We start from the raw sequence: 235,196 nt of genomic DNA, 5'->3' as shown, positions 1-235,196 counted from the left end.
CAAGTTTGTTCTATGCTATACACAGCATAGAAATGCTACATATTCACGGGTGCACTGTCTTCCAAGCAGTGTTTTGAAGTTCTCTTTGCTTTTAGGTTGAATTGTTGTGCTGTCCTAGTAAGTTTCTCTTCTTGGAGCTCACTAGAGCTCTGCACTAATTTACTGATTGGATGGAACAGTCATTATATAGGTAAATTAGCTAGTCCTTGCAGATGTGCAGCCTGATGGCCTGGCTTTAGTATCACTGGAGAGGAACATTATATTTTATCTCTAGGAAGTTTAGTGTGATGGTAAGATAATAAATGAGGCAGAGCATTCTAATCTCCATTCTGCCACTGACTGTGGCACTTTGGACATGTGACGTATTATACTATGCTTTTGTTTACCCAATTGTAATGACTTAGTTTTAGTAGCAGTATTCCTGAACCCCTCTACCCTTTTGAAACTCTTAAGGAATAGTATATCACAGCTAAAATTAGTTGCTAGAATATCCAATCCAGAGGTAACAGTTTGTGTGACCAGTTTTGGGAGAAGGAGCTATATTAGTTCAGATTGTATTATGTATCTCAAATGACATCATACCCACTGGTTTCCAGTTGCCTACCTTGCTATTAAGTTGATACAGTAGTGCTAGGAACCTCACAAATGTCATATTGCATCGACCTGCTTTACCAGAGAGTAGAAGAATTAGCTACTCTTTTCAAAAACGTGTAATAATAATTTGAGTACTAGTATCAGCTAGGTACACGTTGAAAAGGCTGCCCACTATAAAGGATTCCTTTCATGGAAATATTTTGGATCTACGAAATGTGTGATACTCAGGGTTTCTCATTTGTACTGAACTGCCTCACTCTAGTGTGAACTCTTGTGCTTAAGAGTAGAAGCTGGCAGCTAGCTGCCTATGCAAACTTAGAATGTATTGGTCCAGAGAGTATGCAGCTGTACCCACAGTTCAGTTGTCATTTACTGGTTGTAAATCCACAAATAGCTGGAGTTCACCAGCTACTGACTTTTGACAGAGTTACTGAGGCCTCTAGTTTCAAGTAATAAGAGATATATATTTATACAGCTCTCAGTTTGGGTATTATTGAAACTGATGGAGATATTTTTGTATCTGACATGCATGTGAGGCGATTTTAAAGGCCTTTTGGAATTATTAGCAAGGTGCAGCAAGGTCAAGTCATTGGCATATCTAACTGCACTAAATTTCACACTGTGGCTAAAGACTAGAGTTTGTGATGAAATATGCAGTGAGTTTCTTAGATAGTATTGTATTTGTAAGTAGGTCATATTTGTTGGATAAAACACTTTGACAGTAATATGAGAGAGTCTTATTTCTGAAAGTGAACACATATACCTTTTCAGTTTGGATCAGAAGCCTTCACAGTCTGCTTGCTTCACTTTACCCTTATTATCTTATCTCTAGCTCGCATTACTGCTGTTATGTTTGAGAAACGGGTTCTGTCCTAAATTACTGCTGTTATGTTTGAGAAACGGGTTGTGTCCTAAAGTATCATAGGACCATCTATTGTGGCTCTACCTTTTCTCTCTACTGCCTTCTGTTTCCCCTGGTCTTAGCGCCTTGCAGCAGCACTGTTGGCTGTGTCCCATGGGCGTGGACCAGGGCTCGTTCAGGAGCCCAAGTTCAAGTGCTGTGTAACCTCAGGACTCCACTGTGGGCATATGGGCTAGTGGTGTCGTTGAAAAGTGATGCCCAAAGGCTGCCTCCTGGGTTTGATAGAATGATCTCCACACTTAAGTTGACCAGAGATGGAGGCAGTAGTTTGTACCTCTTATCCAGGCTTCCCATACACTACCATGCTGGCTGTTATTTAAGTCCATAGAAGGATAACAATATCATTTTGCTATAAAACTTGCAAATAATATGAGCACTGTGCTAACCTGATCCCTGTGATGATACCACAAAAAAATAATTTTCAAACACTCAGGTAGTTGAAATGAAATGAAGTACTGCAGCTGAATTCAGTGTTGATGTTGTTAATGTGCTATTCAGTTTTAAATGAGTTTCTGTAAGTAGAGCAAGTACTGTGTTTTATCTTTTAAAGGGTATTTAAATTAGATATCCCATGTCCGTCACTGAAAATATAAGATTTTTTACCAGTTAGTCCTGGATTTTTCACCACCTTAGAGGGTGAGAGCTGTAATATTATTTAGGACACGTCTACCTTGTAAAAACTGTTATATTGTCAGTGAGGCATCTTTATATCCTATTTGTGTGTGAGCAATAACACCCAACAGGTTTTCTGGTAACATCTTACATGCATACATCTTGGGGCAGATCTCAAGTGCCTTCACACTTCAAGTAACCTGCATGTGCAACCAGCTTTCTTGAAGGGCTTTTATTGTACTTAAACAGGTCAAAATTAGTTTTTCTGTGGAAAAATGCACCAAAACACTTTTTAAAGACATCTTCTGACATGCTGTTTTCCTTTTAAATATGAAGTGTGGAGATGTGAACTCAGTGAAAATTAATGTAGATGGGATGCACTTCTATTTTTTTTTCCTAACATAGGCATGAGATATATAGAGCTGGCCCTTTAAAACTGCTAGAAACCCATGGTCATTGACCACAACTCACAGGTAACTGGAGAATTTGCTGTTGGCATAAATGACTTTTTGTAACGATGTGTAAAGGGCCAGTACTGTTTGTGTTTTTAAGCTGTGCATTCTTTTCCTGCTATCAGGAAACCAATATGAATTTTTGAATAAAAAAGTATATTAATTTATATATGGGGTAATCAAGGATGAGCAAACACATAGAACTCAGAAAGAATACATAAAGTCCAAAAGTAAATGCTAAATAGGTAAATGGATTTATTATAAGCTGGCTACATGTTTGATACACTGTAGATTTCTGTAATGGTGAGTCAGTCTTCTTGTCTCTTGGAATCTTCAAGATTTATAACCATAGTGGTACAGGGTTGTTCACAGCTCTGTATTTACAAGATCAAAAATTATAGACTGTTTTGTATTTTTTATTTACTAATACCAAAAAGTCTAATTTACTCCAGAGCAACACTTAAGGGCTTTGGCCATTCCATGACAATGCACATTTCAGACATGTTTCATGCAAACTGTTGATGTGTGTTAAGAGCCCCATCTTAGTGTGTGTGTGTGTGTGTGTGATGCTGTTCTCCTCTGCATCAAACATATTTCTGCACATTTTAACCAAAGAATAGTCATGGCTTTAGCTGGACATTCTTGTTTCTGTAAAATATAATCCATGTATCAGTTGAACAACTAAGACTGTTGATAAAATACCTCAGGCATATTCGTACAGTAAATATCTGTATATGTTGCGTTTTCTTCCCCATGTTTTGCATTATTCTGAATGTTTATATTCTAATAAATTTCTACCTCTCCAAATGATACTGTGTGATACTTGTCTTTGTTTTTGATAGGGAGTGCTGCTTTTTATACCTAACTTCCACAGTATCACAAAAATCCTTAAAGGAGGGGGTTCTCACATACAAATTCTTCCTATTACCCAACTCTACTTATATCTTTAAACAGTACTTATACAATCTTTAAGGGACATAGAGATTAGGATCTATCAGATTCTCATGTCACCACCATTTTGGCTTTAGTTGTGAGCCATGCACTGTCTTATGGTGGGCATGTATTCATCATTCGATCCATATTTTTAAACTTTTTTCTAAACTTCTTTTCAAAACTTTCAATCGACTTAACTTAATCCAATAATGTTTGTTATGAATGAGATTATAGAAAATACGAAGAAAAGAGCTCATTTCAAGCTAAGTACAATTTTGCAAGTTTGAATATTGGATTAAGTTAAGTCAATTGAAAGTTTTGAAAAAAAGTTTAGAAAAACGTTTAAAAATATGGATCGAATGACGAATACATGCTCACCATAAGACAGTGCATGGCTCACAACTAAAGCCAAAATGGTGGTGACATGAGAATCTGATAGATCCTAATCTCTATGTCCCTTAAAGATTGCATAAGTATTGCTTTTTATACCTATTCATATTCCTTAATTGTCTCTTTGTAAATCTTTTTTTTTTTTTTTTTTTTGCTTAAAAATAATTTGTTCATGGCATTTATTCACATTTTTAAACCACTTCTACATATATACCCAAAAGTCACTTACAACGATTAATTATACACATACTAGTAAAAGAGGCCCATTTCTGTGTGAAATGAAATGGCCGCTAGCAAGGGCTCTCTCCCCCTCACCCCCCCAAGCCCCCTCTCCCTGCACCCATCTTTGGAGTTCCACACCCCTGTTCGTCCATCCCTCTCTGCCCTCCGAGTTCGAGCCCCCTTCCCCTCGGAGTTCCATGCCCCCTACCTCCCTCCCTCCCTATCCTCCGTGTTCCAGGTGCCCCTCCCCTTCGAGTTTCAGGACCCCCCTCCCCTTACGGTAGCAGAACCCCCCTCCCCTTACAATTGCAGGACCCCACCTCCCGTTGGAGTTACAGGCCCCCCACCTGCCGTTCGAATTCCAGGACCCGCCCCTCCCCTTCCAGGACCCGCCCCTCCCCTCTCTCGTCCCAAGACCCCCTTCTCCCCCCCCCTGTCGGCCCAGGACCCCTTCCCCCCCTCTCCTGTGGCCTCCGAGTTCCATGCTCCCACTGTCGTCCAAGTTCCACAACCCCGCGGCTCCCTCCCTCTCTCTCTGTGGCCTCCGAGTGCAAGCAGGACGTGTGCTGCTGCCCCTGCCCTTCATAAGTGCCGGCTGTTCTTTAAAACTTTTTACCTCCTGCTCGGCTGGCAACTGTGAAGTCCAGCACACACGGACGCCGCTTCAGACTGCCTTCGCTCTCGCTTCTGTTTCAGCTGTGCCTCTGGTCCCGCCCTTCCGCAAACAGGAAATGAGTGTGGGACCAGAGGCACAGCTGAAAGAAAAGCGAAGGCAGTCTGAAGCGGCATCCGTGCATGCTGGCCTTCACTGTTGCCGACGGAGCAGGAGGTAAAAAGTTTTAAAGAACAGCCGGCACTTACGAAGGGCAGGGGCAGCTGCACACGTCCTGCTTGCACTTGGAGGCCACAGAGAGAGAGGGAGGGGAGGCGGTGGAAATCGGAGGAGAGGGGGGACGTGGAACTCGGACAGGATTGGGGCCGTCGGACGGGAGTGGGCCCGTGATACTCGGACAGACGAGAGTGGAAGGAGGGAGAGAGGTAGGGGGTCATGGAACTCGGGGGGGGGGGGGGTTCTTTACTCACCTCCGGTGGCTGGTGCTAGGTTCCCTTCCCTCTCACTTCCCATTGGTCCGCCCTGTGGCGGACCAATGGGAACTGTGTTACGAACCCAGGCATCCAGACGGAGGTGCAAATTATTATATAGGATATATTTTTTTTTAAGTCCAGATTTCCCTCTGTCCCAGAGCCTGCAGTTTTTGTTGAAAGACAACATTTGTAGATGCAGTTTTGTTACATCAAATAGTAGATGAGGCTACCCATGTTGCAGGGCATGGCCTTGATTTTTTTTTTTTTTTTTTAAGGATCTGCATTATTGAGTGGTTTACTTAGTAGACCAGTGGTTAATTCAGTTGGATGGTCAGATCATTCTCTCATAGCATTTCAGTTGTGTTTGTATGAGGCTAAGCATGGGGTTAGTCCTATTGATAGGAGGATAGAGGTTCACTCACATTTTGCAATAACTGATTTATGGAATGCTTGGTCCTCTGGTTTCATGTTTGATAATATTGATTCAGTGGATGATGCGGTGGATTTATGGATAGATACATTGGGCCAGGCTCTGGATGTTGTTGCCCCAAAGTGAGAGGTGAGGGTTAAAGATGATCATTGTCCGTGTCCATGGAGAACAATTGCGATTGTACAAGTAAGGCGTGAATTGAGACGAGCTGAGTGTAAATGGCATAAGTCTAAAGATGTTGATGATCATGATGGTTATATCCACTTGTTTGAATATGTGCGGTTGTGTGAGGATATGAGGAATGTGTATTTTCATCAGAGAATTGAGGGAACTTTGAATAGGCCCAGAGAGTTATATCAAACTAAAATGTTTGTTGCATGGGTATAAAATGGTGGAAAGTGCTGTAGGGCCAAATGCTGATATGTTTGCTGCCTTTCTGTTACAGAAGGTGGATAAATTAAGGAAGGATGTGATCATTCAGAATGTTTTGCGGGATTTAGATTGGATTGATAGTAAGGGTGAAAGGTGAACTGAGTTTGTATTGGTAAGAGATAGGGAGGCGATTTGTGCATTCAGTAACACCTACGTGTTTTGGGGGATTTTTTTTACGAGATCCTTGTTTATCAGGAGTTTTGCGTGCCCTTGCTCATGAGGTTGTGCCTTCTATATGCTGGAATGTGATGAAGTCTGAGTGATGGAATTTTCCCCCAGTTTTGTGAAATAGGCTACTGTTCAGCCGTTATTGAAGAATGTCAGCTTGGACCCTATTGTACTGGGTAATTATAGGCCCATATCTATAATCCATTTTTGGGTAAGTTACTTGAAAAAGTAGTTTTACAACAACCTGATGAGTTTTTGGAGAATGTAGGAGATTTGGATCTGTCTCAGTATGGGTTTTGGCATTCAAATAGTGTTGAGATTTTATTGATTTTGACAGTGGATCAAATAAAGAGAGGCTTAGATAATACTTGATTTTGTTTAGTTTGGATGTATTTGGTGATTTTGACTCAGTAAATCTTGATTTATTGCTTGTTGAAGGAATTGGATTTTGGTGGACAGGTACTTCGTTGGTTTATTTTGTACTTGAGAGGGAGATCGATGATTGTACAGAATGGTTTGCAGGTGTCAACTTCAGTTGGAGTTACTTGTGGAGTACTGCAGGGGTTGGAGTTGTCGGCACTGCTGTTTCATGTTTATCGCCTTTGGGTAGGCTGCTTCATTCTTTAGGAGTTTGTTTTTTTTTATCGCTTCTATACGGATGATGTGCAGTTCTTTTTCCCGATCTTGTCATGGGGTGCTAGTTTGGATTCTCAGTTAAGTGGATATATGGTGAGAGTACAGCAGTAGATGAGAGAAAATGGTCTTATTCTGAATGTGTCAAAAACAGAAGTAATAATTGTTGGTAGAAAAGAGTTAGTGGAGCGGCTGGAGAAAGCTTGTTTGGGGGATACGTGTGTTCCTGTGAGGAAATAAATGAAATTGCTGGGGGTATTGGATAATAAACTTACAGTGAAGTCTCAGGTTGCTAGTTTAGTCCAAATGGCCTTTAAACATTTGCACTTGATATATAAGTTAAAACCTATATTATCTTTGTATGACTTTCAGTGTGTAGTTCAGAGTATGGTTCTGGTGGAGTTGGACTACTGCAATGCCCTGTATACTGGTTTGTCATCTTTGAGTACCAGGGCGTTACAAGTGGTCCAGAATGCAGCTGCTGGAGTCCTAATGGGAATGTTGAAATGTTCCCATGTGACCAGTGTTCCCTTTAAGGTGAGCACATTGAACAGTCACTCAGAGAAAACGGGAGCATCGTTCACTTCGGGTCAATGTTTGCTCACTGCTTATTCCTCCCCACAGTCATGCATTCAGACACAGTGCAGATCTGGGGAGCAGCAAAGTGAGTGGGGAGGGAAAAGGTTCTATTCGGTATAGACCATATCCCATGGTAGATGCTCCCCTGGGGTGTCTCCATGGCTCTGACCGTGTAGCTGGCAGCTTTCAGCTTCTGGTCCAGGAACAGATGGAGGAAAATGGATCTGCAGACAGAATAACTAGGGCAATGGGGGCCGGTTCTGGGACAGGGGGGAGATGGGGTTCCTGCCAAGCCACTCACCACCCTAGCCATGGCTGTCCTGATTCTGCTGATAATCCTTCCCGGCGGCAGCTATGCATGTGAGCTGACACCGGACACGTGTGCACACACACTTAGCAGTGCAGTGCCACAGGAGACACCCCCTATGGACCCTCCCCCCCTCCAACCATCACACTTCCCTGCAGGAAAGACACCCCCCCCCCCCAGCTTTTAAACTTTCACGCAGGAGATGCCTTCCCATCATGCCCCGACACACCTCAAGCCAGTTTCCAGATATGTCACATAGCCTTTCCTGTCTCTTGTGCAGTTCCCCCACCCTCACTCTTACACACACCACAGAACGGGCCCCTCCAGTGTAATTTTTAAACTTCCCAGGGAAACACTTATGTGCCTCAGAACTGCTGTGAACAAATTCACTTTTGTTCTCCTCTCATGACTGTGCCAGGGATGTGCTCAGGATCACTCAGATGTGACGTGACCTCAAAAGGAAGTAAGAAAAAGGCTAAGAGGGAAGATTTCTTCCAGGCAGTAGCACAACCAGGTTGAGGGCGCGGGGGGAGCAGAGAGCAGACTGCCGATGGTGCCAGTGCATATTTTTCACACAATCTGTCACATTTAAGATATGTGCCGGTCCATTTGGGGGAGTGGCCACTCCCCTGGCGACCCACCTAGCTACACCTCTGCTTCCAGGGACATTGTGTCGAGGATAGAAGGTCAGCTGAGAGAAGCAGATGTGAAACGTGAGAAAACTGGGCAAGCAGTTCCTGTTTGGTAGAACTTTGGTTTTGGTGACATGAGTTCTGGGTGCTCCTCTAGGAGGGGGAAAGGGGATAACCTGCACATGCTAATTCTATAGACCACCCCTCCCACACATTAAATATAAAGCTGACTCCGTAACCTATGCAAGTATTCTACTTCCCCACCCTTAATTAACACTTAATTGAGGTCACTGGATGTTCTACCTCTCCAGCAGCCAAGGAACAGAAAATAACTGCGTTTTGGAACAAGAGTTTTTGCTGTTTAGTTTCTACCTCTAGAAAAGGTTTCAGTTTAAAACTATGGGAAAAATGCCTATTTCTAGAGAAAATTTCAGTTTTATAACTATGGGAAAAAGGTTTGTACACTATGGCAACTAGTTAATAATGCTCTCTCTCTCTCTCTCTCTCTCTCTCTCTCTCTCTCTCTCTCTCTCTCTCTCTCTCTCTCTTTATTCCCCCCTTAATACTAAACTAGGTCCTGCTTGCTTTTCCCTCTCTCTTTCTCTCTCTCTTTATTCCCCATTAATACTAAACTAGATCCTGCAGTGCCTGCTAGATTCTGTCTGTTAATGCTGTGGTACAAAGTTTTTAAAACTAAGTGGAAAAGACTATGGAGATTAGATGATGAAATTTGCTTTTTATATTTTTATTTTGCCTATCACTAACCTACAATTCCTCCTTTAAACCCCAATCTTTGTTCCCAAAGCACAAAGCAAAATAGTTTTCACTTACCAAAGAAATGTCCTCTTCTCTCGGAACTTCTCAGAAAGTTGTGGGTGTCCTGAAAAACTGACTGGCAAGGTTTGTCCCGAGGACTGGGATGAGAAGCTCTTCTCTACTGGGAAATCTTTCAGCCATCCCTATGATATGACCCTGTTCTCCCATCAAACACATTTGTACTCTTGTTCTTACAACCTATCAATTTCTATACCGCCTTCCTTAAACACAGTGCAACCCAGAGCAATTCACAAACAGAATAACTAGTTGTATTTCAATGTGTTATGCTGTCATAAAATACATTCAATACATTTTTAAAAAGTCAGTACTTCAACTATACAAATACATGCAAATACAGTATGTAATAACCATTTCTAAAAATGTGATCACTTTGCTCATTGCTCCTTTAATGAACATGATGAACTACACTGGTCCCTGTATACATCTCTGGGCCAAAAGGAATAATATAAATTACCAAAACAAGAGAGGCGAAGAACAACACAGAATGTAGATTTAAAAAAAAAAGGAAAGCACTGGAGCAGCCAGTTGGCTCAGTTTTATTTGAAATAAATATTAAAAAGGTGGTTCTCAGGTGTATATATATATATATATATATATATATATATATATACAAACTTTACATATAATAATTAATCCAGCCCAACATGTTTCGGCATGATAGTGCTTGTATCAGGGTCAAACATGACATAGAATTGTCATCAAATAATTACAAGAACACCTCGCTTTTGTATTTAGTTCAAATGAATGTTATAGTTTAATTTATCAACTAACTAACACAGTCATTTCTTTCCAACCACCTTATTGTGTGCAGTGTCAACCACAAGTTCTACCTACGTAATAAATCATTGTACTTGTTTTCTCTAACTGTCCATCTTTTAGTCCATTATTATGATGTTGTCCTCTTGCAACAAGTTTCTTAGCATTGTTTATCCATGTTTACTTCAGAAAATATTAGTATTGTTCCCTTTCTTTAATACTTATCCACTTTGGTCAAGCACAAATGTAATACCCAAGATTCAATTATTTTCAAAAGTTTTTCTTTTCAATTAGGTAGATTCTGGTGACATGAGTTCTGGGTGCTCCTCTAGGAGGGGGAAAGGGGATAACCTAGAGGTAGAAACTAAACAGCAAAAACTCTTGTTCTAAAACACAGTTATTTTCTGTTCCTTGGCTGCTGGAGAGGTAGAAAATCCAGTGACCTCAATTAAGTGTTAATTAAAGTGTGGGAAAGTAGAATACTTGCATAGGTTACTGAGTCGGCTTTATATTTAATGTGTGGGAGGGGTGGTCTATATAATTAGCATGTGCACCCTAGTTCACAAAATCATCCATGGTGATGGCGCAGCCTACATGTCAGACCTGATAGACCTACCACCCAGGAATGCTAAAAAATCATCTCGCACATTCCTTAATCTTCATTTCCCTAACTGTAAAGGTCTAAAATATAAACTAATGCACACATCAACCTTTTCCTATATGAGCACACAATTCTGGAACGCGCTGCCGCACAACCTAAAAACGATCTACGAACTAACCAGCTTCCGCAAACTACTGAAGACTCATTTCTCATATCACTAAGATCATCACATGTGAAATCCCCCACATGTACCCAGAATTATCTTAAAATGTTTTCTTGTTATTTCACTATTATGCTTTATCATTATCATGTAACTCCAAATCCTTCTGTAATACCAATTGCCTATTCTCCTCATTTCCACTATTCATGATGTATTGTAAGCCACATTGAGCCTGTAAAGAGGTGGGAAAATGTGGGCTACAAATGCAACAAATAAATAAATACATCTTTTCCTTATACATCCACCAATAGGTAAAACCTTATTTATGTTAACACCGTTACACATTAGATTAAATCTTCCATTGTTGGACTAAAAGATGGACAATTAGCAAGTACAATGATGTATTAAGTAGGTAGAATCTGTGGTTGACACTGCACACAAGTCACAATAAGGTGGTTAGAAAGAAAGGACTGTGTTAGTTGAATTAAATTATGACATTCATTTGAACTAAATACAAAAGTGAGGTATTGTCTTGTAATTATTTGGTGATATAATTTGCCTTGCAGATGTGAATTGGTCTCCTTAAATAGAAAGTAATAGAATTGTCATGACAAATATACTACTACTACTACTAATCATTTCTATAGTGCTACTAGATGTATGCAGTGCTGTACACATTATATGCAGGTACTTTCTCTGTCCCTAGTGGGCTCACAGTCTAAGAGGCCCCTTTACTAAAGGGTTGCAGAAGGCCCAACATGGGTGCCAGTGGTAGTTCTGCCCCCAGCACCTGCCATTTCTGGCGCTAGCAGAAATATTGAAAGAATATTTCCACAGAGGGATTACCCAGCAGTAATCAGGCAGCATCACGTGCCGCCAGGTTACTGCCAAGAGTCCTTACTGTCACCTCAGTGGGTGGCAGTAAGTGTTCCCTGCGAAATGACTGCATGGCAAGTGCAAACTTGCCGCATAGTCATTTCATTTTTGGCTATTTTCACTCGCTGCGGTAAAAGGGGCCCAGGCATGCAGCAGAAACAGCCGCTGCCACAGGACCCTTTTTACAGCAGCTTAGTAAAAGGTCTCCTAAATTTTTATACCAGGGGCAATGGAGGGTTAAGTGACTTGCCTAAAGTCATAAGGAGCTGCAGTGGGAATCAAACCCAGACTGTCAGGATCAAAGCCCACTGCAGTAACCATTAGGCTACTCCTCTACTATATAACTATAGTTCATATATTTATTTATTTATTTAGATTTTGCTCACACCTTATTCAGTAGTAGCTCAAGGTGTGAGTTACATTCAGGTACTCTGGATATTTCTCTGTCCCAGGAGCGCTCACAATCTAAGTTTGTACCTGAGGCAATGGAGGGTTAAGTGACTTACCCAAGATCACAAGGAGCAGCAGTGGGATTTGAACCGGCCACCTCTGGATTGAAAGACCGGTGCTCTAACCACTAGGCCACTCCTCCAGATGATCCTAGAAAATATTTTCTTGTTTTCCAGCATATCAGTAAGGGCTGTATATATTGCTAGTGTTGTAACGTAGTACAGTTCACAAGGTAAAAATGTACACATATATACTTATACTATTTTTTTGTTGTTGTTGGCTAATCTGTTTTATTTTTGTTTTGTTCTTTTGCTTTTCTGTTTTCCTGTTTATAGATAGAGATGTATGTATAGAGGGGCATAATCGAACGGGGGCGCCCATCTCTGAGGATGTCCCCACAAAGGGTCGGGGAAACCCATATTATCGAAACAAGATGGGCGTCCATCTTTCGTTTCGATAATACTGTCGGGGACGCCCAAATCTCAACATTTAGGTCGACCTTAGAGATGGTCGTCCCCAGTTTTTGGCCATAATGGAAACCGAGGACGCCCATCTCAAAAACGACCAAATCCAAGCCCTTTGGTTGTGGGAGGGAGCCAGCATTCGTAGTGCACTGGTCCTCCTCACATGCCAGGACACCAACTGGGCACCCTAGGGGGCACTGCAGTGGACTTCACAAATTGCTCCCAGGTGCATAGCTCCCTTACCTTGGGTGCTGAGCCCCCCAACCCCCCCCCTAAAACCCACTCACCAAAACTGTACACCACTACCATAGCCCTTAGGGATTGAAGGGGGGCACCTACATGTGGGTACTGTGGGTTTCGGGTGGGTTTTGGAGGGCTCACATTTACCACCACAAGTGTAGCAGGTGGGGGGGGGGATGGGCCTGGGTCCACCTGCCTGAAGTCCACTGCACCCACTAAAAACTGCTCCAGGGACCTGCATACTGCTGTCATGGAGCTGGGTATGGCATTTGAGGCTGGCATAGAGGCTGTAAAAAATGTTTTTTAATTTTTTTTTAGGGTGGGAGGGGTTGGTGACCACTGGAGGAGTAAGGGGAGGTCATCCCCGATTCCCTCTGGTGGTCATCTGGTCAGTTCGGGCACCTTTTCGAGGCTTGGTCGTGAAAAAAAGGGACCAAGTAAAGTCGACCAAATGGTCGTGAGGGACGCCCTTCTTTTTTCCATTATTGGCCAAGAACGCCCATCTAGTAACCACGCCCCTGTCCCGCCTTCGGTACACTGCCGTCACTCCCCCGTGAACTTTGGCCGTCCCCGCGACGGAAAGCAGTTGAGGATGCAAAACATCGGCTTTCGATTATGCCGATTTGGGCGACCTCAGGAGAAGGACGCCCATCTCCCAATTTGTGTCAGAAGATGGGCGTCCTTCCCTTTCGAAAATAAGCTAGATAGTGTCTGAATTATAATCGGTTCTCAAATTGCCTCTGATGCAAGCATTTCTATGCTAAAGCATGTTGGGCTAGATTAATTATTATTTACACACCTGAAACCACCTTTTTTTTATATTTATTTCAATAAAACTGTTTGAACCAACTTGCTGCTCTTTCTTATAGTATAAATTACACCTAAGAGCATGCTTTAAAATAGACCAGAGGTTCTCAGCCTTGTCCTCAGGACAGACTCAGCCAGTCAGGCTGTCAGGCTATACACAATAAATATGTATGTCAGAGATTTACATACATTGGAAGCAGGGCCTGCAAATCTCATTCCTATTCATTGTGTGTATCTTGATAACCAAATAGGCTAAGTGTGTCCCAAGGACTGGACTGAGAACCACTGAAGTAGACTAAGTTTAGGTTAGCTGTGTGACTCAGGCTCTAGCACAGGGGTAGGCAACCACAGTCCTCAAGGGCCACAACCCAGTTGGCTTTTCAAGATTGCCACAATGAATGTGCATGAGATCTATTTGCATTCAACAGAAGCATTGCATCCAAATCCATCTCACGCATATTCATTGTGGAAATCTTGAAAACTCAACTGGGTTGTGGTCCTCAAGGACCATGGTTGCCCACCCTTGCTCTAGCACTGTATGGTGCTATGCAGATCTGCTCCTTCAGTGAACAGAACTGTTGAGCTCGCCCGGTAATGTGACGTGCTTTCTCCTTCCCAGTAGTTACCAGTCTGTAAGGGTTCACACGTCCAATTTCCTCAGTGATGTAATTAGACCCTAGTGTGTTCACATAGCTTCAAGCTGTCTGAGGCAAGCGGCTCTGTTTCTCTGGCTTTGAATTGCCACTCTATTACAGATGTGGCCTTAAGATTTTGTTTTCTTTCGAGAAATCAAAGTACTACTAGCATTACATAAATCTGTCAAAAGCAGGAATAGGTCAGCCTGTCCTGTTCCCTGATGACCTGAGGTCGTCATGCTATCTCAGTTTTGTAAGAAACACAAGAATGAGTTCTTTACCTTTTTTCATAATTTGGATGAAATGTGTGTGTTTCCATGTAGACATCAACTATAACAGAATCCCTATACCTTCAAAACATACCAATGCAACTAAGTGTATAGTTCTATGTATCCATGTTTTACCCCCTTCTGAAAGAATATCTTGCCCACTTGTCAGAGAAGGCAATTTTCCTAACAGTAAATGCTTCTCTTTTATAGAAAACAGTATTATGAAGTCAGGAAGTCATATGGGAGACTGGCCCCACTCTGTCCCTTTGACATACAGGTTGGTTGGTAACTATACACAGCCACTATGCTAATCCCAAGAAGTCTGGCAAGGTCTCAAAGAGCCATTCAGAAAACTGCTACTCTGCGTGACTCTAAGGAAGGTTTTCGTCAGTACAATCTCCTGAATTCCTTTTCCTTGTTAGCTAAAGATGTCCTTTCCCAGGCAGGCTCACATGAGTAGAGGAGAGTAAACAGTGGAATTTGGCTTCTGTTTGCTCAGCTTTCTGTAAACCTGTAGTCATTCTTGGCCCTGTTATCAAACTGGCACATGCTGTCTCAGTGCTCTACTAAGCAGCACACACAGACACCTGCTCACTTCACTAGAGTTTTGTCTGACCATTGGTGGCAGCAGTTTCTTTTCTTGGAGGAAGACACAATCTCTTTCTCGTGTCCATGAAGGTGAGCCTGTCTGAAGAAGCGGCACATCTCACACCGGATCACATTGAAAGCTACATCAATGAGTCAGGTAGGAGAGAGTACTTGGATATAGAACTGGGTAGAGCATAGCACTGGGTTATTTAAAAAAAAAAAAAAACATAAAGGTTTTAAGTTATACAGCACAAAGTTTCTTGTGAGAGTAAAGTGGACATAGCATTCAACAGAGGATGAGGTCACAGGAAGCTTGCTTTCAGTAAGGATAATACATGAAGTACTGTATAATTCCTGAGCAATCATTTATGTACTATACAACCAAGTGAGGAAAAATTGCACACACTACAGAGTCTGACATTATATGCAATGCCGGGGGTAGCCAAAGTGTTTCTCTTCTAACTACCTTACTATTAGAGGGGCAATTCCTTACTCAGCTAGTGTTCATGACTGCAGGAAGACCAGTAACGGGATGAGTTTGTTATTTATGATGAAATGTCATTCACCAATAATAAGTGCACACATGTAAGAAAAGTGCACACACATGCAGAGGGCACACTCTTATTAATAAGTGTGCACTAAGTAAAAAGAGGGCACACTTTCCCAACAGTGCACATATGAGTGCACTATTGGGAAAGAGTGCACACTCTTTGCATACAGTGCACACTTTTTAATGCGTGTGTTCTCTTTGCACATGTGTGCACTCTTTAAGAACAGCACGTGCTCGTAATGATATTCATTCTGGAACAAAAAAAATAACAGAAAAAATGACATGAACATTTTCTGGCTGCCCATCCCTAAGAATCCTGGTTTGGATTGCTTCAGTGAGAAGAAGTATATTAGGTTAAATTATAAAAACCCACAAGGCAAATTCATAAATCTTGAGTTATATTATTCATTGTTAGAGCACGAGAAAGTTCATGGCTTAGCGTTTTTGCTTAGGTTGAATAACCAACTGATGTCAAGGTTCAAACTATCAGAATAAGGACTACATTTATTAAAGCATGCAATTGCATTACCATGCACAAATACACATTATTGGACAGGATCTATTTACTAATAATGTATGCTAGCGCAGCATTAATGCAGGCTAACATGGTCGCATGCTTTGGGTAAATTTAGGCCTAAATGTTGATATACAAAAAGAAATGTTTTTAAATCTAAGCACATTTACTCAAAGCGTTACAGCAGGCAGTGTTGGTTTCCTTCTTGTGGCTCCATTTTGAAAAGTTAGAGGTTATGATTGCATTCACCAATCTGAGAGAAATAATCCTGTACTATCTGACATCAATGGTCTTTTTAATTAGGGGGCACTTTTACTAAGCTGCAATAAATGCTAGCGCATGCTTAAGAGCTTACCACTGGTTGCTCTTAGGCGTCCTGCGGAGATCCCAATCTGTGTGCACAAGCCACACACTAAAAATATGTTTATTTTTTTTGCAGAGGGGGTGTATCTGGGGGGACAGAGAGTCAGCGTTTCTGCCCTAATCAGTTAGTTCATATACATTACCATATGCTAACTGATTAGCACAGGATTATCATGTAAGCCCTTACCACCTACAAAATAGGTTCCGGTAAGTGCTCACGTGCTAATTTTATTTTTAATGGCCACACGCCAATGGCAACATTAGCACATAGCCATTAATTCAAATAATGGAAAATTGGCCTTTTACTGCAGCAGTAAAAATGGCCTTGGCATGTAGGAAAGACCCATGTAAGACTGTACCAAGGCTGCTTTTTAACACAGCTTTGTAAAAGGGCCTCTAAATATGGTAGTGCAGAATGTTGCTCCTCATTGCAGGGCAAGTACAGTAGTAGGCATTTTTAAACTGAGTGTCCAGATAAAAGGTTACATATGAAAATGATTTTGCAAATCTACATAACAAAATCTTTAACTCGTTACCTAATTTAACTGTGTGGGGGAGGGTCAGTGAATTAGTAGCTGGAAGTGGCCTTTTGATTTATAATTTATTATATATTTAGATAATAAATGTTGTTATTGTTAAATTGTCTTGTTATTTAAATCCATGTGTAGGAATATCACAGTAGCAAAACTGGATGTTTATGAAGTAATTTTATAGAGCTGTTTTAACACATAGGTGGCAGTATATGTCTATAAAATGGTTCTTATAACTGTAGGGTTTCCAGGGGTATGGTCTTAGTATAGTGCAGGTGGATTTGTGAAGTTGATGCATTAGGATCAATCTTCTGGCTGTTTAAATTGCATGTCCGGGGATAACTGGACATATCCAGTAGCATTTAACCTGGCTGAAAATGCCCAGTTAGCACCCAAGCTGAAACCAGTTATTTTGTCGGAGCTCCAGGGGCAGAGTCAGCACTTAATCATAGTAACATAGTAGATGACGGCAGAAAAAGACCTGCACGGTCCATCCAGTCTGCTCAACAAGATAAACTCACATGTGCTACTTTTTGTGTATACGTTACCTTGATTTGTACCTGTCCTTTTCCGGGCACAGACCGTATAAGTCTGCCCAGCACTTTCCCCGCCTCCCAATCACCAGCCCCGCCTCCCACCACCGGTTCTGGCACAGCCGTATAAGTCTGCCCAGCACCATCTCCGTCTCCCGCCACCGGCTTTGCCACCCAATCTCGTCTAAGCTCCTTAGGATCCATTCCTTCTGAGCAGGATTCCTTTATGTTTATTCCACGCATGTTTGAATTCCGTTACCGTTTTTGTTTCCACCACCTCCCGCGGGACGGCATTCCAAGCATCCACTACTCTCTCCGTGAAAAAATACTTCCTAACATTTTTTTTGAGTCTGCCCCCCTTCAATCTCATTTCATGTCCTCTCGTTCTACCGCCTTCGCATCTCCGGAAAAGGTTCGTTTGCAGATTAATACCGTTCAAATATTTGAACGTCTGTAGCCTTCGCATCTCCGGAAAAGGTTCGTTTGCAGATTAATACCGTTCAAATATTTGAACGTCTGTATCATATCACCCCTGTTTCTCCTTTCCTCCAGAGTATACATGCCGATAACTGCATAAATAGGACCACATAAAATACAATCCTACCCAAGGAGGTTTGATTGACAGGAGATGGCATCACGTGACAATGCTGAAACCATCTACACCCAAGTAGGTTTAACTGCTTCCCTACGCAGCACAGTGACGTAGCCAGACCTGACATTTTGGGTGGGCACTAGGTGTGAGTAGTGTTTCTTGGGATATTCCTTAATAATACCTTACAGTGCACTTGATGATGGATTTCTAAGTAAACAGTCTGTGCAACAGCTCTCCTCCATTAATACAAACCACATACTTGGTTCATGGAACACCAACATTTTTAAATATAGTGATTTTATCCCATATCTTAAACTTGACCAAATATGACTGCTATAAGGCAAACATTTCAATGGCACATATCCTTCAAACTTTGCTTTGTAACAAATGCAAATGCCTGATTAAGCTGTATTCATAAAACAGATAAATTCTGAAACTGACATTCCCATTTAAAAAGCCAGAGAAGTCAGACTCCTATAGATCCCCACACAAACTACATGCACACAGAATCTTTTACGTTGGTCACATGCAGAGCACAGACCACCCCTTACCAACTGCAGAATAAAAGACAAAAAATTACAAATTGCAGAGATGCCAAGAACACAGACCACCCCCTTACAAATTGCAGAATAAAACACAAAAAATTAGGAATCACAGAGATGGCAAATTACCCAGTTCCAGGCTTGAGATTTTGTGCAGTCCTGATTTAAACTTTATAACCCAAATCAGTGTGGGATTTGCAGTGCCTGATTCTGCCCATGGAAATCAATGCTGCAAGTCCCATAACAATAGGTGGTCATAAATGCAGGACTGTCCCAAAATTTCCAGCCTGGAACTGTAGCCCGGCATCAACCCTGCCCTTCCCCCTCCCCCATAGTTTGGCATCAGCCACAGGGAAAAAAGGCAGCGACAGTGATCAAAGCAGTGGCATACCTAGGGTAGTTGATACCCGGGGCTGGTCATTTTTTAACACCCCCCTCCAAAATCCAGTACTAGGCGTACTGTGAATACAAAACACTCAGGACCTATAGAGCAATTCTAGCATACCATAAGCACTAATTTCTACAAGTCACACAAGGAAAAGGAAAGCATCTTAAACACTACAGAGAGCACTAGAACATCAATTCACCTATTGTAAAGCGAAACCAGACAGAATAGTACAGATCGATGATCCTGCACAGTCAATGCCAACAGAAAGCCATGTCTTTTTCACAAACACAGATACACCCTAATCCACTACAGAATAAGTAATCATAAACTTTCTATTTAGACAAAAATTAAACTGAACCCCCAAGATGCCAGACTCTGCATACAATACAACACCACAGAAACAGAAAATGTCCCCTAGTACTGTGCAAAATATAAAGACAGCAGATGTACATTTGAAAAAACTAACAAGTACCAATCACCTCTTTACAAATTAACAAATAGAAATAAAACAAACATAGAAAATAAAATAATACCATTTTATTGGACTAATACATTTAGCTTTCAGAGGCCAAAACCTCTGTCCTCAGGTCAATACAGTATAGTGCTGTTACAGTATCCTATCCTGACCTGAGGAAGGGGGTTTTGTTCTCTGAATGTTAGTCAAAATGTATTAAAATTTGTCCAATAAAAAGATTACCTTATTTACATGTTCTATTTATAAACATTTATTAATACATCTACAATACTACTTTATCCTAAAGCAAAAAAAATAAAAATATATATTTTATTTACAGTTTGTTGTCTCTGGTTTCTGCTTTCCTCATCTTCTTTTCACCGTCTTCCTTCCATCCAGCATCTGTCTTCGCTTTCTCTCTGCCATCCCTTCTATCCACTGTCTGCCCTTTCTCTCTGCCCCCTCAATCCTCCATTTGCCCTCCCTCACCCATCCATCCAGGGTCTGCCCTCCCTCTTGCTGCCCCTTCTTTCTGGCCCCCAGTTCCAGCCCCATTATCCCACCTGCCCCTAGTTCCAGCCCCAGCCCACATCTCCCACCTGCTCCTCCTTTTCAGTCCCCAGTTTCAGCCCCAGCCCTTTTCTCCCACCAGTCCGGAGCTTCAGCCCCCAGCCACTTCTCCCTGTCCCCTTTTCAGCCCCCAGTCCGCACAGTTTCAGGCCCTGCCCCTTTTTAGCCCCCAGTTCCAGTACTAGCCCCCTTATCCCACCTACCCTCCTTTTCAGCCCCCAGTTCCCTTCATCCACATGCCTTGCATTAGGGCCCCCATTTTCAGCTCCAGACCCATTCTCCCACCTGCCCCAGGCATGGCCCCATTCTCCCTCCTGCCCCCTTCTCAGACCCCAGACCCAGTCCCCTTCTCCCATCTGAGTCCCACCCCACCCAGACCACGTCCCCGACCCCTTCTCCCATCTGAGCCCCTCCCCACCCCACCCAGACCCCCATCTGAGCCCCTCATCTCCTCTCCCCACTCCACCCCACCCAGACCCCTTCTCCCATCTGAGCCCCCCTCCCTGACCCAGTCCCCACCTGCCTACCAGCTTCATCGACGGACAGACGACCCTCTTCTCCTACCAGTGCCACCCGGCACCAAGCCTTTAAAAAAAAAAAACCCGGTGAAGCGCCTCGCGTATGTTCTGCTCTGCGCTGCTGTAAAGCAAGCAAATTGCCTTGTCGCGTTGGCCCTTCAATCATTGTGTCCCGCCCTCTGATGTAACTTCCTATTTCCATGAGGACGGGAGACAGTGATTGAAGGGCAAATGCGATGAGGTGATTTGCTTGCTTTACAGCAGTGCAGAGCAGATGCGCGGCGCTTCACCGTTGTTTTTTTTTTTAAGGCTGGGTGCCAGGTGGCAGGAGAAGAGGGTCATCTGTCCATTGACGGAGCTGGTAGCTCCGGGGCGGGGCAGACGTTGGTTGGGCAGGCCTGGAGGGAAAGTGGTTGGGCCTGGGCCCGTCCAGGCCCGCCCGTGGCTACGCCCCTGACGCAGCAGCTGCCATCTTGATATACTCAAAATGAATTACTTTATGTGGCAGTAAGCTCCACCTACTGGCTTCAGGCCAGATAATGGGCCAAGCATGCTCCCAGTGTGTCCTGTCAATCCAGCCTCCTTGGTCCTATCTTTATGTGGTTCTTCATAGCCGGTTAAATGCTGAATATTGCACATAACTGGTTAAGTTTCAGCCAGCGGCATTCCCCTGATATTCAATGCCGGGGCCCAGACATGGCCTGGCATTGAATATCCGAGCATAATGCTAACAGCCACCAACTGAATATCTACCCCATTGATTTTAAAATCTTCTAATCCATGTGCATATTTACATGCTGTAAGTGGAAACATTTACCCATCCTCTTGAGCAGGCATAATATTTGCGCCTTCAGTCTAGATATGATTGTTGCAGGATTTGCACTAGTATTTTATAAGGTTACGTGGAGGAGCATTTTCGATATGACGTCCAAAATCCGAATAGGAAAGAAGGTCATTTTCAAAAAAGAACAACGTCTATGTTTTGTTTTTCTAAAATACTGTTCTGAACAACATTTTGTGATTTGGACGTTTTGTTTTTTGGTACATTAAAAAAAAAATCCAAGCGCAAAACGCACAAAATCAAGCCACTGGGATGTAGGAGGAGCCAGCATTTTTTGTAGACTGGTCTCCCTGATATCCCAGGACAGCAATAGGGCACCCTAGGGGGTACTGCAGTGCACTTCATAAACTGCTCCCAGGTACACATCTCACCATTGCTCCCTAACCTTATATGCTGAGCCCCGCAAAACCCACTGCCCCCAACTATACACCACTACCATAGCCCTTACAGGTGAAGGGGGGCACCTATATGTGGGTACAGTGGGTTTCTGGTGAGTTTTGAAGGGCTCACAGTTTCCTCCACAAGTCTAACAAGTAGGGGGAGGTAGAAACCTGGGTCCACCTTTCTGCAGTGCACTGCACCACTACTAGACTACTCCAGGGACCTGCCTGCTGTTCTAATGGGCCTCAGTATAACATCTGAGGCTGGCATAGAGGTTGGTAAGTAATGTTTTTCATCACATTTTGGGGGGTTGGGAGGGGGTTATTGACCACTGGGGAAATAAGGGGAGGTCATTCCTGATTCCCTCCAGTGGTCATTTGGTTATTTATGGCACCTTTTTGTGCCTTATTCGTAATAAAAACAGGTCTAGCTCAAAACATCTTAGTCCTGGATGTTTTTGTTTTGTTCCATTATAGCTGAAAAACGTCTAAGTCTTAGGAATGCCCAAGTTCCACCCTGAACACACCCCTGGCGCTCCCCCTTGAGATTTGGATGCACTTTTGGTGGACTTCAGAGAAAAACATCTAAAAATGGATTTCAAAAATACTGATTTGGACGTTTTTCTGAGAAAAGAGCCCGATAGGCATCTAATTTCAAGTTTATCACTATTTTCTACCCTGCCTTATAGGTGTAACACCTAGGTGACTTACAATCTAGAAACATAATAGAATAGAATAGAAATAGTGACCCACATAAGACAGACAATATTGGAAGGGGGGGGGGGGGCCAGAATTGCAATAAAAACAGAAAGATGGGGGTGGGGTACACATGAAAGGTAATCACCAGTGACTTTCATGGATTCCTCAATAGGACCTATAAAATATATTGGGAGGTTAGCAGAAGGTGTCATTAAAAAGGAATGTTTTTAAGTCAGCTTTGAATTGGGGAAGGGATATTTGCTATCACAATTGTGGGAGCAGTAAATTCCCTAATTGTGGTCCTTGTACTGAAAATATAGAGGCCCTGGTATGCTTGTGGGTTATCTGTTTGTAAGCCGGTTTTGATAAGAGACCTAAGAATGGGAGAAGTAGAGTAGTGAATTAAATGATGAGAAAGATGAATACGTTCTGCAGAAGTTTAATGTTTTAAAAAACTAAAAGAAGTTATTTATAGGTGGTTCTATGTGTACATAAGTACATAAGTACATAAGTAGTGCCATACTGGGAAAGACCAAAGGTCCATCTAGCCCAGCATCCTGTCACCGACAGTGGCCAATCCAGGTCAAGGGCACCTGGCACGCTCCCCAAACGTAAAAACATTCCAGACAAGTTATACCTAAAAATGAGGAATTTTTCCAGTCCATTTAATAGCGGTCTATGGACTTGTCCTTTAGGAATCTATCTAACCCCTTTTTAAACTCCGTCAAGCTAACCGCCCGTACCACGTTCTCCGGCAATGAATTCCAGAGTCTAATTACACGTTGGGTGAAGAAAAATTTTCTCCGATTCGTTTTAAATTTACCACACTGTAGCTTCAACTCATGCCCTCTAGTCCTAGTATTTTTGGATAGCGTGAACAGTCGCTTCACATCCACCCGATCCATTCCACTCATTATTTTATACACTTCTATCATATCTCCCCTCAGCCGTCTCTTCTCCAAGCTGAAAAGCCCTAGCCTTCTCAGCCTCTCTTCATAGGAAAGTCGTCCCATCCCCACTATCATTTTCGTCGCCCTTCGCTGTACCTTTTCCAATTCTACTATATCTTTTTTGAGATACGGAGACCAGTACTGAACACAATACTCCAGCTGCGGTCGCACCATGGAGCGATACAACGGCATTATAACATCCGCACACCTGGACTCCATACCCTTCCTAATAACACCCAACATTCTATTCGCTTTCCTAGCCGCAGCAGCACACTGAGCAGAAGGTTTCAGCGTATCATCGACGACGACACCCAGATCCCTTTCTTGATCCGTAACTCCTAACGCGGAACCTTGCAAGACGTAGCTATAATTCGGGTTCCTCTTACCCACATGCATCACTTTGCACTTGTCAACATTGAACTTCATCTGCCACTTGCACGCCCATTCTCCCAGTCTCGCAAGGTCCTCCTGTAATCGTTCACATTCCTCCTGCGACTTGACGACCCTGAATAATTTTGTGTCATCGGCGAATTTAATTACCTCACTAGTTATTCCCATCTCTAGGTCATTTATAAATACATTAAAAAGCAACGGACCCAGCACAGACCCCTGCGGGACCCCACTAACTACCCTCCTCCACTGAGAATACTGGCCACGCAATCCTACTCTCTGCTTCCTATCTTTCAACCAGTTCTTAATCCATAATAATACCCTACCTCCGATTCCATGACTCTGCAATTTCTTCAGGAGTCTTTCGTGCGGCACTTTGTCAAACGCCTTCTGAAAATCCAGATATACAATATCAACCGGCTCCCCATTGTCCACATGTTTGCTTACCCCCTCAAAAAAATGCATTAGATTGGTGAGGCAAGACTTCCCTTCACTAAATCCGTGCTGACTTTGTCTCATCAGTCCATGTTTTTGTATATGCTCTGCAATTTTATTCTTAATAATAGCCTCCACCATCTTGCCCGGCACCGACGTCAGACTCACCGGTCTATAATTTCCCGGATCTCCTCTGGAACCTTTCTTAAAAATCGGAGTAACATTGGCTACCCTCCAGTCTTCCGGTATTACACTCGATTTTAGGGACAGATTGCATATTTCTAACAGTAGCTCCGCAAGTTCATTTTTTAGTTCTATTAATACTCTGGGATGAATACCATCAGGTCCCGGTGATTTACTACTCTTCAGCTTGCTGAACTGACCCATTACATCCTCCAAGGTTACAGAGAATTTGTTTAGTTTCTCTGACTCCCCCGCTTCAAATATTCTTTCCGGCACCGGTGTCCCCCGGGTAGCCAATGGCTGTTTACAACTGAAGTTTAATATGGAGTGGAGGAGTGGCCTAGTGGTTAGGGTGGTGGACTTTGGTCCTGGGGAACTGAGGAACTGAGTTCAATTCCCACTTCAGGCACAGGCAGCTCCTTGTGACTCTGAGCAAGTCACTTAACCCTCCATTGCCCCATGTAAGCCGCATTGAGCCTGCCATGAGTGGGAAAGCACAGGGTACAAATGTAATAAAATAAATAAATAAATCATATTTGCCCATGTATGTGTCTTTATAAAAGAGCAGCAAAATAAGCACCTTCCTGCGCAATTAACCTAGGCATCCTGTTATAACATTAACTTCTTTCTCCTTAACTCTAAAAGCTGACTATTTAGCCAATCCAGACAAACGGTCATTCAGCAAAGAACACATAGTCAGGGACCTGATTTCACCTTCTTGTTTTCTAGCAATTTTGTCCAAAGAAAAGGCTAGATTTTCCATGTTTTATATTTGGGGGCGCCATTGTATGGGGCAGTGAGCCTCAGAGGCACCACCTGGGGCAGCTATGATCTCCCTTCCCTTTTCTGCAAGGACCGGTAGCTATGATCTCCTTTCTGCTGCAAGGACTGCCACCCAACACCTTGCACTGGAGATGCAGAAAAAACTTTTAGATGCTGCCACTTGGGCACCCAAAAGGCGGTATCTGAAGTCACAGGCGCTCAAAAGTCCGGCTCCCGTACTGCAGTGCCCAAAAATCACACATCTTTTTTTTTTTTTTGCATTTCACTTTTTGTAGTTTAGCACTGCATGAAACCCCCTCACTGGTGCTGAACTGTTGTGGGTACCTTCCTCCTGGGCATCAACCAACCAGTAAAATTCTCCTTCCCACTGACCCCAGTCTTCTGATGCAGCCACATTTTCCTCTCTTCCTGGCCTCAATGTGAAATAAAAATCAATAATTTTACAATATAACATAAAGACCTGAGGGGGATCTTTTACTAAGCGGCAGTAAGCCTAATGCGGGCTTACTGCTTGCTAAACTGGAAGTACAGTCAGGCTACCGCAGCAGCCCAGCAGTAGTTCCCACCCCCAGGATACGCCATTTCTGGCGCTGCAAAAATATTTTAATTTTTGTAGTACTGGTGTTTACCTGGCAATAATTCAGCAGTGCCACTTGTTGCCCAGTTACTGCTGGGTTAGTGTGGGAGCCCTTGTCGCCACCTCAGTGCAAAAGTGTAAACTCTAATGAGAGTTGTGTAAGGATCCTTCTGGAAATATTCTTTGTCTAGGGCAGCAGGAAATATAGTCAGATCTTTGGGTGGCATAAGTGCGTGGATGTTTTATAGGTAGAAAGAAATTATTAATGTAACATTTGTGGCAGCTTCTTGTCATTCTTGCTAGTGTTATTTGTGTAGCACTCTCAGATGTACACAGTGTTTTTACAAACACACATGATCTAATAAATACAGATAAAATATGTTTGTTAGTGTTTAGGCTTTGAGTTAAAACAGTGGGGTCAGCTGCAAATGAGTGAGGCCTCTTGAGAGTGTCAGAACTAGGATAGGGGATGGAGATGAGGCCTACCCTACCCAATCAGGTGAATCAGCAGAAAAATCTTTGCTCTAGAAACAAGCTATGGGGACCTTTTACTAAAGGGCATTATTTGGTTTGATTTAGTGATTTGATATACTGCTTAGTACAACAAGGTTTTAAGGCAGTTTACAATAATAGAAATGTTCAGAACAAAAATACAAACCCTATCAGTGCAATATAATAAGCAAAAATAGACATTATAGCAAAATATTATTTAAAAAAAAAAGGGGAAATTAAGAACTACCAAAATATTTTTTCATAAACCAAGTTTTTAAAGCTTTTATGTAAACCAACATAACTGGTGATGCAACTGATTTCAACTGTCAGAGTTCCACAGGGAAGGTCCCATATAACAAAAGCTCTCTGTTCCTGGTTGAAGTCAATTTTCCTGAACCCAGTAAAGAAAGCTGAAGCAGAGAGCGCTGGAAAGAATACAATGAGCGCTGACTCACCTGTCTGCATAGCTCATCGGAAAGATGTGTAAGGGCATTCTCACAAAAGGCCTTATAAACAAAGCAAAGCAGCTTGAAAGTAATCCTTGTAGAAATTGGCAACCAAATTGAGTGGAGAAGTGGCCTAGTGGTTAGGGTGGTGGACTGAGTTCAATTCCCAGCACAGGCAGCTCCTTGTGACTCTGGGCAAGTCACTTAACCCTCCATTACCTGCCACATTGAGCCTGCCATGAGTGGGAAAAGTGTGGGGTACAAATGTAACAAAAAAAAAATATGATTAATCTAAGGTTGAAGTAATAATATGCAGGGAGTATAGCCAGATGGCTGCTTTTGGGTGGGCCTGAGCCCAGCATGAATAGGCACAGAATTTTTGCCTCCCTCAGCCCAGCTCCGCTCTCTGTTCTCTGACCCTACCCCCCCCCCCCCCCCCCACCCGCCTGTGCCCACAATCCCAAAATATTTAATACCTGAGCTGGGGAGGAGAACCCAAAACCCTACCAGCAGAAGACTTCCTCCTCAGGCAGCCAGAGCTCTTCCAAATAGAAGCTGACAGCACTTGCCTTGAGTTGATGCCGCTGCCGGCAGGCCACACATGCTCAATGCTTGTGCATACACAAAAACTGATCATGTACAGAGGCCAGTGTCTGCAACAGCTGGCTGTTGTTTGGAAGAGTGCTGGCTGCCTGAGGAAGAAGTCTTCTGCTGGTAGGATTTAGGGATCCCCACCAGCCACAGCAAGAGTGCTATACAGTTTTTTCAACAGACCATTGCACAAGAGCATAAAGACTCCTGAGACAGGCTGGTTGGCCAAAACACAGCCTTGTCGAGTCTCTTTGATTTACATTATTTATATGGACCTATCAATAAATTTGGACTTTTGATACATCATCTAAAGACCATTTCTTTGTGTCATCTTCACTGCGTTCTTTGTGGTTTTGAGTTTGCGAAGACTGTGTTCTTCTGTGTTTACATCCACCCTTGACTACACCACTGATAATATGAACACTTTTCCCCTGGCTACCAGACTATTTAGTATGACCACCCAACAACTCGAATGTGCACCAGAATTTCTTGGTGTTTCAGTTATTGGCTCTGGTAATGCTGAAGGGGCTATACTTCCTTTCAAACTCTTGTTCCTTAAAAAAACCATTGGGGATTTTTGCCCATGAAACAAGGGTTCTTTTACCAAGCCGCGGCAAAAAGTGGCCTGGGGTAGTGTGGGCGCGTGTTTTTGGCATGCGCTGGGCCAGTCTGTACCGCGTCTAGGAAAAGGACTTTTATTCAATGTGCCGGGAAAAGGGCCTACAGTAAAATTGAAACCAGCATGCTCCTATATATGGCCTGAGCCCTTAACGCCACCCATTGATCTAGTGGTAAGGGCTCACACGTTACATGTGTGACTGGTCAGCGCGTGACAACTGCTAATTAACACTGGAAATGCCGTGCGTGGTAGGAAATTAAAAAAAACTTTGTCCCAGTGGTATGAGCATGCACCAAATCCGAAATTACCACCAGGGGGCGCACTAGCCTGGCGGTAGTCTCATTTTGGTGTACACTGCACACTTATTGAGCCAACCACGCCTTTGTAAAAGGGCCCCTAAGTGCTTGAAGAATATGCCAGTTCTTTTTGATGATACCTTGTATTTTGTGTGCTACTCTATATACCATTATTGGTTGGGTTCTGCTTTCATATTTATAGAAAACGCTTATTTTTCTCTGAGATTTGGGGCTCTATTTACAAAGGTACGCTAGCGTTTTTAGCGTGCCCTAAATGTTAGTGCACGATAACCGTGTATACGCCTATAATATTCCTATGGGCATCTACACAGCACATGCAAAAATCACTAGCACACCTTTGTAAACAGGGCCCTTGGTTTATTTATTTATTTGTTGCATTTGTATCCCACATTTTCCCACCTATTTGCAGGCTCAATGTGGCTTACATTATGCCGTAATGGCGATCGCCATATCCAGGATGAGAAATACAACGTGATATTGCTTTAGAGTTCATAAGTGACAGAGTACAATAATCATTCAAATATAAAGAGTTCAATTCTGGAATGAGAAATAAAGTGGAATTGTGTTAAATTGAAGTCATAATATTCATTTTTCACCTTTTTGTGGCTGTGTTGATTTTCTTTTGTTCCTTTGTCACTAAGAAGCATGATACACTTCAGGTATTGTGCTCTGATTAGCATTATTTATTTGGTTCTGTTTTTCAAAAGTTTTTTTTCTTTTGAATTACTGTGTATGTATGAGAGGTTCTATTCAACACTCTTTAAACATCCTGTGAAGCTGTGCTTCCATCAGTCAGCCTTTCTGTTCTCATGGGTATGTCCATTAATCATATTTGCAACAAGTAGGTTTGGCTAATTACAATTTTAATATGGTGTATACTGTCAGGCTTATTTTTGAAAGAGAAGGGCGACCATCTTTCGACACGAATCGGGAGATGTGCAGCCTTCTCCCAGGGTCGCCCAAATCGGCATAATCGAAAGCTGATTTTGGGTGTCCTCAACTGCTTTCAGTCGCGGGGATGACCAAAGTACACGGGGGCATGTCAGAAGCATAGCAAAGGTGGGACTGGGGCGTGCTTAACACATGGGCGTCTTCGGCTGATAATGGAAAAAGAAAGGGTGTCCCTGACGAACACTTGGCTGACTTTACTTGGTCCTTTTTTTTTTACGACCAAGCCACAAAAATGTGCCCTAAATGACCAGATGACCACCGGAGGGAATCGAGGATGACCTCCCCTTACTCCCCCAGTGGTCACTAACCCCCTCCCACCCTAAAAACATGTTTTAATATTTTTTCCAGCCTCTATGCCAGCCTCAAATATCATACCCAGCTCCATGACAGCAGTATGCAGGTCCCTGGAGCAGTTTTAGTAGGTACTGCAGCACACTTCAGGCAGGCGGACCCAGGCCCATCACCCCCCCTACCTGTTATACTTGTGGTGGTAAATATGAGCCCTCCAAAACCCACCAGAAACCCACTGTACCTACATGTAGGTGCCCCCCTTCATCCCTAAGGGCTATGATAGTGATGTACAGTTGTGGGGAGTGGGTTTTGGGGGGCTCAGCACACAAGCTAAGGGAGCTATGCACATGGTAGCTTTTTCTGAAGTCCACCACAGTGCCCCCTAGGGTGCCCGGTTGGTGTCCTGGCATGTCAGGGGGACCAGTGCACTACGAATGCTGGCTCCTTCCATGACCAAAGGGCTTGGATCTGACCGTTTCTGAGATGGCGTCCTCGGTTTCCATTATCGCCGAAAATCGGGGACGACCATCTCTAGGGACGACCATCTCTAAGGTCGACCTAAATGTTGAGATTTGGGTGTCCCCGACCGTATTATCGAAACGAAAGATGGCCATCCATCTTGTTTCGATAATACAGATTTCCCTGCCCCTTTGTGGGGACGTCATGAGGACATCCTCAGGAAACCTTGGGCGCCCCATTCGATTATGTCCCTCTGTGTTTCCTTATGTCCTATGTTGTTTAATCTTTTTACCTCAGTTAATCTTAGTTTTTTTAAATCTCAGTTACCTAGTTTTAATTAATTTTTATTATAAAGTAATTGTTCAGTATGTAGTTATTTGTTTTTTTACTTATCTGCAGTTATTTGTATATTAACCCCCCTGTTTACTAAGCCGCACGGCAATGCCGACACAGCTCATTCAAAATGAATGGGCTGTGTCGGCATTATCACACGGCAGCTGCTAGCTCAGCTTAGTAAACAGGAGGGGTTAATTGTTTAACAATTAATATAGCTTATGTTACTTATTGTATTTTGTTTTACTATATATTTACAATTTAATGTATTTATATCCTTTTTTATTCCAGATATTGATGTATATTTTAATGTATCTATATTTTTGTTCATTAGTTGCTTTTATCTGTTTTGTTAACACCTGATGCAGGCTTTCCAGTCAAAACACAGCGATTATGTTGGGTCATTTTAAGTAAAGGCTGTTTGGGATTGCACATTGTTTGATATGTGTTTTCTGTCCACCCTACTTTTGCTCCTTTTGCATTACTATGAGGTTTTGACTTCCCTCCTTTTGGTGGTGTTTGCACTGTAAAACTAATATTATTTGGAAAAAGGGGTACCAGCTTACTGTTAATAATGTCACAGTGATGTAGAATTTGTAAACAATAATTTGAATTTGAACAATTTATATTTGATAGTATGTTAATTTACAGGTAATTTCTTTAAAAGCATTTTGGATCAGAACAGCAATCGTGAGTAAGGTGTTGGTAGTGGACATAGCAAAATTCTGACACATTCTTAATTGTATCATTTGAATGATGTGATTTTACTGTGTTTTAACTCTAACATTTGTAATGTGCTAAAATCACTAGTTAGTAATACTCAAATAGTAACATAGTAGATGACGGCAGAAAAAGACCTGCACGGTCCATCCAGTCTGCCCAACAAGACAAACATATGTGTAAACCTTACCTTGATTTGTACCTGCCTTATTCAGGGCACAGACCGTACAAGTCTGCGCAGCAGTACTTCCCGCCTCCCAACCACCAGTCCCGCCTCCCATCACCGGCTCTGGCACAGACCGTATAAGTCTGCCCTCCACTATCCTCGCCTCCCACCACCAACCCCTCTTCCCCCCACCTGTCCGCCACCCAATTTTGGCTAAGCTTCTGAGGATCCATTCCTTCTGCACAGGATTCCTTTATGCATATCCCACGCATGTTTGAATTCCATTACCGTTTTCATCTCCACCACCTCCCGCGGGAGGGCATTCCAAGCATCCACCACCCTCTCTGTGAAAAAATACTTCCTGACATCTTTCCTGAGGCTACTCCCCTTCAACCTCATTTCATGTCCTCTCGTTCTACTGCCTTCCCATCTCCGGAAAAGATTTGTTTGCGGATTAATACCTTTCAAATATTTGAACGTCTGTATCATATCACCCCTGTTCCTCCTTTCCTCCAGGGTATACATGTTCAGGTAAGCAAGTCTCTCCTCATACGTCTTGGAACGCAAATCCCGTACCATCAGTAACATCAACATAGCTTAAGATAATTACATGCTGTTTAATAGTAATATGTAAGTATGATTAAATAAGTATGTAAAATTTCTCATTGAAATTCAAAGCAGTTGCTGAGAAAACAGCAAAAAATACAGGGGGTTACTTTTTTTGCCTCACCCTGTAGAGTCATTTTTTTTTCTTTAAATAAGGAAAGAGTTATCAGTGTGGGCTACTGTTAAGATGTGTTATTTTACTGTTAACCCCAGTTATTAGTAACTAGGTCTCATTGCATAAAATAGGACCTGTGCTAAGATAGCATAAGTTAATAGTAAAATATCACGTCTTAAGGGTAGCCCACGTTGATAACTTCCCCAGTTAGTGTGAAGAGTTTTAGTCTCTGGTAATCAGAGCTGATATTGTGATGTCATAATGCCTCATTCCACCAATGCGTAAGAGACAACCAGTGATGTCACAATTGCTCAGTTGCCCTATATTTTGCTCACTTTTATTACATATAGCAGTGAATGCTGATTTCTAGACACATTTCTCCTTTCTTTAATGAAGGTGGGAAATTATAAATGTGGGCCACCATTAAGATGTTTTATTTTACTGTTAATCCCAGTTATTAGTAACTCAGTCTCATTGCATAAAATGGGACCTGTGCTAAAACAGCATGAGTTAGCGGTAACATAACCCATCTTAACAGTAGACCACATTTATAACCTAGTGTGTACTACATTTTTTAAAGATGCACTAATGAATGTTTTTTGGATGAGCCTATCTAACCTACTCTTTGTGCTGTGAGTAAACTAACTGAAATACTTCTAAAGTGAGGCTTCTAGAATTGAATGGACTGCAGGACTCAAAGCAGCATGGTTTTACTAGAGGCAGCTGTTGTCAGACAAATCTGATTTGATTTCTTTGACTGGGTGATGAACCAGTTGGATATAGGAGATGCACTAGATATGGATTTTAGCAGTCTTTGACACGGTTGCATATAGGTAGCTGATAAACTGAGTGCCTTCTGGTATGGGTCCTAAATGACTCACTGAATTAAAAACTGATTAAGTGGAAGAAGACAGAGGGTAGTGGTAAATGGAGTTCGTTCCGAGGAAAAGGATGTTATCAATGGTGTGCCACAGGGATCTGTCTAAGGCCAGCTCTTTTTATCATTTCCATGAGTGATATTGCGGAAGGACTATCTGGTACGTTTTCTCTCTTTGTGGATGATACCAAAATCTGTAGTAGGGTAGACACCCCAGAGGGTGTGGATAATATGAGGAGGGATCTAGTGAAGCTTGAAGAATGGTCCAGAAATTGGCAACTAAGATTTAATGCCGAAACAGTACTTCTCTGTACGAAAGAATAACGGGGTTTGGGGGGTGATCGTATTTGATGATCTTAAGGTGGGTAAACAGGTAGAAAAGGTGATGGTTAAATCCTGAAGGATGCTCGGGGTCCATAGAGAGGAATGACCAGTAGGAAAAAAGAGGTGATAGTGCCCTTGTAGAAGTCTCTGGTGAGGCCCCATTTAGAATACTTTGTGCAAATCAGGAGACTGCACTTTCAAAAATAAACAGGATGGAGTCGGTCCACAGGACAGCTACAAAATTGGTCAGTGGTCTCTATCATAAAGATTATGGGGACAGACATCTAGACCTCAGTATGTTTACTCTGGGTGGGGGGGGGGGCAGGAGAGAAGGGATATAGAGACATTTAAATGGTGAGCCTTTTCAAATGTAAGAAAGCTCTCTGGAATGAGAGGGCATAGGACGAAGTTAAGAGGTTATAGGCTGAGGAATAATCTAGGGAAATACTTTTTATGGAAAGGGGGGGGGGGGGTGGATGTGTGGAATAGCCTCACAGTGAAGATGGTAGAGACACTGTCTGAATTCAAGAAAGCCTGGGCCATTTGGCCTTTATCTGCCTTCCTGTTTCTATGAATGCACATCCCTTTTCCAAAGTGTGGATACATATATGAACACCATCTTGCTCATGCTGTATTACAACTAAAGAGAATCTCTATTTGGCTGGTTTGTCAGCTCCAACTAATATTTCAAAATCTTTTTTCTGACCAGTGACCATTATATCTCATAAGGGCTAGCCTGGAAAAAGTTCTTACTCAAGCAATACTGTACATCAGAACCTTTCACTTGTTGGACTGAAGCTGGTTTCCCCCTGTATTCTGTCACCTTGGCACATGAAATGCATTTACTTTCATGAGATATTGTGTTTTCAGTTCTCTGGGAACCAGTCCTTCAACTTTTGATCCAAACCTCCAGTAGTTCAGTGCTATAACAAAGAAATGCTTGGTCTGTCTGCCTCTTTTAAGCAGTGGTTATCTATTTCTCCGACATCCTTGGAGCTGAATAAAAATCAGAAATTTTAACTTCCTTCTCATATTATCTCATAATTTAGAATTCTAGCTTCTGTGCTTATTGTGAGTCTTGGCATTTCATAGCATATACCAAGTGATACCTTCTTAAACTCACTATTTAATAACTCACCTCATGACTGAGACTGACATTCCTAACAATGGTGTTTCATAATCTATTTCAGGATCTTGCACATATCTCTCTCCTTAGGATCTAGTGAACTCTCAGGGTCTTGGGTACATCCCTCACCTCTAGTTGCACTGAGTCTGCAGATAGTGTCACTAGAAGGTCTTAATTTCACAGTTCTGAGTCTATTAAAATGTAACATCATTGGATATTTCTCATGTTGGTTCAATATATATATATTGAACATCACAACCTCCAGAAAGTGCCTATTTTGCATACTGTCATGAAATGCCTACCCAACCCACCTGGAGCTACCCTGTGGTCACTTAGAGGGTCTATCCCCAGCACAGGTCCATCTGCACCTGCTGCTTGTGCTTTACACTAGTACCCTTATCTCACTGACTGGGTTCCAACTGCCTCTGGGCGAGTCTCCCATGCTCAAATTATCCCCAGTGATTTATAGGTTACTGGGGGCCATACTCCCAGTGGTCCCACAGTTCCAAGAAATCACTCACAGACCCAACACACAAACCACCAGGATTCTTAGTAGGTCCAGACAAGCAGAGGTAATAAAATGTTTATTGTCATTAAAAATTACAACAATGAACGGAAAAGGTTTAATCAGCAAAACAATAACAGGTAACTGAAATTTGTATCAATTATAAAACTAACTAAACATTTGTTTACTATCTAAATAGTACCTGGGGAGATCAGGACATATAGCTGCTCACAAGTTATCAAATATGACTGTTCACAGGGCCTCAGCAAAGAGATCCTTCTCCCTTTTCTCCCTGGCTAAGATTGAGAAAAAGCTAGTACATTCTATCTGAATTTTGAGCTCCTGGGCCAATCAGAGCCCAGAACAAGTATATAAAAAAAAAAAGCTGGCCACATCACTGTAGGTTACCTCTTATCTTTGTTAACTAAAGAAGGAATAGTCAGTTCTCTGTAACAGCTGAAAACATAAACATGCACCACCTGCTGGCCAAACTAGAAAAATACACTTCAAGAAATAATAAGTTTTATAGGCTTAAAACCCTCTGTTTTTGTCATACATACATATATTTTAGCCCTAGCTCTCACTTGAGTAGTGAGCCATGACTGCAACGTGTTTAAAATAATCTATGTTCAATCCAGCTTGGGGGATGAGTTGCCATGTGCTGTACAGTACTATTCGGAAGACTCCCATTCAATCCACAAGTCAGGTTTTCCAATCCTTGACTTGTCAGTAGGATGTGTACCCAGAAACCTTTGGTGTTCATGCTTGTTTGTTTTAATTTCCAAATTAAAGTAATGAAAAGTGTGCAGTCTTCTAAAAGAGTGGGTGCTATTTTCACATAGTCCATGCTCTGTTGCCAATGCATGTGTATACCATACCATACAGGCTTATATCCCGCTAGTACCTCACAGTTCAAAGCGGTTAACAAGGTAAGGCAAAATCAGAGCAAACCTCTGGGAATTATAGTAAAATGAAATTATTTTGAAACAAATTTTTGGAAGAATAAAATCTTAACCTTTCTCCTAAACATCATGTATGAATTAGAAGAAAAAAAATATCTGAGCAAACTCAGCTTGGGATGCTTAGGTGAATTCTAGCATTCTCGACCTCTTTTTATTTTGTATGAAGGAAAAGAAAACAAATGATTGCAAATAGTCCTTCTAGATCTAACAGCAACTGCAAATTGAAAATGTGAATACAGATAATCTGGGGCTAAGCCATGCAGTAGCTTGTAAAGAAAACAGGCCAATTTAAACAAAACTCTGACCTCAAATGTTAACCAATGAAGTTCTACATAACAAGAAGAAGCATGATTATATATTTGGTTAAACCAAATATCAAGCGGACCGCTGTTTCCTGAACAGTCTGAATTATTTTCAATTGAGATTTTGTACATCCTAAATATACTAAATTGCAATAATCCAGTTGTGAACAGAGCAAATCTTGTAGCAGTAGACGAAATGAAGTTGCCTCAAAATAACTACGAACGCACCATTGTTTTCTCAGGAACCTGTACGTAAATGTGAAATATTAAGCATGAAAGAACATGCACTATGTGCAAATAGCACACGCTCATGGAGACTGTGCATTATGGACTAGATTCTATAAATGGTGCCTTAAAAAAATCAACACCAAAAAAAATAATGCTGAGTGCTGTTCTTTAAACAGTGCTTAAAGTTAGGTGCTGTTTTAGAATAGTGCTTAGTGCCAGGAACCCTACCAAATCTTAAATTTGGCCATTTACACCAACTGAAACATGGTGTGAATCTTTGCGCCTAAATTAAGTGCGGATCCCCCTTTATTCTATAACTGTGCGCATAAATTCCAGGCATGCCCCTGATCTGCCCATGACCCTCCCATTGACATGCCCACTTTTTAGAACATGCACACAAATTTGAATTGATTCCAATTAGCACCAATAATTGCTTGTTAAGATCAGTGGCGTTCCTAGGGGGGGCGGTCCGCCCCGGGTGCACGCCGCTGGGGGGGGGGGTGCTGCGCGCCTGTCCGTCATTCGTTCCATGCTCCCTCTGCCCCGGAACAGGTTACTTCCTGTTCCGGGGCAGAGCGGGAGCATGGAATGAACGACGGACAGGTGCGTGTGGCACCCCCCCAGCGGCGTGCACCCAGGGGGTTCTTTCGCAGAGGTGTCCTTTCGCCAGGGGGGGTCGCGCTGCATCGGGAGGCAGGGCGCATCGGCGATCCGCCCCGGGTGTCAGCCCCCCTAGGAACGCCACTGGTTAAGATCCCAATTATCAGTGCTAATTTGCTTGTTATTCAGTCAAATTGTGCAAGCAAAATTGATGCGTACCCAAATTTGCATGTGTAATTTTAGCGCTTTTTAGAGAATTTGGGGTGTATGGGCACAGCGCACATTCTTGACAGTGAACAGCATGTGTTTCAAATGAATGCCCATCCCTACTTGGTACAGACTGCTAATCCCCTATGGGACAAGAGACCTGTCAGAGGGCGATACCAGGTGCCCAGATTTAGATGCTACGATGCAGGGTCCCTGGCCCAGAATAATCTCTGTAATGGAGCAGACTATATGCAAGGGGTTGGGGTGGAGCAGAGGGGGGAAATCCCCATGTTGCTGCAAATGAAGGCTTATATGCAAGACCCTAGGCCTGATTCCAACTCAGCTGGATGTACAATTTATTTATTTATTTTTATTTATTTGTTACATTTGTATCCCACATTTTCCCACCTATTTGTAAGCTCAATGTGGCTTACATAGTACCGGAGAGGCGTTTGCCAATACCGGTGTGAACAAATACAAAGTGATGTTGTGGTAGGTAAAGTTCATGTGGCACAGCCACATTAGGGAATTGTACAGCGGGAGAGTTGTGTTATGTCCATTACGTACTTTAGTTTTGTTGTGTTGCAGAGATCAGGCATTTAAGTTGGATTGGTAGGGTATGCCTTTTAAACAGGTTAGTTTTTAGTGTGTTCCGGAAGTTGAGGTGGTCATATGTCATTTTCAAGGCTTTCGGTAATGCGTTCCACAGTTGTGTTCTTATGTAGGAAAAACTGGATGCGTAAGTTGATTTATATTTAAGTCCTTTGCTGCTTGGGTAGTGCAGATTTAGATATGTTCGTGTTGATTCGGATGTGTTTCTAGCTGGTAGATCGATCAAGTCTGTCATGTATCCCGGGGCTTCACCGTAGATAATTTTGTGAACCAGGGTGCAGATTTTGAAACAATGCGTTCTTTGATTGGGAGCCAGTGTAGTTTTTCGCGGTGGGGTTTTGCGCTTTCAAATCATGTTTTTCCAAATATAAGTCTAGCTGCCGTGTTTTGGGCGGTCTGAAGTTTCTTTAAGGTTTCTTCTTTGCATCCCACATAAATACCATTTCAGTAGTCGACGTGGCTTAGTACCATTGACTGTATCAGATTGCTAAATGTATCCCTCGGGAAGAATTGTTTCACGCATTTGGAGCAGCAGAGATGTTAAGTTACCTAGTTCCAGGAGGGAGACTTTTGGGCCAGTTCTGATTTTACATTTACATCCTAAAGCAGTGTGTAATTTATAATCCCTGATTCTACCCATTAAAATCAGTGCTGCAGATCCCATAATGCCAGTGGCGTACCGAGGGTGGGGCAGTCTGCCCCGGATGCACGCTGCAGGGAGGTACAGGGAGCATCCATGCAGCTGTGGCTTTGCTGGTTCCCTGCTCCTTCTGATGTTACTTCCTGTTCCGGGGCAGGGAACCGGTGGAGCCAACAGCCGCGTGGCTGCTGCCAGCACCTCCAGGAGGTAACAGCAATACACCAGGGGGGGGGAGGTCTTGGAGGCGATGTGCTGGAGAGGAGACAATGCAATGTGATGCGCCATGGGGAGGCGAGGTTATGCGATGCACCGGGGAGGGGGGGTGCACAGTGGTGATCCACCCCGGGTACCTGATGACCAAGGAACACCACTGTATAATGCACCAGGATGGGACTGTCAAAATCCAGGTGGGCTAGAAAATCTCCCCAATCTGGAACTGGTAATGTGGCAGCTCTGAAAGGAGCAGGAGGAAACTGTTGGGTCAATAAAATAATGTTTATACTGATTGGAAGTGCATGCACCATAATCTTTCAAATAACCAGCTGTGTCTGTGAGGACAGCTTAGCAGCCTCATTCAAACAGCATCACAGAGTACCTCCAGCAAGGAAAAAGTGAGGACATTGTGCAAATAGAGTTCTTGTAACAATCTGTTATAGTTTCAGGCTTTTATTGTGCAACATACCAGTAGACATCATTTTCCTGCCCTTCCTGTTCTGGAAGATGTTGTCTGCTTTGGCTGTTAAGAGATAAAAGACTCCTTAATCAGCTTTTCAATAACCTCTGCTTTTCATCCTGGTCTTTCTTCAACCTCATACCATCATTTCATATTTATTTTGGCTCATCTGAGGAGAATTGTTGAGGGCCAGTTCCACTGTTCTGGCTGTTGTTTTTTTTTTTTTTTTATTACAGTATAACATAACTTACAGCATTTATTTAGTCTTTCAGAGAAAAAACATGTATGCAGATAACATTAAAGAGAATCTAGGACTGGGTCTGTTACTCTTTTCACATAGTACTATGCTCAGCTATCATACATTGAGAAGTAGAGTGCCATGTTTTAAGTTTAAAAATGAAAGAAAAATGTGACCTTCTAGATAGCTTCATTTTAACCCCCCCCCCCCCCCCCATGCATCATTTCAAAGATGCCAATGCCCCTTTCCTGTGGCTTTCAAAAGTGGAAATGTCAAAGGTCCTACACAGGATTTAACCTAAACACAGAGTCTGTTAATGCAAGGTCCATCCATTTCAACACTGTGGTGTGGAGGGGGGAGTCACGTCTCTTATGATAAAACTATCAACTTTCAAACATTGCTATGTGCTTTCCCACACACACTACAAATCTATGATCCATTTAAAAAAGTGGACCCACAGGATCTACGTCCACACAGTTTGCTACAGAGAAGTCTAGCTGTTTGAAAGTGGCGTGCGCACACACACACACACACATGCATGCATAAAAACATAAAACAAAACATACACCTACATTCAACAGGATCTCATTTTGTCTCCTCTGTTCTGACAGAATTGCTTCCAATGCAATCTCTTTCAGCAGGGTCTTCCAAACTGGTCACAAAACAGTTTATGAAAAGTGGCTGTGAAAGAACAGTGTGTTTTAAGTCTGTAAAACTGCCTTAACTCTTGAAGTGCATTTCTCTAGTTCTCCCCAGCAGGTGGTGCATGTTTTATGTTAAAGCTGTTATAGACAAGTGAATGCTCTCTCTTTAGTTTCGCTCAGTGAAGAAGTGATTTATAGTACTTTGAGCAGTATACTTTTAATACTTGTTGACTGGGCTCTGATTGACCCAGGAGCTCTTTTCATTTGGATTGTACTGGTTTTTCCCCACAGTTTCAGCCCGGGAGAAAAGAGAGAGAAAGCCTTCTGATGCACCACTCTGCCCACGACCTACCTCGTTATAGTAGTTGGAGGAGGGAGAGACTAGCACTCCCTCCCTCCTCTTCGAGCACCTCCTCAAAATGGCGGTGTCCTGCCCTGCCCAGTGCATAGTGGGATGCGCCATTTAGCATTTCCTCATATTAGAGGAGTTCCATCCCCTTAATCATTTTGGCTGCACTTCTTTGAACCTTTTCTAATTCCACTATATGTTTTTTCCAAATTTTCAACTCATTGACTTCAACTGATAAGTTGCAAATGATTTCACAAGAAATACAACCTACAGCAGATGAGTTAGCAAATTATTTACACACCAAAATAGATATTATTAGGCAACGTCTTGTTGAAACCAGAAAGGAGTGCCAATGGTGGGAGCAACAGGAGGAGACAGGAGATAATTCTGTGGAAGGAGACATGCTATGGAATGAATTTCTGGAAGTTGATACAAATACTATTAATATCTACCTCAAAAGGTTGTCTAAGAAAGCTAGTTACTTAGATGTTTGTCCTTCCTATTTACTTAAGACAGCACCCCACTGACAGTGGTCTGGTTGACAATGTTTTTTTAACTCTATTATGAGTACTGGGAGTTACCCCCTTGATTCGGCATGTATTATACTGACTCCTAGTGAATCTGTTGTGAATACTCAATTATGTGACTACTTGAGCAAATTTGACATTCTTCATATTTCACAACAGGGTTTCAGACCACTGCATAGTACTGAAACTTTGTTGCTAGAAATGATAACTGAAATCAGACTGGCTCTTAGTAAGAGAAAGCAAATGATTTTGCTACAATTCGATATATCAGCCGTCTTTGATGCAATGAACCATGATCAGCTGTTGAATAGGCTTAAGATTCTAAGGCATCCTTGCAATGGGGAAAGGGAAATGGGACTTAATATACTGCCTTTCTGAGGTTTTTGCAACTACATTCAAAGTGGTTTACATATATTCAGGTACTTATTTTGTACCAGGGGCAATGGAGGGTTAAGTGACTTGCTCAGAGTCACAAGGAGCTGCAGTGGGAATTGAACTCAGTTCCCCAGGATCAAAGTCCACTGCACTAACCACTAGACCATTCCTCCACTTGGAATATGGACTGTGGAGTTCCTCAAGGGTCACCATTGTTCAACATCTATTTGAGTACGATGGGAACAGTGCTGTCCACCTTGGGAGTATTGGTCTACTCATATGCTGATGATATTTTTCTTCAGTGTGAAGCTTGAGAAAAGTGTGAAGATGCTATCACTTTCTTGAGGGAGATTGTCATCAAAACTGATGACGTGCTAAAGCTAATTTTCTGAAATTGAATAGACTACAGACTAAAGTTGTTTGGTTTGGAATTTATGAGAAGCTGACAGCTAAGCGGGTCTTATGAAAAAACTGTTGCAAAAACTTCAATTTCTGTAGAATTCAGCAGCAAGATTGATTTTCAGCCTGGGAAAGTATGAAAGAGCATCCCCACTGTTGAAGGAGCTACATTGGCTTCCTGTATCTTCAAGATTGAAGTTTAAACAAACATATATGATATACAAAATGCTGTAAGGTGCTGGATCTGGTAGACTGATTAATTATTTGGATTTCCCTTCATCTTTTTTCTCAGGTAGAATGGAACGCTGTTTTAAATTAAACTATCCATCCTTGAAGGGTGTTCGGAAAAAATCCATACTAGAGTGTTCCTTTTTACATCAGGGAGTGAGGCTTTGGAACAGACTGCCTTTAGAAATTCGAAAAATAAACACAATATTATTCCTTCAGGAAAGCGTTAAAGTCTTTTTTGTTTTATGAGAAAGATGTTTTTTAGTTTCAATGTATTTGATGAGAAAGATCCTTTTTAGTTTCAATGTACTAGGTGTGCAACTGTAATTAATGTTTTAGATATGCATTTGATGAGAAAGATGGTGGGGTTTTTTTTTTTAGTTTCAATGTATTAGATATGCAATTGTAAATTCTCCTGAAGAAGGACTTATTGTTTGTAATCCACTTAGAATCTCTTTTGAACTTAGCGGAATATAAGAATGATATAACACAGCAGAACTGAGTGCAATACTCAAGGTGAGGTTGCACCAAGGAGTGAGACAAAGGCATTATAGTATTCCTTGTCTTAGTTTCTATCCCTTTAAAAATAATTCCTAGCATTCTATTCACTTTTTTGGCTGCCGCCACACACTGGGCAAAAGATTTCAGTGTAGATGTAAATCGCTTAGTTTGCCTGTAAAGGATTAATTTGCAGTACATCAAATAGCTGGAAATAAATAAATATTGTCAGTGATGACACCTAAATATTTTTCTTGGGCGCTGACTCCTAAGGTGGAACCTAACACCAGGTAACTATGATTTGGATCATTTTTTCCATTGTGCATCACTTTACATTTGTCCACATTAAATTTCATCTACCATTTGAATAAACAGCCTTCCAATATCCTAACGTCTTCCTGCGTTCTAACAACTTTGATTCGTTTTGTTTCATCGGCAAATTTAATCACTTCACTCATTATTCCTATTTCAAGATCATTTATAAATATGTTAAATAGCACCGGTCCCAGTACAGATCCCCGTGGCACTCCACTATTCATTCTCCTCCACTCAGAGAAATTGTCATTTAACCCTACCCTCTCTTTTAAATCCACAAACCAGTTCTTAATCCAGAACAGAAAATTGACTCCTATTCCATGGCTTTTTAAAATCCTCAGGAGTCTCTCATGACCATGAGGGACTTTGTCAAAAGCTTTCTGAAATTTTAACACCATATCAATTGGCTCACAAGACAAGACTTCACTTGACTGAATCCATGTTTCCTCTGTCTCATTAAGCCATGTTTGTCTATGTGTTCAGTAATTTTATTCTTGATAATAGTTTCCACTATTTTGCCCAGCACTGACATCAGACTTACCAGTCTGTAATTTCCCAGATCATTCCTGGAACCCTTTTTAAAAATTAGAGCCACATTGGCCACCTTCCCATCTTCAGATGACTTCAATGACAATGATCAGAAATTTCATGTTTGCGTTCTTTCAGTACTCTGGGATATATGCCTTCTGGTCCAGGTGATTTACTACTCTTTAATTTGTCATTTTGGCTCAGTGCATCTTCCAGCTGTACCAAATTTTTTTCAGTTTCTCCACATTGTCACCCTTGAAAACCATTCCTGATACAGGTAGATCTCATATATTTTTTTCAGTAAAGACCGATGCTAATAACTCAATTAGTCTCTCCACTGTGGCTTTGTCCTCCCTGAGTGCCCCGTTTCCTCTGTCAATGATTTTACCATGTTTGATCCAAATCAAGAATGTTCTCATGGGCTGATCCATCCAGCAGTTTTTTTTTTCTTTCAGGCCAGTTCCAGCAGACTTGAAAGGGATGGAGCTCTCCCGACTCTGTTGGTAGCATGGTGAGACCAAGGATTCTAGCTGCTCATCTTTTTTCTTTTTTTTTTTTCAGTTTCAAAATAAAAATATTATTAGCATTATTGCCATAGTGGCCCACACAGCTGGATCAGCCTTGTCTGAGTATAAGTTCCTCTAACCTTTGATACTGTTGTTCCTGGTTTCAGCTGTGCCACAACCCTCCCTTTCTCTGCAGGACAGAGGATGGGTCTCATTCCGGCATTGCTCTTATCAACAGGGAAATTCCCTACAATGTGGCACCTCATGTACTGAGTGATGCTGCCTGACCTAAAGGTAGCATATGTTTATCTCATGGGTTTAGATGTGCACATGGCCAGTAGGAATGGACAGCTGGAAAATTGTTCTTTCCTGTCATTTCCCATGTCATGTCATTTATTTTCAGGTTAGTTTAGCCATTTTGTCATTATAGGAGCACTTTTTCAGAAAGAATGCACACTGTTTCCTGATGGTTCATATAGACACTATGAGACCACACTCTTTCCAAAGAAGGTGTACTATTTGCAAAGACTGTGCATGGTTATCAGCAACTGATAAAACAAAGAATGTCATGCTTTTTCTTCTCATTCTTGTTTGTTAATGATACACGATGACAAGTCCATCCCTAATGGCCAGAACAATGACTGGAGATAGCTTATTAGGAAGTCTGCATATTAACTTGCATTAAAATTATCAGGTCACCCTCCCAACATCTACGTAAACCTGTACATTTAGTGCGGGATTTGCTAAGAAGGTATTTGTAAATGTGGGAAGCAACATGGCCAGTATGCTGAAGCTTCAAATTAAAATCCATAAACTCTGGGGTTTGGGTCAGGAACTGTGTTTGTAATCTACCTTTAGTGTTCCTTTTTAACATGGTGCTAATCTGAAGCCATTGGTAAAATTGGGCGTCTGATAGTGCAAATTCTGTTTTCAAATCTGAGAGGGTTTTCCATGTCTGCCTACTCATATGGATCATATCTTTTAAGGACCAAATTCCTATACGCTGCCACTGAGACCATGAAACTTGTTTGTTGCCAATTTTAAAGTTAGGGTTATTCCATATAGGGGTGAGTGGCGTATCAGACCAAGGGATATCCATCGATTTATCTAAGGATACCATTAATTTATAGGCGGTGTTAATGATCGGATTAGAAACGATGCTTTTGGTAAGGCGCATGCCAACTAAATGGGAATGCTCTAATGGGTCGATAAGGGCTTGTTCAAAGGTTAACCATCTGGGCGGAGAGGTAACATTCACAGATATGGATAGCTACTTCTTGAATGTGAGCTCCGGTATTGCCATACTTTGTAAAATGTTGCTTGTTGCTATGTTGTGAGCTCTTACTTATATTTGTATCGAAAATCAATAAAAGAAATTGAACTAAAAAATTATCAGATCACCTGCCATAACATGATGATTTTTAACAATGCATCAAGCAACATTTTAACTTGCTGAGCCTTCAGGGAATTATATGCAGAGCGCAGCTGCACTCTTTGCTACACCATTACCTATCTTTTCTATACTGCACTAACAAGCCCAACATTAGAGGGTCATGTAGCTTGGGTAGAAAAATCCCATTGCAGGAGAAGGATCCCTCCTCACTCTGAAGTATATAGCTTCCTCATCCTGATTCAGACTTCAATCCTTTCTCTACCCTCCTGGCCACCAGGTGGGTATGTGTCTTATTCTCAGTGCATTTTTCATAGCAAAAAAGGTGCCAGTACTCAAATGCCAGGCCACCCTTCAGAGGTGGGATGATCACTGAGGGATCCATCCCACAATAGCAAGGCCCTCTGCAACCAGTCACAGAACTTGTGACAAGGCAGAATTGGTATGTAGAGCCTGAGCTCTTTCATTAAAACTTGGGGACCATGGGTCAATTTTAGCAGACAATGGAAAAGGTGCCGGTACTCAGTACCCTCAAGCATAGGAGCCAACTTTTCAAAATTATTGGGGGTGCTAAGCCCAATGGAAATAACCCCTCCCTGAACACATACAAGGAATTTTCTCAATATTGGGGGTGCTCAAGCACCCACAGCACCCACAGAGTCGGCTCCAATGCTAGCCCCTCAAAAAAAGCCCTGCTTGTTCTCAGCATCTCACAGTCCTGTATTGAAATGATGATTTCAGTCCTTTACACTAAGATCCACACATGCAGAGGTTGTCTCGGAAGGGATGAAGATGGTGCTCATGCAAGTATTTGGGGAGCAAGGTATGAAGGAGTGATTACGTGGCAGACCTTCAGTGAGGTGGACAGAAAGAAGTGATTCTGAATGTGGTGCTGTCTTCCTAGAAGTTACCAGACCATAATCGATTGCTTTCACAAGTTCTGGAAGCTCTGCAGTTTGTCTCAGAAAGGCCTTGGCTTTCAGTGTCATGTGCATTGCATGTTTCCTATGAGCACCTAAAGGGCCGGATCCCAGTTCCTGCTCCCTACTGATAAGAGAGCACTTTGGTCCCTGCCTAGCTGAATCCCAGGTGTTCAGTTTCCCCTTCTAAAATTTATCTACAGCTTCAAAGAAAATACCTTACTGAGCATTTCATGGAACAGCATAAAATGGGTCTGTGAGCTGTTGAAGTAAAATGAAAAACAGAATCTTATCAAAATTGAGTCAGCTGAAGGACTGCTGATTAAAACAGGAGTTTTTCCATTACTTTTATCAGTTTATACTAGAATCGCCCAATGTTCTTCGGTGGTTGATATAATAATTTCAGCTTAGTGTGTAAATAAAGTCCTTGATAGAGGATTAGAGCAGGAGACATACTCCAAACTAGGCCAATGTATTTTATTCATGTATTAATTTGCAAATGCTCATATTCTGCAATTTGAGTCACCAACCGATCAGTACCAAATACAATAGCAAACATACAGGGGTTGATATTCAGCTGGTAGCACTCATTATTTTGCTGACCACCACAGGTGTTGTGTCTGGAAATTATATGCCGGGCCATATCTTGGGTTCAGCATTAAATTTCCAACTACGCCACTGCTGGTTAAGGGGGCCCTTTTACTAAAGGGTTGTCGCGCAGTAACAGGCTTGGCACGTAGCAAATCGAAACTAGCACTGGCCTAGTGTGACCTCCAGAGGTAGTTCTGCCCCCAGCATGCAGCATTCTTGACACTACCAGAAATTTCAGAAAAATATTACTGCAGGGGGTTACCCAGCGGTAATTGGGTACCCCTCAATGGGTGGCGGGAAGTGTTCCCCTCAAAATGGCCATGTGGTAAGTGCAAATGTACCTCATGGCCATTTCTTTGGGGTTTTTTTTTACCCGCTGTGGTAGAAAGGACCTCAGTGCACAGCAAAAATGGCCACCACTGCTAGTGCAGGGCCTCTTTTACCAAAGCTTAGTAAAAGGGCCCCTAAGTGTGATATTCAGCACTTAACTGGCTATGGGGCACCACAGAAAGACAGGACTGACTTTTAAGTGGTCCTATTTATGCAGTTACCTTGACCGGTCAAGTCAGTGGTTCCCAAACCTGGTCCTGGAAGTGTCAGGTTTTCAGAGTATCCACAATGAATATTCATGAGAGAAGAGATGGGTAGTAACAAAGTACTTGTAATTTGTTACAGTACATAACTACAATTGGCAGTACTTTTACTTCTAATGAGTTACATTTTTTTTTGCAATACGTTTTATTTGTAACAAGTTACATTTAAGCTGTACTTTTGCACTTAGTAACAAAGTACAAGTTTGGAAAGTAATTTTTAAAAGAAGTATTTTCCATCCCTCTGCTTCTCCTAGGGTTACCATAGAGCCAGTCTGGGTTTTACTTCCATTGCTTTCAATGGAAGCAAAACCCGGACTGGATTAATGTGTCCTCCTTTTTCTAGAGCCATATGGTAACCCAAGCTTCTCCCCCTCTACAGGCTTTCCAATCAATGTCAGACACTGCTCGCAACTAATTGGGCCTGAACTTCTGGTCCCCAAAACAGCTGAGCTGAGACCAGAAGTTCAGACCCAATCAGATACAAGCCAGGGTCTGACATCACCTGGAAACCCTAGTCCCCGCCCTCTACACCTTCCCAGAACAACTGTTAAAGATTGGCTACTACTTTGTTGTTGTCAGGCTCAGCTGCCTCCCCAGCCTGAACCACACCTTCACTGTATGCAGGGCCCACTCCCTCTCTCTTCCCATCCACCATGGCTCTGTAGCACAGTCTTGCTCCCTCCCTCCCACTGCACATCTGCTGGGCTCGTGCTAATAAACTACCATAGAAGACGTGCAGAACCCGGCTCTCTGCAGCGCCGCTAGTGCTTTCTGTTCCAAGCCTGAATCCCCTCATATAAACTTCCAGACTGGTGTAGAAAGCACTAGCTGCACTGTAGAGAGCCGGGTCCTGTGTGTCTCCTATGGTAATTTATTAGTGCAGGCCTGGTGGAGGTGCATGGGGGGGAGAGAGGGAGTGAGACTGCGCTGCAGGGCCACAGTGGTTGGGAGGGGAAGGAGAGAGAAATTAGTCAAGAGAGGATAGGTGGGAAGGGATAGAGAAAGAGAATGACAGAGAGAGATGGAGCTATACTGGATAAAATGGGGGAGATACAGAGGCTATGAGCTTGGGGGGGGGAGAGAGAGAAATTGGGAAGGGAATACAGGATAGGTGGGGAGGGATAGAGCAACAAGGCAAGACTGGATGAGGAGAAGGGAGCGAGAGAAAGGAACAGAGAGATGGGGCAATACAGAATAAGGGGGAGGAGAGACAGAGGCTATGGGCTGGGGAGATTGAGAGAAATTGGACAAGACTGGATAGGTGGGGATATAGGAATCAACTTTTCCAAATAATTGAGGATGCTAAGCCCAATAGAAATTACCTCTCCTTGGACACAAAGGGTTTGCTCAATATTGGGGGTGCTCAAGCACCCACAACACCCACAGAGCTGGAACAGATCAGTGTTGGAGTTGGTTATAGCAGACAAGTTGAAGAAGACAGAAGAAGAGAAAAAAATGACACATGGACAGAAGACCCTTGGAAAGAGAGTTAAAAGAAGAAAGGAAAGCAGTAACCAGAGACTGGGACCAACACAATTAAAAAAAATTAAAAGGCCAAACAGCAAAGGCAGAAAAAGAAATTTATTTTAATTTAGGATGAAGTAATATGGTAGCTGTGGCTAGTCCACATCAAAAGTTAATTAATATTAAAAAAAAAAAAAAAAGAAGAAGAAAATAAGGTGACACCTTTATATTGTTTTCTCAGTTAATTTTTTGTACTTCAAAGTCAACATTTTGCAGTTTGAAATTGAGAACTTGTGTTTCTTGCTCTAATATCTGAACCTTTGGCACAAAGCCTTACCCAGATTTATAATTAGAGCCCATAAATTATCAAGGGTTACTTCAGCTGGTTTTTCAGTCAAAAAGGAAGGAAAATGTGGAGAAGATACCTGCTCAACCAAAGAGGAAATCCCCCTGCTCAACAACTGCAGCCAAAAGTTCATCCACAGGACAAGATGGACTCACAACAGCCAACTGGGAGTCCAGAAAATCCGGAACTCCTAATTCTGTCACTGGATATATAACCATCTAACATCGATCCAGCACCGCAGCACATCCTGGTTGTAGAGGAGGAGACGCCATCAGTGGTGAACTGGTGCTCTGTGACTGAGGGGGAGGCACTCTATAGTCAGGGCTCAAGGTGACAACATGCCCTAGCGATGAACCGGGGTCTCCACTCACCCCAGTCGCCACAAGCAGGCAGCTCTCTGAACGTCAGAACTACGCAGAAGTTGGAGTTCAATGGCTTCTGCACAATAAAGGAATTCACAGTGAGGTGTCTCTTGTGGAAACAGCATCCTCTAGTATATTTTTCCAAGCCCTTTGGTGATGGTGACAGAAGCAGGATTGTGAAATTTGGGAGCTACAAGTCATGAGGTGGCAGTACCAAGGCAGTTACAGGAAAATTATTGGACACCTGGATGAATTATGCAGCCAAAGTAATCTATCCAAAACATAGGACAGGATTTGGGTCTTTCTGGGGGTGGTGGACCTTTTTTTAAGATTATACTGGTTTTGTTTAATTTATGTATGTTTTGGAGTCATTATGTATGTCATGATTGTTTGCTGCCTAGATTTGGTAGATGGGCAAGATATAAGAATTTTATCAATAAATAAATTTAACTGTATATTTTACAAGCTTAAATTTCAATATTCATATGGTAAATATATCTAAGTAGCCTGCACAAACAGTAGGTGTAACTTGAAATGTCTAAGAATGTTCCAAATTGTATGTGCATTTTCAGCATCCTTGAATATATATATAATTTGAAATTATCTAGGTTAGATGATTGCAAATTATATGTTTACTATACAGCTAAATATTGACTTGATTGTGGTTATCAAGGGAGTAAGTGGGCTGAACTATTTGCTTAGGTGCGACCCTCTAAGAGTGACCACAATAGTATAGTCAGGGTATTAGTCAGTGAAGCCTGAGAATATTTTGGTCAGAAGTTTTGGAGTGGACATTTTAACACATAAATTAACTGCAACTTCTGGGTGATTGTTCATTTAAATGTGGAAAAATGTTGCTGATGTAACCCTGGGTTTACATGTTCTACATAGGTACATAAGTACATAAGTAGTGCCATACTGGGAAAGACCAAAGGTCCATCTAGCCCAGCATCCTGTCACCGACAGTGGCCAATCCAGGTCAAGGGCACCTGGCACGCTCCCCAAACATAAAAACATTCCAGACAAGTTATACCTAAAAATGCGGAATTTTTCCAAGTCCATTTAATAGCGGTCTATGGACTTGTCCTTTAGGAATCTATCTAACCCCTTTTTAAACTCCGTCAAGCTAACCGCCCGTACCACGTTCTCCGGCAACGAATTCCAGAGTCTAATTACACGTTGGGTGAAGAAAAATTTTCTCCGATTCGTTTTAAATTTACCACACTGTAGCTTCAACTCATGCCCTCTAGTCCTAGTATTTTTGGATAGCGTGAACAGTCGCTTCACATCCACCCGATCCATTCCACTCATTATTTTATACACTTCTATCATATCTCCCCTCAGCCGTCTCTTCTCCAAGCTGAAAAGCCCTAGCCTTCTCAGCCTCTCTTCATAGGAAAGTCGTCCCATCCCCACTATCATTTTCGTCGCCCTTCGCTGTACCTTTTCCAATTCTACTATATCTTTTTTGAGATACGGAGACCAGTACTGAACACAATACTCCAGGTGCGGTCGCACCATGGAGCGATACAACGGCATTATAACATCCGCACACCTGGACTCCATACCCTTCCTAATAACACCCAACATTCTATTCGCTTTCCTAGCCGCAGCAGCACACTGAGCAGAAGGTTTCAGCGTATCATCGACGACGACACCCAGATCCCTTTCTTGATCCGTAACTCCTAACGCGGAACCTTGCAAGACGTAGCTATAATTCGGGTTCCTCTTACCCACATGCATCACTTTGCACTTGTCAACATTGAACTTCATCTGCCACTTGCACGCCCATTCTCCCAGTCTCGCAAGGTCCTCCTGTAATCGTTCACATTCCTCCTGCGACTTGACGACCCTGAATAATTTTGTGTCATCGGCGAATTTAATTACCTCACTAGTTATTCCCATCTCTAGGTCATTTATAAATACATTAAAAAGCAACAGACCCAGCACAGACCCCTGCGGGACCCCACTAACTACCCTCCTCCACTGAGAATACTGGCCACGCAATCCTACTCTCTGCTTCCTATCTTTCAACCAGTTCTTAATCCATAATAATACCCTACCTCCGATTCCATGACTCTGCAATTTCTTCAGGAGTCTTTCGTGCGGCACTTTGTCAAACGCCTTCTGAAAATCCAGATATACAATATCAACCGGCTCCCCATTGTCCACATGTTTGCTTACCCCCTCAAAAAAATGCATTAGATTGGTGAGGCAAGACTTCCCTTCACTAAATCCGTGCTGACTTTGTCTCATCAGTCCATGTTTTTGTATATGCTCTGCAATTTTATTCTTAATAATAGCCTCCACCATCTTGCCCGGCACCGACGTCAGACTCACCGGTCTATAATTTCCCGGATCTCCTCTGGAACCCTTCTTAAAAATCGGAGTAACATTGGCTACCCTCCAGTCTTCCGATACTACACTCGATTTTAGGGACAGATTGCATATTTCTAACAGTAGCTCCGCAAGTTCATTTTTTAGTTCTATTAATACTCTGGAATGAATACCATCAGGTCCCGGTGATTTACTACTCTTCAGCTTGCTGAACTGACCCATTACATCCTCCAAGGTTACAGAGAATTTGTTTAGTTTCTCCGACTCCCCCACTTCAAATATTCTTTCCGGCACCGGTGTCCCCCCCAAATCCTCCTCGGTGAAGACCGAAGCAAAGAATTCATTTAATTTCTCCGCTACGGCTTTGTCCTCCTTGATCGCCCCTTTAACACCATTTTCGTCCAGCAGCCCAACCGACTCTTTGGCCGGTTTCCTGCTTTTAATGTATCTAAAAAAAATTTTACTATGTATTTTTGCTTCCAACGCTAATTTCTTCTCAAAGTCCTTTTTTGCCCTCCTTATCTCCGCTTTGCATTTGGCTTGGCATTCCTTATGATCTATCCTGTTACTTTCAGTTGGTTCTCTTCTCCACTTTCTGAAGGATTGTTTTTTGGCTCTAATGATTTCCTTTATCTTACTGTTTAGCCACGCCGGCTGACGTTTAGTCTTTTTTCCCTTTTTTCTAATACATGGAATATATTTGTCCTGAACCTCCAGGATGGTGTTTTTAAACAGCATCCACGCCTGATGCAAGTTTTTTACTCTGCGAGCTGCTCCTTTCAGTCTTTTTTTCACCATTTTTCTCATTTTGTCGTAATCACCTTTTCTATAGTTAAACGCTAGCGTACTTGATTTCCTAGTTTCACTTCCTTCAATGCCAATATCAAAACCGATCATATTATGATCACTGTTATCAAGCGGCCCTCGTATCGTTACCCCCTGCACTAGATCATGAGCACCACTAAGGACTAAGTCTAGTATTTTTCCTTCTCTTGTCGGCTCCTGAACTAGCTGTTCCATGAAGCTGTCCTTGATTTCATCAAGAAATCTTATGTCCCTTGCGTGTACAGATGTTACATTAACCCAGTCTATATGCGGGTAATTGAAATCCCCCATTATTATTGTGTTGCCCAGTTTGTTTGCGTCCCTGATTTCCTTTAACATTTCCGCATCCGTCTGTTCGTCCTGGCCAGGCGGACGGTAGTACACTCCTATCACTATCCTTTTCCCATTTGCACATGGAATTTCAATCCACAGTGATTCCAAGGAGTGTTTTGTTTCCTGCAGAATTTTCAATCTATTTGATTCAAGGCTCTCGTTAATATACAATGCTACCTAATGGTTACCTAATGCTTGCCCTCTGGCATGGGAAACAGGTACACAAATAAATGTATTAATTTTGGACCAAGATTGGGGTTGGATAAATATCCAGAAGGCCAAATAAACAGTTCAGACTTTTAACAGTCTCAACTCTAGATGCATTGACCTGAACCTGAATTTTTACTACAATATCTTTCTCAAAGTCGTTTGTAACAGTAGCAAACTTCAGCAAAAGTATTTACAAATGCCCCCCCCCCCCCCCCAGCACTTCACTCCTGTTTCTCTGCAGTGCTGCAGTTCCTTAACTCTTAAGTCCAACCACTGAAGGTGGTTATTTTTCCCACTTCATGGTGCAGATAGGATTATCGGTTCTCTTAACAGCTGGTTATCACTTACAGTTAGCTGGCAGCCATGATGAAACTCAAGAACACTGAGTTCAAATGGTGACTCTCTGATTAGGATCCCTGTAGCTGTGCTGGAACCCACAGATACCCCCGTAGAGGTGATGACAACTTATATTGTCCAGCTTTAAGATGTACCTGGACCAAAAGGGATTCTGACTAGGGCACCTTGCTGGTATTCATAAAGTAACTCACATTCCCCTTCTCCTCACTTGTGATTAGAAGGAATGCTAAGGTGCCCCCACCCTCATGCATCCACACAGATCAGAAATTGTATAGGTTTTGTTTCCTACAATTCAGTATCACTCTTTATGCCTAACTAGCTACTGGTCTGGTTCAACAGTAATATGGTTAATATTTCTGAGACCTATATTGATAAGGCTTGGCTTGAAGGGTCTCTCTAGCAGATAGAAGGTCAGAGGCTAGGAGATGTAAATTTTAAAATTGTTCCTATAGGGAGACTATTTTATAATCAGAAGGAAGATTCTTCTGCTACCAGAGCCTCCCAATGATTATACAAGATACTCCTTTTGTTCTACCACTTTTCTGCAACTCCTAACTTTCTCTGGAAAGTCAGAAAGTTCACCTGAAGGACACCCGTTTTCCTGCTTCACATAAGCTCAGGCAGAGGGTTTTATCTATTGGTGAACTAAAGTAGATGCACTAAGAATTCAGTCAAATACTCCTCACTGCTGAATTCCTCAGGCTGCTACACCGGTAATAGAGGTTAAATAATTTTAGTGCACAGCATAACACATTAACACCAGATCCACCCTGCCAGAGCCAGCCACTATATGGACTAGGCATTCAGACAGAGTGACACAATTTGGGGGGAGGATGGCACTAAACAAGAGTCAAAGCAGCTGCTACGGACCTTTGGCATATGTTCCTGCTCAAGGCCTGCCATGTACCATCTCCTCTGAAACAGAAATTTTAGAGGAGGCAGAATGGCAGCCTTGAATATGCACAGGTGTTCAAGGCCCCACACCAACCACACTGACTCTTGTTCAGTACTGATGAGCAAGCAGACTTGGTTTCAGCAGTGCAGCAGAAGTAATAGTGGTGAGTGGCATAGGCGCCCGGTATAAGAGGCTTGGACAGGCTAAGCCTCCCCTGCTGTGCTCTGAGGGGTTTAAATTGTTGATTTACCTCCATCCTCACAGCAGGAGCTGCAGTGAAAGCCCTCTAGCCTTGTCCAGTTGTAGAAATTGGTTTATGGTTTGTTTACCTTACTGCTGGGAGAGTGGGGGAGGGGGGGTTGGCTGGAGGTGTCCTGGGTTGCCAGGGAGATATTTAAGGAGGATGACTTCCTGACCTGCACTGAGGACAGATAGCAGCAGAATCATACTGGGCCAGCATGATCAGAAAAACTCACCAGACAACAAAGGTAGAAAAGATCATTTTGTTTTCATTATAGTGTTTGGAATATGTCCACTTTGAGAATCAGGTACTCAACATTAAAAGTTTATATTTATTTACTTATTTATGGCATTTTATCCCACATTAAACATGAATTAGGGTGTTTTGTGGCTCTACTACTACTACTACTACTATTTAGCATTTCTATAGCGCTACAAGGCGTACGCAGCGCTGCACAAACATAGAAGAAAGATAGTCCCTGCTCAAAGAGCTTACAATCTAACATGAGAATTGTGATGATATGATCCCTTGTTTCATATTGTTGACGGTCTGCATTTTCCATATGGGTGGTATATTGGTGTATTGGGTTCTGCCCAGTGTAATATTTATGGTACAGTAAGGTTCTGAGTGTGTTTTTGCACAAAGTTGTGCATAGTGTTTTGCAGTTGAGCAATTGTGCTTAGACTATGCTTTGAGCAACCACTTTATTCTTTGACATATGATACATATGTAATATCTAAATTTAATGAAAGGTATTAATTGTGATTATTTTATTTTTATTTATTTTTTCTGTGTATTATCAGACAATTATATAAGCTCCGCCCCTGGCTCCACTCCTAACACTGCCCCCTTTAGCCTCCCCACACAGTTGGGCCACCGACCGCCTATGATGAGTGGTAAGGGTAGGCCTGGCAGTAGGAAAGTAAATGATGTTGGACACCTGCAGGGTTGGGAAGAGTAGGGGAAAGATGCTGGATACCTATAGGGAAGTAGGGAAGAAAAGCTACTGGACACCTAGGGGAGGGAGAGATGAAGGATACCTGGGGTTGCTAAGAAGGGGAAGTGCTAAACACCAAGGGGAGGGGTAGAGAAGGGAAGAGAAGAGGCTGGATACCTGGAGGAGGGGGGGGGGGAAGCATTCCACGTTAGTTTTGCCATTTGCACACTCTAAGCGCACAGCAATTATTTTTTTCTTAATATTTTTTTGAGGGGGTATGTCAGACGGAGGATGGCTGTTCCTGTGCTTCTATGGTAATTTTTGTAAATGTTCACATACTAATGTTAATATTAGCAGATAGCTATATATTGAAAAAAATGGAAAATAGCACTTTTTCGCAGCCACAGAAAAAACCCTTTAGTTTCTTAAGTACATTTTGCCCAAACAATAACACTCATTGGGGACAGCTCATCTATTTGTCCGTCAATCTGTCTGTTTGATTGTCCTTTCATATGCATAGGTTTGTTTGTACTTGCTCAATAAAGGCTAATAAGTCAGGCCTCTGCCAGCACAGAAGGTGCAGCAGGAATGCTAACTCATATGGCACTTCTGTCTTTATGGAAGAAGATGTATGAGAGCTGCCTGTACCAGAAATAGTTTTCAAGGGTGATGATACGGAGGAACAGAAAGAAATCTCAGTGAACCTGGAAGATGTACTGAGCCAAACTGACAAATAAAGAGTAGTAAATCACCTGGACCGGATGGCATATATCCAAGGGTACTCAAAGAATTCAAGCATGAAATTGCTGATCTGCTGTCATTAAAATCGTAGTACCTGAAGATTGGAGGGTGGCCAATATGATGCTGATTTTTAAAAAGGGTTCCAGGGGTGATCCAGGAAATTATAGGTTGGTAAGTATGATGTCGGTGCTGGGCAAAATAATGGAAACTATTATAAAGAATAAAATTATAGAACACTTAGACAAACATGTTTTAATGGGACAGAGTCAACATGGGTTCAGCTGAGGGAAGTCTTGCCTCACCAATTTGCTTCATTTCTTTGAAGGCGTGAATAAACATGTGGATAAACTACTACTTATCATTTCTAAAGCGCTACTAGACGTACGCAGGCGAACCAGTTGATGTAGTGTATCTAGATTTTCAGAAAGTTTTTGATAAAGTTCCTCATGAGAGACGCCTGAGAAAATTAAAGAGTCATGGGATAGGAGGCAAGTTTCTAGTGTGGATTAGGAATTGGTTATTGGACAGATACAAAGGGTAGATTAAATGGTCATTTCTCTCAATGGAGGAGGGTGGAGTGCCGCAGGGATCTGTACTGGGGCCGGTGCTATTTAACATATTTATAAATGATATGGAAATCGGAATGACGAGTGAGGTGATTAAATTTGCAGATGAAACAAAACTATTCAAGGTTGTTAAACCACGTGCCGACTGTGAAATATTGCAGGAAGACCTTAGGAAATTGGAAGACTGGGCATCCAAATGACAGATGAAATTTAATGTGGACAATTACAAGGTGATGCACATAATCTGAATTATAGTTACCTGATGCTAAGGTCTACCTTGAGGGTCAGCACTAAAAAAAAAAGTTCTGGGTGTCATTGTAGATAATATGCTGAAATCTTCTGCTCAGTGTGTGGCAGCAGCCAAAAAAAGCAAACAGGATGCTAGGAATTATTAGGAAAGGGATGGTGAATAAGACCGAAAATACTATAATGCCTTTGTATCGCTCTATGGTGCGTCCGCACCTTGAGTATTGCATTCAGTTCTGGTTGCTGTATCTCAAAAAAGATATAGTAGAATTAAAAAGGTTCAAAGAGGAGCGACTACAATGATAAAGAAGCAGGAACTCCTCTCGTATGAGGAAAGGCTAAAGAGGTTAGTGCTCTTCAGCTTGGAAAAGAGACAGATGAGGGAAGATATGATTGAGGTCTACAAAATCCTGAGTGGTGTAGAAAGAGTAGAAGTAAATCGATTTTTTACTCGTTCCAAAACTACAAAGACTAGGGGACACTTGAGAAAGTTACATAGAAATACTTTTAAAACAAATAGGAGGAAATATTTGTTCACCCAACGAATAGTTAAGTTCTGGAACTCTTTGCTGGAGGATGTGGTAACAGCGGTTAGTGTATCTGGGTTTAAAAACAGGTTTGGACAAATTCATGGAGGAAAAGTCCATAGTCGGCTATTGAGACAGATATAGGAAGCAACTGCTTGCCTTGGGATTTGTAGTATGGAGTGTTGCCATGATTTGGGTTTCTGCCAGGTACTTGTGACCTGACTTGGCCACTGTTTGGAAAATAGGATACTGGGCTAGAAGGACCATTGGTCTGACCCAGTATGGCTACTCTTATGTTCTATCTTCAACATGCCAGTGTGCATTAGTGAAATATAATTGTTTGAAATGATGTGAAAAATGCCAATGATATTTCAAACAAAAATGACAGGAAAGAGCACATTTTTTGTGTGTCATTTAGCAGTAACCAGTGAACACTCTTCTAAAAGAATGCACACTTTTTGCAAAGAGTGCACATTATTTGCAAAAAGGGCACACTTTCTTAATAGTTCATGTGCCCTATTCACACACTGTCGGGAACGATGCACACTTCTTGCAAAAGAGTGTGCATTTCTTTCTGAAAGAGCACACATTCTTAACAAAATTGCTCTCGTAATGGAAAAAAACATACACACACCTTGAAGAAAATGAAAATTTCCATAAATGATATGGAAAATTGTCAGGCTGCCCATCCCTAGTGAGACCCTCATATCCTGCCAGCAGTGGAAGGTGAAAAGCCTTTGGCGGCAGTGAAGACAAAGGGCACGTGCCAATGCAAGCAGAGAAAGGGGGAAAGGCTGTAGCGGTGAAGAGGAGCAGCGCCTGCCATCTGAGACCCCGTGCTCTGCTGGCAGAAGAACTGAGGGGTCCTTTTACTAAGGTGCACTGAAAAATGGCCTGCGGTAGTGTAGGCGCGTGTTTTGGGTGCATGCAGATCCATTTTTCAGAGTGCCTGCAAAAAATGCCTTTTTAAATTTTTGCTGAAAATAGACGTGTGGCAAAATCAAAATTGGTGGGTGTCCATTTTGGGTCTGAAACCTTACCACCAGCCATTGACCTAGCGGTAAAGTCTCACGCAGTAACCGAGCGGTAATGACCTACTTGCGTCAAATGCCACTTGGCATGCATCCAATACGTGCGTCCAAAAATAAAAATTGTTTTTGGACCCAAGTATCGGATGCACACCAAAAATGACATTACCGCAAGAGCCATGCCTGGCCCAGTCTCTCAGCGGCCCTGCTGATGACTCCCACATCTACTTCTTCACACCAGAAATGTCAGCAGGAATCCAGGCCAAAGTAACAGCCTGCTTGTCTGACATTGCTGCCTGGATGTCTCATCGTCATCTGAAACTAAACATGACCAAGACTAAGCTTTTTATCTTTCCCCCTAAACCCACCTCTCCACTTCCCTCTTTCTCTGTCTCTGTGGATAACACTCTCATCATCCCTGTCTCATCAGCTCATAACCTTGGGGGTCATCTTCTACTCCTCTCTCTCCTTTTCTGCACATATTTAACAGACTGCTAAAACCTGTCATTTCTTTCTCTATAATTTCACCAAAATTCGTCTTTTCCTTTCTGAGCACACTACCAGAACCCTTATCCACACTCTTATCACCTCTCACACTATTGCAACTTGCTTCTCACAGGTCTTCCACTAAGCCATCTCTCTCCCATTCACTGTTCAAATTTCTGCTGCACGACTTATACTCCACCAGTGTCACTATGCTCATATTAGCCCTCTCCAAAAATCACTTCATTTGCTCACTATTCGTTTCCGCATAGATTTCAAACTCCTTTTATTGACTTACAAGTGCATTCACTCTGCGGCTCCTCAATACCTCTCCACTCTTACCTTTTCCTACAATCCTCCCCTTGAACTCTGCTCACTGGGTTAATCTCTCTTATCTGCACCCTTCTCCTCCACTGCTAACTCCAGACTTTGTTCCTTTTATCTTGCTGCACCATATGCCTGGAATAGACTTCCTGAGCGAGTATGTCAAGCTCCATCTCTGGCCGTTTTCAAATCTAAGCTAAAAGCCCACCTTTTGATGCTGCTTTTAACTCCTAACCCTTATTCACTTGTTCAGTACCTATGTTTTATCATTCCCACCTTAGTAATTCCCTTATTCTTTATTTGTCCTGTTTGACTGTCCTAATTAGATTGTAAGCTCTGTTGAGCAGGGACTGTTTCTTCATGTCACGTGTACAGCGCTGCCTACATCTAGTAGTGCTATAGAAATGATAAGTAGTAGCAGCAGTAGTAGTAGTAGCACTATGTATGTGCCGGTCTGCTTTCCATCTTCAGAAGAAACTAGAATCAGAGTGAGGCAAGAGGTGGAAGGGAGGTGGGATCCTCTAATCCAGGGATGGGCAACCATGATCCTTGAGGGTCACAATCCAATCACGTTTTCAAGACTTCCACAATGAATATACATAAGATTGATTTCTATACAATGGAATCAGTATATGCACATCAATCTCATGCATATTAATTGTAGAAATCTTGAAAACCTGACTAAATTGTGGCCCTCGAGGACCGTGGTTGCCTACCCCTGCTCTAATCAAACTCGTCTTTCATGGAGGGCACCAGTTTAGGACTGGGAAGAGTAATCATGCGTGTAGCCCGGCTCCCAAAAGGCACATGTAGTGCTTAATGTGACCGTCATAAGAAGTGGGCAAGAAGAGCCCCCCCCCCCCTTGGGTGTCAAGCTGGACAGGGTGCTAGACCAGTGGTTCTCAAACCTGTCTTGGGGAACCACCAGCCAGTCGGATTTTCAGAATATCCCTAATGAATGTGCATGAGAGAGATTTGCCTATAATGGAGGTAGTAGGCTTGCAAATCTCTTTCATGCATACTCATTAGGTGTATCCTGAAAACTCAGCTGGCTAATGGTCCCGCAGATAGGTTTGAGAAGCACTACGCTAGACTGCCCTTTAGAGGACCTCAATTTAGGAATAGGGGAGGTGGAGGGGAACTGCCATTTTTTTCTATTGGCTGCCCTATCCCCACCAGTACATACACCAGAATTCTCCTAGTGGCAGAGCTGCCAAGTTACCCTGATCTAGGACAGATACATTTTGGCCAGTCATGGTTTGATCTTATACCACAAAGCAGCGTCGGATTTATAGTCTTTGTTTCTACCTATTGAAATCTATGCTGCCGACATCGTGATGGGCTTGTCAGAAAGCCAGGAGTGACCTAAAATCTCCCTCCTGGAACTAGGTAACTTGACAGTTTATGACTGCATTGTACCTCTTCCGGAGAAGGGCCAAGCTGAGAACCCTGAACACTATGTAAGGAGTTGGAGCCAAGAAACCTGGAGGCTATGGGGGAGGGGGGATGAAGAATCAGGAAATCTTAAAGCTGCTCAGCTGTTTATGCCAAAGAAACACAGGACTAGACATTCAGGTAAAACATCACAGAACTTTCACTGGCACAAATAAAAGGATGCATTGCTTAAGACTTGTGAGCAAAAAAAAAAAAAAAATTCAAAACAAAAGGCATAGTGAACATGCTGAGCTATAAACAACACATTAACAATGATTTCTTGCTTCTGCAGACAAGCCAAGAAATCACATCCTGTCATGCATATCAAACAAAAATAGCACTTTAGCCAGAGCTCGGTGAAAACACCAGCAATCAGATCAAACAACCCAGCAGATGCTGGGCTCTGGCAGACCTGGTCCAAGACCTCAGTAGCTTAGTGTTCATACATTTGTACTTGGAGGCCTAAGGGCTGAGAGCCATAGAAGACATGTAACTCTCGGTTTACTGCCCAGGTGGCTGCCTAGTGAAAGTCCTGTGGAATAGTGCTATGTGCACTTCTATAATAAAATACACCCAATCTGTGCCTAGTTTAGGCGCAGGTATTTAGGCCTGGTTTTAGGTGGCCTAAATAGGTGCGCCCAAATTTTAGTCACAAGAATGGCATGGCTACCTTTAGGCGTAGTTTACAGAATCATGCTAACCGTGTGGTTTTAGAATTTTCCCCAAAGTCTCTCCTCTACTTCTCTCTTATAGCAGTTGAAATACTTTACTCCTAAACTCTACCACCACAATGCATACTTTTTGATGGCATGATTATCAGTGCTGTTTACAAGCAGTTAACAGATTAGCAGGCAGTTGAGTAGAGACACATGTTTAAAGTTAATTCATAGTTTTGTGTTTTTATATTATTTTTTTTAGTCATTTGCATAGTTCTACTACCCTGATACAGCCCACAGGGCGAAACATGCCATATTGAGTTTTATGTGGTAGTTTTTTTATGTGATCATGTTTTATGAAAATGAATGTACATTTGTTTTTTTTCTTTTGGTACCATTTCTCTCTCTCTCTCTCTCTCTCTCTCTCTCTCTCTCTCTCTCTCTCTCTCTCTCTCTTTGGTCTTATCATCACAGAATCAACTTCTCTCTTTTCTCTCTCTCTCTCTCTCTTACAGTGTTTTATAAATTAATATGCTCTGATTTGTATCTGATTTCTAGAAATCATTAGGATTCAAAATGCTTATAAAATAATCTTATTAATGTCTCTTGTTCTATGGAGCTACAGAATGCCATGTCATTGCATTCAGTTTTCCTGCTCTGAGTTTTTCGTATTTTCTCTTATCTCCAGCCTGAGTGTCAAGTAATATTTAAATCTTTGATAATTGTTTCTGCTGTTTTTGGAAATCATTCTTGCTTCCCTTTCTCACTGTCTTTTCTCTTGTAATTTAATGCCTATCTCCTCTATTCAGTGCATTTACAGGTCCTCTTGGGAACAGGCCTGGCTCTCCTATGCTTCTCTCTTCTCCTGGGATGTACTCTGTGCTGGCCTCGAAGCAAAAGGCATAACTTAATTACCAACAGTGACAATGGCTATAAAAAGCAAACCCCAGAGTGCAGGATGGTGGACATCTCAGCCCCTGTGCCATGCAAGACCATCATACCTATCAAATTGCAATATGAGGAAATAGGTGGAGAAGTTCTGGAAGGCGCATCACCTTCACTGAATAACTTGCCAGGTTCCTTCAGCTCAGAGAAAAGCATTTCTAACAGCAAGGTCTCATTACCCAGAATCATACTCCCCCCAAATGTCCATTTGTCCTCCAAACCCAAGCGGATCATAGAACGTCGCAGAACTTTATCTGGAAGCAGTGTGACTTATGACGAACACTGCAGACTGATGAGTCTAACATCACTATCACTGGTCCGCCAGTCCCACACCATGGCCGGTGACCTCTCAAACATAAAGAGCAAAAGGCGACCGCTGCTTCATTTCACCCTGTCTTATTCACAGTCCAAAGCAACTCTCACAGTCACAGTGCTTGGCGTATCCAACCTGTCCAAGAGGTTTTACAACAGCTGTGACTCATACGTTAAGGTGTACCTCCTTCCCAAATTCATTGAACCCCAACGGACAGCCCTGCGCAGGAGGAGCCTGAATCCTGAGTTCAGGGAGCAGTTCCACTTCAGTAGCTACAGCCTGGAGGAGCTGCAAGGATTTACGCTGCGATTTGCTGTGTACACGAGGGAGTTTCAAGGCTTGAGGGATTCTTTCATTGGAGAGGTGCTGTTCCCGTGCGCACAGGGCAAGTGGAACGCCGAGGAGTCCTCTGGCTATAGCAGAGAACTTTCTGCCACTAAAACCAAGCTCAAAAAGGTTAGAGGTGAATTTCTTCATGGTTATTTTATGGGTGACCTTGTGGAATGTTTTGAAGCATTTGTAATGCAATTGTAGGATAAGCCATGAAACTGCTAATACATCTGATTGGATGGGAGCAGAGTAACAAGAGTAATTTCTTTAACTCAAAATGTAAAGTTGAATTTCCAAATATAGGACAGTATCCATTCTACCCTACACTAATTCATACTGTTCACCATCTTATGAGAGGGAAGGTTATTTTCATGCTATACAATTGGCCTTTCTGTCAGATCAGTGACAGGAGGACCCAGTAGTCAGAAATCTTAATGAGAAGGTATGGCAGAGAGGTCATAGTTCCAGGGATAAACTGATCAGATTATTGCTTCCTGAATATATTTTGACAGAAAGATTTTCTCCAGTGACAGGGAGGCAACACTGGAGATCCTAAATTAACATGGGATGGGAGTTAAATTCAAGGTAAAGTGACCCCGGGTTAATATAATGGGAAACCAGGATTCCAGTCCTACTTTTGTTTTTGCTAATACTGCATGTGACCTTGGATAAGTCATGTATATCCCATTGTCTCAGGTACCATATCTGAAAAGTACAATACAACACAATAGAATGTGGTTTCTTATATTCTGTAATTGCCCAAAACAGTTCTATACAGTGCACAGTAAAAGAGATGCCATAACTTGGAATTACAGTAAAATAAAAAAAACTAGGAAAGTAATTGATTACTGATTACAGTTACCTGCTTAGAGTAACTAATTTATTTGGATTTTGCTCACATCTTTTTCAGTAGTAGCTCAAGGTGAGTTACATGCAGGTACACTGGGTAGTTCCCAGTCCTAGGAGGGCTCACAATCTAAGTTTGTACCTGAGGCAATGGAGGGTTAAGTGACTTGCCCAAGATCACAAGATGAAGCAATGGGATTTGAACCAGCCACCTCTGGACGGCAGGACTGGTGCTCTAACCACTAGGCCACTCCTCTACTTGTCCTTTACTGGTTCTACATCCTAGAATAATTATAGTAAAAGCCTTATGGTACTTGATGAGGTAAAATATCCATTATGTACACACAACCCCAATGTGAATATTTCATAACTTCATCTCGATGCTTGTTTCAAGAAGGTTTGCAGGCTTATTTTCGAAAGAGAAGGATGCCCATCTTTTGACACAAATCAGAAGATGGCCGTCCTTCTCACAGGGTCACCCAAATCAGCATAATCGAAAGCCAATTTTGGGCGTCCTCAAATGCTTTCCATCGCAGGAATGACCAAAGTTCACGGGGGCGTGTCGGAGGCGTAGCAAAGGTGGGACTGGGGCGTGCCTAACACATGGGCGTCCTCAACCCATAATGGAAAGAAGAAGGGCGTCCCTGACGAACACTTGGATGACTTTAACTGGTCCTTTTTTTCTTACGACCAAGCCACAAAAATGTGTCCTAAATGACCAGATGACCACCGGAGGGAATCGGAGATGACCTCCCCTTACTCCCCCAGTGGTCACTAACTCCCTCCCACCCTCAAAAATATTTTTAAAAATATTTTTCAAGCCTCTATGCCAGCCTCAAATATCATACCCAGCTCCATGACAGCAGTATACAGGATCCTGGAGCAGTTTTAGTAAGTGCAGTGCACTTCAGGCAGGTGGACCCAGGCCCATCCCACCCCCTACCTCTTACACTTGTGGTGGTAAGTGTGAGCCCTTCAAAACCCACCAGAAACCCACTGTACCCACATCTAGGTGCCCCTGTTCACCCATAAGGGCTATGGTAGTGGTGTACAGTTGTGGGGAGTGGGTTTTCGGGGGGGAGGGATTGACGGGCTCAGCACACAAGGTAAGGGAGCTATGTACCTGGGAGTAATTTATGAAGTCCACTGCAGTGCCCCCTAGGATGCTTGGTTGGTGTCTTGGCATGTCAGGGGGACCAGGGCACTACGAATGCTGGCTCCACCCATGACCAAATGGCTTGGATTTGGACGTTTCTGAGATGGGCATCCTCAGTTTCCATTATTGCCGAAAATCGGGGATGACCATTTCTAAGGATGACCATCTCTAAGGTCGACCTAAATTTTGCGATTTGGGTGTCCCCGACCATATTATCGAATCGAAAGATGGACGTCCATCTTGTTTCGATAATACAGGTTTCCCCGCCCCTTTGCCGTGATGTCGTGTGAGGACGTCCTCAGGAAAACTTGGGCGCCCCTTTTGATTATGCCCCTCTTGGTCAATCACATCCTCTGTCATGCATGTCATGTTGTGCTAGTTACTCTTCAAAAGTAATTAATTATAGTTACTAGGGCAGTGAATGAGTAGTTAACTACTTTATTGATTACTGCAAGAAAGTAAATAACTACAGTAACTAATTACTAGTAACTCGATATCACACAACACTGCCTCTGAGCAAGCATAAATGTCTGCAGGTCCATTTTAACCACAACTTCTGTCAATTTGATGAGGTAATTTTATAAAGACAGGTAAGTGCCTGTGTATCTTTATAAAGTAGGCATCAAACAGGCCCTTATGTGGTCTTTATATACAGGTGATTATTATAAAATTACCCTCTTGAGAGGATAATCCTATAAGTGTGCCTACCATTGGTACTGGCAGGGGCAGCTTGACCATTAGGCCACCTGAGGTGGGGGCCTCAGGCGGCATTCTTTGAGAGCGGCATCTTGGGGGGGGGGGGGCGACTTCGTGGCATTTTACCTTGTCACGGTGACATTCCAAACCCGGCAGCAGCAGCAATTCCCATACGCTGCCCTGCCACTGCCACCGGCACCCGCCTCTTCCCTTTACTGCGGCCGCCTGAAGTAACTTCCTGTTTCTCTCAGGCAGCCACAGAAAAGGGAAGAGAGAGGCAAGTGCCGGCAGCAGCAGGGCAGCATATGGGAATCATGACAAAGTAAAACGCCTGGGGGAGGTGACATCTCAGCCCAGGGAGGGGCAGTATTTTGGCCTGGGGGGGAAGCATCTTTGCCCAGGGGGGTGACATGCAAGCTCCACCTCAGTCGGCATCTTGCCTTGGGCCAGCCCTGGGTGCTGGTTAAGGGGCCTATTTTGGTCTATTTTATTTTTAAAAAGTAGGCACCGAAGATGCATCCACTTACATCATCTAGATGCAACCACTTACATCATCCCTATAGCTGGTGTAAATGCCAGTACCTAGATGTATGTATGAACACACATAAATTATAGAATTCTATAATATGTGCACATCACCCATGTGCACACCCAAGTATGCACATCACAGCATAGTGCATACTTTTCCACTAGTTTTCTATAAGAGGTGATCTATATGCCTAAGCACCCAATTAACACTTATTGACTATTATTTACATACCTTTTTGCCACCTAAAACTATGAAGCTCCTTAATGAATTGGCCTCTAAATGACATTGAGCCAAACAACTTCTTCTAAACCCATTTGAAAAATGCACCAACCCCATTCACTGCCCTTTATGCCAGTGTGCTGAGGTTCCAAGGTACTCTCTCATCCGTAGGATAAAGGTTGCTTTTGTCCATCTTGTTCCAGTGTCTCAGCTCCCTGGATATTACAAGTTCTTCATTGTCTGAGCCCAAGTCCTTGGGTCAACTCTTCCTTCTCCTACAATACCAAGCACTAGCCAATCGCATCAAAGTGATGGTTCGCAAAGCCGAAAATCTGAGCAGACTGACACGCATGCCAGGGGCACCAGGTAGGGCAATCTTAAGTTTCTCTGATAGGGTAAGGAGCAAAGGATAATTTCCTTGGTATTGCATCACACAAAAAGAAATCATGGAAAGCTTGGTTTTTTGCAATGCAGTATTGAGCTATATATAAATCAAGTCCTCACTGCTGGTGTTAGTTGTGCCACAGGCGTGAGAGAAGCCAAAGCTGGAATGAAAGGGGTCAAATACATAAAAGCTGGGATCAGAGTAGGGAAAACTGGAGCTGAGGTAGGAACTACAGAAGTTGTGAGAGGGGCATTGAAGCAAGACCTGGAGCTTCCACATTCAGAGTGGGAGAGGCTGGAGCCACCAGGTCCTGTGCAGCAGAAGACATGGCCCCTGGAGTGTGGAGGATCCAATAGTATGAAGAACCAGGGCTGCTAAAGCTTGGCAGTGTTCAAGGCTGGTGGCGATCCACCAGTGGTTGAGGTCCAGGCGGGGTAGTTAGGTCAGGCAGTGATCCAGCAGAGGTCAGCTCCAGGTAGTAGTCAGGTCAGGCAGCAATCCAGCAGAGGTCAGGTCCAGACAGTAGTCAGGTCAGGCAGTGATCCAGCAGAGCTCAGGTCCAGACAGTAGTCAGGCCAGGCAGTAGTTAGGTTAGGCAGCAATCCAGCAGAGGTCAGGTCCAGACAATAGTCAGGTCAGGCAGCAATCCAGCAGAGGTCAGGTCCAGACAGTAGTCAGGTCAGGCAGCAATCCAGCAGAGGTCAGGTCCAGACAATAGTCAGGTCAGGCAGTGATCCAGCAGAGGTCAGGTCCAAGCAGTAGTCAGATCAGGTAAAGAACAACTGAAGCGCACCAAACTCCAAGAAGGTAGTAGCTGAGGCAATGGAGTAGTGAGAAAGTCCTGGTTTTAAACTGAAGGCATGTGACATCAGAGTAGGTGTGCCCAGAGTGTAGGCACACCCAAAATCTAGGCGCATCCAAAGTGTAGGTGCACTAAAATGTTAGCATACCCAGAGTGTAGATACACCCAAACTGGAGATACTCAGAAGAAAGGTATTAAGTACGTCGCAGGTGCGTACCTCTGGCTCCACGTTTGATATTCCAGGTTCATGACATCTAAGACCATTGGAACAAATTGTCACTACTGGAGCCAAATGAGGTGGAGCAAGGCCACCAGGTGTGCTGTAGGTTGGAGGATAGATGGTTGTCTCCGTTATAATCCAGATAGGTTCTTAAGAGTAATAATTAATATTGGATGAAATATTATTTTAAATGCATAAAAAAATTAAGGATGGAGAAGAATAATGTTTGAGATTAAGAAGGGCATTTTCAATGTGATGTCTAATTCCGATTTAGGACATTTTGAAGAAAATGTTAAAAAATCAAGTGCCAAAAATAGAGATTTTTGAACCAGACAAACACCTATCTTTTTGTTTCAAAAATCACCATTTTCTACACTTTTTTGTGTTCAGTGCGTCTATCTTTTGGTACCATTAAAAAAAAAAAAAAGTCCTAGGGAAAAATGCACAAAAATAAGCCATTGGGATGTCTGGGAGCCAGGATTCTTAGTAGACTGACAACACAGACATCCCAGTAGAGCAGTGGGGCACCCTACGGGGCACTGCAGTGGATTTTACATAAAAGGTCCCAGGTACACATTTCATCCTTCAGGAATAGAAAAATATATACTGTACCCAACTGTACACCACTACAAAAGCCCTTAAGCCTCCAGGTGTCTTTCTCTTTGTAACACCAATTGTATCTCTACCCTGGAATGGCGATGCCATAACAGATCTTTGTAAGCCACATTGAGCCTGCAAATAGGTGGGAAAATGTGGGATACAAGTGCAATAAATAAATAAATAAATCTATATGTAGGTACAGTAGGTATTTTGTGATTTTTGGAGGGCTCACACTTTTTACCACAAGTGTTCCAGTTAGAGTGAGATATGAGCCTGGATCCCTTTGTCTATAGTCCACTGCACCAACCACTAGGTTTCTCCAGGGACCTGCTTGCTGCTCTAAGAGGAATGCCCATTATATATGCTGCTGTCATACAGCCTGGTATGTACTGTCACTTTTACCTCTTAGGGGGGTGGGAGGGGGTCAGTGACCACTGTGGGATTAAGGGGGGTCATGCCTTCATCCCTCCAAGGGTCATCTGGTCAGTATGGGCACCTTTTTGGCACTTAGTCGTTATTGAAACAAGTCTAGCCATAAACATTCTATTTTTTGCCCTGGATGTTTTTACAATGTTCTATTATCACAGAAAAACACACAAATTGTAAACTCACCCACCATAGTACCACCTAATATATGCCCCCAACATGCCCCCTTGAAATTTAGATGAACTGCAGAGAAAAATGTCCCAAATATGAGTTTTGAAAATCATGATTTGGACAGTTTTCTGAGAAAACTGTCCATCTGCCACTTTATGCTATCTTTTGGACGTTTTTCTGTTTTGAAAATGAGCCCCTAAATCTCATGTGTGAAGACCTGGATGTGTTTCATTTTCTAATAGTCCAAATATATATAATATTTATCTTCACTATAAAGTTTGAGGCTGAGTGGACTTTGATTGAGATTGTGCTCTGATTTATAAATTGATATAGCCTTTGGGAAGCTTCTTGGTAGGTCTTTGGGTGGCAATGAAGGAATGCCCAGGGATTTATAGTTAAAAAAACAAACAACAGATAGATGGATGGAGAGCCAAGAATCCTGTTAGTAGTGTTACCAGCTTTCCATGTTGTCATCAGTTTACTCCTGGCTTTCTAACACCCATGCCAGTGCAGTTGGCTGCTTTTAGTCCTGAAAGCTGCATTCAGATAGGTATAGGACTGTGATGCCTGCCACCAATTCTGAAGTGCTGATGTGGAGAACTTCAGATTAATAGGTTAATTTCACCTTACATTGTCCATGTCATCTGAGGAATGGGAACATGTTGAACCAGAAAAGGATGATTTTCTGCATCTTAGAGGGTTGGGAATTCCTTGATTATGATTATTTAAAGGCCCCCTGGCAGATTGTATGTATGGAGGGGCAATTCTCACCTTACTTTCTGTGGGTCCTCAGGGAAGGAGAAAATTACATCTTTAAGGTCCTAGTTTGTGGACAGTCAGCCACTCTCTCAGTGTCTTTCACTCAGGTGGACTTCTACTCAAATAATGCTTCTATCTGCACTAGAAACTATGGCTAAGGCCTGATATTTAAAAGCATTTATCTGACTGGCAGCACCTGCTGATGTAATAATGTGCAGAAAATGGGTTAGTTATACACATAACATGACAGTAATGAACCTCACTCTTAAGCCAAGGCATGTGAAGTATGATCTCAGTTATGGGTGTGCAGTGACTCAGGTGTTTGGGAAGATTAAAGTTTTTTGCACACAATTTATTTGCATACTATTTTGATAGGGCCTTCAGGAGCAAAGTTTTTCTTTACCCTTGTATTAGGAAACTGTATGGTAAGCTTTAGTGCACAGCTCTAATGCAAGGTTACTACATTGACTCCTGTCTATGTATGGGCCGGATTCAGCAAATAGCGCCCAGAGAAAGGTGCCGGAAAGATCCATACTAAACTAGTATTCTATAAAAGGTGCTCCATGCTGTAGAATTTTAGCTTAGCATGAATTTCACTTCTAATTTTGGGCGCCAGCTTGTACACCTGCCAAAACCTGGCGTAAATGCTGGTGCCTAATGTTTGGCAGTTGGGCATGCAAATCATAGTATTCTATAATATCGTGACTAACTTCTGGGAACCCCCCCTCCCCCCCATCTGCCCATGCTCCTCCCTTAGCCGTGCCCTTTCAGAATTACATGCTATAAAATGTAGGCGTGGATGTGATAGAATAGCACCTAGATGCAATTGGTGCTAATTAATGGCAATTATTGATTGTTGACACCTCACAAACTAATTATTTTACACATGCATCTGCCCTAGGTGCTCAACTTTGGGCAACCTATATAGAATCCGGGAGTATATCTATATCAGTGTTCTCTCTGCAGGGGAAAAGTGTGGGATGATTTGAATAGGGTGATAGTCAAACATATTTATTTTTATGTTTACATTTATTTTAAAAAAGTTGATATACTGTCTTTTCTAAAAAGATCAAAGCGGTGAACAATACATAAAATCATAAGAATCAGAACTCCAGTTACAAATAGGAAAGAATATAACCATACATAGGAAACAAGGAAAAGAGGAGGGAGAGAAGGGAGGAAGGACAACAAGAGAAGAGTTTTCATTAGAGTTTTAATTATATTTAATTATATTTAATTAGTTTCTGAGAAGCAAACACTAAATAACTTACATATTACACCATATAATCTTAAGGCTCTTTATATTCATCTGCTATCCCTAATATCTTAAGAATTTTTAATTAAACAACTCTATAATACTAAGATGCAGACAGAAGTCCAGCAGTGAGAGGGGTGCTATCCAGTCTTTTGCATTGAGTGTCATATGTATGATTGTCTCCCATTTGGTGAGAGGTTATATGTATGTGCTCAATGCAAAGAGCTCCTAGCTCTCAGAGAATGAGTCCATTCTCTTGAGGCTGGAGTAGCAGACTTGGAGGAGCTGAAAGAGATAGAGAGGCACATAGAGGAGGCCTACAGGAACGTTGTAAAGAAGTCCCACCTACAGTCTGGCAGCCCCTGTGCTGCCATGGAGGAGGGAGGTCTTCTAAAAGGAGAGCATCACCCTGGTGCAGCTGGAAGTAATCTTGTAGCCAGGACCAGCCCACCAGGGAATGCAATATCCTCTCGCACTGAGGATGTGTTTCTAGGAGTGTCTGCCCAGGAGGGAAGGGTTAGGATGGCTGTTGTAGTTGGTGATTCAATTATTAGGCATGTAGATAGCTGGGTGGCTGGTGGACATGAGGATCGCATGGTCACCTACCTGCCTGGTGAAGAATGGTGAAAAAAAACTTAGAAGAGCAGCTGTGTAGGTTAAACATTTAAATCAGGCTTGGATGCTGTTCAAAAATACCATACTGGAAGCCCATGCCAAATATATTCCATGTATTAAAAAAGGAGGAAGGAAGACCAAACAACAGCTGGCATGGTTAAAAAGTAAGGTGAAGAAAGCTATTAGAACTAAAAGAAAATCCTTCAGAAAATGTAAGAAGGATCTGACTGACAATAATAAGAATAATAATAACCAAAACAGTGAAGTTGACTAATAAAAACAGAACCAAAAATAAAAAAATATGTAAAAAAAGACGACACTTCAAATATGAAAACTAAAAATATTTATTGACCATAAAAATAATGCAGAATACAGGAGAACAGGACTCAACACAGCTGTGTTTCGGCCGGTAAGGCCTGCGTCAGGAGTCTTCTCACCATATAAAGTGTCTTTCTCTACTTCTATAGCGGATGTTTTTAAATTAATATGTAGAACAGCTTGGAGGTGAATTGTATTAAGAATGTCTGTATAAACAACTCTCTAGTTGTCTCTTCAGGGAACTTGTGTTGCTCAAAATCACTCGAAACAATATAGACCGGAGATTTCATAGATGCGAGACGCCTACTTGAGCATCTCTGGTCTATATTAATTAAAAAAACATCCGCTATAGAATTAAAGAAAGACACTTTATATGGTGAGAAGACTCCTGACGCAGGCCTTACAGGCTGAAACACAGCTGTGTCGAGTCCTGTTCTACTGTATTCTGCATTATTTTTATGGTCAATAAATATTTTTAGTTTTCATATTTGAAGTGTTGTCTTTTTTTTTACATATTTTTATATACATTTTTTATTTTTGGTTCTGTTTTTATTAGTCATCTTCGCTGTTTTGGTTATTGTTGTTTTTTTTTGTTTTTTTTTTTGCAAAGACTGGTTTCTTCTGTTTTTTTGCATAATGAAAATAATAAGAAATAGCATAAGGAATGTCGTCAAATGAAAAGTGCTGATAAAGAAGGTAAAGAGGGACTTTGAAAAAAGTATTGAGTTGGAGGTAAAAACATATAGTAAAGATTTTTTTTAGGTATATTAAAAGCAAGAAGCCAGCAAAAGAATCAGTTGGACTGCTAGATGACTGAGGGATAAAAGAGGCACTCAGGGAAGATAAAGCTATAGTGGAGAGATTTGATGAATTCTTTGCTTCAGTCTTTACCGAGGAAGATTTGGGAGAGATACCTGTGCCAGAAATGATATTCAAAGCTGACAAGTCAGAGAAACTGAATGAAATCTCTACAAACCTAGAAGATGTAATGGCACAATATGACAAATCAAAGAGTAGCAAATTGCCTGGACCGGATGGTATTCATCCCAGAGCACTGATAGAATTAAAAGATGAACTTTAGAACTATTGTTAGTAATATGTAATTTATCTTTAAAATCAAGCATGGAACCAGAAGATTGGAGGGTAGCCAATTTTTTAAAAGGTTCCAGAGGTGTTCAGGGAATTTATAGATCGGTGAGCCTGACTTCAGTGCAGGGCAAAATGGTAGAGACTATTATAAAGAACAAAAATTGCATGGATTAATGAGACAAAGCCAATATGGATTTGCAGAATAAGGCTCAGACGTTATGCTAGCATATGTATATGCACTTACTTGTGCACCTATGTGCATGTGTTTACATGCATGTTTCTAAGGGTTGAGAAGGGAGGAAATTGTTAGTGCTGTGATGGGGAGCTTGGGAAGGAGGATGAGACAGCATAAATAAAAAAATGTCTTTGTGGAAGTACAGTAAAGTTAATTTCATTGTTTTTGAAGAAAGGATTTTAGAAAGGTCATTAATGAGAACAGGGGAGGGAGAAATCACATATACTTTTCCTTACTTCCATTCACTAGCCCCTTTTCCATTCTCAGCATTCATCACTAAGACCCCTTTCCTCCCTCTAAAAACGTCAAATTACTTATGTGTGTGTGTTTCATTTATCTCAGAAAACAACTTTTTAATATAACAAATTAAGGGCCTCTTCTATCAAGCCGTGCTAGTGGGTCCTGCGTGGCAATGCCGATCAAGCCCATTCAAAGTGAATAGGCATTATCAGCATTGCCGTACCAGGGGCCGCTAGCACGGTTTGATAAAAGAGGCCTTAGCATTATTTAAAAAATGTGGAAGAGGGCACATGGAGAGGGGGTAAGGAAAGGTGATCATGCATACCAGCAGGGAGAAGTACTAGAGAAGGACAAATGCTCAACATTGGGGTGGGATGGGGGGTTAGGAAAGGTAAAGGCTGGACCCAGGGAGAGAGGTTGGACCCAGGAAGAAAGGAGGTACATGAGTGAAGGTTCACCTGGGACATCAGACACCCATGAGCCGGCCCTGTCTAATCTCTTACCTATTTCTGTCTTGGACCTCTGAGGTTTGTTTAGCAATATGCCCAAAATTTGTTCATTGAGTGTCCTCTAGTGGCAGGAGGTTAAAACTGTAATACTGCATCTGGAAAAGTTAACTTGGCTACAAACTATGGAAGGACATCTTTTCACTCCCAGGCTAGAAACTTTTACCTAGTTTTTATTCTACACAGCAAATTACACTATATCATAAAAGAGAGTTCCACTAGATGACCATCTCAGCTCTTTATGGATTTCGAAGGGTTGGGAATTACATTTAATGTAATAATAAAGAGTCCGAACACAGGCATGCTTATTTTACTATCCATTCCTTTTAAGTATATCTCCTCCTGTGTTAAAAACATGTCCATTACTCCCTTTATAAATCCTTCAGTATGTTAAGCCACATTTATTCACCTTATTATATAACTTTATCTTCTCTGATATGATTAGAAGTGGTGATGTCAGAGAGTGGTACTGATCATTCTGTAAGTGTATTTTTCCTATGATGGTGGTTATCATATAAATATAGAACATGACAACAGAAAAAGGCCGTACAGGCCTTTCACACCAACCGCTCAGTTTACAGTCCCTTCCTCTCCCTCAGAGATCCTCTGTGCTTATCCCATGCTTTCTTGAATTCAGATACAGTCTTCATCTCCAGCATCTCCAATGAAACGCTGTTCCACACAGCTATCATCCTTACTATAAAGAAATATTTCTTTGGATTACTCCTGCAGCTAATCCCTTTCACCTTCAGCCTATGACCCCTCATTTCAGAGCTTCTTTCCCATTGCCTCCTGTGCATGTATACCTTGGATTTATTTCAATGGCTCTATAATTTTGCTCTAAGTAAACCTTCACTCAAGACCCTCAGGGGTCCTTTTACAAAGGTGCGCTGAAAAATGGCCTGCGGTAGTATAGGCACAGGTTTTGGGCACACACAGAATCATTTTTCAGCGTTCCTGTAAAAAAGGCCATTTTTTGCCGAAAATGTACGTGCAGCAAAATCAAAATTGCCGCGCGTCCATTTTGGGTCTGACACCTTACCGCCAACCATAGACCTAGTGGTAAAGAATTTGGGTAATAAGGACTATAGAGATATGGTACAGCTAGGAGCCCTCCTTGGGCCTCCACTGGAATGGTGGAAGGCAAAACCTTGGAGTTTAGACTCTTAAAAACAACTGGTAATGTTAAAAATCAATGGCTGGTATAATTGAGGCCTTGTTGGAAAAGCATGGCCTAGTAATTAAGCCTAAAAGGAGGTCTAGATGACTGGAAATGGAAAAGTTAGGCCAAGGAGACTGTAATTAAAATGGAAGTTCAGTTGTAGTCTGAAGATACAAAATGGAAGATGAATTGCAACATGAGTTATGAAATGGAAACTGTAAGGCTACGTGTCAGTTAGAAAAAATTGTTTTCATAGCAGGTGCAAAATTAAGGAACTTAAAATAGAAGAAAGGCGGGTGAGAGGGGGATTTGCGGTTGACTAGGTTTCTGAAAAACAAGTTTATCATAGCCGTCTATGGGCCCCATTACTTTCAATGGAGAGGGAGGGTATAAAAGCAGGGCTAGATCTGAGAGTGGTTGGCAGAAGACCCAGATGCTGCCAGAGGTGCTGTTGCTCTGTCCTAAAGTCAATTGATGTCTCTGATTGCATTGCCTTGTATTGGTAAGCATAAATAAAATATATATCTCTTTACCCTCTGTCTTCTCTCATTCCTGTAGAAAATCTAAGATTTTATGGTACTAGTAAGAGTCTAGATATGCCCTCAGTAATAAGGAGTCAGATGGCCATAAGGTACCTTATAGACAAAAGCCTTCTAGTCAATCCTACCGATGACTGGTCATATGTCCCCACAACACCAGGGACTTTATGGACAGTTTACGGTACATCAATTCAGGACCTACACGCATCAGATGCCATTTGGCGTGCATCCGCTACGTGCGCCAGAAAATAAAAAATATTCTTCAGATGCGAGTAGCAGATGCGTTCCAAAATTGAAATTACCGCAAGAGCATGCGGTAACTCTAATTTGGCGCGCGTTGGGCATTCATAGGCGCCTACACAGCTTAGTAAAAGGGGCCCTCAATCCTTCTAATTCTCCACACACACATACACTTGCATTGCAGCTGCAACACAATATCCAGTCTCTCTCTCTCCTCCCTCAGCCTCTTCCAGCATCCCCCTCTCTTCCTCTGCACAGTATCCTCCTCCTCTTACCCAGCAGCAGCATCACCTGTCCTCATCTTTCTCTGGCCCCATATCAGGTTAACAACCTCTCCCCCAACCTTTATAGCAGCATCCTCTGCTTTTTTTCTCCCTTCCAACCCCAGGGCCCCAGCCTCTTCCTCTCCCCCTTCCCCCACCCTTTGCCTAGCATCACTGTCTTCCCACACATAGTATCCCCCTCTCTCCTCCTCTTCTTTAACAGTAGCTCCAGCAGCAGCACTCCGTCCTTTGCAATCTGCAGCTCTGGCACAGCATTCCTTGCTTTCTCATGCCTCTTTCTGCTCAGTGCTTAGAAAGTTTCTTTGTCCCTGCCCAACAATGCATGTATTCCTACCTTTTACAATCTCCTCACCCACAGTGCAAAATCCTTTCTGTGTCCCTATCTCACTCCAGATCCAGCATCTTCCTCTCTTTCTCCCAAATTCTAGAAAAGTATCTCCTTCCTTTGATGGCAGCATCGTTTCTGGAATCGACAAGCACAGAAGAGCAAAAACCTCCGCATAGGTCAATGCAAGCAGGCAAACACAGCGAAGTTGACCCAGAAGATGCTGTAGGAAAAAACGTCCAATGGACTCAGAGTTCACATCAGAAGTTTTATTCAAAAAATATGCAGTAGACTCAAAAGACGGTTGCATATTTTTTGAATAGAGGAGTGTGGTAGCCGTATTAGTCCACTCTTAAGGTTATCAATAGAAATCAAACAAAATAAAACATGGAAAAGAAAATAAGATGATACCTTTTTTATTGGACATAACTTAATACATTTCTTGATTAGCTTTCGAAGGTTGCCCTTCTTCCTCAGATCGGAAATAAGCTTATTTCCGATCTGACGAAGAAGTGTAACCTTCGAAAGCTAATCAAGAAATGTATTAAGTTATGTCCAATAAAAAGGTATCATCTTATTTTCTTTTCCATGTTTTATTTTGTTTGATTTCTATTGATATTTTTTGAATAACCTTCTGATGTGAACTCTTTGACTCCATTGGATGTTTTTTTTCCCTACAGCATCTTCTGGGTCACCAGCATCGTTTCTGGCACAGTGTCTCTCACCTTCACCTAGCTTCAACCCGGTATCTCCCCTGCTCTCTGTCCAGCCCAAACAGCATCCAGATTCCCTTCTCCCCACCCTCACAGCAGCACCCTCATTTCTCTCTCTCCTCCACGCCTGCATACTTTACTTTTTCTCTCTCCCCAGGCCCAGTAGCATTCATTCATCTCCCTCCCTCTTTCCCTGCTTCCTACCAAAGGTACTCTGGGCTCTAGCACAAATAAGCAGCACTGCATTGCACCTCTCCTCCCTTCTACGATGTCCAGATGTACTAATGAGTAGCAGCAGCTTCTAGAAAACAGTCTTCTGTACACTTGTTGGGTTTGCTCTGGACTCATAGAATGTGTATACAGCACATTGGACATGCACAACTTCTGCATTCCTCTGCTGCATGTTATCATGTTCTACCACCTCTTTGTACCCACAACCACCAAGGACTGCCCCCCCCCAAAAAAAAAAAAAAATTGGAGTACTGGCCTCTGGCCAGATGCATGGTGTGATGCCACAGGTAGGCGCCCTGTTGGGCCCCACCTCCAGCCTTCTTTATCCTAGGCTGGCACTTAGCACTGTTGGATGGGCTGACAATAATGGGGCATGTGTGTTGCTGCCACCCCTCAAACTGTGGTGTTCTTGGCCATCACCTAGTTCGCCCAGTGCACCAGCCCAGTATGATTACATCTTTAAGTCTATCCCTATCTTAGGGACATGCATTTGTTAGTGTGCCTTAAAAATGTTAGTGTGCACAAAATCGATTTAACATGCAATAACCTATGAATTATTGATTTGTGAGCCTTAAGCTGTTCTAATGCATATTAAAATCAGGAAAATGTCTGGAAAATCCAAAAATGAACCAAAACTTTATTGCCTGTGCACATCTCTATTCCATATGTTTTATTACAAAGACCGCTGATTATTGTAGTAGCTGTCTGTGGACTGACTCCATTTGGTTTATATCATAATTGTGATGGTGATTTTTATAGCACTGCTGGTGCGGTGATAATGATGGTAGTATTTATGTAGATGCTGCTGCTGGTATTTCTAAGAATCCTGTTGACTGTGAAAGAAAGTAAAAAAGAAAAAGTTGTTGATGTAGAAGTGATAAGAATTGATTGTACTGGAAATTGTGATGACAGTGATACAAAAGAAATCATGGCAGTAGAACCAATGACAGGTGACAATGCTAAATATCTATAAGATGCAGAGTACCCAAAGAGAGTGCTAATACAAATTTATTTCACTATTTCTTTGTGTTTACTCGCTCAACAAATTGGTTTTCGGTAATAATAATTGAACATATATTTACAAACTGCCCTTTCAAATGTTTTCATTTAGTTGAATATGTCCTTTCATTTATAGATCACTATGTTGTTATTCACCTCTACCAAGATGGAAGATTAAAGGAAACAAAAGAGACCAAGTCAGTGGCAGGTTACAACCCAGTGTGGAATGCCCCGTTTCTCTTCGATATGCCAGCTGGAAACATCCAGGAGCAGCAGATCTCCATCAAGTTCATAGTTATACAGGTCAGAGTAGAAACAGGCCACAGGGAGGGTGTATATGTATATGTATATGTGTATGTATGTATATATATATATATATATATATATATATATATATATATATACAGTCTCAATTTATTCTTCCTGGTCCATACTTTACATTATAAGGATTTAAGGGCAGTTTTTAATAGATGGGTACAGTATACACTATCCACTGGATTCTATATATGGGTACCCAAATTTGCATGCCCATAGTGAGGCACACTCCTGAGATACATGCACAATTTAATTGAACAACAAGCTCATAACCATCAGTAACTGGGTGCAAACTTTGAATTATTGATGATTTCTGGCACCCATTTCACTGCACGCTATTCTATAAGGCAGGGTGCCTAACTTCAAAAGACCATGAAACTCAAAAGGAGGCCTGGACATAGATGGGTCAGGGGTGTTCCGAAAAGTTACACGCATTGTTACAGAATAATGCCGCAGTGCGCTTAACTTGGGCACCAGTATTTATTTCAGTATTTCGGAAAGTGTAAGTCTGATGCCTACAGTTAGGCGCGGGAATCAGCGCTAAGCAGAATTCCATAAAAGGTGTGCTTGCTTAACATAATCACACTTAGCGGTGATTTTTTCGGGCGCTGAATTTTGAGCACTATTTATTGAATTCCCCCCCCCCCCCCCCCATGGGCATAATTAAATAGTACAAGTATACTTTTCCCTGTATGGGTACCAGCAGATTTTCAAATCAAAAGTATGCGTAGCCTTTCACTTTAAAAATGACCCCCGAGAACTTACACACTTCTGTTTACACCTGCTCTTTGGTATGCACAACGTTTCTGGCTTAACTTATGCATGTGTGCATATATTTTCTAAAGTATGTGCAGAAAAAGAAATCTCTTCTCCCATGAACATTTAATTTGGGTAAGGTAATGCACATATAGGCTGGATTAATGGCATATAACACGGGTATGTTTGCACATACATAATGCCAAAATTCTGCCTACCGTGTTTCCCCGAAAATAGGACATCCTCCGAAAGTAAGACCTAGTAGAGGTCTTGCTGCAATTTGAAAATATAAGGCCTCCCCCGAAAATAAGACCTAGCAGGGGAGGCCTTATTTTTCGGGGAAAAATCGGGGTCACCCCCCCACCCGAGATCGCCGGCTCCCCCCCTCAATCAGCGGCTCCCTCCGCCCTCAGTCGCTCCCGGAACTAACCTCTTAACCGCTTCCTTTCACCTTCGCACTCGCCGCAAGCAGCAGGGCTGGCCACTCCTTCCTTCCGTGTCCCGCCCTCGCCTGACGTTACGTTACGTCAGGCGAGGGCGGGACATGGAAGGAAGGAGTGGCCTGCCCTGCTGCTTGCGGCGAGTGCGAAGATGAATGGTGAAAGGAAGCATTTAAGAGGTTAATTCCGGGAGCGACTGAGGGCAGGGGGAGCCGCCGATCGAGGGGGGGAGCCGCCGATCGAGGGTGGGGGGGTGACCCCGATGTTTCCCCGAAAAATAAGGCCTCCCCTGAAAATAAGACCTAGCAGGTCTTGGGGAGCAAAATTTAATATAAGACAGTATCTTATTTTCGGGGAAACACGGTATGCCAGGGTTTCTCAACCCCCCCCCCCAAGCCAGTCTGGTTTTCAAGATATCCACAATGAATGCCTCCACTGTAATAAATAGATTGTAGATATCTTAAAAACCAGACTGGCTTGGAGTTCCGAAGGACAGGGTTAAGAAACCCTGCCTAAGCGCTCTTCTGTAAATACACACATATTTTCCATACCATGTATTTGTCAGATGGGTGTATACGTAGGCGGAGTTTGGGTGGAGTGTGGGCGGGACTCACGATTATGCACATAACTAATAGAATACTATAGAATACTGTAAGTTATGCTTGTAACTAATAGTACACTAAAAGTTACAGGCATATTTCTGGCATTTAGACTTGGGCACTTGCTGCAAATTTATGGCTGGCATATATGCTTGTGCCCAAACTAGAGGTATGTATTTCACTTATGCTAAGATTTTTATGTTTTGGGCTTTTTTTAGCATCACTTCGCTATTTCTTTGTGTTCCTTTCTGCATTATGGGCTTTGTGTTATGCTCTTCTCTACCTGGATTTGAGCATCGGCCCCTATGTCCGCTGGATTTCCAGTCACAATTATGCAGAAACTTTACCTGGACAGTCTCACTAAATGTCAACCCCATAGGGTAATTCTATAAAGGAGCACTAACATTTACATGCCAGTTCCATGCATAAATACTTGCAAAGACATGTCTATGTGTGCACCCACATACGTACATATATTAGCAAGTAGGCATGTATCTGTGATAGCACGTAGTTTGCAGATGGGCGTATACATGGGCGGAGCCTGGGCAGGGCACATTATCATATCTCTGGGTCATAGGTGGACACACTTGTAGCAGCTCTATGGCTTGCATAAAGGCTCACAGCAGTGTATGTGCACATAGATACCCAATTATGTTATTATTCTATAAAGGAGGGAAGGCATGAACTTTCCTTCATAAAATATACACCATAGGCTTGATCTCCTCCTGTAACATTTATCCTCTCTTACTATCCTGTACTCTCCAGTCCACTTTCTTCATTCCATAAATGACCACCATTTGGTTCTACCTGGCCCAAAACGTGCACAATTAGAATCTACAAGGAATTTATCCACTCCTACCCTAGTTGAGATAATATTTAACCATCTCTCTGACCTCATGAGCAACTTTCTTTAAATCAGTCACCTTACTTTCTAACTCTTCTTACTCTCTTACCTATCTGTATGTTACATCTTTGCTTATACCCTTCACTATCAATTAAAATGTTCTATTACGTATTGTGTTGACATTGTAAGTTGTATACTATGCCATACTTTGTATTGTTATTTGAATATTTTTACTGTTGTAATTGCCTATTGCTCATGTTTGATCTATTCTTACTGTACACTGCCTTGAGTGAATTCCTTCAAAAAAGGCGGTAAATAAATCCTAACAAATAAATAATAAATAAATTATGCCTTCTTTTTTGCCGCATCATCTTTCTGGAATTCTCTCCCCCTACATATTCGTGCCGAGTCCTCATTCAAGAATTTTAAATTAGGGTTAAAGGTTTGGCTTTTCATCCAGCCCTTTGCCCTACCATAGGTCGCTTGTCACCAGGGTTGGTTGCTGCTATCATGTCATTTCCTCCCCCTCCCCCTTAACTCTCTTAATTCTGCTGCCTCCCAGTTGTTTCCCTGTATCACTTCCCTTAAGTATTCATGTTCCTTGATATGACTGTTATGCCTTTCCTGTCAAATGCTATTGTAGTTCCTTTCCTTCTCTTGGGGCCCCTTATACTAAGCTGCAGTAAAAGGGGGCCTTCATAGGCATCAGCAAGTATTTTTGACACATGCTGAGGGCTCCTTTTACCGTAGTGGATAAAAGTCTGTCATTTGTTTTTCTAAGAAATGGCCGTGCGGTAAGTGAACCACTTGCTATATGGTCATTTCAGCAGGGAGCACTTACCGTTCACCCATTGAGGTGGCGGTAAGGGCTCTCATTCTAACTCAGCAGTACCCGGACAGCATGCGGCACTGCCCGATTACTTCTGGGTAAATACCAGTGCTACAAAAATTAAAAAATATTTTTGTAGCACCGGAAATGGCATGTACGGGGGGTGGGAACAACCGTTGGGCTATAGTTCCGGATTAGCGAGCAGTAAGCCTGCGTTGCGTTTACCGCTGCTTAGTAAAAGACCCCTTTAGTCTGTCAATTTTTGAATTATTGTAAACCGCCTAGATCTGACAGTTAATCATGGCGGTATAGCAAAACTTAATAAACTATAAACCGTAGGATGACTTACTTAGGGGGCTATTCTAGAACTGGTTGCCTCCATTTAGCCGCCCTGAGGGCAGGTGGTAGGAGCCCTCTTCTATAATGAAAACTGGCCACTTAGGTTCTGGTATTGGTGCACCTAATGTTTAGGTGTCAGCACATACTCCAGCCATACAGCTGGCATACGTGCAAGGCGTCTAAATGTGACCAGCACACCAGTAAGTTACACTAGTAAGTGAGAGCTCCAGCTGTGTTTGGCCTGTGCTCTGCTCATGTGTACACCCTCTTGCAAATATAGAAACAGAGAAAAATGAAGGCAGGTAAAGACCACATGCACTGTTTAAGATAGTCATGCATTTACAGAATACGGACTGGGCAACAGATTGGCATATATCAGTGCACACCTACCCACATATATACTAATATTCTAAACATTTATGAACACAGATGGACGTATGAATTTTAGAGTCTGGTTTATAGAATTACCCGTCACATGTTTAATTTGTAACTGTGCATAAATGTCTTTCATCCCCACCCCAGAATTTTGTGTTAAATGTTAAAAGATAAGTATCTGAATTCCAGCAGGGGTGATTAACGATCTTTTGTTTTTCTTTCCAAGGGTCGCATCTACAAACGTAGCTGTGCCTTGGGCCGTGTGTTGATTGGTCCCAGTGCTCCAGGGTCAGGGTTCGTACACTGGAAGGAGATGTGCAGCCGGGGTCACATAGAATCAGCCCGATGGCATTCTCTTCAACCAAATGAGTAATTTCCAGAGCCAGCCAGCAGATTTATATCAGACTTGCCCCAATCAGGGCCTGAATGCAGTGGTACTTTGTTTTGGAAGAATGGGACCTGAGTGAACAATATTTCATTATTTGGAACCTAAGCAGTGACAGTTACACTATACCTGACAATCATGCTGGTGCAAAAGAAACAGATGCAGCTTCTTCATATCTGTAGTTTTGAGGCCTCTCCTGCATTGCTGGTTTCAGTTGGTTCTATATCCATAGTGCCGCTCCTGTAGATTCAACCCAAATGAGCTCTGGAATGGTCACCCACTCCTGATTCATATCCACTGAAGGATGGGACCAAACATTCTTCCAAGCATACAAACCTCTCAATGGAAGTCTGCTGGCCATGAAGAACATGTTAAGAGAGTTAAAATTCTCTTTCTGAATTTCCAGACTTGTTCTCCTGCTTTTCTTAAGGGAATTGGAACTGCAGGATCCTATATGCAAAGGGACAACTCCAGGCTAGCTGCGCCTTTCACTAACTCTTTGGAGCCAATGCGAGATCTGCACTCATACCATGATCAAGCAGTTTCAGGAGGACATCCTGAGGATCTTCCCCCCACCCACTATTTTGTTCTCAAATTTGCATTCTAACAGCAAAGCCATTTAAGACAGTTGCAGACTCACAAAGCAGTTCAACAAAACCAGCATCTATGATGGGAGTCTAACTTTAGATTTTTTTAAATTTAGGTACCATTTCACTAAAACACTGTGAAATTTGCAGGTAAGCAACTTAACATGGGAATTTCCTGTGCACTTCCTGAAAATTTAGCAGTTTTGTTTTTTAGGGCATTTTCATTTTTGTTTTTTGCAGGTTAGCATGTAAGGCCTGCAAAATCTTAATGCAGGAGCACTTAATGCAGAAGGCCCTTACCATGGCAAACAAGAGCTCACCAGTAATCAGTGCTAATCGTATGCAAAAGGATTATAATGAGGTCATTTCACATTCCATCTGATGCACAGAAAACAGTACCCTGAAGAAGGGTGCCCTTGCCGCACAAAACCCAATGCCAGCTCGGAGCAGGTGTTACTCTCTTGTCCAGCAAGGTGAAAGAGTGGAAGTCCCCTTCCTTCCCATGTAGTCAGTCTTTTTCCTGTACAGAGGGACATGTCAGGGACAGATGCAGAGTTTTCGAGGAATTTGAAGGAGTTAATTTTGAAGGAAGCAAGGGAGTCCCCTTCTCCTATGGCAACTGAAGCTGGCGTGGTATGGGAATATGAGGGGGTTGTGGGGAGGCCATGCGAGAGGCACAAGGATGTGCAGGCTGCTGCAGTCTCCAACTCCTGTTTCACTGACCCTCGCTCTCGAGCCCAGTTCCTTCTGCCTTTGCTGCATTGCCTTCCCCCACCCCGTTGGACTGGGAATGAGCCCTTTGCTTACACACAGCTCTTGTAAATCCTGCTGCTTAACTTCCTAATGCTCAACACTAACAGTGCGCAATTGTTTGCTTACTATTAGCACTGAGCATTAGGGAGTTATTTTTGCGCACTCTTGTGGCGGTATTTTCCGGCGCTGTTCCGTACAGTGCCAGAATTTTGAGCATCGAGCATCGAAATCTGGGAATAGTGAAGCTAGTGAGTGCTGATACCTTAAAGAGATAGAAGGTAGGGCCCAACTTGGGTTTTGATCAACTGGCCTGTTTTAAGAGAAAAGGGGCACAAAAGAGTGAAACAATGGAGAGAAGTGTCATTGGCTTATAAGCAAGAGAGTGAAAGGAGTAAAGAACAGAGCTTAACACATGCCCAAAAAGCTAAAATATAGCTGTGAAGGACTAATAAAGAAAAAAGGGGCACTACTGACCAGATTAAAGTACAATAAAGGCACCAAAGAGAGGAGTAAGGGTTTACAACTGTGCTATCTGAGAAGAGACATGAAACATGTAGGAGCTGGGAGGCCAAGAGTTACTAATCATTTGAAGCTTTTGAGTACCTTTTGCATCTGTTTCACTTTGTTCTTATGGACTATTTGCCTTGTTTTCTTATTCACTCTTCTGTATATATTTGTACTTTATTGGAGAGACCAATAAACAGGAATTTTATTATATTTAAGAGCAGCCTCTCAGCTATATTTTTGCCTCTGGATTTGTGTCTACCTAATATGAACTATTAACTTTTAAGCCTTCCATTGGGGATCCTTTGGTTGCATCGTTGATTGCATTGTTGGTGTGCATTGTAAAAGAAGTTTTGGGGGAAATTTGTAGTGTTTTAGCCATAGACCTTAACTTCATAGTTTGTGCACTATCTGAGAGAATGCTATAATGAGCACATGAACCCAGAAATGGAACTTTCTCCTGTTTGAGCTGATGCCTATAATGGTGGTGTATCAATATTGCTTTGTACTTATATTTCATTGTAAATACTAGAGATTCTATCATGCAAAGAGTCAGATTATTGTGCGACTGTGTTATTCCGTTATAGAGAACGTTATGTGTTTAAATTATTAATAACTAGTAAATAAGGCCCGTTTCAGAGACAAATGAAACGGGCGCTAGCAAGGTTTTCCTGGGAGTGTGTTTGCTTGAGAGAGTATGTGTGAGAGTGACTGTGTGTGTGACAGAGAGAGAGTGTGTCTGTGAGACAGAGAGTGTGTGTGTGAGGCAGAGAGTGTGTGCGAGTGTGTATGTGAGACACAGTGACTGTGAGAGAGAGTGTGTTGCACACAGATACACTGTGTGTGAGAGAGAGTGTGCAAGAGTATGTGTGCAATACACCGACTCTCTGAGTCCAAGAGAGTGTATTTGAGGGAGTTTGTGAGACCGAGAGTGTGTGAGAGAGACTGTGTGAGAGAAAGACACTGACTGTGAGAGAGTCTGTGCGACGGAGAGAGTGTGTGCGATGGAGAGAGCGTGTGTGTGACAGAGATACCTCCCCCTTCCCTCTGTGGTCTCAGGACCCCCCCCCCCCCCTGTGGTTTCAGGACTCCCTGCCTCTCCCCCCCCCCCTCTGCGTGGTTTGCAGCACCATGCGAGTGTGTCTGTGTGACAGAGAGATAGTGTGTGTGTGTGAGGCAGAGAGTGTGTGCGATTCTGCTGTCTCCCCCTGCAGCCACCCAGCGTTTCTGCTCTCTCTCCTGCCCCCCCTCCAGTCACCCAGCTAATCTGTTCTCTTCCCTGCCCCCCCCCTATAAGCACCCATCGATTCTGCTGTTTCCCTTGCCCACCCCCTTTAGCCACCCAACGATTCTGGTCTGTCCCCTGGTCCCCCCCCCCAGCAATTCTGCTGTCTCCCCTGCCCCCCTTGCAGCCACCCAGTGATTGTGCTGTGCCCCTGCCCCCCCCCCCAGTCTTCCTCCTTTGCATCCACCCAGCGATTGTGCTCTCTCCCCTGTCCCCCCCTTCAGCCACCTATTGGTTTTCTTCGTCTCTCTTCTCTCTATTTAAAACGCACCTCCAGCGTTCTTTTGAAGCCTCCAAAAGTTCCAACGTTTGTGTTGTGGTGTAGATTGATGTCTGCCCCGCCCTCGTGTCAAACGTGATGACTTCGAGAGCATAGCGATGTGATTGGTTGAGTGCCATTGCTCCGCCCTTGATGTCATCACGTTTGATGCAAGGTCGGGGCAAACACTCATGGGCAAATTTTGATCTACACCACCATGGATTTAGAACGTTGGGACTTGTGGAGGCTTCATTAGAACGTTGGAGGTGCATTTTATATAGAGAGATGTTCATGTCTGCTTGATCTTGCATCCAACAGAAAGAATGCCTATTAGCAGTCACAGTTCCTCAATATGAACGTAGCCACTATTAGAGTAAGTGTGCATGCATGCCATGGCTCAGCTCTTAAGGCACGAAGAAGGAATATGATTGACTAATAATAACCAACAAAGTGGGCACTTACTGACACCTAATGGCCAGGAGGGGAATTGTTCGACCTGAGGTGAATAACAAGTAATGTCTGACCTAGACATTATTACAGTCCTCATGCTGGTGTTTTACATTTCAAATATAGTTTAAAAATCATTGATTTGATTTATAAATTGCTTTAGAATGATCATGATGGAGAAGAGCTATATTCCATTGTTCAGCTGTGATTTCCTGCCTCTACGCGATTCCTCCAAACTCCCTGCCTACTGATCAAGATGGGGAAAAGGAAGGGAAGATTGAAGACCCTTCCCCCTGTGGCTGCTGAGCCTGTGCAGAGAGCTATTAACACCTGTCTTCAGTATTGAGTTATGGTAGTGGTGAGCTCTCAGCATTCCATGGGAGGCAGGCAATTATGCATGGTTTCCCCCTGTTGGAGCTGGAGGTATCCCCAGAGTGGTGACATCCACTTCATTTGTGTCAGAGAATGTCAGCAGTTTGCAGCAGCTAGAGTCAGTTCCTGAGGAGATTCTTTGACAGGAGCAATGCAATAGGACATGCAGATGTCAAAGAACTTAAGGATGAAGGATCAGCAGGGTCCTGGCTGCAGGAGTCTTAACAGAAATGGACTCTTTGGAGACCAAAAGCAGACTGGCTCAAAGGTCGGCACTGGTCATAACCGTTCAGGAATGGTTTGGACCAGGTTGGACAGTTCTGGACATGTCAGGACATATCAGTTTTACTCTGTTTGAACTAGTCAAGACTGGTTTTGACCAGTGTTCCCTCTAAGCTGTGCAAGTGAGTGATATATTCCAGGAGCGTCACTCACAGATTTTACTTGATCGCTCACTGCACTCCTCCGACTTTTAGCAGCTTGGTGATCAAAGCAGCCTTCCCTCCTGCCCAGGGCCGCTGAGAGACTGGGCTGGGCCCGGGGCCCCCCCAAGGTTGCCACCGCCGTTCCCCCTCCACCCACCCCCCTCCGTCCGCCACCAGGCCGGGCCCCCTGCATTGAAATCACAGCGTCTCTCACCTCCGTTTGAAAGCGCTGCAGGCATCAGGGCAGCAGATCGCCTCCCTTCAGCCCTCCTTCCCTCCTTGTGTCCCGCCCTCACGGAAGTTACGTCAGACGAGGGTGGGACACAGGGAGGGAAGGAGGCCCAAAGGGAGGCGATCTGCTGCCCTGCTGCCTGCAGTGCTTTCACATGGAGGTGAGAGGCACTGTGATTTCAATGCAGGGGGGTGCGGCCCGGTGGCTGACGGTCAATGACGGAGGGCGGGTGGGACTGCGGCGCCGGGTCCCCCCTTGGAGGCCCAGGGAATTTTGTCCCCCCTTGGCCCCCCCTCTCGGCGGCTATGCTCCTGCCAACTCTGGAAGTTTTTCCTCAGTGGAGCCCTTTCTATGGGGGAACAGGAAGTTACACAGAAGGAAAGGTTCCATCCAAGGCTGGCAGGAGGGCTGGCTGCTTTGATCACCGATGCTGCTAAAAGTCGGAGGAGTGCAATGCTGGGGGTGGGCACAGGGAGGAAAGAGATGCTGGACATGGGGACATGTTGCCCGGCAGGAAGCCGAAGGTTGCAACTTGGAATACCTGGTGGTCTTCCTCAAGAGAAAGTCGCTGCAGTCTTCCCCCTTGCATTCCAAGGTCTGTCTCCTGCTGGGACACCTTGGCTGAATCACTGCGAAGCTGCTACCTGGCTGCAGTAGGAACCTCCTGTTCAACAGGGCTTAAAGAAGACCCATCTGAACTGCTGCCCAACACTTCTGCTTTGGGCATGATTGAAGAAGAGGAAATTGATGGACAAACAGAAGCATGTGGCTTGCCTCATCACAGGAGGAGTATGTTCAGAGCCGGGGGAAAATCCTGCACCTTTCCTCTCCTTTTGCCCATCCTTCACCAGGTAAGGCAAAAACTTCACTCTGGAGTAGGAGCTGCTACTTGTGCGTTCTTTTACCATGATGGCATTTTTGATCTCCCTAAAGTTTTTTTTAATCATTCATACATACATACCTTATCTATTGGTTGTCATTGCCTTCTGTCCAATGCTTACACTTGTCCAGAACAATTCACCTAATTTTTCTTAACAGGATTTGATCTGGAATTACTAGCGCTCTTACTTTACAGCATGGGTGAGCTGTAAATTCCATAGGTAAACTGCAGGGAAAAATCCTCAACTTTGGCTCTTCTAGATCTTGGTCTAATCAGTTTGAATCATGGTCATTGTAATAAATACATTTCCTGAACCAATTTGTTTTTTCTCTTTCTCTTGACTAGACTGCAAACTCTAGGATCAGGGACAGACTCTTATGAGCAAAGCCATGGTAAGTAAGGGGCATTTGGTGCATAAATGGCAGTTCTGGTAGTGCTCTGGCACACTCAATATTGAGCTAACTCCTCCACTGTTTCCAGGGAAGGGTAATGGCAACCTTTGAAGAATGAAGTGAACTATGAGATGCTGGATGCAGAGACACAATGGCCAACTGGAAGCGGAAGGTGAGGGGTTGATTTTTTTTTTTAAACAGGGGAGGGGTTGAGATGATTTAATCCTTTTTTGGCAGCCACTAATAGGCAGATGATCAAAAGCAAACGCCGGCTCTAGAGGTTGCTAGCGCCATACTAGCGCTGGCATTTGCTATTGCCCTATGATCAGAGCCCTCGAGCGCGTGAAACAACGCGCTCGAGGGCTCTTTGTGCAAGTAGCATTCATCGCCAATGATCAGTGGTCAGCGCGCCAAAATTTGGGTCGCTGGCCGCGGCTAACCCTACACCAGCTCCAAGCTGGCGTTAGGGTTTGCAGATCATTGGGGAGGAATGGTGAGCCCTGTCCAGCATGCAGTTGCATGCTGGCAGGCCCCCAATCCCCCCCAAAGCAAACCTGCCAACAGGGGGCTGGAGGTCCGGCGGACCTCCGTTCCGCCCCCCCCCCCCCGACGACCCCCCCAGGTTCAGGTTCAGGTCTCCAGCCCCCCCAAACCCCCAGAAAACGGTCCCTGGTGGTCCAGTGGCCGCCAGCCAAACCCCCTCCCTCCCTCCCACCCAGCGAGTGACGGAGGGGCTGGAGTTCCAGCGGACCTCCAACCCACCCCAACTCCCCCCCCCCCAGCGTTGTCTGAAGAATCCCTGGTGGTCCAGCATTGAAAAGAACCCCCTCCTGGCCCCCCTACCTTAGTTGGAGGAGGGAGGTAGCCTGCATCCCTCCTCTTTCTTGGGTTGACACCGCCGCAAAATGGCGGCACCCAGCCCCTCCCAATGCATCTTGGGATGCATATAAGGGAATCACAGCTCCAGCTGATCTCATTAGGCAGGGTAGGAGGAGGCCGGTGCGATGATGGCTGGATGGGCTTGACACAAAATATAACTGCTAGTCAGTTCGAGTGGCGGCCTAGTTACTGAGCACCATTTGCATATTAAAAAAATAAGTATTGGGTTATATAAGTTTAGATTTCTGGATATTTTGTGGATTTATCTAGTGAGGAATCAACCCATTATTCTATACCCCAGTGTGTTTGATAGTTACTAAATTTCAACTGCCAGACCCTCAACCATTTTTCTAACTTTTGGAGATCCCTTCTCATTGTTTCTATTCCCTCCAGGGTATCTACTCTATTGGCTATCTTCGTGTCATCCGCAAAAAGGCAAACCTTTCCTTCCAACCCTTCAGCAATATCTCTGACAAATATATTAAACAGAATAGGCCCCAGCACCGACCCCTGAGGAACTCCACTGCTCACCTTCCTTTCCTCCGAGTGGATTCCGTTTACCACCACCCTCTGCCACCTGTCAGTCAACCAGTTTCCTATCCAGTTCACCACTTTCGGTCCTAAGTTCAGCACGTTCAGCTTATTCACGAGTCTTCTTTGGGGGACCGTATCAAAGGCTTTGCTGCAATCCAAGTAGATTACATCTAGCGCATGTCCTTCATCCAATTCTTTGGTCACCCATTCAAAGAAGTCAATTAGATGCATTTGGCAGGATTTTCCTTTGGTAAAGCCATGTTGTCTCAGATCCTGTAACCCATTGTCTTCTAGAAAGTTAACTATCCTTTCTTTCAGCAGTGACTCCATTATTTTTCCTACCACCGATGTGAGACTTACTGGTCTGTAATTTCCCACTTCTTCCCTGTCTCCACTTTTGTGAAAAGGGACCACATCTACTTGTCTCCAATCTCGTGGAACCTCTTCCATCTCTAAAGATCTATTAAATAAATCTTTAAGAAGTCCCGCTAGGACCTCCCTGAGTTTCATCAGTATCCTGGGATGTATCCCGTCCAGTCACATAGCTTTGTCCACCTTCAGATTCTCCAGCTGTTTATAAACTCTTTCTTCCATTAATGGTGCAGTATCCACTCCATTCCCAAATGTTCCCTCGGCAGCCAATCACGGTCCTTGACCAGGATTTTCCTCCGTGAACACCGAAGAGAAGTAATTGTTTAGCACATTCGCTTTATCTTCCTCACTCTCCACATAGCCATTCTCATTATCTTTTAGTCTTGCAATTCCATTCCTATCTTTTCTCCTTTCTCCAATCTATCTGACAAAATAAGACAGCAGATGTAAATTCTCAAATTGGACATATTCCAAACACTAAAATGAAAATAAAATGATTTTTTCTACCTTTGTTGTCTGGTGACTTTGTTTTTCTGATCATGTTGGCCCCAGTCTCTGATTCTGCTGCTCTTTATCTGTTCTCTTAACTCTGTTTCAAGGACTTCCGTTCCATTTATTTCTTTACTTTCCTCCTTTCTTCTTCATTTCTTGCCCTACATCCATAGGTAAAAGCTGGGTCCTCCGTCGAATTCACTGGAGGAGGTATAACATGGATCCAGCTTTTGCCTATTTTCTCCATCCAAGTGCAGTTTTTCTCCTCTCTTCCCCTTCCCTCATCTCCATCAATGTACATCTTCTAGTCTCTTTCCTCCCCTCCATCCATGTCCAGCATTTCTGCTGTCTCTTCCCTCCCCTATATCCATATCCAGCAATAATTCTCTCTCCCCTCTCTTCCATCCAAGTCCAGCATCTCTCCTATCTCCCCTGTCCACCCCTTCATTCATCCATGTCCAGCAACTCTCCTCTCTCCCCTGCCCTCCCCTCCATCCATCCATATACAGCAATTCTCCTCTCTCCTGCTCTCCTCTCCATGCATTTCCAGCATTTCTCCTCTCTTCCCTGCCTCACCTCCCATCCATGCCCAGCGATTCTCTGTTCCCTGCCCTCCCCTCCCATCCATTTCCAGCAATTTTCCTCTCTCCCCTGCCCTCCCCTCCCATCCATGTCCAGCGATTCTCTCTTCGCTTTCCACAGCCTGAACCTGACTCTACCTTCTGATAGCCGCCTCCCTGAACCTGTACGCCTGAATCTGACTCTGCCTGCTGTTGCTGCCTGCCTTAACCTCCTAGCTACAACCGATGGCTGTCACTGTGACTCTCATGACAGACCATGGCACGGACATGGCCCAGCATTGAATATCCAGGAATAATGCTGGAAGCAGCTAAAAAAAAAAACCTGCTCGCCACTGCCAACTAGCAACTGCCTGGGTAATTATCTGGATATCTGTGCTGACTATTACTGCTATCTAGATATTTCCAGCTCCACCCCGGCTCTGCTTCTGGACCACACCAGCACTATCCAGGGTATCCACTACCTAGATAATGCTGCTGAAATTGAGTGAGTGGCCCCAGTCAGCAGCATTTATTGGATAAATGTGAGCCCCAATCAGTGCATAAACACTTTTAAATATCAGGCCCTTAGTTTACACCAGGGGTTCTACTTGGGACACCCCAGCCAGTCAGGTTTTCAGGATACCCACAATGAATATGCGTGAGATAGATTTGCATGCAATGGAATTAGTGCATGAAAAGTTTTCTTACAGATAAACTTCAACAATGTGGCAACACATAACTCCCAACTCCAATGCTAGTCATAAGATTGAACATAAATAAATCGGAGTCCAAATTATTATTCAATCACCTGAGTAGACCTCAGCAGTGTAACTCGAAGCCTTAAACTTTTATGCTTCAAGAATCATGCACTTAGTTCGTCATCGGTCTGTCTTTTCAATGATATCTATTTTTATCCATATAATCTGTTTTAATAAAGTCAAGATACTTGATAATAAACTTAGTAAACGTTATAGTTATAAACTTAGCTTTGTTGGCTCAGGGGTGAGCAGGCCGATGAAATGGCACATGTTTCCATGAAGCTGTTTCAAGAACATACCCCCATCATAACTCACCTCCTTCTCTTGCCGACTAGTGATGCATAAAGCATAAAAGTCTTAAAGCTTCGAGTTTAACTGCTGAGGTCTACTCAGGATTTTCAAGAGAGTACAGCAATTGAATAATAATTAAACCAATCTGAAATTTTTTCTTATGCATATTCATTGTGGATATCCTGAAAACCTGACTTGGCTGGGTGGGTCCCAAGGACTGTATTGAGAACCACGAGATACACAACTGCCTTCAACGGTTCTATACTTAGCGATATGAGGATGGCTCTCATTTGATGATAAGTGTTCTGAAGATGGCAATTTGAGCAGTCATAGTGGCATTTACTAATGAGATTGTGATTATTTCCATAATAGTCATGATAACTGTATCGATGAAATGACCATGATCCTTTTGACGGAGATGTTGGCAATAACGCCTCTAATGATAGTTAGATTAGTTCAGATGATAGATACGAATGCTGAAGAACGCTGGAACATAACTGCTGCTAATAGTGTTGGGTGTGGAGCTTAGGATTTTGGTGATAATGATAGTTATGAAGGTGGTGTTGATCATTTTGAAGCTGTTAAGATTGTGCATCATTATCTGATGGCTAGTTCTAATGGTGATGATAAAGGGTGCTGTGGTAATGACATACACATTGTTGATCAGTGTGTTTTTTGTGCATGTACTAAATGAAGTATAATGAAAACCTCTCTAATATTGTTTCTTGATATGCTTTTTTATTTATTTGCAATGCATTAGTAACTGTTTAGTGTACTATTCTGTTAGTGTGCATCCGTCTTTGTTTGAAGTGTATTTGTAATATATTGCCTCATTTATTTGTGACTCACCTTCTTGTTCCCTGAACGATAAGGTGAGACATCAAATGACAGAATAAATACATAAAAAAATAAATAAATACTGTGCACTGTTTATTTCAGACATGTAACTAGTAGTGCTGTATATAAGAACCTCATACTATGTTACAGCCGTTAAAACTAGATTTTTTATACTTGCACATACTATATTTTCTTTCATATATTCAAGGACTGCAATATAATACTATATACCAGCTACTTTACTCAAATATCTAACAGTATACAATTGTTCCCCAGAATTAACTGCAAGGAGGCTGATTCACTAAAGTTCACACTAAAAGTTTGCCATGAAGGCACAATATTTTTAGCAAGCATGCAAAAATTGCAATTGAAGAAAAGTGGCCAACTGTTTTTAATGTGCCCGCTAAAATTTATCATGCATACCAGTGAGAAATTAATGCTTGGGAGGTAATACTGGCAACTCATAATACTATTTACTAAGTTCACTCTTTTTTGTGCATTACACATAGTAACATAGTAGATGATGGCAGAAAAAGACCTGCACGGTCCATCCAGTCTGCCCAACAAGACAAACTCATATGTGCTAGTTTTTGTGTATATCTTACCTTGATTTGTAACTGTCATTTTCATGGCACAGACCGTACAAGTCTGCCCAGCACTATCCCTGCCTCCCAACCACCAGCCCCGCCTCCCACCACCGGCTCTGGCACAGACCGTTTACGTCTGCCCAGCACTATCCCTGCCACCCAATCTCGGCTAAGCTCCTGAGGATCCATTTCTTCTGAACAGGATTCCTTTATGTTTATCCCACGCATGTTTGAATTCCGTAACCGTTTTCCTCTCCATCACCTCCTGCGGGAGGGCATTCCAAGCATCCACCACTCTCTCTGTGAAAAAATACTTCCTGACATTTTTTTTGAGTCTGCCCCCCTTCAATCTCATTTCATGCCCTCTAGTTCTGCTGCCTTCCCATCTCCGGAAAAGGTTCGTTTGCGGATTAATACCTTTCAAATATTTGAACGTCTGTATCGTATCACCCCTGTTTCTCCTTTCCTCCAGGGTATACATGTTCAGGTCAGCAAGTCTCTCCTCATACGTCTTGTAACGCAAATCCCATACCATCCTCGTAGCTTTTCTTTGCACCGCTTCAATTCTTTTTACATCCTTAGCAAGATACGGCCTCCAAAACTGAACACAATACTCCAGGTGGGGCCTCACCAATGATTTGTACAGGGGCATTAACACCTCTTTTCTTCTGCTGGTCACTCTCCTCTCTTTACAGCCTATACACATTGCTGGTTTTCTCCCAGCAACTTCCTCTCGCTCCCAAAACATACCAACGAGAGGCTAGCACATGCTCTGGTCATTAGTGCTGCATGTAGAGATAGGAGACAACTGGACATAGCCAAGGGGCTGAGAATTGGGCATCAGGGAAGAAGATTTGGGAAGAGTGTAGTGTGCAGTATCTTATTTCTCTCTTTCTGGTGTTTAGACTATCTTTTCCTGTGCTTGTTAGGGCTGGTGATCCTTGTCGCTCTCTTTCTGTCTCAAGTGTTAACAATCTCTGTATTAAAATGTACAAAATTATGCTTGAGCAGGACTGTAACATGGTGCTAAGGCTTTACTTCAGACATATTAATGATGTTTTTTTCTTTGGGAGGAAGGGGGGGGGGGGGGGGGGTTGATCATCCATTTGAATATTGCCTGACTTATCTAGGTTGACCCAGTCCAGAAGACGGGACCTTTTGGCCTTAAAACCAAAGTTTGGTGGGAGGGGAGAACTTTTGATTTGAAATTTCTTTGTAGGTGTTTTTGTGGTGGTAAAATGTTTCTTTTCTTTGATCCAAAACAGCTCACAGAATTTTTGTCAGCAAGAGTATTGCTGGGGATTATAGGGGTTAATCCTACCCTAAATAATCCTTAACCAGTACTGTAGTAGCGTCATAATCTTTCTGTTTTTTTTCTATTCTTGGTACTGTATATTGGGAGCTAAAGAGGCATATTTTCAAAGCACTTTGGGAGGCTAAGTTCCATAGGTTTCTATGGAACTTTGGGAGGCTAAGTGCTTTGAAAATGAGCTTGAAAGTGTGATATGTTTATACTTCCTTGTCTTTGATGGAGTATGTATTTCCATATCAATTATTGTAAAAAAAAAAAAAAAAAGGTTTACAAAAAAGGAGATTGGAGCATGTCAAGATAGGTGCTGAAAACATGCTTAAGATGGCTGGTGAGTACAAGTGCTGAGAGTATGCTTAGGAAATGAGGGATGAACTGAGGGAGAGGGACTAGCCAAGCACAAGACAAGAGGCCATGATTGCAAGGAAAGGAAGGCCATGCTGGAGGAGGAGAAGGTAATGAAGGGGGTGTAGGAAAGAAGGAAAGGACAAGAAAGCATGGGTGGATTCAGCATGGAACATGGAGATCTGACATTACTGGCCGCCATTGCTAGAACATGTAAAAGAACAGAAGGTGGCAGCACAGAGTCAAGGCAAGTGTATGATTGCAGATCCTCCAATACATCTAAGAGGAGTGCAATGAGGCCCTGCAACATGTTCCAGACAACTACCACAAGATTTACTGCTCGGACTCCTGCCTTGATGTTGTGTGAAGAAGCACAACTGAAAAGTGATGGCAGCAGAAATCTGCCACTTAAGTAGTGATGCCTGGAATCAGCAAGCACATTAAACATTGATACCAGGTCTGCAAGTACATTGTCTGGCAGAAAGCAGCCAGGATATGGCAACAACAGAACAAGTTGGGTTTTGACTGAATTAGTTGAGCAGAGTGAAAAGCAAGCTCTATGGTATCATGGGATCAGAGATCTTTGGTTTCTCGAAGGAGCTGGAGACTGCTGCACAACTGCACAGTAAAGCAGGCAGTCCCAAAACAAGATCAAAGAAGTAATTTCATAAGGATCTGCCTAGCTTTAGGTGATAAGAACATGTGAAAATGCTGGTATTTTAGTCATTTCAGTGCATAAAGTATGTTCCATGGCATGTACTTTCACTGTAGATGTGCAGAGGGACGGAGTTTAGGTGGAGCACAGGTTGAGTCATCACTTCTGAACACAGATTATAATATTCCTTAATTTACATACATACTTGTGGAAAGTATGCACTATCATTTACACTAGTCAGAGCCTTATAGTCACTAGATGCTTGTTTTACCAGGCCCAAAACTTGTACACAATGAATCTATGAGACATTCAGCCTTCTACTACTTTGCCCCAAGACTTTGCAATGATCTGCCATCTTATATTCATGCAGAACAAACCTTCCCAAGCTTAAAAAAAGATCTTTAAAACTCACTTTTTTAATTTAGCCTTTGATGGTGCTTAGACCACTCGGACAGACCACTCTGCCTGCTTGCATGTATGAAGTTAGCAGTTCTCCTTTAGTATGCAAGGAAGTTTTCTTTTCTTTAAATTCTGGTGTTCTTTTCCTAATATCTTGATGTGTTTTAGAAACTGTAAACCGCCTTGACCTGCATGTCAGAATAGGCTATATAACAAATCCAAAATAAACAATAAACCAGTCCTCAAGCTGGCGAAAGTGCTAGAGCTTACATGTACAATCGTTCTTTTGCACCTATGCTAGTATTTTATAAAGTAGACATATACGTGGCTTTACAAAATAGGCGCATGTTACCAAGGCGCAACTTTATAAAATTACCCTCATGTGTCTGGGGGAATTAACATTAGAATATAAGCATTGCCATTCTGGGACAGACAGAAGGTCCATCAAGCCCATTATCCTTTTCCAACAGTGACCAATCCAGGTCACAAGTACCTGGCAAGATCCCAGAACAGTAACACAGATCTTATTCTGGTTTTCCTAGAAATAAGCAGTTGATTTTCCCCAAGTCCACCTTAATAATGGCTTATGGACTTATTATTTTAGAAAATTAGCCAAATCTTTTTTAAACCCTGCTAAGCTAACTGCTTTTGCCACATTCTCTGGCAACAAATTCCAGAGTTTAATTACACATTGAGTGAAGAAATATTTTCTCTGATTTGTTTCTTAGAAGTTTCATTGTGTGCCCCCTAGTCCTAGTTTTTTGGCAAGAGTAAACAAGCAATTCATGTCTACCCATTCTACTCTGTTCAGTATTTTATAGACCTCTATCATATCTCCCCTCAGCTGTCTCTTCTCCAAGCTGAGGAGTCCTAGCCACTTTAGCCTTTCCTCATACGGAAGTCATCCCATCCCCTTTATCATTTTTGTTGCTCTTCTCTGTACTTTTTCTAATTCTGTTAAATCTAAATAAGATGGTTAGCTTTGGATGCTCATTATGCTTGTTGTGTATATTGACATGCTGGTCATGTCATATTGTCTTACACAAAGATATTTTATCTTATCTCTTCTACTGTTGTCTTATATTCTGAATAACATTTTCAACAATATTTCTATATGGTTTTTTTAAAAAGAAAAATCTTGGGTATAAGGAAAAGGGACTTCTTCCATATCACCCCTTCTTCCAAAGGTGATTAAGGATGGATAAGAGAAGAAGGATGTGAAACTTGGAAAGGTGTAAGAGAAGGGAGATTGTCTCTTCTGTCCTTCGTTTTCCTGTCTCTCTCTTTCCTTTCTCCTTAAAATGTTTAGGATCCTGCCACCTGCTGTGTGCCCAGCTGCTGTATTTCAGGGTCCATGCCACCTTCTATCTTCCCAATCTATTACTGGCTTCCTCTCCTTCACCTGAGGTTGGCCCATGAGGTTTTTCTTTTTCCACCTAATGAATCAGAAAGGGTAAACGCAAGGTGAGAAGCCAGGACTGGCACACAAGAGGGAAACGGGTGGGCCAGAAAATCCAAGGATATGGTCACCACCTTGACTTCCTCTGATTTTACTTCCCTACCTCTCTTTTCTTCCTTCTCTTCTCTGTTTCTCCTGCTCTCTTCCTCTTTGTCCTTGCAAAAAACCTCAGAAAGGCGGTATATCAAGTCCCATTTCCCTTCCCTTTCCCTTCTCCTTTCTTGTGGTTGTATTTCCTGCTGCAACAATCCAGATGCCTCCATTATTCCCAATAAACTGCCTATGGCCATTAGGTGGCTTTCATACATGTGCAATCAGACAGTGCCTAACATATGGTCCACAGTAAATAATACATTTTTGACCATAGCATGTGCTCGTTAATGAGCATATAGCTTACTAGAGTAATAATTACCATGAGCTCATTATGTTTTCATTTACATCTCAGTAGAGTGTACCTAGACTTTAAAGTGCACTGTCTACTCATTAAACTGTTGGTACCACAGTAAGATTTGTAGTGAATAACACACTATTTATCATGCACATTAAACTGATCTGGCATGCAGGAAATACCATCAGTGATTTTTAGTGGATCAGCCCCATTGACTTGGATTATCTTACCCTTGAAAATAGCATTTAGAAAGCACATAATACTGTATATAAGCAAGCGTGAGACTGTGTGGAAGACAAGAAATAAACAATATCACAGTGGCTGTGATAGAATTAGAGAGTTACAGAAGAGTAAATGGGGGCTGATACAGGAGGACGACTGAGAACATGACGCTGATCGTATCCATTTTAACCAATCTAGACAACGTTATTGAATTATAGTGGCTATAAGATGCCTTTGGTGCTTAACTTCCAACAGGATTAATGCATCCTTTTGTGGCAGTCCACAGTCTTAAAACAGATGCTGATGAGATTAAGGTATTGGAAATGTGTTTCTGAAAGTAATTGGCATGAGGACACAGGCTGGAAAAGCAGACCAGTTCCCAGAGACCGTGAAAGCCATTGCTACAAATTACTCCCATAGCAGATTTGACTGGAAGTGGTGACTCTCGGTGATATATGTGTTAAACAATTGTTCCTGTAGTAAAATGTATGAGAGGAGCATGATGGGAAGCCTGTTAGTGTCCAATGGAAAAAGCTCCTGAGTCGGTAGACTGCTTCTCATCAGTCCGGCCACCAGCTAATGTCTGGGTGCTTTTGAACATCTCGGTGCTGGCAGATCTGGCTGAAGGCAAGTTAACCTCTGAAACCTGAAGAAAGAATCACAGGAAACTAGATTAAAAATGACAAAATTTTGAACTTGGCTGCAGAAACTTTGGTTCCTTTCTGAGCTCAGGTCTTCCACTCCTCTGTTCAGCCCTTTAGAGATGTGTAGGGGTAATGGAGGTGGGAGGGGGGGGGGGGCAGTCATCACTGAATAAAGACATAGGGTGGCCACATTTGAAGCCCATGATGGCAGAGTCCGAGGAGAAACTCTGCTTTGTGGCCCTCAGTGAAGGACTGACATGGCAATGACTGAACTATGGTAAGCTGAGAGGGGATATAAAAGAGGGGATTAAGCTCCATATCATGACAAATAAAGGTTCATGACAACAGACCAAACTCTAGTTCCAATGGAGCTGAAAATCCAAAGGAACAGAAAGAAATTGCCAGTTCAAACAAATTAATATAATCAGTATTGCTTTCTCATGTTTATGTTCTTTTAATACATTTAATTTCATGGAAATATTTGTCCTTATGTAGGCAAGAGTCTGAGTTTTGAGACGTCAAGGGATTACTCATGACCACTATTGTTGATAAACAGTGAGATTTGCAGATGCTGTGATATCAATCCGCTAACCCACTACTTCGACATTACTTCTTGTGCATCTACATTTTCCCCAGTAGTGACTCCTGCTGGTCAAGGCTGAAGCTGCAGGAACTGGAAGCTTCCACTGAGGTCCTACTCTAATATAATTCTCTAAAGAGTTGGGTGAACTTAAAATAGTTTATGTTCCCCTTCATATAGAATGCACTATTCCCAATGGCGCCTCCTGCTGGTACAGTGCTATTTTTTACATTAATACTTTCTGAGACAAACCTCTTCAAACTTCTTGGCCTTGTATTGGTCAGCTCCTTTGAGGAAGTTGAGAAGTATGATGTCACATAGGACAGTACCCTGCAGGGAAAGAGGAAGCCAGTTGGCACAGAATATAGCGAGATCCCTGTTAGACAGACAATAAATCCTGACAAAAAATATCAAACATTTTACCATATCCTAACTCCTAACAGAAGAGTACTGCACAAAAGAGAATGCTGTTGCTAGGGACAGGCAGCTGGAAATGTTTCACTTCATGTCATTTTTTATAATTTATTTATTTATTGGGATTATTAACTGCCTTTATGAACAGTTTCACCCAAGTCAGTGTACAGCAGGTCCAGTTTAACATAAAACTTACAATTTTGTTAACATTGTAACAATAGTAAAATGACCAAATGTAAACATAAATATAATAAACTAGTAAAAAAGGCCCGTTTCTGACACAAATGAAACGGGCGCTAGCAAGGTTTTCCTCGGAGTATGTATGTTTGGGAGAGTGTATGTGAGAGTGACTGTTTGAGAGTCAGAGTGAAAGTGTGAGTGTGTGAGAGAGAGAGTGAGTCTGGGTGTGAGTGTGTTTGTGAGAGAGTGTGTGCAAGTGTGTATGTGAGACACAGTGTGATAGAGAGTGTGTGTGTGTGGCCATCCATGCTCCTCTGTCCCCTGCCCCCTCCATTCATCCCTTTCCAGCATTTCCCCTCTTTGCCTGAGGCCTGCCCTGCAATCCATATCCATCCATGCCCATCTGTCCCCTCCATTCATCCCTATCCAGCAATTCCCCTTTCCCTGAGCTCTGCCGTCCCAATCCATGGCCATCCATGTTACTCTGTCACCTGCCCCCTCCATTCATCCCTATCCAGCATTTCCCCTCTCTGGCTGAGGCCTGCCCTGCAATCCATGCTCCTCTGTCCCCTGCCCCCTCCATTCATCCCTTTCCAGCATTTCCCCTCTCTGCCTGAGGCCTGTCCTGCAATCCATATCCATCCATGCCCATCTGTCCCCTCCATTCATCCCTATCCAGCAATTCCCCTTTCCCTGAGCCCTGCCGTCCCAATCCATGGCCATCCATGTTACTCTGTCACCTGCCCCCTCCATTCATCCCTATCCAGCATTTCCCCTCTCTGCCTGAGGCCTGCCCTTCAATCCATATCCATCCATGCCCATCTGTCCCCTCCATTCATCCCTATCCAGCAATTCCCCTTTCCCTGAGCCCTGCCGTGCCAATCCATGGCCATCCATGTTACTCTGTCACCTGCCCCCTCCATTCATCCCTATCCAGCATTTCCCCTCTCTGGCTGAGGCCTGCCCTGCAATCCATGCTCCTCTGTCCCCTGCCGCCTCCATTCATCCTTTTCCAGCAAGTCCCCTCTCTCCCTTCCATGACCCCCCCTCGCATCCATGCTCCTCTCTCTCCCATGTCCCAGCCTGGGCCGCCCTCTTCTCCTCCCCCCTTCGCATCCATGCCCCCCCCCCCCCTTCGCATCCATGCATCGTTTTTTTTTTTTCTTCTTCTTTTAAAATTTACCCCCGTGGCGGTTCCGGCAGCGAGGCGTCAGGGAAGGAGGCGGCGCTCCCGACGTCTAGGTTTCCCTTCGCTGTGTTCCGCCTTCTTTTGACGTCATCCTTGACGTCAGAAGAAGGCGGAACACAGCGAAGGGAAGGCTAGACGTCGAGAGCGCCGCCTCCTTCCCTGACGCTTCACTGCCGAGCGATGCGATTGGTTGAGTGTCATTGCTCCGCCCTCGACGTCATCATGTTTGACGCGTGGGCAGGGCAGACACAATGGGATCTCACCCCCTTCACTTTTGGCTAAAAGAGGCTTCATAGAACGTTGGAGGTGCGTTTTATATAGAGAGATGAGGTAAACTTGGAAATATGATGTCAATACAATACATATAATAAATGAGGTAAACTTGGAAATATGATGTCAATACAATACAAACAATACCATAATAAACAGCACGGAAGAATGTTCAAATAACATAGATATAATATAATGTCAGCATAATACCAATAAAACACCTAATAAGTAATGCAATAGAACACTTAAATAACATAGATATGATGCTAATGCTTTTCTATCTAGCTGATATTCATTTTATTCAGGTTTCTTTAGCCATTTTGTCATTGTGGGAGTAATGATGTTAAGAATACACCCTCTGTACAAACAGGGCTAGTTTGTATAAATTGCACTCAAAAATGGCTGCCAGAGAAGATCGGTGCAAAGCGCAATTCTATAAAGAGCATGCGCTCTTTATAGAACTGCACTTACCCCCGGATTCTATGTAGTGTGCCTAGAATTACGTGCAGTTCTGCGTGTAAATCTAGGCATATTCTATAACTATGTACATAGATTGTTTTAACAAGCTGTTAAGCGTTAACAGCTCTTAACAAGCAATAATGAGCACTAATTGGCAAAAATTAGAATTTATGCATGTACATTGCTAAGTGTATTCTGTAACGTACTGTGGCTAAATTCTAACGTGTGCAGGCAAAAAGGTTAGGGGCATGGAAATGGGCGTTTTATGGGCCAGTGTGTGTAAATCTATGCACAGGGATTTACACCAGCCTTTGATGGTATAAATGGAGGCGCGTAGATTTAGTTGCATGAACTACGCTTAAATGTATTCTAAATACCGTGCGTAGATTTACATGCAGTATTTAGAATACACTTAGGTGTAATTGCCTATCGCATGTTAATTTTAGGTGCCATATATAGAATCGGGACCTTAGCACAGATTCCCACACTCAAAATTTAGGTGCCATGCTTATGCCTGCTGAAACCTGCTTTAAATGCCACTGCCCATGCTGACCCAGTATTCTATAGCTACACATATGCTCATACCCCTCCCATGATGCTCCCTTTGAGGTACATGCTATGGGAGCTAGGCACGCTGCCTTACAGAATTGTGCAAACAAAAATAAAGAGAAGGTTCAAAGCACAAAACAAAGTCCAAACAGCAACGGAGTACCAGGAGCCTTCACAAGCAGGGCAAAACCTTTAATTGTGCATCATATATCATTGACCGGACATGGGGGGGCGTGTTTTGGAGCAAAGTGCCTGGGTCAGGGGTTGCTTGATTGTAATTATCTAAGATGAAGAGAATGAAAGCTGAATTCACATCAAACGTGACTAAAATCTGCACAAAATACAAGCACAAAATGTCTGCTTGCTCCACACGGAAACACAGCGTCCCTCTTGCTCCACTTACTGTTAGATTGTGCCTGGAGTAAGAGGGATGCTGTGCTCCCGTGTGGAGCAAGCAGACATTTTGTGCTTGTATTTTGTGCAGATTTTAGTCACGTTTGATGTGAATTCAGCTTTCAGCTGTTCTCTTCCTCTTAGATAATTACAGTCAAACGACCCTTGACGCAGGCGCTGCACGCCAAAACACGGCCCGTGTCAGGTCAATGATATGTGATGCACAATTAAAGGTTTAGCCCCGCTTGTGAAGGCTCCTGGTACTTTTTTGCTGTTTACAGAATTGTGTACTCATATTCAAATGGAAGTCAATTAACTTCAATAACTGGTTGTTAGCACCCAATTATTGATGATTCTGAGCTTGTTATTCAATTAATTTGTGTATGCATTTCAGCCACACAAATCTGGGTACCTTACATAGAATCCGGGGGATAGTAGCAAATGGGTCATGCATGTATGATGGTTCGCACGTACATGTGCTTTTAGAAAAAAAATGCACACTCTTCCCTCTTTAAAGAGGGGGCGTACTTTTTTCGGCTTACTTTCATTTGTTAATGCTATTGTAAATGACAGCCCATCCCTAGTTGTTGTTACACTTCTCATCAAGTTGCTAGGAAATACATCTTTACCATTCCTTACACTTTCTAATAAATTCCAGAATTCTCCACTGAGAAGTCAGACCATGTGAAAAGAATAACTGGGAAACAAAAGTAAGAAGGAGGAGAAAAAGAAAAAGAAGGGGAAAATACAAAGAACTGATTCTATTTCAGGGAGGGAGATGTCCATGTTCTCTCCTAATAGCCCTTTCCTCCACTACCATATTTTCGCACATATAAACCATGGCTTATACTCATTTTTACGTTTTGACTAGAGGGGTCATGGCTAATATAAGGGTGTAGCTAATACATGTTTCTGTTTAGTTTATACACAAAAACCAAAAACAAGGGTAAAGGTAAAACTCCTACATTAAGTGCAAAAGAAATCCAAAGAGTAGGGGTGGACCAAGAGATCTTCACAGCCAGGTGTTTTTAAGATTGAGTGCTTGCAGTGCTTTCTCTGTTGTTATATTTTTGTGAGAAGTCTTTTATTCAGTGAATTGTTTCCTGCCTCTAGCAGTAATGTGGACTGGTTATTTATTTCTAAGGAGTTTTTTTGGTTTTGTGTTAAGAATATCAGTGGAGAAACTAGAATGTCTAGAGTCTTTTAAAAGTTTTGTGTACATTTAGATATGCATCTTGTCTGATGATACTTTTATTTTTTGTTTTTGTATCTATGTAGAACTAGATTTTGGGAAATACTAGTGTATATGATATATTTATATACACTTTTGATAGGTATGTATAAAGAAATTTCTTCCCCTCTGCATTGAATTGTTTTGATTCTAATTGTATGATCTTAACATTTTTATATTGAGAGTTATAAATGTGATATGAGTAATTGTAGATGTTCTGATAAAATTTTATGTGATGTATGATTTTAATGATAATTATAAATATTTGTTTTACAGATGATATCATGTATGTCTATACATGTTTTTTAGAACTTTTAAAGGATTGTTTTATATATGTTGAATCTTTTTTTAAATAATTGCCTTTTATTAGTTGAATCATGCTTATGACATTGTTAATATGTATGGTTATACATGTTTTTATACTTGTGTTTTGTTTTTATAGTTTGTACCCCTGATGTAGCCTGAGGGCGAAACGTGGCCACGTCGGGTATTGTTCCAATAAATGCATTTGATTCCACTGCTTTGTTGTTTTTATTATCTAAATAACAATCTTTATTCAACATCACCCATTTACTTTTGGGTTTCTACTTTGAGTGGATGACCCCTGAAGCAGAAGGGTGTGTCCCATTGAAACACTGTCCCTTGTTGGGTCAAGTACATGTAAAGATTTTTATTTTATTATTATTAATTACATTTGTACCCCGCGCTTTCCCCACACATAGCAGGCTCAATGCGACTTACATAGTAAATAGAATTACAAAGTCTTGAAGGAGAATGTTACAAGTTGTATTAAACATAGTAGTAGTGGGGTTTTGAGGATATGTAAATTGAGCATGGAGAAGTAAACAAAGATAGGATGAGCAAAAGGAGAAGAGATTGGGAGGGGTAAGGAGTAGGAAGGATGGAGAGGAAGAGATTGAGGGATGAGCATAAGGAGATTGTGAGACATGGTCAAAGGTATAATAATCGTCGGGGCAGGAATCATGTGGGTGGGCTTAAAAAGTTAAGTTGGGTCCTTAGGGTAGACTGTGAAGGTCTGTTGGTCCACTCCTACTCTTTGGATTTCTGTTTAGTTTATAAAAGTTTATGCACCATTAAATCACACCATTAAACTGAAAGTGGTAGAAGGAACATGCTTGGCACACGCGCACAAAGGTTTTGTGGTAAGCGCAGCTTTTGTGCGCAGGCCCAGATAAAAACAGAAGGGTCAGCACACATCAGTGCCTGTTCTTCAGCACCTAAATATGTGCGCTTTCATTGTTAGTTTTGTTTGGATACACGCATGTGGTTAGTTGCTTCCTATCTGCGTATAAAACTTACAATTTGTGGCCATCTGTACTGCGCAAGTTAACACACACACTCGAGCATTCAGCACACAATAATGTGCACGCACACCCGAGCGGTGGCTAATACTTATATGCAGCTTATGCAGAGGCACATTTATACGAAGACAGAAAATCCGCGGCTTACAGTTGTATGTGGCTTATATGCGAGCAAATACGTTAGCTTTCAGTGAAGACTTAAGACATCTCCACTTTCCTTCCATACTATTTACAGAGTGGAAAAGAAAACAGGCATAAATTAAAGGTGACGCAGAGAGAGAGAGAGAGGGAATAAAACTAAAAAAGGTAAACAGTTGTTTGGCACTCACCACTCCCACTGACGTAAAAGCTGCAACACAATTGATCAAAGTGGGGATGATGTTAAACTTTCCAGCCTGAAATATGAGAAGAAGATTCAATAAGGGAAAAGGGACAGCAGAGGTGCAATGGGAGAGGGAGACAATGAACAGACAGATATGCTATTTGTCCACATGTATAAGAGATACCAACGAGCCAGCAACACATTAGAGGAACTGGTCAAATCTATATAGCCAACTGTCAGCATTACCTTATGTTGTGCAAGGCCCTAATCCCTTCAGCTCCCCCCCCCCCCCCCCCCAAGTCTGATCCCTGGGAATGTCAGTACAGGATGATTCCTGCTTCTGTATGCTTTAACAACTGTGCTTCCGAACAATAAAACAGACCAGAATCAGTGCACAGGAAAACAATAGAAATAAATCACTGTCTCCATAAACTGTGCCTTCACAGGAATTCACACCTCCTTGGTAAAACAAACCAAATTATATCACAGGCTGGTGTGTGGAAAAAGAATTCAGTTATTTAAACCCAGAGAGGGACAAAGAGAAAGACACACACATACACACACCTTCAGACACATATTCACACACCCCCTCCTACCTGTAGCCATTCCACACCCCCTCTCAGCTCTGACAGACACTCTTTCACTGGCAGATATCAGGCAGACCCTGAGACACACAGAAGCAGTGCTGTATTATCTTTCTGCCCTAAGTGCCGTAAGCCTATCAAACATATAAACGGCGAGTGACCGTACTCACTTGCAAATGCGCAGTAGAGACCTTCTCTGCCCCGTCCCCACGTCAATACGTGATGACGGGGGGCGGAACACAGAGGGTCTGTACTGCGCATTGCTGAGGGAGGGACACTGCCGTCTAACGCTCCCCCCACCCGAGTCGCCGCCGCCACCCACCTTCTACCCGGTCGGGCCCTCGCTCCACTATTGAAACAGCGAGGGTCCGGGAACGCAGCACTGAGCTCTGCTGAGCTGCCGACATCGCCCTTCCTTCTTCTTCTCTGCCTCTGTCCCGCCCTCGACGACGTTACGTCACACGAGGGCGGGACAGGCAGAGAAGAAGAACGAAGGCCGACGTCGGCAGCTCAGCAGAGCTCAGTGCTGCGTTCCCGGACCCTCGCTGTTTCAATAGCGGAGCGAGGGCCCGGCCGGGTGGAAGGTGGGTGGTGACGGCTCGGTGGGGGGGCACGAACTCGGAGGGGGAGGGGCAGCGGTGAACTCGGCGGTGGGGGCGGGCCTTTCAACTCCCCCTTCCTTTAATAGCCCGTTTTTACGGGCTCAAAGTCTAGTTTCTAGATAAAATACCTTTTGCCAAGCCATATTTGTATATTGTATTATTGTACTATCAAACCCACTGCCCCTAAGAAGTGGACTCGGCACCAGAGATAGGAACCCAGAACCAGATCAAAGCCAAAGCTGACATCTGACCTTTGGGGCCATAACGGACACCAACCAGTGTACCCATTCTACAATAATTTTAACAACAGGGAAGCTCTACAACACTAGGGAGCTTTCAAATCCAGATATCCTCTCAAAGCATTGTTTGTGAATTCTGTGTAGCTAAGAAACGTCAAAAGCACTTGGTAGGAAAAAGAATGCTAGACAACACCAAGCAATATATATACTACTAAATCACAGAAAAATACCTCGCCCATACCCTTCTATTATTTTGATGCTTTGATGTGGTCACTTTGGGGCTTACTATGGAACTTTGTAAGTCTAAGTGCTTTGAAAATATGCCTTTGTCTTATATCAATTACAACTTATCAATATTTTCCATTAAACAAAGTGTAGATATTAGAAGCTTTCAGATCTAGTTCAATTACATAGGGTCGGCCTCACAGTGATTTTGGGGCCAAGATACTACCTCTGTGGACCAATTTGCTAGTAGCGGCACAATCCCGGTTGGCACAATAATGGCTAACACTGATTTATCACTGTGGCTCAGCAGTAAGATAAGCAAATACACAGCAGGGCGGGCTAATTCATCCCTGCTTCAGGAAGAACCTAAAATTTTAAAGGCCTAATATTCAAAGTTTTTATGCTTCTGACATTCATTGGCCTCCTTGAAAATTTACTAGAGCTGAATGCATAAATGTTTACTCCAAATTTCACTAAATTCTTAATTTTAGGAGCATAAAAAGTAGGTGGCAACAGAGGCAGATATAAAGCAGGGAAAAAAGTTAGGAGCGTAGCAGATTTTCAGCACTAGGCTCAAATATTGGGCAAATGAAGGGCAGCCTTCAATTTATGAGCGTAACTTTTAAGCTCCTAAATTAGAATGAATTTTCAGCTAAAAAGTTATAAATCCTAAATTTGGCTGAAAATAGGACACAAATTTAAGAGTGTAAATTTTAGGAGCTCAGCAGTTCCCGAATATTGGACCCTAATAGGCCCTTTTACTAAGCGTCTACATGTGCCCAATGCGCGCCAAAATGGAGTTACCACACGGCTACTGCGTAGCTCTTGCGGTAATTTCATTTTTGGTACGCATCCGATATGCGTGGCTGAAAAATAATTTTTATTTTCTGCCACGTGTATCGGACATGCGCCAAGTGGCATTTGGCACGTGTAGATCATTACCACCCGGTTACCACGTGAGACTTTACCACTAGGTCAATGGCTGGTGGTAAATTCTGAGACTCAAAATGGACGCGCAGCAATTTTCATTTTGCCGTACATCCATTTTCAGCAAAAATTTTAAAAAGGCCTTTTTTACAGGTGTGCTGAAAATGATTCTGTGCGTGCCCAAAACCCGCGCCTACACTACCACAGGCCATTTTTCAGTGCACCTTAGTAAAAAGACCCCTAAATAAATGGTAGATATTTCACGCTGGTATACAATGTATCGAACACATTCATACCTACCTGTATCAAAGTCAGTGAAAAACTCAGGAAATCCAAAATATGCAAGGTATCACTAAAATTATATTTAAAAATAGCACTAGGATACAAGAGCCTTCCTGATAAATAGTTCCCGTTGTACAAGTCCTAGAATTATGGAAAGAAAGAGCTGGAAAGATCCTCAAAAAGTAATTTAGTTCATCTCCCTACATCCAAGCAAATAAAAACTTCCAGTGAAGGAGATTCCTCCAGCTCATGACAGAACTTGTTCTAGTGCTAAACTAGCCTTATAGTCAGAACATTTTTCCTTAATTCTAACCTAAATTTTCTTTGTTATATGTAAGCCAGTTACTTTTCATCTTTAATGGAGAAGAACAACTATTCATTGAGGGGCCCTTTTACTAAAGGGTTGCCGTGCAGAACCCAAATCTACCGTCAGCCAAACATGGCCACCGGTGGTAGTTCCAACTTGAGCGTGTGTCATTTCTGTCATTACAGAAATTTTTTCCATAATTATTAGCTTGGCAGTAACACGGAAATAATCAGGAAGCGCCAAGCACTGTCCGTTTACCGCAGGGTTACCGTGGGAGGTCTTACCACCACCTAAATGGGTGGTGGTAAGTGCTCCCCCTGCATGACCACAATAAGTGCAGTTTTACAGCATGACAATGTCGATTTTCAGTCTTTTTACCCGCTGCGATAAAAGGACCCTGGCACACGGCAAAAATGGCCACCGCCGCTACCACAGGGCCCCTTTTTACCGCAGCTTGGTAAAAGGGCCCCTGAACCCACTATAACTCACCTTTACATATTCAAAGACTGCTTTTAAGTCACCCTTCAGTTTTCTGCTAAATAAACTCAACTTATTAATCTGTTTTCATAGGTGATATTATCTAGGCTTTTAATAATTTTACTTATTCTCCCCACCATCGATAAATTCCATGACAATATAATCCCCTTCTACATACATTTCCGTACACCAGTACATCGATGCGGATCCCAAAGGCTTTCAGCAGCGTGCGGTACTCTGAGCCGTTATCATGCTTGTAGTATTTTGCATATCTGAAGGAAAAAAAATAGATATTATTGGTCAGATTCAGTAAATGGAGCTCCCAATTTGGGGCTGAAAAAAATCGGCGCTGAATGGTATTCTATAATGGGTGGGTGTTCCGGGATCAGTAACCTTTATAGAACGGCACGTAGCACCAGGATCCACGTCTAACTTTGGATGCAAGGAGTTACACCAACTGAAATCAGGTGTAAATCCCAGTGCACAAGTTGCACATAGAGCCTCACTATTCTATACCATTGTACACATTTTAAGGGAACTCCCCTGACCCACCCATGCTCCTCCCATGACCATGCCCACTTTGCAGATCTGTATAAAAACACTTACATGCTATTCTATAAATCAGGGTGTATGTTTTCATATGAATCTGCCATTTCTGTCTGTTTTGGACCTTGCATCCCTTAGAACACTTTTCTGCACCAAGAATTTGGCGCCGAAGTAGCGCCTAATGTTCAGAACTATATATAGAATTCCCCTGTATACCTACAATAAGGATATGTCTGTGTGCACCTGAAATCAGTGCCTTAGAAAAAACGTACAAATCAGAATTGAGATGTCCAGGTTGGAATGTTTCAAGTTCTGCTAGTATTTTAGAAAAGGATATGATGACTTATAGCATGTTCTAAAGTACATGGAGAAATGGATGTTTACATACCAGTTACTTATATCAAGAGCATCTGTTTCAGAAATATAAAACCCTTGCTGCTGTATGTTGGGCCTACCTTTGAACTAATAAAGATATTATCAAAATAAATAAATAAACATAAACAGATCAAAACGAGTACGTAAACACTTATTCATGAAATATCAACATAAATATTTATGTGAAAGAACATAAACATTTATATTGGCCATTTCAGAAACATGCCATCACAGAGCCTAAAGTACATTAATAGTTTCATTTTCTTGGGGGACATCAACTGCTGGGGGAAACCAGGACGTCCTGGGTAGCAGGTGACAATCCCGATGTTAATCTATTTTATTTTTTAGGCCCATCTTAGTCCCACGCAAAACATGCCCAGACCTCTCCCCCCTTGCCAGAATTACATTTTTCAGTTTTAGATGTGTAAAGTCGATATTCAAGCATTTATGCATTTTAAAAATCTAAATGCTTTCATAGATCCGAGTCTTGGGGAAGATTATGAGAATTGCTGAGCTGCTGCAAACTGGGAAGAATCACTTGGTGGGTCAGCTTCTTGGCCTGCGGGCTGTAGGTTGGACAAGCCTGCCTTATAGAATAGGCTCCTACCAGGCACCATAGATGCCCCCAATTGAGCAAACACCATTACTTCGACTAGAGAGCATTCACTTTTGTTGAGTTTAGCACCCCCAATCGTTTTGAAAAGTTGGCATCTATGCCAGCCGCTCAGTTATAGAATTTCCTTTATACTTCCTGAATATGTGTTTCAGGCATACATATGTGGTGTAGGTGTATTATAAAAGCTATGTACAATGCATACATTTCCTATCCACTCCCACCTGAAATTATACCCTGGAGATACGTTATTTTTTTCTGAAATACTGTCTAGGCGGGTGAAGGTATATTCTGGGACACAATAATCCCAGGACCGATCTAGATCACAGCCCCATCCAATCTTAATCCCGATAACGCCTCCCTAGAAAGAGAAACAGACATCCAGTAAAAAGTGCAGATCAGAATCTTTGTCATTTAACACCAGCATAATAATAAAAACTCTCTTTTTTAACAGGGTCTCAACTCAGAATATTTTCCCTAACTTTTCAGTTAATAAATCCGACAGTTTATTCTGATGTTGGTTGGGCCGGAGTTAGATGGGAGACAACCAAGGCAGCTACCTGAGGCCCCTACATCGCAAGGCATCCCTAGAGATGAAAAGAACACATCACAGTCCCTATGATTCCTCTCCCTTCTGCTTCTCTCCCCTCCCCCCATCTTAGAGGCCCCAAAAATATTGAAAAAGGAAGGGGAAAGACTCCAGAACTGCTTAGCTTCCTCAGTGAACTCATGGAGCCTTCGGCTGTCCTTCATTGGTCATAAAAACCTTTCCCTAAGATGAATTTATATTACCAGTAATTGAAAAAATTTTTATTTGTTATGTTTTACAATTCATTTACATAATAAAAACAGTAGGCTAAATCTTATGGTCATCCCTACACATCTGAAAATGTGTTCTCGTGCAGCTAGTATATCCTGCTTTGACGTTGCTACCCCAACTCTCTGGAATTCTAAAGAACTGCTTTCAATTGTTACTCAAAGGTTTAAAGTCCCTTTCAATGCACACCTTTTTTTTAAAGCATTTCCTCTCGCTAATAAACACCCCCAAGGCTCTACTTTGCTTCACTGTTGTCACATTCGCTGAGCAACGCTCACACTTATATCTACATTTTCTCTTTCTCGCTCTCTCCCCCCCCCCCAATATGTGTATTAGATTAATTATGTCCCTCCTCCTGTCCCTATGTTATATTTTAAAGGTGTAACTTAGATCCCTCAATGTGATTCTGCCCCTTTCTGATTTTTAACTTGATGTAAACTGCTTAGATAAGCAATTTATAGGCAGTATATTAAAACTGAAGTGTGAAAGCCTCTTGGATAGCACCATCATATCTGTGTCACCTAATACTTGGAAGAGACATATTAACATGAATGATTCTTGCTGCTCTGAGAACATGTTGTACATTCTGTCCACTCTGTCATCAAGCCTCTGCTGTTCTGGCTCTGCCTCCTGTTTCTCCTGGGGTAACTCTTCTGTGCAACATCTAAAAACAACCAGAGAACTTTTACCCTAAACTAGATCTTTCAGAATTAGAGTCAAAAAGAACCTTTGTAATCTTCATCTCACCAGACCTTGGATAGTTTACTACTTTTTCATGCCACTCAGCTATAAAGTATTCCACTGATTTTTATATAAAGCATGGATTAGGTTTTTTTGAGTTGAGTGAACTGTTAGTAGACATGTTTTGTCAGCAGTGAAGATACCTAGGTGAACAAGGTGTTTGAAGAATTGTTAAATGTGAAGTCTCTCTCTTTTTTGCTTCTTTTCCTGATGCAGTTGTTTCAGTGAAACATGGTCAACATCAGACTTTGGATTGTCGTCATTATTACGTCAACTCTTTTGATTAAGACCTACATGCACTGGTGAAGACTTGGCCTTCCTTTTGGACTCTATAGTGTGCTTTGGGGTTATGAAGTTGTCTTGTCAGGTTAATTGTCTTTTTGATATAATCTTTGTGCAGATTTAGCTGCCTTCCCATTTAAACACAGTACAGGTTTTTTTTCATTATGTAAATAAATCAATAAAAGTAAAAACCAAAAGGTCAGTATTCAAATGGGATTTAACCGGGTATGAAGGCTCCTACCCAGGGGCCAGAGCTGGGGCAACATTGGGAGTTACCTGGTCAGAGGTGATATTCAGTCCATTAACTAGGTAAATGCCTGGATAAAATTAGGACTACCACTGGGGCCCATATCTGAGTATCAATTGGTATTTAAAAAGTCCTGGTGGCTGGACATACCTGGATGTTCAGCGCCAATATCTGAATATGCTTCGATGCTGAATATTTGAAAATTTGTTTTTAGGGAAAGACTTTTATAACTGATGAAAGAAATGAGGCTCCATGAACTGAAAACAAAATCCCCAAATTTGGAAAAAGCTGTCAAACTGAAAACAAAAACTTTTGACCTTTGTACTTCTCTAATTCATAATAAATACATAAGCACCGCCATACTGGGAAAAGACCAAGGGTCCATCAAGCCCAGCATCCTGTCTCTGACAGCGACCAATCCAGGCTTCAAGAACCCGGCAAACTCCCCCCCCCCCCCAAAAAAATGTAATAATGTTCAATGGGCTTTTCCCTCAGGAATTTGTCCAAACCCCCTTTAAATTCCGTAAGGCCAGCTGCTGTCACTATATTCTCTGGCAACGAGTTCCAGAGTCTAACTACACGCTGAGTAAAGAAAAACTTTCTCCTATTTGTTTTAAATCTACCATATTCTAGCTTCATCTTGTGTCTCCTGGTTTTGTTGTTGTTTGAAAGTGTAAACAAACACTTCACATCTGTCCGCTCTAATCCGCTCATTATCTTGTAGACTTCTATCATATCACCCCTCAGCCGCCTTTTCTCCAAGCTGAAGAGCCCTAACCTTCTCAGCCTTTCCTCATAGGGAAGTTGTTCCATTCCCTTTATCATTTTCGTTGCCCTTCTCTGCACCTTCTCTAATTCCTTTATATCTTTTTTGAGATGCCTCTTGTCAATTGGTGGTTTGTTCTCCTTGGTGAGAACTAAAGTCAGTGCATGCATAACTCTAGCATCCCTTATTTATTTTCAGCACAAACTTTGTATTGACCCTAATTTTGAACTCCTGATGAAGGCATAGTCTGAAACACGGACTATGTTGAGTCCATCTTTAGGTGGAGTTTGCTGTTTCCTTCTAATGTGCTGTTTTCAAGCAAAAATGCCTTTTGCTCCGGTGGATACAATCATCACCACCTTCATTGCTTCAATAGTGCAATCAGATTCATGAGTTACTACAAATGGAACATCTTTCAGTGGAGGATAGAGGTCGCAAGACAAAAACAGTTTCTTAAAGTATGGACCCCTTACTTAAATATGATAAAAACTAAAATATGGTCTATTTTTCTCAACACTTTGGAAATCTAAGAGCATTGTAGTTTCTTCAGTTACATGCTGTGGAATTTTAGCTGGCAGGTTGGATAGTTAATTCTTAATAACCACTTCTGGATGGGTAGTTTGGGGCTGGAGAGATGTCAGTTATGTATCAGGGAGGGGTGGGTATTGATGGAGGGGGGGGGGGCCCTGGGGTTTAAAAGAAAATTGGTCATTGCTTGTTAGTATGATTGATTATATGTGCTTTAGTTGAAATGTTGCTATTGAAGCTGTTTATTTTCCATGATAGTAAAGACATTTAAACATAAAATATCCTCACAAATTTAAACAAAGAATATATGCATTGGGGATGGGGCAGGGACAGGATCCAAAGAACATGAGAAAGAATCATGAGAGGAAGAGAAAGAAGAGGTGAAAGACCAAAGAAAGGCTATGGTATGAACACAGAGTCATGGATGGAGGAAAGGAGACAGGGCAGGGATATAGGAAGGAGAAGAGTCATGAAAGACCCATCAGGTGTGGAAGATGGTAGGAGGGAGAAGAACTGGGAAGGGTTCATATAAATAGGAGGCAGAGACCTGGAAAGGAGCAAAAGAGGTGGTAGGAGAGAGAGAGAGGAGTTAAAAAGAGACTATGGGGGAAAAGACTAGGTGACCAAAAACTTGGGATTGAGCCATGGGGGAAGATGCAGGAGGGAAGGTAGCAGGATGGGCCATATAAGGAAGGAGGGAAGAAGATGAAGAATAGGGATCTCATATTCAGAATGTCTCCCAAGCTTCTGCCCCAAGCTCCAATTTGTCTAAAGCCGACCCTAGATGTAGGATGAATATAGATTTCTTTCTGTGTTTTGTTAGTCAAACATTTTGGGCACATGGTTATCAGTAATTCCTAGTGGATCAAAAAAGCAGGTGGTGCAGTCAGCACTAATATCATATATTATCTCTATACATCTCCTTGCCACTACAACCCAGTTTCTATACCTTTCTACCTCCATTACTCCCTCCCAGTCTGAACCACTCTGCTTCTCCTCTACATCTCCTGCCGTCATCCTTCTCCATTGTCTTCTTGTGTCTCGTGAGGCACCACTTCATGATATAAAGTGTTGGGAAGGGGATGGAAACATCATTATGTACCTGATCTGCAAGTTTGGTAAAATTCTGTCCAGCCAATCTGACCACGTCACCCACACGGAATATGGGACAATAAGGACTAGTGGCAGGGTCATAGAGGCACTTCTTAAGGTGATCAGAAGTGAGATTGGAAAACAAGTTACCCCTAGAAATAGATGACATGAGAGCTTAAAAAATTATGGGAGAGGAGGGTTCATCAGTATTATAACATTCAATTGTATTTCCAAATATACAGAAGGAAAGAAGGAAGGAAGGAGAGAAGAGAAGATACACAGAGATAAAAAGGGACAGACCGAGAAAGAAATACAAGGCTGAAACTGACAGAAATGGACAGAGGAGGCTGGAAATAGATGGAGATAGTCTTAGAAAGAAAAACACAGACAGTAATCACACATGTACTTACTTCTCAAAATTGAAGAGTGGAAATCTAATGCTATTTTTGATAAAAATGGTGAAGTTTTCAGCTTCATACATTATAGGTCTGCATGAAAACAGTGAATACACATTAACCTGGCAATGGCTACACATATGAAAACTAGATTACTCCCACCAACCAGGACCCTGGTTTGTTTGAGGCTAACTAGTTGCTGCCACTGAAAAACTACGGTTAGCGCCTATTTGAAAACTCGTTATTTTAGGATTGTTCCGGGGGGGGGGGGGGGGGGCAAGAGTCGTCACTTGGCCAGTTAAGTGTCAATATTCAGCACTTAATCAGCCAAGGTAACTGCATAAATAGGACTGCGTAAAAATCAGTCATATATTTATGAGGTACCCCATAGCCAGGTATGTGCTGATTAATGCACTTAACTGGCTATGCTTTAGCAGGCTCCAAAAACCTGGAAATTCAATGCTGGTGCCAGGACATGGCCTAGCAGTTGAATTTTGAGGCTTAACACTGGCAGTAGCACTCAGCAAAATGCTAAGCACTGCTGGCTGAGTATCGACCCCCAAAAGGTTATGATCATCTGGGGCATTCCAATTCCAACCAATAAAAAGCCTGATGCAAGAAAAAGGAACATCATGGTAAAGGACAAAAAACATAAGAACAGCATTGATAACAGAGGTGTCAGTGCCAAGTAAATAGTCTGTGCATCAAGTGGAGCAAGACAAGATCTTCAAATAACAGTAATGCAGTCAGAGACCAAAAAATGTGACGGAAAAATACAGACATATTCCTCATGTGAGTGCCACAGGTTTGAATACAAGGAATGTTTGAGCATACCTTCATAAGTTGCCTATACATGTTGCATCTTATGAAGGAAACTCCCTTTGGCACAATGTAAATATTATGGTGAGACTGAGACCATACTTCACATACCTTGGCTTGTGAGTGAATTCATTACTGTCATGATATTTGCAAAATTAACCCATTTGGAAATACTGCTCCTGAAACCAAGATTACACTCAACCTACCTTCTTTTCTTCCTCCAAATAGAGGAATTACACACAAAATATTTTGACCCCATCCCCTCCTCTGCCATGAATGTCTGTGTGCTCTTTCCTGTGTGCACTAACCACTAGGAGTAGCCTAGTGGTTAGTGCAGCGGACTTTGATCCTGGGGAACTGGGTTCAATTCCAACTGCAGCTCCTTGTGACTGTGGACAAGTCACATAACCCTCCATTGCCCCAGGTACAAAATAAGTACCTGAATATATGTAAACCACTTTGAATGTAGTTGCAAAATGCCACAGAAAGGCAGTATATCAAGTCCCATTTCCCTTTCCCCTCTCCTCTGACTCCAACTCCTCCCTACTCATGCTCAGTATAGCCCCTTCCCTTCCCTTCCCAATCCAAGCAGCTACACTCAGATATCCCTACCCCTTTCCCACCTACAGGAGTTGCATTCAGATATTCCCTTCCAAAAAGCTGCAGTAAATCAGTCCTTCTCCCTTGTCCTTCAGGTCTCTACTTAAAGCTTCTCTTCCTCACAAGCCAATCTCTACATCTCTTCCCTTAGTTTGCCTCAAGTGTTCATAGGTGCTAGATAGGAGAAGGGACAGCAGCATGCTCTGTTTAGGGTGTGAGGATAGGAAGAAAGGGGCTCCCTGATATTAGTGTGGAAAGATGGTATGTCCCTGCCCAAGATCTCAGTGGAGATGCTTTGTCTTCTTACACCTTCACAGTGTCAATCTCAGTGGGACACCAGCCCTGGATCTCACAGGTGCGGAATGTGGGACTGCAGTGTCCAGTCAGGTACCCTGTGGAAGGAATCAGCAGTATAAACAATGGCATCACAACTTAGAGACTCACAGAGAACTGCACTCATACACAGAGGACTAGGGGGTAGATGCACTAACAAAAACGTTAAAGGCCTTCCCTTACCGATTCCTTAGCGAATCGGTAAGAAACGGGCATGCATCAAGGAAATCGTATGCAAATGAGCTGCTCGCTGCTAGCTCATTTGCATGCGATTTCCTTCCAAGCCAGTCGGCCAGCTAAGCATGCGTAGAGCAGCCAAGCGTTATGCTGGCTGCTCTGCGTATGCCAAGGACGTCCTTTACGAACGTCCTTCACTCAAAAAACAACAAGGGGTGTTAGCAGCACGTCCGATCCCACTGCACAAGGGCTTAGCTGCCTGTCAGCGCCGGGAGAGGCGGAAACTTTTTTTTTCCCTGCAGATTTTTTGATAGGTGTCCTTCTCGGACGCGTTTTTCTTACAACCACTGCCGGAGAGAATCGGGATGTGCGAGGACTATTTGGACGTCCCTTTCGATTATGCCTGTCCTCCAGGTCTCTCTCAGCCAATCACAGCGTGTTTAGCTGTCACTGGTGTCAGCTAAATGCGCTGTGATTGGCTGAGAGGCCATGGGGGGGGGGGGCTCACAATCGTCCATTAGCCCTCTCAAGGAGCTTCAGCTGGCGATGAGGAAGGGGGACAGATCTAAGCTCCTTCGTTCAACTTGTAAAGCAATCATTAAAATAAGTAGTAGCCCTTCACTTGGAGAAAGCTGCAAACATCCAAGTGCTCATCAGGGACGTCCTTTTTTGTTTTTGTGAGTGAAGGACGTCCATCTTAGGCACTTTAGAAGGATGTCCTTGACGAGCACTTGGACATTTTTTTTTTCCAGATTGTCGTCCTTCTCAGACGTTTTTGGAGCTCGCTATAGGTGTTGTTCAGCTCTGCAAGAATTTTCTGGGGAGGTTTGAGCAGGAAAATAACAAAAAAAAAAAAGAAAAAGACAGCTGTAAGGTTTGTATGTTTTTTTTTTCCTTCTGATTCTCTCACAGCGGCCCCAATGAGAGGTGCAGACCTCCCGTTAGGTTTTCCACGGTAAGGGGATCCGAAAACGGTAGTGCATCGCATACACATTATAATACTAATTTGCTCATCTGCATTCCATTTTCGTTAGCTGCTACCGTGACAGGACAATGCCCTTTTGTGCATGTCCCGGTTTACTACTTGCGCGTTAAACTGGCTAGAACCAGTTTAAAACCCACATTGCTGGCTCGTTAAGTTTAGTGCATCTAGCCCTAGGTTCAATAAATGTACATACATATAAAAGCTGGACCCAGAGGTACACACACGTGCATTCCCTTATGCACACTTGAAAACATAGCTTTTCAGAATGAATAAACAAATACAGGGGAAGGAATGAAATGGTGACAAATCTCTCTTAATTTCATAGGACATTAGGAGGAATGAATAGAGACAAAACAGAATCATTGTCTAATGGAGTTAGAGGGGACCTTGGGAGGTTATATAGGCCATACACCTGCTTCAAGAAAAGGTCCTCCACCACCTATTCTCACCATTTCCTAGGACAGTGGTGATGGGTGGATCAGGGGGATGGCAGGCTGGTTGGATGCAAGGTAAGTAGGTCAGTTTAAGTTATACATCAAAGTTAGTGGGCAGGATGAAGATGAGGTAGATGGATGGATGGATGATGAGAAAGATAGACAAATGACTGAGGTACGAGATTTTACTGTTTCCTGTGGTAGACCATCAGGATGGTTGTATATTGAGATAGATGGATGGAGGGAAGTCTCTCACTGTTTTCTGTAGGTGGAATAGAGTTTGAACTGATGAAGGGACAGATTCACGACTCGATGAAAAGCCTACAGAAAACAAAGTGTGTAAATAAAAGGAGCACCAGGAACTAGTTATGGTTCTGTTGCTAGACAGAAGTGCTGTAGAGATAGCCAACTCCCAGACACTGGTAATAAAGGCAGCTTAATAGTCTGTTGGGAAGAGTTCCCTAACTCACTGTTGAAGGAAAGCCATCTGCAAGTGAAGCTGTTGCTGATAGGAGAAACTGGGAGTGTAACTGATGGAGTTATACCCTCCTGAATGAACATCATTACTGTTACAGACACATAAATAGAAGGATGGGCACATGGAGGGAGGATGGATCTATGAAGAGTCTTATATTGTTTTCTGATATGGGAGACGGGTGAAGGAAGAGATAGAAAGCCGAGAAAAGAATAACATGAGTTCAGTTCCTCACCATTTCCTGTGTTTGGGGATCTCCCTTTGCACTGACTGTCATTTTTACAGCTGTACTTGGCTTCAGTCTTGACAAAAAAGAAAAAGAGAAATTATTATCCTATATATGATTTCTTAACTTTGAGTGTTTCTCTGGATTTAAGACTGTAAACTTACGCTGCCTGGGGGTGTGAAAGGAAGGACAGTGTAGGAGAAGCAGGGAAAGGGAAAGGGAATGGGACTTGATATACTGCCTTTCTGTGGTTTTTGCAATTACATTCAAAGCGGTTTACATAGTATATACAGGTACTTATGTGTACCTGGAGTAGCCTAGTGGTCAGTGCAGCGGACTTTGATCCTGGAGAACTGGGTTTGATTCTCACTGCAGCTCCTTGTGACTCTGAGCAAGTTACTTAAATCTCCATTGCCCCAGGTACAAATAAGTACCTGTATATACTATGTAAACCACTTTGAATGTAGTTGCAAAAAATCACAGAAAGGCAGTATATCAAGTCTCCTTGTCTTTAAGGTAGGTGTCTCCCCTTTAAGTGACTTACCCAGAGTCACAAGGAGAAAGAGAGAGGCATGGCTGGGGGATGGGGAGGGTGAAGAATGGATGAGAAGCAGGGAATGGAGGAAAAGAAGGAGAGGACACAAACCGGGACGAACAGACAGTAAGGAAGAAAAGGCAGTGGAGTAACATTAGAAAGAAAAGGAATGAAGAAGGCAAGAAAGGAGAGAAGATATAGAAAGAGGAAGGGTAGAGCAGAGCAGGATGAAGACTGAGCAGTAAGCAGTGTCTAGATACCAAGTGTGCACATACACCACTGCAAAGGATTATGGGATGCTGAGCCTCCATCTGACCAAACCTTCCTACTTTATTAATTCAAGCATTTAGGTGCTGCCTTCCTGAAAATTATCCATGAATATTACAGCAGTATTTATCTCAGCCTTCCTTGGTGAGGATGGGAAGATGTGGTGGTGTAGAGTTGCTGGGCGATGAGTAACAGAAGGATACTGTTCTTGCTGTACACCGCCTTGAGTGAATTCCTTCAAGTTAATGTCCCTTTTGCAATTGTGCGCTCTAGAACTTAGACACTCAGTGTACACAATAGGGGAGTAACGAGCTCATTTTCAAAAGAGAAAAACATCCAAAAAGTGTCATAAAGCCCCATTTGGATGCTTTTCTTCTCAAAAACGTCCAAATCAGTATCTTCGAAACCTATTTTGCAGATGTTTACCTATGCAATTGATCTGCAATGCATCCAAATCACAAGAGGGCATGTCAGGGGTGTTTCAAAGGCGGGATTAGGGTGTGCCTAACACTTGGGCATTTTGCAGCCATAATGGAACAAAATCAAAACGTCCAGGACTAAATCTAAGACGTTTTGGTTTAGACCAATTTTCAGAATGAATAAGGCACAAAAGGTACCCTAAATGACCAGATGATCACTGCAGGGAATCAGGGGTGACCCCCCCCCCAATACCCCCTCAGTGGTCACTGACCCCCTTCCATTCCCCCCCCCCCCCAAAAAAAAATAGAATGTGAATAAAAATATGACTTACCAGCCTCAACAACAGCCTCAGATGTTAAAGTCAGGTCTATTAGAGCAGCATACAGGTCCCTGGAATAGTGTAAGTGGTCAGTGCAGTGCACTATGGAGTGAGGAGACTCAGGTCCCTATCTCCCTCTGTCACACTTGTGATGGAAACTGTCACCACTCCCAAAGTCACCAAAACACTACTGTACCCACATATAGGTGCCCACTTCACCCGTAAGGGCTATTGTAGTGGTGTACAGTGGGAGACAGTGGATTTTAGGTGGGTTTTGGAGGGCTCAGGAGACAAGATAAGGGAGCAAAGGTGAGATATGCACCTGGGAGCATTTATATGAAGTCCACTGCAGTACCCCCTAGGGTGCGCCACTGCTCTCCTGGGATGTCTGGGGGACCAATCTACTAAAAATGCTGGCTCTTTGTACATCCCAATAAAATTAATCTCTACATTTTGCACTTATTTGGTTTTTGGGGTTTGAAAATGGACCAAAAAGCAAAACATCCAAAGCACAAAACCTTGTTTGAAACAGTATATTCAAGAAAAAAAAAAAGATAGACATTTTTCTTTTTTCAAAAATGACCATCTTTCCTATTTGGATTTTGGGTATTTTGTGTGAAACGTCCAAAGTCAGATTTAGGTATCATATCGAAAATGCCCTTCCACATCAATTATATCTGCAACTGCTGATTAGTGCCAATTAGTGTTTGTTAGCACCAATTATTGGTACTTATCTCCAATTAAATGGCAATTTAGCGTCAATTACATGCGTAACTGACCCTATTCTATAACTGAGTGCATAATTGCAATTTGAAGGAGTATGTCTTGCTCTCCAGCATTAACATTTATTGCACTTTGACCCACTGAGGGGAAGAGGTGTCTAATATGGCGCACTCTAAGTAAGAGAAACAAATGGCAGAAAAAGAAATTGCAAAACAGACAGAGGGTCAACATGAGAGATAGTCCAGAGATGAAAGAAAAAGCAGGGAGCCTGGAGTAAAGAGAGAGAAGGTAATCCGGGATGTCCAGGTACATGATCTAAACCCCAGTCAAACTTTTCCTATTCTGGGGCACAGATGTTCTACATGAAATATCACAAGTGACAAACATGACATACAACAAACATTTCTAGACAGAAAATTTCTCCCAAACAGTAATGGCTCCAGAGAAGAACACAATGTGGGTTACTACCCTTATTTGTTGCCTATTATTGGGTGGTTCAGAAGAGAGGAGCTCACCCCTGGCAGCTGGCTCACAGATCTCTTTCCCACCCCTCTTCATCTCCTTCCTTCCCCTTTCTCTGAGGGGGATTAAGATCATGTACCTGTACAACCCAGATTACCTTTTCCCTCTGTGCCCCACATTCTCTATTCCACTGCTTTTTCTGTCAGCTTGTTCGCCACCTGAGGCAGGTTGCTGCTGCGCCCCCTCCAACGCATCACTCCCGCAGCGCATCACCACCTCGAGGCATGCCACAGCCCCTGAAATGCATCACCTCATCACCTTTCCTCCTAGCAAGGGGTGGGCGCGGAGCAGGTGTGTGACTGTGAGCTCTGCCAGTCCCCTGCCCCAGAACAGGGAGTAACATCAGAGGGGGCAGGAGACTGGCAGAACTGACAGCTGTGCACCTGCTCCGCGCCTGTACCCGGAGTGGACCGCCCCCACCACCCTGCCCTTGGTACGCTACTGTTCTGCCTGTCTCTCATGTTGACCCTCTGTTTTGCAGTTTCTTTTTCTGCCATTTGTTTTTCTTACTTAGAGAGAGTCATATTAGACACCTCTTCCCCTCAGTCCTGAATCATTTGAGCTATAGGGTAGATGATGAGTCATATTAATGCTGGAGAGCAAGACATGCTACTTATGTCCTTCTGGTTCTCATCCTTCAGCAGCTCTTCACCACCACATCAGGGAGAGAAAGGGGAGAGAGTGTGCAAGGGGGGGGAGGGGAGAAGGTATGCTAAATGTTCTCTGGATGGAAGCAGGAGAAGAGATAAGAGAGAAAGATGAAGAGGGGGAAAGTTAATGTGTTTATAGGACTGAGAATGCGCATCCACTAGCAAGATTGTAGGGGAGTGAGGAAGAAGCATAGTGTATAGGGATATGGGTTTAAGTATGGGGGAAACATTAATTTTCTCTGAATTAATGTTCCGCCCATAAATACACCCACCTCCCTATACACTGTGCCTCTTCCTCACTCCCCTAAACTCTTGCTAGCGGATGCTCAGTCCCAGCCCTACAAACATTATTTTTCCCTCCCTTCATCCTTCAGTTTGTTTGTTTATTTATTTATTTATCCCACATTTTCCCACTTATTGGTAGGTTCAATGACCTCTCCTGCTTTCATCTCAAGAACATTTAGCATACCTTCTTCTCCTTCACCCTTCCCTTGCCACTCTCTCTTCTTTCTCTCCCTGTTGTTCCTATTCCTAGGGTCAGTTTCCTTTTCCCCTCATCTTCTCCCCTCCTCCTCCTCTTCCTCCCACTGCTTACCTCAGGACAGAATCCTTGCACCTGGTTCTCTGTCATTATTAACTTTGTGAGGATGACAAATACTGAGGATCCCTAGTAAAGGGTGGGGGGGGGGGAGAGAGAGAGAGAGAGACCGAATATTACAAAATAAATTATCAGGTTTATTTAACATGCAGGATTCTGGACCCATGAGTACCAAATGGACATGATTTGCATACACTTTAGGGCCCTTTATTAAAGGGTGTTAAACCCTTAATGTGTGGTTAACGCACGCTAACAGATTATCACAAAATATGTTAAAGCATTTTGCAGTATTTTTTGCCTGTGTGTGCACAGTAGCCCACAAAGTACCTATTTTTTTCAAATTATTTTTAGGAGGGGGTGTTTCATGGGCAGATAGTGAGCATTCCTGCATTATCCAGCTAGAGTATTAGGATTAGCCCATGCTAACTGGATATTCCAGAGTATGTGGCACCACCTAAATAGCTCTATGCAGGTGCCATATGCTAATTAGATTAGAAATGACTTGCAGTAAAAAAAAAAAAAATTAAACCCTCATGAGTTCTGTGTTAAATCTGGGCTTAGCTCACAAAAGAGCCCCATGTTAGAACGTGTTAAACCCAGATTTTACCGCACAGATATTTAGTGCTGTTTTATTAAAATAGGCTCAGCTTTGCTCATCTCCGGCCTCATGGCAGTTGGGATGTCACTTCTCCCTTATGGTGTTCTTCTGAATGAAGGGGAACAAATTTCACAGAAAACAGACACCCTGCTGCATTTAATTATGGTTTATTTCCCTGTAAATTAAACGGATTGGTAAAAGCATATTTTTAAGAAAAAAATCACAGAAACCATTCAGGGAGCCACATGATGCTGTCGGTTGTGATTCATTCCAAAGACAGTCTCACAGGAAGAGTGTGGGGTGGGTTAGGTGAGAAACAGGGAGAGATGGATAGCTGATAAGAGGGTGACAAAGCTAGAATTTTATGCCACCCGATATTTAAAAGCAAATGGCCACTAAAACGGCACTCAGGTGGCTATCCAGCGATAGTCAGTGCCAGATAGCTGGCTACTTGTCAATAATGCCGGTAAGCAGCTTAAAGATAGCCAGTAATATCAGACGATATAACCGGCTACCCACAGATTTTCAAAACCAGACCAGTCAAGTTTGGACGGTTAAAGTTGGGCCAGCCAAAATTAAACCAAATATTCAATGCCAGTCACAGTTGTTATACCTTTTTCAAGCCACATTAAAACAAGAAGACACTCCATGAAATTAACAGCCAGCAGATTGAAAACATATTGTACAAATATCTTCATGCAACACACAATAAGCTGTGGAGTCTGTTGCTGGAAATGGGCAAAGTAATTAACACAGAAGCATTCAAAAGAGGTTTGGACAAATTCTTGGAAAAAAAATCCATAAAAACTGATTAACCAGGTAGGTATGGTAGAGCCATTGCTTGCACCTGGAAATGAGCTATGAGAAAGTGATCTATATTTTGGAATCTGCCGGTACTTGTGATTCAGACTGGCCACTCTCTCAGATAAGATGTTGAGCTTGATGGTCTGGCTTGGCATGTTCTATTAAAATGCTCTTGTATTAAAGAGCAGCAGAATTACTCATTCTTCTACCCATAAAGTGGAGTGGAATGGTCCATCATTCCCACATCAAAGTCAGGGTTGGCTTTAGAGATACTGAGACCCACATTCACAGGTCTCCTCCTCCTTCTCCTTTTCCTTCTCTCTATCCATGGCCTCTTTCTTCCAGCCTCTTATCTCCTCCAAGTCACTTTCCCAGATCCTCTCCCTTTTATTCTTTATTACCCCCACCCCAGGCCTCTGGCTAGCTCTTCTGTCTTCTACTCCCATCCTTTCTCCCATGGCTGCTTCATATCCCCTTTTCCTGACCCTTTCTGGGTATTCTGACTCCTACTCTACCCCTTGTACTCTTCCTGTGTTTTGTGATGCCTATTTCACTCCACCCTCATATCACCATTCCTAGGTCCTCTCCCACCCCTTAAAGATCCTTCAGTGGTCCTGCTCCTTACACAGATCTGAACAGGAAGTAGGCACAAGAGGAAGGGAGGGGCCATCCTAAAGCCTCCGAGTGCAAGCTGGCTCTTTAAGTACAGTGAAACTCCAATTATCCAAATGCTAATTATCCAGATGACCAATTATCTGGACCAGTGACAGTGGTGTAGCTAAGGTGGGCCTGGGTAGGAACAGGCCCACTCAGCAGCTGCATATCATCCCCCCCTGCCTCCCTCTCCTCCACCAGTGGCCCTCCAAGCTAAATAATAAATAGATAAACTGCACCATCTATACAATTTTCCTTCTCCAACCTCCTCCCCAGTTCCAGCCCCGGTAACCAATGCACCATGGCCTACATGACAAGCCACTACTGCAGCAAGTCCAGCAGCCAGAGGTGAGGAGAGAGCTGGGTTGAGCCTCCTTTGGTGTTCGCTTCCTTTGTTGCCAACAATGACATGGAGGGAGGCTCCTCAGCACTGTCCTGGTCTCCCACAACTGTCCTTGGCTATTGCTACTTGCTCTCTCTTGCCGCTATTGCTGGTTTTGGCTGTGGCCATGGAGTATGCGTGCTCTGAAAAGCCCCCAGGCAGTGGCAAGATACATGCCCTGAGTGGTGGGAGGGAAATTTGAAAGAGACAAGTAGGGGAAGGCCCAGTGGTTGATCAGCACCTCACCCCTACCTTTGTCTGCAAATGGCAGGCCTTTTCTAAAAGCTTTGCCAATCATCCGAATTTTCGATTATCTGTACTATCCCTCTCCTGAGGTTAGTCCGGATAATTGGCATTCTATTGTATTTTCCTTGTCTTTGACCACCTCTGAGCTCTTCTACTGGCAGTGGCTAATCCCTACTGGGGCTGTGATCTTTTCACCTCTGGGTTGATCCTGGTATCCTCTGCCTCCACCTTACAACACTGGCCTAGATTAACATACCACCAAATAACCTTACATTCTTCTACCTGAATGAAGATGCATTATCAGGTACACCCCCTTCAAAGAGCACAAATGCTGAAAGACACAAGTGATATATATGTAGCTGAGACCAGATGAAAACCTTCTACTGCAAAAGCAGCACCTCTACCAACCCAGCCAAATGCAGACATTGATAGCATTAGACTTTATAAGCTCTTCAACAGTGGTTAGAACTGACCTGGAATTTATATTTAGTGTAGAGATTGACAGTTTTACATGATGATAAATATATCCAGTTGTGTTTAATAAAAGGATCTTTCATTAAATGAACTGACACAGAGGTCTCTAATGTCTAAAAATCAGAAGATATATTCCATACAGTCTGATGAATGATTTTGAAGAGTGGAACGTTTTTGAGAATATATAGTGAAACAGTGCAGCTCTCTCTAGTATGCCAATTTAATTTTTCTTCTCTTTTTTTAATTCCTAAAATATTTAAAAACTTATAGGGGAGTGGAAGAGAGGAAATTATTTTGTTTAACATGTAGATCCTCTCCCATGATAACTGATGATGATATTAAGAATATAGGGGTCGATATTCAAAGCAATTAAATCAGCCAGAAACGGCTCCCAGCCAGTTAAATAGCTTGTGCATGGCTATTCACTAATTTTGAGCAGCACTTAACGGGTTAGTGCTGCTGAATATCACCACAGACTGCTAAACTGAGAGCCGGCTATTTTGTGGGCAGTCCAAGGGGAAACGTTGACACTTATGTGGGTTAAATCAGACCACATAAAAATCAGGACTATATGCAGTGTCACTTATATAGTAACATAGTAGATGACGGCAGAAAAAGACCTGCACGGTCCATCCAGTCTGCCCAACAAGATAAACTCATACGTGCTACTTTTTGTGTATACCTTACCTTGATTTGTACCTGTCCTTTTCAGGGGCACAGACCGTATAAGTCTGCCCAGCACTATCCCCGCCTCCCACCACCGGTGCTGGCACAGACCGTATAAGTCTGCCCAGCACTACCCCGCCTCCCAATCACCAGTCCCGCCTCCCACCACCGGCTCTGGCTTATGTGGTTATGTGCTGAATATCACACTTAGGGTTCATATTACTAAGGTATGTTAATGGATTTAACGCATGCTAATGATTAGCGTGCACTAAATCTGTTAGTGCACCTTAGTAAAAGGACCCATTAATGGCATAAAAGATAGCCAACCTCATAAACCTGGATATTCAGTGCCTGTGCCTGGACATGGCCCGAAATTGAATACGTAGGAAGAAAGCCACCAGTGGCTAAAAAATGCTTACCGCCACTGGCTAATATCAGCCCCATACTGTATGGAGGTAATTTTATACAGGGTTTTTCTCACAAATACAGTGGTGGAAATAAGTATTTGATCCCTTGCTGATTTTGTAAGTTTGCCCACTGACAAAGACATGAGCAGCCCATAATTGAAGGGTAGGTTATTGGTAACAGTGAGAGATAGCACATCACAAATTAAATCCGGAAAATCACATTGTGGAAAGTATATGAATTTATTTGCATTCTGCAGAGGGAAATAAGTATTTGATCCCCCACCAACCAGTAAGAGATCTGGCCCCTACAGACCAGGTAGATGCTCCAAATCAACTCGTTACCTGCATGACAGACAGCTGTCGGCAATGGTCACCTGTATGAAAGACACCTGTCCACAGACTCAGTGAATCAGTCAGACTCTAACCTCTACAAAATGGCCAAGAGCAAGGAGCTGTCTAAGGATGTCAGGGACAAGATCATACACCTGCACAAGGCTGGAATGGGCTACAAAACCATCAGTAAGACGCTGGGCGAGAAGGAGACAACTGTTGGTGCCATAGTAAGAAAATGGAAGAAGTACAAAATGACTGTCAATCGACAAAGATCTGGGGCTCCACGCAAAATCTCACCTCGTGGGGTATCCTTGATCATGAGGAAGGTTAGAAATCAGCCTACAACTACAAGGGGGGAACTTGTCAATGATCTCAAGGCAGCTGGGACCACTGTCACCACGAAAACCATTGGTAACACATTACGACATAACGGATTGCAATCCTGCAGTGCCCGCAAGGTCCCCCTGCTCCGGAAGGCACATGTGACGGCCCGTCTGAAGTTTGCCAGTGAACACCTGGATGATGCTGAGAGTGATTGGGAGAAGGTGCTGTGGTCAGATGAGACAAAAATTGAGCTCTTTGGCATGAACTCAACTCGCCGTGTTTGGAGGAAGAGAAATGCTGCCTATGACCCAAAGAACACCGTCCCCACTGTCAAGCATGGAGGTGGAAATGTTATGTTTTGGGGGTGTTTCTCTGCTAAGGGCACAGGACTACTTCACCGCATCAATGGGAGAATGGATGGGGCCATGTACCGTACAATTCTGAGTGACAACCTCCTTCCCTCCGCCAGGGCCTTAAAAATGGGTCGTGGCTGGGTCTTCCAGCACGACAATGACCCAAAACATACAGCCAAGGCAACAAAGGAGTGGCTCAGGAAGAAGCACATTAGGGTCATGGAGTGGCCTAGCCAGTCACCAGACCTTAATCCCATTGAAAACTTATGGAGGGAGCTGAAGCTGCGAGTTGCCAAGCGACAGCCCAGAACTCTTAATGATTTAGAGATGATCTGCAAAGAGGAGTGGACCAAAATTCCTCCTGACATGTGTGCAAACCTCATCATCAACTACAGAAGACGTCTGACCGCTGTGCTTGCCAACAAGGGTTTTGCCACCAAGTATTAGGTCTTGTTTGCCAGAGGGATTAAATACTTATTTCCCTCTGCAGAATGCAAATAAATTCATATACTTTCCACAATGTGATTTTCCGGATTTAATTTGTGATGTGCTATCTCTCACTGTTACCAATAACCTACCCTTCAATTATGGGCTGCTCATGTCTTTGTCAGTGGGCAAACTTACAAAATCAGCAAGGGATCAAATACTTATTTCCACCACTGTATGCCAGTAAACATGTGTGAAATGCTTCTCAGAAGATTACCTCACAACCTCACACATAAAAGCATGCATGGTGCAATTAGATGCATACTTGTATGCAACTTCAGAGTGGGCGTGTAGTACAGGTAAGACGTTTGGATGCAGCGCAGGCAGAGTCATTATTTCTGCACAATCCCAATCTAGGTTTTCTGTAGGGCTTGTGCTTGTATTTGTGTAAAAACATAAACCTAGTGCATAACTCATATAGAGGTTATGCACTAGGTAAAACTGTCCATAGAAACAATATTTAAAAAAAATAAATTCTTATGACCTCAGCAGTGCTACTCGTCAGACCATCTTTTCTGAAGAGCTTTATGCATTTATTTCATCATAGGTCAATATTATAGCATTGTAACATTTTTTTTCTTTTTCTTCACACTTTTAATTCAAAAAATCTTCATAACGATATAGGTACTCATCTGATTCAAAGAAGAAGTCGGATAGGGGACATTATTCCAACATGGCACATGTTTCTTGCAATAGCTGTTGAAGCAACAGAAGACGGTTGGGCTCAGCTACATAAGGGGGTTCCTTGATACAGCTATTGCGAAACATGTGCCGTGTCAGAATAATATCCCCTAGTCGGCTTCTTCTTTGAATCAGATGAGTATCTAAATTGTTATGAAGATTTTTTTTAATTAAAAAATATGAAGAAAAAGAAAAAATGTTACAATGCTAAAATATTGACGTTTGATGAAATAAATGCATAAAGCTCTTCGGAAAGGATGGTCCGACGAGTAACACTGCTAACGTCATACATTTTTTTAAAAAATATTGTTTCTATGGACGATTTACCCTGTATATTAGTTATATACTAGAGACTCTGTTTACTAAGCTGCATTAGCACTTTTAGCACATGCTAAAAAATTAGCGCGCGCTATGTAGACGCCCATAGGAATATTATGGGCATCGACATGGTTAGTGCGCGCTAATGCTTGCGCACCTCTAGTGCAGCTTAGTAAACAGGGCCCTAGGTTTATGTGGTTATATTTGCTTTTTTGCCCTGCACTCATAAGTGATTTTTTATAGAATTACCCTGTATGAGTAATTTTATAATATGAGCAATTTTATAAGGAGATGCCTAGAGAAAGCGTATTTTCAGGTGCCTAAGTCAATTTTATAAAGACAAGTAGGTATCTTCTTATCTTTATAAAATACTAGTGTAAGTGGCAGAAGTTGCACCTATATTGCAGGCATGGACTTTTACACCTGCCTGGCTTCATCACTAGTGGGCTTGATGCAGGAATGATGGAGTGAGATGTGGAGGAGGCCTGTGCTATATAATCACATTCACCTGAGGTGGTGTGACATAATCAGCAACGTCCATCACACGATTGCTGTACTTGCCAAGCCCCTTCACCTTGGTCACCACAGAAGACTCAATGGCAGTATCTCGTATCTGGTAAGCCTTCTCATGGATGAAAACCCACCTGAAATGAGCAAAGGACAAGAGGTTTCTCATTAGAAAGAAATGTGGAAGAACAAGGGAAAAATGGGAGGAAGAGGCATTGATTTGTTAGCACAACAGGTAAACTTGGTCTCCTCATCTTCCAAGGTAAGATATGGCTCTTGGCATCATTTCTCAGAGGACTAACAAGTATATGAAGGGTTAAGGCCTGCAGAGGCAGCTGATAAGATATTAAACTTCATAAGTCATTAACTGTATAAGCCAAGTAAACTGTGTAGGGGGCCCAGTGAGATATGGAGGGGAATTAGGTCTAAGAGTTGCTGAGGAATGCAGTATCCCCTGAAGGCCAAGCTTCCATTATGCACAGATGGAAATAGCTTCCTTCTCAGTATAAAAACCAATTAATACCCCTGGAAATATGTTCTATCTATAGTTTCAAGTTTAATTAGAATTTGATATACTGCTCAACAACAAACCATCTCAGCAGTATATATATATATATATAAATATAGAGAGAGAGTATTTATTTATTTATTTATTCAAGGCATTTAATATACCGCAATGGGCCTTCACTTAGGCATCTAAATGGTTTACAGAAAAACTAAAATAAAGGATAATTTAAAAGGCAGAGTTTTAAAAGCATAGGGATATGGGGATAGGTATTCAGTCGTGATGGGGAAAAGATTCAGAGAAGAGAAGGGTCTTGAGTAGCTTCTTAAATGTGTGATGGTGGACTGGTTCCTAATATGGAGGGGAAGGCTTCTTATAGAGTTATAGGCCCAGGTATCTAAAAGGCAGAGCCTCATGAGATATTGAAGTGGACAATGAGGTTATGGTTAACAGATTGCTATCAGCCAAGCAGAGGCAAAGTAGGGAACTGTAAGGGATGAGGAGATTGTTGAGATAGGAAGGGGCTGAAGGGAAATAGTTCTTGTAGACAAGGAGAACAATTTTATATTTCACACAAGGAGCCAGTGTTCTGAACGAAGGAGAAGAGTAACGTGGTCAAAGCAGTAGGTATTCTGGAGTAAAAGATACACTTAAACCAGGAAGATGAAAGCCATCTTAAAGTCAAACAAGCTGCCTATAGAGAAAGAGCCATTATTCAGGACTGTTACACTCAGTGCATTTTTCTAGTGAAAAAGGTATCGGTACTCAAATGCCAGGCCACCCTTTAGGGGTAGGGTGATCACTGAGGGACCCACCCCACAATAGCCAAGCCCTTTGCAACCAGTCACAGAACCTATGACAAGGCAGAATTGGTGTGTAGGACCTGAGCTCTTTCATTAAAACTTAGAGACCATGGGTCATTTTTAGCAGACAATAGAAAAGGTGCCAGTACTAGGTACCCCCTCAAAAAAAGCCCTGGTTACACTAAGATTAATGCTTACACGAAGATTAATGTAAGAGGGAAGAAGGAACATAATATATGTAGTTCCTCAATTTAGGGTGGCTGAGGAGCAAGTTCATATGGTATTTGTAGGTATCTCTGTGGCTATAAGCCCCAAAATCTCCACCAGTCTCTTCTCATGCACAGATCAAAGATAAAGAGTCCCTTCTAGCTGAATGTATGTATTCTGGACAGGCACACACAACTCTAACTGGGAAAATAACTAAGGGAGGCTGGCAGGGATTTTTATAAAAATACCCATTTATTGGATGCTCCCCAGGCATGAGGTATATAGAGGATGACTCTATAAAGTGCATTTACGCACTCATTATGGGGAAATTCTATAAATGGCACTCAAAATTCAGCGCCCCAAAAAATTGGCACTGAATGGTGTTCTATAACGGGCGTTCCAGGATCAACACCTTTTATAGAATAGCATGTAGTGCCGGGATTCACACTCACCTTTGTACCAACTAAAACCAGGTGTAAATTCCAGAATGCAAGTTGGGTGCAGGTCCCCCAAATTCTGTGTGCATTTTAAGGGAATGCCACTAACCCGCCTAGGCCTCTCCCATGGCTACATCCCCTTTGCAGATCTGCATGTAAACACTTGGGGTGAAATTATCGAACAGTCTGTGTTCAACTCAATGATTGGCTCAGGGGCATAGCCAGACAACAGCTTTTGGGTGGGCCTAGGCAAGAATTGGGTGGGCACCAAGTGTTCTCCCCCACCCCCCCCCCAAAAAATGATCTCAGCTGGTGGGAAAACGCTTCTTTCCACCTTGGCAGCAGGCATGCACTGAAAACTGAGCATGCGCAGGTGCCGGTGTCATGGAGAGTAGCGTTTTTGTTACCATCAGGGGAAAATCTTCAGCTGGCGGAGCTTGAGATTCCCATCAGATACCACTAAACATGTGCTACTGTTGGGTGGGCCTGAGCCATAAATGGGTGGGCCCTGGCCCACCCAAGCCCACCTGTGGCTACGCCACTGGATTGGCTAGAAGAGAGAAACCAGCTAGATCCATGACAATCTGGATTCAGACCCGGTTATGGAACAGAAATGGTCTTTGTATCTCTACTAGATGATCTTCACAGAAACATCGGTGTTAGTACTGCTAGATTTCTCAGCAGGTTTCGACACTGTGGATCATGATATCATGCTAGCACGACTGGCAGAAACAGATATCAATGGAGCAGTACTTGCATGGGTCAGATCCTATCTATCAGACAGGCAACAATCCATAATGTTTGACAGCACCTCATTGTCACCATGGGAACTGACCTGTGGAGTACCAAAGGGATCGATACTGTCAGCCATTCTGTTCAATATCTACCTCAAGCCATTAGCCAAGCTGGTTCAGTCAATGGACAGCCAGTTATACATCTACGTGAATGATATGCAGCTATTCATACCCATTGAACCTGACTTACCTACAGCCCTGAATAAATCATTACCTGTCTAACATCAATTCAAGAATGAGCTAAGCACAACAAACTTAACCTGAACCTAAGTAAAACTGAGATTCTCTGGGTTCCTAACACAAGTTGACATACACCTGACATCAAAATCACTTTTGGGAAATACAAACTTCTTCTCAAATCACAAGTCAGGAACCTTGGAATACAGTTAGATTAAAGATTCCCCAAATCCAAGCAACCTTCAAGAACTGCTTCTACTATTTATGACAACTAAGCTGTCTCTCTCCTTTATCCCAGTTGTGCTTGCCATGATAATATTTTATTTATTTTAGTTACATTTGTACCCTGCACTTTCCCACTCATGGCAGGCTCAATGCGGCTTACATGAGGCAATGGAAGGTTAAGTGACTTGCCCAGAGTCACCAGGAGCTGCCTGTGCCTGAAGTGGGAATTGCACTCAGTTCCTCAGGACCAGAGTCCACCACCCTAACCACTAGGCCACTCCTCCACTCCTAATATTAAGACTAAATTACTGTAATGCTTTCTACAAAGGTCTGACTGCAAAGGGTCTGCACCTGCACCAGCTCTAATTGATTCAGAATGCTGCAGCAAGACTCATAAAAGGTTGCAAGCAACGTGACCACATCACACCATTTTTGCAAAAACTTCATTGGCTACCAGTACATTACAGGGCTAAATTTAAAACTCTATGTCTAACCTTCAAGGCCCTTAAAGGAAATGACCCCAAGTACTTGAAGAACAGGATGACCCTCTACACACCTCCAAGGACACTAAGGTCCTCCCAAGGGGTAACCCTAACCACACCCTCTCCAAAACACATTACACAATGTGATACCCACAAGCGAGCCTTCTCCGGAGTAGCTCCCACATTCTGGAATGCACTCTCTGAAATGCTCCACTTAACACAAGACTATCTCAACTTCAGGAAGCAGGTGAAAGTAACTAACTTCTTAGTCTCTCTCACACACATACACACACACACTGAATTTTATTTGGGTTGGATAGACTCATAAAGATCCCCTCTAGTAGGTTGGCAAGCTAGCCACCTTCCAGAGAGGTTTCCTAGAAGGCTTTCATATAATTAATATCGCGCAGCAGCAGATAGACCTTACAATAAGTATGAGCAAGTTTACTATATAAAGATAGGGTTAGGATCTAGCCTGTAGATATTTCTAGTGCAGAGGCAATAATTTGCAACAGAAAAATGTAGGGTGGGGGCTGCTCAGCACGGAGAATGCCAACAGGCAGAAAACAGGAATAGCAGGGACGGGGTTTAAATCAAATGGAAGATATGGGAAGCCAGAGCCCTATGGAATAGATAAGAGGACACACGAATAAAAAGGAAATACAGGGCTAAGAACACAAGTTGCTGCACCAAATTGCTGCTGAGCATTGACAGAGAGAAAAGAGAGTAGCCTTCTGAATTTCACAAAAGACAGAGAGAGAGAGGAGTAGCCTGCAAAGAGCTTTTGAAACCCGAAGATGTCGGGAGTCTACTCCACGGAGAAAAAAGACATAACACTATAGTAGCCAGTGTTTAACACCAAAGAGAAGAAAGGACAGGTGCCTGCAAACAGTTGCTCACACATATGTAAGGGGACTGTGACGGACATACACAAAGACACCAAAACACAGCATGGATTGGTAAGGGGCCACATATGTAGGTCATGGGTCAGAAATGCTGTTCTTTATGGAGAGAACAGACTTAGAATGATAGTCGAATACCTGCTAGCGGATGGGCGTATGAGCTTACAGTCCCATTCCAAAAGTAGGCTTAGAAAAATTCAGAGTGGAAGATAGTGGCAGATATAGAGCTGGCTATATGTTTCAGGAGTAAAATGAAGAACTTCAATTAAATATTTCCTGAATAAATCTCCAGGAAGCATACTAGTTGGCTTAGAAAAGTTCAAAAGACAAAGATGTAACCTTCTATCGTAATTTTCAAGTTGCTCTATCTTCCTATGAAGAAATAATTTGTCTTTTGCTATTGTTGTTTTAAAATCTTGTAAATCTTTTATTTCTTCTTTTAATTGTTGAAACTGGTTTGCACAATCCAATTTATTGACATCCATAGCAGATGTCAAATATTGTATTTTAATAGATAAAGATTTTACCTCCTTAGTTGATTCAGCCACAATATTGCTTAACAATTGAAGGCCTTTCCAGATGTGCTCCAAGGTTACCCCCCCCCCCCCCCCATGGAGGGCAGTGGTAAACCACTTAACCCTTCAATGGAACTCACAGACGATTTCCTCTCCAAACCAGCTCCCTCTCTGTTGAGGTTCAAAGAAACGCCTTCCATCTAATGAGCCCCTGCAGACTCGGCACGAGCAATCGCTGGACACAGGAAGGCTTGGCATCAGGAGGAGAGAGAGAAATCTCCAGCCCCAGAATGAAAGACTCTCCCATATCCTCCAATGCAGCTGGGCCTCCTGGCATGTTCATAGGGGTAGTAATGGCATACCGCTCAATTTCCTTCTGAATTGGCGAGCAGGTTCGAATTGGAGAGGGAACTACTCAGACCTGTCTTTACCTCTTCATATGGAGCACTGAGAAATCTGGACAAAGCCAAGGTAAAACAAGTTAAATCAGCAGAGCTGCGGTTCAGACAGAGTGCGAACTCATACCGCCAAACTCCATGCCGCCATCTTGCCATGCTCCCTCTTGCATAGTGATAATTCCAGACTGGAGCAGTAAGCTGAACAGTATAACCCAAAGCTTTCTCCTCTTCCCATCTTCTCCCAACATTCAGCAATTTAATGGAACTCCTAGACATTACCAGTGATGTCCATTATACAAAGGTTTGGGTGGGTCTCAAGTTTTTCTGGTGCAGGCAGCCACAGCAGTAGTCTACCCCCTAGTGGATATGTTGCAAAAATTCAGAAGCCTGTGCCTACCTTTGAGTCTGGCTCCAGCCTAAACAAGCTAGTTAAATATTCAACTTCCTGCAAGATAACAGCACTGGGAGTAGGCCTCAGGGAAATGCAAATGAGTTTAAAATTAAAAGTAGTTCCATTGCTGAATATCCAGGAAATACAGCTGTGTAAACATTAGGCTTTTAAAGATTCACAGCAAAGTTTACTACCTATCACAATTAACAGATGCCAAGTTACCCAGTTCCAGGCTGGAGACTTTTTGGGCAGTCCTGTTTTTGAACTTACATCCCAAAGCAGTGTGGGATTTGTAGTGCCTGATCCTGTTCATTGAAATCAGTGTTGCAGGTCCCATAATGCACCAGGATGGAGTGGTCAGAAATCCAGGACTGTCCCAACATCTCCAGCCTGGAACTGAGTAACTTGGCAGCTCTGAATTAATAAAAGTTCAAAGATATGCATGCAAATCTCTCTCGTAAATATTCATTATAGATATCCTGAAAATCTGACTGGCTGGAGTGCCTCCAGGACCAGGTTTGGGAACCACTTAATTAGTTCTCTTGGCATTTTCCATTCCAACTGAAGGAAGTGACTGTTTTTCTTAAGATCAGCATTGTTTCCAGCAGAGAAAGGGTTACTCGAGAGGAGTTTTGCTAGCCTGCCTTTGCTAAAATCTCTTTTTCTACTAATGAGGTTCTTAAAACACCATGAATCACAGCACTCCAGAGAGGAGACAGATTAAGTGAGTTCAGCCTTGCTGTTTGAAAAAGGCGCTTTGATTCTGACAAGGCCTTTAGTGAGGCATAAGGCTTCCCCAGGGACCCCCAAATAAACCAAATCCATTTCCTGCATACATTAGCAGGGCACCTCGCTTTCCATTCTGTTTCTCAAAGCATCTGGAAAGAAGTGCTACACATCACTGCCAGAAAAGCTTTAAGTAACGGTAACCTCTCTGCTGACCCCTAACCCTAATACTTCCATACCATTACTCCACTCTTATCTCAATCTACCCTCACATTCACAACATACTGTATACATCAATATCTACATTAACTCATGTTCTCTAAAGTTTCCTTTTTAATAACTCTTTTCAAGAAAATGCAAAACAAGTAAACCCATAAATAAAAGAAAAGCTATAATCAAAAAGACAGAAAAGTAAACCCTCACCCTCCATTGCCTTAGATATAAATTTAAATTGTGAGCCCTCCAGGGATAGGGAAATACCTAGTATATCTGAGCTAATACAGAAAAGGCATAAGAGATTATTAATATTCACCCATCCAAAAACCCAACATATATATCACTTACTAGAACCCAAACAAATCCTATCATGAAGAAAATCCTCCAACTGCAAGCTGTCCATAGGCCGTAGTTTGGGGAGGGGGGGAACAGTGCCTTCATCAAATGTTGCGGATGCTAAGCTTGATCCCCTTTCCTCAACTGCCAATGACTTTCTTATCTTTTGCCCCATTATTCGCTCTCCCCTCCCCTCCCCTCCCCCACAAAGTAAGAAGGCAAACTGTACCTATGATAGTGTCCAAAAAGCAAACCTACTCCCTCCATAGGGAAATTAAGCATTTATTCAGAAATGTTAGAAAGACGGTTATACCAACAGACAGGATTCAAAATTGTAACTGAAGAAAATGCCTTCTCCAAGCCTACCTTGACACATATGTATCTTCTGACCTCAAATGCTACATTCTTTTTGAGAATATACAGGTAATACTTCAAAATTGAAAGTTTTTCAGCTTCAAGAGAGAAGATCAAAAGAGTGGCCCTAGAAATGTCAATCTTAGAAAACTAAAAGAAAGCCAACACCTCAAGGCCAGGGATTCTCAAACGTTTCTCTAACTCAACTTCATTTTTGTGTCAAAAAATTCATGCAGCCCCAGTCCCTATCTCAGTTCTGTCATTGGACTTCCTTTCTGCTGTGCCTCTGTTTCAGGCCAGTTCCTGCCTCCCATTGAACCTACCGAAGTCAAGTTAGAGAATCCTATTGGCCTACATGGGTTGACAACAATGTTCAACTGCATTTTTTTGGTGCACCAGTGTTCACAACCCCAAATGAGGATTTGGTGACCCTACTTTTCAGTGAAGATGCACAATTTGACAGCAGTACTCAAGGCTATCAGAAGAAATCACCACATCAAGATCCTCTTCAGCTACGAAGGGACAGTATAACAAAAATTTGTAATGAACATAAACATATTCGCTAATTAGGGATTTTGAATTTAGCCCATGCCTTTTCCAGTTGTAAATCAGGGTGAGCTACGTTCAGTTACAGGAGGTATTTTCCTGTCCCCAAAGGGCTTATAATTTAAGTTTGTTCCTGAGTCAATGGAAGGTAAAGGGGTCTTTTTACTAAAGTGTATTAAACTGTTAGCACACGAGCACAGTAACTGTTACTATGATGGCATGACCGCACATGCTAATTCACACATTAACTGCATATTCTGTTAGAGGGGGGTCTCTATCATATGTATCCCCCCTTGGAAAAAACCCCCAGCTGAGGGAGGATATGATAGAGGTCTACAAAATCCTCAGTGGTGTGGAATGGTTGAACATGAATTGTTTATTCTTTTGAAAAGTAATAAAACAAGGAGAGAACTTCATTGGTATGAATTTGCTGGGAAAATATTTTTAAACTTGGGGAAAGGTAGGCTTAAAATTAAATAGGTAACATCAGGGACTTTATTTTGAGTTACTCTACTCACTTAGCAAAGGAGTTTAAGGAACAGCTTTTCTTAGCATATGTGGAATCGTATTTTCAAAGCACTTAGACTTACAAAATTACATATGGAACCTATGGAACCTTGTAAGCCTAAGTACTTTGAAAATGAGCCCCTTGTCTCTGTTACAGTTCCATAGACTAGCATTTAAGGGGGCTATTTTAGTTACTACAGTATCATTGTAAAGCACAGATAAAAGGCAAAGGAAGCCTCAGCTTAGACTTTTTAATTTTAGCCATTTCAAAGACATCTCTATCAATACAAACAGAAAGAAAGGTAGGTCCATACTTGTGAATATCTAGTTAAAATTATTTCCTAGAGAAAGAAAAATTTACACAGAACCTTCTGCAAGAGTTTTCCTTTTAAGTATCAACATAAGCACTGTGTACAATTTTCTGTCAATCAAACCACAGTGACTGATTAAAGAAAAAAGTTCAGAGAGCCCTGATTGTGGTGTGAATCACCAAGGAAACACAAACATATTGAGTAGGGCACAGTAGGGCTAAGTTCTCCTCAATCCAGAAGAGGTGGTATGAGAAGACTTCCAGAAAGGGAGAGAACTTCATTGGTAAGGATTTGATGGGGAAATTGTTATTAGACTTGGAGAAAGGTAGAATTAAATAGGGTAACCTCAGGGACTTTATTTTGAGTTACTCTGCTCACTTAGTAAAGGAGTTTAAGAAATAACTTTTCTTAGCATACAAAGTATTTGACACAGTTCCTTAGGCTAGCATTTAAGGGGGCTATTTTACAGTTACTATAGTATCAGTATAAAGCACAGCTAATAATTGGCACAGGAAGCCTCAGTTTATACCCTGATATCGACTGGGTAAATGTAACATCAGGGCATGCTAGGAGGTAAAATTCCTTGAGGAAATCAAGGACTGCTTTATGGAGCAGCTGGTTCAGTAACCAACAAGAGGTGGAACACTTCTAGACCTAGTCCTTAGTGGAGCGCATGATCTGGTGGAGGAGGTAATGGTTCTGGAGCCATTTGATAACAGTGATCATTACATGATCAGATTTGATGTAAGCTCCAATATATTAGAATTTAACTTAAAAAAAAAAGGAGACTATGATAAAATGAGAAGAACGATTAAGAAAAACCCTAGAAGAGCAGCTGCAAAAATCAAAAATTTACATCAGGCATGGATGCTGTTCAAAAATACTATCCTGAAAGCCCAGACCAGATACATTCCATGTATTAAAAAAGGAAGAAGGAAGACCAAATGACAGCTGCAATGGTTAAAAAGTGAGGTGAAGGAAGCTATTAGAGCTAAAAGAAAATCCTTCAGAAAAAGAAAGAAGGATCTGACTGAAAATAATAGGAAACAGCATAAGGAATGGCAAGTCAAATTCAAAGTGCTGATAAGTAAGGTAAAGAGAGACTTTGAAAAGAAGATTACGTTGGAGGCAAAAACACATAGTAAAAACTTTTTTTAGGTATATTAGAAGCAAGAACTGTGAAAAGAATCAGTTAGACCACTATGAGGGGTCCAACTGATTCTTTGAGGGCAGATGACTGAGGGGTAAAAGGTCACTCAGAGAAGACAAGGCCATAGCAGAGAAATTAAATTAATTATTTGCTTCGGTCCTCACCAAGGAAGATGTGGGAGAGCTACAACTGCCAGAAATGGTACTCAATACTGATGAGTCAGAGAAACTGAAACAAATCTCTGTAAACCTGGAAAATGTAATGGGGTAATTTGACAAACTGAAGAGTAGCAAATCACCTGAACCAGATGGTACACATACCAGAGTACTGATAGAATTGAAAAATGAACTTGCAGAGCTATAGTTAGTAATATGCAATTTGTTTTTAAAATCAAGCATGGTACCAGAAAATTGGAGGGTGGCCAATGTAACACCAAGTTTTTAAAAGGGTTCCAGAGGTGATTTGAGAAATTATAGACTGGTGAACCTGACGTCAGTGCCAGGCAAAATGGTAGACTATTATAAAAACAAAATTACAGAGCATATACATGGATTAATGAGAAAAAGTCAACATGGATTTAGATCTTGCCTCACTAATCTACTATATTTCTTTGAAGGGCTGAAATGACATGTGGGTAAAGGTGAGCCAGTCAATATTGTATATCTAGATTTTGAAAGGCATTTCACAAAGTACCTCATGAAAGACTCCTGAGGAAACTAGAAAATCATTGCTTTAGGAGGTAATGTCCTATTGTGGATTAAAAACTGATTAAAAGATAGAAAACAGAGTAGGGTTAAATGGTCAGTATTCTCAGTGGAGAAGGGTAGGTAGATAGTGGGGTTCTCCAGAGGTCTTTGCCAAGACCACTGCTTTTTAACATTTTTATAAATGATCTAGAGATGGGAATATTGAGATAATAACATTTGCTGATGATACAAAGTTATTCAAAGTTGTTAAATTGCAAGAGGATTGTGAAAAATTGCAAGAGCACCTTATGTGACTGGGCATCCAAATAGCAGATGATGTTTAATGTGAGCAAGTGCAAAGTGATGCATGTGGAAAAGAGGAACCCATACCTTAGCTATGTGATGCAAGGTTCCACATTAGGTGTCATCGTTGATGATACGTTGAAACTCTCTGCTCAGTGTGCAGCAGTGGCTAACAAAGCAAATAAAATGTTAGGAATTATTAGGAAAGGAATTAAAAACAAAAATAAGTATGTTATTATGCCTTTATAGTGCTCCATGGTGCAGCTGCACCTCAAATACTGTGTGTAATTTTGGTCACCACATCTTGAAAAAGATATAGTGGAATTAGAAAAGGTACAGAGAAGGGTGACGAAAATGATAGTTTATAGTTTACTGAAGCTTGCTAAACCAACTGATTGGGCAGGTCAAAGCGGTGTACAATCTACAAAAACACACAGGAGGAAGGAAAAGAACTCCATTTTTCGATAGGAAAGAATAAAGCATTCAAACAAGACAGACTAGAAGAACAAAGTAGCAGTGGGATATAGTTGTAGTAGTTGTAGTAGAAAGATAGTAATGACAACAAAACAAAATCAGGAGAGGAAGGGCAGGCAGCAAACCTTGTGTGTCTGGGACTCCAAAAGCTTGTATAAAAAGCCAGGTTTTGAGCTCTGTCTTGAACTGTTTAAATGAGGTATTTACAACATAATGAAAGTGGGAGGTTATTCCAAACATGTGGCGAAAGAAAGAAAAAAGCACAATTTCTAGTTGATTCAAGATACGCAAATTTAGGGTTTGAAAGAATCAAACGGTGGCCATTAATTGAATGAAGAACTCAAGCGGGGGAATATGGTGTTGTTAAAGATAATAAGTAACCTTGGAGACCTATAAGAAAAGCCTTAAATGTCAGTACTGCAAACTTGTAGATGATTTGTTGATGAATGGTAACCAATGGAATTGTTTCAGTAGGGGAGAAGTATGATCATAGCAGTGTGCAAGACAGATCAGGTGAATAGCAGTGTTTTGAAGACACTGTAGTTTTTTTGAGTGATGATTGAGGTAAACCAGTGTAAATGATATTGCAATAATCTAGATGAGAGGTAAAAAGTGATAAAACAAGGATATGGAACTGCTTAATATCAAAGTAATGGCGTATCACCCTCAATCTTCAAAAATTCAGAAAACTAACCTTGGATAGTTGAGAGATTTGTGGAAGGAACAATGTAGTCCCTCTCCACAGAAGTGGAGGTAAGGAAGAGGTTGGGAACTACAGGATGGTTAGTCTGATCTCTGTGGTAAGAACATACTGGGTCAGATCAAAGGTCCATCTAGCCCAATATCCTGTTTCTAACAGTGGCCAATCTAGGTCACAAGTACTAGCATAATCCCAAAAAAGTAGCTAGATACCATGCTACTTACTCCCAGGCATAAGCAGTGGCTTTCACACAGGTCTGTCTTAATAACAGTTTATGGACTTTTCATCCAAGAATTTGTCCAAACCTTTTTTAAGCGCAGCTGCACTAACTGCTTTTACCATACCTTCAGGCAACAAGTTCCAGAGCTTAACAACTCATTCAGTGAAAAATATTTTCTCCTATTTGTTTTATATGTACTACTATCAGGGGCATTTTCAAAAGAGAAGGGCACCCATCTTCCGACACAAATCAGGAGATGGGCGTCCTTCTCTCAGGGTCGCCCAAATTGGCATAATCAAAAGCCGATTTTGGGCATCCCCAACTGCTTTCCGTTGCGGGGACGACCAAAGTTCACGGGGGCGTGTCAGCACCGTAGTGAAGGCGGGACTGGGGCGTGATTAAGAGATGGGCGTCCTTGGCCGATAATGGAAAAAAGAAGGGTGTCCCTGATGAGCACTTGGTCGACTTGGTCCATTTTTTTTCACAACCAAGCCTCAAAAAAAGTGCCCGAACTGACCAGATGACCACCGGAGCGAATCAGAGATGACCTCCCCTTACTCCCCCAGTGGTCACTAACCTCCTCCCACAATCAAAAAAACAACTTTAGAAACTTTTTTTGCCAGCCTCAAATGTCATACCCAGGTCCATTGCAGCAGTATGTAGGTATCCGGGAATAACGCCGACAGCAACCCTTCTGAAGACAGGAAGTTGCATCAGAAGGGGTGGGACAGGTCAGAGGGGAATGTAATGCACAAGTATATTCAAAAGCAGAAATATGAAAACTATATGACAAACTGTACATAAATATAAAGTGAAGTAGTTGCAGAAAAAATCAGTCTCATGAAAGTAATAGCTCTGGGTGTGCTCTGAACTGACGACTCCAACTATCACTCCATCACAGGTTGGATCTTGATAACAATCCTTACTTTTCTTTATGATATCTTTATTTTCTCTGTAGCCCTTATCTCCTTTATAAGATGTACCAATTGTCTTTACACAAGACTTAAGCCCAGCTTTCTCTCTCTTGTGCCAACAGTAATTTGCTGTACTCCTTGTTGTATTCTCTATATCATTCTCAGTTGACTCTGTGCTCCCCTTAGGCTTTGCTTCCCCCTCAGTAATCAGGTTAGTGGACCCTTGGTGGGTTTTTATCCCTTGCTGATGCAAATTCCTGTGGGTGGGATGCAGCAGAGGGAAAATGCAGGGGCAAGCTGAATGCTATCTGCTGTTCACGCTGCTGCCGCAGCTGGGAGCCAAGGTAAAGTATACAGGACCTCAGTGGAAGAGGGAGGGAGAGAGAGAGAGAGACTGAACCAGGGGTGTGGGGAGAGAAAGGGAGAGATGCTGGACCTATCAAGTGAGGGAGAGATGCTAGACCCATGGGCACTGGGGACAGAAGCAATGCTGGAAGGGGTGCCAGGGATGGAAGAAATGCAGGAGGGTGCCAGGGGGCATCAAAGCAAGTTGGCTTAGGGCACCATAATTCCTTGAGAAGTTCCTGAAAAAGATATACACCCTGAAATTCTTCAAATGGTGCTTAAAATTGCGTATGCAAATTCCTAATTTGCATGTGCAATTTAATTAATGAGACAATTAGCATCAATAATTTGGTGCTAATAATCAATTATTGGCACTAATTGTCCTCAATTGAAATATATGCGTGCATTTTTAGTCATGTAGATCCACGCATAAAATTTATGCATTGCTTTAAAAAGGGGGCATGGCCATGGGAGGGCCATGGACAGATCAGGGGCATTCCTAGAATTTATGCGCGCTGTTATAGAATAAGGTGGATTTGTGCCTAATTTTGACATGAGAATTTACACCAAGGTTTACTTAGTGTAAATCCTCATGTCTAAAGTTAGACGCTAACCCCCGGATTCTATATAGTATGATTTATGTTGTGTGTGCAAATCTGGTCATAGTCTGGATTTGCGCATGCAACTTAATTAATTTACAAACCAATCGGTGCCGAGAATTGCCAATTAACAAGCAATTGACACTAATTGGCATTATTTACACACACAACTGTCTAAGTGTATTCTGTAATGTGATAAGCGTAAATTCTAAGTTGCATAGCTGAAAAAGGGGTGTGGCCATGGGTTTGGAATGGGCAGGTCTTGGCCCTTTCTAAAAGCTGTAGGCATTGTTATAGAATGTACCCGGTCCACACCTAATTTAGGCTTTGGCATTTATACCAAGTTTTGCTTGGTATAACTGCTTGTCACTAAATTTAGTCACATGGATGGGCACTCAGCGTGTTCTAGAAACTGCATGGAAATTTAAGCATATTCTATAAAGTAGGCCTAAATTTACTTTATAGAATATGCCTAGATGTATTTTTTTGGCATCAATTTTTTTAGGCATGATATATAGAATCTAGTCCTAAGTGTATTCTATAAACAATGCCTAACTTTCAGCGTTGTTTATAGAATGGCACTTAGTGTGTTGTTTTTTTTTTTTTTGGCACTAGTTATAGAATTTGGTCCATAGACCACAAGAATAAATTACAATGCTGACAAAAGATTTCAAACTTACTCACAGTTCTGGTCACCTTCATTGTAGGTTGTTGATCCTGCTCTCCTGCATCTCTCCTCTGTATATCTCCTCTCTTGGAAAGGGCCTGCACTCTCTGTTCCACACAAGTTCCTTTTAGATGATTGGGACCTGCAGCAGCCCTAGTACATGCATCCCTTCAGCCTCTTAGTGCTGTAAAATGTATAGGGCCAGAGGTAGACCCACTCTGTTGCTCCTTCTCACTCTCATCTGTGCAGTAAAACACTGACAAATCCCTCCTATTTGGGACTTCTCTCCTCTTAGTCCATAATATGTGCAATCCCTCTGAATTAAAGCAAGGAGGATATGCCCAAAACTTGGGTCCTACCTCTTCTCACATCAGGTTATTCACATGGACTTTCACTTACTTTTTGGATCCACTCCCTTCCTGTTTCTTGGGATGTGGAACATTTTAGCAGCTTCCCTCTCCTCTTCCTAGAGATCTCTTCTTCATGATCCCCTCCTTACTCCTTCTGTGAGCATTCTGTGCCCCTGGATTGAGCTGAGAGTTTGGTTTAATCCCTTTAGTCCTCACTCTCCTTTCTTATTCCTTGCTTTCCCCCTTTCTTTTCCTACTCCTTGGTTTCTATAGTAAGGACGAAGGTTCTTCATGAGCCTCTGGGTGGAAACCCACTCCTTTACCTCCTACATCTTTGGGGTCCCTTTAAGGAATGAAGGCAGTGGCCATTCCCACTTTTATACTCACCTTCAGTTTTGAAAAACAGCTAGCTTTGAGTGACATTTCTGTAGAGAAGGGACCCAGAATGTTCCTCCTGCTTCTGCAAGGAGACACATTTCAGCGTCCTGCTAGACCTAGTATAAATAACTTTATAAAGCACATGATAAGGTTGTGCTCCATTTAACTGGAAAGTTCCCTCAGCCAGTGCACATTCTAGGCTCTAGGGCTTCTGGAAGTGATGTATGATCCCCAAACCGATTGGCAACAAAAACAGGTGTATATAAGGATAGTGATAGTGAGGGAAGGGAGGAGAACACAGCTAACTAACTAAAGAGAGACCTGCCTGAAACTCAACATGGAGGGATCTGAACAGATCTGAACTTGAGCAAAAGAGTACTCTCCTCAGCCAGTCATGTAGCCTTGGCAGTCCCTGGTGGAGTTGGAGAGGTCTAAGCAGAGGGAGATGCTGGGGACCCTTAAATAGAGCTTGGGAGCCAAATTATGGACCCTGTGTAGCTTTCACAAGCCAATAGCTAAATAAACCATTTCAAAATGTAGGGGAGTTGGGGACCCCTTTGACTCCATGCTAATTTGGACACTGGGTTCTGCCTTCATCTATTACATTTCCATCTTCTATACTAGAGTTCGATATCCACAATGAATATGCATGAAATAGATTTGCATACCAAACAGGCAGTGCATGCAAATCTATGTCATGCATATTCAATATAGATATCCTGAAAACCCAATTGATGGGGTTTGTCCCAAGAACTGGGTTGAGAATGACTGCGCTCTACACCACATCCATTGTGCACACTGATTGGTGTAGTGCCCTGTAATGTAGAATGCCATTGTTTATGTATAAAGATATCCATATCATGGATACACAAATATCAATGTCAATATAATTCTTATATATCACATAAATCCCCTAATAGGGTCAAATGCAATTTACATCACATAAAAAATATACAATAAAATTACAATAACCCATTATCATAATACAATATAAAAAATACACTTCCTGAGTCAAGAACTAATCTTCCATAGAATGCATTTAGGCAAACAAAAAAATTGTAAGCTTCCTACAAAAGGACAGATAAATAGTTTCTGTTCTAATAATAGAGAATTCCAATAAGGAATCATAAAATTAGGAAAGATGGTATTAGCTATTTTAAGAAACTGGGCCCCCTTCAATACCACAGATGGTAAAATCACTAGGCAATACAGCCGCTTTGAGAATCTATTCATGGAGATACATACCAAATCTGTAACTAAAGACGATACAAGACCATAAATGGCCTGAAACACAATGCAGACAGATTTAAACAGGATCCTCTGCTGCACTGGAAGCAATATTATCAAATTTCCTCAGGTTAAATATCAACCTGATAGATGTATTTTGGATAAATTGCAGTTTCCTTAATTGCCTGGATGATAATCCCAGATAAAGCACATTACAATAATCCAGGTGTGGAAGAATCAGTATCTGGACCAATAAAGCGTAAGCAGACTGATCAAAATATGATCTAATTAATCTTAATTGTCTCAGTTTAAAAATCGTCTTCCTCCAGATCTAATTAATTTGTGGCTCAAGAGTCAGGGAGGAATCTAAAATCACTCCCAAGACTCTTGCTTTATCCTCGATCAAGGAAGTTTTATTTTGTGCCAAAACAATCTGCTTAAGCACAGTCAAATTAGGGCCAATAAACCAAAGAATTTTACTTTTGTCGGAGTTAAGTTTTAGCATGTTTTCTAGAGTTCAGCGTTGAATCTTTTCCATGCAAGAAGAGATTCTGTTCGCAGTATTATGCAGTTCATCTAACACTGGTACTAATAAAAAAAATACCATCTGCATAGGATAACAAGATCTCATCGAAATTCAGCTGAATACTACCTAAGGATGCCATTTAAAAAAGTTAAAAAGAGGAGGAGATGAAGGGGAGCCTTGAGGCACCCCACAACTCAGAAACCAAAACTGAGATAACACATTGTCCTTCCTAATACTATAAAACTACTTTTTTTTGTTACATTTGTACCCCGCGCTTTCCCACTCATGGCAGGCTCAATGCGGCTTACATATTGTATACAGGTACTTATTTGTACCTGGGGCAATGGAGGGTTAAGTGGCTTGCCCAGAGTCACAAGGAGCTGCCTGTGACTGAAGTGGGAATTGAACTCAGTTCCTCAGGATCAAAGTCCACCCCCCCCTAACCACTAGGCCACTCCTTCACTCCACTTGAACACAGGACCCCCAATACCTATTTCATTCAACGGAAATATCAAATGGAAACAAAACTATTTTATTATTATTATTTGTTACATTTGTATCCCACATTTTCCCACCTATTTCCTGCTTATTTTCGAAGGAGATGGCCGGCCATCTTCCGACACAAATCGGGAGATGGCTGGCCATCTCCTAAACCCAACCAAATCAGTATAATCAAAAGCCGATTTTGGCCGGCTCCAACTGCTTTCCGTCGCAGAGCCGGTCAAAGTTAAAGGGGGCATGTCGGTAGGGTACAGAAGGCGGGACAGGGGAGTGGTTACGAGATGGCCAGCTTCGGCCGATAATGGAAAAAAGAAGGCCGGCTCTGACGAGCATTTGGCCAGCTTCACTTGGTCCATTTATTTTTAGGACCAAGCCTCAAAAAAGTGCCCAATTGACCAGATGACCACCGGAGGGAATTGGGGATGACTTCCCCTTACTCTCCCAGTGGTCACTAACCGCCTCCCACCCTAAAAAAAAAAAAAAAAAAAAAAATTAAAAATATTTTTTGCCAGCCACAAATGTCATACCCAGCTCCCTGACAGCAGTATGCAGGTCCCTGGAGCAGTTTTTTTTGTGGGTGCAGTGCACCTCAGGCAGGTGGACCCAGGCCCCTCCCCCCCTACCTGTTAAACTTGTGGTGGTAAATGGGAGCCCTCCAACCCCCCAAAAACTCACTGTACCCACATGTAGGTGCCCCCCTTCATCCCTAAGGGCTATGGTAGTGGTGTAGAGTTATGGGGAGTGGGTTTTGGGGGGGATTTGGGGGGCTCAGCACCCAAGGTAAGGGAGCTATGGAACCTGGGAGTAATTTTTGAAGTCCACTGCAGTGCCCCCTAGGGTGCCCTGTTGGTGTCCTGGCATGTCAGGGGGACCAGTGCACTACAAATGCTGGCTCCTCCCACAACCAAATGGCTTCGATTTGGCCGGGTTTGAGATTGCCGGCATTAGTTTTCATTATCGCCGGAAACCAATGCCGGCCATCTCTAGAGCCAGCCCAAATCAGGGGCGTATCTGGAGACCGGCGGTAGGGGGGGCCAGAGCCAGAGGGAGGGGCACATTTTAGCCCCCCCCCCCCCCGCCATTGCCAGACCCCCCCTGCCGCCACCGCACCCCCCCCGCCATTGACAGACCCCCTCCCGCCACCAACGACTCTCTGCATCCCCCCGCTGCCAACCCTACCTCGCTGCCGTTGCTTACCTTTACTGGCGTGGGACCCCAACCCCCACCAGCCGAGGTCCGCTTCCACCTGCCAGTGCCGCTGCCTTTAAAAATATGTCTTCAGCTGGCGGGGGACCCCAACCCCCGCCATCCGACCCGAGGTCTGTAAAGTTCTTCGTCCTCCATGGCCGGCCCCTGCTGTATAGCTGTTGAATCCAGTTCGGAGTCTGACGTCCCCCACCAGTAAAGGTAAGCAACGGCAGCATGGTAGGGTTGACAGCAGTAGGGGGGTCCAGGGCGAAATCTGTGGGGGCCAAGACCCCTGTGGCCCCACGCAGATACGCCCCTGGCCCAAATGTTAAGATTTGGCCGGCTCCGACCGTATTATCGAAACGAAAGATGGCCGGCCATCTTGTTTCGATAACGCGGTCGGGTATGCCGCTTTACGGGGCCAGCTATACAGATGGCCGGCCCCGTTCAATTATACCCCTCCATGTCTCTTAGCATAAGAAGTCAGCACCAAAAGAAGTGTTTCTGTGCTGTGACCCAATCTGAAAAACAAAATGCAAACACAAGAATTTATCCAACTAATTAGCAAACAATCGACTCACATAAAATTCTGTAAGGTTGGTGAGAAAAGTAATTCTAGCAACCGGGTGGAAGTTTGAAGGCAAAGTGAGGTCCAAGTCTGATCCCTTGGGTATCAGAGTTAAAATAATCTTTCCCATATCCAAAAGAAAAGAACTCAGCTGTAATAATTCATTAATTCCAGAAGTAACCCATTGAATGAAAGCCAAAGGGACTGAAGAAAGCAAATGAGCACAACACTTATAGCTCTTTACCATTTCCAAAAATGTCCAAATCAGTATACAGCACTATAAAGATATTAGCATATAGCAAACTAAAATGAAGTCTGCTGCCACTCTCTCTCTCCTTGTTCCTCCTCTAAAACCTGCTGTTTGGAATCCCCCAAAACCACAGACAGGCATATTTTCAAAGCACTTAGCCTTACAAAGTTCCATAGGTTAATATGTAACTTTGTAAGTCTAAATGCTTTGAAAATATGCCCAAATGTGCCTCTCAGCTGTGCTCAGGCAAATGTAGGACCCTTAAATGCTAGTAATGCTCCACCCTAGTGCTGGTGCTGGATAGAGTATAAGCATGTAGATATCATGAGGCCAATGTTCAGACTCTGGAAAGTAGCCAGGCTTCCGCCTGCGCTCAGCGATGAGCCGGGAATATTCAATGCTGGGCCATTTCCAGTGACCAGCATTGAATATCCGTTTTATTTTTGGCCAGGTCAAACTTAAACGGCCAAGTTGATATTCAGCGCTGGCCAGCTAAGTTGAAACCGGCCAAAGATAGATCAGCTATTGATGCGGCCAGATTTGGCTGCCAAACTTAGCCGGCAATGCTTTGAAAAGCGGCAGATAGCTGGTTATATTGTGCAATATAACTGGCTGTCCGCTAAGCGCTGACCAGCAGTATTCAGCAGGAGACAGTCAGCTATCTACATAAGTTCATAAGTGTTGCCATACTGGGACAGACCAAAGGTCCATCAAGCCCAGCATCCTGTTTCCAACAGTGAACAATATAGGTCACAAGTACCTGGCAAGATCACAAAACAGTACACTACATTTTATACTGCTTAATAATGGCTTATGGACTTTTCTTTTAGGAAGCTATCCAAACCTTTTTTTAAAACCCGCTAAGTTAACTGCTTTTACCACATTCTCTGGCAATGAATTCCAGAGTTTAATTACACATTGAGTGAATATTTTCTCCAATTTGTTTTAAATTTACTACTTTGTAGCTTCATTGCATGCCCCCTAGTCCTAGTATTTTTGGAAAGAGTAAACAAGCAATTCACGTCTACTCATTCCACTCTATTCATTATTTTATAGACCGCTATCATATCTCCCCTCAGCTGTCTCTTCTTCAAGCTCAAGAGCCCAAGCCACTTTAGCCTTTCCTCATAGGGAAGTCATTTCATCCCCTTTATCATTTTTGTTACCCTTCTCTATACCTTTTCTAATTCAACTATATCTTTTTTGAAATGCGGTGACCAGAATTGCACACAGTATTCAAGTTGCGGTTGCACCATAGAGCGATACAAAGGCATTATAACATCCTCATTTTTGTTTTCCATTCCTTTCCTAATAATACCTAATATTCTATTTGCTTTCTTAGCCACTGCCACACTGAGCAGAGGGTTTCAACATATCATCAGCGATGACACCTAGATCCCTTTTCAGGTCGATGACTCCTAATGTGGAACCTTGCTGAATGTCACCAGATTTTATTTATGTATTTATTTATTTATGCATTCTTGTATCCCACTGTTATCCAAAAACAGGTTTTGGTTCAAAGTGGCTTACAATGTACATTTTAGGTTGAAGGTACAAATTGTTTTTCATCGTTATGACATGGGTAGAGATATCTGTGGAATTATCGAGGCTTCCAATTCACATTTTAGGTGTGGGGTATAAATCACTTTCTATCATTATGACATGGATGGGACAAAGATTGTTATGTAGATACTTATAGAATGATTGACAGCTAAGTGCCATTTTACCTGCCAGGCGCCATTCCTGGCTGGTTAAATGATTTTGAATATTGGGGGGGGGGGGGCATATGTTCACGCTCACTGCCAGCCTGAGATCCAGGACAGCAGCCAGCAGCTCTACCTGCCCCCATTTTCCACTCACCTACCTTCCTGCAAATGATCCTTCAGGTCCCATAGTAAAGACCAAGAGTAAAGACCACCGGAACAAATCTATGGTATAACCACAGAGGTCGAGTAACATAATGCATAACCATGGGAATACTGCATCATAGCATATTCATGAAGAAGTACAAGGCTGAAGGGTTGCCTAATACTCTTGCACTGTCTCTGGCTCTGTCTTTGCCCCTGGATGCACCTCCAACTTTCAAATGCTATGGTAAGTGGCTTTTCAGAATTTCTTGTATATGTTTCTGTATCCATGGGTAAAATGTTTCCTCATAGGCACACAATGAAATAGAGCCTTTTATAAATGAGGTCACATGTGATAAAATGCAAAATAGTAAGGTACAATGCCACCACAAGAATCCTACAGCTAGACTACATTGTTACTATGCTATATTGTATCATACTGACTTAGACTGTAGGAATGTCAGCGCCATTAAGTACTAAACCAGCAGCATTGGCATAATATTACCTGAATGCGCTAGACCTATAGCACTGCATAAGAATGCCTGCCCCTTTAGAATATTTAGATATATACCATTAACATGTGATGAACTGTAAATACACATAACTGTAGGAATACTTCACTATGATCTATCAAACCCATGACTATGTATTACACCATGTATTACACCTACCATACAATATACCTGACCTGTAGTTTAGCCATAAATGTCTATCCCAAGCATATTATATACCTATAACCTTACAACATATATGTTTCATTGTATAAACATAAACATATATACCGAGCATGTGATATATCTATTACCTTACGGCAAAACTGGCCCATAGTATAATCTATAAATGTATAGCCTGAGTGTGTTATATACCTATAACCTTGCAATAGTGCTTCCCACAGTGTAGGTTGTGACTCCAAATGGGGTCATGCATGCCGCATTTCAGGTTGCAAGCTGGGCAGGCACTCCATCTCACATGGTTGTGGATCTTGCTGCAACCGCAATCATGAGGTTGCAGCCAGAAAATATTTGAGCAGCACTGCCTTACAACATGCCTGACCCATAGTGAAAGCATAAATGTCTAGCCTGAGTATGTAATATATCTACAGCCTTAAGACATACCTGACCAACAGTGAAATAGGGTACACACCTCCTGATGATGTGCATAGCATAAGGAGAGATCTAGAGAAACTTAAAGAACAATCTAGAATTTGGTAACTAAGATTTAAAGCTATAAAAAAAAAATTCAGGGTCATGCATTAGGGCTGCAAAAACTTGAGGGAATGGTGCAGGATAGGGGAGTGAAGTACATCTGTGTACAAAAGAAGAGGAGGACATGGGGATAACGATATGTGATGATCTTGCTCTGTTCGTCTGCACGCCCGTTTGGTCCTACGCTCTAGGTTTCTGAATATTCTGTGTAGTGCGGGTGATAGTACAGTGCTAACGGCCTCTAGCGCCTTTGTTTACTTTTGAGCATCGGGGCCTAAGTGCTTGAGCACCCCACGATAATGGCTTATGAACTTTTCTTTTAGGAACTTGTCCAAACATTTTTTAAACCCTGTTTGCAGGATTTTGTACTTTGCACTCAATGCTTGCATTGAATGAAATAGAATGTCATATGGAAAAAAACTTAACCCCTCATTCTATAAGGTGACACGCCAGTTAATCCATGCAAAAGTTACAGAACACTAGCCCTTATCCCCCTGATTCTGTAAAGGTCACCAAAAATTGTGCATGAAAAATATAGGCGTGTTCCCATTTATGTGTGCAATTTAATTGAATAACAAACCAATTAGTGCCAATAATTGGCTATTTAACATCAATTATTGGAACTAATTAGATTTAATTGGGACCACTGCATGTAAAGTTAGGCATGGGATCCATGCCTAATATTTATGCAAGCTCAAAAAAGGGGCACAGAAATGGGAGGTTCATGGGCTTTTCGAGCAGAACAGGGGCGTGGCTTCAAGTCACATATATAATTACAGAATAATGGTGTTCCACGTGTAAATTTAGGTAGGGGCATTTGCACCACGTTTTCGTTGGTGCAAATGGCCATGCCTAAATTTATGCATGACTCTCCGCTTAAGCGGGGTAGGGGGGTCGGACCAATTTTTTAGTACCATTTATAGAATTTACTCCTCTGTGTGTATGATGCACATTTGTGGATATAGCTGAGTGTTAAGCATTATATTGTATATAAGTATAAGCATTATATTATATAAGTGCCAGCTGAGTGTTAAGAAGCATTATCATTACAGATATAGATATATTGATATAAATTAAACTCTCGACTAACCCAAACAATATTGTAAATTCCCTATCCGAAGTAAACTATAAGCCACATTGAACTGATATCTAGATTGGAAAATGTGGGCTACAAATGCATAAATAAATAAATAATACAATTTACGTGCACAACTCACATAGGGCCCCTTTTACTAAGCGGCTGTAAGCCCAACGCGGGCTTACTGCTTGCTAAACAGGAAGTACCGCCGGGCTACCACAGCAGCCTGGTGGTACTTCCCACCCTGGTTACCACCGGGTTAGTGTGGGAGCCCTTACTGCCACATCAATGGCTGGCGGTAAGGGCTTCCCCCGAAATGTCCGCACGGCAAGTGCTTTACTTGCCGCATGGCCATTTCCTGCAGGAAAGAGAGACTTCCATTTTACCCAATACCAGTGCAGGACCCCTTTTGCCACAGCTTGGTAAATGGGGCCGACAGTGCATAAATGCACCAGGGTCTTTACAGGTCTAACATGTACGCACATACTCCCCAAATTCTTTAAATGGTGCTGAAAACTGCATGCACAAATTTTGGAATGTACCCAATTGAGCAATGAGACAATTAGCACCAATAATTGGGCACTGGCAATCAATTTTTGGTGCTAATTGGATAGGCTAAAGAGGCTGCGGCTCTTTAGCTTGGAGAAAAGGTGGCTGAGGGGAGATATGATAGAGGTCTATAAGATAATGAGTGGAATGGAACGGGTTGATGTGGAGTGTCTGTTTACGCTTTCCAAAAATACTAGGACAAGGGGGCATGCAATGAAGCTGCAGTGTGGTAAATTTAAAACGAAGCGGAGGAAATTTTTCTTCACTCAATGCGTAGTTAAACTCTGGAATTCGCTGCCGGAAAAGGTGGTTAAGGCGGTTAACTTAGCGGACTTCAAAAAAGGGTTGGACAGCTTCCTGGAGGAAAAAGCCATAGGTTGTTATTGAATGGACGAGAGAATAATACAGTATTTCTATGATGGGTGGGACAAATTGCTTGTTCTTTTGGCCGCTGTCGGTGTCAGGGTGCTGGGCTCGATGGACCCTTGGTCTGTCCCAGCATGGTGATGCTTATGCACTTATTTGAATTTACGCACATAACTTGCTAAGTGCTATTCTATAAAGAGGTGCACATAACATTTTTAGAGAGCAGCTGAAGAGGGGGCATGGCCATGGGAGGTGCACAGGTGAGTCAGGGGCATTCATGTAAGATGCATGCACTATTATAGAATATAGGAGATCTGCGCCTAATTTAGGGGTCCTTTTACTAAGCTGCAGTAAAAAGTGGCCTGTGCTAATTTGGACTGGAGAAATTGGCACACTCTGGACCATTTTTTATCACGGCTCAAAAAAAGGCCTTTTTTAATGGGGCAGTAAATGGCTGTGTGCTAATTATTATTATTATTAATTACATTTGTACCCCGTGCTTTCACGCACATTGATGTGGCTTACATAGTAAATAGAATTACAAAGTCTTGAAGGAGAATGTTACAAGTTGTAGTAAACATAGTAGTAGTGGGGTTTTGAGGATATGTAAATTGAGCATGGAGAGGTAAACAAAGATAGGATGAGCAAAAGGAGAAGAGATTGGGAGGGGTAAGGAGTAGGAAGGATGGAGAGGAAGAGATTGAGGAATGAGCATAAGGAGATTGTGAGACATGGTCGAAGGTATAATAATCGCCAGGGCAGGAATCATGGGGGTGGGCTTAAAAAGTTAAGTTAGGTCATTAGGGTAAGCTTTCTTGAAGAGATGGGTCTTCAACATTTTTCTGAATAGTAGACGAAAAGTAGTGTGCAACTATTTACTCCCTGAGCCCTTAACGTCACCAATTTACTTGGCAGAGAGGGCTCATGTACTACTCATGTGGTAATCAGGCAGTGTGCGCCAACGTGACTGTGCTGCCAATTACTGCTAGGACTGCCCCCTCCCCTCCCCTCCCCCTGGTGTATATATATATACACACATATACTATATAGAATTGGGTAACTATGTACCCTTGTCCTCCACTGCATAGAATAGGATAAGTATGTACCCTTCTCGTCCACTGCCAACTCCAGACGCCATTCCTATTATTTATTACTGCACTGTATGCCTGGAATATACTTTCTGAGTCAGTACATCAAAGCTCCGTCTCTAGCTGTATTCAAATCTAGGCTAAAAGCCCACCTTTTTGGGCTGCTTTTAACTCCTAACCCCTATTCACTTGTTCAGTACCTATGTCTGTTTTAACATTTCCACCATAAGCAATACCCTTATCCCTTGTTTGTCCTATTTGTCTTGTCTTGATTAGATTGTATGCTCTGCCGAGCAAGGACTATCTCTTACATGTTTAGTGTACAGTGCTGTGTACTTCTAGTAGCACTATAGAAATGAGAAGTAGCAGTTGGTGAATACATGTTACAGAACTCAGTGGTAAAGAATGGAAGAGGGCATGAATATTGACTTATCTATAGGACTGTAAGAATCAAAGAGAAAGATAACAAAGCTTAGAATAGGGTCTACCAGCGATGGAGGGGAGGCCACCTTTGAGGTAAAATCTGAACATACGTGGATCAGATATTTCCATCATTCATCTCATATTGTAAGCCACACTGAACCCGCAAAAAGGTGGGAAAATGTGGGATACAAATGCAATAAATAAATAAAAATAAATAAATAAAGAGCTGTAGAAATGAGATTACGAAACTGAGGAAATCTGGTGACATGGAGAGGCATTTTCGATATGCCTAAGTCCGACTTTGGACGTTTTGCACAAAACGTCCAAAATCCAAATAGGAAAGGAGGTCATTTTCGAAAAAGAAAAATGTCTATCTTTTTTTTATTAAATACTGCTTCGAACAAGGTTTTATGCTTTGGTTGTTTTGTTTATTGGTCCATTTTCAAAAAAACAAAACAAAAAATAAATACGTGCAAAATGTAGAGATTCATGCCATTGGGATGTAGGAGGAGCCAGCATTTTTAGTAGACTGGTCCCCCAAACATCACAGGAGAGCAATGGGGCACCCTAGAGGGCACTTCTGTGCACTTCATGAAAATACTCCTAGGTGCATATCTCACCTTTGCTCCCTTATCTTGTCCCCTGAGCTCTCCAAAGCCCACCCAAACCACACTGTCCCCCACTGTACACCACTACAATAGCCCTTATGGGTGAAGGGGCACCCATATGTGGGTACAGTTTCCACCATAAGTGTGACAGGGAAAGGGAGATATGGGCCTGGCTCCCTCACTCCATAATGCACTGCACCGACTACTACACTACTCCAGGGACCTGCATGCTGCTCTAATAGACTTGACTTTTAACATCTAAGGCTGTCATAGAGGCTGGTAAGTCATAGTTTTATTCACAATTTTGGGGGGTGGGACGGGGGCAGTGACCACTAGGAGAGGTATTGGGGGGTCACCCTTGATTTCCTCCAGTGGTCATCTGGTTATTTAGGGTACCATTTTGTGCCCTATTCATTCTGAAAACAGGTCTAGACCAAAACGTCTTAGTTTTAGTTCTGTTTTATTCCATTATGGCTGTACAATGTCCAAGTGTTAGACACACCTTAATCCAGAAACACCCACAACACGCCACCTTGTGATTTGGATGCATAGATAAACGTCTGCAAAATAGGTTTTGAAAATACCAATTTGGATGTTTTTAGAAGAAAAACATCCAAACGGTGCTCTATGACACTTTTTCGACGTTTTTCTCTTTTGAAAATGAGCTCCATAGCCAGCTATGAAGGCGTAGGGTTAGTATCAACAGATCATAATTCCTGAGCAACTAATCGACTCAGTGCCAATAGGTTTGTGGCTGAGAACTACCCAGCAAGGTCAAGGGGACCTAGGTGATTGAATGTTTGGAGCATGATCTCTCTTGTTTCGGTAGCTGCTTGGATTGTTTCAGGGTTAGGGTGAGAAAAGGGAGAGACTAAAGGGTATTAAAACCAATGTGGAAACCTATATGCAACAGGAAGGAACAGTGGAGATCCAAAGAGGAAGGCAATAGAAGTTGACTTGGATAAGAGTGCTATCCTACAAGAGATCAAGCTTGTGTGACTGGCTGCTGGGATATATCCTTGGCAGTGGAGACCAGAATAATTAGCAGACTGAGCAAGCCACTTGACCTTTTTATGCACTCATTTACTATGTTCAGGGCTTTTTATGAGGGGGTACTGAGTACCGGCACCTTTTCCATTGTCTGCTAAAATTGACCAATGGTCCCCAAGTTTTAATGAAAGATCTCAGGCTGAACACACCAGTTCTGCCTTGTCATAGATTCTGTGACTGGTTGCAGAGAGCCTGTCTATTGTGGGGTGGGTCCTTCAGTCATCACCCCACCCCTGAAGTACTGGCACCTTTTTTGCTAGAAAAAAGCACTGACTATCCTGCTTATTTTCGAAGGAGATCGCCGGCCATCTTCCGACACAAATCGGGAGATGGCCGGCCATCTCTTGAACCCAGCCAAATCGGTATAATCGAAAGCTGATTTTGGCCGGCTCCAACTGCTTCCTCTCGCAGAGCCGGCCAAAGTTAAAGGGGGCGTTTCCACAGGGTATGGAAGGCGGGAAGGGGGCATGCTTAACACTTGGCCGCCCTCAGCCGATAATGGAAAAAAGAAGGGCGGCCCTGATGAGCATTTCGCCGACTTTACTTGGTCCATTTATTTTCAGGACCAAGCTTCAAAAAAGTGTCCAAACTAACCAGATAACCACCGGAGGGAATCGGGGATGACCTCCCCTTACTCCCCCAGTGGTCACCAACACTCTCCCACCCTAAAAAAAAAAAAATTTAACATTTTTTCGCCAGCTTCTATGCCAGCCTCAAATGTCATACCCAGCTCCATCACAGCAGTATGCAGGTCCCTTGAGCAGTTTTACTGGGTGCAGTGCACTTCAGGCAGGCGGACCCAGGCCCATCCCCCCCTACCTGTTACACTTGTGGTGGTAAATGTTGAGCCCTCCAACCCCCCCCCCAAAACCCACTGTACCCACATGTAGGTGCCCCTTCACCCATAAGGGCTATGATAGTGGTTTACAATTGTGGGTAGTGGGTTTTGGGGGGGCTCAGCATCCAAGGGAAGGGAGCTATGTACCTGGGATCAATTCATAAAGTCCACTGCAGTGCCCCCTAGGGTGCCCAGTTGATGTCCTGGCATGTGAGGGGGACCAGTGCACTGCAAATGCTGGCTCCTCCCACGACCAAATGCCTTGGATTTGGCCGGGTTTGAGATGGCCGGCCTCGGTTTCCATTATCGGCGAAAACCGAAGCCGCCCATCTCTAAGTCCGGTGATCTCAACATTTATGTCGACCATCTCTAAGGTTGACCTAAATGTTGAGATTTGGCTGGCCCCAACCGTATTATCGAAATGAAAGATGGCCGCCCATCTTGTTCAATAATACAGTTAGCTCCGCCCCTTCCCAGGGCCATCCCCAGAGATGGCCGCCCTTATAGATGGGCGGCCCCATTCGATTATGCCCCTCCATGTTACTCTGTGAATGTACTAAACCTTCCCAGAAACAGTAAGAATACTTGGGCTGTAGAGGCACTAACCCCTGGATTCTATACATGGCACCCAAAATTGTGCACCCAAATTTGGGTGCATGCTCCTTATCTGAGTAATAAGCCATTAACTAGCAATAATTGGGCACTAATGACCAATTATTGCAGTTAATTGGCTCCAATTAGAATTTGCAATGCATCTTGCTAGGCGCTATTCTATAAAGACCTGCACATAAATTTTATGATGTGCAACTCAAAAAGGGCGTGGCCACAGGTAGGGCATGGGCGTGTCAGGGGCATTCACTAAAGATGCACGCAGTGTTACTGAATACCAGGGATCCGTGCCTAACTTACACGCCAGGATTTACACCAGATTTCAGTTAGTGTAAATCCTCATGCCCAAAGTTTGGTGCGGAAATTGGCTCTAAGTAGTATTGTATAAACAGCATGCAACTCCGAGCGCCATTTATAGAATAGCACTTGACGCGAATTGTTTTTTTTTCAGCGCCCAAATGTGGGCACCATTTACTGAATCTAGTCGAGAGTGCAGAAGAGGAGTTTTATCCTGATCAGAGTTCAAAGGTGTTGCCCCTTTTTCATTAATGCATAAAAAGGGGGAAATCATGCTCAAAGTCAACCTCAATGGTACCACACACAGAGCGGACAAAATACAACATGTGATTCACATCACTTAACAAAAGATAAGGGGGAAAGACTTCTGAAAGACAGACCTGCCACTGCAGGTCTGTGGCAATCAGACAATCTTTGTCTCGTGCCTGTTTTCTATAATCATCTGTCAACCCCCCCCCCCCCCCCCCCGACCAACCGCAAAGGTTTGAAGAAATTGTTCATATCTTTTGATTCCCAATCTTTGTGGTTGGTCGGGGGCCCTTTTTCATTAACAAATTCTTTCCCATTCAGGCACTTTACCTCACTAAGGGGGTCTTTTACGTAGGCGCATTGGTGTTTTTAGCGCACATTAACAACAGGTGCGTGCTAAATGCTAAAGACGCCCATAGGAATACATTGGTGTCCTTTAGCATTTATCAACAGGCTTATTTTCGAAAGAGAAAGATGCTCATATTTCGACCCAAATCGGGAGATGGGCGCCTTTCTCTCCTGGGCGCCCAAATCGGTATAATCGAAAGCCGATTTTGGGCGCCTCCACCTGCAGTCTGTCGTGGGAACGAACAAAGTTGACGGGCGCGTGTCGGAGGCGTGGTGAAGGTGGGACTGGGTCGTGTTTATTGGCCGAGGAGAGATGGGCGCACTTGGTCGATAATGGAAAAAAGAAGGGCAGCAGTAGCGAGAATTTGGGCTGCTTTTTTTGGACCCTTTTTTTTTCACGAACAAGTCCTCAAAAAGTGCCCCAACTGCCCAGATGACCACCGGAGGGAATCGGGGATGACCTCCCCTGACTCCCCCAGTGGTCACTAACCCCTTCACACCAAAAAAAAAAAAAAGAACTTTAAAAACTTTTTTTTTCCAGCCTCAAATGTCATACCCAGCTCCATCACAGCAGTATGCAGGTCCCTGGAGCAGGTTTAGTGGGTGCAGTGGATTTCAGCCAGGTGGACCCAGGCCCATCCCCCCCTACCTGTTACACTTGTGCTGGTAACTGGGAGCGCTCCAAACCGCCCCCAAAACCCACTGTATCCACATCTAGGTGCTCCCCTTCACCCATAAGTGCTATGGTAATGGTGTAGAGTTGTGGAGAATGGGTTTTGGGGGGGATTTGGGGGGGGGGGGCTCAGCACCCAAGGGAAGGGAGCTATGGACTTGGGAGGTATTTTAATTTTTTTTTTTTTTACTTTTTACAAATGCCCCCTAGGGTGCCCAGTTGGTGTCCTGGCATGTGAGGGGAACCGGTGCACTACAAATCCTGGCCCCTCCCACGACCAGATGCCTTGGAGTTGTTCGTTTTTGTGCTGGGCACCTTCGGTTTCCATTATCGCTGAAAACCGATACCGCCCAGCTCAAATCCGCCCAAATCCGATGCATTTGCCCGGCACCAACCGTATTATCGAAACAAAAGATGGACACCCCATCTTTTTCGAAAATACGGTCTGTCCCTCCCCTTCACGGACCCATCCTCGGAGACAGTCGCCCATGGAGATGGGCGTCCGCGTTCAGTTATGCCCCTCCAAGGGCCTAATTTTAGCACACGCTAAAAACGCCAGTGTATCTACGTAAAAGATCCCTAACTTAAGGGATACAGTTAAAGGTAATGATTTTGTATAGCACTTTGTACAGCTATGGAGCAGCATGAATCACACTATTAATGTATTCTAATTTGTGTTGTGTGGTAAGTGAACAGACAGAAAACAAAAATACTCTGCTTTGGAGAGACATTTCAACTCCCAAACACAATGGTTACATTGTTTTCAGGGGAAGAACTGAAAAAAGACCATTCCAGAGTGCTGGGTGTAATTATAGGCTCTACATTATCATTTGAGAAACAGGTAAACACCCTTAGCAGAAGATTTTTCTTTAGGCTCCGACAGTTACGGCAATAAGATCCTCATTAGTGAAAGAAGATTTTAGAACTTTAGCTCAATCAGTTCTGCTGCCCCAGCTGGATTCCTGTAATTCACTTTATTCCCAGATTTCAACTAAGCAGCTAAAGCATTTACAACTGACGCAAAATACGGCCGTTAGACTGATAAGTGGCATTGGGTGTTTTGAAAGTGCATCTTTTATTTTCCATGATTTTCATTGGCTGACGATATATAAACGTCTTGGCTTTAAAATTCATTGCTTAATATTCAAATCAATATTTGGTTTAAATTCTGAGGGCTTGAGCAAGTTGCTGGCATTTCCATCTGTAGATAGAAAGCTGGGTTTTATGAGAGCTTTGAAGTTAGATTTTTCCTCTTTTAAAAAAAAATTCAAGTTTTTTTTTAGGTTTCTTTTCCTTTTGATGGGACCAGAGTATGGAACAAACTGCCTTTGAAGTTGAAGCTGGTATCTTCTTACTTTTCTTTTAGAAAAATGATAAAAACTTACCTATTTTAGACAATAATTTTGATTTACTTTAAAGACTTTTTGAATTTATATGTGTTTTTGGTTTACTGTATTATGTAATCCTCCTTATTATTGGAATTTCTTCTATCTACTCTAAACCACTTTGAATCCTTTTGGAATAACAGCAGTACATAAAACCCCATAGTATAGTATCATATATGAATAGCTGTACTACAGAGTCTTAATCCTTCAGCATTTCCTGTAATACCGTGTGCCAAAACTACAGCGATATCATATCAATGATACCATGTAATTAAGGCGTCTATTCTTAGGTATTTAGAAATGGTAAATTTAGATGTTTGGCCATGAAACTTGGTGTTTTCAAGCCACAGGTGCTATTGCTGGGAACCTTTTCTGGTGGAATCAAATATGTAATTTTGTGTCACTCAGGAGTCCTCAGCCCAGAAAAGGCACAAAAACGGAGGGGGGGGGGGGATGATAAGCAAGGAGAGAGGTGAGAATGTTCAAGAAGTGATGTGTTTACAGAGTTTATCCAATAAATCCCTTTTTTTTCTGCATCAGAAAGGGATGGGACATGTTATCAATTAAAACAAAATCAGAAGCCCCCACTGTGTCAATATTATTGAAGACATTTTCACTAATCCAAATCATTGTTCTGACAAAACATTTGAGTATATGGCAATAATAATAATAATAATAATAATAATTTATAGCCACATCTTTCAAGATGTGCATACAGTGAAGATATACACTAGGTATGAATTGCATATGCGTATACAGCCCTAGCACACAAACACGCACTGTGGGCTGACAGGAAGTTGTGTAGAGACTCTGTTTTGTTAGGACTGAGATGACAATCGTTCAGTTTTACAATGAGACTAAAGAAATCATCAGTAGTTATGAGCAGGGAAAAGGAGAAAATGTGTACTGCTGAATATTTAATTGTTTGATTTATAATGAGTGTTGTTGAACGCCCGAGTCTTTTAGTTGTACTCTGCAGAGGATATATAGATCGTGTGGATAATAAATACTGTAATTAAATAAATAAAATATTGTTGTGACCCATGAGGGATGTCCTGTCAGGTCTTTCTGTTCTATCTCATCCCACTAGGCCTGGAATCTTTGCAACGTCCTTTCTTACCAGATCTTACCCACCCGTCCTTTTCTTACCAGATCTTACCCACCAAAAAACAGCATCAGCTGTAAATATCCAAATACCTAAACACTGAGAAAGAAATACCCGCGCAACAATCCAAGTGCTACACTGCCCGCGCTGATTATACACGCTGACACTACTCTGTCACACACTTAGATTATGTTAACATTAGCCTAATCGAAAGGATCTGCACAGATCTCTCTTTCTCACACTCACACACACACACACACACACACACACACACACACACAATTTTCACATTAGCCCAATCTAAAGTATCACAGTCAGTACAGATCTCTCCCTGTGTATACCCAAAAAGATACGGTGATGGGTGACATAACTCACAGTTAATTGTGATTCACACACACACACGTACCCGATAAAGTAAGTGATAATGAGGAGCTGCACAGCACGGTTTATCACTCCAATGGTCCAGCTTTTCACCACCACTGACTTGGTGGTTTCATAGGTGAAAAAGTCGGCAATGCAGGTCATGTTGATAACAGTACTTCAGCCAGACAAAAGGAAAATATTATCCAGTCCGTCTCTCTCACTTGAATGTACTTCTCACTCTCTTGTCCCCCGGGGTGTCATCTTTCTCGCTCTCTTCTCAGTCACTTCTCTCCCTCTGTGTTTTTGGTCTCATCCACAATCTCGTGGGTTTTTCCCTGTGTTTCCTAGTCTTAATCAGTCTTTTGCCTCATTTTTTCAGAGCACAGACCCGTGTGACAGCTCTGCGAGGAAGAGGAGGAAGCTGAAGGGTTTCATTGACTCTGCTTCTGTGGCTGGATATCCTGCCTTAGATTCATAAGCTTCTCTGTCTCCTTTTCTCTACACCGGTCTACTTTACAGTGGGGGGAGGGGGGGCTTTGCCTTTCAGTGATGCCATTAAAGAAAGGGGGAGTGGATGAGTGTTACAGAACTTATGGGCGAGGCTTCTAGACGGCTCTCCCCATCACAGATCTGAATTTCTTAGCTGTTTAATCCCTGCAGATGCTCAAGCTTTTAAGTTTCCCATTTTAAACAGTAATGTGTGATCTAATTATATTTGATTACGACATGAGCACAGTACATTGCCTTACCGTATTACGCTGCTAATATATCTATATTCTGTTGAAGCAGAGATATATCACTTCAGTCTGTGACGGTAATGTATTTACTTCTATCTTATTAAAGCAGGCAGAGACTTTATATTTATAAAATAATGCTCGTTATGAACACTTGGGTTTTAAGCCTCATAAACCTCCAGTACTAATCCGTACAATAATTTCTGTCTCTGTGTAACATTGCTCATTCGGACTGGATCTTAAAAGCACCTTCTAATTATCACATTGTAGAAAGGCAAATAATATCTGGCTTCCAGGATATTGGGGGAGGAAGGGCTGTTTGGACCAGGATAATTTTTTCTCTCTTTTTGGACATCCAGCCAATCAGAACTGTCCCTTTTGGGGCTACAGTACCTACCATGAATCTTCCCTCACCTCTACTAGATTGTATCCCCCATTCCAATGGCTAGTATTCATGTTAAAACCTTCCAAAAGTATCTTATGTAAAGGATTGCTTGGACTCTTCACTAGCCCACTATGATCTTGTCAAAAGCACCAGACTACTTTCCTGCAGCAAGGCAGTGTGTAAACCATTCTGCTTCCATCTGGACGTGCTACAACGATTCTTCCTAAATCTATAAAAAACAGTGATTCCCAGGTGGCAGTGTTTGGTTTTGGTTTTTTTTTGTCCAGCTTGGTCCTGTAGTTTTTGTCTTGGGTAGAATTTCCCCTAGGGTCTTAATCTGTGTCTTGGGTAATGTGTATGTGTGAAAAGAGAACTCTTACACCCCTCTGTACTGACTACAATGCAGTGATATAACCAGAAATGATACAAGATGGCCGCATAGCCAGGAAACTCCAAGGAGCCATGAGCTCCTTGAACCCTGGATGGTCCTGGTCGCTGATGGGAGTAGCTGATGAGTGAAGGGTGAGTGGACCAGAGAGGGAGGCACCAGGCTGCCAACTCGGAGGAGAACAAAGGCCGAGTCTTCCAGCTGAAGCAGAGAGGTGGGGCTTGTGGCCACCTGCACATGCGGTGGGACTTGTGGCCACCTGCACATGTGGTATTGATATTGGCTGCAGCAGATTTCTGTAGGAACTGTTGTGGAGACACCACTGACTGAGGCTTGGCAGCCACTGCTAAATGAGGTTTGGCGGACATAGGGTTACGAGTCAGGGGAGTGCGGTAGCAGCAATCCAAAGCAGAGACTGCCATGGTGCCACTGCTGGGGATTGGAGGACATGTGGCTCCTGAATATAGATCCAATAAAACCCCAGTCGGTACATGGGGTCATGGGTCTGGGGCGCAATGCACACCGATTCAGGTCTGAGTAGGTAAGCATGGCCAACAACACATGTGGCAGTCAGCGGCTGAGCTTTCGTGCCAGACCATGCTCCATAGTTGGACTGCAGTGGTGGGAGCACAGACAGAAACCAAATAGACCCAAAACAGTGGGTCCTAAGGGCAAACCCCGAACCCCCTCGACCGGCATATGCCCCCGGACCAAATGAGGCATGAGCACAGAAGGCAATCTCACAAAAGAGAGACAGAGGATCCCACGAGAGAATCCCAAACCCCCACTCAACCACAGGAGCAAAGAGACAGTCGGCACAATTGCACAGAACCAATACCTGGATGTAATCATCAAGATCGGAGTCCAGTGTGAGACGCCCTGAATTCAGCTGCAAGTTGTCATACTCACCCAGCAACGTCTGCCTCAAATGGTAAGTCGCAGAGAAGGAGCAACTGAGGAGCCTCATCAGAAACAAAGGTATAAATGAGGGCCCCCCCCTAACCTCACACACACACACACACACACACACAATCCCAGACACACACACAGTCAAAAAAATAAATAAAATAAACACAGCAGAGTGGAGGAGTGGCCTAGTGGTTAGGGTGGTGGACTTTGGTCCTGGGGAACTGGGTTCGATTCCCACTGCAGGCACAGGCAGCTCCTTGTGACTCTGGGCAAGTCACTTAACCCTCCATTGCCCCAGGTACAAATAAGTACCTGTATACAATATGTAAGCCGCATTGAACCTGCTATGAGTGGGAAAGCGCGGGGTACAAATGTAAGAAAAAAAACATCAATCCTGACTAGGAGATATGAATACTATAAACAAGAACAAAGAGACTTCCCTTGAACCTAACCACCCAGCCTAATGGCAAACCTAAGGATATGGATTTTCTATTACATAACAACAATATGGATTATGAGGATACCAGCTGCTTTGCCAAAAGAAAAAAATCCTCATACACATAACTGCCAAGTGACGCTTACAACAACAATCGGAAGAGCCTAATCACACCCATCACAACAAATCAGAGACCAAACCAACACCAAGCTAAGTCTAAACAATAATCAACAAGACCAGAGTCCCAAAACAGACAGACCACATAAACAAGTACAAACGGTTAAACACACCAACAGCAAATATGATAACTACGTTGCAATATCAATAGGGTACATAAATGCGAGATCAGCAGTAAACAAGACAGCATTACTCAGAGATTGGATAGAAAGGAACAACTAGGATTACTACTCATAACGGAAACATGCCTACACCTCGAAGATGACCCAGGACTAAATGACCTCTGTCCACCGGGATACAAAATAATACACATCAATAGAGTTAAAAAGAAGGGAGGCAGAGTTTCAATAATATACAAATCGTGCTTTAAAGTAGAACCCTTCGCTAAACACATATACTCAGCAATTGAAATTCTGGCATGCAAAATCTTCGATCAACTAAGTATCACTAGCTGATCAACTAAGTATCATACTGTTCTATCGCCCCCCAGGAAACTGTTGAAACACTCAAGAAGACTTCATGGACTTCATATCGAACATATGCACAAACTAACCAAATATTTTACTACTAGGAGACATCAATCTGCACCTTGAAAAACAAAATGACACCAACACAAGAACTCTAATGAATTTCATAAACCAATGGAACTTCAAAACAACACAAGATACCTCAACTCACACAAAAGGCCACATATTAGACATACTAACGCATAGATTTTCAGCAAACAAAAAACACATATTAGAAAATCACAAATGGGAAGAGGTATCATGGACAGACCACAGCAAGCTCACTTTCACATTACAATGGAAAGAAAATGCCAAGAATAGAGAAACAAGAAGACCACACACATACACAACCAAAGGGAAGGTGGAAAATTTAACCTTCTGGACAACAGCAATGAAGGAACATAGCAACATACCACCAAGGACATCCACTTCATGAGAAACTGGGATAAAACAAGTACAAATATACTAAACAAAATAGAAAGAAAGAAAAAACAACCATGACCCTGGTTCCATGACGAGCTATTACAATTGAAAAAAACTATGTAAGAAACTCAAACGAACATGGGCCAAAAACAAAACTAACACAAACAAAACCATATGGAGTATGCACACACAACATAAAAAAAGCTAAAGCAAACTATTACAGCACATATATCAACCCAGAACAGGCCAAACATGAAAAAAAATATTCAAACTAATGAACAACCTTCTGAAGACCCAATATGTACTGGCATCAAGAGAAACACCAACTACAGCAAATGAGCTTGCACAATATTTCAAACACAAATAGCAAAGACAAGATCAGACCTAAAACCCCCCACAAACATCCATACTAGACTTTTTACAAGACTGCGAAACAAATGACACCCATACTGCAGCAGACAGAATATGGTCCTCCTTCAAATCACTCAGCTTAAAAACAGTAAAGACATTACTGACAAAATATGCACACACACACTGCATGCTGGACAATTGCCCAAATTATATAATGCAAGACCCACTGGAATGGTTCAGCAAATGCTTCACCAAACACATCACATACAAGCTTTCAAAAGGTCAATTCCCAACAGACAAAGGTAACATTGTTCTCACCCTAGTCCCCAAAAACACAACCAGCAAGATCAGCGATATCACAAACTATGGTTGATTCAATGTCATTACTGATCAAAACAATGGAGGGCATAGTAGCATAGCACCTAATGGAACACCTGACACAATTCTCAATCTTTCACAACTCCCAATCAGGTTTCGACCACAACACAGCACCAAGACGGTTGTAACCACCCTGATAACAAAGTTCATAAGTTTAATATACCAAGGACAGAATATATTACTACTACAATTTGACATGTCAAGCATGTTTGACCTAGTAGACCACACAACACTACTGACCCTACTCAACAACATGGGAATATGCGGCACAGTGGCAGCATGGTTCAGTGGATTCCTAAGAACCAGATCCTACATTATAAAGATGCCAAACCAGATATCAGCTTCTTGGACCCCAGAATGTGGGGTACCGCAGGGATCTCCAATATCACCAATACTGTTCAATGTAATGATGACACCGCTCAGCAATAAATTGGAGGTAATGGGCTTCAACCCTTTCATATAAACAGATGATGTCACCATCTATATACCATTCAACAACAGAATCACAGAAATACTAGATAAAGTCAAAACAGGACTAGACCTTATGGAAAACTGGGAAACAACTTTCAAACTAAACAAAGAAAAAACAAATTCTTGGTCCTATCCAGCCTGCACAACCCCACAACTCACCAAATTTTCACAATAAACAAACATACCAAATCGAAACACAACTGAAAATACTGGGAATTATTCTAGACAAACATCTATTAATGGACAATCAACTATCAGCAGTAACATCAAAATGCTTCAGAACACTGGAAACTGAGGGGGTCTTTTACTAAAGCTTAGCTCAAGTTATCTGCAGCAATATCCATAGGAATAAAATGGGCCGTACTGCAGATAACTCAAGCTAATCTTTAGTAAAAGAACCCCTAAGAAGGATAAGAGACTATTTCCCCAAATAAGCATTCCAGATAATGGTACAATCAACGAAACTATCACAATTAGACTACTGTGACGTGGTGTGCATAGGGTACGAGGAAAGAACGCTAAAATCACGACAAACCGTCCAAAACACAGCAGCAAGACTGATTTTCAAAAAAGCTGAAATATGAAAAAGCTACCCCAGTACTCGAAACACTACACTGGCTGCAGACAGTGGCTTACCAAGGGGGGGGGGGGGGGGGCGGTCCGCCCCGGGTGCACTCTGCTGGGGGGGTGCCGCGTGCCTTTTGGCTCTTCGTTTTCATGCTCCCTCTGCCCCAGAACAGGTTACTTCCTGTTCCGGGGCAGAGGGAGCATGGAAACAAAGAGCCGACAGACGTGCGGCAACCCCCCCCCCCCAGCGGCGTGCACCCGGGGGGGGTTCTTTCGCCGGGGGGTCGTGCTGCACCCGGGAGATTATTTCACCGGGGGGGGGGTCGTGCTGTTCTGGGGGGGGTGCATCGGCGATCCGCCCCACGTGTCAGCGCCCCTAGGAACGCCACTTGCTGCAGATCAAAGCAAGACTAATCTTCAAAACCAGGACCCTCATTTTCAAATTACTATTCAGAATGGCACCAGAAGCTACCTACTTCTTCACCTACCCAACTGCAGAAACATAATGTAAAGAACCATCTGCACAACAGGACTCAGCTACCTTGGATCAAAATGGTAGAACTCGATACCAAAAGCCATAAGAAGCATCTATAACTATCTTCAGTTCAGAAAAGAACTCAAAACACACCTTTTCAAAACATTTTATAGCTAACCACGCAAGTCACACACATCCTCTTTTAAGTCAAAACTAAAACATTATTTTAACTTATTTTGGATAATAGTAGGATACAAGAATGCATAAATGATTTTTTTTTTTTGGAGGGGGCAGCTTTGAACATGAGTGTGCCTCTCTGATCCCACACCAAAATTAACATCAAACATACCTTAGCTGTTGGGAATCCCCAAACCTCTCCAGATGAAGAAATACAGAGCCCACTCTGAGTGAGAGAAATGTGACAGTCAGTGGCAGCAATTTGAACCACCAATGCCATTACTATGAGCATGCTGAGTTTTCAATGTTCTTTTCTGGTTTGAGATGGGCTCAGGATATCTTCATCTAGAGGGGCTTGGGAATCCCAACCAGCTAGAGGAGTGGTGTATTTGGTGCTGGGTGAACCTAAGGCAAAAGTGGAGGGGCCCAGGCACAGAAGTCACTCTGTGGGTGCCAGTAGGTGCTGAGCACCCCCAACATCGAGCAAGATCCTTCATTGTGTACAGGGAGGAATAATTTGTATTTTGTGTAGCACCACCAATCGTTTTAAAATGTTGCCACCTATGGGCTCAGACCCACCCATGGCTATAGCCTTGCTACAATGCATTGAGCAAAATTTAGAGTTGTGCAGATTTTGGCTTAATCTACAAGTAAAGGAGTGAAAGCCTCCACCTTTGTAAGCCCAACAGCTGGGCAAACCCTAGGCCCCCAAAATTATGAGGATCACAGACATAGATGAAGAGTGGAGCACTGTAGCAGAAGGAGGAGACAGTGTTTCAAATAATGTTGTATAACTGTTCTGACTCCACAGGCATGTGCATTAATTTGTTTTCTATTTTGTACTTCTAATATATTCAGTGCTGCTGCCACTTCCTGATTGTCCATAAGTACATAAGCATCGCCATGCTGGGACAGACCAAGGGTCCATCGAGCCCAGCACCCTGACACCGACAGCAGCCAAAAGAACAAGCAATTTGTCCAGCCCATCCTAGAAATATTGTATTATTCCCTCGTCCATTCAATAACATTCTATGGCTTTTTCCTCCAGGAAGCCGTCCAACCCTTTTTTGAAGTCCGCTAAGTTAACTGCCTTAACAACCTTTTCTGGCAGCGAATTCCAGAATTTAACTACGCGTTGAGTGAAGAAACATTTCTTCCGATTTGTTTTAAATTTACCACACTGCAGCTTCATCTCATGCCCTCTTGTCCTAGTATTTTTGGAAAGTGTAAACAGACGCTCCACATCGACCCGTTCCATTCTACTCATTATCTTATAGACCTCTATCATATCTCCCCTCAGCCGCCTTTTCTCCAAGCTGAAGAGCCCCAGCCTCTTCAGCCTATCCTGATAGGGAAGTCATCCCACCCCCTGTATCATCTTTGTCGCCCTTCTCTGCACCTTTTTCAATTCCACTATGTCTTTTTTTAAGGTGTGGTGACCTTAATTGAACACAATACTCGAGGTGCGGTCACACCATGGAGTGATACAATGGCAGAATAATATCCTTATTTTTGTTTTCAATCCCTTTCCTAATGATACCCAACATTCTATTTGCTTTCCTAGCCACAGCAGCACATTGAACAGAAGTTTTCAACGTATCATCAACGATGACACCTAGATCCCTTTCTCAGTCCTTGACTCCCAACGCTGAACCTTGTATGTCCTTACAAACTGTGCTTTGATATGTCAGCCTCTGAATATGACCCTCTCCCTCCAGTCTCTGAAGTACTGGCAACTGCTGCCTTCAATGCATTTACAAGACATACACCATGCCAGTGAATCCCAAACCTGGTCCTGGAGGCACCCTAGTCAGTCAGGTTTTCAGGATATCCAGAATGATATCCACTTCCTTCACTGCATGCAAATCTCTCTCATGAATATTCATTATGGATATCCTGAAAACCTGACTGGCTGGGGTGCCTCCAGGTCCAGGTTTGGGAACCACTGCATTATGGCCTCGTCTCAGGCACTTACCCTGTTGGTCCCTTTCCTTGCTCTCTAGCTTTGTGGATCTTCTTCTTGCCCCTCCTTCCTGCAAGACAGATTCTCTATCTTGGCTCAGAGCAAGCAGTACTGCTCTGCCCTCTCCTCCTGAAAAAAAAATGGACTCTCTTTTCACCATTTGCAATTTCTATAAGCCCAGGTTTCAAAACTATCTTTTGCTCAACTCTTTGAGCATCTCCTTTTTTAAACACCGTCCTTGGCAATAAATCAACTCATTCTATAGACATTCCTTGTCCTCTCTGTAGCATTGTCAGCTTGTTGCCCTGTGGCAGAAATACTTCCGGTTTCAGATTCTGAATGCAATAAACAGTTGAAATTCAGGAAAACAGAGTTTTCTTTGTGAATATTGGGCTACTGCTATCTGGATAGAAATGCATGTGCGTGATTTTTGAGTCAAGAGCAACCACTATGGAAAACCACCTTATACAAACTGACTGCTTTGCACAAATTTGGAGTACAGTTTAGTTGGAGCATCCCAAAAAGACTGTGTGTGTTTCAGTACATCTGCTGGCCTTGAAGGGAATTCCCCCTCCCCAACTGTCTACCTGTGGACATGAGAGTGCATGTTACTGAGCACAGTGGAGAGGGAACCATGGAACAGAAATATTTTTGTGCATAACCCTTGGATGATCTATTGTGTCCGTGGATTCAGTTGGATTACATAGGTCGCTGTTCCCTTTCACAGCTCACATGGTTGAAGGTAGCTCTCCTTTAAAGGAACTCGTGGGGGGCCCTTTTACTAAGCTGTGGTAAAAAGTGGCCTTAGGTGTTCTTACGCGAGTCATTCCTTAGCGCTAAACCCTTTTTTACCCCATAGGTAAAATGGTCAATTTTTCTATTTCCAGCATTAATGGAGTGGAGGAGTAGTTTAGTGGTTAGCGCACTGGTCTTGACCTCCAGAGGTGGCTGCTTCAAATTCCAATGCTGCTACTGCTGCTTGTCATCTTGGGCAAGTCACTTAACCCTTCCTTGCCTCAGGCACAAAATTAGATTGTGAGCCCTCCAGAGACAGGGCAATACCCAGTGTAGCTGAATGTAACTCACCTTGAGCTACAACTGGAAAGGGTTTGAGCAAAATCCAAAAAAATGAATTACTTTGATAATGGCCATGTGCTATTTTGTAGATGGTAAGAGCTCATGTGCTAACCACGCACTAATCGGTTAGCTTCAGCTATGCTAATTGATTAGTACAGAACACACCTACTCTCCGTTCCCTCAACCTGCCCCAGTGCTAAAAAATATTGCTTATATTTTAGCACACATGAAGCACACACACATGCAAAAATTACCATAGGGCATCTGGGCGTGCCCCACAGTAAGCACGCTTTTGCTGTGATAAGCAAGCATTAGTGCTTACTACTGCTTAGTAAAAGGGCCCCTGAGTATGCAGGATTTGAACCCATATCTCTTATGAGTTCTGCTGACACCTGGATCACTGCTGGAACACTCCACCTTCTCAAATGTAGCGCTACTAGACCACTGATTACATAGATGTCGAGTTGTACCAAGCATTCATAGTTCACTAAGTAATGGCAGGGTGATCGCCAGTTGTTTTCTGGTATTATAGAAGTAACTTGACATCAAAACAACAATGCTTACTCTTTTTTTATGTACTGTACTATGGTTTGATAGAACGGCAAAATCCATATAAAAGTGGTCAGCCTAAAATAAGGGATTAAAAACTACATTCTCAATATTCAAACAAGTTATAGGAGCCAACTTTTCAAAGTTGTTGGAGGTGCTAAGCCCAATGGAAATAACCCCTCCCTGGGTACATACAAGGAATTTTCTCAATATTGAGGGTGCTCAAGCACCCACAGAGCTGGCTCCTAAGATTAAAGCCACTTTATACAGGAACATCAGGTCAAATGTATGACCATTTTATGTGCTGCAGACTGTATACATCCTCGTAGCAACATTACCAGAATGGAAATCAGCCATGAAACTCAGCAAAGATTCATCTGTGTGGATATTAACATTTTCCTTTATAAGTAAAGAACACTGGATGCTGAAAACACATTGTGGGAGCTTGGATAGACTGTTTACTACTCCCGAGTACCCGATAGACGTCAAAATGTTTATCTTAGGTCAGGAATGGTCTAATTATAGCATGCAGACAAAATCTGGCCCACCAGGTTGTTTTTCCTGGCCCACTCACTTTAGATAAATTTGATTTATCTTCAACTTTCTAATGTTCTCACTCAATAGCTAACTTGACATTGTTGACCTTTGATGATGCGCTGAGACACGTACTCATCAAACTGAGACATTTTAGGTCTCTAATGATGAAGTCATTAGGGTATTCACAGAGTTACAGTGTCAGCAGGCCTTGAAGGAAGCCTACATTGGCTTCACATCTGATTTCACGTAAAATTTTCAAACCGTTTGAATGCATTTATACACAAGGACATTCTGCAAGACCTCATTAGCTTTCATTTCCTCTTAAGCCCTTCTTCCCAAACTTTGTTCAAAAAGCAGGTTGTTGTTATTCAAGCCCTTCTTCTCCACCACCAAATCCCAATTTTGTGCCTTCAAGCTTGCTGAACCAGTAGTCTGGAATATTCTCCTGATCATATATACTGGGTCCCCAATCTTGCCAGAATAAAATCCAGCCTGAAAACACAACTCTTAAAATCCACTTTTAAAATTACTTAATCTATATCTTGCCTCCTTTCTATCCTCCTAAGCTGCCCCCACAGCCCCCCCCCCAAAACCCTGGAGGGGCCCTTCTCTAGCCTCATTCTGTGTATTTGGCACACTACTTTAACATAAAGGCCCCATATGTCTTGTCTGCATTTCTTGACTGTCTGTGTTGTATCAGATTGAAAGCAGGGCCTGTATTGTGTATCTATAAAGTGCTTTACAAATGCTACTACTATTAATAATATTAGAAATCACCCCCACCATCAGCAGCAGAGATGCCAAGTTACCCAGTTTCAGGCTGGAGATTTTGGGCGGTCCGGGTTTTGAATGTACATCCTAAAGCAATGTGGGGTTTGTAGTGCCTGAATCTGCCCAATAAAATTAGTGCTGCAAGTCCCATAATGCACCAGGATGGGATGGTCAGAAATCCAGGACTGCCCCAAAATCTCCAGCCTGAAACTGGGTAACTTGGCGTCTCTGCAGCAGTTTATGTGCAATATATATGAAAGACATTCTGTTACTTACCCTCAAAGGAACTACAACAACAACAAGCATGTGGAGTATGTGTCAAACTACCAAACTATGGGCTCCTTTTACAAAGTGGCGCTACCGATTAACATGCACTGAAAGCAAAGAGGCCCATGGGAATTGAATGGGCTTCTTTGCATTCAGCGCACACTAATCGGTAGTATTGCTTTGTAAAAGGAGCCCATTATTTGGTAATTTGACACACACTCAACAATCTTCTTCAGTAACAGGGTGCTAATCTTAGAGCTAACTATGCAGAAATTCAATAACATTCTGTCCACAACACTTTTAAGCTAAAGGAATTCAGTCACGAGGTTTCACTTTTCATGCTTTCACAGGTGTCAGTCACTCCTAATGCCTCTGCCATCATCTACCTGGCTCTGCACCTTGGGTATTCCCAGCTCACCTGAAACCAAGAAGAAACAGATACACAACATTAAGCAAAAAGAGAGAAAAATCCTCTCTTTACGCCTTGTTTGGGAACTTCTAACTCTTCCTTGCCCATATAACCACAAGACCTTTTATTACTGAACAGTCAGTTTTACAATATCTCGTTTATTATTGTGCCTACGATAGCTAAGGAACTTGAATTGACAGATTAATTAATGGGTTCACATAAAATACAATGACACTCAGTATCTTCTGAAATAGTATAGTTTATTCTTTATAGCAACGTTGCTCTTGGAGGTAAGTAGGAAAGAACACTGAGGCAGATGTTACAACAGAATAATAGAATTCAATTTGCAGAAATTTACAGCACTAGCTTGTAAAATACTGTATGGTTAAGTGTTTGGATGTTATATAACACAGATAAATCCATATGTTCAAGTGCCTCTAGTATATTTCTAGCACTTTCAAGCAATAAGTTGACAATACAGTTTATAACAAAAACACAAGAAGGAAAAAAATGTGATACTGTTAACTAATTGAGATAAGCTTTTCATCAATAGCATATATTATCCCCCCTCCCCCAAACAAAAACTAGTTTGCTTCTCCAATATTTCATCATATTGTTAACCTTTTCTTTCACAAGTTTCTTTTACCAACTACAAATAAAGGGTCACAGACTTGATACACCTGTGGTACAACCAAAGCAGTACTGGATAAGGTTCACTAAGCCAGCGTAGCCTATAATTTTCAAATACTATTCTGTTTCTGTAAATCCCTTTTTTTTTTCTAAACACCTCTTTCCTTTACAAAGTCACTTCTGAAAATTTCAGGTAAGTACACAAATTACTATTGCAAGTGTTATTTTCTCTCAAACAAATTATGGGGCCCTTTTACTAAGGGGTTGGAATGTAGCAACAGGCTCGCCACAAGCCAATCCGGAAATACCACAGGAGCCCAGCAGTAGTTCCCACCCCTAGAGCGCACCATTTCCGGTGCTACAAAAATATTTCTAATCCATAACCCAGGTAACACAAACCTTTGGGAACAACTCCGCTCAATTGTATGAAGCAACAACCTGCAGGAATAGCGGGTGATAGTTGTAAATTGTGAGATAAATATTTCAATTACGGAGGGGAAGAAGACCTCAGACCCGTGACAATTTATTGATCAAAAAGATCACCTTAATATAGTCACTTCTGTATAATCATTGGTCTTTCTGCCAACCTCCTCCTTAGATGTACAATTCGTGCGCTTTAATATATATAAACATTCTAAAACTGAATCAAAAAATAAACCACAGCTACTTAGCTTACTATTGTTTGTTTAAGGGCCTCCCCAACGGTCCCGTTTCGCCACCTGGGGCTTCATCAGGGAGAGAAAATCCATCTGCATCGAACTGTGGAAAAAACCCAGCAAACTGTTAATGCTGCCAGAAAAGCGCCCCACACATTATGCTTAACATACCTCTCAAAAAACTTTAATATATTTTGGCTTTGCTCAGATGGAGTTCCAATCGACTGCCGGGGAAATGGCGCCTCACTGCTCAGAGAACGCGGTGCATGCGCAAAGCATACACAACCTTTGACCTGAAGGCAGAGTGAGCCCATTTATAAACCAGCCCATTCTACCTACTTGTTAAGTCCTGTAGGGATCACTGTTTTCCAATCGAATATAATACGTTGATCTACTTGAGTCATCTTTTGCAATACATTTTTTGAATAGATTTTAAGAGTGGATAGTGGTTACTTAAAGTGCAGTACTATTTGTGTGTAACTTGATTGCAATCAGGTTTCTTATATGTGTTAGCACTGAATTAAATGGAGATATCCTAAAAACCCTGACTGGCTGGGTGTGCCCTGAGGACTGGGTTGAAATCTTTGGTGTAGGTACTCAGGGTATCCTGTACCAATGAATGGCTTTCTAGAAATCCTCAGAGGTATTTATCTCCACAAACCATCTCCAGCAGATATTGGTAAAGCCATTGGTCTCTGTAGGTCTCCATATAGCACATCAGATACAATGATAAGTAAGCAAAAATGTTCCTCACATAATCTTGATAATGTGCTCAATTCTTGACTATTTAGTTGGTTAGTTTCCTCTAACCTGGCCACCCTGGGCACACTACAGTTGGTTTCTTAGCTCAGGAGGAATTTCCACATTTAGCGACCCTTTTACAAAGCAGTGGTAAGCCCAATGCAGGCTTTCCGCATGCTAATCTGGAGCTACCACCGGCCCAACACAGGTGCCAGCAGTGGTTCCAGCCCTAGCGTGTGCCATTTCCAATGCTTGGGAAATTAGGGTAGTAGTCATTAGCACAGTGCTAACCTGGCGGTAATCGGGCAGCGCCACATGCTATCTGGTTACCATTGGGTTAGCGTGGGAGTCCGTACCGCCACCTCAATGGGTGGCATTAAATACTCCCCCCTCCCCTGGCATGGCCAAGTGGTAAGTGAAATCTTGCCATATGGCCATGTCTATTTTTTGGCCTTTTTACCCGCTGCAGTAAAAAGGGCCTCAGCATGTGGCAAAAACAGCCCCCACTGCTAGCACAGGGCCCTTTTTACCGCAGCTTGATAAAAGGACCCTTAATAAATCCCCTGGCCTAAATGGATGAAATACATGATGAGACTGATCACAGGACCTTCCATTTAGGACAGGAGTGGAAGAGTAGCCTAATGGCTAGTGTAGTGGCATAAGAACTAGGGGAACTGGGTTCAGTTCCTACTGCAGCTCCTTGTGACTCTGGGCAAATCACTTAGCCCTCTGTTGCCCCAGGTATATCTGTATATAATATATGAACCACTTTGATTGTAATCACAGAAAGCTGGTATATGAAATCCTATCCCCTTTCCTTTTTTTTTTTTTTTAATTTATAGAAGTCTTTATTAGGCATCGTTAAGACAAAGCAAGCCAAGAACAATGCAAAACATTTCACACCATAACAAGTTTGCAGTAAATATAGCAAAGTACATTACAATAACAGGAAATAACAACACTATTCCAACATCCAATTATACTTCAGGATTTAACAGTTTTTAGAATTATAAATCCCCTAATCTACTACCCTATTGTGTCCTTAATCCCCCCATCCCCCCTCCCTCCACATCCTCCACCCCTTCCTCCCCACCCCCACCCTTCCAATTCAATCAACTAACTATCCAGAACAAGCATTCAAAAAAGGTCTCCACACATTTTCCCACTTAGGCAGGGTTTTTTTTTTAACTGCCGTCAATCGCTCCATCTCACATATATAATGCACCTTTGTAATCCAACCCACTAATGAGGGTACCAGCGGAGATTTCCAACTCTTTGCCAGGTTTATACGAGCTGCCTGCAAGGACCCTCTCATCATAAACCACTGGTTACCCGTTAAGCCCACGGGTCTCTGCCCCAGTAGGAAAATTAAAGGATGCCACTGCACAGATTTGCCTAACCAGGCCTGAAGGCGAGATCGAACTCCTTTCCAGTAAGCTATAGCCTTAGGACAGGACCACCAGATGTGACCCATCGTCCCAACTCCTCCACAATTTCTCCAACAACTCGCAGATACTCTGGGGAACATGTGGTGCAAACGTACCGGAGTAAGATACCACCTATAGAATACCTTACGCGAGTTCTCCTTCACAGCCACTGCTATAGAAGATTTCAAAATGCACTTCTCCAATTGCAACCAATCCACATCAGGTAATGTAAAATTCAACTCCTGTTCCCATCGTCTACAATGCAAGTGGGAGGGTTTTAGATGCGTCCCCAAATAACCATATAAAAAAGTTATCATTCCACGTGTACTCCGAGAGTCCACACACACTTCCTCTAGGGGATGAACCTCTCGCCTCCGACACTCCACATAAGCAGGCTCTTTCAGAAAATGTATCAATTGCCCATAAGCATATTTGTCACAGGTTTGAAGCCGATAATCTGCCATCAGTGTCTCAAAGGGCACTAACTTCTCTCCTACATGTAGTTGACCCAACATTTCCACTCCTGAAGCAGCCCACTTACGGAAAATTGTGTTCCCCATTCCCGGACCAAACAGGGGATTGTCAACAATCGGGGCCAATCCAGATACTGGAGGCCGGCGCTCCCGGAACATTCGGTCCCAGTAATAAACAGTAGCCTGCACCATAGGCGGAAATCGATCAACTTGTCCCCTATATTTACCCGGAAGCCACATCAAGTGCCCCAGCCTACGAGAACCGATTAGATCTTGTTCAAGATGGACCCACAGTTTATGATCTGCCCTTCGTAACCACTCAACAGCCGATCTAGCCTGCGCAGCACAATAGTACCAATACAGATTGGGCACTCCCAAACCTCCAGCTCGCTTACTTTTATACAGGAAGGCTCTTGGCAAGCGCGGTCGTTTCTGATGCCAAACAAAACGGATCAGGCTGTCCTGTAGCTTAGATATAAATGCCCTGGAGACACGCAGTGGCAGTACCTGAAATAAGTACAGCAATCGGGGCAAAATGTTCATTTTAAGTGCAGCTATTCGCCCTAACCAGGAGAGATCCATCGAATTCCACCTATCTAAATCCCTCAGGACCTCTTTCTGAAGAACCGGGTAGTTCACAGCAAACAAATCTGATAGGTTCCCTGGGATCTGTACTCCTAAGTATCTAATGTCCCGGTCTGTCCACTTAAAAGCAAAGGAGGCCCTCAACGCCTCCAATCGCTCCGGCAACATCCCCACAGCCAGCCCAATAGATTTACTCGCGTTGAGTTTATAGCCAGATATCCTGGAATAGGCCCCTATCTCTTTCATTAAATTTGGAAGGGAAACTACCGGATTAGTTAATGATAAGAGCACGTCATCCGCAAATAAAGCAATCTTGTATTCCTTGGCCCTCACCCACACTCCAGTAATATCGACATTCTCCCGAATAGCAACCGCCAAGGGCTCCATCGCCAGAGCAATCAGCAGAGGCAACAGAGGGCATCCCTGGCGAGTGCCACGGCCCAGGGCAAACATCCCCGAGTTCCCACCATTTACTCTTACACAGGCCTGTGGCGAGGTATATAGTGCTTGAATCCAAGTTCTAAAATAGGGGCCAATTCCCACTCTATTCAAAACTTTATCCAGATATCCCCAGTGGACTCGGTCGAAGGCCTTCTCCGCGTCCAACCCCAGTAATACCACTGGCCAGGCCCTCGACCGAGCTGCATAAAGTAGGTCCAGCGTTCTACGGATGTTGTCCAAAGCCTGTCTATTTGCTACAAAACCAACTTGATCTGGGTGCACCAAGCTAAGCAACATCTTACCCAAACGGTTTGCCAACACCTTAGCCAAGATTTTTACGTCTGTATTAAGAATCAAAATGGGGTGATACGAAGCACACTCAGTAATATCTTTATCTGGCTTTGGTATCACCGCCACCCAAGCCTCCATCATTGACTTCGGGAAAGGCGCACCCTCCCGTACCGAATTAATAACCAACATCAAATAGGGCGCCAATTCCCCCACAAAAATCTTTAAAAACTCATTGGTAAATTCATCTAGTCCCGGCACCTTCCCCGTCGGCAGCGCTTTAATAACTTGAGTTACTTCCTTCACTGTCACCAGTGCTTCCAAATCTCTCTTCTGTGAATCAGATAACACCGACATACCCAGGTCTGCCAAATATTGGTCAATGGCTTCAGTCTGTACAGCAGCATCCTCTTTATAGAGATTCTCATAAAAAAGGGCAAAACGCTCCCTAATCTTGTCTGAGGTGTGCAACATAGTACCCCTATCATCCTTCATTCTCAAGATGTGCCTGTCTGCCCTCATCTTCCTTAACTTAGTGGCCAGCATCCTGCCCGGTTTGTTTGTAAATTCATAATGGACTTGTCGCAGACGTGCGTTAACAAATTGCAAGCTCTCATCATGTAAGGCTGCCAGCTCCAGTCGTATTGCCTGTAGTTTCCGGAAGTCAGATACCAAGCCAAAGGCCCTATACCTGTCCTCCAGAGCACCTAACCGCTCCATACACTGGGCTAATCTCACTTTGTGGGTTCTAGAGTGCTGGCTGGCACATTTAATAAAGTAGCCTCTAGATACTGCTTTAAATGCATCCCACACTGTACCTAAAGCTGGCCCACAGTCCAAGTTGAGGTCAAAGTACTCCTTCAACACAGAGCGAAAGTTAGCTATAATCTCTGGGTCCTGTAGTAGACAATTGTTAAGAGTCCACCTACTATCTTGCAGCTCTTCCTTCAATGAAGGAATTATTGCCCAAACAGGAGCATGGTCTGAAATGGTAGTATGTCCGATGAATGATTCTGTTGGAATAATGTATTGTATTTTACATGCATTGCCTGTCACCAATTTTTTCTCTGTGATTACTCTGTGACCTCTGATGTGAATTACTTAGAGAGGTCACACCCATGCAACTTCCTGTGGGGGTTAGGCACAGCACATGGAGCTCATGATCTCTCCTAAGCTGAGAGAATCTATGGTGGTGTGAGCATCCATTACCATCTAAGCACATGGAAAGAGCTGATAATCCAAATGTATAGTATTATGTATATATAAGCCTGTCTGAATATAATCTAACTACAAACTGTGAGTAAACAGATGTTTTGTTACTTCAACTTTAAAGTGACTCAGCAGTGAATTATTCTGGGGTGTATGAGAGAGATGAAGAAAAGAAATTAACATTTCTAAAGCTGAAGCTGTGTGTATAAAAATCTGCTAATTATTTACTACAAATAATCCAACAAAAAGGGTTATGGGCCCAGGCCAGGAATTGAAAAAGGGAGAAATATTACCAGGCAGTAAAAAAGCCACACTTTTTTCTCTTAAGTTTTAAAAGAAAGATTCAGTCTGTCTCTCTCTCCCCCCCACACAGCAGACAGAAGGCTAAGAAAATGGCTGAGGGAGGAAATTCACCATTTTTCTACTCTCTCAAGGTGCCTAAATTAACTGAATTTAATTATCAGCAGTGGGAACTAAGATTCATATGTCTCCTTCAAGCAAAGAAATTAAATATATGCTTAGACCAAAACAGAACAGCTGAAAATATGGCTGAATGGGACAATGCAAACTATTATGTGAAGTGCATGTTTTTGGAAGCTCTCTCAGAGAAACAAGCCATATTAGTGGAGGGAAAAGATGCAGCAAAGGACATTTTATATAAACTGAGAACTATGTATGCAACTACATATGCAAAACAGCAACCAATTTGGTTGGCAGAGTTGAATGAAACCAAATTAAGGGATAAAAGTAAGTGTAATGATCACATTATGCATCTTATGTCTTCATTTCAAAAGTTAGAACTTTCTGGAATTCCCATGTGTGATGCATTGAAAAGAGCATTTCTTTTTACCTCACTATCAAAGAAGTTTGATGTTTTTAGGTCTGTGAATGAAGCCATTGAAGGGCAATCTTTTGAACAGGCAGCATCAAAACTGAGGCAGGAATGCATAATTAATGATTCTGAGGAGATGTGTTCTCAAAGTCAGTCAGAGAGAAATGAAACAAATTTCTTGGCAAAGAACAGAGGAAGGTGGAGCTATGGGAAAACTCCACCCAAGGGCAAGCTGATTTGCTACTCATGTAGAAAGGAGGGACATGTATCTAAATGGTGTAAGGAAACACAAAACACCCCCTCTAGCTCACCTAAGCCAATGGAACAAAAGAATTCTCCAACCAGGAAATGTATGAAGGACAATAATAAACATAAGAGCTTTCTAATGGTAGAAAAATCTTTGACTATGGTAAATAATAATTCAAATGAAAGTACTTGGATTTTGGATTCGGGGAGCACATGCCATTTAACCAATTGTAAGGATTTCTTTCAGGAAATGTGTCCAGAAGAAGGTATTCTTAATACTGCAAACGCAGGGACTGCTAAGATCCAAGCAAAAGGCATTGGATTCTTAAAATGCAAAGTGTCTAATGAAGTTAAAGAAATTCCTGTAAGTGATGTCTTGTATATTCCCCAAGCAGTTTGCAATATGCTTAGTGTATCTACATTAGATAAGAAGGGATTTGTGATTCATTTTGAAAACAGTAAGTGCACAATCTCTAAAAATGATGAAGTGTATGCTGAAGCTTTTATGCATAATGATATTTATAAACTGAGCATTTCAGGTGAAGCCTCACATATGGCGCAAGTAAGGAAGAATGATGGTAAATGTAGTCTGGAAATCTGGCACCGCCGCCTGGGACATCGTGATTTTAAGGTGATCCAGGATCTTTACAGTAGGCAACTAGCCACAGGCATTCAGATCAGTGCAGATACTGGTAAAATGGAGAAATGCATAGACTGTGTTACTCAAAAAGGTGTGAGACCCTCATTTCCTGCATACACAGGAAATAGGAGTAATAAAGTACTGGACTTAATACACAGTGACTTATGTGGACCGTTTAATATCCCATCATTGGGAAATAACAGATTTGTGCTAATATTCTTGGATGATTTCTCTAGATATTGTGTGGCCTATTTGCTGAAAGAAAAAAGTCAAGTCACAGACATGCTGAAGAAATACGTAGCCATGGTGAGCAATAAATTTGAAAGAAAACCAAAGGTTCTTCAGACCGACAATGGTGGTGAGTTCACTTCACAAAGCATGCGCACATTTCTAGAACAAGAAGGCATTCAGCATATCACAACAGTAGCTTATACACCAGAGCAAAATTCTGTTGCAGAGAGAAAATTTAGGTCACTTGTGGAAATGACCAGGTGTATGCTGTCAGATAGCAATCTCCCTAAAAGACTATGGGGGGAAGCCATTCTCACAGCAGTGTACCTACAAAACAGAATGCCAACTAAAGGCGCTGAGCGCACACCACATGAGACATGGCATGGTAGGAAGCCAAACCTGTCACACATAAGAACATTTGGAAGTAAAGCATATGCTCATGTACCAAAGCAAAGAAGGCATAAGCTGGATTCCACAACAGAAAGGGGCATTTTAGTTGGCTATGCTCCAGGACACAAAGGATATAGAATTTTGAATCTGAAAACTGGCATTGTTGGCATAAGACATGTTACATATTTTGATGAAAACAAAAGGGTTGATAAAGGCTGGATTATCCCAGATGAGCCTTATCATCCAGAATATGAAACTAGAACCATAATAGACATGCCAGTGTATATAAATGCCATACCAAGGCAGATGTCTGAAAGCAACTCATCTGTATCTAATGAGGAACAGGCAGAGGAAGCAGACACAGAAAGGATCATTGCAGGAGACAGTACAGTTGGAGAAGGGGAATCAATTGGAGAAGGACTCTCAGATTTAGAGGATGCGGAAAGGTCGGACCAACCTGTTGTCAGACGCTCATCCAGGGAAAACAAAGGTGTTCCACCCCCAAGACTGTCTTACCTAACAAAGTCAGCAGAAGCTCAAGAGCCCTTAACATGGGATGAGATTGAGAAAATGCCAGCAGAAGAAGCTGCTGAATGGCGTAAAGCTGCACAAGAAGAAATTGATGCATTGGATAAAAATAATACTTGGATTCTTACAAAATTACCTCCTGGCAAGAAAGCTATAGGATGCAAATGGGTATTCAAGTTAAAAAGGAATGCACAAGGAAAAGTGGAAAGGTATAAAGCCAGATTAGTCGCAAAGGGATATCTTCAAAAATATGGAGAAGATTTTGATGAAGTGTTTGCACCTGTAGTGAAACACACGACAATTAGAACACTTCTGAGCATTGCAGTCTCAAAAGGCATGCAAGTCAACCACATTGATGTGAAAACAGCATTTCTTCATGGAGATATAACTGAAGACTTGTACATGGAACAGCCAACAGGTTTCATAAATACAAAACAAAGACAGCTAGTGTGTAAATTAAACAAAGGTCTTTATGGATTAAAGCAAAGTGCAAATGTTGGAATGACAAATTGCATGAAATATTGACAAATTTAGGATTTAAGCAAGGTGAAGCAGATAAATGCTTGTACACTAGGTGCAGAAATGGACAATATGCATACATTTTAGCTTTTGTTGATGATCTGCTCATTGCAAGCGAAAGTGAGCAAGAGTACAAGGACATTGTAAAATATTTAAACCTGAATGTTGAGATAAAAGAACTTGGTAATGTGTCATACTATCTTGGTATAGAAATTGAGAAACAAAATGATGGTTCTTATCTTCTAAGCCAGAAGCAGAAAATAAATGAGCTTATTGAAAGTTTAGGTATGCAAGATGCCCAAGTTGTAAGCACTCCCATGATCACTGATTTTCTGAAGGATGAAACAGTAAGAGAACCTTTACCAGATAACATCCAATATAGATCAGCCATAGGTAAGCTTTTATATCTGACTACCACATACAGGGCTGATATAGCAAATGCAGTAGGAATTTTGAGCAGAAGGGTCAGCTCACCTACCAAATCAGATTGGACTGCAGTTAAAAGGATGGTAAGGTATTTAAAAGGTACCATTGATTGTAAATTAAAGATTTCAGCCAATAGTAATCCAAAACTAATATGTTACTGTGATTCAGATTGGGCAGGGGATCATTCTGATTATAAATCCACAAGTGGATATGTGTTTATGTATGGAAATGTAAAAATTTCTTGGGCCAGTCATAAACAAAGTATTGTGAGTCTGTCTTCTACAGAAGCTGAATATGTGGCTGTATCAGAAGCATGCAGAGAACTGATGTGGATTGAAAAACTTTTGCTGGATTTTGGAATAGCTGAACAGAGACCAATCCAGATAATGGAAGATAATCAGAGCTGCATCCGACTGTCACAGAATGACAAGGTTCAGTCACGCACCAAGCACATCGCAACGAAATACCACAACGTGCGAGAGTTGGCGAAAGAAGGGGTCATCAGTCTACACTATTGTCACACCAGTGAAATGACAGCTGACATCATGACCAAACCGTTACCCAGAGAACGTTTTGAGAATCTGCGTATAAAGCTTGGACTTTGTGTGAATTAATAATTGCATGACAGTTATGCATGAGAAGGGGTTTGTTGGAATAATGTATTGTATTTTACATGCATTGCCTGTCACCAATTTTTTCTCTGTGATTACTCTGTGACCTCTGATGTGAATTACTTAGAGAGGTCACACCCATGCAACTTCCTGTGGGGGTTAGGCACAGCACATGGAGCTCATGATCTCTCCTAAGCTGAGAGAATCTATGGTGGTGTGAGCATCCATTACCATCTAAGCACATGGAAAGAGCTGATAATCCAAATGTATAGTATTATGTATATATAAGCCTGTCTGAATATAATCTAACTACAAACTGTGAGTAAACAGATGTTTTGTTACTTCAACTTTAAAGTGACTCAGCAGTGAATTATTCTGGGGTGTATGAGAGAGATGAAGAAAAGAAATTAACATTTCTAAAGCTGAAGCTGTGTGTATAAAAATCTGCTAATTATTTACTACAAATAATCCAACAGATTCTCCCCCCCCCCCCCTTCTGACAAGCCTTTGTCCAAAAAAACATAATCCAGTCGGGAGTGAGAGAAGTGTACGTGTGAATGAAATGTATAGTCCCTTCTCCCCGAGTGGTCTAATCTCCATACATCATAAAGTCCCATAGCCTCTACAAAATTCCCCAAAGCTTTAGAAATTCTGTAATCATTGGAGGAGGGTGCAGCAGTCTTATCCAACCTAGGTTGCATAGTGACGTTAAAATCTCCCGCCTCTATCACCGTGCCCCGGGCAAAGTTCTGCAACTCCTTCCGAAGGTGCAGGAAAAATCGCTCCTGCTGCTCATTTGGAGCGTAAACGCTTGCCAACGTATATTCCTTTCTTTCCAACATAACATGCAGGAATAGAAAACGACCCTCAGAATCCCTCTTGGAGTGCAGAAGTTGCATCTGTACATTTTTATGGAACATAATAGCCACTCCCCTTTTCTTGACACCTTTAACATCAGAAGCATAAAAGATTTTTGGGTACTGTAGAGAGGTCAACAGGTGCTCATGCTTTTTATGAAAATGAGTTTCTTGCAAGAATACCACTTGGGGGCACATCAGCTGTAATTCCCTAAATAATGAATGCCTTTTAAATGGAGTGTTTAAACCTTTGATATTATATGTGAGAATTTTAAAGTCAACCATCTACCTCACTATGTATGGAACACTTGCTGGATAAAAACTTTGCTTCCTACCTTCCCCTCTACTCCCCTGAACTCCCCCCACATCCCCCCCAGTTATCCCCCCATTTCTTCCCCAAACCCACCCTCCCAATCCTCCCCTCCCCCCTTTCGACCCCCCACCAAACAGCGCATTAAGCCACTGAATGGGATAGCAGAGGAACAGTGACCCAGGAGCCAAACTCATACCCCTCAATCCCCCCACCCATCGCCCCCCTCCTACCTTTAGTTTTCACATTTATATTATCCTTCTCCTTTCTCAGGCATTTCAATATGTGTTGCAAAAGCAACTCAAGAAAAAATTCAAATTTTCAAAGTCAAGTACCCTTTGCATGTTAACAGCCATCTAACTCTTATCAAACCAGTTCAGACTACCAGTCTCAAGATTGGGTACCATGGTTTTTTGCTGCTTTTTCCACTCTCTGCCACTTTTGAAGCCGTTTCTTAGTAGAGGAGGCCATCGCCACTGGTACAGACTCCTTAGGGGCTAATCCAGCCTTGTGCAGGTTTTTCCACACAGCTCCTACCGATCGACAACGATGTTGCTCCCCTTTAAGGTCGAAGCAGATCGCAAAGGGGAAAGCCCAGCGATATGCAATTTTTTCTTTTAACAAAATCTCGAGTACTGGCTTCATAGCCCGCCTTTGGTTTAAGGTAAACAAAGAAAGGTCTTGAAAGATGTAAACGCGGGCATCATTATACTGTAAAACAGGATTCTGACGAGCTTTCTGCCAGAGCTGGTCTTTACACGCATAGGTGGAAAAGCGCACTACAATGTCTCTCGGCTTGTTATCTTTGGGTTTACCCAAAGCTCTGTGGGCACGCTCTATTCCCAGTGTTTCAGCGTCAAAGGTCTCACCCATGAGTTGCGTACATAGGGCCCGCACTACAGCTGGAACATTCTCCTTGTCGCCATTTTCCAGCACGCCCCGAAATCGAAGATTCTGCCGACGTCCGCGGTTCTCAATGTCATCCAATTTGTATTGCAGATCTTCGGCTTGTGCAGCTAATTTAGTCATGCTCACTTCCATGGCCTCATGCTTGTCTGCTTGCTCGTCCGCTCGCTCTTCAAGCGCTTCCACTCTGCCTCCAAGTTCTCGCAGGTCGACGCTGAGCGCATCCACGTGCTCCAGAATCTCATTTTTAGAGGCGCGAATTTCTGCACGTATTGCCTCTAAGCACTTTGTCAAGTCCTGTGGGCTCTTGGGTTTAGCCGCATGCTTGCCTCGTTCTACATGCGAAGAGCCAGAGTCAGACCCCGAAGACTCCCGCGCCCTAGGGGAAGCATGGCGTGATGAGCCCCACACTGATTTTCAGACTGTCGCCCGCTCGCTGTCCCGTGTGAGTGCTGAGGTTTTCTTACTCATTTTGCACCCCGGTCCGTGGGTAAGTCTCCGGGCGTCGTGCAGAGATAATATCAAAGGATAATATAGTGCTAATAGCTGTAAAAAGGTAGGGAGGCTCGGGAGCTAGTAGACTAAGCGGCCATTCAGCTCCGTGACGTCACTTTCTCTCCCCTATCCCCTTTCCTTTTTAGTCACTGATCCCCACTTTCAAAAATGGAGCTGGTATATCCACTCATCATAATCACTCTCATTTGCTACACATAAAGGGTTGGATTCAGTAAATGACACTCAAACTTCAGTGCTGAAAAAAATCGGTGCTGAACAGTATTCTATTTAAGGAGTTCTGGGGTTGTTGTCCTTTATAGAATGGTGCATAGCACCAGGACCTGTGCTCATCTTTGGGCACAAGGATTTACACCAACTGAAACCAAGTGTAAATTCCAATGTACAAGTCGAGCGAGGATCAGCACTATTCTATAACACTGCACGCATCTTAAGAGAACGCCCCCCTGACCCGCCCACATCCCTCCCATGATTAAGCCCCCTTTGCAGATCCATGAAGAAACACTTGTGATATTCTTTAAACCAACATGTGTGTTTTCTCATAGATCTTCCATTTTTGCCCCATTTTTGCACCTTGCATCCATTAGAATGCTTTTCTGTGCTGAATACCTAACGTTAGGTGCCATATATAGAATTCCCCCAATATAGTCCAACATGGTCTTTATCATGGAAATTCCTTTCATGGGCAGCGTTGTGTTTCCCGATGTTGGGGTCCCTCTCAACCAAGGAATATTCCTGGAGCTTCCTTCATACTATCCTTCTCTGAGGTGAATTGTGGGCTCTGTTTTCACTGTTGCAGGGGCATGGCAGACTTCCAAAAACTTCTGTCCCTTCCTCATAGTGGTTTTAGGTTTTACAGCAGACTCCCCAACCCGACGACACTGTGGAAGGCATTCTCTGATGAGATCTAGGCCCATTCCACTTTGGTAGCTAGCTAGCAGGACCAGTCTTAACAATTGCGGGGCCCTGTGCAGACCAGTTCAGTGGCCCCCCACCTGCCACCAGAAGCCATAACTTATCAGAGTTTAAAAGGAGGTTTAGAGCTCTCGGAACCCCACCTCACCCCATACCTTGATGTGCATCCAGAATGTTTCAGTAGATAGCAGCAGACAGCAGCAATGATTTTCATATCCCATCAGCTGCTCTGCCCAAAACCTCCTCACTGCTGTATCCCGCCCTTGTGGAAGCAGGACGTGACATCAAAAGGGGGGTGGGACACAGCAGCGAGGAGGCTCTGGGCTCGGCAGCTTAAGGGATATGAAAATCGCTACCGCATGCTCTCTACTGAAATGTGGATGCAGGTATAGAGCGGGGAGGTTTTCCGAGACAGGAGGACAGACGTGCCAGAGATGCGGGGCCCCTAGGAGTGCAGGGCCTTGTTCGACCACCCCTGCCTAAGATCGGCCCTGCTAACTAGAAATATCCTAGGTGTTTTATTCCTTCATGGTGCTTACTGGGCCATTCCACCCTTGAAAAGCATAGAATCTCCACCATTAACTGCAGAGCTATTAGTGACACCTAGGTCACATGCCTTTAATGCATTTCTTGTATGAGGTTTCACAAAGCGATAAGTGTTTCCATATGACAGAAAACAGAGGAAATAGTGAGCTCCACAGAGGTACGAATAATGGCAATGTGGGTTTTTGCTGCAAGAGAGCTACATCCAGTGTGATATAATTTTTCAAAGTAATGTCCATCAATTCCCTCCTGCACAGATCAGATACAAAATGAAAATGGGAAAATGAGGAGATATTAATTTAGTAATTTCCTATTTAATTTGAGAAAACTACACTGAAAAAGCTATGGCTATTTATTAGTGTCAGGAAGAGATGTGTTTATTGTTTAGTTCACCCTTTCACTGTTTATTCTTTTCTAACAAGGATCTAGCTTGTGGGTTCTGGTGTCATATTGGTGTGTTATGATTTGGTACCAGAGAAGTGAGAATAATCCATCTTGAGCTCCAGATTCTATTCTGGACACAAAACAGGATGATGGACTGTACTCTGAAGAAAAAGGATCTATAGAGACCCCTATCTATATAGCCTGGAGATAATTTAACTCATTCTAATGTAACAGACTTCTCAGATCAGTAGGGCTGAGGGATACCACAGAGACCAGTGCACAAACAACTTAGCTAAGGTCTGTGGCTGAAACCCCCCCCCCACCCCCCCCAAAAAAAAAAAAAAAAACTCTTTCTTGAGGCATACAAACTATCAAAGGCTCCCTAATGGCAGGCTGTAATAATTAGTAATGGGTAGACACAGTAAAGTCACAAAAGTATAGAACTATGTAAAAAAAAAAAAACCTCCTATGTATTGGGCTCTCCAAAAAATGTTCAAACATATACAAAGACAGGCTAGGAAAACAATAAGACAAATAATCCTTAAGAACAAAGTAAACCAGTTGCAAAGAGTGTTATTAATGTTTCAAAGGATTTATAGCTCTTGGTCTCCTGTGAGCAGTACTCTCTCCTGAGAGATGAAACATCTTTCATACCTCAGTAATGTGCTTTTAGTCTCCTTTAAGTTGTCAGTAGCCTCTGTCTTTGTCAGTCTTTCACAGTTAAGCCCTTTATCTCTGATGACTCTGTGTTCCCCTCAGCACTCTCTTTCTCCTAGATCAGGCAGCCCTCAAGACTTAGGTCCTACCTCCTATCTCGGCATCACTGACTCCACTGCTCCCCACCATCTAGTCCTTTCCCTGATAAAGGACTGTGGGCCAGGAGCGGCTTCACTCTGTTCCTCTTTGAGGATCAAGATCAAATCTCCCCAGTGATCTCTCTCTCCCAGGGGCTTAGCCAGACAACAGATTTTGGGTGGGCCTAGGCAAGAAGTGGGTGGGCACTAAGCATTCTCCCCCCCCCCCCCCCCCCCCCAAAAAAAAAATCTCAGTTGGTGGAAAAATGTTTCTTTTTACCTTAGCAGTCTGTAGCAGGCATGCACTGAAAACTGAGCATGTTTAGGTGCCAGTATCGTAGAGAGTAGCGTTTTCATTACTATCAGAGGGAAGTCTTCAGCTGGCAGAGCTTGGGATCCCCACCAGCTACCGCTAAACGTATGCTACTGTTGGGTGGGCCTGAGCCCTAATTGGGTGGACCCCGGCCTACCCAGGCCCACCTGTGGCTATGCCACTGCTCTCTTCTCCTCTCTCTGGTACTCTGTGCCTCAGTTTGGTTATCCATGATCAGTGTAGTCTCTTTGGGAACCAGCCTCTCTTTCAGTATGCACCAGTGGACAGCTAGGGACCAGACTGGCACATCTGTACTTTCTTCTTAGCCCCTAGAGCTGAGAGCCAAGGTTCAGATGGGGCCTGGAATGGAGTAACCCACCTCCTGTAGAACTGCATATCTCCTGGTTGTGGACCCCTCTGGGGGAAGAAGAAAAGGCTCCTCCCTCAACTCAGCTAAGACTTCAATTCCATTGGGCTACTTTCCTGGAATAGGTCACGCCCTATTCAGATTAGATTGGCAGCATTCTGGAACAGGGACCCAAAATGTTCTTCCAGCAACTGCATAGGAAAGTACATTTTTGGCAGCTTGCTACAATAAAATCTAATTATGAACTATATAGGTGCATCATATTCAGTTGTTGTGGATGTGAAGTATAGAAGTCATGTTTGGAAGCCCAGAGCAAAAGGACCTCTATGTTCCCTATTAGTGCTACTCTCCTTGATCTCTCAAGTCAATTTGGTATTCTATGAGTAAGGCCTTAATCGAGTATTAATTAACTACAGGGATTGCAATGCTATATTCCATATGTAAGACCGTGGATGCACATTGAATGGAACAGCTTTGGGGCGTACAATGACAGTAATGAACCTCACTCCTAAGCCAGAGTATGATCTTATTCTTTCAAATTTGCTGCGTACTTGCTTTAATTTAATGGAATTACTTATATTCCACTTCACTGTAATCAGTTCAACCTCAAGTGTAACAAAATCTTACTAAACAATGCACACAATACTTGCATCATGCCAAACAGATTTCTTCAGGAGTTCATAGGGTGTAATAGATAGAGGTAATTTATCAAGGTGTATTTATGTAGGGTATCTGAGAATCTGGCAGTTGAGGATACCTACACAGATCCACAGTGCCTCTACACTGAGCAATAAAATATCTCTTGACATCAGTTGTAAGCAGGCAGGGTCTAGTGTGGCAAGAGATCATTATGACCTTTTCCAGAAAGGGACAGGAGCTAGGAAAGTATGGCAGTATCTATCATAATTAGTGGAGGAAGTGGTGGTAGCAGAACACCTCCCCACCCCCAAACCATAAAATAGTAACTCAATATTGAAATCTTGTCTTTGGCTTTCTATCTTCTTTCTGGCCATGTCTCCTAGTTACTAGGGGAGAGCCTTCAAGCCAATGCCTTAGCAATATAAGTCCCAGTAATTGGAGCCTACATGTTATGCCACCCAGGCTAGTATACTTATGGTATAAGAAGTGAGATTGAAGAACCTCTTAAGTACATAAGTATTGCCATACTGGGATAATCTCCAAAGGTCTATCAAGCCCAGCATCCTGATTCCAACAGTGGCCAAATTAATCCAGGTTACAAGTACCTGGCAAGAATCCAAAACAGTACAATACATTTTATGCTGCTTATTCTAGAAATAAGCAGTGGATTTTCCCCAAGTCAATTTAATAATGGTCTATGGACCTATCCTTTAGGAAGTCAGCCAAACCTTTTTTTAAACCCCGCTAAGCTAACTGCTTTTACTACATTCTCTGGCAACGAATTCCAGAGTTTAATTACACATTGAGTGAAGAAATATTTTCTCTGATTTGTTTTAAATTTACTACTTTGTAGCTTCATTGCATGCCCCCTAGTTCTAGTATTTTTTGGAAAGAGTAAATAAACAATTCACGTCTACCTGTTCCACTCCACTCATTGTTTTATAGACCTTTATCATACCTTAGCTTAAGTTGGTGACCTGTTGAATGCTGCAGAGTTTGGAGACCCCTCTAAATCCCTTCAGTTTTCACATAGTAGAAAACTGCTCTATTTTATGAATTCCAGCAAGGTGCCCTGATCATAAATCCTATGGTTCAGGAACATTTCAAGGCTGAAGGGTAACATCGTTTGTCATATCTGCAGGATTTCTGGGGATCCCAGCATAGCTAATTGGCTCCCAATCAGAAAGTCAGTGTATGAGCTCTGCGCCCTGAGTCTCAATGCTACTATCTCCAGAACTGTACATGGATTCCTAAAAGTGACTGAGTTATCCTCTCTGCCCTTAGCAGCAGAAACTATAGGTAAGGGGGACTGTGTTTAAGCCCTGCCACTCCCAGTGGTTAGGACTTAAGAGATAGAGTGTTGATAAAAGAAGTGAAGTAACTGAGAGATGCTATAAATATTTGTGGTTGCCTTTGTGACACTGGACACATTTGATTGAATTAAGTAACTAAGGAAGGAGGGCATTCTATAAATGGCACTGAGATTTCAGCACCAGAAAAAAAAAATCAGCAGGGAGCACTATTCTATAAACGATGCTCCAAGATTTAAAGTATATACTAAACCTCCCCAAAGTCTTTGATAAAGATAACCATCAAAAATACAAAACCAAAAACTAAGTGCTACTAGTACGGGTAAATAGCACCGCACTCTGCCAAACACATAGGGGCATACAAAATTAATTATTTATTTGAATATGCCACCTGTATTCACAAGATTGTAATTAGAGGAAAGCCCTCAGAATGAGCCACCACTTTTAAGGCAATATCATTTGTTTGTTGCCTGGTGGAATAGCACCTCTATCATAGGGCTTCCTCTTTGTGTATGTGTACGTGCTATAACCACAATACCAAAGTGCTTAACAAGATATAACAGTGCTCATAAAAAACGTGAACTTATCTTTAAGACGATTACTTGCTGCTTTATCTTCCTTTTTGTTAATTGTTTTTACTTTTTCTCTTTGAATTACTCGCTCAAACAGAGCACCTTCATTTCATTCAACTTCCAGGTCTCTCAAACATGAATCCTTCAAGCTTCCCCTAATATCGCCCGACACCGCGGGTTTCAATAATTTCTTCAGGGACTTGGGTTTAAAGCGACAGTGCACTTGGTATTGTCCACATCAGGCTCCATGAGAGTGTATACCTGCTGTCCTCGGGGGGGGGGGGGGGGCACTTGCTGCAAGTAAATAGCTTAGCCTTACCCTGGGATTGGTAGCATAGAATGTTGCTACTATTTGGGTTTCTGTCAGTTACTTGTGACCTGGATTGACCACTGTTGAAAACAGGATACTGGGCTAGATGGGCCATTGGTCTGACCCAGTCTGGCTATTCTTATGTTCTTATGAGTGCCATTTATGGAACAGCGCTTAGTGCTCATTTCCACGCCAAAAGCTGGGCACCGGTATTTACACCAGCTGAAATCTGGTGCAAATGTTGGCATGCAACTCCAGGCATTTTGATGTGAACATGGGGCTTGCAACTTTTAGGAATGTCCCTGCCACCCCCTTGGCCACACCTCCTTTTGAGCTGTAGGCTAGGGGATTGAGGCATGCTTGGTTATACAATACGATGTGGGGGAGATGTATGCACATATTTCAATTATTGCCAACAGCAATAATTGTTATCAATTAATTGGCACATAAGCTATTTAATTTGTGCACAGATCTTTGCCATCACAGTCAAATGATTGTGATGGCTTTTCAAGTTTTGATGATATAGATATGTTCCAGAGGTGGCCGGTTCAAAACTCAATCTCTCTCTCTCAAGTCTCATTCAGGGTTTAAACAGTCCATATAACTTCACTTTTGCCAAAATTACTTCTTTTAGGGTACAGTACATTATCAGAAAGAAAACACAATAGCTTGGTAGGTTGCAGGCCCAGACCTTTTCAGTATGAAACAATTTACACAGTCTTTCTTACAGCACAGCTAATCAGCTTTGGTCCCACCTGGTTCAGACTGGGGTTTCAATTGTGCCCAGCCCTCTTTCTCTCCCAGGGGCTGCACCTGTTTCCTCATTAGTACAGATCTCCCCCAGCGCCTCAGTCTCTCTCCTCTGGTCTTCCACCAGTCTCTCCAAGGCACAGCTAGCCACCCTCTTACAGCAGCTTTTCGGGTTTGAGCCAGAGCTCCAATTTCCATCTGATCCTCCCCTAGTCCTTCAGTAACCTCCATTTTATCCTCCTCTCCAACTTCCCCTACCCCCAATCTCTTCAGCTGGCCCTCATCACCTTCCTCAGAGACCATTTCCCAATCTTCTATCTCCTCCCCTAACTCTTTCACAGCCGGGTGGGGAAGAGAGGGATTCTGGGACTGGTAGTTCCTCCTCTTCTTCCTTAACCCGACCAACCTCTCTGCCTCCGGTAGCGCAGCTTTCTGAATGTGGGTGTTGGGCACATGAAGTCTGCCCCGTTGGGGTTCCCCGGCTGCCTGCACCCCCCTTCTGCGTGCCTTCCTGGATCCCCTTTCACCTACCCTCTCACACATGAGATAGCAATATTAGCACCAATTGGTGGAAGAAGGAGGTCTGTGGCAGATGCACTTCAGAGCAGACCGGGGAAGAGAGTTATTAATGTGGCAGGAAAAGGCGACAAAGCCTAGGCAAATTAGACATGTGATATGCCCAGTCATTCAGGAGTGCCATCTCAGATGTGATGTACCTCACACCTTCAGCTCAATTTTGGAAAAGATGAGTAATAAATCTAAAACCAAAATCCAGATTTGCCACCAGAGAGAAGAATAGGGGCTGGCCTGAGCTGCTGCCATGCCTAGAAGGGGAGGGGGGAGGGGAGGATAGAAAAACTCTCTGGTGGCAAATCTGGATTTTGGTTTTAGATTTATTACTCAGTGAGTAATAAATCTAAAACCAAAATACTCACCTTGTGACACGCAGTTGTAAACCTCAAAGCATGTTGGGGTGAAAGAAGGCAGGAGGGAAAAGGTCCAGCAGCATTTTCTGGCTCCTGGTACACACTGATTCAATCACAGCCTGAGATTCAGGGGCAAGAGGTGATTGCAGTCTATTAGAGCAGCAATGAGGACTTGTCTAATGGACTCCAGCGGTCTCATAATCTTTTATAATCGGATCAGCAATGGCTCCTCTGTTCCACATCCGAGTCTCAGCAGAAACTAAAGAGCAGAAAGTGAAATATCAAAGTCTAATAGAGAGTCCACCTAGAGATATGCAAAAAACACAATTCCCGGATTCAAGCATATGAGTTCTGACAGGGACTCCCTCTACTCCCCACATCTCCCCTCTCCCACCACCAACAACCCTGCTGCTACTTGGGCAGATTCTGAAGACCTCCCTGCATGGAGCATGGATATTTTGGGGTGTTTTCCTCATTCTGTGACATGTCTACATCACGCTGATGCAATGAAAAAACACTGCCTTGAAAAGGAGCTTTGTTTTTACTAGCCAAAATTTTACAAGTACTTAAATTCATACAAAACTCAATAGAATCTGTTCATTTAGTTTTTTCAGCCTGTAGTTTCATCCTCCACCTTTTGTCTGGAACTGACCTCTTCCAAGACTACAGCACCCTATGTCTTTATTCTCAAGAATCCAGGGTGGGTTGTTTTTTTTCCATTATACTATCCTCTCTCCCTTTCCATTATGCCCAGGTATCACAGTAACAGACCCTCTGCCAGGACCACAAAACAGGGGTGTAGCCAGACCAGCGGGAGGGGGGTTCAGAGCCCGAGGTGAGGGGGCACATTTTAGCCCCCCCCCCCCGCCACCACCACCACCATCAACTTTGACCCCCCCCCCCCCCCGTGTCGACGACCCTCTCTACCCCCTCCCACCGCCAACCCTCCCCCGTCGTCGCCTACCTTTGCTGGCAGGGGACCCCAACCCCCGCCAGCCAAGGTCCTCTTCTTCTGGCACAAGGCTTCGTTATGTTTCTGTGAGTCTGACGTCCTGCACGTTGTACGTGCAAGGCGTCAGACTTACAGAAACAGAACAAAGCCTTGCAGATCAGCCACTGGTAGGCGACGGCGGCGAGGGAGGGTTGGCGGCGGGAGGGGGGGTCGAGAGGGTCGCCGACAGGGGGGCCCAGGCCCCCGTGGCCCCACGTAGCTATGCCACTGCCACAAAATACAACTTCTTCCAGAATCCAGCACAATTGAAACCGAGTCTGGCAACGTGGAGGGAAGTTCTACAACTTTCTACTTTCCTTTATAGAACAGTTGCATTACCACCTAAATATTTGTTTAAAAGTTTGGCGCCAGCACTTACACCAGGCTATACAGCTGGTGTATTAGTGCTTAAATGCTGCAGATACACACACAAAGCGAATGCTACATACCTGTAGAAGGTATTCTCCGAGGACAGCAGGCTGATTGTTCTCACTGATGGGTGACGTCCACAGCAGCCCCTTCAATCGGAAACTTCACTAGCAAAGGCCTTTGCTAGTCCTCGCGCGCCCATGCGCACCCGCGCATGCGCGGCCGTCTTCCCGCCCGAACCGGCTCGTGTTCGTCAGTCCCGTATGTAGCAAGACAAGGGAAGACACAACTCCAAAGGGGAGGCGGGAGGGTTTGTGAGAACAATCAGCCTGTTGTCCTCGGAGAATACCTTCTACAGGTATGTAGCATTCGCTTTCTCCGAGGACAAGCAGGCTGCTTGTTTTCACTGATGGGGTATCCCTAGCCCCCAGGCTCACTCAAAACAACAAACATGGTCAATTGGGCCTCGCAACGGCGAGGACATAACTGAGATTGACCTAACAACTTATCCAACTAACAGAGAGTGTAGCCTGGAACAGAATAAAACATGGGCCTAGGGGGGTGGAGTTGGATTCTAAACCCCGAACAGATTCTGAAGCACTGACTGAGAAGGATAGTCCAAGAGCTCAAACATTTCAGCCCTGGGCTCATCCTCCACGACCACCGGGAAGGGGATGGCCGTAGACATCTCCAGGACAAAGGCCGCAAAAGACAGACTCTAGGAGGTGGCCGCGGTACCGACGTTGGAGACCTCACCACAGGCAAGGGGCCAGCCGGCACCTCACTCGACGGTACCGGTGGCGCAAGCACCCCCGGTACCGGAGGGGAAGGGCTCAATAGCTCTCCCAGGATCTCCAGGAGAAAGGCCCGGAGACTCTCGTGCAGAGCGGCTGTGGAGAAAGACATGGAAGCCGATGCAGGCGTCGAGGTCAGAGTCTGTTCCGGGCGTGGAGGCTGTTCCGGGCTGTCCAAGGTGGAGCGCATCGACACCTCCTGAACAGAGGGTGAGCGGTCCTCTCGGTGCCGATGCCTACTGGGTGCCGACTCCCTTGGCGACCCAGAGCTCTCGGTACTGATGCGGGAAGGTGACCGGTGCCGATGCTTCTTTGATTTCTTCAAACGAAGCATGTCACCGGAGCTTCCCGGTACCGACGAGGAGGACGTAGAATCCAACCGTCTCTTCCTCGGGGCCGAGGCCGAAGAAGGTCGGTCTCGGGGGGGCTGTACCGCAGGAGCCCTCAGGGTAGGAGGAGACCCACCCGAAGGCTCACCGCCACCAGCAGGGGAATGGACAGCCCTCACCTGCACTCCAGTCGAAGCACCGCCGTCCGATGACATCAGCAACAGCGGAGGTCCCGGTACCACTGACGCCGACGCAGCCTTCCGATGTCTCGGTACCGAAGATGCAGAGGGTCGAAACCTTGATGTCGTCGATGCAGTCGATGCCGAGGTCGAAGACTTTGATGCAGTCGACGTTGGTGCTGTTGTCGACGAAGAGCCCAAGAACAACACGTTCCACTGGGCCAATCTCGCTACCTGAGTCCTCTTCTGTAAAAGAGCACAAAGACTGCAGGCCTGCGGGCGATGCCCAGCCCCCAGACACTGAAGACACGACGCGTGCCTATCAGTGAGCGAGATTACCCGGGTGCACTGGGTGCACTTCTTGAAGCCGCTGGGAGACTTCGATGACATGGGCGGAAAAATCACGCCGGCGAAATCAAAATTCGCGATGGTGACGAAGGGCACCAAAAATAAGGGAGAGAGAAAAAACCCGTACCGAGGCCACAAAAAAGGCCTACCCCGAAAGCGAAAGGAAACTTACGTCGGGGAAACAAACTGGACACACGGGAAGGGACATAGACCAAGGTCTCTGTTTTTTTTTTTTTAAGCGAAATCGCAAAGACGCGCGAGGGTCAACTTGAGGGGTGCGAAATGGCGGCAAAACATGACCGTCCCGAGCGCAGACAAAAGAAGACTGACGAACACGAGCCGGTTCGAGCGTGAAGGTGCGCATGGGCGCGCAAGAACTAGCAAAGGCGTTTGCTAGTGAAGTTTCCGATTGGAGGGGCTGCCGTGGACGTCACCCATTAGTGAGAACAAGCAGCCTGCTTGTCCTCGGAGAATGTATCATTTTCTATAAGTTATACATGTAAGTTGAAGTCCTATTCATGTTTATTCAAGCTCCACCTATGTCAGTACATGCTATGTAATTTAAGCACATATTTACAGAATAGCACTTAAGTAGAATTTTGGTAGTTACATAAGTACATAAGTATTGCCACACTGGGACAGACCAAAGGTCCTTCAAGCCCAGCATCCTGTTTCCAACAGTGGCCAATCCAGGTCACAAATGCCTGGCAAGATCCCGAAAAAGTTCAATACATTTTATGCTGCTTATCCCAGAAATAGCAGTCAATTTAATAATGGTCTATGGACTTTTCCTTTAGGAAGCCGTCCAACCCCGCTAAGCTAACCGCCTTTACCACATTCTCTGGCAATGAATTCCAGAGTTTAATTACACGTTCAGTGAAGAAACATTTTCTCTGATTCGTATTAAATTTACTACTTTATAGCTTTGCTGCATGCGCCCCTAGTCCTAGTATTTTTGGAAAGAGTAAACAAACGATTCACGTCTACCTGTTCAACTCCACTCATTATTTTATAAACCTCTATCATATCTCTCCTCAGTCGTCTTTTCTCCAAGCTGAAGATCCCTAGCTGCTTCAGCCTTTCCTCGTAGGGAAGTCGTCCCATCCTCTTTATCATTTTCATCGCCCTTCTATGTACCTTTTCTAATTCCACCATATCTTTTTTGAGATGCAGTGACCAGAATTGAACACAATATTCAAGGTGCGGTCGCACCATGGAGTGACATAATGACATTATATTGTTCTCATTTTTGTTTTCCATTATTTTCCTAATAATACCTAACATTCTATTTGCTTTCTTAGCTGCTGCCGCCACACACTGAGCAGAGGGTTTCGAAGTATCATCAATGATGACTCCAAGATCCCTTTCCTGGTCGGTGACTCCTAATGTGGAACCTTGAATTATATAACTATAATTTGGGTTCCTCTTTCCCACATGCATCACTTTGCACTTGCTCACATTAAACGTCATCTCCCATTTAGATGCCCAGTCTCCCAGTCTTGTAAGGTCCTCTTGTAATTTTTCACAATCCTCTTGTGATTTAACATCTTTGAATAACTTTGTGTCATCAGCAAATTTAATTACCTCACTAGTTACTCACATCCCTAGATCATTTATAAATATGTTAAAAAGCAGCAGTCCCAGCACAGACCCCTGGGGAACCCCACTATCTACCTTTTTCCATTGAGAATACTAACCATTTAACCCTACTCTCTGTTTTCTATCTTTTAACCAGTTTTTAATCCACAATTGGACACTACCTCCTATCCCATGATTCTTCAATTTCCTCTGCAGTCTTTCATGAGGTACTTTGTCAAATGCCTAGTGAAAATCCAGATACACAATACTGACTGGCTCATCTTTATCCATATTTGTTCACTCCTTCAAAGAAATGTAATAGATTGGTGAGGCAAGATTTCCCTTCACTAAATCCATGTTGGCTTTGTCTCATTAATCCATGCTTTTGAATATGCTCTGTAATTTTGTTCTTTATGATAGTCTCTACCATTTTGCATGGCACCGACGTCAGGCTCACCAGTCTGCAATTTCCTGGATCGCCTGTGGAACCTTTTTATAAAAAAATTGGTGTTACGTTGGTCACCCTCCAATCTTTCAGTGCCATGCTTGATTTTAAAGATAATGTAGGTAAAAGGTTGCACCTATCTGGAATACTCCTGGTTTAATACTGTAGGATGAATACCATCTGGTCCAGGAGATTTGCTACTCTTCAATTTGTCAAATTGAGCCATTACATCCTCCAGGTTTTTAGAGATTTCATTCAGTTTCTCTGACTCGTCAGCTTTGAATACCATTTCTGGCACCAGTATCTTTCCCAAATCTTCCTCGGTGAAAACCAAAGCAAAGAATTCATGTATTCTTTCCACTATGGCTTTGCCTTCCTTGATTGCCCCTTTTACCCCTCGGTCATCTAGCAGCCCAACTGATTCTTTTGCTGGGTTCTTGCTTTTAATATACCTAAAAAAAATTTACTATGTGTTTTTCCCTCCAACGCAATCTTTTTTTCAAAGTCCTTCTTTGCCTTCCTTATCAGCGCTTTGCATTTGACTTGACATTCCTTATGCTGTTTCTTATTATTTTCAGTTGGTTTCTTCTTCCATTTTCTGAAGGATTTTCAGTTAGCTTTAATAGCTTCCTTCACCTCGCCTTTTAACCATGTTTGCTGTCATTTGTTCTCCTTTTTTAATACACAGGCTTCCAGGATGGCATTTTTGAACAGCATCCATGCTGAGCCTGAACTAGGCTCTACTGTGCTTTGAGCTAGAGGTGGGTGGGAGTTGGGGAGGGTGGGTGAGAATGAGCTGAAGATGGACCCGCAACAGCAGGTGAGGTGTCTAAGAGAAGTGGCACCTCCAAGTCCATCGCTGGATGTGCAGATGCCTCCTATCATTCCAACTCAATAGCACTTCCTGGCTGCAAGAGCAAAGACACCATCAGTGGCGAACTGGTGTTTTTGCAGCTGTGGGAGAGATGCTTTATGATCAGGGCTCAAGGTGACATCAAGCCCTAAGGATGCTCCAGGGTCTCCACTCACAGCGGGCATCACACCCAGGCTGCCCTCTGACCCTAATGGCATCCCGAGTCTCTGCAAAAAAGAATCAAGGATGCCAGCCGCCAACAGGATTGGCCACTGAGAGGCTGCAACAGATGGTTGGTCCCTGAACTTCAGCATCGCATAAGAAATCCAACAGAAGAAAGAGTGAAGACTCAACTCACGTCAGGTATGAGCAGCAATCTTGGGTTCAGTTTATAGTCACTCTTAGGGGTTCTTTGGTTAGACTAGGGACTTACTATTTTCAATGATACAGAGAAGAGTGATGAAAATGACAATCAGGATGGGATGACTTCCCTATGAGGAAAGGCTAAAGCAGCTAGGACTCTTCAACATGGAGAAAAGACGGCTGAGGAAAGATATGACAGAGGTCTATAAAATAATGAGTGGAGTGGAACGGGTAGACACAAATCGATTGTTTACTCTTTCCAAAAATACTAGGACTAGGGGGCAAGTGATGAAGGTACAAAGTAGTAAATTTTAAACAAATTGGAGAAAATTTTTCTTCACTCAATGTGTAATTAAATTCTGGAATCCGTTGCCAGACAATGTAGTAAAAGCAATTAGCTTAGTGGGGTTTAAAAAAAGGTTTGAATGGCTTCCCAAAGGAAAAGTCCATAGACCATTATTAAATGATAAGCAGCATAAAATATATTGTACTTTTTTGGGATCTTGCTAGGTACTTGTGACCTGGATTGCCACTGTTGGAAACAGGATGCTGGGCTTTATGGACATTTGGTGTGTCCCAGTATGGAAATACCTATGTATTTTCATGGGTCTTAAAATTCAGGTTTTTCCAGATGTATCAAGAGACACTCAGAAGAGACTTCGCCAGTCTCTATTGCTTAAACCTCCAGATAGGTGCAACCTTTACCTACGTTATCATTGCAAATGTGTAGGTCAATACCAATCTGCTAAATATGTAATATTTTTTGAACCTTCTAATCTCACTGATTTTTTTTTTAGCAGCTAAAAGGGTAGTGAGGGTTAATTAATATCTGTATTTGCTCTATATTTAGTTTAGGTATTCTGTATCATGTTAGTTCTACTTTTCTTGGTATAGTTTTTCCTCAAAAAAATGATCCACTTTATGTAGTCTTGGATTCATATTATGTGGACTTGAGTATAGCTATCTATTTTTCTTTTGGTGTATTTGTAAGATTTTCCTATTATTCTAAGTTTGGTTGATAGTATTCCTTTTTTGTACAAGTATTTACTTGGTTGTAAGATTTAAAATTATGATAAATACAAAATTTAAAAAAAAAAGTGGAAAAACTAATTAAAAAAAAATCAGTGGAATCCCCTAAAAACCAGACTCTGGCATGCAGGATAACAGCAGAAAAATACAAAATATTCCATTCACTACATTACAAATTAACAACTACAAATAAAACAAAACAATAACACAGCTACTACACTATTTATTTTAAACTGAATATAAAATTATTTTATCTACCTTTGTTGTCTGGTCACATACTTTTTTTCAATCGTGTTGGTCCCAGTTTCTGGTTTCTACTTTCCTCATCTTCTCTTAACTCTATTGCCAGGATTTCCTGTTTGTCATTTCTCTTTCTTCCTTTTCCTTTTGGCTTTCTTCGATTTTATTTTCTACCTACATCCACATTTAATTCTTTCTTACTATCCAATTTCCCTCTTTTGACTGTATCTATCTACAGCTTGCCCCTCTCTGCTCCCCATTTCCATCTAGCATTTCCCCCTCTTTTGACTTAGACTATCTGCCCGTCTCTGCCCCAATTCTATCCACCATTTCCCCCTCTCTCTTCCCCACTTCCATTGTCTGCCCCTCCCCCTCCTCCCCACTTCCATCCAGCATTACCCCTTCTCTCCTCCCCATATCCATCCAGCATTTGTTCCCGCTTTCCTCCCCACTTCCATCCAGCATTTGCCTCCTCTCTCTCCCCTCCCCAGTCCCAACCAGCATTTCTCCCTCTCTTTTCCCCACTTTCAACCAGCATTTGCCTCCTCTCTCCTCCCCACTTCTATCCAGCATTTCTCCCCTTTTCCCCATCTAGCATTTCTCCCCTTGCCTCCTTCCTCCCCATCTGGCATTTCTACCCTTGCCCCCTCCCTCCACATCTAGTATTTCTCCCTTTGCCCCCCCCCCCCCCATCTAATATTTCTCCCTTTGCCCCCCTCCCCATCTGGTATTTCTTTCCTTTGCCTTCCTACCCATCCAACATTTCTCCCCTTGCCCCCCTCCCCATCTGGCATGTCTCTCATTGCCCCTTCTCTCTCATCCAGCATTTCTCCCCTTGAACTCCTTTCCCATCCAGTATCTTCTCTTGCCTTCTCTCTCCCTATCCAGCATTTCTCCTCTTGCCTCCTCTCCCCCCATCCAGCATCTCTTTCTCCTTGCCCCCTCTTTCCCATCCAGCATCTCTCTTGCAACCACTGCTGCTTCTCCCAACAAGCAGCAGTGCCAGGCAAATCAAGGAGTAAAAGGTGCGGGTCCTCAGTGCTCAGACACACACTATCAGCTTTGCCGATCCCTTGCTCCTCTGACATCAACTTCCAGTTCCAGGGCAGGGGATTGGCAGAGCCAACAGTGCATGGACCTAGCACTGCAGCCTCATGCCTGCTACTCCTTACTTTGCCCGCTGCTACTGCTCATTAGGAAAAGTAGCCGTGGCTGCAGGAGAAAGGTGGGGAAGGGGAAAAAAAGATTCCGGTATGCCATGCCGGCACAAAGAAAGCCCTAGATACAACCATTCTCAACAAATACTAACAGCTAGCACAGAGCCTCCTGAATTGTAGGGTGTGATCCAAAAAGGGCCATGAAACCCACATTTGGGATCATGACCTGGGTGGTTGCTCCCTAGGATTCACTGTCCTGCACCATCTGGGGATAGTGCTTTCTGTAGCAATGCAAATTGGTATGGCCACAGAAAGACTGGTGAGTAACAGATTTAAAAAGGGTCATGGATCTGATACACTGTCTTTCTGTGGTATAGCCAAAGCAGTTTATAGTTTTTTATATGCAGGTACTTTCTCTGTCCCTAGTAACCTCAATCTAAGTTTTGTACCTGGAGCAATGGAGAGTTAAATTACTTGTTGATTTATTTCCCACATTATCCCAATAGATCGGGTTCAATGTGGCGAACAACTTATTGTAATTAACAGTACAAAAAGTGATGCAGGATAGTATACATTAAGTAGTAATCACAAGGAACTACAGTAGAAATTGAACTCAATTCCCCAGGTTCTCAGCCCACTACACTAACTGTTAGGCTATTCCTTTACCTTGAGATGCTGGGCTAGCAGGTGCTCCAGGGTCTGATTAACTCCCCAGCAGATTAAACATACATGCAATGGAAAGATTCAAACATACCATGTTTCATAAAGTAAAGACATTTAATGAAACAGCTTACATCATCCCATAACAAAGCCAACATTTCAGTTCCCTATAGACCCTAATGAAAGCTCCTGTAATGAATTAGGCCTTGGTATTGATATGCAATGCAAGTTATTTAATTAAAGAACTACAGAAAAGTCAGAGACTTGGGTACTTGCCATGGAAGGAAGTTCTTGCTCTATCCTCAGCCCAGTGACAGGGAGGACCTGGCACTGCTGGAGACTACAGCAGGGCCACTGAGAGACAAAGCTGGGCCTGGGGCAAACAATCTTCTGCCACAGGACCCCCACTCCTGCCCCGCCACTGCCGCTCCCACTGCTACCCTCCTCCCACAGCAATGAACAAGAGATCCTTCTTCTTGCCACATCCCGCCTCTTGTGAAGTTACTTCCTGTTTCTGCATAGGCAAGATGTGGCAGGAAGAAGGACCTGTGGCTGGCAGAGCAGTCTCTTTTGGTCACCAGCACTGGGTCCTCCTTGGATGCCAGGCCCATGGAATCTTGCCTCCCTCTCAGCGACCCTGGACTAAAGATCTCTATATACCTCTAGCACAGGGATGCAGGGGAGTAACTTTATGAAGGATTTTTCAGGCATAAATAGCCTCTTAATAAAAAAAAATTATACTATGGGTTGTGGACTAGACTCAGTAAATGGTGCTCACATTTGGGTGCCGAAAAACATTAGCACTAAGCACTATTCTATAAATGGTACTCCGAGTTGGGCGCCATTTACAGAATAGCACTTACCGCTGGAATTTGCACCATTTATATAATTTGGGGTACATGTGTAAAGGTACAGGTAGTGACAAGAAGAAATGTATGCTTTATGACTTGTGTAGGTATTTTGGGGGACATAGTTTGGGCAGAGCAGGGGTGGAGTCCCACAGTTTATAAAGTGGGAAAGGGAAACAGGACTTGATATACTGCCTTTCTGAGGTTTTTGCAACTACATTCAAAGCGGTTTACATACATTAAGGTACTTATTTTGTACCAGGGGCAATAGAGGGTTAAGTGACTTGCCTAGTGTCACAAGGAGCTGCAGTGGGAATTGAACTCAGTTCCCCACAATCAAAGTCCACTGCACTAACCACCGGGCTACTCCTCCACTCCATGTATGTGGGTGAAGTATGTGCACCTATGCATATACTTCACCCACATATATTTACACCTGTTCCAAACAGGTGCAACAATATTAGCCGAGATTTCTGCAAGTCTTGTAAGGCTATTTTATAAATTTATTTATTTATTTATGGCATTTATACCCCGCTCTTTCCCGCTCAATAGCAGGTTCAGTGCAGCTTACAAAGTGTGGTACAATTTATCACGGAGGTAATACAGGTTTGGGAACAATGTATCAACGAGATGACACAATTACATAAAGTAGGTTCAGTGCAACTTACAAAGTATGGTACAAAGTATCGCATGGATGATACAAAGTATAGAGAGTATGGAACAAAGTGTCATAGAGATGACATAATTGCATAGAGTATTGCATGGATGATACAAAGTATGGAACAAAGTGTCATAGAGATGACATAATTACATAGAGTAAGACAATAGTAAGTGATGTGGGGAAGGGATTGGAGTGTGGGTAATACAAGTGGTGTGGAATAATGTGTGGAATTATGTTTGAGAAATTAGGCCGGGTCATTTGGATAGGCTTGGTTGAAGAGGTAAGTCTTCAGCAGTTTTCGGAAGGGTAGGTGTTCAGTGGTTTTTCAGATGTGTCGAGGTATGGCGTTCCACAGTTGGCTGCCTATGACAAAGAAGTTGGATGCATAGTAAGTTTTGTATTTGAGGCCTTTGCAGTTGGGAAGATGAAGATTGAGATATGTTCTAGAAGTTCTGGTCCAGTTCCTGGCTGGAAGATCGATCAGGTTGGACATGTAGCTTGGAGATTCGCCATTGAGGATCTTGTGGATCATTGTGTGGGCTTTGAAGTTTATACGTTCCTTGATTGGGAGCCAGTGAAGTTTCTTACGAAGTGGTGTTGCGCTTTCGAATCGTGGTTTGCCAAAAATGAGTCTAGCTACTGTGTTCTGTGCGGTTTGGAGTTTTTTCATGATTTGGGCTTGGCATCAGATGAAGATGCTGTTGCAGTAGTCGGCATGGGTGAGCACTGTGGATTGTACTAGATTGCGGAAAGTTTTCTGTGGGAGGTATGGTTTCACTCTTTTCAGTACCCATTCATATTGAACATCTTCTTTGTCGTGGCTTTTGCATGAGTTTCTAGAGTAAGGTGTTTGTCTAATGTTACTCCTAGGATTTTTAGATTATCAGATATTGGGATTGTAACGTCGGGGTGGTCAGTGTGGTTTGGAGCATCTATGTTGTCTCAATAAAAGCCTCAAAATAGGTGCTTAAGTGCTCTTCCTACCAAGACAACCCTGTTACTACCCTCTAAAGAAGTAATTCTATAAAAAGGGTGCAAACATTTAAGCATCATACACATGCATTATTGATCAAAATACCAGCATTTAGGCATGTACATTGGAGGTGGGCATTCACAAGGATAGAGTTTGGGCAAAGTATGGGCAGGCACGTATTTACATGCATAGATTCTAGAATATCAACCTACATGTGTTTCTAGCCATTCCAGGCACGAACATTAAAACCAGCTTTATGGCTACCATAAGTGGTCATGCCTACAATATATGCATATATATTACCTGCTATAAAGTGGAATTAGAAAAGGTTCAAAGAAGAACGACCAAAATGATAAAGGGGACAGAACTCCTCCAGTATAAGGAAAGATTAAAGAGGTTAGGGCGTTTCAGCTTGGAAAAGAGAAGGGGGATATGATAAAGGTCTACAAAATTCTGAGTGGTGTAGAATGGATAGAATTTAATCAATTTTTCATTCTTTCAAAAAGTACAAAGACCAGGGGACATTCAATGAAATTTCTCAATTACTTTATAATATATATACTTTGGAAATGATCATTTTAGGACCCGGAGAGCTGTTAATGTCTTATAATGACCAAGGGCGTAGCCAGACATCCAATTTTGGGTGGGCCTAGGCCCAAGATGGTTGGGCAGAAGAACTCCACCTTGTTCCATAAATGATGCATGTCTCTCCCTCTCTCGCCTGCATGCCATATGGTCTCTCAAACATCCCCCCTCCCCCGTATACCTTTTAAATAGCAGATTTTCACTTTCAGCGAGCAGCAACAAATACACACTGCTCATGTTGGCCCCACAGCCTTCCCTCCGATACAACTTCCTGTTTCCGCATAGGCAGGAATACATCAGAGGGAAGGCTGTGGGGCCGGTGCGAGCAGTATGTAACAGTCACTGCTGGCTGCAGGCAAAGATCTGCTATTTACAACATATGCAGGAGGAACAGTTGTTGAGAGTTTTCGGCTGATGGGGCTTGGGGATCTCTGCCAGCCACATCATAGGTATGCTGCTACTGGGTGGGCCTGAGCCCAAAGTAGGTGGGCCTGGGCCCACCCTTGGCTACGCCACTGATACTGACTATATTTTTCTGTTGAGTCCTGTCAGGCAGGGTACCGATTTTGTATTTTCTTTAATCCAGAATAATATACGAAAGATAGTCAAGTGGTCTACTAAAATGCTACTTAAACTGAATACAGGAAAGACAAAATTACTCTGGTTTGGATTACCAGATTTGAATATTTCTAAATTTATAGATTTGGAAGGACAACAAATTCCAGTTAAAAGAGAATCTAAAGTGTTGGGTGTTCTATTGGACTCCTCTTTGTCCATGGAACCACAGCTGAATAATTTAACTTGGAAATCTTATTTTAAGCTTAGACCGCTTAGATTACTTCGCTCTTATTTTTTTACAAGATTATTTTAGGATGTTAGTTCAGCTATCTATTCTCCCTATGTTGGACTACTGCAATTCTTAATATTTAGGTGTAAAGTCAAAGCATTTGTTTAAACTACAGCTAATTCAGAATTTGGCAGCAAGATTAATTTTCTATATGTTCGACCATGTTTCACCATTGCTGCGGGAGTTGCACTGGTTGCCGGTTCAAACATAGATTGTTTTTAAATCATTATGTTTGATTTTTAAGTCTTTATATGGAATTAAGTCTTTATATGGAATTTGTGCAGCTGATCTTTCTCGGTCTTTAAATATGTTACAATGGAGTACCAGGTCTCGTACCTATAATTCAATCATCCTAGCTTTTCCTTCGGTAGTTCAAATTAAATTTAAAGCTTTATTTTCTCATTTTTATAACTAGCAATTTGTCTTTGGAATGATCTTCCTGTTGGTCTTTGAATGGTGTGGTCTCTCAAGTTTTCATAAGGCCATGAAGACCCACTTATTTACTTCTATATAATTAAAGGTTGATTGTCATTGTTATCATTATCTATTAATTTTTGTTTATTTCCATACAATTAGATTTTGTCTGCTATTGTTCCTGTGTAAACTTCCTGATGTTGTTTTTATGAGCTTCTTCTTTGTATTTCCACTTTGAATCCTTATTGAAGTACTCTTGTAATGTGAATGTAGTGTAAAAACAAATATGAGGAAATATTTTTCACTCAAAGAATAGTTAAGCTGTGGAACTCATTGCCAGAGGAGTGGTAACAGCAGTTAGCATATATGGGTTTTAAAAAGGTTTGGACAAGTTCCTGGAGGAAAAGTCCATAGTCTGCTATTGAGATAGATACAGGGAAGCCACTGCTTGCCCCAAGATTGGTAGCATGGAATGTTGCTACTAATTGGCTTTCTGCCATGTATTGTGACCTGGATTGGCCACTGTTGGAAGCAAGATACTGGGCTAGATGGACCACTGGTCTCACTCAGTATGGCTATTATGTTCACTGATGTTTTACAAAGGAAAGTAGGTACCTACTTTCCTTTATAGAATAGGCTTCAAATTGGTGCCTTCTTGGCACCTACATGCACCCCTTTATAGAATTGCTTTCCACATGCCCAGTTACAACCAATACTATTAACTTGATAACTGAACTTTGATTAATGATCTCCCACTTTTTCAGAGTAGCAACTGTGGCTCTTTATGCACCCAATTAAATGCCATAAGTGTGCTGACACAAGGATCCTTAAACTCAGCCTTGATCAACTTTCTTGGGTGAAGTCAAAGTATCATGCAAATATGCTGAGAGCATATAACATTGAATCCTTGTGCTCCAAGGCACCAATGTCTCCACTGATCAACAAACTGGTCATTAGTATATCTATAAATATGACCTTGTAACTAATGAAAAGCACATGAAACACAGCTTAGACATACGTGTGTGAAGAGCTGCATTGCAGATTTTGAGGTCTACCCCAACTGAAGAAAAAAGCATTCACATATCAGGTATCAAAAAAGGAATTTGTCACATTCTTAATGTATACAAAGCCTCTAATTTATAATGATCGAGTAGTCTAATGGTTAGTACAGTGAAGTGAGATGAAGGAGAAATGGGGTTTGATTCCCTACTGGTGAGTACAGTGAAGTGAGATCAAGGGGAGATGGGTTTTGATTCCCACTGCAGCTCCTTGTGACCTGGACAAGTCACATAGGGGTTCATTTACCAAGCTGCGGGAAAAAGAGCCCTGCACTAGTGGCGAGGGCTGTTTTTCCTGCATGCCAGGGCCCTTTTTACTGCAGCAGGTAAAGTGTCCCCAGACAAACATGGCCATGCGGTAAGAGAACTCTTACCGCATGGCCTTGTGGCGGGGAGCCCTTACCGCCACCCACTGAGTGGCAAAAAGGGCTTCCACGGTAACTGGGTAGCATGTGGTGATGCCCGATTACCACCAGGTTACTGCCAGGGAAGCCATTTCTGGGAGGTTTCTTTTTCCCCCGGAAATGGCGTGCTCTCGGGGCGAAACTACCGCCAGCAGCTGAGTTGGCCAGGTGGTAGTCCCTATTTAGCATTCAGTAAGCTTACCAACACTTTACAAAAGACCCCCTCAACCTGCCACTGCCCCAGGTAGAAAACAGATCGTAAGCCTACTAGGAACACAGAAATTACTTACATATATGTAATCACTTTGGCACCACAGAAAGGCAATATATTGAATGCATTATTGGTACTAATACTAGCCCTGTATGCTGATGACTGACAATCATCCCACTATGTGGGACTATGAAGCAGATGGTAAAGATATAATGACTGGATAAGTAAATAGTAAGTGGCCTTCAACTCAGCTCCCTTGCAACAGACTGTAACCTAGATCTCTTTGGTAAGGCAATCAGCACCTTGATTACCAGTGAGATTCAGATTAGTCAGTTGCAAGGGAGCAGATTAGATAGAAAATTTTGATCTGTATCTCTTATTATTTATTGTTATTATAAAAGGAATTAAAGTTGTACAATACCTGCTACACCTTCATTAACAATAGATTTATATTCTGCCACATACCTTATGGTTCAATGTGGATCACACATTACAAAAAAACTGGACATTTCCAGGAATAACAAAGTGTAACCTAACAGAAACAAAATATCCCTAAACTACATATTTTATTCAGCATGACTCAACACAAATTTTAATAAGTAAGTTTTGATCTGTTTACAAAACAGGTTATAAGAGATTTTCGACATCAAGAGATCTTTAATAGCCTTGTCCAAGCGAGCCACTTGATATGAAAAAAAGAGTGTTTATTAATCTAATTCTTATGATATTTTTTAGAGAAGAAAAAATAAAAAGTTCCAATGTGCTGGTAACTCTAGTTTTATTTGTAAAAACAAGATGGTTCAATAAGTAAATTGGAGATAGACCATATATTATTTTGTACACAAGAAAAGACAATTTAAACAGGACCCTGTTTAAACAGGATACACTGTCAAACTTCTTTAAAGAGACGATTAAATGTAATGCTACATTCTGCATAGTGAGACATTTCTTCAATATTAAATATTCAATATCAATATTAAAGCCTGGACGATAAGTTGGAAATGATCTTGATCGAAATATTTCCGAATTCAACACAAATTATGCAACAGAAAGAAAGATCTTTGTGCGAGTGTTAATTCGCGTCTCTAAAGATTATTTATTATCCAACCATACCCCCAAAATCTTAATGGATGAAGAAAACTGATACCAAGCCTTATTTATCATATTACTCTTTCCATCCATATCAGAACTGCAGCTGATTAACAAAGTTTGTTTTGTCTGAATTTGAGCTAATGCTTTAGCATCCAGTGTTCTATTTCATTAAAGATGTTTTGCAATAACTCTAAATATGAGGCGACTGAAAAGGTGATGGGGACCATACCTGTGATATCATCAGCATAGCTGAAAAGATAGACTCCCAAGTTTTCTAAAGCATATCCTAATGAATGCATGTAAACATTGAAAAGAACAGGAGACAACAGCGGCCCCTGTGGAACCCCACATTGATTGTAACAATTCTCTGAACAATTACCATCAAATCTCACTCTATAAAAGCGATCTTTTTAAAAAACTTGAGAACCATTTATAGACATTGCCAGTTATTCTCATACAGTCCAGAATATGCAAAAGAATATCATGATCCACCAAATCAAACACACTAGATACTCAAACTGCCTTACTGCCGTCAGTCAAAATTTTACGAACATTGTCTAAGAGCGAGGCGATAATCTTGGTGATAAAGTTTGACCTAAAGCCCGATTGGGAGGCACACAGAATATCATATAAATCCAAATATTCACAAAGTTGAACCGCCACTGTTCCCCTTCATAAGTTTACACAACAGAGGAATTGAGGCAACAAGCCTGTAATTTGTTATTAGTTGACTGGATTCCTTTATGTTCTTAATGATATATTTTCCATATGTGAAGGAAAAATCCTGTTCTAAACTTCAAATGCAACTTTAACTCTAGAGAAATTGTGAAAACCATACTTTGGGTTCAAATACTACCAAAGCTCCATGTAACTTTATCCTTTCATTGCCCCAGGTACAGACAGATAGCAAAGTTACTTACCTGTAGCAGGTATTCTCCGAGGAAGGCAAGACACATTACCCCATGTGGGTGACATCATCTGATGGAGCCCAGCATGGACATAACCCAGCATTCTTTTTCAAGAAGCTTTAGAGAGACCTAACCATGAATGCGGAAGAGCAGCAGTTAACTATCAATTTAGAGAATACAATTCCTAGGGGAGGTGGAATGATATGGTAATATGTGTCCTGCTGTCCTCAAACACCTGCTACAGTTGAGTAACTTCGCTTTCTCCAAGGACAAGGAGGACACTAATATTACCACATGTGGGAATCCCTAACTACCAGGCTCACCAAAAACAACAAACAGTCAATAAGGACTTGCAACAGGCAAGGCCAAGCAGGACTCAATTAACCAAACTTATTTGTACAAGGGGGTGTGCAGCCTGGAACAAAAGAAAACAGGCCAAGGAGGGTGGAGTTGGATTTTAAACCCCAAACAAATTTGGCCCAATATTCAGTCAGCATCTGGCAGCGCATTTCAATACCAGGCCATGTCTGGCGATCGACATTGGTTATCCAGGTTTATTTTGGCTGCTAAAAGTTAACCAGCTATGTCGATATTCAGGGCTAACAGGTTAACATTTTAGTGGTCAAAGATAGGCCTGCTATTTAAGTGGCCTATTTTGACCACTCAGCATAGCTAGTTTGGTGCTGAATATCCACACCTAACCAGCTATGTCGTACAATAAAACCAGTTATCTCCCACTGAATATCCACTGTTAGGCACTTAAACGTTATTTAACCAGACAGGACCCATTCCTGGCTAGTTAAATAATTTTGAATATTTTGGGGGGGGGGGGGGGGATTCTGCAGAACTGTCTGGCTGAACTGACAGTCACATTGGAAATCTGCTCTAGACAGTAATGAGATGTGAAAGTGTGGACTGAAGACTATGTTGCAGCTTCGCAAATCTTCCCAATGGAGCCTGACCTCAAGTGGGCTATCGACACTCAGACAATGTGAGCCATGGCATGACCCTCAAAGTTAGCCCAACCTGGGCATAAGCAAAGGAGATGCAGTTGCTAGCCAATTTGATAAAGTACATTTACCAGTGGCTGTCCCAGTCCTGTTCAGGTCCAAAGAAACAAAAATCTAGGTGGATTATTTATGACTTTAGTTTGCTCCAGATAGAAGGCCAAGGCTCGCTTGCAGTCCAAGCTCTGCAGTACGCTTTCGACAGATGGGCATGAGGTTTTGAGTAGAATGTTGGCAGAACAATTAACCGGTTAAAATGGAATTTGGACACTACCTTTGGCAGGAATTTAGGTTGGGTGCGGAGAACCACTCTGTTATGATGAAATCTTGTGTAAGATGGATCAGTTACTAGGGCCTGTAGCTCACTGATTCTGCATGCTGAGTAACCACCACCATCAACAGAACCTCCTAGGTCAGGAACCTCAAGTGGCAGGTGTCAAGTGGCTCAAATGGAACTTTCATCAGCTGGGTGAAAAAGACATTGAGGTCCCATGCCACAAGGAGAGGTTTGAGAGGGGGCTTGGTTAAAAAGCACACCTCACGTATATCAAACAACTAGAGACTGTAAAGAGATAGGCTTGCCTTCTACATAGTGATGGTAAACTCTAAATGTACCGAGATGAACCTTTACAAAGTTGGTCTTTAGACCAGCTTCAGAAAGGTGTAGAAGGTGTTCAAGCAGTTTTTGTATAGGGCAGGAAAAAGGATCTAAGGCCAAGCGCTCAGACCAAACAGGGCTGCGAACTATGGAAAAATAAAAAAACCTAAAAAGGGCCAAACATAACTAAAAACAATAAAGAAAAGAAGAAAAACAATAAAAATGGTCCTGCACTACTCACAGGAAAAATGCTAGAAAGGAAAAGGCAGAACTAAAAAGACCGTGCTAAGAGAAAACAGCAGAACGCATTCCCTCAGTCCTACAGAAAACAAAGACGACTGCTGGTCCTGCTTGAGTGAAGCTGGCAGGAAGGCACTAAGGCATGTGCAGTTGGGCCCATCAAAAGCTTCTTGAAAAAGAATGCCAGATAGCATTCGTGCCAGGCTCAATCGAATGATGTCATTCACATGCGGTAATATTCGTGTCCTGCTTCCCCTTGGAGAATGAGAACAGGGAAATGCTCATTGCACTCACATGTGATAATATTCATGTCCTGCTTGCCCTTGGAGAATGAGGACAGGGGAAATGCTCATTGTTCCTGAATGTAACTCACCTTAAGCTAAACAGAGAAATACATTAAAAAAAAATCTAATGCTGAATATCCCTGGCTTTGATCTCTTGTATCGGTTATGGGTACCTCTAAGTTGACCTGCACAAATGGAAAATTAATGGCTTCCAGTATGTGATTGTGGCTACCTGGGACACATCATGAACATCCACAGATAAGAAGATATCACTGCTATATAGGACCGTCCATTACAACCACACACATCTGTAGTCTAGCATCTCCCTTTCTGTAACCTCTCCCTCCCCCACTCCATTTGCAGTGTCCAGCATCTCTCTCCTGTCCTGCTTCCCTCTCCCCCTTGCCCCAATGTTCAGCATCTGCCCTTCCCTCATCTCCTCCCCCATCCCGATGTGTTCAGCAGCTTCCTTTTCCTTCCTTATCCAGTCCAGGGGGGGAACCAACACAGCAGACAGGGTGCCTGAGGTGACCTAATGGTTACCGCCGCAGACTTTGATCCTAGCAACCTTGGTTCAATTCCCACTGCAGCTCCTTGTGACCTTGGGCAAGTCACTTAACCCTCCATTGCCTCTAGGGACATAGAAAGTACCTGCATATAATGTGTACAGCAAGGTTATAAATGGGTATCTGTAATGTATATTAAATCAAAACTGTACTGTTTGTTTGTGTAGATTATATTATGTACTTAATCCTGTATTTACGGTGCGCTCCTGTATACTAAATCATGAGTTAATACTTTTTTTTCATCTTATGTAGCTAGTTTGTGGTTTTGCTGTGCTTTCCTGTAATGATTGGAGTTTTAATGTTTGTCCAACCTGTACATATTGTATTGTTTCTTTTATAAATTGTAAACCGTTCTGTCTTGCAGTAGCAATAAGATATGGTATATAAATTGACATAAATAAATAAATGTCTAGTAGCACTATAGAAATGAATAGTAGTATTAGTAGCCTGCTGTGGGCCTTGAGCCTCCACTCATGCAGGAGGCGGAACCTAGTCAGCCTTCAGCATCTACGCCTGGAGGGGGCACAAACTAATTGACCTTGAGCATGCACAGCTGCTCAAGGCCTTGCACTGACCATGTCATCTTCCATAAACATACTGCTGTTGATGCCACCTACCCATCCCCAAATTGTGCTGTTCTAGTCTGCCTATTGGTCTGACCAACCCTACTCCTATACAATCTGCAAGCCTGATGTAATTTTGTGGCTCAACTAAATGTAAAATTATAGTTGCTTTGCATACATCAGCCATATGAAAGCAGGAACAATGACAGGAAAGGATAGGCAGTTCTAGGTACCAAAGCCTCTGTACACTCCAAGAACAGGGGATGGACTATCAGCACTAGGAACTAAAATACCCTGTATATCCCCAGTACTTCAACTGAGCTTTGCCTGTTTATCTGCCCTGTATCCTGCACTCAGTTGAATACTACATGGTACAGTGCCACTTTCTTCATAGTTTCAACTCTTTGGAACTTTCTGCCCTCCTCCCTAAATGCAGAAGCATCCTTCCTGAAGTTCAAGGCTGCCCAGAAGACTTACCTCTTCAGTCAGGCTTTCCCAGGGTAATTATGTGCAGGGTTCCAGCAGGTTCTATCTGCATTTCTCTCCCCTTTTCCTTGAGCCCTACTCTACTGCCTGTCTCATTTTGTTCCCTCTCTCCTATTACAACAAATGGAATGCCTTTCTTTATTCTTTAATTAGTATGTAAACTCTGCTACACTTCTTGGGAATGGCTGTCAAAAATCTCACTAAACAAACACAGGAGACTGAAGCTGTTGTACATTTCCAGCAGAAGAGAGGGCAATGGAGACTGAAGCCCTCCCCCCACCCTCAGTCCCAATGCTTCATCTGATTACATGGCATGTGTTACAAACGTTTCCATGAAACGTTAGAAGGTACAGATTCTCTTTAACACATAGGACTTGGGTTTAAAAAAGTAAATACATTTCTTGTATTTCATAAATTGTTAATGGAAGTAGAGGTAGGGAGGCGCTGCACTGAAGAGCTCTCTTATTTAAACTCTTCATCATGGATTGGTTGCCTATTTAGCGAGTCCCTTTGGTGCCAAAAACTGATGGATCATTAACAGGATTACAGCCTTTTAAGAAGCTGCTTTTCTAAGCACTTAATAGAGGAGAAGGAAACAAGTGTGGATGTATGCAACAGAAGAGGGGGTAATACAGCTCGGTGATAAGCCGGTGTGAGCAAGGAGGTATCAGCAGAGAAACATAGCATGGTGGTGGGGACATGACTTCCATTCATCCACATTTCATGCATTTTGCTTCAAAACCTCAATAAATCAGAAAAATTTATACACGCTCCAAAACGTACTGATCTCAACTTCCAAATCTGGATGTATAAAACTCAAGAGTCATCCAAAATTTACCTCATGTATTTTTTTTTGGGGGGGGGGGGGGAGGGGGGACCTCTGGTCCTGAAGGGCTGCACACTGGTTTTCTTCAGAAAGATATCCTCAATGTACATGTATGAAACAGGAGAACCTTATGTACAATTGAGGCATTGTATGTGCAGATCTATCACATTGTACTGTGATATTCTAGGTTTTGTTGCTATGGAGAAATTAGGTGTTAACTGCTAACTTTCTTTCCCTTAGTCATAACATATGGTCCATCTAGTTCAACATCCTGCTTCACAGCAGTGGCCAATCCAGGTCACAAGTACTTGACAGAAACCCAATTAGTAACAGCATTTCATGCTACCAAACCCAGGACAAGCAGTGGCTTCCCCCATGTACATCTCAATAACAGACTATGGACTTTTTCCTCCAGGAACTTGTTTAAACATTTTTTTTAAACCCAGCTACACCAACCGTCATTACCACATCCTCTCTCTATTCTTTGAATGAAAAAATATTTCCTCCTATTTGTTTTAAAAGTATTTCCATGTAATTTCATTGTGTCCCTTGTCTGTACTTTTTTAACAAATGAAAAATTGATTCACCTGCACCTACTCCATACCACTCAGGATTTTGTAGGCCTCAATCATATCCCCTCTCAGGCATCTCTTTTCCAAGCTGAAGAACCCTAACCTCCAGGGCCGGTCTTAGCAAGTGCGGGGCCCTATGCAGACCAATTTGATGGGGCCCCACCCTAGCCCCGGCCCCACCCTAACTCCGCCCCCACCCTAGCTCCAGGGCCGGCCACCCCTCCCTCCGAGCTCCAAGGCCCCCAGCTCCAGGGCTTGTCGATCCTGCACAGTCAATGCCAACTGAAAACCATGTCTTTTTCACAAACACAGATATACCCTAATCCACTATAGAATAAGTAGTAATATTTAAACTTTCTATTTAGACAAAAATTAAACTGAACCCCCAAGATGCCAGACTCTGCATACAATGCAACACCATAGAAACAGAAAATGTCCCCTAGTACTGTGCAAAATATAAAGACAGCAGATGTAAATTTGAAATTAACAAATATCAATCACCACTTTAAAAATTAGCAAATAGAAATAAAATATAGAAAATAAAATAATACCATTTTATTGGACTACTACATTTAGCTTTCAGAGGCCAAAACATCCTTCCTCAGGTCAATACAGTATAGTACTGTTACAGTATCCTATCTGACCTGAGGAAGGGGGTTTTGTTCTCTAAAAGTTAGCCAAAATATATTAAAATTAGTCCAATAAAAAGATTACCTTGTTTACATGTTTTATTATAAACATTTATTAACACAGCTACAATACTACTTTATCCTAAAGCAAAAAAATATATTTTATTTAGTTTGTTGTCTCTGGTTTCTGCTTTCCTCATCTTCTTTTCAGTCTTCCTTCCATCCAGCATGTCTTCGTTCTCTCTCTGCCATCCAGTGTCTGCCCTCTCTGCTGTTCCCTCCATCCAATGTCTGCCCTCTCTCCCTGCCCCTTCCATCCACATCTGCCCTCTATCTCTGCCCCTTCCATCCATCATCTGCCCCTGTCTGCCCTCTCCCCCTTCCATCCACTGTCTGCCCTTTCTCTCTGCCCCTTCAATCCACCATTTGCCCTCCCTCTCCCATCCATCCGGGTCTGCCCTCCCTCTCGCTCCCCCTTCCATCCAGGATCTGCCCCTCTCTCTGCCACTTTTTTTCAGCCCCCAGTTCCAGCCCCACTATCTCACCAGTCCCATTTCAGCCCCAGCCCTGTTCACCCACGTCCTGAGCTTCAGCCCCCAGCCACTTCTCCGTGTCCCCTTTTCAGCCCCAGCCCTTTTCTCCCACCAGTCCCGAGCTTCAGCCCCAGCAACTTCTCCCTATCTCCTTTTCAGCCCCCAGTACCCAGTTTCAGCCCCTGCCCCTTTTCAGCCTCCAGTCACAGTACTAGCCCCCTTATCCCACCTACCCTCTTTTTCAGCCCCCAGTTCCAGCCCCATTCATCCACATGCCTTGTATTAGGGCCCCCCTTTTCAGCCCCAGAACCATTCTCCCACCTGACCCACTCATGCCCCATTTTCCCACCAGCCCCATTCATGGCCCCCATTTCACATATGGCCCCTTCTCAAACCCCAGTTCCAGCCCCCTTCTCCCATCTGAGAACCCCCACCCCACACCCTTCTCCCATCTGAGTCCCCCTTACCCCCTCCCCCTTTCTGAGAACCCACACCCCGCAACCTTCTCCCATCTCAGTCCTCCTTACCCCCTCCCATCTGAGAACCCCCACCCCGCACCCTTCTCCCATCTGAGTCCCCCTTGCCCCCTCCCCCATCTGAGAACCCCCACCCCACACCCTTCTCCCATCTGAGGCCCCTTGCCCCCTCCCCCGTCTGAGAACCCCACCCCACACCCTTCTCCCATGAGTACCCCCGACCCACCACTGCCTTTAAAAAAAGATTTGAGAAGCGCCGAGTAGCAGGCAGCGCCTCGCGTCTGCCCTGCTAGTAAAAATCTCCTGCACGTCATCGGGTCTTCCCGCATGCGGCATTGAGTCCCGCCCTCCTCTGAGGTAATATTACCTCAGAGGAGGGCGGGACTCAATGCGGGAAGGCCCGACGACGTGCAGGAGAGTTTTACTAGCAGGGCAGGCGCTGCCTGCGCGCTTCTCAAACATTTTTTTAAAGGTAGGAAGCGATCGATCGTCGGGGGGGGGGGGGGGCGGGGCGACCTCAGGCGCGCCGCGCGGGGCCCTATGCGGTCACCTCACCCTAAGACCGGCCCTGCTAACCTCTTTAGCCATTCATCATACGGGAGCAGTTCCATCCATTCTATCATTTTTGGTAGCTCTTTGAACTGTTTCTAATTCCGCAATCTTTTTTGACATATGGCAACCAGAATTGAATACAATACTCAAGGTGAGGTCGCACCATGGAGCAATAGAGGCATTATATTTTCATCCATCTCCTAATAATTCCTAGCATCCTGTTTGCTTTTTTGGTCGCCGCCGCATACTGGGCAGATTTCAGCATATTGTTTACAATGATACCTAGGTCTTTTTCTACTACTACTATTTAGCATTTCTATAGCACTACAAGGCGTACGCAGTGCTGCACAAACATAGAAGAAAGACAGTCCCTGCTCAAAGAGCTTACAATCTAATAGACAAAAAATAAATAAAGTAAGCAAATCAAATCAATTAATGTGAACGGGAAGGAAGAGAGGAGGGTAGGTGGAGGCGAGTGGTTACAAGTGGTTACGAGTCAAAAGCAATGTTAAAGAGGTGGGCTTTCAGTCTAGATTTAAAGGTGGCCAAGGATGGGGCAAGACGTAGGAGCTCAGAAAGTTTATTCCAGGCGTAGGGTGCAGCGAGACAGAAGGCGCGAAGTCTGGAGTTGGCAGTAGTGGAGAAGGGAACAGATAAGAAGGATTTATCCATGGAGCGGAGTGCACGGGAAGGGGTGTAGGGAAGGACGAGTGTGGAGAGATACTGGGGAGCAGCAGAGTGAGTACATTTATAGGTTAGTAGAAGAAGTTTGAACAGGATGCGAAAACGGAAAGGGAACCAGTGAAGGGTCTTGAGGAGAGGGGTAGTACGAGTAAAGCGACCCTGGCGGAAGACGAGACGGGCAGCAGAGTTTTGAACCGATTGGAGAGGGGAGAGGTGACTAAGTGGGAGGCCAGCAAGAAGCAGATTGCAGTAGTCTAAACGAGAGGTGACAAGGGTGTGGATGAGGGTTTTGGTAGAGTGCTCGGAAAGAAAGGGACGGATTTTACGGATGTTGTAAAGAAAGAAACGACAGGTCTTGGCAATCTGCTGGATATGAGCAGAGAAGGAGAAAGAAGAGTCAAAGATGACCCCAAGGTTTCGAGCTGAGGAGACAGGGAGAATGAGAGAGCCATCAACAGAAATAGAAAATGGGGGGAACGAGGAGGTGGGTTTGGGGGGGGGGGGGGGGGGAATGAGAAGCTCGGTTTTGGTCATATTTAATTTCAGGTGGCGTTGAGACATCCAGACAGCAATGTCAGACAAGCACGCTGAAACTTTGGTTTGGATGCAAGGTGAGATATCCGGGGTAGAAAGGTAGATTTGGGAGTCATCAGCATAGAGATGGTAGGAAAAGCCATGGGATGAGATTAATGAACCAAGGGAAGTAGTGTAGATAGAAAAGAGGAGGGGACCAAGAACAGAACCCTGAGGTACGCCGACAGGCAGAGGGATAGAAGTAGAAGAGGATCCACCACAGTGAACACTAAAGGTGCGGAGGGACAGGTAGGAAGAGAACCAGGGAAGGACAGAGCCCTGGAATCCAAGTGAGGACAGGGTATCGAGAAGTATGCTGTGATCGACAGTGTCAAAAGCAGCGGACAGATCAAGAAGAATGAGGATGGAATATTGACCTCTGGATTTAGCCAGTAATAGGTCATTGGAGACTTTAGTAAGCGCAGTTTCGGTTGAGTGGAGAGGGCGAAAACCAGATTGTAGTGGGTCAAGAATAGCATGTGAGGAGAGAAAATCAAGGCAGCGGCGGTGAACAGCACGCTCAAGTAATTTGGAGAGAAAAGGAAGGAGGGAGATGTGTCAGTAATTAGAGGGACAAGTAGGGTCGAGTGAAGGCTTCTTAAGGAGAGGTGTGACCACAGCATGTTTAAAGGCAGCAGGGACAGTCGCAGTGGAAAGTGAGAGGTTGAGAATGTGACAGATAAAAGGAATAAGAGCAGGAGAGATGGCATTAAGAAGGTGGGTGGGAATGGGATCAGAGGAACAGGTGGTACATTTTGAGGAAGAAAGGAGAAGTGTAGTTTCCTCAATAGTAACTTCAGGAAAGGAGGAAAGGGAATGAGGGGAAGGAGAGAGAGGGGAACGGACTAGTGGAGGGAGAGGTGGTGAGGTAGAGAAAGCAAGGTTTATCTTTTGAACCTTGTTGTGAAAGAATTCAGCAAGGGTCTGAGGAGATAATGAAGGGGGAGTTGGGGGAGGGGGCACCTTAAGGAGAGAGTTCAATATGGTGAAGAGAAGTCGAGGATTAGAGCCAAGAGAGTTGGTCAGTTGGATATAATAATCCTGTTTGGCACGTAAAAGAGCAGATTGGAAGGAGGTCAAGCATGAACTTAAAGTGTAAGAAATCAGCAAGGGCCAGAGATTTCCGCCAGAGGCGTTCGGCGGAGCAGGTACAGGAACGTAGGTAGCGGATATTAGAAGTCAGCCAAGGTTGGGGTTTTGTACGCCTTACAGGGCGGGTCATCAAAGGTGCAAGAGTGTCTAAGGCAGAGGATAGAGTATTGTTGTAAGAAGAAACAGCCTCGTTGACAGACATGGATGGTGCCACAGTAGAGAGGAGGTTTGAAACATGGGAGGATAGAGATGAAGGGTCAATATCGTGAAGATTCCTAGATAAATTGATAAGATAGGACGGGACTGGGAGGGAGGAGATTTAAGTGTGAAAGTTATAAGATGGTGATCAGAGGAGGGAAGATCAGAGGCAAGGAAACTAAGGGTGAACAGTTGGAGGAGAAGATGAGATCAAGACAGTGACCATTTTGATGAGTGGGGGAGGTGGAGCATAGTTGGAGATTAAAGGAGGATGTTAAAGCGAGTAACTTGGAAATATAAGAGTTGGAAGGATCATTAGCAGGACTATTAAAGTCACCAAGGATGAGAGAGTGGGAGGAAGGATCATGGAAGAAGGCAAGCCAGGCGTCAAAGTCACTGAGAAAGGATGAAAGGGACTTATCAGGGGGACGATAAATGACCGCTATTCGAAGAGGCAGAGGAGAGAAAAGGCGGATAGAGTGGACTTCAAAGGAAGAAAAACAGTGAGATTGAGGTGGAAGAAGGGGTTGAAATCTGGAGGAGGGAGAGAGAAGTAGTCCAATACCGCCCCCACGGCCAGCAGGGCGAGGAGTATGTGAAAATAGATAACTGCCATGGCACAGGGCTGCGACTGAAGCAGAGTCATCAGGGCAGAGCCAGGTTTCTGTTATGGCGAGCAGATGGAGGTGACGCGAGATAAAGAGGTCCTGGATATAGGCGAGTTTGTTACAGATAGAGCGGGCATTCCATAGGGCGCAAGAGAAGGGCAGAGAAGAGGAGGGGAGTAGAGAAATAGAGATGAGGTTAGAGAGGTCGCGGTGAGATCTGTAGAGTTGGGATAATAGTTGGTGAGGGGGGCCAGGATTGGGATTGATGTCACCGGCTGAGAGTAAGAGGAGTAAAAGAGAGTGGAGGAGAGTAGGAGAGGTGTGGCCACGAAGGCGTCGAAGGCGAGAGGTATTTAGGTGGAATGGGGAAAGCAAAATGGACTGAAGAAAGAGGCGGATATTAAAAGCCAAGAGGGAGGAAGAGGGTAGGAGAGAAGGTGAGGTGATGAAGTCGATGGATGGGCAGTGAGTTCCTGTAGCGGAGAGAGGTAGGGGGTGAGGGAAAAGATTAGGAAGGGACAGGGCTAGGAAGAGAATGTGAATAGGGGCCATAAATGACTGAGGTACTTTAGCAACTGGGAAGAAGATTAGATTTAAAGAGAAAAATGCCCCGGAGTGGACCTGGGTGTCACCCCGGAGAAGGCTGTAAGGATATGCAGATGAGCTGCAAGTCCTCCACAGCACCTGAAAGGCAGCCGGTGGTAGAGCTGGGCACCTCTCAGCTGAGGAAAGGCTTACCAGGGGTTAGGCCGAAGCCAGCATTCCTCCCCCTGAGGGTCGCCTGATCCTAGCCAAAAAGCACCTGGAAACTCTGTGCACTTGGAGCGAGGGCCCTGGGAAGATCGGGGTGGAACTGGAGTCACCCCGGATACAGCTGTGAGGAAATGCAGAAGGGCTGCAAGTCCTCCACAGCACCTGGTGGGAGCGCTAGGCACCTAGAGCGGAGGCCCTGAGTGGATCGGAGTGGACCTGGGTGTCACCCCGGAGAAGGCTGTAAGGATATGCAGATGAGCTGCAAGTCCTCCACAGCACCTGAAAGGCAGCCGGTGGTAGAGCTGGCCATCCAAATGGCAGATGAGTGCTGACTCCTAAAGTGAACCCTAGCATCAGATATCTATGGTTCGAATTATTCTTTCCAATGCACAACACTTGTCTACATTAAATTTCATCTGCCATTTGGATGCCCAGTCTTCCAGTTTCCTAACTCTCCTGCAATTTTTCACAATCCGCATGTGTTTTGACAACTTTGAATAGTTTTGTGTCATCTGCAAATGTAATCACCTCATTTGACATTCCATTTTCAGATGACTTATAAATATGTTAAATAGCACCGGTCCCAGTACAGATCCCTGCAGCACTCCACTATTCACCCTCCTCCATTCAGAAAAATGGCCATTTAACCCTACCCTCTGTTTTCTGTCTAATAACCCTAATCCACAGAAAGACATTGGCTCCTACCTCAAGACTTTTTAATTTTCTCAGGAGTCTCTCATGAGGAACTTTAGTTTAAAAGTTGTTCTATCACCTTTTTGAAAGTTAATACCACCAGCCTGGTTCCATCCCTTTCAGAACAGGCTCCCCAGTCCCCAGAATGTTGTCCAGTTCCTAACAAATCTAAATCACTCATCCTTGCACCATCGTCTCAACCATGCATTGAGACTAAGCTGTGCCTGCCTCTTGGGTCCTGCGAGTGGAACAGGGAGCATTTCTAAAAATACTACCCTGGAGGATATGGATTTCAGCTTTCTACCTAAGAGCCTAAATTTGGCTTCCAGACCCTCACTTCCACATTTTCCTGTGTCATTATTACCCACATGTACCAAGACAGCAGGCTCCCTCCCCCCCAGCAACATCTAAAATCTTATCTAGGTGACACATGAAGTCTGCCACCTTCGCACCAGGCAGGCAAGTGACCAGTCAATCCTCATGCCCACCAGCCACTCAGCTATCTACATGTCTAATGATCGAATCACCAACTACAATAGCTGTCCTAACCCTTCCCTCCTGGAGACACATCCTTGGTGTGAGAGGTTATTGCATCCCCTGGTGGGCAGGTCCTGGCTACAGGATTACTTCCTACATCACCAGGGTGATGCTCTCCTTCTAGGAGACCTCCTTCTCCAAGGCAGCACAGGGGCTGCCAGACTGGAAGTGGGACTTCTCTACAAAATCCTTGTAGGCCTCCTCTATGTACCTCTCTATCTCCTCCAGCCTCAAGAGAATGGACTCATTCTCTGACAGCCAAGAGTTCTTTGCATTGAGCATACACATAGAACCTCTCGCCAACTGGGAGATAATCATACATGTGACACTCAATGCAAAAGCCTGGATAGCACAAAATTACAGAGCAAATTCAAAAGCATGGATTAATAAGAAAAAGCCAACATGGATTTAGTGAAGGAAAATTGTGCCTCACCAACCTATTACATTTCTTTGAAGGGGTGAACAAATATGTGGATAAAGGTGAGCCGGTTGATATTGTGTATCTGGATTTTCAAAAGGCATTTGACAAAGTACATCATGAAAGACTCCGGAGGAAATTGGAGAGTCCTGGGATAGGAGGTAGAGTCCAATTGTGGATTAAAAACTGGTTAAAAGATAGAAAACAGAGAATAGGGTTAAATAGTCAGTATTCTCAATAAGATGGGTAGATAGTGGAGTTCCCCAGGAGTCTGTTCTGGGACAGCTGCTTAATAACATATTTATAAATAATCTATTTATTATTTATTTATTTAGATTTTGCTCACACCTTTTTCAGTAGTAGCTCAAGGTGAGTTACATTCAGGTACTCTGCATATTTCTCTGTCCCAGGAGGGCTCAAAATCTAAGTTTGTATCTGAGGCAATGGAGGGTTAAGTGACTTGCCCAAGATTACAAGAAGCAGCAGTGGGATTTGAACCAGCCACCTCTGGATTGCAAGACCAGTGCTCTAACCACTAGGCCACTCCTCCACTCTATAGATGGGAGTAACTAGTGAGGTAATTAAAGTTGCTGAAAAAACAAAGTTATTCAAAGTTGTTAAATCGGATTTGATATTAGCTTTGAAGTAAGTATACATAGAAAATCAAATACGTTAGCATTTAACTTTAAAAAAGGAGACTATGATAAAATGAGAACGGTGAAAAAAAAAAACTAAGAGGAGTGGCTGCGAGGGTAAAAAATTTACATCAGGCATGGATGCTGTTCAAAAACACCATCCTAGAAGCCCAAGCCAAATATATTCCACGTATGAAAAAAGGAGGACAGAAGACCAAACGATAGCCGGCATGGTTAAAAAGTGAGGTGAAAGAAGCTATTAGAGCTAAAAGAAAATCCATCAGAAAATGGAAGGAACCGACTAAAAATAATAAGAAACAGCATAAGGAATGTCAAGTCAAATGCAAAGCGCTGATAAGGAAGGCTAAGAGGGATTACGAAAAAAAGATTGCGTTGGAGGCCGAAACACATAGTAAAATTTATTTTTAGGTATATTAAAAGCAGGAAGCCAGCACAAGAATCGGTTGGACCGCTAGATGACCGAGGAGTAAAAGGGGTGATCAGGGAAGACAAAGCCATAGCGGAGAGATTAAATGAATTCTTTGCTTTGATCTTCACCGAGGAAGATTTGGGTGGGATACCGGTGCCAGAAATGGTATTCGATGGTGACGAGTCGGAGAAACTTAATGAATTCTCTGTAAACCTGGAGAATGTAATGGGGCAGTTCTACAAACTGAACAGTAGCAAATCTCCTGGACCAGATAGTATTCATCCCAGAGTACTGATAGAATTGAAAAATGAATTTGCAGAGCTATTGTTAGTAATATGTAATTTATCCTTAAAATTGAGCGTGGTACCAGAAGATTGGAGGGTGGCCAGTGTAACGCCTATTTTTAAAAAAGGTTCCAGGGGAGATCTGATATATTAGAGACCGGTGAGTCTGACGTCGGTGCCGGGCAAAATGGTAGAGACTATTATAAAGAACAAAATTACAGAGCATATTCAAAAGCATGGATTAATGAGACAAAGCCAACATGGATTTAGTGAAGGGAAATCTTGCCTCACCAATCTATTACATTTCTTTGAGGGGATGAACAAACATATGGATAAAGGGGAGCCGGTTGATATTGTGTATCTGGATTTTCAAAAGGCATTTGACAAAGTACTTCATGAAAGACTCCAGAGGAAATTGGAGAGTCATGGGATAGGAGGTAGTGCTCTATTGTGGATTAAAAAGTGGTTAAAAGATAAAAAACAGAGAGTAGGGTTAAATGGTCAGTATTTTCAATGGAGAAAGGTAGTTAGTGGGGTTCCTCAGGGGTCTGTGCTGGGACCGCTGCTTTTTAACATATTTATATATGACCTAGAAATGGGAGTAACTAGTAGGTAATTAAATTTGCTGATGGCACAAAGTTATTCAAAGTCATTAAATCGTGGGCAGATCTGAGTGGCCTAGTGGTTAAAGTGGTGGACTTTGGTCCTGGGGAACTGGGTTTGATTCCCACTGCAGGCACAGGCAGCTCCTTTTGACTCTGGGCACGTCACTTAACCCTCCATTGCCCCAGGTACTGTATATAATATGTAAGCCGCATTGAACCTGCTCTGAGTGGGAAAGCGCGGGGTACAAATGTAACAAAAAAAATTAGTGAAAAATTACTAGGACCTTACGAGACTGGGCATCTAAATGGCAGATGACGTTTAATATGACCAAGTGCCCAGTGATGCATATGGGAAACAGGAACCTAGAATGTTAGGTATTATTAGGAAAGGAATGGAAAACAAAAATGAAGATGTTATAATGCCTTTGTATCGCTCCATGGTGCGACCGCACCTTGACTATTGTGTTTAATTCTGGTCGCTGCATCTCAAAAAGATACAGTGGAATTAGAAAAGGTACAGAGAAGGGCGACAAAAATGATAAAGGGGATGAGATGGCTTCCCTATGAGGAAAGGCTAAAGCAGCTAGGGCTCTTCAGCTTGGAGAAAAGGCAGCTGAGGGGAGATATGATAGAGGTCTATAAAATAACGAGTGGAGTTGTACGTGTAGATGTGAAGCATCTGTTTACGCTTTCCAAAAATACTTAGACCAAGGGGTATGCGATGAAGCTACAATGTAGTAAATTTAAAACGAATCGAAGAAAATGTTAATTCACTCAACGTGTAATTAAACTCGAATTCGTTGGCAGAGAATGTCGTAAAGGCAGTTAGCTTAGCGGAGTTTTAAAAAAAAGGTTGGATGGCTTCCTAAAGAAAAAGATCATAGACGGTTATTAAATGGAGAAAATCCACTATTTCTGGGATAAGCAGTATAGAATGTTTTGTACTTTTTTGGGTTCTTTCCAGGTATTTGTGACCTGGATTGGCCACTGTTGGAAACAGGATGCTGGGCTTGATGGACCTTTGGTCTTTCCCAATATGGCAATACTTATGTACTGTACAAGAGGACCTTACGAGACTGGGAGACTGGACGCCTAAATGGCAGATGTTTAAAGTGAGCAAGTTCAAAGTGTTGCATGTGGGAAAAAGGAACCTGAATTATAGCTATGTATTACTACTACTACTTAACATTTCTAGAGCGCTACTAGGGTTACGCAGCGCTGTACAGTTTAACAATGAAGGACAGTCCCTGCTCAAAGGAGCTTACAATCTAAAGGACAAAATGTCAAGTTAGGGCAGTCTAGATTTCCTGAATGGAGGTATGGTGGTTAGGTGTTGAAGGCGACATTGAAGAGATGGGCTTTGAGTAAGGATTTGAAGATGGGCAGGGAGGGGGCCTGGCGAATGGTCTCAGGGAGTTTATTCCAAGCATGGGTGAGGCGAGGCAGAAAGAGCGGAGCCTGGAGTTGGCGGTGGTGGAGAAGGGTACTGAAAGGAGGGATTTGTCTTGAGAGCGGAGGTTACGGGTATGGACGTAGGGGGAGATGAGGGTAGAGAGGTAGGGAGGGGCTGCAGATCGAGTACATTTGTAGGTTAGTAGGAGAAGCTTGAACTGTATGCAATCGGAAGCGACTTGAGGAGAGGAGTGATGTGAGTATATCGGTCCAGGCGGAAGATAAGACGTGCAGCAGAGTTCTGAACGGACTGAAGGGGGGATAGGTGGCTAAGTGGGAGGCCAGTGAGGAGTAGGTTGCAGTAGTCAAGGCGAGAGGTAATGAGAGAGTGGATGAGAGTTCGGGTGGTGTGCTCAGAAAGAAAAGGGCGAATTTTGCTGTTATAGAGGAGGAAACAACATGCAAGGTTGCACGTTAGGAGTCACTGACCAAGAAAGGGATCTAGGTGTCGTCGATGATACATTGAAACCTTCTGCTCAGTGTGCTGTGGCGGCTAAGAAAGAAAATAGAATGTTAGGTATTATTAGGAAAGGAAATATCCTATTGTGGATTAAAAACTGGTTGAAGGATAGGAAACAGAGAGTGGGGTTAAATGGGCAGTATTCACAATGGAGAAGGGTAGTTAGTGGGGTTCCTCAGGGGTCCGTGCTAGGACCGCTGCTTTTTAATATATTTATAAATGATTTAGAGATGGGAGTAACTAGCGAGGTAATTAAATTTGCTGACGACACAAAGTTATTCAAAGTCGTTAAATCGCGACAGGATTGTGAAAAATTACAAGAGGACCTTACGAGACTGGGAGACTGGGCGGATAAATGGCAGATGATGTTTAATGTGAGCAAGAGCAAGGTGATGCATGTGGGAAAAAAGAACCCGAATTATAGCTACGTCATGCAAGGTTTCACGTTAGGAGTTACGGACCAAGAAAGGGATCTGGGTGTCGTCGTCAATAACACACTGAAACCTTCTGCTCAGTGTGCTGCTGCGGCTAAGAAAGCGAATAGAATTTTGGGTATTATTAGGAAAGGTATGGAAAACAGGTGTGAGGATGTTATAATGCCGTTGTATCGCTCCATGGTGCGACCGCACCTTGAGTATTGTGTTCAATTCTGGTCGCCGCATCTCAAGAAAAATATAGTAGAATTGGAAAAGGTGCAGCGAAGGGCGACTAAAATGATAGCGGGGATGGGACGACTTCCCTATGAAGAAAGACTAAGGAGGCTAGGGCTATTCAGCTTGGAGAAGAGACGGCTGAGGGGAGACATGATAGAGGTATATAAAATAATGAGTGGAGTGGAACAGGTGGATGTGAAGCGTCTGTTCACGCTTTCCAAAAATACTAGGACTAGGGGGCATGCAATGAAACTACAGTGTAGTAAATTTAAAACAAATCGGAGAAAATTTTTCTTCACCCAACGTGTAATTAAACTCTGGAATTCGTTGCCGGAGAAAGTGGTGAAGGTGGTTAGCTTAGCAGAGTTTAAAAAGGGGTTGGACAGTTTCCTAAAGGACAAGTCCATAAACCGCTACTAAACGGACTTGGAAAAATCCAAAATTCCAGGAATAACATGTATAGAATGTTTGTACGTTTGGGAAGCTTGCCAGGTGCCCTTGGCCTGGATTGGCCGCTGTCGTGGACAGGATGCTGGGCTCGATGGATCCTTGGTCTTTTCCCAGTATGGCATTACTTATGTACTTACTTATGTACTTATGAATGGAAAACAAAAATGAGGATGTTATAATGCCTTTGTATTGCTCCATGGTGC

At 42.9% G+C, this 235,196-nt stretch overlaps 2 protein-coding genes across 2 annotated transcripts; one reads left to right on the top strand and one right to left on the bottom strand.

Annotated features, from left to right (window-relative positions):
- The first annotated feature begins 15,127 nt into the window (after positions 1-15,127).
- Positions 15,128-85,508, top strand: LOC115460605 (synaptotagmin-5-like). The gene is made up of 5 exons (XM_030190365.1): positions 15,128-15,232; positions 62,252-63,156; positions 66,680-66,842; positions 78,727-78,893; positions 83,314-85,508. Exons 1-5 carry the CDS (start codon positions 15,160-15,162, stop codon positions 83,458-83,460), a joined length of 1,455 nt encoding a protein of 484 aa, XP_030046225.1. The 5' UTR covers positions 15,128-15,159; the 3' UTR covers positions 83,461-85,508.
- Positions 85,509-98,525: 13,017 nt separating this feature from the next.
- Positions 98,526-166,957, bottom strand: P2RX3 (purinergic receptor P2X 3). Its single transcript, XM_030190363.1, has 12 exons — positions 166,612-166,957; positions 132,611-132,746; positions 125,374-125,445; positions 121,352-121,418; positions 119,020-119,104; positions 117,309-117,386; positions 116,909-117,050; positions 112,650-112,786; positions 111,070-111,163; positions 107,256-107,321; positions 101,172-101,249; positions 98,526-100,341 (listed from the first exon to the last, which is right to left on the bottom strand). The coding sequence occupies exons 1-12, from the start codon at positions 166,728-166,730 to the stop codon at positions 100,210-100,212; spliced, it is 1,206 nt and encodes a 401-aa protein (XP_030046223.1). The 5' UTR covers positions 166,731-166,957; the 3' UTR covers positions 98,526-100,209.
- Positions 166,958-235,196: the final 68,239 nt, after the last annotated feature.

Source organism: Microcaecilia unicolor, chromosome 1 (assembly GCF_901765095.1).
Source record: "Microcaecilia unicolor chromosome 1, aMicUni1.1, whole genome shotgun sequence".
In the NCBI taxonomy this organism is placed as follows: domain Eukaryota; kingdom Metazoa; phylum Chordata; class Amphibia; order Gymnophiona; family Siphonopidae; genus Microcaecilia; species Microcaecilia unicolor.
Note: the sequence above shows the minus strand (reverse complement) of the source record. Positions and strands in the feature narration are given on the sequence as shown.

Bases quoted from the DNA above. Each gene is read 5' to 3' on its own strand.
- P2RX3 (XM_030190363.1), bottom strand. From the start codon at position 166,730: ATGACCTGCATTGCCGACTTTTTCACCTATGAAACCACCAAGTCAGTG. The intron at 111,164-112,649 runs GTGGGAGTGGAT...TTTTTCCTTCAG, and splicing joins TCTCCAGGGTATAATTTCAG to ATATGCAAAATACTACAAGC. The intron at 101,250-107,255 runs GTGAGTGCCAAA...CTTTCCCTGCAG, and splicing joins CTTTTACGTCAGTGGGAGTG to GGTACTGTCCTATGTGACAT.
- LOC115460605 (XM_030190365.1), top strand. From the start codon at position 15,160: ATGAAGGTGAGCCTGTCTGAAGAAGCGGCACATCTCACACCGGATCAC. The intron at 15,233-62,251 runs GTAGGAGAGAGT...TCCTCTATTCAG, and splicing joins AAGCTACATCAATGAGTCAG to TGCATTTACAGGTCCTCTTG. The intron at 63,157-66,679 runs GTTAGAGGTGAA...ATCTTGTTCCAG, and splicing joins CTAAAACCAAGCTCAAAAAG to TGTCTCAGCTCCCTGGATAT.